The sequence below is a fragment of the Lepisma saccharinum genome, chromosome 3, assembly GCF_977018435.1.
Source record: "Lepisma saccharinum chromosome 3, izLepSacc3.1, whole genome shotgun sequence".
Taxonomy (NCBI): Eukaryota; Metazoa; Arthropoda; class Insecta; order Zygentoma; family Lepismatidae; genus Lepisma; species Lepisma saccharinum.
The window spans coordinates 33,934,594-34,222,951 of NC_139231.1; the positions used below are offsets into that span (position 1 = coordinate 33,934,594).

Consider the following 288,358-nt stretch of genomic DNA (forward strand, 5'->3'; position numbering starts at 1 on the left):
CACCAATTAATTGCATGCAAAATAACAATTTTTGTACAAATATAAACAGAGAAAATGGACTAGAATGTTGGGCAACAAATTCATACATTTTCAATAAATATAACAAAAAAAATGAGTTCTTTTTTTTACAGTGGCTTTCAACAAGTGGGAGCACACAAATTCACCAGAGCATTTGAACATTACAATATTAATATTCTACAATAATTCTATTTCATATTACTTCTGTATATCACACATTGTTTCTTACAGTCTTTCATATTTACAGATAATATATAAATAGCTTGAACACTTTGTTAGAACTGTCTGTTTCCTTACAGAAGTAAATAAACGTACGAACTCCAGCATGAGCATGCTAAAACAGAGCTATTTGATTCTTTGTTACATAGTGGATGGACTTATTGTTTCAGTCACTTCTTGGTTGGCACAAACTTTATGAAGCAACATCATAAGCAAGAACGATTTCCATTTGTAGTCTATTTTTCATTCAGTGCCTAACAATGAGAGTTCCATCCCGGTGACAATATACACATGAGCACCTACATGTACAAACATGCACATTCATAACATTTTTACAATATGAGGTTCCTTTCTTGCATATTGTGGTCAGTCAATTCTTTCTGTCACTTAAGGTACAAAAGCAAGAAATCACTACTCATTATCTCATATACAAATGCAAAACTTTAGTATTTATGCTTCACGCACTTGAAAAAACACTAACGGTGCAAGTAAAACAGAAACTTCAATTTACAATAAGCATCACACTGACTTCATTAGGGAAGACAAGTGATGGTCTGAAGGAAATGAGATGCTTTCAAAATGTTGAAGTCTCCATCCTTCCCTTAGTGTTGTTTCAAGTGCAAGGTTAAAATATTACAGTGCGCCACAAGTCATTAAACATACTCATAAATCATTACAGTGCGCCACAAGTCATTAAACATACTCATAAATCATTACAGTGTGCCACAAGTCATTAAACATACTCATAAATCAAACTTATTCAAAAGAAAGACAAACTTTCAGTGATGGTGATCTTTTATAAACAATAATGGCTGCCATCTTCAGGTCAGAACTATGCCCAAATTTGTATTCAAGAACGAAACAATGTTACTGTGTTACTGTCATTAATTTTTATTTGCAGCCATTATTATTATGTTAAATGATATGTTCTTGTTAATATTATGAATCTTTGTAAACGAGGGAATGTCCAATTCCCAAAAAAATTAAATGTTTTGTTTTTAGGAACAAGGGAAGTCAAAGCTTGACTGAAAATACAAATACTAGTTAAATAATAATGTTACTAAAGTATCTACACTTTTATGTATGAAGTACTGGAAATCTGGTCTATTTCTAGAATAGAAGACTGTCTCGCCAATTGCCAAGATGAGAGAGGGAAAACTATAGACATAATTGGTCTAAAATTTGACAAATTGAAGAAATGCAGTTACAAACTTTGAAACTAGTCCACTTTAATCTTGTAATAACTAATTGTCAATAAGCAACTTTCCCATAATTTAAAATTTGGTATAAAATTAGTCCAGTTAAAAATTACTACAAATCAGAGCACAGTAATTCATTGAAGTAGAACTGAAGCTTAGTGAAATAAAGTCATTCAACAGGACCCAAGCAGTTTGTAATTATCCCTGTTACCATGTCATCTCATAACAATGGAAACAACATTACTTGCATCATGAAACAAGTGTAACTTATTGTGCTTGAATGAGTCAAACATGTGTGTTGATGAAATATCACCAAACACACATATTTTTCTTGCTCCATTAAGTAAAAATATTCATGCAGAATATTTTATGTACATTTTTCTTGTTATACAATCAGTAACATTAAAACACTATGAACATATTTCTAATATTTTGCTAACATTACATTTACATCATAGATATAGAAGCAAGTTGCACATTGCTTTCTAATGTGAATATCCTTCCAGACCCTGACGTTAACTTAAGAATACTGAATGTTTTAAAAAAAAATGGAATCCTTTCTAAAATATTTTCATGTTGTTGATTGTATAATGCAAGAAAATTCTATCTAAAAAAATGATTTCTTTACAGCACATGCTATTCGAGTGTAGCTCAAAATAAATTATTTATATAAAAATCGAAGTTCACTATCAGAAGCAACTTACACACCTTTATGAAAGTTTAAACAGCATTGTAACCTTACATTATGAACCTGCATTCATATTCCTTCCTACAGTATACCCAGCAATGGCGGATGTTACTTTACCTCATTGTTGCAGCATCCAAAATGGTACATTTGTATTATACTGATAACCCGTTGTTGTATAGGGCATTTGCTGTGTTTGTGGAGCATACGCATTTTGCTGCACAGGCTGCAACTGTGGCGCTGGTTGCTGGCCCTGTACATACACATTATGCTGAACAGGTTGAGGTGGACCACTCTGAAATGATGGAGGGATGGCTTGATTCTGCATACCTTGTTGATTGTTGTATATCTGTGGCTTTGACGAGTAGTGAGTGAATGTTGTTTTGGGGAACGTATTCTGGCGCGAGATATTCGGATGGAAACCCTGGTTCCCTGGATGCTGCGCTGTCTCCTCACTGCCTTGGTCTTCATCATCTGACCCGTAACCTTAGATAAAAAGAAAGAATAGCTTTTACATTCAGTTAATGGTTGTAGAATCAATTAATTTCACACATATATAATTTTATCAACAATTCAAATACAATCAACAAATATCAAATGATGCATACCCTGACATCAAACTGATTGTATGGCTATTATTTAGGGTTGAGCAGATACTTTTCTACAGTCTGCCAAAAATATCATACAACACTTTTGCAAAGTCTAAATATCCTAGAAATTACAAAGAATGCATAATCTTCTTTAATTATCATCAACCATCATTGTGTTGAGAAATGGTCTTTGTGATAAAATGATTACCTCATGTGTAATTATGAATATCTTAAAGCAAAACTCTGATAGATTGCTATAATATAGTTACAATGAAAACTCACACATTAAAATTTTTAAATATTGTGAACTCCTTTTAATTGTTGTAATATTGAAGTATCGGTATTGGTGGACATAAATAGGAATATCAGCACTGGTGTTGGTATTAATTCAATCCTCTTATTACTAATTGAAACTATGCTAATTTTATGAAACAAAAAATGTGCACTGTTAAGAAAAACTATCTGGAGTGATAACTATTAGGTTAGGAAACCAGTTAAACCTCATGCATACTAAAAGGGATTGAATTATCTGAACAGGGCAGCTTCTCCAGCATCATGACAAAACTTCATTTACAATTCAAGGATAAATTTTCAACATTCCATAGCAATTTATGGTGCACACTAATTTTCTGTTTCTCAAGGGTAATATTGTGATAAGAACTAACACAAAAAAATGCAGATTTATGTTAGAGGCCAGATGAAACCAAAAAATGTCATTGAGATGAGTGGGATATGTGGAGAGAGGTGTGTGGGAAAATCACTCCATGACAAAGCAAACAAAAGAAGTGACGACTTGAGAAGGAAAACAAGGGAGTGATCTGTCTGGTACTCTATTGCAGAGGACATCATGGTGCTACACGGACTGCTTAGCCAAGGAGTGCGAGGTAATGCATGTCTACACTTTTCCTTTATTTTACAAAAATATTAACACAAATTGATCAATCATCTGGATATAGCAGGCCACAATCTAAAATTTTGAATAAAATGATGTCACACTGTTTGTCCACAAGGGAAAACCAGTAATTAAATCACAAATAGCTATAAAAGGAATAGTCCGATTGATACAAACTTGAAAAAACATTAATAATTATACTTTCATATCCCCTTATTTCTCAATGTAATCCCCTGATGCATTCATTCCATATCTTTTCCAGTGTCCACATTACCTGTCGCATACAACTCTGTGGTCTGTTGCATCAGTTAAATTTGCACCCCATGTTCAAACACTCTCATCTCACATATCGTGAACCCACTTTTTGGAAATCTAATGATCCTGCATAATGCTGCAGGCTAAACCATGAGAACACCTTTACTATCTATTATTACTTGTCTACAGGCTCGATTCATCTCCACTTTGCATGTCCACTCCCATAAGAATCTTAACAGGATGGCCTAGTAAGCATTCGTCAGTACACCTTATCGACCCAATTGTGTATTGTTTCATGTGATAAACATTTCTCACTTTAAAGAGCAAGCATTTGTATTCGAATAACCTTAACATTAATTAACATTTTGCAAAATTCCCTGACTTTTTTCCATGGCCATTTCATTTATCAGCTCATTTCCCAGGATTTCCAGGTCAGGATGAATCCTGACCAGACACAAGTTCTTAATGGCTATGAAAAAATGAAACGTAATTTCATCATAATGTCCACCAATGTTGAGGCACTTGCCATAGAAGGGCATCAGGTGTTCATGATTTCCACAAGATAACCTTGCTTGAGCAAATGCCTGCCACCAAGGAACTTTTTCAGATGCACGAACACATGAAAATCACACAATGCCAAGTCTGGGATGTAAGAAGGGTGATCAAATTGTCCCCCAGCAAAAACATAATTTATAGAAAAGTACTGTGTACATACCTGCAACAGAGCTTAAAGCTCCTTTCTGTCTCTTAACATCAAGCTCGTTGGCTCCGGTTCGCCCTTTGTCACCTAAGTAAAAAGAAACAATAAACTCCAATCAATAAAAAAATACTTTTGCAACAATATTCTTCTGCAACAGTAGAAACTTTCCTCTGTAGCATAGTGTCTCCCTCCTTCATGGTACAAAAATGTCCATTTCATCATACAAGGGTAGGTTAACAAAAGAAAGAAAAAATGTAACTAAAAACTTTTTTAAAAAACAGACTACACATTTTCTGTTGGATCATTATGCAAAAGGTACTTCTTTATTTTCCTGTAAATTAATATCAAAGCAAAACTGTGAAATTCAATTATTACAGCAAATATCCTAAAAAACTGGCTAATATTTTAATTTGCAAAACACTTCTTGTAAATGATACTGTAGTTCCTGAAACAGGCTAATGAAAAAAAATTAATACAAAAACAGAAAACTTGAAAATAAAATGACAAAAAAAGCATCATTTGTACTGTATAGAGTATGATTATTGACACTGTAGCAGGTCTAATTCAGATGAAGCAAATTCAAAGAAGCCATTTACCACTACATGTATCACGTTGATAATCAGCTAGATGGTATATTGACAAGGAAGGAACATATCTTGAGTACTTTTTGTGCTAAAACCACCATATTACTATTAAAAAAATAAAACCTCACAAGTTGAAGTAGATCATTAATCAGATCACTCAGTTTTCCAGTGTCAGTCAGCTGTGCTAACAAAGGCTTTATGGGGAATGACGATTAACCAGTAGTACTAAGATCTGATGACTCAACATACATATATGAGAAAGAACAGTGATTCCCGTCAAATGAAGAAAGTACAAGTTAGTAAATTAGTGTATGCTACTTTCAGAAGTTGTCAAATTTGAAGGGTATTATTATCTGTACCATTACCATGGAATGAAACCACACAATTAGCTACTGTAGCTAACAACATTCACTGAAGCATTATTGGGTTGATGCATACGTTTGTAGCATTTGTGTTTGATATGGCAACACTGCAGTGTTAGGAGTTTAACATTTATCATTTGAATTTTGCAATTTGAAGGAAGTTGGTGCTAACTGTGGACAAACGAATATGGAGTATCAAGTAGAAAAAACAAACTTAACAGAGGAGCAAAGGCAGCTTGAAACATTTTTACCGTGTATGGGGAGAATGTCAAAGGGGAAAGCAGTGAAAAAAAAAATGGTTCTGCCATTTCAAAGAGGACAATTTTGAGTGTGATTCTCCACGTTCAGGAAGACCATTGGGCTTTAATGAAGACTGTTTCAATGCTTTAATCCATGATGATCCACATCAGTCAACCCGAGAATCAGCAAATGTGATGTACTGTGACCATTCAACCATCGTGCAATATTTGCATTTCATGGGTAAGTTTCAGGATATTGTACACTTTAAGTGCTCCTGCAACACGATAATGAATGACTACACTCCGCTAACATGACAAAAGCTGCTATTCAGGAGCTTGGTTGGGAGGTTATTCCACATCCCCCCTTACTCCACTGATCTTGCACCCTCAGATTTCCACCTTTTCCACTCTTTATCCCACAATCTTAAAGAAAACTCCTTTGATAACAAATACATTCTTCAAACTTGGCTTCACGACTTCTTTAACTCCAAAGCAACTGACTTCTTCAGGCGTGTAGTCAAAAAAACTGACCCAGCATTGGTAGACAGTCAGAGAATGAAGGAAGATATATTACTAATTAATTTCTGTCTTTTGTTCATCTCAAATGAGTATCAAATAAAAAAAAAAAACTTTTGCCATGGTGAAAAAATGCTACGAACTTATGCATCAATTCAATAAATGAAAGGTTAAAATAAAATAAGTGAATAAATATCAGGATGACTAAAAGCTTGTATTACAGAATAAAGAGCATGCAATAATTTAAGCATTCATGCTCCTAGATTGGTGGGATCAAAATTTGTACTTGCAACTTCTTTCCTATTCCACTGTAACAAACAAACTTCACCTATTGACCAATTAATTCCCTATACTAAACATTGTATTGGGAAATTTTTTCAATGGCATAGTCACAGTACTTGCAAATAACTTTAATTGGAATGAAAAAAGATGCACGTCATCTCAAGGCATACAGAACAGACAAGTAACTGTAAATTATATACAGTGAGCACACAAGATAAATAGTTCAGATAAAAAAACATACAAGCAGTGTTTCATCTGTTAATCAATCAGCTACATAGTATATTTACAAGAAAGGAACATGTCTTCAATACTTTTTGGGCTAAAAGCACACAGGTATCTGCTGCATCTTAAACATGTGTAACTCGTATACAAACATTGCAATTCTAGGATACAATAAAATCGAGCAACACACATAGAATTAGAAACAAGGGGTATGTATCTACATGTATTTATTATGGATGGAATAGATTGATCATTACTATATTGGTATCAGCTGATATAAGCATGTGGGGGATCTGTTTATCAGTAAGATTATCAATAGCTTTATGGATCTGATCTATCTAATAATAGCCTTTATTTTTTATGTTCATAAACATATAATTCATATACCTATTTTTTGTAAACTAAATGTCTAAATGTGCAGTTTTTCAAAGCAAAACCCATTGCTCTCACCTGGTACCCACACATTTATTAAGAAGGCTTATGAATCGTTGATGTTCTTTAAGGGTGTCTACCAGTCGAAAAAGTCTAGAAATCAACAGGTAGGTCAAGAAAGTAAAGAAATTATGTGGTCAACAATTTTAGATATTTTTTTTTTAGAATATAGTAAATTTACATTGTTATATACCTGTACTGGGTTTTGATAAAATTTAATATTTGGAAGTCTAAAATTGCACTGAGTTGTGGTTAAGATTTGTTCCCTTTGTTTCTTAAGAATTACATTCTTGTATGCGCAAAGTTTTGTAAAAATATTAAATAAGGTAATGTGGCCATTCCCCATCCAGGATTAAGCCTGAAGCATTATTTTATACAAGCATTGATAATTAAAGCAAGTCTAAATCTCTTGTTAAAGTACAGCTTCAGATTTTATCTTAACCAGCATTGTGCTAGGGGTTTTTCATTTCATAAAAATATCTATTTCCTGAATTTCCAACTATACTTAAGTAGGGGGCGATTAAATAAATGTTGAGAGAAAGGTAAAGAAAAATTTCAATAATTTTGGATTCGTTATTTTGGTAGACTGCCTGCAATTAAATATCAGATTGATAGAAAAATGGTAATTGGTATATTTTGTATTAATACTTGATCAGTATAGACAAAATTTTCCTATTGATCCATCCCTCATATTTGTTAATAGTGAAAGCAAAATTATTACTTGTATTTTTAAAATAGTCCACCCTCTAAACAAGAGTTTTGATAGACACTACAATCATGCCAGAAACTTATCAAATACCTTTAAAGTCGTATCTACTTATCACTTGAAATGGAAAACAGAATGAATCGTACTCCAAGTGCAAACTAATATTTAGCTTAACCTTATGAGAGCGGCAAAACACTGAAGGAAGCATTTACAAGTTTAGTTCCTGATAGTTCACGGTGCAAAAATCAACTAGGGCTTCCTGCACCTCACAAAGGGTCATTGGTTTCTGGCAAATGAAGACTTCACATGATGAGAACAGTTCCCTATTTACATTTAAAATTTTAAGGAATGATGCACCAGTGTATAAGTTTGGAATGGGATCAGGCAATTGATTCTCCTCCTGCATCAGCCATTAACGGCATATCAGGAAAATTGCCAATATTTAGAAAGATCCAATACTTCTACAATAGCTATCATATAGCCAAATGGTTATCACTTTCACCTTTGGCGTGAGCAGTCCAGAATTCAATCCCCAGCGAGAGTTTCAAAATCACTATGTTGTCCCAGCATTGTAAGGACAATTGGGGAGCTACATGAAAGTAATAACAGATGACTGGTGTCAAAAGCTACAAAAAAGCAGTGATGGGACCTGATGTGCTGACTGACGCATCACCCAATGGTAAGCCTTTTGGCTGACCTTGGCCTTTCAAGGGCTGGAGTGACACAAGACACCCTGTCTCACCTAGGGTGCCCCCAAAAATGCACTATGTACCATTGAAATCAGGATGGGCTAGTTCATTCTACTATCTGCAGCTAACATGTAAAGTAACATTCCCCTTCCCTCTATTAATACACTCTTGATTAACAATGAAATAGCCTCTAAAAATATCAAATTTGAATTTTTCATTGATAAATGGCAGCACAAGATGTACAATTTTTATTGGTCAAAAAATCATTATTTTATCTTTTATACAAGTTAATCGAGTCCTTAAATATATGAGGAAAAATACAATGTGTAATTGATTTGATAATAATAATACTTCACAATTTAATTTCAAGTCTTCAAATGAACAATTTTTCATCAATTCATAAGTTCTAGCAATTCTCTAGTGAGCTGATTAGTTGACAAATAACAGTACTTATTTTGAGTACAAGAAACTAAATTGCTTCTTTCTGTTTGAAAGTTATTGCTTGGTGCCTGTGCTAGGCAAGTTAACCCTCCGTAACCTGAGTGCCGCCTTTTTTTAAAAATTTTGAATCATTTTCCTTACCAGTGCAATAATGGCCGGGAAAACACTTAAGTAACCTATCTACACTATTCCCATGAAATATAAGAGGCATTCGAGCCATTTTCCTGGCGTTCTTTCAGTAGCTTACCGGTCCCCCTTTGGCAGCACTCAGTACCACGTGCGGGAACGTTTCCTACCTAAAATCATAGCACGCGAGCCATGAATTTGGCGGAAATGAGAAGAATAAAATTACAGTATGTTGTTTGGAATGCAAATTATTTGTATGCAGAAACCATTGCAGTACCCATACAAAATGTCAAGAGTTGTCAAAAATAACGATATTGAAAAGTTACAACATTCAGTTCCTTTTATTTGAGTGAGTATGGATTTTTTTAGGCATCTCATAAAAGTAGGAGAAACATATTGAGATTTGAACATTTTAAAAATATTTTGTAAGTTTGTTCGAGTTGTGTTTCATACATTTGATTGCTTTTTAATGAGAGTCAGCAAGATCTTGACTGAGAAACTTGGAACAAATAGCTCCTTTCTAAGCCCATGTATGATTTCAATTCATAATACGTTGAAAATTTTGTGAATGGTGGGTTCATTTTTTAGTTCCTTCATTATATGGCAAAGTTTAAATTATTTTTATAATATTATTTTTGATGCATTTGCTTCAAGAGTATAAGCTTGTAATTCTATGAGAGACTTTCTACCATTCTGTAATTTAATTCCTTTAATAGCTAATAAAAATGTCAAAAAACGGACATGTTTTTGTTCATATAGATTTCGCCTGCTTTTGTGTTGGTGTAATTCAATATCGATTTGCATCAATAATTTATGTAAATAACTGGTTTGATAGGGTGGCAGCACGTGCCACGCTGGACGTTTGTGCTACTATGAGGGTACGGATGACGGAGGGTTAAAGAAAACAGACCTCTCTTTTTCATATTTCTAATTGAGTTTAGTTTACTTGGTTGAAACCTATAATGCTATACAAGTCTTTTCTTGAGACTAACTTTCTTGTATGGGGTAAGAGGGTATTTTTCCTCATTGTATCCTATTAATTACATGCCACCGCTCTCATACAGACCTGCCACAGTGTCTCATATTTCTGTAAGCTGTTAAGTGTGCAATTCTGTCATATACTATTATTAGGGCACACATTCTTAGGTTCTAAAAAATAGGTATTTAGGACTTTATGTAAACTCCACTAAAGGTCTCTTAAATAAAATATGTTTTTCAAGTACAAACAGGGTTTTTAGGCATTTATAGTTCACTTAGGCATTTTAGGTCCTATAGAATTTCAGTAGAGGGGTACTGTGTACATGAAATGAAATGCAAATATATCTAAATAGCTAGAACATAGAAGAAAAAAAGGGTACAGAACTAGAAATAATTTCCATAGTTATTATAGTTGCGAATATAAAAGATCAGCTAATGTATCCGTTTTTGTCAAATTCCTAAATGCATTTTCTTAAAACAAAAACCCACTAGCCATGGTCACTATATTTTTGAAAAATGTGAATGAGTCATGAAGTGTTTACTATTTTATACTGGATTGGTAAAAATTATCAATAAAATCTTCACACTGGTATGACCTTATATACAGGGATAATTTTCACATTTAGACTGTCATGCTATTTTCTACAGCACTGTCTCAAGACCAGGACTTTGTCAGTGCAAAATCTGCTCTAAATAAAATTTAATACCTTGGAAAGTAAGAATGTTAATTACGAAACACAAAACTTTCATTTAGTATAAATCAAACTAGAAGGTCTTGCTCATAAAAAAACACATACACCATAACTAGAATGAGAAAAAAATAAAAAAATAATTTTCCCCATGAAGTTACAACTTTACCCACAGGCTCAGACAACACAGCGACATCATGACTCGAAATGGTTATAAAATAATTGCGGGTACGTGATTCTCTCTCTCATATACATTTGTTATTTATTACGTGCAGAAGGAAAAAAAATGCATGCCTCGTACATTGCAAAACAATGCATAATTTCTAAAATTATTTATACTGGAAGAAAATTATGATATTGTGATGAATGAAACTTTGTTTTGTTCAGTATAAATCAGGCTATTACTGCATGCTCATGAAATGCATTTATGTTTTAGTAATTAAAAGAAAAATAGTTAAATAATAATCAGATCAGATACCAGCCTGCCCTCCCTCCCCCTCTCTCTTTCACACGCAAAAATAAGTTCAACTAATAAATTAAAATAATAACTGTGTTAACTAAAATGCATGTTAAGGAAAGATAAAAAAAAATAAAAAAAAGGGCCTGAAGACTGAAATTTTGTCATGACTGAAGAGAAAGCTAAGTCTATGCAATATATGCTAATTGCAACAATGAGGATGAATTGTGATTAGATGAAATTCATGACAGAAAACTCTTAAAGGAACACCCCATGTGAAGGAGGAATCTTGAACCCAGAACCTCTGGAGTTGATATCGTGATGATCACATTTCTATACCTGTGGTATAATATTAACTTAGATTCTGAAAATTTAGCACTATGTATTTTTATTTACATAAATGACAATACAAAAACAGGGATTTTATTTTGTATATTGCATGGTTTGAAACATGTTAGTTTTTAAATATATACGTTTCTTTATCTAAGAGTTATAGCAAAATCTGTACTATATTTGTTATTTTATTCCACTACTGCATTGGCTACATATTGGTCCACCTCTTTGCAAAACAGTTATTATTAGTAATCTCTGTTAATATGACATATTATAGAGAATACTGGGACACAACATACAATGGTGGTATTTATCTAAAGAATACTGTATTAATTATCATATTATTTGGTATATTTGCAACTCAACACACTACTATCCTGCAAGAAACATCAATGAATGTTCTGCAATGACAATGGCCTAAGTGAGTCAGTACCGTCTCTTAGCTATTTGTATCTTCTGTTAACTGTGTAAAAACGGTAATTATGCACTACACATCTAAGAAATGGCCAACTGATGTTAAGTGCCTTGACCAGGGGTTACTTAAATCTATGGTGACCAGCTACGGAATATTAACATTTCCAAAAGCTGAACCAAAATCTCTTCATCTGGGAAGAAAATGGCTACTTCTTTACTTGCAGTGTTGTTACACCATGGCATATTCATATCCTTACCTTAGTTTCTAGACGCTTTGTTATAGATGTATCATGAATGGTGTTTTGAAATAAAAATGAACAATCAGCACAACTTGCTACAAGATTCTTAGAGTTACGAGCATAAAGTGAATCAGGGATAGTTTATAAATACTGGGAAGTCTGCAAATACTGGAAAGTTTGTTTCATTAGTTTTGTAAATAGAGGGGGAATATACACTACATAATTACTAAAAACCTAAAAGAAAAGTATGTAATATCTTTATATAATGAGAGTAACTGTTCATAAAATTAGGGGTTTTGCAAGGAAAAAGTTAATAGAAAGACACTTTATCTTAATAAAATGGAAGTAGTTTTAAGGAAAAGAGTGTTATGATAATATTTTTCTGGTGATGATTGTTGTTTTAATAAAGACAAGCTAACTTGAAATGATAATCACATGTCAGAAAATGCAAGTAGTTACAAAAAATGGGGTCCTTAATGCAAATAAAATCTGATGAATTGCTGATTAATACTGGAAAATGGCTCCTTTGCATAAAAACACTAATACCTAAGTAAAAGCACTTCATTAGTAAGCGAAAACTGATCTACTTAAAGTATGCTACTTTACCATTACTTACAATTATAGCCTAGGGGGTCTGTGTCTAGAAAAAGAAAAGTTTAAAATGAACCTTCCAAATACTTACCACCTTTAGCAAGGATACCAAATGCCTTTTATTTACTAACATCGCCAACTATAAAACCAAGGGCTGAAGAGAAGTGTCCAGAAAGTTAATAATAATAGTAATAATAAAAGAACACATACAGTACTTTCTCTCCTTTGATTTTACCTTCAGAAGATTGGCCATCTAGCTTACTTTGAAACAGAAGAAAAATTATTCATAACTTCCAACAAATGACTTAAGCATGAATAAACATCAACAGCACTTACTACTTACTTTTAATGAGCTAATAAAATATTCCATGGATAATATTTCATGCTCACAAACAAAATTTCTGTTGCTTGCATAACCATAATTATTATATAAATTAGTTACAATTCCAATAGTAATTGGATTTAAAGCAATATCTGAAAAAGTCTTATTTCTTATGAAGGGGTTTTAATGTAATAAGCACATTAACGAAAAAAGAAGTACTATGATGAAAACTGAAGAGACCTTAAAAATTAATTTATTATATGTATTGTTTTTCTCCTGTAGCAGAGCAATCATTATCCAGTGAGCAAAAAATTGTGGGATTAATCTGAAGATATGATTAGATGTTGCTTTCTTGCAGTATTAGTTTAACTGCAGTTATACACAAAAGAAAAGGGTCAAGCAAGTGGCAAGAAATATCCACAGCCTTCATTAAATGTAACACCTGAGCATTTGCATGGAGATTCTGAGGAAAAAATTCAGGATGGACTAGTGCAAAGATCAAACATATTAATCAAATAAATCCATTAGTACCTTTGACAAAATATTCCTACATATTAGATTTGGCAGCTGATAAAACGTGGAGAAATTAGTTTAGATATTTTCTCACTTTCTCCATTTTTATAAATAGATGCTAGTACTGCTAAATTAATGATGCCCATGAAGATGAAACACACTGGAGGCAATGCAGGATCATCCTGTGCAATGGCAGGTTTAATATATTTTATGTATTGAGTGTGCTTCTTGAACCACTTCCTGTATATGCCAAAACATAAGGAAATCTATAGGATGTCTATAAAGCTTGTTTACAAAGTCACAATTGATATACAAACACATACTGTGGTTTACATGATAAAGCTTTATTTTGTTTGTTTGTTTGTATGTATTTTTTCAGTAAACTTCAACTTGTGCATCATTGGTGGCTGTATGACATCTAATTGCTATTCCAACTCTTCCCATACCTGATGTAGCATGCTGCCATCAGTAGGAGCAATGGCATTGCTATTCAGGTCTGTAAATCATTCCCAGATGTTTAGTATACTTGGTAATAGATGTACTCCCACAAAAAGTCCAGGGGAGTAATGCAAGGGGAGCTAGAAGGTCAGGCAATTGGCACACCTGTCAATCCAAAGTCAAGTACAGACAGTTGGAATGCCAATTAGAAGCTATATGTACCACAAAACACTGGTAATACACGCTCATTCACACGACAGAAAGTACCAATTAAATTACAGCATGGGTTTGTATTCAAATTAAAAGTCGTTAAAAAATTATGAGGTTGTACACAATCTTTGTAGAAACCCTATATTATTGATTTATTGAATTGTTGTTTTAAGTTCACTTTATGCACAGAAAGGCTAATCGGAACTGGACCTACAGTTTAAAATGGGATCCGAATCATTATGTGCCCACACTGCGTATCAAATCCGGGACCCCTTTATTATTGTAGAGGCATGATGAAAGAAGGTGCAAGAATGTTTATGTATCTAAAGTTGTCGGAATTAACACTATCGCATAGTAATTAAGACAAATGTGAAAAACAAGGAAAAGACTAAATACACAGTAAAGTTGGAATTGGATATTAATGTCCATCTCCACATGTAAATGTAAAAATAAAAAAAATTCAGTTGCCATTCCAATACCTGTAAATAAAATATGTTTACTACAGGAGGAATGTGAGCATTGTGAAATATCAAACAAGAAAAACTGAACATGTGAAGGTATGACCATTTCATTAAATTTGCGAGCTTCTATTTTTTAAATTCTGTACTAGATCCAAAATAATTGTTTTCATTGTGTTGACCATCCTTAGTGTAAACCAAGACGAAAAAGTTATAAAACAGAGAAAACCGGCTAGAAATGACCGAAGAATGTGTGAACAAAGAACAGATTAGTTGTGATATTTTTGTGAAGATTTTTCTCGACCATACTTGCACCTGTAAATTGTTGAAAATATTACTTGAAATCCAATAACAGAAGTGACAGTCAAATAAGCAATAATAGTCTTTTTAAACAAAAACAGAAATTTCATTTGAAAACATGAACTATCCTGTGTCATCCCCAGCAAGTTACCAACCTGTGGACGAAGGTGGGGGAGGCGGGGGCATAAGCTGCTTGTCTCTGTCCTGTTGCTGCGGCTGCTGTTGATTCTGCTGATGCTGTTGCTGTTGCAGAGAAGGGGGAGCAAGTGCATTCCCCAACATCAACTCCTGTACTCTAGAGAAAAAACACAAACTAACTGTAAGGATACACAAAGCTATATACACTGTAGAACACGTGTCTTCCGCTTGTACTTACACTTCAACCGATAAACTTAAAAAGAAGTTATCATTATAAAAATAGGGTTTCAGCAATATGTTAACATGACTCATTTAAAAGTGCAACACCGAAGTACATAAAGTACGTACAACACGTTACTGTTGAAGAACGGTCACTCCCCCACGTCATTATATGAAGCACAAACCTGTTATCTCACACAGCTGTTTTGTCTTCTCCAATCTTTCACTTCGTGCATGTACATAAATACCTAAAATCAATGACACTTTAGTCAAGTCTTTCGAAACATAATAGAAAGAAGCAACAACCTGAAGATACTAAAAGACAAAAATTAAAAATCTGTATCTATTATTACACTAACACCACTCCAACAGTTGTATTTCTAAAACAAATATGCTTGTTGTCACAAAATTATGAAGAAAGTATCGATTCGTTCTAGAACAGGGAAGATTTCTGGAAAAACTTATCATACCATACTTCCTTTTGTGCTTTCTGAAAGCAGCAAGATGTTAAAACAATCTTCTGTATTTGTCATGATGCAAGTTTAAACCTAGTAACCAACACTGTAGTTGGTTAAATTTATCATTATTATTCTGTTAAATTTGCACCATTAGGTTAACTACAGCAGGAAGACTGGAGGAATAAACTTTCAGACGAAAGCAATCTTGAATATTTGCATTCACATTTCCCTTCAAACACCTGCCACCAAACAAGGATGTCTACTTCATCACCATGCAGATTGGTACTCTTTTCCTTAAAACTCCAACACAATTTCTTTCATTTATTACACTTTCACCACAAATTTCAACAATCAGCCTATAAATTTCTGCCACACTATTTTTTTCCATTTTTTTTTTTTACCAACAGTACTTTCACAGGTAGCAGGATTTTCAGTTTTCACGTTCACTGTAATTGTAAATGACCCAAGCTAAATGAGCAACTTTAGAAGAACAGTACTGCACATGCACACACACACATTCCACACTCGATACCAAGCAAATCACTAGAGAGAAAGCATTAGCATTGCCTGTTTGACTGCTATACACATTAGGTTCTTACTTTCTGATGTGTTTTTGGATTGACTGAGGGGAACCAGTATAAACAACCTCATCAGGATGGATGGTGTGCTAACCAAACATGCAGGTAGATGTGCCTCTGTTCTCCAACATATTAGAAAATATCAGATGTCAATATCACTTAAATCACTTTTGGTCAAAATATTGTCCTTTCTCCACTAGAGCTCTCTTGGTAAGTACTGGGCCAATCAGAAATGAGATTCAAAAAAGGTCATCTGATAAGACAGTGAAGAGAAAATGAAAACCTGAGTAGCAGTACTTCTGTATGCACCATTGACACCATTCAGTTTCATCAACAAATTTTAGGTCTTATTGAAGAAACTTATTTTGCATAGTTTTCATTTTTTCATTGTGGTGGTTAGTGTGATGTACTTTATCGCCGTCCTGTGAAGGCTATGCTTACATTTGCTTGCCTACAACATGGGGTTGATTCGGTCTGTAGTAGCAATGCAGCATGGTTTCTCTTTGTAGGGTCAATGTCCAGAAGCAAGAAAAATACAAGTTATACCAAACATGGTTACATCTATCACTTTTGGAGCCAGAACTAGGTTTAAACATACATCAAGACAAGTTTAATATGCTAAATTATTGCAATTCAAATGCAGGAGGCCCTGCAGAATTATTTCCACATATCAGAACTGGCAGGACATGTTACACTTCTCAAATATATACTAGCATTACTATATCTTCAATGAATTCAACATTACAAATTAAATATGTAATCTATACCTAACAATATACAAAGAAAGCACTTCCATCTATCATGATGAAACGAGATTATCTCTACAAAAAGATTCTCTCGGGCTATCGACCAGGTGAGTTGTGGAAATGATTCCAAACTTTCGAGAGCTAACGTCTTCAGAGACTTCTACCCTGAAGATGAGAGTGACGTTAGCTCTCGAAAGCTTGGAATCATTTCCACAACTCACCTGGTTGATAGCCCGAGAGAATCTTTTCGTTATTTGTTGCCAGGAAAGCTTCAAGTCTTACTTGAAGATTATATCTACTGAGACTGAACATATAAATCATATATGAGCAGAGCTGGCATAGTGACCTGTGCCACAGAATATAAATAGAATTCATACGATAATTACTCAGCTAGGCAAATCACGTTGCACAAAAATCACTGGTTTTGATGTATGGCTAACTTTTAAATTAAATGATGATTATGTTATCACAGCAAATAAAATTATATAAAAAAAATGTAATGTATTGAATTTTACATTTTCATCATTCTATGGTGCAAACAACATGGTATTGTTGGCATAAGTCCAAACAACTTTGGACTTATGCTAAAAATACCATTATCATAAATAAGTTTACTTTTTCAGTACTAAAGCACCCATAATACGAGTGCTGCTGGAAAAGTTTCTGCAATCAATATGAAATTGTGGGAATGGCTTTATTGTTTTTCGAAGTATTTACCCTTAAGATTGATACACTTTTGCATACGATCAAATCAATTTTGAAAGCATTTTTTCCACTCTGAAGCTGATACTTCAGAAACCGCTGTTCAGAATGCATCAACAGATGCTTTAGGCGACACAAATCGGCTCACCATGCATCTTATTTTTCATTTGTGGGAACAAAAAGAAGTGATTAGGTGATAAATCAGGTGAGTACGGACAATGAGTCATTAATTCGACATATTTACTGGACAAAAAAATCAACAGTTTGGAATACTGAGTGGGAACTGGCATTGTCATGGTGAAGAATAATGCAACGATTTTGGTTTGTTTTACGCAATTCATTGATGACCTCTGGCAAACAAATTGTTGTATACCACTCAGCATTTACAGTCCTTTGATCTTCTATTGTTGCCACATGTCCACTATAACCGAAGAAACAAGCAATCATTTGCTTGGCAGCACTCCTCGAACAAACAACTTTTGTTGGTTTCGGCTCACTTTGAAACACCCAAACAGTGGATTGCTGTTTAGTTTTGGGTTTGTATGAATAGATCCAAGTTTCATCCCCTGTAACAATCTAGTACACCAAATTTGATTTGCCTTAGGGTAAAAACACGGTGAGGCACAGGGACCCTTGCTCATTGCACGGAGTCCGGTCAAGCCATAAAAATGTCAGGATATAATGAATGAACCGGCTGTCGGACAGGCACCTTGATCGCCATCTCACAAGCTTGCAAACGACAATTCTGTCAAAAAAAGTGGGGAAAAAGGAGGGTGTCTTCCAAAAAAGGGAGAAGTGACCTTGAGTGGACCAATCATGGAGCCTTCCACTTGAAATAAGGGACCCAAGATCAAACCGTGTTTGTTCTTGGGAACCTCTCGCGATGAGCGGGGCTCCACTATGTTTTTCCCCTTTTAGCTCCGTGGTTTTGAATTACCGGAAACTTGTCCCCGTGAGTTTCTAACGATGTGCGATGACGACTGTGCTTCACAGTGCTTTTACCCTAAGTTGAATTTTTTGAGCATTTCTTTACACCAATTTACACGAGCCTGTTTTTGAACTTTGGTCAAGTTGTGTGGGATCAAACGGCTTGAAAGTTTCCACACGTTCAGATGACCATGCAAAATCATATGTATTGCTTTCATGTCAATGTTCAAGGATGCGTGAATATCACGGTATATCACATGCCGATCTCTCTCAATCATTTCACACACAGCATCAACATTACTGGCAACAACAGACGTGGATGGACGACCTTCACGAAATTCATCACTGCGAAATGTGCGACCATGCTGCAATTCGGAAAACTAATTGTACACAGTCCTATTGGATGGTGCTTCATTCCCAAAAGTCAAATGAAGTCGCTCGATGCATTGTTTCGGTGAAACATTTGAAATCATAAAAAATCATTGCCCGAAAGTGTTCACGAGAAATTTCCATTTCTCACATGAAACTACTTCTTCAAACTGCTGTGCAAAATTAACGAATAGGCTTAAACAAACAATCAAAGATAATTTAAACATGAAAAAGGTCTATTCTTCCGATTTTTATAATAGCGGAACACTAGCGCCACTGTTAGTGGTAGTTTGCAGAAACTTTTCCAGCAACCCTCATATTGAGGCAATTATATTTGCATAATACATATCTTGTTTACACAAAAATAAAAACAGAGTCAATACTAATATTGACTGATGTTTTGTCATAAGGAAGTATTGGCTGAATTTAATCACAACTACCAGCTGACATTCTCCAATATACTGGAACTTATGCAAAATTTTCTTTAATTTTGTGCCAGCATGGCATGGTAGAAATATACAGGGTGCATCACGGGAAACGGACGGTTTTCAAATGGGGATCTCGAAGCAGAGAGAGGGTGTTGAGATGAAAGTAGGGTGGCATTGAACTCGATCGGACATGCCATTTTCGGCACGGTACGGATCGGCTATGCTGCGCTCGGCATGGGGTGACAGTACACGCAATGTCAGCTACGAGGGCCACTATTTATATCTTGGCAACACTGATTGAAATTAGGTGCGATTTGACGTTTGCACGGAATCGTCTGGCATTATTGACCATAACGTCCTTCAAATGTTTTGTCAATAGCTTCATTTGTGTTGTTTATGTTGCCTTGGAGATTGCGCGACAACAATAAAATGGAATTAACTCGTGAACATTTTCGTGCGATGATTTTTTTACGATTTTCGACGTGGATTATGAAGACAAGAGTGCATCGATCAACTTACTTCCACATTTGGCGATGAAGCCCCATCCTTTGCCACTGTGAAACGCTGGTATAACGAATTTAATTGTGGCTGCCATTCGCTCACCGATGAGATTTGCGAAGGTCGTCCAAAATCAGTCGTTGTTCAAGAAAACATTGATGCTGTGCAAAACCTAATACTGCAAGATCGTCATGTGACATACTGTGAGATTGAGGCAACCATAGGCATTAGTTCCACCAGCATATATAAAATATTACATGATCATTTAGCTGTGAGAAAGGTATGTTCTCATTGGATCCCACACAATTTGACAAAAACTCAAAAAGACGCTCGCGTCAATTGGTGCAAACAAATGCTCAATAAATACAATCGTGGTGCTTCAAAAGACGTATATAAGATTGTAACAGGTGACGAATCATGGATATATGCATATGAGCCGGAACGTAAACAGCAGTCGACTGTATGGGTGTTTCAAGATGAACCCAATCCAACAAAAGTTGTTCGCGCTCGAAGCACATCGAAACAAATGGTCGCCTGTTTTTTTGGGAAAACTGGTCATGTGGCAACTGTGCCTTTAGAGGAACGTAGAACGGTCAACTCTGAATGGTACACAACAATTTGTTTGCCAGAGGTCTTCGGTCAAATACGGAAAACAAACAAACGCCGTAGGATCATTCTTCATCAAGACAATGCCAGATGTCACACATCTCGTCTAACAACCGACTTTATGAACAGTCAAAAAATCGAATTGATGGGTCATCTGCCGTACAGTCCTGATTTGACACCCAATGACTTCTTCTTGTTCCCGAATGTGAAGAATAAATTGCGTGGACAATGATTTTCGTCGGCGGAAGATGCCGTTGATGCGTTCAAAAACCATATTATGGAGGTGTCTCAAGAAGATTGGAAAAACGTATTTGACAAATGGTTCGAACGAATGCAAAAGTGTATTGACCATAAAGGAGAATACTTCGAAAAACAATAAAGCACTTTTCAATGCCAAATTCCTGTTTTTTCAGTGTTAGGCTCAAAATATAAATAGTGACCCTCGTACACTCATCACAAGGATGGCATCTTCATGTTTGCGAAAATGGCGAGCATGTTCCTGGTGAAGGCTGAACATTGTGAATAATTTCCTTCGGGTAACTTCTGCACGATCACAAATTTGTGACCCTTCTTCTACACCACAGAATGCTCTATCCTTTGCATGTTGACAAAAAGGGTTTAAACATAAAAGTAGTGTGTCAGAATACAATAGAGAAAAACAAAATGTAAGAAGGGACATAGTGCAAACGAAACAGTGTGAAAGAAGACTGGAAGTTGACAGCAGTGTGTGCATAGGCATGTATGGAGGTCTGCAAGAAGGTTCCCTTTTTCCTTTGGTGACAATGGTGACGAAGTATTGTGCAAGATGGTTGGCCATTGTACCAAAGGACGAAGAAACTGAAGAGTGATAAAACAAATGAACTGATTCACCTTTTTCTTTTTTTGCCCTTCAAAAAGACAGAAGTGCTAAGTCTGTGGAAGAGGAATGGGGTAGAAAAGATAAACAGTATTATTTTAGTGAATATTGTGCAAAAGAGGAGCCAGACTCGAATTAAGGTGAGGGTGGAAGGATTCCTCCTCAATTAACCAGCAGTGGACAAGCTGAGTACCCAGAGTCACCACCAAGAGCACAAATCCTTGTTGTGCAGACAAGTCCAGTCTGCAGCCACACATACTTAAAAGGATGCAGATAAATCAAAGATGCAAGATGAGAGTGCAATAGGTTTTTGGAGCAACATAACTGACCAACAGCATCCCTGCTTTCAAGTCCCTCAACACCCAGCAAAAATGACAGTTCAGTTGACATGTGCAGAAAAGTGCATAAACTGAGACAAAATTAAATCCAGATATTTTCAAAGGGTTTTTGTTAGGATTACAAATGGGTGGGAGAAAATGCTATTATCAATTTTTTTAAATTTAACTGTGTAATGTTATGGAATACATTTTAGTATATAAATTGTCAAAGATTTCTTTTACTTGGTTTGTTTGGTAGCAAGGATATTAGAAAACTAACATTCTCTTTCCCACCCAGGGTGAAGAGCCAAATTTGTAACTTCATTCGTCACAGCCTTCTGGATAGATGCAATGTCCTTATGCTGCCTTCCTTTCATATCAGGATGACATATCAGGAGAATATGGAAAAGCTGTCATTTGGTTTTCAGCCAGAAATTTCTGGACCATGAGAGTAGTGGTCTTGTACTGTCATGCAATAAGTTCAGATGCCCAGAAATCAGGTTGGAGGTTGCAAACATTTCAGACCATTGACATAAAAGGTTTGGTTTAGTGTTTTGTCCCTAAGGAACATATCTGTGGTGGATAAAACCTCTGGCATAGAAGTATAAAATCAACATTGTTTTAGTTTTTAATGATTGCTGCTTGAATTTAAAAAAAAAAAAACAGGGACAAAAAAGAGCCAGGACTTCTCTATTTGTTAATTTGTTGCTTCATTAGCAGGTTGTATTCATAACACCATGTTTCATTCTCAGAAATATGTAATAATGTATTTTTGTTATTTAACATTGTTTATCTGCCACTTTTGGCTATTTGCGACAGATGATTAGATGCAATTGTTGGTCATTCACAAAACAATCATGTCCAGACTGGGACTCAATCCCAGAAACTGCGGTGAAGAGACCCAAAGTCGACCACTTAATCTGCCTTCAGAAATAATGCAGCATGCATTGTTGACAGATGCCTAGACCTTGGATCGCCTTCCACCGACACCCAGCTATTAACAAACCTCTTGTGCCATTCAGACAGACAGCATCTTAAATAAGGTCTGGTCACTGTAGGCCTGCTGAAAAATTTCCAGATCCACTCTACACACCTTGCTACCGAGACAATGCTGTGTTGTGGAATTTCACAGATACCACCACGGTTGTGAATGTGAGAAATGCAAGTCTACAAGAACAATTGCAGTGCAACTTTTTGTGACAGACTCAGTCTTGAAACTTCTATATAAAAGATTCTAATTTATAATTCTGCACATTTCTGCAGTGTCTTTGTTTTTGCTTGTATGATTTGCAGGATTAGTACCAAACTCTTGCAACACTTTCACATTGGTAGAATTTAGCAGGCTGGCTCTGGAGGCTTCAGGTATTGCACACTTCCATCAGACAACCTTTTTGGTCAGATATCTGTACTTCTATGTGGTTCCAAACTTAACCACTGTACAATTTTCTCCTTTCTTCATCCTGGGGAATATGTCCAAGACAGAACTCGAAACTGGAACCTTTGGTGGCATGGGCATGACTCAGAAACTCAATGTGCTCGGCCAGAGAGGTGGTGGAAGGAAAAGGTAACAGTGAAAGCATTGCTATGGGTTTAAAATTGGCACAACCTTAAAAATATTCTTTGCTATTATTCACTATTTATTCACACTGATTGTTTTTACAACAGGTAACATTTCATGAACTTCTCCTTGGCACCATCAGAACTAGTGGTTTGAATCTGTAATAACTGATCACAATTACTGTAAGAAAGTCCCCTGTGCACTGCACCATGCCATGAAGGAACCTACGGGGTGTGGAGGCAGGGTCCCACACATTCTGGATCTCAGCCATAGTGGAGGTGATGTGCTCCAGCTGCCTTTTTCCCTAAGCATTACCATATGGAGAGCGACCCTCAAGAAGGAATACCTCAGCCTCCTGAAGACTTGTGAGGGAGATTGATTGATTGATTGGTTTGATTTATTTTACATCGCTTTTCTACCAGTCTTAGCTAATCGCGAAGGTTGTGAATGTGAGGGCTTGGGTGAGTTATGAGGGTGAGGAATGTAATATAGGTTCTTTTCCTAATTCCACAGGGCCTGACAATGCAAAAGAGAAGTTTGTGAAATGTAACCTATTATAAAAACAATCAAAATATGCTTCTTACAAATAAATAATGAATAATAATGTATTTTCCAGGACAAGGCATAAGATTTGTCAAGTCTTGCATACTATTACCTACAGAGACAGAACCTTGGTGGAAATAAGTTCCTGTACATATAAAGAAAGAATCAAAAGAGACTATATGGTGTAGGATACATGATCAAGAACTTAAAAGCTGGGGCTTCATATCTAAAGCTTGCAGGACATCTCCAAATGCGAACATTCTTCATACACACCAAACTTACAAATGAAGACTGAAAAGAACTACTAACATACAGTATATAAAAATACAAAATTAATAATTTTGGTCACCTTGAAAACACCCTATTGCAACACTAGCAAATCTGGCCTGAAATAAATTCTTTATTTGATAACTGATTAGAAGCAATGTGTGTTTTCCATGGAGAAAATTGCTATGCAAACTGATACCCTTGCCCCGTGCTTCATCTGAACAAATTTCACCTTGATAATGCACAGATATAGTGTCTCTGTTGACAAACACATCTGTATGAAAAAAGGCAGAAATTATATAAATACACGACACTTGTCTATGCAATTCTATGATATTTGTGCTCCACGTACACATCTAAATTTAACAGAAACACAAACAAAACAAACCTTAGAGACAAAAAAAAGCACTCGATTCAATTATAACTGCTTTTACAAACTAAATGTAATTATTATAAAAATAGTGTTAGTTAAAAAGTATTGCATTTGCAAAAAGGAAAGCTAACTCAAACACACAAATAACAGGAGGGTACTCTGGAAGGAAGTATATCAACTCTACAAACATTTACACACATGAAGCAAAAACAATATGTCTCGCTAATGAAAAAAATTAAACAATTTAAGTGGGGATTAAAAAAAAAGGAGCACGCTGCAGATACATGGTTCCCTTTGTCTAACATTAAGTCTACATACAATATATATATATATATATATATATATATATATATATATATATATATATATATGTATATATCTGGAAAAACAAGAACAAAAGTGATTGTTTAGTATCATTCCCACTTATGCTTACATTACAAACTAAGTTGCTAAAAAAATTTGTGCAAATATGAAGAAAAACATACTATTGTATTTTTCATATGGCTGGTTAATAGTAGCATGTGTTAGCACTTTACTACAGCATAGTTCCTGAGGGAAAATACTACTAACAATACTTGACTGCAAATTAAATTCTAAAATGTAATATACTGTCAACGTTCCAAGAGCCTACAATGCTTGCACTCAAAACTAAGAAAATATATAAATATTCCCTCTGTAAATATATGGACATGGTGCTTGAAATTGCATTGAAAATGCTAAATGGCAAATTAATAATGAGCATAACAATCAACTTTATGAAAAAAGCACTTAACCTCAAATATAAAATGGAATGAATAAATGTCTTGCTTTTAAATGTCATTACCAATACTGAAACCAACAATGACAAAAAACTGAAGTATCCGAATGTAAAAGTGCACTATAATATATTTAAATTCATAGCACAAATATGGTTGAATTCACTTTAGACAAATATGTAATAAATCTGTGCCTCTTTTGTGCAAAAAATTAATTTATTCACCTAACAATATCAGTGACTCACTGTCATCATTCACGGAAGGATGCTGATGGTTTTCATTCAATAAATTTTATGTTAGTCCAAGTATAACAAAAAAGTATATAACCATGTTTTTTTTTTATTTAACCTTTTGGAGCCCAAGGCCATTTTCACATGTAACCCCCTTGATGCCAGAGCCGATTTTGAGCAAAATGCAGAGTTTCAATTAAATGAGTGTAGATCGGAGGTTAATAGCCCTAGAGAGATGAGTGATATACCGTTGTACGCGGAATGAACCAGAGATTCAGACTATATAAAATGTATGCAAATTCGGTGTATATGTGGTGAGGGGAGGGGGAGAACACTCAAAATTCCAAAATTTCGGAAAAAAATGTGGATCCCCCCACCAAAGACAAAAAGTACATGACAGTGTTGACATGCACATGGAAATTATCGCTGACATGTAAGGAACACAAAAATATTTGCATTATTATTGTATGACCAATGTAATGCGAGTTGTACCCCCAAAAGGAATGGTCAGCATGCAACTGATTCAAGCTTCAAAATGCAGCGGTACCTTGAAATGACTGTAGCTCAGAGGCTAACTGCCCTAGAGAGATGAATGATATACCGTTGTACGCGGAATGAATCACAGATTCAGACGATATAAAATTTATGCACATTTGGCGTATATATGGAGGGGGGAAGGGGGAATCCCCAAAAAAGTCATATCTTCAGGCTAGATGTGATTAAGGAAAATGATGATTATACGGGTTGTTCAAGTCGACCTGGGACTTTGGATTTTTCAGGATAACAGATGAACACATCCTTGTTAGAGACAAGCATTTTCTATTACTGCATGGAGGGATGTTGTGTACAATGCAAGTCACTTGTTAAACAAGATGGCGGACAACTTTAGCGGAAACTTGAAACAGCAATTCTGATTAAGTTTCTTGTGAATGAATGTGTAAAACTGGGTGAAATTCACAGGAAACTTGATGCACAGTATGGAGATGGGACTGTTAGCCGCAGTAAAATGGTTTAAAGACATTACGCAAGACAATAACATTTTGCAAACTTGAGGAACGGATGAATTTAATTGTGAGAAGTCTCAATACAATCACGAAAATGGTCTGATTTGATCAATATAGGTGTTCTGTTGCTGCAAGACAATGCACATCTGCATACTGCTCACCAAACAATTTGCACACTATAGGAACTCAGCCAGAAGTTACTACCACACACCCCCTTACAGTCCTGGCCTTGCTCCAAGTGATTTTCTCCTGTTTGGATACTGAAAAGAGTTCCTGGACAGCAGCATCTCAGCAGTAACGAAGAAGTGAAGTAAGCATCTAATGGCTCTGGCATACTGAGGAATTTTTTACACTGCTGGTATCCAAATAAGTAGTGAAACACTGGAATAAGTGCATTAGTGTAGAGGGGGATTACATCGAGAAATAAAGTATTTTCTATACGTCCAAATATGTTCAGTTATTCTGGAAAATCAAAAGTCCTAGTTTGACTTGAAAGCTGCTCAAATGAAATTGAAGGGACACACAAAAAGCAAAACTCATACCCAGAGCAGCACACGAACCTGAACACCTCTTTTCTGGTGAAAACAATTGTTTAAGTGTAAGTTTGTGCTATGAAAAAACTATAAATGCAAACATTTGCTTAGGAAAGGATAGTACAATAATGGATACTTCTGGGTCATAACAATGCTACTGAAAGTCAATGGAATCCTTACAATCTGGAAGTGTCCGTGAATGTAATAGTAATGAAAGGGCTATACATGGAAATTTAAGGCTTCCTTAGGTGAGTTTATTATGAATTACATTTTTCCAAAATTAATGTTAACCAACATGAATGAAATATCACGTAAGTTCAACCTGCCAGTCGGACATCCTGAATTTAAGGCCACAATTAAATTAGGGAGGCATTATATATTTTCTCCAATAAATGTTATATATTTTCTCCAATAGATTGGTGCAATCTAGGTCACATCAGTGAAATAAAATAACATTTTACAAGTTACATTATACAATGATGTTTCATAACTGCCTTCAAATTCATGCAAGAATATCTTCTGGAAAGAATACTTGAAGAAATTTAACCGTTAGAAACAAACAATGAAAACAGCAAAAAAATGTACAATAAATTTAAACACTACAAGAAAGTGATATCTTCATTTACTGCTTATCATAAAAAAAAATATTGATGACTACACAAAGTTGAATCAATGCTACATTTATGATCATGTCAAAACAATCTTCCATTATGAATTCGTGAATATGACAAATGATTTTCATCGAACTTAACAAAATATAAAATTTTACTCATGTACCCATTCGAGACAATAGTTTTTGCTAGTGTGTTTATAGTAGGGATAGGATAGATACTCTTATCAGTATTGGTTGACATAGGAATATCTTGTTATCAATAATTTTACTGATCCAATATTTCTGTAAGTCCTGCACCGTGGACGCGTGGTCTAAGGTGTCATGCTTTGGACTTTGGATACGGAACGTGCGCAGGTTCAAGTCTCCTGGGGGGAAAGTGTAACAACTTTCCTCTTGAAATTCTGTGTATGGGACCAGTGGCTACGAATGAGTAGCGTAACCTGGTCACAGAAACCTACAACAATGGCTGGGGGTTCGTTGTGCTGACCACACGTCACCCTGTAACTGGTTGGATGATGCAGTCAGTTGGTAGGTAGCCCCTGAACCCCACAGGCTGTTGTGCCACGGGTTATATTATTTATTACAATATTTCTATAAATACAAAATTCTGGTATTTTAAGAAATACAAACAAACACTCTTCCACAAAACTGTTTTTTGTTGTTGTTCCATAAATGTCAGAGGCCACTGCCACATACTCATTGGAACTTGCTGCACTGTTGCATGGTGTGTTTCTGTTGTCAACAGCTGCTAGGTGTGTTGCTGTCATTTGCCTGCCTGCCTGCACAGGTACAATATATTGGCAGTGCCAAACATTGACAATGAAACCAGCAACAGCAATAACATGGGCACTGAACACATGGACACAAAATGTAGACGTCAAAAACATCATCGCAATGGTGGCTTTGACTTTTTGCAGTAACTTGTTATACAGGTTACATTCTGTGTAACATGCATAGAGTGCTTGTCCTCCTTGACGAAGTGTGGGAGATAATATAGTGATTTAATTAACACCTCCTTAATTATAATTACAGTAAATATTATCATCAAAGCGAAGCTAAAGATAAGTTATCCATGTTGATTGATGTTTTGCAATGTCCACAAACTGTAGCCAATGTTTTTGTATACAACTGCTTTCATAGAATTTTTTTTACTTCTATAGGGGAATAGACTGAAATAAGTCTTTGGAATCAAGATCTAAAAGCAAGACTAACATATAGAGAAAATCATACAAGGCTTAAAAATTATGCTAAATTTAGAATATTGCTCATTCGAATATAAATGAAACTGCCACAGTGAGTACTTTTTATAATGTTACAATATTTGTAGATAGTGTGAGCCTTTAAACTTGATACATTGCATCTCTATACGATTCTTCCTAATCACACTAATCTTTCTCATTTTGACGTAGAAATTGTACTATTTCATGATACAGTTGCAATGAAAAAATTTAACTACTTTGAATTAGTGCAATTTCAAATATCAGAGGGTATCGGTTCAAAGGTGTTACATATGTGCTGTTTGTTTCCATTTGTAAGATCCTCAAAAATACCACACTGTTTCAGAAAATTGAGATGGAGAAAATTTAGGCCACTCTATGATAAGCATGTCCTTATGCACGATGTTTACATGAGGTTGCAATAAGTGTGAAACAATTGTTTAAACTATTTTTGGTTACTTCTCAATGACTAGCATTGGACACAACTATCATGAAGTGCTCACACAATCAATATCACCTTTCTGCCTTTGCATCTAGTCATAAAATTTGTTTTTAACTCAAATCTTGTCCATCTTCCTGATGAAGTTACATGGTGTCGTGTAAGGTAGAGGAAAGTACAGTGGAACCCCAATTTGAAGTTCCCAGATGTACAACATTTTCCTCGCATTATACAACCAATACAGTGGAACCCCAATTTGACGTTCCCAGATTTACATTTTCCTCGCATTATACAAACAACCTTGATGGTTCCAACATAGCAAAGTGTTATAAAATTTTCAATGATTTTTACATTTTCCCAAATTTCAGTTTTCTTCTACTTCTTCTTTCTTCACAGATTGAAAAACATAAATCGAGGTTCCACTGTACTTGCCAAAAGATGATCACTACTGTATCAAAATGTTGGCAAGTGGTGTGTTATGCTATATCATAGCACAATGTTTATGAATGTTTCAGCTGTTTTGATTACTGTCAGGAGTTGATATCATACGTTGGGGCAAAATAAAAGAAAGGAAAAGGGGCCAGAAGGGCACATAAATCAAATTGAAAGGAAAAAATAAATCACACAAAAGGAAGACTTCGATATTTCATAGGTTGACCACATGTTCTCTTTAGAAAGATATACATGCTTCATGCAACAGCATGAGCAGAAGGAAGATGACCATGTCACAAAACTGCTGCTTGTTGCCAATGCAATCATAATTTCTAAAATGAAAATGTGGCAGGCTGTGAAATATTGAAATCTTCATGTTTTGGTACGTGGTTACCGTTTCCTTCTACACTGATTATATTAGTACCCATCTTCCATGCCTTTCTTCTCTTATTTAAAAAAAAAATAATAAAACTGCTTCCATTTATCAGAAATGAACCACTAATAAAAGCACTGATTGTCACAGATCACAAAAACTGTCAAGGCAAAGTGTAACACCAAAAATGTATCGATATCGAAAACAGAGTGAAAGAAATGTTAACTTACCCTGTTCCTTGACGAGGAGGTTGTTGATTTGGTGAAAGAGCTGGAGGAGGAGGTGGTTGTCCCATGACGTTAGTTATCACTGGACCTCCAGGCTGCATGCAGGAACACACATATCAACAACATATATTTAAATACTAGATAGGGAATTAACCAAAAGTGACAGCTGAATGAATTATGCAAAAAATAAGTTTGTGGAAATGATACCAGTACTTTTGCCAAAGGCATGTGTTTTTATTTCAATTATTTTACTTCACATCCTATCTGTGGTTGATCGTGACAATGAGGATGAATGACTAACTGATGAAATAAATACAATGATACATCCACATTAGTGGTTAGAACAGCATGCTATGATGGCAGAGGTCCCGGTTCAAATCTCAGCCTGGGGCATGTGTGTTCTTTGTGAGTGTCCCTTCAACAATATCATCACTCATCCTCATCACCACAATTAGCCAAAAGTGGCAAAAAAAAGTTACGTAAAATAACCTAACTCAATCAATCAACAATGATACAGCCATGCCTTAACCTGAGATTCAAACTAGGACCTCTGGCTTTGTAGTATGTTGCATTGACCACTCCACCAAGGAACCCAACTCTCAAGGCATATCAAATTTTTGGCACCACTTTAAACATACTACAATAAAACTTTATAAAATACACCGTGATGTTATTGAAGTAAGTTTTCTGGCTGTTTTTATTATTACAAGTAAATGAAACAACACCATTGTTTAGATTAAAAAACATTGCAAACAGGAATTTGAAAATAAACTAACAAACCTGATAGCCATCTGTCGGCTCGACATCTTCTGTAAAGCGTCGTTTCTGTCTTGGTTTTCCCAGAGGCACCGGCTGTTGCTGTTGTAACTGCTGCTGTTGTAGCTGCTGCTGCTGCAACTGCTGTGGCTGAGGAGGTGGCTGCCCCTGTTCTTGCCTATAGACAGGATAACTTACTGGAGGAACTCCTTGTATAGCTGTGGTTGACGTGTACTAAACAAAAAGAATATATAAATTAAAGCATTAGTTTGTATCTGTTTTTCATATATTACACTGATATTCTGTCTAAGCAGCAGATGCAATCAGAGACCCAAAGCACAGCCCATACCCTAACAGACAAACCAAATGTGCTATAAAAGAAACCTATGAAATCCTTTGAGGCAATCCAAGGACAGGCCCACCAACTGTGTGAACCAATTTTAAGGACAATTACAAGCTGTCAAGGAAAGAAGTGACATATCATGAACTGGCCTGGAATCAGCAACACAACTACAGGAAAAAATTATTATACTTTGTCATCCGAGGTGCATTTAAAAAAAAAGGCAGATTATTTATAAAAAGTGACTTGCAAACAGTGATCAGATCGTGCCTGCGCAATAACATCAACTGGTCCATTGGCGACCTAACAATCATATTTGTGCTGGTCATCTGTTGGCTATCTTGTGAGTTAGAGCATGTTAACATGGCTGCGCAATTACACAATCCCACCAGTTGAGTAGTATGGTCTGCGATTCAAGTTTTTAACGCAAAAGGTCATGATGCTGCCGAAATTCACGGAGAATTGTGTGGTACGAATGTAATGAGTGAAGGAGGAGTAGGGTAATGGTGTTGTACATTCACACCCATCAAGGCCAAAAAAGTTCAAACTCAATCTGCACGAAAAGTCATGGCAACTGTGTTCTGGGACGAACAAGGTGTGTTTTTGGTAGATTTCATGAAGCGGGGGAAAACTATCACATTGAAGGCATACTATGAAATGGTATCAGACATGCCATACAAAACTAACTATGTGGAATGCTGCGATCAGGAACTGTTCTTATCCATGACAACGCTAGACCACACACACTGTTGCCCTCACTCTCCAGATGATTTGCGAGGTTCGAACGGGAACATTTTGACTATCCTGTCTTCCTGCACTTCAAAAAGTGACTTGCACTTCGTTGATTTGCAAAAACTGAGGTGTTTAAAATGGCAGTGTTAGATTGGCTGAACTTATATGCACAGGGCAAAAAAAGCTTATTCAATGGTACCAAAATTCCTTGGGAAATTATGGTGACTATGTTGAGAAATGAAGTAGATATGTACATGTTTGTAACCACTGATACAGTGTTGCTACACTTATTTTATTCTTTTATATAATCAATCGGCCCTTATTTTTTAAATAAACCTTGTACTTGCACGGTTACAAAATTTATTAGAATGCCAATCAACAGTCTTCTGTGAATGGCGACAGTGAGTTGCTGAAATTGTTCATAAATTTTATTCAGCAGGGGTAATATTGCCACCACTCTCTTTAGGGTAATTGCAACAATGAGGATGAATGATGATTACATGAAACTGATGAAAGACACTCACAATGGAACACTCATGCCAAATTTAAGACTCGAATGTGTAACCTAGCCAGATTGAGTAGATTGGCTAACATGAGTGTGCTGGCTAATTACAGCTTTAATATCCATGCTATATGGATTTATTTTAAAATTGAACTACTTGGAAATTGCAGGGAAGAACAAAATTGATATAAATTAACTCCCTCATTATTTTGAGTTACTGCGAACCATTTCCCCACCTTTCTTATTTTAGCACTGGTAGCTTTTGGTGGCACTAGGTGATTAATGATTGTTGTTTTAAGTTCACTTTAAGCACAGAAAGGCTAATCGGGACTGGACCTACAGTTTAAAGTGGAATCTGAACCACTACGTGTCTCCACTGGGTATCAAATCCGGGACCCCTTGATTACAAGGCAACAACGTTACCACTATGCCATCGGGGAGGCCACTAGGTGATTAAATCTTCTGTGTTCTGTTAGGTGTCGGTGATGCTATTCATCATGCTCAGGTTCTTTGTCTCAGCCTGAATGCCATCCTGCTGTTCACTGGAGTAAGAGTAGATTGCAGAGCAAAGAGGAGGGATATCTTTGATTGTTGGTACCAAAATTTCACTTAGTATACATTTAGATCTATTGGAATCATTTCTTTGGTGGCTCTCCTCACGATGGATCTTTCCTGCATGATTTCCGTGATCAGGGTGTCTACTAAATGTCTGTTTTTAAATTCCAAGTTTTTTCAAGGTTTGTCCAGGTCTATTTATATTATTTTCCATGTCCATATTTTTTTAAACAAAGAAAAGTTGTTATTGTTAATAACCTCTACCAGAAGGCCAGTTGAGAAAAATTTGCAGTAACTTACAAAAGCAAGCCGAGTTCTCACCTTTAACTGCCGTGTAATTCATATCCCTTGGTAGTAGCATATATTTTACATTTTGTTTTTACTACAAAAGTTCTAAAAATTATTAATTTAAATTCTAAGCATATGTTAATTTATATAATTGCATGTTACTGGATATTCTTCTTGGATGGGGAATGGGCAGTTACCCAGGACCAAGCTTTCACTGACTTTACCCAGGACCAAGCTTTCACTGACTTTCTCAAAATTAACGAAGAAATCTCTTCAATGGCAGCATTTCCCCCAAAATTCAATTGGAGGCAGTGACAGACTCTGCTCAGGTATACCCGTGGTCGCCATCCACATCCTCACAAAAGATAAGACCCTAAGTGAAGTGGACATATTTAGTGAAAATGGTAACTTTGAGAAAAATCCAGGTTTCTGGTTAAATTCGAGGTTTTTTCCAGGTTATCCAGGTATAAAAGTAGATTCCAGGCTAATTCCAGGTTTTTCACGTCAGTAGACACCGTGATGACCTTAACTTCTCTAATGTTAGTGACAAGACAATGGTTCTTTATTAACATGCAGTGTTAATTGGACATCACCCATTATTAGTGCTTCTACTTGTAACCTTCCTAACATGTTTCAAGAGAGCAACTCTTCTCTTGTTTTCCAGTGAATTAATTGCCAGTGGTGGGGACCAACTGTACCACATATGGGTGATTTATAGAGGCACATATTTTTTGGTAAATAAAAAAGCAAAATTTCGGTACAAAAACTGAGTCAATTTTGGGTTCAAAAGTGGTAAATAAAATAAAATATCGGTGTTATAGCTGTGAAAAATTGGATGAAAAGTGGTATATAAAAAGACATTTTGGTTTTAAAATTATGAATATAATCCTAAATTTGATTTAAAAACTACACTTATTCCACAGAATTAACATTTCACTTCTAATAGCACATTTATGTAGTTATCAGAGTATTAAGTTTATTTCTGTGTAAAGGAGTCCATTTTTGCTTCTCCAATATTAACAGCAGAATTAATCAATTTTCCGGGAATTGCATAACTCTCAGGATAATTCAGACCTCAGAAGGTGTTGCGTCAGTGAATAAACCCTAAATTTCGTGTTTAAGAGTTAATTTCGCTTTTTGCAGTTCATTTCGCATTATTTCGTGACAAAACATGGTCACAAAATGCATCTCACACCTTTCAAAAACATGAAAAATTAACACTACAATGCGTTTTTTCAAATTTCGTTTTTTCGTCAAATTCGAAATATGCATGCCCCTAGTGATTTACTATAAAACCAGTGCACTAACCAACTACGGGGAATTCTGAGAAACATTGGATGTTGTAAATTTGGCAATATTACTGACATCCTATATAATCAATACTGATAAAGAGTACCGATTAACCAGTCCCATCACTAGTTTTTATAAATATTTGCTTTTCTAGTATTCCTAGTCTAGAATGCTTAGATGATCAATATGTTCCTTACCTGGTAAGGGTAAGATGTAGGCACTGCTCCCTGTGGTATGGAAATGAACGACTGTGATTGAGGGTTCATCTGCTGGTTTGACATCTGACTGACAGCTGGTTGTTGTTGGTGAACTTGTGATGTTACAGGAGGCATTGTGTAAGTGGGTGGTCCAGCTTGCGAATACACTTGTGGAACTTGATAGGAATGTGAAACCATAGGAGGTGGTTGATTGTGTGGTGCAGACGACAATGATGTCATAGGCTGAAGCTGAGTTTGCTGAGGTTGTGACGTTACCACTGGCTGCGTCATTACCATCGACGTGGGTATCACTCCCTGTGCTAAAGATATGGCTGGTTGCAGAGTATGCTGTGATGCCATGGGTTGCTGCATCATTGATGGAGCCTGAGACATAATTGGTTGAGCTGAGATTTGTTGCAGTCCAGGATGGGACACCATCGTCTGGAACTGAAATGCTGGTTGTCCAGGGGTCATCTGGATATGTTGAGGAGCCACTGGTTGGTGAATCTGTAAGCTCTGTTGCTGCTGTTGTTGTATTACCGAAGCTTGTAGATGTGGTGGCAAAACATGCTGTTGTTGAATGGCCTGCTGATGCTGATGCTGCTGTTGCTGATGCTGTACAGCTGTGATCTGTGTAACTGAAGACAAAAAAGAAGCATATTTCAAGTGATTACTAATCATGATTCTCAGTTAATATACTGGAATAAAGCACTAACTTTTCAAGGAAACTAGATTTTTGAAGGTGGCCACAGGGAGCCACACTGGATGGCAGCAGTTGTCACCAAAATTAATCAAAATTCAGTTTCATGAAAGAGTCATTTACTACAGAATCATTTACTCCCTGAAATGAATGACCCTTGGTATGCACTATGAATAGGAACAAATGATAAACCAATACAGTCAACTCTCGATTCAACGACCTTTCACAGTTCCCGGGAAAAGGGTCGTTATTTCGAAGGGGTCGTTATTGGAATTTGCCCCAATTTTCTGCTTAAACGGAGCTCAAACGGACACAAAGATGCATAGGAGATGGTAACACCATTTATCCTGGTAGTTATACAACCTGTTATGCACAGGACGCGTGTTGTGAGAAGGAAAATAGAACATGAAAACGTTTTCACAAAAAATAATGTTACTTTCTTTCAATTGTGCACAGTCGTTGCTTTTCCAGGAAATTCTTACAATTATAGTTCATGAGAAAGCCGTTTGCACCGAGACCTATGGAAAGGAAAACAATCTCTCGCTTATTGCAAGCGAAACTCGAAGAATCTTGACACCAGTTACACTGGCGCCAGCAAAAGTCGGGAGATAATCGGGCAGAATGAATGTTGGATTTTATACGTGTCTAGTGGAGCATTGTCTGTTACAAGATTAACTGGTAAGATTAGATCTCTCGGGAGAAACAACACAACCTTTCTAGGCACCAGACAAAAAAAAAAGGCGGGGCTGTAATTTTCGTTCTGGTTCGGCTGTGTAAAATACATCGCAAAAAAAACAACACGTTTTCTTTGCTTCAACCAACTCCATTCACCCTCCCCCCTTCCCCATTCAAGGGAGCAGTCCAAACTCCTTCTTTGACTTGCATTGTAATCCAGTGTGAAAAAGGAAACCCGCAACTTGCGATTTGTCTTCACCCAATGCGTATTCTAGGACACGTCATTAAACAGCGTCCCAGTCGAAAGTCATTTAGGTTTGGACTTGAATTTCACTTTAAACTGTATATTTAGTCCCGATTAGCCCATCAGCATAAAATGAACTGAAAACAAGCTTTATGAAACTGCGCACTTTTACATGTCAAAATGGTAGATCCTTATTTACTCTCACGTTAATTGATGATTTAATGTTGGATTTAGGAGTATTCCCGATGTCAAACACCCACTCCTCCAAAAGTTTTCCCCTTGAATAATGTCTTTCTAATCAATCTCAGCGACCATTCCTACATTGAGTACTTTTTTTTTCTTCACATGAATGGTTCTGAAGAAAAGCGGATGTGAATTAAATTTACAGTTTTGCTTATCAGAAGGCGCAGAACATGAAGTTGTTTTAACTCTTGTTTTCCTTTCTGGAGATCGAATTTCATTATCGTCAAATGAAAACAGCTTTGCCAGATTCAAAACAATAATATTTTTCTTGTGCTGGATGAGTCATTGCTGTTATCGGCAAGCAAGAGCTTTGCGGATGCTAGACAAAACACTGGCGCCAGCTGCATCGTAAAAACAAGGAGACCGGCTGGAAGTTCGAGCAACAGGTGGCGGAAGAGAAAAGTCCCAGCATTTTAGATAACGCAACTGTCGAAGACGGAACTTTTAACAGTAGTGTAAAGAAGAAAGAAATGTCCCTTGCTTTACGTTTTACCATGCAACAGACAATAATACGGGTAATATTTTCTATGCAGACAACAGCATAAAAAAAGACCTGAATTCTGCAATTATCAACATTGCCGTGCACACCAGTGGCGGAAAATAAGCTGGGAAAAGGGGGGAGGTGCAGTGCACACCAGTGGCGGAGAATAAGCTGGGAAAAGGGGGGGAAGGTTAATTTTTTTATTCTGTTTTTGTTCGTTTTCAAGAATATATCCAGAACTGGTTGCCCCATTTTAGACGTTAAAGGAAGAGGGGTGGGTCCACTTCCACCCTCGCCTGTAATCAGCCCGTGTGCCACACGAGCAAGAAAATCACCCCTCCCCCCTTTGCTGACAGGAAAAAGGGAGAAGTCAGTCAGCCAACGGAACACTTTTTTGGCAGATAGCAGATATTACGACACAATTAGGAAAACGTATGAAGTGGGGAAATGGGAGTTATGATGCACGTAAGATCGAAGTAAACTTTTGTGGAAACCTGGATGACAACGCATTAAGCGGGTTGACGATCTTTAGTTCGCCTATGTGGCTTTGATTATCTCTAACAGTTTCGCTTTTTTATGAAGTGTTGCAGGGAACAAAGAACACGTTTTGAATGAAGCGGTTACCCGAAGTTGTCGGCTACAAGGCCGAAAGTTGCTCACTCACGGGAACCTGCTGAACTCTAGGTCAGAGCTGGACAGATGGGCCAGACTTCCAGGCGCCACGCATCTGTATTTTGGAAGATTCCTGCGATCTTATCTCTCAAGGTGGTGTATTTATCGATGAAAGAGCTTGACCTGCCATACACATTGGCAAAGACTGCAAGTCCAGCAGTCATTTCGGGCTGCTCCCCCCCTCCTCACCTGCGAGTTTTCAGCAGCTCTTAGGACAAGGAAACAAGTCAAGGTCGATTTAAAATAACATCCAAGCACATTCGATCTTCTCTTCTCGCGTATCCAAGAGAAAGCATGGCAAAACAAGCCTGGCACGTTGGATAGCGGCCGTCGGGTTCGGGGTAACATTGGTGCGCTCGAGGGGAGGGGGGGGGGCAGAGGTCAAGTGCTATTGGATATCACTCAAGCATGGTGTGGTGGTGTCTATTTTTAGTTCAGACCCAATTGTGAGCGGTAGAGCGCTCGTGAAGGGAATGATTGGGGAAAAAAAACGCATTTTTCGGCCGATTTCCTTCAATTTTTCAACTTTTTTTTCCAAAATTTTCAACTTTTTTCTAAATTTTTCACAGTTCCCGGGAAAAGGGTCGTTACTTCGAGGGGGTCGTTATACCCGGGGTCGTAGAATCGAGAGTTGACTGTAATTTCAAGTATCTTTCAAATTATTGAATTTCAAAATAATTTTGGTAATGAATTAGGGTGATATGATACTAATGTGTCAGTAGTGGCTAATACAAATAATATGGGTGTCAGAAAATTTGCAAATTTATTCACTCTTATTGGTACATAGTTTTCTACAGTTTAGATATATTCTGAGGGTTTGCAACATGACATGCAACACTTGCAGATTCAAAATCTCCAGGAAATATGCACCTTTTATTAATTTTGCATTAACAGTTTGTGAAAAAAAATTGTAATAGTTTTCTTTTCCACAGGACTGGACCTACAGTTTATAGTGGGATCCAAAACACTATGTTCCTCCACCGAAAAGGGCATTAGAGAAATGTACAGTCAACTTTGATTGTTGAACAAGAAAGCATATTCTTTACCTCAAATTATTATCGAATGAATTACATTCTGCAGTTTGGAACTCCATTGATCTCTCTCATCATGCAGTTTTCCATTTCTATCACAAATTAAATTTTATGAGAAAGGACCGAAAGATTGCAAATTTGATCAAATTCACAGCAGAGAAAATGTTAGATCAGAAATTGTGTTTTTGCACCCTGACAATTGATAAGACTGAAACAGGATTTAACACGAATGCACATCATAAGACCCATGCTAATTCTAAATATCATGGCAGGACCAATTATAACCATTTGTATATCTTTTTGTGAGAGTGTAAAGGCCTATCCTCCAATCATGATTTGAGGAAGCTTGAGAAACAGAGAATTATGAGTTTGGCTTCAAAGAATGGACATCGTAAGGAAGAAATCTTCAGTATTAGAAGAAAAGTCTAAAACAAGATGCAGATATTTGTTGAATATTTACTGCGAGTCATGAATCAAAGAGAAGTTGAAGGCTATGCCGACAATCCTTGTGTTAGAGACTTTTCCAAGAAAATTGCAAGAATTTTATATCATTTTAGGATTATATCAGAGATGAAAATACCTCGTACATTGACTTCAAAATGAGACTACTTGTTCCCAAGGACAATGTCGTGGGCATTTATTGTATTATGCGCAGATGTAAATGTGGATATGTGGAGCAAACTAAGAGATCAATGAAGATTTGGGGGAAGCATGATCACAACATTGCAAACAGTGACCCAAAAACTGTCCATTCAGAACTATGTTATCTCCCTTAAACACCACATTAGTTCAAATAAAGTAGTAGTAGCTCACCATGCAATGTTTAGCAGTATCTCGTATTGCAAAACACAATAAATTGTGTAGGTAAGATGGCAACCTTGATTACAAAAAATGCTCAAGAATCAAAAGTGTACAATAGGTTTCTTAGTTCAACTGAATGAAATAAATATGACAGGATAGCATCAATGTGATAATTAAATATAACAAAGGGGATGCTTACCAGGCTGAGAAACTTGGGTGGTAAGTATCGTAGGAACACTTGAGACAACAGGCAAAGCCACAGAAGTAACAATTCCAGGTATCCCAGATGGCTGCATTACTTCTGCAACATACAAACAAATTCTTGAAACATCTAGTTTTTAAATTATACATCATATGTCTAACATGTTATTGTAATTATTATAAGAATTTAAGTTAATCTAATCAAATTAATGATTCAACTGTTCCTTTTTTTACATTAAACTAGCCAAAAATATGCAGTTATTATGTCAACTATAATTACACTATATTACATACCTTGTTGTGGAAGAGACTGTTGAACAGCAACTAAACCAGGTTGTCCAATGCCCCCAACACCTATCTGTTGAAGCTGATCTGAAAATAGACAAATGGTCTCATGAACATATATGTATTAGAAAAATGTAACATGTATTCTTAAAATAAGATGGAATAAAGGGTTCAAAACAAATTGACCTATTCTAGGTAAGTAATGTTTGTCAGTAACGGATCAATATGGAATTGTTACCGTATATCAATATCATGCAAATGATATTGATGTGGGAGCCATTTGGCAAGAAAAATTTAGCTTTCTTATTACTTCTATAAAAGGAAATTACATATTTTTTCTTTATGGCAATTAGAAATTAAACTTTGTTATCTTCCTACATGTGGTTTATCTTCTCAATTTTAAATAAAATCCTAAATTCTGTAAAAAAGATCAAGATATTAACTCATTTCTACCACAGAAAAACATTCAGAAACAATAAAGAAAAATGATAGAATAATACTCATAAGTCCAGAGCCATCTATTGTTCACCATAGCAAACCATATCAAAACTTAGTAGTGATTTTTTTAAACCTATTTTATTTCAAATTATTCAATAATAAGTTAAAATCAGACAATATTGTAAAGAACTATTCAAATTTGTTAATGTAAAACTTTGTAGAAATTATGTCAACTTGTATTCGATTCTGGAAAGAAAAAATATCAATAAAGAATGAGGTGAAAAAATTATCATGACCACTACTGAAAAGATGGCAGATGCCTAAACTCAGAAAATCTGGAAGTAATTTATTATTTCTTTATCCCAGGTTGCGTTTGTATCTAGGGATGTGCCAAAGCCGATTACAGATGTATGAAAATCGGCCGAAATTGACACATCGGCATCGGCAAAAATCCGATATTTAAACCCGTACAGATTATAATAGAGTTTTTACCTTCTAATAATTTTTATATTCTAGTTTTGTAAGATTTATTGAAAATTTGGTTATGATTCGTCATTATTGTAGAGTTTTTGTAATAAAATTATTGCAAACTCATTCAGAGGATCAACCTAACTATTAATCGGAAATAAAACAGTACATTGCTGAACCAGGATCTGCTGTTGTATTGGAAATTCAAAAATGAGTATTCAAACCTGAAGCAAGTGCTGAGAAAATACTTGGGCATACCTGCTGCATCAGTATTCAGTGATTGAGTGTTCAGTGTTGCTGAACAGATTTGCGATAAGAGAAGAAGTAGATTACTTCCTGAAGTGCTTCCCAATCTCGTGTTTCTGAAGTTGAATCTGGCAGAACAGGAATTCATTTTGCATTTCAAAGAACTGCTTGTGTACTAACGTTTAATCTCTTGAGAATCCATGTTCTTCTTAAAGGTTCACATAACATTTTGTAGATGCAAATGTACATTCACATCTCTTGAGAATATATATGTATATACATATGATATGCATAGCAAATTTATTTTTGTCATGCAGAAAATAACATCCCATTTCTGTTTAATAATCTTATGTATCGGAATCGGTTCCAAAAATTATCGGTGAGTACATCGGCATCGGTAAATTTTCAGCTTCGTCACATCCCTAATTTTATCGAAGCAATGAGACGTGTAATATTTGTATATATTGTATATTGTATATATATATATTCACATTTTAAAAACCAAAATGTCATTTTATATACTGCTTTTTCACCACTATAACAGCAAAATTTCATTTTATTTTTTTTATTTACCGCTTTTGAACCCGAAATTAACTGTTTTTATACCAAAATTTTGCTTTTTTATTTACCAAAAATATGTGCCTCTAAGTCATTGGATTGTAGTGTCCAGAGTTTCCACTTCTGCTTCTTACTACAACTAAATATTTTGCATCATCATAGCCTGTCTCAATTCTTTGTTTAACAATAAATTGCCAATTGTCTTTGAGAACCAATTGAATGCATATGTTGAGCAACACTTCACAGATCACAATTTCATGACAACTTGGAAGATATAACATATTTTCATCAAATTTTATCTCAAGTATTACAAGCATAGTTTTGTTTTTAAAGAAAGGATTGCAGCTGGAAACAGAGCATACTATTCAAATAAGAAGATACGTATTCCAATCTAAACTAGTTTCCAGGAAAACAAAATTAAAACTGTACCAATCCATAATAAGACCTGTTGCTACATATGGCAGTGAAACCTGGGTGCTCAAAGAGGATATAATTCAGAAACTGATGATATTTGAAAGAACGATATTACGGAAAATATATGGTCCAACAAGACAGTCTAATGACATATGGCGAAAAAAACAAATGAAGAGCTTGATATATTAATAAAATATAAGAATACAATGATACAACAAAGCTGAAAGATTGAGCTTGTTGGGTCACATTGAAAGAATGTCTGAAGAAAGAATTGTAAAGCAAATTTACAACTGGAAACCTATTGCTACAAGATCCCAAGGAAGGCCCAAGACCAGATGGATAGACGACGTTAGAAATGACGTAAGATGCATGAAGATCCAGAATTGGAAAAAATGCATGTTGAATAGGGAAGAATGGAAGAACGTAATTGAGCAGGCCAAAGCCCATAAAGAGCTGTAGCGCCTCAGAAGAAGAAATTACAAGCATTGTTTTGTTTTATAACTAGTAGTGTCAAAATACATGAAAACAATCAACTCATTCTTTTAATGTATGTGCACTAGCACTTCTTTGAGCTTTTCCAATTCCACCCTAAGAAATATGGCATTAAAACTAAACTCCTGCAACAGACCTCTGTGAGCCAAGGCTTATCATACTTTCAAGTAGGTCCTCGATTGTCCTCATGATGTTTGGTCAACACCAACATTTTTGAGTTCCCACTGTTAATAACCCTGGGACTGCTCACAACAAAGGTTGTGATGTTAATACATCGGCAGTAGGGCTGAGCCGATACAACTTTGAACCAATACCCATGCCAATGTTGATATTCTCAGATACAGATGCTTGAAAATCATAACAGTTAAAAGGTGTTCAAAATACTGATTTATATTAGTGGGTCCACTAATTATAAGCATCATTTTCCAGACTTTTGCTCTAAAATATTCAAGAATTACATCAGAATATTAAAGTACTTGTTATGCAATCAGTATTTTCACATGATGTTGGTACAAGATAAATGGAAATTTTGAATTTTGCAATACTTTCAGAATAATTACACCTTAAGTGTCTCGGCATTTTTGCAGATCCCACAAAAGACTAAAATGTCAGAAAGGTGGATCAGCTGGTATTTGGTAAGTAAATTCCAACTGATACATTTTGATACATTGGCACCAGCTCAGCCACAACTGACAGTTAATTCATTGATATCCAGAGTTCTTATGTTAACATAGGCAATATTTCAATGTATTTTACTCCTTGTATAGTCACGGAGACTACTAGGTTTTACTACGTCTCATTCCTAATACTCTTAGATGGAATTGTACAATATTGGATTGGTACTATTGCAATTTTATTATACACCAGAGATGCTGCTATCAGTAGACAATCACAATCAAATGATACATCATCACTTTTATTACTAAATTTCATAATTTACTTTCATCAAGAGGACATGATCCAAACCCTCTCATTACTAATGATTCATTACACTGGTCAACAAGATTTTGCTTATCATTGTTTTGTGATGAATTCTTATAGATTTCAACCCACTAAACACGAATCCGGCAACGATTTTGTAGAAATATCAACATTTTGAGATATTAGCATGTTTTGTTCTCTCGCACTGCTGGCTTAGCTACAGCAATATGGGTGTATTTACTCTTACAGTCGCTAGATGGAAGCACAGTTGCTGTTGATTTTAACTGCTGTAGCTGTAGAATGTCTGTAAAATTACACATGCTTCATTCGCATCTTGATTTCTTTTGGCAGAATTTGGGAGAGATAAGCGAAGAACACTTTCAAAAGGAATTCAGTTCATGAATGGCAGATACCAGGGAAGATGGGAATGTTCCATGATGGGTGATTACATTTGGGGATTAGTTTGTGACGAAGGGGAAGGGACTGTTTCCCAAAAAAAGACAATAAACAACAAATATTCACTCTTGAGAATGTTGTCACATAAGATGAACTAAATTAAGGGACTGATGTGTAATATTAATGTATTCTGTTCATTTCATTGTATTGCTTTAGCTATTTTTCATTGTTATACTGTTCATTTTATATGTAATTTACTGTGTACTGAATGTACTGTGTTTGTAATTTTATGTTTTTCTACATAATACATATAACATATAGGCTACACGTTGCACTTTGAATATGAAATAATAAACGACCCATATTATCCGAAAAACTGATATCAGAGCAAAACCAATGTCATATTTGTGTTCAGCGGGTCCAAATTATGAAAATAAGACTGAAAAATATACATAAGCACTAAGTTCATGAAAATTTGTAGACCAGTGTTATCAATCTAAATCAAACAATCTTATAGAGCACTGCAGAGATGTTCCAAAACACTACTTACTTTGATGCAAAACAGGACTCTGCAGTGTAAGGCTGTTTAACTGTTGCTGCTGCTGTTGCTGTTGCCATTGTGCAAATTCCTGTTGCAATGTTTCAACCAGGTTTTGAGAAAGCTGCTTTGCACTTTGAAGGCCTTCGAACTTTGTATGCCTGTAAGGAAAGAAGAAACATAAATATGAATATATTAAATCAACCATAGTATGTACAAGTGTACATGCAAAGTACATTTTAAGCTGAAATTATTTCGAGAAAAAACAATTTTTATACAAGATTGGAGTCATTTACCATTTTACCACTAAAGTAATTTTATTGATCATGATGCATGCTGTACCATGGAAAACTACTAAGAATATTAATGTCTGTAATTTTGATAATTATATATGTACCATAGGGTACAGCACAGAAAATTCAGCCCCTTTACTCAACTGAGATCATTCAGAAGACAAATAATTTTACAGAAGGTATTTCCTCTCCTTTTTAAAAAATTACTATTGCTTTAATGCAAATGTGTAGGAGAATATTAAAATGTTACTACTTTTAGGGAGCTTTCAGACTGAAATAACAAGCAACGTGGACCTCACTAGTCTCTAAAAATAATAATAATAATAATAAAACAAAATAATAATTACTGGGCATGGGTGACCAACAGACCAAGACGAGACATAATGCACGCAATTGATAAAACAGCCCACAACAACTTGTCACCTGTTGCTTATCACTCTGAAAGATCCATTAAGATTCTACCACGATTTATTGCAACGCTCATTACAACAAAATCAACATGGGACTGATACCTTGAAAGAATATTAGAAGAAAAACTAGCATGCATAAGTACCACAACTTTTGTTTTTAACTTGGTGCATTGAGCATTGACAGAAGTGGAAATGTTTACAAAGAATCTTGATGGAAATGTTACTGCATATACTTACTCAACAAATAAATGCATTGGCTCAACTGATTCACCACCAGTTGTGGGCTCTATAAAGCCAGAACCTTTTCCTCTAAGGGTCACCATAGCTCCTGTTTCACTTCTGATGAAGTGCAAGTTAGTGCCATTGCTTCCGACTACTCTGTTTCTCAGGTCAAATGCTGGTGGAGCATGGTCCAAGCCAACAAAGATTTTTTCCTGAAACAAAGACATACGTTGTAACATACTTTTATTTAAAGTAATTAACATTGTTAATCATCATCCAATTACTATCAATTTCGCAATCAGGGTTTCAACCACTTTGGGCAAAACAAATTCCCAAACTTTTACAGTAAATTTCCATTCTGTGGTGCTATAAAATGTCCAGTATGGACCTGGTCCAAGGAAAAGATGGGGTTTATTTTCATTCCCAAATCCTGGCAAGTATGCTCGATTTTCCCAGACTTTTCCATGTTTTTGGTAGCATTTTGAAAATTCCCTGACTTTTCTACAGCTGATTTCCCAGACTTTTCTAGGATTTCCACGTCAGTGAGAACCCTGATATCTAGAGTTAATGTCAAATGTTAACCACATCAACTTTCAGTACACTTTCATGTGTGATGGACCATACACACATCTTGCAAAAATCAACCAAAACTTTGTGTGTGGCATGTTTGAAACTCCACCGGTGTTGAGGAATTTGCTTGCATACACAATCTCGAATGCACACTAAACATGGCTCAAAAGAAATCAAGTGCTTGAGAGTGTACACATAAAGGCTTCTAAAAGAAACAAACCCCAAAGTGCAAACTGCCAGCTGAGGGCCAAGGGCTGGCCAGCAGCTTTTCGTTGGGTGATGTACCGTGTTTCATTGCCAATGTTTCTCTGGATTTCAAGACCGGAAAAGGCTGGTATGGCTACAAAACAATGAAACATCTTGTGTGTGATTTTCATCTTATTCTCACTTCCATATTTCACAATGTTTACATCATATTTTTATGAGAAAAACAGGCAAGCTAGGGAAATTATTAGGAGATGGTATTTTAATATTTTTGTTGTAGTGGTTCAAATTCTAAGTTAAACTATAGTTTCAGTCCTGAATAACATTTCTGATCATAAACTGGACTTACAACAAAAACTCAAAACACATATTTTTGTTATTTTATATCACTTTCCTGCCACTTTTGGCTAATCATGATGATGAAGATGAGTGATGATTTGAAACCCAGGATGGCAGGTGACAGTATTGAACTGCCTGGAAAGTTAGTCTATCCATACATTATACTTGTGCATTCACCCCGATTCCACTTCCTACTACTCATCCATACTTGGCTCCAAATTCTTCTGCATTTCGTTTAAGTCCACTGAACATACACTTAAATCAGATTCAAACTACTATTTGCCTCCAACACAAATAGAGTCAGGAGCCCCTTTATTACAAGGCAATAGTGTAAACCACCATCCCTCTTCTAAATAGGTGTCATGAAATGGTGAAAGTAAGATGATGTAACTAAGGCAAGACCTATTTGTTTTTAAGTAAATTTTGTTTACATAGGACAAGAGAAATAAAATAGAATGCACTGAACAAATATTATAATACATTGGAACAGACCAATATGAGATTTTTTCCAATCCTGATAAAATACCAATATAAAATTTACAGATGTTGATAACTAATATTCTAAAAATCTTATAAAAATTAAATAGCCTGAATGGTTCATCCACCTCCTTCAATTTACAAGACAGATTGGACACACGTCTCATCACTCAGTAGCATATGACCACAACATTCATGTCATTTTTCTGAAGAAAGAGTTGGCATTTCATACTTGTCTTTTTTCATTCATTTTGTAATATTAGAATATGAATGAAGATATGACATAAATTAGAAATATCCCACAATGCAAGTATCAAATGTTTTTTACGCATATTAAAACATGAAATTTAAAAAATTGGCAAAGTTTTTAAAAATTTAAGGCATGAATATGTCATATATCTACAGGGTGTTTTACTCGCTCTCAGCCCCTGATTTTCACTTATAAAAATCAAGCTATTGGTCATAATGTAATGAAATTTACTAAGGACACATTTTGGTGTATGAGAAGCATGGTGACATCATTGGAGTTGGTACCAGTCTTAGTACTTGCATTGGCATGTGCGTGCATCTGGGCGATTCTGCCATTAAATGCCAATCATATGAACGTGTGCTTTCAGTCTGAGTTTTTGGCCAGTTGTATGACAAGGAACTCTGTAATGGCCATTTTCAGCAGGATGACGCCACTTGCCACACTTCCAACGCCAGCATTAAAGAAACTGTGTTTCTTTGAAGATTGTGCCAAAGGACCACCCAGATCACCTGACCTTATTACACTGGATTTCTTCCTATGAGGCACGCTGAAAGGAAAGGTCTATCGCAACAAGCCACGGACTAACATAGAACTGCAAGACAGCATTTGGCGGGAAATTGATGTTGCGACTCCTGATGTGTTGGTGGCTACCTTCTGTAACCTGGAGGGGTGTGTGCAGGCATGCACTAATGCTAGTGGTGATCACTTACAACACTCACTGTCATTTCATCATGTTTCTCATACACCAAGGTATGTCCATAGCAAATTTCATTAGATTGTGACCAATAGCTTGATTTTTATAAGTGAAAATCAGGGACGAAGAGCGAGTGAAACACCCTGTACTTCCGATCCCTTTTTTCTATAGGTGCACTATTTCCCTAGGTGTGTGGTAATTCGACAGTGAGTAGGGAAAGGTCCAAATCAAAATTTCATGGGGGAAAAATTGTACTTTTTTCTATTTTGATAGTGGGGAAAAATGGTCTGCTAGAACCTATTTTTGGATTTCTCTCTCTCTATTTCCTTCTCTTTTGGCTGTTTTACACAGCTCCTCTACCTATTGGGTTAATCTTAATATTCAAATTGTCTCACGGTTGCCATAAAAATGAAGGACGTACAACAAAAAACAGGGATGCCATTATGGACCAAACCTACAATCATGCCACATGCTAATGATTACGGTAAGTTAGGACCCACGGGTGTAGACAAATAATTCAGGGTCCAGACAGTTGGATGCTACACTAGCAATATGTTTGGGAAGTGTGATCAATTAGCCTTATCTCTAACTTACCACGGAAGGCATGGAGGTTTGTATGCTCATTAATGGTGGTGGCCTTGGTCCCTGTGAACCATTCACACTTCCTCGAGGGGCAAACTTATGAAACTTATTGTTTCTGCGTACCTGTTGCTGCTGCATGTGTTGTTGAATTATTTCATGTATCCTTTGAACAGCCACTAAAATAAACAAGACATACAGACTTTAGTGATATATACTCATATGTTATTTTCATAATTTTATTGTTTAACCCTTACAACTTGGTACATATGCTGCACCAACAGGTATTTCCTCCAAATACAGCACGCAACAGCATATGTACCAAGACTGACCTTGACTTTAGGAACATACTGTGGTTCATTGTTTAACCTTGACAATATGGCTTGGTACAAATGCTGTACTAACAGGTACTTCCACCAAATATGGCATTGAACAGCATATGCACCAATACTCATCTTTAACTTTTGGAACATAGTATGGTTCAGATAATGTTCAGAGATGCACGGTTCTATTGCTACAGTACTGATACAGATACATCTCCAACCCTGCTTCGGCCAGTCAGAATAGGAACGAGGATCAGTGTAGCACACACACTGGGAGAACTGTATGCCCACAAGCATTCAGGGTCTAACACAGGCCTGTAGCTAAAATTGAATATCCAGGGGGATATGGACTGTAAACCAAGTCCATTTTTCAAAAGTTTAACAGTATTAAGTGAAGATAAATTATCTGGGGGGGAGTCATTAAGTTAATATAAAATTTAGAAATATCATATAACTACTACAGTTTTTTTTCTATAGCTTTTAAAACATTTCTTGAAGTGTTAATTGACTGCTACTGACATCACCCCTTACTATTACTACACACTCCCTACTACTTTTGATGATGCACAATATTCAATCACAGTGCTTCCCTTACATTCCATGCCCGACTGAAACAATAAAATTCCCCTTCATTCCCAAAACTTGTGAGCTTTTGACCTTTGACGCAGATGTGGAAGGAATGTGGATAATGGCGTCAAAGTCACATATTTATGTCTAAATGGGAGGCTACAATAAGGGCAGAGATGGAACAGACAAAGAAGCTCTAAAACTTTCTAGAACTACAACTTTCTAAAGTCTAGAGAATCTTCTAAATACTTGCAGCTACTTAGACTTCAGCCCAAAAACAAGATGAATGTAAGTAATAGCTACTGTTCATGTTCTGTGAAAATATCCTTCACCAGGTTGTGAGATAAATAAATTTCCTGTCTCCATTTTCACTCTTTACTTCAAACAAATTATACAAAATGTTATACAAAACAGTTTTACCTGATGTCAAAGGGCTTGGTCTGACAGTTGTATGTAAGCGGCACTGAATGAGATTAATTACAATTTTTCTGGTTGATTATTAACATTATCAACCCACAACCTTCTGACAATGTGAAGCCTGGGCCACAGCAATATAATCCTCCTTGGCACTTTACACATAAAAACAGGTTTTGACATAACCACCAGACAAGGGGGAGCCTGGGCCAATGATAATCCTCCCCGGCACCTTCACTTACAACAGGTCTCTATGACCAGGAGACGAGGTGGAGCTGTGGCCACTGAAAACAATCCTCCAAGGCAGCATATTTTATACTCCATAATAGATGCCGTCCCCAAACACATTGTGTGGCCAGGGACTGAACAATGATCTATTAGATATAAAACACTACCCTGAGGAATCAGCCTCTGAAACGTAGGTACATAAAGATTTAATACAGTGGTTAAAAGTCCAAAAAACTCAAAATGAATGAATCACCACTGTTCAGCTACAAAGAAGGAGTACTGAAGTGTGTTGTTAGTAATTAGTAAAAAAAAATAATTGTCAGTCTTGGTACATGTGTGTGTGTGTTTGAGAGGGGGTTAGATAACAACTTCTTTCTTGATGAGTTTTGCAAGTGAAAGACAATCTTCTCAAGCCCACACAGACATATGCAGTAAGTTTCCTTTTCAAAGCAGGCAAGTGATAATGGAATGAGAAGGGGAAAGGAGGTTGGCCATTACCAAAATAGACGTCAACAATGCCACTTCACAACCAGCTGGTGCCACTTCCTTTCAGTATAAGAATTACAGCACTACCACTTGTATTAATCTTTATTCATTATAACTTTATGTCCGTAACAGCCACAACTTCGTCTTATACATTTTCCCATTCTACAACTATCTTTTGATTGATTGACTGATTTGGTTTATTTTACTTTGCTTTTCTGACATTTTTGCCTAATTGCAAAGATGAGGATGGATGGTGCTACAATGAAATGGATGAAGGGACAAACACATAAGGATGACACAACACGAGCCCCACAGAGGATAATACTGGCTGTGAGTACAGATGCCAGATCCTCGCTAGTCTTCAAAATTCAGTCCAGCGGGTACTGTGTGGCATTGCTTCCCTGGAAGTTGCTAGGGGCACTGATGTAATCTGTTCATCTGCTGTGTTTCAGTTGCTGCAGTACTGGGAGCCAAATGTGTTGTACCTGCAGCAACTGGAACCCAGCGCTACCAGCAAACACAGCAGATGGACAGACTACACCAGCACCACGAGCAGCATGCAGGGGAGCAACAAGAACCGGAAAGAGCCACCCAGATCAACCAAACCTTTGTAAGTTGCATGAAAAAAGTTACTCATTTGCTGCTGCATATTTATTATACCACCACATTTTTTTTATTCTCCAAAACATGAATTGATTAATTCTGCCATAAAAATGTGAGAAGCAAAAATGGACTCCTTAGACAGGAACAAACTTAATACTCTGGTAACTGAATAAATGTGCTATTAGAAAAGAATTGTTTATTTTAGGGATGGAACTCAATTGGTCTCAACTAATTTAGGCATATTGGTGTACCTTTTTGAGTAATTTTACTGATATATATGTGTGTGTGTGTGTGTGTGTGAGAGAGAGAGAGAGAGAGAGAGAGAGAGAGAGGGAGAGAGGGAGAGAGGGAGAGAGGGAGAGAGGGAGAGAGGGAGAGAGGGAGAGAGAGAGAGAGAGAGAGAGAGAGGGAGGGAGAGAGAGAGAGAGAGAGAGGGAGGGAGGGAGAGGGAGGGAGGGAGGGAGAGGGAGGGAGGGAGGGGGAGAGAGAGAGAGAGAGAGAGAGAGAGAGAGAGAGAGAGAGACACACACACACACATATATACAAATAATTATCTTATAATTTAGTGCAATATTGTGCAATTTTGCTATAGTTTTTATGGATATAAATATATCTCCATTTCATACTTTTTTTTAAAGTAAATGTCTAAATATGCTGCTTCTTTTGCATTGCAAAAGCTTGGTTCATCTGGTAACATACATATATTAAGGAGGTCAATGAACCATTGGAATTTTATATCAGATCTGTAGAATATCAGTTGTCGATATCGGTAAATCTTATATATGCACTAGGGATGGGCCAATATGAAATTTTGGCCGATACCGATATTCTACCGATCCAATATAAAATTAGAAATGGTCATTGACCTCCTTAATAAATGTGTGTATCAAGGGGACTGCAGTGCTAAAGAAATTGCATATTTAAACATTTACTTTTCTTGAAAGTAGGACATGGAGATTATCCATAAAAATTACAACAAAATGGCAGAATTTTGCACTAAATTATCAGATATTTATAGATATATCGGGCAGTAAAATAATCGGTAATTTTACCGATAAACCGATATGCCTATATCGGCTGATACCGATAGAGTACGGATTAATCGGTCCCATCCCTAATTTGCACCTTATTGGTATCAGCCAAAGTTTCAGATCAGTCCATCCCTAGTTTATTTTGTGTAATAATTACAGTTTTCATATCAAATTTAGGATTACATTCACCACTTTAACACTGAAATGGCAAATTTATATACTGCATTAGATTCCGGAATGTGTTCAGTTTTGTACCAAAATCTTGATCTTTTATTCACCATAAATATGTTGCCCTAGATATATCTTAGCAGTATTTGCACATTCCTCCATATCATTTCTATTTCAGTTTTTATGTTGTTCTTGTGCACCTTGGGTTACTCATGATGTGCTAATAATGCCACAGAATATTAACAGTAAATACCAAAAAACAATAAGAAGGAAACTTCACAATGCAGAGAAATGAAAGGGAATTGACATTCTTCTTACAATACAGGCTCTTGAACTTCATCTCTCTTCAGTTAAGATCCCAAAAGATAAGTATGGCACCTGCTGAATTTCAATACATCTGAATGCAAGAAGTAAATGCTTTTCTTTACTCCATAACTCTCTCTAAAAAAACAAAAAAGAAGGTGGGGGGAAGAAAAGAAGAGAAAAGAAAGATTTCTGACAGCATTTACTAAAAACTCGTACAATTTGTGAATGATACAAATTTAAACATTAGTCAAATACACTACAAAAAAGTACAGGCAAACCAATAAGAAATGTTAAACTAAAACTGATGAAGAACTAATCTAAGTAATTTATGGAACAGGTAATTACAATAGATTAGGTTCAATTCCAGGTAAAAGCACATTGTACAATAGTTTGGATCTGTTGTTGAGCTGATGGTTCAGTTCTGATTAGCCTACGTCAACATAAAATGAACACAAAGCATACTATGCCTAAGGATAAAGCATAACCATAGGTTATATGAATTATGGAGTCATATCCACATAAATTGCCAAATTGGCAGAAACGTTGCAGTAAATTACCTAATCTGTAATTTTACTGGTAGGTCCATGTCAAATTAAACCAAAAGAGTAATCATTAATCTGTCTTATTAATAGCAAAAGGTAACCAAGAAAGTGAAATTAATTTTTAGAATCTTAGGAATTTATATACTTGCTTACTGAATAAGTCATTCCTATATTTCTGCATTGTGGGTTGAATTCAACTATGATTATCACAAGTTGATAAAACCAACCACTATCCTACTGGGAAGGTGCAAGAATTACTTGAAGCAAAACTACTCCATTCAAAATATATATTCATATGCACTGTAAGTTTTGTAATGGGCTCATTCCATGTCAAATCAACCGATAAAAATTATTTTTGAACCTTAAGGATTCAGATTTTTTAGATTTTTTGTTTATACATTGCACCTATCAAGAGGACAAAAACTACCAAATTTCAGATTTTTTTGGCTCTTAGTTTTGAGTTTTCAAAACAGCAAAAATCCCAAAATTTGACGACATTTTGAAATCTTTAAACAGCTGTAGATCAAAAACTATTCGACCTAAAGAGCTCAAATTGGAGCCATTCTCTTCTGCTTTTAATGAACTTTAATTTAAAATTTAATTTAATTTTTTTAATTTTCAAGAAACTTGAAAAGAAGTTTTTTGAAAATTTCAAAAACACCATTTTTAATTTTTTGAAAAACACACATGATTTGAAGACATCAATTGACTACTTGTGTGCAAAATTTCATAATGGGATGGCAATGAGTTCCTATGGAAATTAATTTTTTGTATTGTAATGTGTGCAAAATTTGCTAAATTTGTTGACTTCTATGTTATAAATACAATTATATGACGAGTGGTTGATGTTGAAGTCTTCATATTAGTCCATTTTATAATATCATTATAAATACCTAAAACTTATCACTTTTAATATCAGGTAAGCAAATTGAAAAATGTACAAGGGAAGGTCATTAAATAACAGGAATTTTATTCTAAACTTCATGGAGATTTATGCACAATGAAAATTTGTGTTTTGGCACTCAAAAAGGTTCCTTAACAACACACCATAAAGGTGTCATGACAATCAAGAAGTATGTACCTGCACAGTAGCTCATACAGCATGGCTGCTCCATTGTTGACTTGCACCGTAGAAGAGCTACAAAGTGTTATTCGTTTTTTGTGGTCAGATGGAGTGAAAGTTTCTAAAATCTAAAGCTGAATGAAGGTGCAATACAGAGACAATTGTTTAAGTCAGGGGAGAGTATATGAATGGGTGGAAAGATTTAAAGACAGAAGACGAAATGTAAGTGATGAACACTGGAGTGGGAGGCCAGTTTGCATGGCAACTAATGCGGCCAGTTTGCATGGCAACTAATGCAGTGAAACAGCAGATCGATCAGCAAATCTGTTAATTTATTACACTCTCACCTGACTTAAACAATTTTCTCCATACTGAACTTTCATTCTGCTGTAGATTTCAGCATAGGAATGCGCATATCCTCTGATTAGGGGGGGAGCCTTGATGAAAGTTCATTTGGAGAAAGAATAACCTCATTTCATCTAACTGTTTTATTGTATTGGTGGGTATGGAACAGGGGTGTATATAGAGTGGGTTCGAAAGCACTTAACATAACTGTATTAGAAGAATGCAAACTTCCGTGGCACCGATGTTCCTTGCCCCCCCCCCCTTCATTATTCCCCCTAATTTACATATGAACATGGTTTCATACAGCAGATTCAAAACAACTGCACATAGTATGTTCATTTCAACAGTGATGGCCAAACGGGCTCCCTACTTTTTGCCCCTAAACTATAGCCTCTTAAGGGGGTTCTAAAGCCATGCTAAAGCATAGACCCAAATTTCTAAGGGTAACCGTACAACTAATATAGATTCGGTAAGGAAGAAATTTTCCGATATAAAAGATTGTTTTATTCACTAGAACATGTGAACCCTATAATTCTGTTACGATTGAAGGGATTTAAGTAAATAACAGAAAAATATAAGGTCTCCGTCATGTTCAAACTGCTCCGTACAGATGGCACTGAAGTGGTAGTTTTGTTAGTACCGGTGCATTTTCTTTCTTTTATGACTAGTATGGAAGATTTCGTGGTGAAAAAAAGATCACATGTTTTTCCCGCAAGCATCTGAAATACTATGTGAAAAAATGAAAACATTTCGTACCTTCAGAGAGTAGTGCCTATCATTAAAACTTTTGAAGTGGCGTTTCGTGGCAATATACTCCGTGGTGCAGATTTTAGTCAACACTGTTGCCGATATTTCACGCCGTGTTTTCTAACGATATGATCAATACAAGTGCGTCAAAATCGTGAAAGTTAAACCAAGTTACCAGAGAATAATGAATCCAGTACATGTTGGAAGAAGGAAACATCGGAGAAAACTGAAAGATAAGTCTTATATTTAAATGCTTGTTGCTTAATCCATCAAAAGTAAAACGTTTGCAATATGCAAGAGTGATGCAGAATGTATGATTTATTTACATGTTGGGGAAATACCTTCCGATATAATTTCTGTGAGAATATCGCTTCAACGTCTCAACCTTTACAACGCAGCACGCATTTTTCCTTACAAACGAAGTTCATAATTCATTGCAATTGTAAAATCAGAAGAGTTGGGTTTGAGTTGGTGTTTTAAGTCCACTTTATGCACAGTAAGGCTAATCGGGACTGGACCTACAGTTTAAAGTGGGATCCGAACCACTTGTGCCTCCACTGGGTATCGAAAAGTAAAATCAGAAGAGAATGTTATATTAAATTAGGCATAATGCAGATATTACAGTTTTGTGATTATTACTAGAGCATGAAATACCTTGATATAGATTATATTCTGGCGTTAAATCGATATTGCACAAAATGCTCTACTATCGTTCTTGGGAGATTATTTTCGTATTTCACTGGTGCTATTCAAATGTACGTACATTGGAATTTGTATTACAAATCAGTCGTTCATTATAGTTTTACTTTGCCCTTGTACAAGGTTGGAACGAGTTGTTTCTGACCTGTGTTGAACAAGATTTTTCTCTTTTATGTTTTTGAAACTTGAACACAGTTCATAAAGCTCGCAAATGTTAAATGCAATAAGTAGGTTAAGCTGTTAGGTTGGATTGGAATAGATGTATTGTGAGATCCCCGAATTTTGTGCAAGTTCTGGACAACGTTCTGTTATCATCTTTCACAGAATCAGGTCAGAAAACCGGTTTTGTAAGCTGTATAAAACATTTGATTTTCTCGTTCTTTCATAATTTTGAACGCCTTGTAATGGTAGCGCAACATTTCCAATAAGTTTAAGCTTTATGTATTTAAAGTGTAAAAGTACACCCTAACAGCTAAAAGAGTAAAGTCCTAACAGTCTACCAAACAATAGTTTGCGTGTTTACTGAGAATTTACAAATTAGTATAGGTTAGTAAATATTAGAAGTTCACATATTTTACAAGTGCAAGGCCAATTATTTATTTGTGGGTAAGATTGAGTGATTTTCAGAGAAATCATAATTTGTCCAGATTATGTTACGAATATTTGATTCAATAACCTACTGAAGTCAAAGTCCTATTCATAGGCGTGCGCAAGGGGGGGCTCACGGACGTTTGCAGATTTTTTCCACATAGGGACAAGCAAGATATTTTTCCGTGGGGCATATTACCCCGATAATAGTGCTTCCCCCTCAAAAACACCACTTGAATTTGAAATTTATCGCATACTTGCGTCCCTCCATTACATACGCAATAATTAATGTAAATTACTATGACTGAAATCAAATTATACGTGTGAAATATATACTTTTAGGTAGATATTAGTTTTCGAAGAGGGAGGTGTGGTAATCCTTGCCCCCCCCCCCTTCTAGACGTTCCATGCCCCTACATTATTATACTTTCAACTAGAAATTTAGTGTAGAGGAATCTTATGACTTATTAAACGATATTGGTTGCAGTGGCGCAACCACAAGGAGGCAGAGGGGCATTGCCTTATCACAACCTTGGACGGAAATCAATTCTAGGAGGGCAAACATTGAATTAAGAGAAAGTAAAACTAGCAGAAATTAAGAGTAGCAGGACAATAGGATACTCAAAATGGAATTAGTTTTCACGTCTTTCTATCATCATTTTTTCCAGACGGGCAGGAGCACTTGTAGGGTGGCACAGAGGGGCAATTGCCCCCTTGACTTCAAATTTTATATACAAACAAAAATACATTTCGTAAAATTTTCTTGCTCGGTTCGCTCGCAATATCTGCTTTTCTTAGTCTTGTCAAGTTCATAGTCATAGCTAGGGGATGGCGGGAGTTGTCCCTGGACGCTGAAAAATCTGAATGAGAAAAATTGTAAAAGAGAACGCCATGGTGTCCCGTGATTTTTTTTTTTTTTGCGCCATATTAAATCAATACAGTTTTCACTTTGCAAAAATTTGGATCGTGAAATCTTCTTGCTCGCTTCGCTCGCAATTTATTTTCTGTAGTGCATTGTAAATTACCAGAGACAGTGTAAGAACAATTAAGTACTTCAGACAGTAGCTCCTGTAACAGCTTGGTTTGGAGGAAAGGGAGCGCGCATATTTCAGAGACAATTTATAACATTTTTGCTATTGGTTTGTTATGGAGCGGATGAATTGATTATGTAATGTATATAAATAATATGTCATATACATACACACACATATACCCATCAATGCAATAGAACTAAAACAGTGAGATAAAGTGAAGTTTATCTTTCCCGACTAAACTTTCAAGGCTTTTGCCCCCCCCCCCCCCCCAATCAGAGGGTCTGCGCACGCCTATGGTCATATTTAACATGCACTGTAAAGATAGATCTGAGTCACTGAAGTGAGCTGATACCGTGAACCAAACCTTTCATAATTCTGTTATGAAAGGACCACTTCGTTAACCATTATGGTGCAGTTTAGATCAATTATATTCACATCCACTTACACAACATCTCTAAGTTGTTTTCATTTTATTATTAACTCCACTTGTCTGTGGTTGTAACAATGTAATGAAAATGATTTTTTTCATCTTTGTTAAGTTCATAGTCTCATACACCATATTAACAATATTTTTATTTGCTCCTTTTGCAGATGAACATTTGAGAATCTATTTGATGTGTCTTCTAAGAATACCTTGAAATTTGTAAAAAGGTCAACAGATTTGACTAACAATGGCAACCCAATACCGTGGAAGTTTGTGGATATGCCTCTATGGAATAAAAATCGTCTGTGTGGATTGTTTGAACCGTACACAATTCGCACATTACATGGTTGGATGGTGATGGTTTACAAGATATCAAGAGTCCAAAATATACTCAAGAAATGATGTTGCAAGACTTTTTAATATCTGGTTGCAAGTAGTCAGCAACTGGGAACGGTATATTTGAGAAACTGAAAATAATGGGAATGGTATAACTTGTTTGTCTTGTCTGTCAAGTTATAGCACACATTCCTTGAAATTTTTGCTAGTTCCAATTTTGAAGGGTATTTGCCCACAATCTTAGGATATTCATTGCTTTCTGAATGGAATGATGATTTCAAGACAGCAAGAAGCATACGCATCTATGAGAGAACCACATAATGTTGCAGGATGGGCAAGAAGGAGAATGAAGTTACATTGAGAGAAAAATGTTAATGTGAATTTATACGTATATCCCGAATATATAGTTTTAGTAGTCCCTTCATGCAATGATTTTTGAATGATTTGAATTTTATTCTAATGGTAATTATTACCATATTGTATCTTAGAAAACTTCTCTCACAATTTTTATCTGAGTATCTTATCTAAGATATCGACAGTGTGTGGAAAGTTACTTTTCAAAATAATTCAAAGTTAATCACTTGAGAAATTAATTCAGTTATAATTACTGTAGCTTTAAAACGTATCTAAACGTATCTTGGCAATAAATAAGATTGTTCTCATGGTCTCACGATTTCAATAATCACTAATTCATCCATTCTTTCAGGCGAGGATATGATTCAACAAATTGTAAAAATGGAACAGAAGAAAATTCCTTTCTATGCAAAAAAAATAGTAATTGTACACTTCTGTTCACATCAATTGGTACATACTTCAACTGTTCGACCCTATAAAGAGTGACACTTTATGTGAACAGGAGTGTACAACCAACTTCGAAGTTAGTTACTAGTTAGTTGGAAAAATAACTGAATTTCAGGTACTAATTTCATAAAGTAAGTAGTTTACAGTTAATGTTACTCGAAAATGTTACTGTTACTTCCAAAGACAGCTGCAGAACAAACCAGTATAATTCGTGAAGAACTGTGAAACAGGACTTCGGACATTGTGCGGAGGCAACTTGTGTAAAATTGTACTTAAGTATTTTGAAACGTCCGTTTTTCAAATAAAGGCCTCCCCGATGGCGTGGTGGTAAAGTCGTCACCTTATAGCTACTCAAGAGGTTCGATACATGGTGGAGGCGCATTGCACAGTGGTTTGGATCCCACTTTAAACTGTAGGTCCAGTCCTGATTAGCCTATCTGTGCATAAAAAGGACTTAAAACATCAATTCAAGGTTTTCAAATAAATAATTTTCTTAAAGTATAGTAATTTGAGATTTAATTTCCATTGTAACACTGTTAAGTCTTGTTTTCATGTCATTAAAATGTTGACGAAGGAAAGCTTTTATAGTATAAAAAATATACATAAAAACGTAACGTTTCCACTCTCTAACAGGATCTTCTTCAGACGAATATTCACAATTGACAATAAGCAAAGATTATTTGGTCTTATCGTCATCCTGAGAAAATGGAACACTTTTTTGTATCAATTGTAATTCTGCAAGAAAAATACATTAGGAAACTTAAATTTACGGCCTTGTGGAAAAATTAACATTAATACTTTTAAGCATTTTTCAACAATGTTTATAATTGAAAAAATTGAAAATGTGTTTTATCTTTAATTTCATTTTTACTAATACAGGGTGCAGAAAATAATATCTTGCGAATGGTATTTCAACAATTAAAGCACGGTGCGTTGAAATATTTTGAATATTTTGAACAGTCGCTCCATACACAAGAAAAGAACTTCGCTGGAGCAAGCGAACGAAAGCAAGTCTCTACGCAAGTAGTGACGCGAGACGGCTCTACCAATGAACACGTGAGAGGGAACGGGATTGCGCGGAACGGCGGAAAGCTGCTGTAGTTACCAGCTTTCGCAGCATCGTGTATTGCTTCGCTCTGCCTACTCGATCCCCTTGTCTGCCGCTATGTGCAGCCTTGCTGCAGCAGAGATAGTTGGGACAGAGTATAAAGTCTCCAATCAAAAGTAGAAAGTACTGTCATACAAAATGAAGTGTATAGTCAATGCAGGCACGTATCCAGAAATTCCTTTCGGGGCGAGGGTGGACAATATATTTTTAAGTGGTATAGATAGAACCTCACAGGTGCATATTTAAGGCCAGTGGTGCCCTTTTGGTGGCAAAGCAGGGGGGGGGGGGGGGGGGCAAGGAAAGTTTACTTTCTCTTGGTAGACAAGGCCTAGTATTAAGAGGCCATAGTGCGGAGGCAAAAAAATGGGGAGCAACTGTCCCCTAAATAGTAGCCACCATTTAAGGCTGCCATTTTTATCACATGTTTGTCTGTTTCTTGTCATCAGGCATCAGAACATCTTTGGTGTCTCTGAGTGTCTTCACGAAGCTGTTACACAATGGATGGACAATCCACTCGACGATGCGAGATTCAAACTGTGGGCTGTGGACTGGATGCACACAGTTCTCGAATATTTCTCCCTGATTCGAGCCTGAACACCACTAATGTTTCTTGTCTTCCCATGTATGCAGCTCTTATAAAAGCTGAAACCCACCAAATTGTTCATATTCAGGCCTAAGCACTCGCAAGTATTCAAAATTGTCCGTCACAGCTTCCGCAGTCTTGTCATATATCGGCACGAAACAAAGGAAGTATTCTCGAACACTGCTGGATCGAGAAACAATCAATGCACAGTGAAAACCCTTCCGTTCCCAACACATCTAATGTTTCGACATCCAATATGATAAAATGCTGACTCATTTATCTCCAGTGGCGTGATGGGGGTCATAACCCTCCATTGGCCCAGTATTTCTAAAAAAAAAAAATGAACGTCAAAGGCAGAGAAATATGGCAAAATGAAGACTGACTACCGAGAAAAAGTATACATTACACTCCCCCCCCCCCCATCCCTTCGAAAATCCTGGGTATGCCAGTAGAGCAACCGCACGACATGCCAGAGACCCTGGTTCGGGTCCTGGCAGAGCCTGAAAATTCCGCTAAAATATCTACATATCCAACATCTTCCTGCTTTCTCTTCTCGACATTCATATAATTTTCGGCTGTCCCATTGTAGTGGTTAAGTTTTTGAGTGTGGGTCGAACCCAGTTGGCTTAAATAAAAGTCATTTTTATCCCATGAAAGTCTCGGACTGCAAACACGAAATTTGGCCCGGGCACAAATAAAATTACAGTTGATCTGTGCAACTTATTTATGTATTAATAAACCGCCCCAATATCCGGTACTCCTGAAATATTCACTTTAGACCTTCGATCTCTTCGGCTCATGCCCCGAACTAGCACTACACTGAGGATCTTAGAGTTCCACAGACGTCAATATTTTCAACTTTGGACACGAACTAGAAGTAGACTTCGGTAGTTTACGGGAAATTGTCTCACTAGTCCTCTTCATTTTCGAATTACTAACAGATTCTGTTTTACTGATCAACCGGGAAATGGAAGCCGGGTATTTACGTCTTCATTATATTCTAGAATGTTCCGCAGGTAAAACGTTTCGTTAATATTAGCAGTGGTTCGACTCCACCTCTTATTTAAGAACGTTTCCTTTCCCGCTTTCCAAAGAATAAATAATACAAAGAATCATCCTACTTGTGGCATGCTTTGTTGTGCAGCTTCCAAATGATGACAAATCTTTACACAATGATCGCGCTCGCTGCGACAACAACAATGAAAACGCAAGAAAAGTTTACGTGCAATATTGTCAATAAAAGGGTTATAGAACATTCTCCGTCTTGCCTCGATAATTACTCTCCTTAAATTATCGTCACATTATTCAAGAAGCCAAAAAACGAATTTATCCAGTGTGAAGTGGTAAGATTTCCTGCAGGGACTCGGCCCCCTGATCTCCAACTTGGATACGTGCTATGATCAATAATATGGTTATGGAACATTCTCTACCTTGCCCCGATAATTATTTCTCTCCTTAAATTATCGTAGCATCTTTCAAGAAACCAAAAACCTAATTTTATGTAGTGTAAACTGAAAGATTTCCCTTGGAAGGGGCTCGACCCCCCCTGATCCCCATATTGGATACATGCTATTATCAATAACAGGGTTATAGAACATTTTCTGTCTTGCCTAGATAATTATTACTCTCCTGAAATTATCGTCACATTATTCAAGAATCCAAAAACCTACTTTATCTAGTGTAAACTGAAACATTTCCTGGGGGATCGACTCCCCTTATCCCCACATTGGACACGTGCTATTATCAATTACAGGGTTGTAGAAAAATTTACCTTGCCTCGATAATTATTTCTCTCCTTAAATTTTCGTCACATTATTTTATTTCACACACACAAGAAACCAAAAAGCCTCATTTTATCTTGTGTAAACCGAAAACTTTCGGGGGGGCTCGAGCCCGCTGAGCCCCCCCTGGATACGTTCCTGAGTCAACGCAGCATTTGCTTCAAACTTATTCACAAAATTTTTCAATTATTGTCCTCACTTGGTCAGTTTCGTGTTTGAATTAACTACACTTATTATTGTATTTTCTTCTCTGCGTTCTGAATATTAAAATAAATACTGAACATAAAACAACAAATTTTATATTAATATTTAACTACACTCATTATTGCATTTTCTTCTCTGCGTTCTGAATATTAAAACAAATACTTAATATAAAACAACGGATTTTATATTAATATTTCGACTATTACTACCCTCCACTGATGATATATTGCTTATTTCTGTAAGAAGAAAATATAACTAAAATCTCATGATTATCAATTTCCCTGATTTACTACTTTTTTTTAATTCACCAACTCACCTTTAACCAATATGGCGACATCTCATATCGAGTACCCTAATCGACCTACCTGTATGTATGTACCTTGGTTATATTTATGCGGAGATCTGGCAACATGGCCCTCGGTTGCCATGGCAAACGGTGCTGCCATCTGTTATCCAAAAATTACCACAAAATTGCCTTTAGTACGGCCTTAATGCTAAGCCATGTATGCAAAGAAAAAGTACTGTCCTTGACCCCCTCCCCACTTTGTCACGCAATCGCTGCTACCAATTTCTAACGTGTGGGCTATTTATTCTTGGAAACACATAGGTAACAAAACTAACGATTAAACTATGCGAGTGTTAATAACAAGAAATTTGCTAGAGAACAAAAGCTCTTTTGAATGGATGTTTTTTTCCCGATAAAAAGCCAGCTTTTTTGGGGGGGAAAACCTGAAATTTTGGCTTTTTTCCAATTACAGCTAACCTGTTTCACTTGAAGTTACAGGTTTGCAGTGACATATTTTACAACTAGCTAAAAAAAATTACATCATCTAGCAGCCAAAAGACAGATACTGGCCAATCCCAGTGGACATATATTGCATACTGGTTAAGATACAATTTTAACCCTAGAGAACCAGGGAGTTGGAGGGAGGGGGGGGGTCCATTCGCAGGCCCACGATCTCTATTTTTTAGATTTTTCAACTCTTTGAAAATAATAAATTACATTGTTTCCTAGGATGTTCCCAATATTTCTTTATTATTTTTGTTCATAAAAACATAAATGGAATTTAATTAGGAGGCAAAATGCACTTGGTGGGTATATCAGGCACCCTCTCTGAATGTGTCTCATTCAAGACACTCATGCCAGTGACAGTGTATAATTTGTTGGTAATGATTGTAATTATTATATTTAATAAACAAATACACTTCTGCAAACTAAAAAGCATTAATAAAAATTACTATGGATTTTGTGAGTTTTAGTGAATGATAAAATATAGCCTATGTGAGAGACACGTAATAATTGGTTATTATTTTTTATTAATGATGGTAATTTTTGTAATTATTATAATTAATAAATAACTGCTTATGTAATCAGCAAAAGAAGCAGTGATTCAATAATAAAATGTAGGGATGGGCCGATATGAAATTTTAGCCAATACTGATAAAGTACCGATATAAAATTTACAGATATTAACTGATATTCTACCGATCCGATATAAAATTAGTAATGGTCCTCGAAGAACCTGAAATGTTCATTGATCTCCTTAATAAATGTGTGTTTTGAGGTGACTGCAGTGCAAGAGAAGCTAAATATTTAGACATTTACTTTTTAGTAAGAAGAGCATGGAAATTATCCAAAAAAATTACAACAAAATGGCAGAATTGTGCACTAAATTATAAGATATTTATCGATATATCGGATCGGTAAAATAATCGGTAATTTTACCGATAAACCGATACACTGATATGCCTATATCGGCCGATACCGATAGAGTACCGATTAATCGGTCCCATCCCTAATAAAATGGTTTCTTGAATTTTAGGGAGAAAAAAAAGTGTGGGCCTGGGAGTGGCCCCCGGTATGTAAGTTTCTCATACGGCATGGGTAAGCTAAGGTTAAAACTGAATGTGTAGTTCTGATGAGCACATCTGATCATGAAATGGACTTAAAACAAGCTTTTACATGTTTGTGTCTCAATTTAAATGTTGGATGTCAAAATATATAAAACAAATGTTAATATCAAAATATTCTGTTTCGGGACAATTAAAAACCTTTAATTGTTCTCAACCCACATGCACAAGTATACATATTACGTGAATGTGTGTATATATCCTGTTTAATGGAGTTTTCGATGGGAAGGATATGTGGCTCTTGAAAACCAACCCTTAGAAGTAAATGCACTCAGGGAACTTTCAGATCAAAGAAACAAGTGACATGTGTCACTTGCATGTTGCTCGGACTATACTCTTTTCTCAATTGTGTGCATCGTGCTGCTTCAGTCTGTTGTTCTTGCATGCACGGTGAATGCTTCGCTTTATACTGAAGGAGACTGTGTCGCTTGTCATCTGTGACTTGTCTGAAAGCTCCAGTGCCACACATCCTGCCCTCTCGGTTTTGTTTCTGCATGTGTGGTGAATACTTGCTTATACACTGAAGGGGCCCATGTCACTTGTCACTCACTTCAATGTTACAACTCCACTGTAATGTGTTGCTTCGGTCTGAATGTTCTCTCTACTTAACAAGATTCTTAGTTACTTCATCAGAGATTAAGATTTAATTTAGACTGTAAATTACAGAAAACAAATTGCAAGTATTGTCGGAAAAAATTCTGGCGTTTTGAAAGAAGATTCCTTTCATAATCATGAATGGGCCTCTGGAGTGGCATTAAGTAATGCTGATGCATTGTAATAAGAACGGGTCTGAGGTTCAACCCTCAGTGAAGTCAGAATGCTTGAGATTTCATTTCAAACTGTAGGTCCAGTCTTTATTTTATTTTTTTATTTTTTTGCCATTTGCGGCCAGTCTTATTTACGACTGATTCAGTTTAGTGCCAGTGTTTTTCAACTGCAGGTTTGCAAAAGGTCCGTTGCACCCACGAGTTGATGACTAATTTAAATCTAATTTTATATTTGACAGCAAGTCCATACATAATTGAACTATGGCTATACCATAGTTGATACATTAATATTAATTAAGGGTGCATATTAATTTCCATATAAAATTTAAAGATAAGAGATGTATTTATGAGTGTCTATTTTACAGTAGGGAGATAAACGAAAACCATGGAACAGGAAAAATACTGCAAACTCCTGTATTTCCATTGATTTGAGACACTTTTGTGAAAAAAGCCGAAAAAAAGCACAACCAAAAAAGCCGCTGAAAAAATCTGCCCCCCCCCCCCCCCCAAAGAGCCGGTGTTTTTTTTCCAACCACTTCCAACTCTAATAGGAAATAATGCATCTTACATAGATTTCAGAAGGTTTAAATCCCTCTGACTACAAAAAACGAATAACACTTTGTAGCTCTTCTACGGTGCAAGTCAACAGTGGAGGGGCCATGCTGTACGGGCTACTGCGCAGGCGCATACTGCTCAATTGTCACGACACCTTTATCGCGTGTTGCTAAGGAACCGTTTTGAGTGCAGAAACACAAATTTTCGTTGTGCATAAATCTCCATGAAGTTTAGAATAAAATTCCTGTTATTTAATTACTTCCCCATGTACATTTTTCAATTTGCTTTCCTGATATAAAGAGTGATAAATTTTAGGTATTTTCATGTTATTTGTAATCCAAAAATTATAAAACAGACTAATATGAAGACATCAACATCACTCACTCAGCATATAGTTGTGGTTATAACATGGAAGTCAACAAATTTAGCAAATTTTGCACACATTACATTACAAAAATTTAATTTCTATAGGAACCCATTGCCATCCCATTATGAAATTTTGCACACAAATAGTCAATTGATGTCTTCAAATCATATATGTTTTTCAAAAAAAAAAAAAAAATGGTGTTTTCGAGATTTTCAAAAAAACTTCTTTTCAAGTTTCTTAAAAATAAAAAAATTGAAATACCCCAGTCATGTTGTATTTCAAATTACAGTTCATTAAAAGCAGAAGAGAATGACTCCAATTTGAGCTCTCGGGGTAAAATATTTTTGATCTACAGCTGTTTAAAGATTTCAAAATGTCGTCAAATTTTGGGATTTTTGCTTTTATGAAAGTCAATAACTCGGCAACTAAGAGCCGAAAAAATCTGAAATATGGCAGTTTTAGTCAACTTTACTGGTACTACCACAGCACCAAAAATTATTAATTTCTGAGATGTCAAGGTTCAGACCCCGGTTGATTTGGCACGGAATGACCATATGACCAGCAATCATAACAAATAAATGTTGGCAAATTAAATCCAACAGATGAAGAAAATACCTGGTTCACAAACAATATGTATATGTTTTACATAAAATATACTCACAATCAACAGCATGCTGCTCGGAAGCCTGCACATACAAATATAACGGACGTTCTCCAGTATTTTTTGCTCTTTCTTCAAAATTCATATACCTTCCACGAGTTGATACGGCAGCACCTGGGAAGATTTTTGAAGAACGTGATATAAATGTGCAGAAACAAGAATATACTGACTACCATTACTTATCACAGGGGTGTATTTGTTCAAATTTTGATCAGGGTTGAACCAATCGGTATCAGCATCAGATAGTATTTAATCTCTGGTGCAAGATGATGGTTTTCCAGTCAGGAAATATTACACATGATCAGAGCTCAAAAAATCCTGGTCGCCAGGGTGACTAAAAATTTCAGCCTGGCGACTGTGATCTCTTGCTGTAATATGTATGAATTTTTTATAATGTAAGTTCAAATTGCAGTTAGCAAATTATTTTTCTTTTATCAATGTTGTGAACATTCCATAGGCAGTAACAATTTCTTACCCTTTGTCTTCTATTTCCTGCTTTCTCAAATAATTTAGTGATGTTTGAATACCGTGTTGCTCAGCATTTTATACAGTGTGTTTCAAAAGTCGCACAACCCAAACTTTGGAAATATATATCATGAAAACCGTAAGAGATATTTACACCTGGTTTTCTGCATTGTAAAGCCTCATCCATTGACATAGTTGTCAATGCTTAAAATTATCAGTTCACTCCATACATAAAATTATATAAATTAATAATTGATGGAAAGCAGCATTCAATTTTTTCCAGAAATGAACTTCTGAGTAAGAAAAATATGTAAGAAATTATCAAAGGGTCATAATTAGACATTTGATGACTGATGCTATGTCAGTCTGTCATTTGCGACCAATATTGGTTATGTGCAACATTTGATGAATTTTTGACTGGCGATTTTATGGGTTGAGTGAAAAGTGCCATTTTTTGAACATATCTCCGTATATGGCAACACTAGCAGGTTGAAATATTGCCAACAGTCGCATGCAGCATGTGTCTATACATTTACGTGAAAAATCGTAAATCAAGATTTTGTGCCGAAATTGGACTCTTGAGAGAATACTAGGCTGCTCCTGGTTACATTGAATTCTCTTCACTCACTTTTGTCGCTACTGTGCCTGTGTTATTAATTGATTCAGCATGGCATATTCATTGGAGCAGTGCGTGTGCATTGCTGAAGAGTATTTCACTACTCATTCTTACACTTATGTGCAAGATGTTTTCCAAAAAAAATGCCCTGCTTCTGCTGTACCTCACAAAGCAACTGTTTTACAACCAGTCAAACACCAACAAAAGATCCCTTCAAATTTTTTTCAAGAGTTGGTATTTATTGTTGAAAATTAGTTCTCACATGTTTTCAGCAAATTAACAATGTTTCTTTTTTAAATAAAGTAATTGCTATTATGTAGATAAATGCTAACATAAATTTATGAACCCAGTGATAGCCTACAGGATTCGTTTAGTGCAGAAAACCCGGTGAAAATATCTCTTAACGATTTCTGATGCAGATTTTCTAAGTTTGGATTGCGCGACTTTTGAAACATACTGTAGTATGCACAATTGCTAGTAGGTGGTTTCCTGGCACCTGATTTTCAGAGCTGGCGCCTAGCTTTAAGGTAAATTTTTCGAGCACTGCACATGATATTTTTGTAGTCTAAATTACCTAAAAATTAAGCAAAATGTATACCGTATTTACTAGGGCTGAGCAGATACCGATGCAGATGTATCGGTATTGGAAAGTATCAGTTGGAATTTATTTGCCGATACCAGCAGATTCCTTTCCGGCATTTTAGTTTTTCTCAGGGTATGTAAAAATGTCACCTGACACTTTCACGGAGTCTAATTATCACACTAAAATTGATCAATATTTTGAACAACTTTGAAATATTAAAATTTTCAAGGATCAGTATCGGTGGGAATAGATTAAGAGTATCGGTATTTTTTTCAAAGTGGTATCGGCTCAGCCCTAGTATTTACTCATGTATAATGTGCACTTTTATCCAAAATTTTTGCCCCCAAAAACTGTAGTGCATATTATGCACTAAATAATTCAGACAGCAAATACAAATTACCAGGTTGGATTTTTATAATGTCGGAGTCCCGTCACAAAGGATGCATATCAGCAGTATGTGTTGGGCAAGAAATAATAGAAAATTACTTCCTGAGCTCTGCAAATCCATAACATAATTTGATCTTGGATTTCTTCTACTACAGAATAAACAAGGTGGTTACAGAAGTGAAAGTACTGAGATGCTAAACACAGTGGAGGGAGAGGGGGAAGGTGGTGTGGGCTGGTGATTCATTGTATAGACAAGATGATATTCTCCCATTGGTCCACACAGCAGCAGGCGACTCACTGAATAGGCATGATGTCATGTGCTCTTGATCGGCATAGCAACAGCTTTACGACCTAACAAACAAAGCTATTTCTTAAACCTGAATTGTACTGCACATTAATATAAGATGTAACTGTTTGTTGCTTTTTCCCATCAAAAACCAAAGTGCGCATTATACGAACCTTGTCCGGAAAGTAAAGATACAAACACATTTGCACGTTAGGGAAAAATGTGTACCAAAGTTGGCAACACTGGCAGTAACCGTGATCCATCCGACGAAGATTAGAAGTGAGTCGTCAGTGCTGCGCTGAGTCTTGTGCGAGGAACACGAATTGGAAATGGCAGCGGCGATACCGAATCCCGCGAAGTGCACGCCGTGACCAGGTTTTTGCAGGCACAAGGAAAGCGTCCATCGGAGATCCACCGAGAAATTGTGACTGTGTACGGGAACGTAATGAATCGTCAAAATGTGGCGAAATGGCGCCGTGCCTTCGCAGAAGGTCGATGTGATGTTCATGATGAAGAGAGAAGTGGGAGGCCGTCCATGATCACTGACGACCTTCGCAATCGGATTGAAGCAGAGGTGCATGCGAATAGGTGGGTGACAATTCGAGAATTGTGTGTGATGTTTCCTGACAGTTCGAAAACCACTATTCATGAAGTTGTGAGTGGGTTAGGGTACAGAAAGTTGTGTGCACGCTGGGTCCCAAAACATTTGACTGACGAACACAAAACCAAACGACTGAGATATGCACTGGACTTTCTTACTCGCTACGCAGAAGAGGGAGATGCATTTCTGGACTCCATTGTGACAGGTGATGAAACATGGGTGTTCCACCATACGCCTGAATCCAAGCAGCTGTCACTGCAGTGGCGCCATACCCATTCTCCAAAAGCCAAAAAATTCAAAACGTCAATTTCAACCTGCAAGCTGATGGCAACCGTTTTCTGGGATCGCCACGGCATCCTGCTGGTGGAATTCATGCCGCCTGGAATAACGATTAATGCTGAAACCTACTGCCAGAATTTGAAACATCTTCGACGTGCAATTCAAGACAAACGGAGAGGCATGTTGTCAAGTGGAATCCGCTTTATTCATGACAACGCCTGCCCCCATGCAGCGAATGTCACCAAGAATCTGCTTGCACAGTTTCAATGGGAGGTCCTTCACCATCTGCCATCCAGCCCCGACCTTGCACCCAGCGACTACCACCTGTTCCTGTACCTCAAGAAAAATCTTGGTGGAAAACACTTTGCCGACGACGATGAAGTCAGGGAAGAAGTCACAACATGGTTCCAGATGCAGGCGGCAGATTTCTATGATTCAGGGATACAAAAACTTGTTCCGCGTTTGAACAAATGTTTGGACAATGTGGCACTTATGTGGAGAAATAGCCTCTGTATCAGTGTATCAAGTGTAACTTTAGTTGTGCTCAATATATTTCTTTTATATCTTATTTTTGGTTTGTATCTTTATTTTCCGGTCAAGCCTCGTACATGTACACGCATTACACGAGTAAATATGGTAATTTTCAATATTTTTGCAATAGTAAAATTGCAATTAAAAGCATTATCTTATGTGTAATTATGGATATTTCAAAGCCAAATGCTGGTAGATTGCCAATTGAAAACTTGTATATTAAAATTTATAAATATTCTGAAATACTTTGTGAAATTTTCAAGTATTGGTATTGGAGGGAATCTGTAAGTGGTATCAGCTCATAATTTTGTAATTTAGGATGGTTTTCCATCTCCACATTACGTGCAATGACAAAGATGAATGATAAACACATGAAATATACAAAAAGACAAACAAAATAAAACACCATGTTCTCGCTGGGAGCTAAACCAAAAGCGAGACTGTGAGTTAACCACCTAGGTTGTTGAGTCACAAATTCAGCACTCATTTCAAGTTGAAAAAAGGTTAAAGGCATTTAAGAATACAGTATGCTGTATAGAAAATACAAGTAATAAAGGATACCCGGTGGAGGCACAAGTGGTTCGGATCCCACTTTAAACTGTAGGTCCAGTCCCGATTAGCCTTACTGTGCATAAAGTGGACTTAAAATACCAACTCAAAACCAAAACCAAACAAGTAATAAAGGTGGGTCATTCCACGTGACATCACCAAATTGAAAGACAAAAAGTTGCTTCATAGTCACGGATTTGCTTTCATTATTATTTCTTTCTTTTTTTGCTGATAGATGCTTGGTCCAGTATGACAAATATTAGACTTGTCCAACAAATATGTTGAAATTTCAGAAATTGAGTGGATGGACGAAAACACCATATGACAAAATATGACACATCTCGGAAATTATGTGGAATATTGTGATGATTTACATATTATTATAGAGAAGGAGGACAGTTCTAACAGAAAATAACTGTGTTATCATTCTCACCTTCTCAGGAAGTAGAAAAATCTTTGTGATGAAAAAGCACTCAACTTCCCAGGTTTTACAAGGAAAATTGTTACACAGCATAATCAATACATGCTCAACATAATATTAAAAAATCAGAAAGATAATATTGTTCATGATAAAAATATCACAGGTTTCAGTATTCAATGTATGAACCATTGTTTCTACTGGCACACAGTTATATTTTTGAAAAATGGTCCTAAAACACTAAAAAAAATTACCACTAATATGAGTACACATAATATTGTTAGAAATGTTGAATACATGACCACTTTTAGCTCACAGAAATTGTACTAAGACCAGAGTTTTTGTCCAGAGTGAATATGGGTCAGTCCATACTGTATGGTCCAGGATAGGTTGCTTGACCAATTTTTTTAAAAAATCATATTTTTGTTGTTCTAACCCCTATGCAAGGGTAGTTGAAAGCACGCATTTAGTTTTCTCAAACTTGACTTCGTTTAAAAATGGTGGCCATTTTTTGTCTCATGACTTCCATCATTTTAGGCATTTGCAGACAGTTGTGATAATTATGAAAACTCAGCTAAGGCCCGATTGTATAAAACGGTTGATCCTCGATTAGCCAGTAAAATTGATCTGCAGTCACGCTGAACTCTGATTTTGTGTTGTATAAAAGTTGAACTGAGATTCAGTCCCTGCGATCAAAGTTGATCCGCGATTTTTCTCCGATCAGCAGACATTGACCGTAGTTCAGCTGTTGTAACATGGCTGTACTAACGAATATTGGCTTGTAATATGTTTTGCAAGTGAACGTATGTGGCAAGACGGGAGAATCAATTCATGAAATCCAGTTTCCATAATAATAAAGAAGAAGCATGCACAACGAGGTGAACAATGATAAATATTTCTTCCATTTTTCTTTCTTTCCATATATATCGTGTGTCATTGTTATTTACTGTTCGAAATACCATGTATTTTTTCTTGAAATTTGCCTTAAATGACTGCAAGAGCATATTGTAACATTGTTTAATTGCACGATCAGAGAAAAGTAACTTGAGAACAACCGAGAGTTGATACAAACCGAAAATAGACCCGCTTACATTTTCTTGTTGATATGATATCATTGTAAAACTTGCGTTGGAATGAAGAGGGAGTATAAAAATATTACCATTTTGCTTTACTGCATCCAGCCAAATGTTATTGCAATTCAATGTTGTCCGCAGAATGGAACAGATCATGTAACTTTGGTTGTAGTTTATATATCTACTGCTTTATGAACCGAGCATGTTGCATTTTAGTTGGTAAAGCTTTCTCTCCTCCTGATATATAAATCACACATATTTTATTTTGAATATTATTTGTTTTGTGCATAATTTATATCAGAGAGGACAAGTGCACTGTTGTTTCAATATTTCTTTCCATTCGGGAAAATGCAAACATATTTTACATTTCACAACGTAGGCTATTCAAGTGCAAGGAAAATTCTGTATATTACTTACAGGAACTAATGGTCCACCTGTAACATGTTGTCGTGTAATCACAAAATAAATATAACAAGCATCTCCTTACATGACAATAGCTCCAAATCTGAGTATAAGAAAGTTGTTATATCTCTATTTAGCATTAAAAAGAAATGCATATTTTTTTAAAAAATTCTATTTAGGCAAGCATATTTTCTCCCCTTTGCAACCGAGAACCGATAGTTGCTTTCGTTGTCAAGGACAAATCATCCACGTGGAACGTGCACAAGCAATAAATGGCCGTTTAGTATGTAATTTACGTGATGTTACTAAATTTGTAACATGTTCGAATATTTACTACATCCAGCACCTCAGATTTATTCTTTATTCAAATATTAAATACATCCATTTTCCGAAACCGACTTTAAAATGTTTGCTGTTTATTTTGGACAATTGGCAACATCACAGGCACACTAGCGGCATGTCTGGATTTGCCATGTTGCCAAACGTATTTCTTTGACCCAAGATCAGGATTTGACCTAAGATCGACAGTTAGCTTTATACAACATGATAGAAGCTTGAACTTAGTTCACTACCGGATCGTAGGTCAAATCTGATCTCCAGTTAGTGATGTTTATACAACCAGCCCTAAGAAAAGTGATGGAAAGCTGTGGTAAAAACATTGTTTTCAGTACACTGCACTTTATTTTATGTTCTGTACTTTTTTTAAATATATCTAATGAAAATGGCTGAAAATTAGGGTTAAAACTGATATTCAATTTTGAAGAAAAATTAAAGTTTAGGATTTTCTTTAGTAGGGAAGCAATTTCATATCAGGAGTTATAATTTTCTTAGAGGAGACATATACATTCAAAGTTTTGACAGAAAATACTTGAGCTCTGCTACAGGTTTTTTCTTTAGTAATAGCTCTTTGATATTGCTTGTTTTTAATTTTCTTCAAAATCTGAGCCCCTATATCTCTGGTGGGGAACCTAATAGAAATTTGATATTTACATCACAAAGAGGTACATGTAAAATAAATTTTGTGATTGATATTCCATGGATAATGGGAAATTTTGGCAAAAAAGGTAAATTTGTTATTGGTTACAAATAAATATTTACTTTTAATGAACCATCATGTAATTAAAATTATTGTATTTATCATGCAAATGGAATGGCAAGTCCGTTAGTAGCTATTATGAATGAAAAGATGCGTAAGGCAGAGGTTTGTCTGAACAGGTTAATACATGAAATCTGAGACATTTCTGATTTTATATTATATTATGTTGAACATGTATTGATTATGCAGTGTAACAATTTTCCTTGTGGTAAAACCTAGGATTCCCTATCAAACAATTACCTGAAGTGGGGTGTTTTTTCATCACAACATATTACTTTCTTTAAAGATTTTGTGTTTAATTTGGCAATGAGCATGTCATAAGCCTAGCCCAAGCTATGTTACCTTGTTCATCTGCTGGGAGATGTAGGGCAGGTTGTACTAAGTTTTACCCAGACTTCATGAAGAAAGGGCAATGCGAAGGCTGAGATTTTAACATGGAACCTTTGGTGGTGAGATAGAGATATGGCTGGTAAATGTTCTCGGAACACAGGCGGCACACAAGCAAATATCATATTAACGTACAGAACCTAGTACTCACCTGAATACTTGTTTATTTCGTCCTGAGTGTGCCCACGAGTTAGAAGATTACGGGCAGACAATGGGGCATCATTGATTTCAACTTCTGCAGTATATAAATCTCCTGCTGACTTTGTGTTTCCTCCCTGCAAAAGTTAAAAAGAGTTTTTTCCTGTTCGAAAAGCAACAAAAATATTACCATTTTCCATCTTTCTAGTGTAAGATCCAAGAGCATTTGAACGATGAAGATAATATTTTTTCTTTCACTAATTACAAGTTTTCATAATAGTGTTCAATTCTTGAATAGTGTCTGTCACATGGTTTGGGACTGGACAGCAGGGATCACCAAACTGTCCATCGTTAGTTCATGCAGATATTTTCGGTGGCTCTGGGTGTATACAATTTTGTAAAAATACAATTCTCTGACTTTTCCAGGTTTCCCAGACAAAGAACAAACATTTCAAGACCAAGACATTAGGGCAATATGTGTAAAAAGGTCACTATAATTTAGCTAAAATCCCACTTAACCAAGTTTTTAGAATATTCACTTCAGATGTTAAAAGTAATAAGAAGGGAAACTGAAACTGACTGTTGGATACGGGTATCAGGAGATTTTTACATAATAACTGCCACGTATTGACCAATGGTTAACGAAGAATTATTTTTTGTGTAAAAATAATACAGGGTGTCCATAAATTATCTTTACAACTTTAGACTTTAATAACTTGAAAACTATACTAGATAATGACAAACGGTTTTCAACATGTGACAAGAAAACTCATAAAGTTTTTTTTATTTTCCAGGTGACGCAGATTTGATGAAAAATGTGGACGCCACAGGAAAAAGCTCATTGTGTAGCATGTTTTATAGAGACGAAGTCCGATACCCAAGTGCAACGAAACTTTTGGACACAGTATGGAAGGGAACCACCATCCCGACCCACCATTTGGGCTTGGCATACGTCATTCATGGAAACGGGTAGTGTTCTCCATAAACAGGGGGTGGGTCGGCCATCTGTGTCAGATGCCAACGTGAACAGGGTGTGGCAGGCGTTTGCAAGGAGTCCGACAAAATCAGTGCGTACGGCGGCCAGAGTGTTGGCAATGCCACGAGCATGGTATAGTTTTCAAGTTATTAAAGTCTAAAGTTGTAAAGATAATTTATGGACACCCTGTATAACAATTACAGCATAATTAACACATAATTATAACAGAATTTAGTAATATATGTATTAATCCTAATGTCTACTAAACACAACCCAAAAATTGCAACAAGAAAGTGGTAAATTCCAATAACCAATTATTGTAGTAGATTTCTACATGAAAATACATAGTTAACAACATGACTCCTTTTCCTACAGCATTTAACATACAACTTCCGACTGCTAACTACCAGCAATACTCAGTTCAGCAAGGTAAAGTATACCTTGTCCACAAAAAATTTAGCATCTCTTGGTTGTCCCTTTTTTCTTTATTCAAAAACCTACTTTTAGTGCACTACTACAAAAGTGTCGATTTTCACAGAGAAACAGTCAATTTCTCTGACATTTTCATGACTTTTTAAGGAAAAGTAAATTCCCTCTCTACAGGATTTCCAGACTGGTGAACACCCTGAGGCTACACACTGCAGGTGCTTGCAGCGATCCTGAGATAAACTTTTGCACTGTCATGTTCCCATGGTGACTGCTCCCACACTACATACAGCAGACAGCCTGATCAATATTTCAAGATGTGATGATAACAATAATTCTCTAATACACTAGAATCATTCTCAATCTCATGTGTAACTAAGCCTAGAGTCCTTGATATTGGCAAACACCTGCGTACCAATAAAGTGCAAGGCAACATACAATGACTTGATCATCATGTCTGATCATAAATTTCAATCTAGTGATCTGTTTTTATCCAGAAACTAGAATTTTCGAAAGTTAAAGATCTTGCAAATAAAAGTTCAACATGCATTTTCTTTATTGCCCCATCCATTTGTCTATTAAGAATGATAATTTCATTTGTTTTTAAAGTGTTTACGAGCCAAGAAATTACCACAAAAATTCAATCCGCGGAATGATGCCAGCCCCAGTGGCAGAGTGGTTAGCACATCATGCTAGGACGCCAGGGGTCCCAGGTTCGAATCCCAGCTTGGGCATGGATGTTTGCGAGTGTCCATTCATCAATTTCATCATATCATCACTCATCCCCATCATAGCATATTAGCCAAAGTGGCACAAAAAGCCAAGTAAAATAAAGCAAATCAATCAATCAAATTAAATGCGGGATGATCTCTGATGTATAGTATCATACCTAGTCACGAAAGTTGAGAACTTAGTTGCCAACATCAAGAACAACAAAAGCAATGTGTACAAACGGTATTAAATTATGTTTTCTCCTTTTAAAATAATGATATCTGAAATAATTTAACACATTTTTATATTTTTGCAATTACATTCAATTCCCATGCTGTTTTTCTACATCTCTAGATTAACATAAAAAGCACAAAGCAAGGTTCAGATTCTGACAAATTGCAACACTAACTGCTACATCAGAAAAATTGTTCTGAAGTCTTTAAAATCAAAGTATTAAAGCAATATCATTTTCAGGTTAATAAAAATACTAATTTACCCCATAATACATAATATAAATATGTTTAATATAATTACAACAAAAACTGACACTGGCGAATTAACAGTTACTTTACAGTATCAGAATGGTCTGAATCGTATGCAGTGTACCCGCCAAATTAATACATGTTATCAAACAAAATGGCTTGGTCACATTTCATGACTGGTGACTACTAATATTGAACCATCATCAATCATGAAAGCTTCAATCACACACAAAGGAATTTATTCTTTTAAAAAGACTATATAATTACAAAAAAAAACATCTAAAACAAGAGCATAAAAATAAAACCTAATATAATTTCCAGCGATGATGACTTAATGACCTAACTGGATATCTTGGCCACATATATACACACAAGTAATTTACCTTTCCTTTGACAACAGATGAGGGTGGTGGCTTCAGTTTTCCTTTAGCAATTAGCATCGCATTAACTTTAGCCGCGGCTTCTGCAGCAGCTTCTAAACTACTCTTGTTGTTCATATCCCTGAAAGGAAATAAAAATTATTCTGGCAACAGTACTGAATGTTTCATGATTTTTCAAAGTTTCATAGCAGAAAGACCAAGTGTTGCAGAATTGTAGAAATGATTGTTCCGGTAAATTTGAATGTTGGTAAAAGTAATTACCACTGTTTAGAGTTCTGAAAATTGTAATTTATTTTTAAAAAAAATACGTAAAATGTATTCCCGAGATACCTATCAACAAGCCATTTTTTGATCATACAAGATAGATAAAGTATTGCAGAATAGTGGAAATGATTGTGAAAGTAAATTTGAAACTTTCTGAAAGTAATTAACATGGTTTGGTTCCGAAAAGTCCTATTTATTGGTGAAAGGGAGATGTAAAAGGTACCTTATGCAAATATCCACACTTTCCATCGACAAGGCATTCCACAGACTACAGCCTGCACAAGGCTTGCAGGGGTGTTGTGCTTGATACCGGCACCATCATGATTAGATGTTGAAAGCATTCAGGAAAATTATTGTAATGCTAAGAGCCCTAAACCTGATCTAGATAGCCTAATCATGAAAAAGCATTTAGAGACATTACTTAAATACTAAGAGCACTAAACCTTCACACAACACATGTGACCTAGATGCATGAACTCAAAATGTATTTCCCCTGAGATTTCCCTGGGTTTTCCAGAATCTTCATTTTTTTCCCAGAGTACTCAATACACAGTTCAATAATTATTTTACGATAGACTTCATTTCCTCTCATAGTCATACCACCCCCATCTATTCTTTAAAAAAAATATTATTTGAACTGATTTTTGTTATTTAGCATTGCATTTCTTCCACTTTTGGCTAATCACAACGATGAGGACAAGTGATGAAACTGCCGAAGAGATATTCACAAAGAACACCCATGCCCAAGCCAGGATTCGAAACCGGGACCTCTGGATTTTATTATTGGATATGGGGCAGATTGTAGGCTAGGATAAAATCACAATGTTTAGCACTATATCCACTACGTGTCCCCTTTTGATGCTAGGGAACATGCTTCTCACGTCTAGGCTAAACATTGTGATTTTATCCTAGCCTAGACGTGAGAAGCATGTTCCCTAGCATCAAAAGGGGACACGTAGTGGATATAGTGAGGAAGAAAGTGGGGGAAAGCATTATAGGAGAATGGGATAGTGAGAGAGTGGTACAAGCGCAGGAAACCATTTGGGACAATGGCTACAGCAGAGTGGGGAGTAAAATCATCAAGATTAGTGAAGGTCTGAATATAGGCTCTTGCTTGAGCCCTGTGCTGGCGGAATTAGTTATGAATGAATGGGAGAAGGAAGTGACAGTGAAAGGAGGAGATAAGTTAAGTCTGTTTTGTAGATATGTGGATGATTGTTTTGGGATATGGAAGGGAACAAAAAGGCAGCTGAGTAAGCTTGTTAAAGATGTAGAAGATGAGAAAGCAGGGATATTCCTTGAGCTCGAAACGGAACAGAAAGGAACATTAAATTTCTTGGATATTGAGATGAAAAAGAAGAGAGGAATGGGGATTGTGGCTACATGGTATCAAAAGAAGTGTTCGGCAGGAGTGTTCTGCCACAAAAGAAGTGATGTGGGTGATGGAACTAAACGTAATTTTATAAGGAATATGGAAGACCGAATAAAGAAGATATGCACAGAGAAAGGGGACGAAGAAACCAAGATTAATAGCCTGTGGGAACAACTAGAAGAGAATGGCTATGAAAAGAAAGACAGACACAACATCAACAGAAGAAGGAAAGAGATAAAAGAGAGAGGACTGGAAGAGAAGGAAGAAAAATAAAAAGAGAGATGGTTTGGTATAAGAAGTATGGGCGATGCCACAGAGAAGATATGCAAAGTGCTGAGGAAAGTGGGTATAAGAACTTACAGGAAGGGAGGACGCACTATTTTAAGTATAGCCAGCAAGAAGAAGGAAGAAAAGAGAGAGGAAGAAGAGGAAGGGGTTATCTACAAGGTGAAGTGCACAGGATGTGAAAGTGTATATATAGGGGAAACGAAGAAGAGACTTAAAGACAGGTTAAAGCAACACATGGATGATGTGAGATTGAAGAGAGACAGGAATGCCATATTCAAACACACTAGAGAAACAGGACATGAAGTTGAATGGGATTCGGCTAGGCGAATAGGAAAAGAGAAGAGAGAACTAGTGAGAGAATGGAAGGAGGCCAAAGAAATAGAAAAGAAAGGAGAAGACATCATGAATTGGAATGGAGGACTCAAGATAAACAAGGAATGGAAGAGTGTGTTAGAGAAAGTTGAAAGGATGAAGAAAAGGAATGAGGAAAAAAGAAGTATGAAGAAGGAAGGAAGAAGAGAAAAGAAGAAGACCAGAGGAGGAGGTATTCATCCATAACCAAAAAGGCAGGAGGGGAGGGGGAGTGGTATGCAGGTGGTTCTAGACTCTTGCTAATCTTGACCTGCCAATCACCTGTCAGTGTAGTAGACCCATTAGTCAACAACTGTCAGGAGGTGATATGTTTAATTCCTTTGGAGAAATCTTCCTAGATAAGGACTGTCAACTTGATTTGTTGTTGTGTGGCTTGTGACCCTGCTATGTGTATGTAATCTTTCTGTGTATAGTATATTTCATCATTTTAGTTTAGTTCTTCATCTGAGGAAGACCCTGATACAGGGTCGAAACGTTACGTATTAAGTGTTTTTATCTTAATAAACTGCCTCGGTCAGCAACTTATTGGTTTTAGGCTATAGTTTACTTGTGCGATCTATGAGGTTTTGTTAGCCCTGTGAGTCCGGGTGCCAGGCTAACAAGGCTCTGGCATCAGAACTCACAGCCAATAAAATCCTCTGTAGTAAACTATTTTGTAGAGAGTTCATGTGTATTTGTTGTCTTTTAAGTCATCTCATCACCATTCATCTCCATCATCGCAATTAGTCGCATTTCGAAGAAAAGCATCGTTAAATAAATAAAATAAGTCAATGAATCAATAATGGTTGGGGAGGCCTGAGTGCCAATACCAGGAAAATAAAGTCTTATAAAAAATATAAATAAAAATATAAAGGTAAATGGGAAAGTAACGAAATTACATTTTTAGACTCTCAATACTATGTACGAATGAGAAAAACTATTGTTTTGAAAATAACAAATGGTTTTGTAAATACATAAAAAATAAAGTACTGAAGTAAAATTTATGATGGGTTAGTGAATACGTTCCTCCCCGTAAGGGTTAGTGTTGTAGGGTTAAAGACAAAACCCTTGAATCATTTCGTCACAAGCACTAATTGCAGAGGTGAAAGAACTAGTTGATTTTTGGTTCTCTGAAAAAAATTCATATCAGTTCACATTTTGGTACTAATAACAAAACTAATTCAAGAATAATATGGCAATGTCACTAAGATTGAAGATATCTGTGGGGTAAAAGTCCTGAATGTTTAATGATTTTTTGCAAGTTTTAAAGGAGTATTTGGAAGTACTTTAGATTACGGGAAATGGTTGTGGGAGTAAGTTTCAAAGTTGGACAAGCAAATTAGCACACTTAAAAGTTTCACTAAGTAGTATTTACCAGTGAAATTATGATTTGAAAAATAGCTTACCGGAGCATCGGCCCTTTGCATCGAGAAGCTACTCTTGGTGTCCGGTTGTCTCAGACATGGAGTTTTAGTGAATTTCATGAGAGACTTGAAGAGGGCTTTGTGCTTGGGACCAGATATTTTACGTGTTTGTTTGGTGTTGGAAGCATTTGTTACGTATCCAATAGGACCAAATAATGTAAATAGTTTGCCAAAGAGGAATAGAGATGGCAGCACCAGGCATGCAAGACTAAGAATTAGCATAATATATGTGAATAACCTTATAAATAAGAAGAAAGCAAATTGGAAAGATGAAAAGAATAGAATCTACTATAAGATAAAGAATAAATATAAAAGAAATAAATTAATGTATATAAGCGATAAATTAAACCAGTGATCATATGTAAATTGATCAGAAAACTAAAGAAGTCAAAGCACTGATACAAAGTTGTGTCTATGAACAGTTATTGCATCTGTCTGATTGATTTATCATTCCCATAGCGGAAATTTTGTTTACAACAGTGGCAGCACGTTCCTATTGACGCCCCACAGCACTTTTTGGTTGCACATTTCAACCGTAGCACCTACTTGGATGCGCATGTCAGTTGTTTGCACCAAGTATACACTCTGTTGTACCCAGTTAGTGTTGGTGCATTCCAATCGCAGCCACAAGGGAGGATATTAGTATTATTCCCAAAGCTTAAAGGAAAAAGCTGGAAAAGGATAAAGGAATTCATCAAATCGTCAAAACATAAATAAATTGTAATCCAGAGGGAAGTTCACAAAGAAGACAAGAAGGAAGTCCAGATCCAGAACGTCCATTATGAAGGAAGTCCAGATCCAGATCCTCCATATTGAGAAGAAAGTCCAGATCCAGACCGTCCATTAAGAAGGAAGTCCAGATCCAGATCTGTCCATTACGAAGGAAGTCCAGATAGAATATTCAAATAGAGAAAAGAAATAATAAAAAGCATATTGAGATGAAAATTGACTGTAAACGAGAATTATAGAAGAAAGTAGCTTATCATGTAAATATTCTTACTCCATGTATCCTGTGTTTAAATAATATATTTGTTTAAACGTCTCCATTGGAAGGCATCCTGTCTGGTTTCGTTGTCTACAAAGAACCCTACCCTGTAGATAAGCTAGCTGAGGTTTAAGATTAAGATTTATGCTCCTTGCACCAAATGGAGGTAGCACAATTAGGGATGTTTTATTAACCTTTTGATTACAGATACCATTTTGCAGGTAAGACCCCGGTGACCGGGCCGATTTCTAGCAAAAATGCAGTTTAATTTAGATGACTGTAGATCGGAGGCTAATTGCCCTCGACAGACGTATCAAGTACCGATATACGAGTCATTCCATGCCAAATCAACACAGACATGCGCAATTTCCAACCTGACCATCTTCGATTTTCATGAAATTTCAGGAGTTGAAACTATGCATGGAACTTAGTAACTAAGAAAATTTTGAGTCTCGTGCATCTTGTAATTGTTAAATTATTCAAGGTCAAAGTTCACATAAATTGCCCTTCTTGAGCCCGCTTACTTATACTATAAATGTGCTGTAATTCCGCCCCCATTTCGCCTATGAAGCTCAAATAAAGTTTATTGTACAGCGAATTGAACAAGCTTTCCAGTGATATATAACAAGACTACCTTTGGATAAAAATATAATTTTGTCATGTGACCTTGAATATCTCAAAACATGTCATCACCAAAAATCGTGAAAAAAATATATTTGGTCCCTCATGCCATACTCTTATAACATATCAAAAAATCATTCTGGGACTGCAATGGGATCAGAAGGTACAAAATAATATGTGTAACTATGTGACTGATGAAAGCCTCATTACATGAACTATGACGAGTCAAATTTCAAAGGAAAGGGGGTGATGTGATATATCAAATGAGGCTAGAATTTCACTAGAAATGAAGCAGCAAAGATTTCTCCAACATATATTTAACCAGAAAAAGTTACTACTGCATGCTTGTAACCATTTTATCCTCTTCGAGGTGTTAAAAACAAAGCATTAAAATGCTCCTAACGTGTTAGGAACTCATCGAGAACATGCTGACATCTCGGGAGAGAAAGAAGTATACGCACCATTGCATATGATTTTAATCAGCGACATTCACCAAATACTTGAATAGTGAAGAATATTGGGAAAAGTATCTCAAACAATTACGTGACACTTCCTTTGGAATGAAAAATTCTTCAGTGACGAGGCTAATTTTTATGTTCACGGTGAAGTTAATAAAAAGAATATGCAATACCTGTGATTTGATAATCTACAGTAGACAGATTCCAGCCGAAAGGTTGTTGCTGTTAAGCTAATGATGTGGAATAGTGTATGGAGAACGGGAATGGTTGGTCCATATTCAACAACGGAATCTTAAATGGTGAGGGCTTCTTGGATTTGTTAAGTGAACAGGTTTTTCATCCACACTATGTGGACATTGTGGCAATTTCTTCATGGTAAAGTTCTAGGTAGATTGATGGGCAGACAGGGATCTATTAAAAGGCCTGCACATTCCCCAGATCTAACATCTTCGGAGGACTTTTTAACTTCAGAAACATTTGAAGAGAATGGTTCATGCACTAAAGTCCATGATATTGACCATCTGAGAGAAGGCATAGTTGCTGCTTGCGATGATGTTGTACCTGCTACACTGCCAAATGTTCTATGCAGTGGTGTCTTGTGGCCTCAAATTTGGCCGGGGCTTTATTTTTAAAGAATTTAAAATATAATGACAATTCACATGAATTACAAAAAATAGGTATTCTTTTCTTCTAGACTTCAAAACTGGACTTACTTTTTTGAAAGAATTTAAAATGTAATGACAAATTACATGAATTACAACAAAACAGGTATTTATCTTCTTCTAAACTACAAAACTGGACTTATTTTTTTTAAAGACTTTAAAATATAATGACAATTCACATGATTACAAAAGAAACAGGTATTGTTGTGAAACATACCTTTCTACAAACGTTGACTCCTGTTCTTCTGCTCAGCAAATTTTGTTATTACTTTTTCGTTGAAGCCCTCTATGTTTGAAATGTATTCTATCTCTATTGTAAGCAAGTGCCAAGGCATTTGGTCTGTCTTGTCCCATTGTATTTCTTAAGCAGGTTTTAATACGCTTCAATGTGCTGAAACATCGTTCAGATTCAGCTGTTGCCACTGGAGTTATTAAAACTATGTTTGTCATTTTTACTGTTTCTGAAAAGGTACCCTCTAAATAATTTTAAATAAAAAATGAATGCAATCTACTCATAGAGTTTATGTTTTTCAACTCTTCACTACAATAAAGAACACGAAGTTCCCTCTTCTATGAAGGGATAATAAATCTGGGAAGATGCCTCGGTTTAAAGATTGTTCTCTTTCATTATGTCCTCGTAGAGCAAGTTCATGTCAACCACAGAATTTTAAGCAATCGATAATTCTATTTAATATATGCCTATTTTTCCGGACAAATTCATTGTGTCTTGTAATTGACAGCCTATGTCCTTCATCAATTTGTGTTCGAACCTCAACCCTACCAAACTCACTCAAACATAGCGAATGAAAGCCACCAAAACACTACAGAACAACACGCGAGATCGAACGCGACGCAACGGAACTAGCCCCGAATCAGCACTCAAATCCATTGCTCTCTCCCCTCCTCTCTCTGCTAGCATGTGACCTTCACTGTAGCGTAGGTGGGTGTAGGCCACGCCTTCCTTTGCGACGTGCCCCGGAAAACGATAATTGACATCAATGCCGCTAGGAGCGCTGTCGTATGAATTGCAACAGATGATGAATTTACGTGGGTAAAAATCACCTTTTAAAAGACTGTGTGATAGTTATGCGTTATGGTGATTGATAATTACGTGAATACGTCCGTTTTTCTTTACGGGCTAAGCCCCTGAAGCCCCAAGGAACGAGACGCCACTGGTTCTATGTGAGTGTGAGAGACGTCAACGAGTGTGCTCACAGGAACATTGTCAACATTATAATATGAATATATTGTAAGTGAAAGACATGCATATAACTTCTTGCTGGCTAGAGATATATTGGAAAAACCTTCGCCGCTTCATTTCCCGTGAAATTCTAGCCTAATTTGATATATCACAACATTCCCATTCCTTTGAAATTTTTGCGTTTAATTCAATATGGCGGTCAACAATATGCCGGATCTGCGCTTGACACACACAGCTAGGGATCTCCCTGTGCTTAACCTATTTCTTTCATGACAAGGATAACTCCTTTACATTTTGTAGGGGGTGTTAAGGGACATTTGACTCGTCATAGTTCATGTAATGAGGCTTTTATCAATCACATAGTTACACACATTATTTTGTATTCTCATCCCATTGCAGTCCCAGAATGATTTTTTGATATGTTTTAAGAGTATGGCATGAGGGACCAAATATATTTTTTCACAATTTTTGGTGATAACTTGTTTTGAGATAATCAAGGTCAAGGTCACGTGACAAAATTATACTTTTAACCAAAGGGAGGCTTGTTATATATCACTGGAAAGCTTGTTCAATTCGCTGTACAATAAGCTTTATTTGAGCTTCATAGGCAAAATAGGGGCGGAGTTACAGCAGATTTAGTATACCTAACCGGGCTCAAAAGGGCAATTTATGTGAACTTTGACCTTGAATAATTTAACAATTACAAGATGCAAGAGACTCAAAATTTTCATAGTTACAAAGTTCCATGCTTAGTTTCAACTCCCCAAATTTCATGAAAATCGGAGTTGGTCAGGTTGTGGGCTGTGTTGATTTCATGGAATGACTCATAGATTTGGACTATATACAATTTATGCACATTGAGTGTATCAATGGATGCAGGGGGAGGGGAGGAGCTGGAAAATTCCAATATTTCTGAAGAAAAATTGGATTCCCCCCACCCAGGACAACAAAGTACAGAACATTGTCAAAATACACATGTAAATGAATGACCGCAGGCATGTTTGGAGCAAGAAAATAATTGCACTATTATCATATGAGCAATAGAACACAACTTGTACCCCCCAAATGGCATGTCTGTATGCCAATGACTCTAGCCTCAAATTTCAGCGAAATGCAGAGTTACCTTGAAACGACTGTATATTGAATGCTAATTGCCCTAGACCGATGAATCAAGTACCGTTATATGCAGAATGAACCATAGAATCGGAGTATATACAATTTATGCACATTGAGTGTATCTATGAACGCGAGGGGAGGAGCCAGAAAATCCCAATATTTCTGAAGAATATGCCCTTTATTACCCCCTTCCCATCCACCAACCCCCCTCTTTTGCATACACTGAAAGCACTTACGAACTTGCTGCTACCGATCAGAAAACGTTTCCCAACTCCAAGTAAGTCTGCATTATTGTCGTGGAACTAACATTCCGGCCTTTATTGTGCACAAAAATGCTTTTTCCCCCTTCAAAGCCTGCTTTTTGTATGGAATAACAATAAATTTCCAGGGATGTGCAACAGTCCTTACACCACATATATGTGTTAACAATAGTATATAAAAAAATCGCAATTCCAGCGAATAATAGCGACATTATGACGTAAAACTACAAACATGACAATGTATCTATTTATAGATACGTGGTCACCTGGGCTTTACCGAACTTATCTATTTACAGATATGTGGTAACGAAAAGGTTAATGCTAAGAAACCTAAACCTAATATGCCTAACCTAACACTGAAATCATTTACTAATATAATACTTCTTCGCATCCCATGCACGTTAAGTGGATATGACAGCAGCAGCCTGTACCCAAAACAAGAGTGAACGAATGGCTGTTAGCAAAAAAACATATGCAAGTGTATGGAGGGAAAATCATTGCCAAGATTCAGTAAGTAATCACTAAAACCCTGAAGTATGTGTTAACAGATGTAAATAGAAACTGAACCATGTGTGTACCATGATTAATTGTGAATTTAACAATTGGAACTTGGATGCAAACATTGTCACACTTTTGAGAAACAGAAGTTTTGGACACAATAGCAATTAATCAGTAATGCAAAATAAAGATATATCTAAAGCCTATATCTTCAAAGCAGTTTGTGTAAAGCAAATTACTGAAGTTGTAACTATTGGTGTCTATTGTAGATAATGTTATCAACAGGTAGGAGCATATTGTAGTTCTTCAGATGTACTTCACAGGGACTCATTGATCAATGTATCTCTTTCTCTCTCTCTCTGTGTGTACAATACGTACACAATTTAGTGTCGGCAAGTATTTTCATACTTTACATCATTCCATTTTGAATATGTGTAAAACATGTTGTACATGAAAGTTATACATGTTATATGTACAAAAATAATAATATTCGAAATGCATTTATCATGAATTTCCTGCCATTCAATAATACATTGTTTTCCATTATAAATGAATATGATTTTTTTTATATGTTTAAAATTGTTTGTTCCAACACAAATGATTTAACACCGAATTTATGGAAAATACTGGAGAATTGGGCATTAGTAATACCTCTAGTTATTATTATATTTAATTATGTCATATTTATTCATTATCATTTCTTTTAACTTTTTATAAATTAATTTTCATTCTGTAACAATCATGTATGAAATCTTATGTAGTAATCTCTCCTTTTGTGTATGATAAATTTCATGTAAGTTTTTAGGATATATCATATTCTTAACAATCATATATTGTAAACTATTTGTAGACAAAACTCTCAATACTCTCTCTACGTCTTACCCTTGACATTTTCCATGCATATGTATCACAGATTTCTGGAATTTTTTTATTATTATTATTATTAAATACTGTTACTACCGTGAAAAAATATCTTGCCATTGTGCCGGACCCTGTGGCCGAGTGGTTAGCACATCGTGCCGCGATGCCAAGGGTCCCGTGTTCGAATTCCGCTTGGGCTTGGTTGTTTGTAAATGTCCATTCATCAATTTCATCATTTCATCACTAATCCCCATCTTCGCAAATTATCCAAAAGGCACAGAACGCGAAGTGAAATAAACTAAATCAATAATAAATAATAATAAAATCTTGCCATTGTAGGAGTTAGTGTATTTCTTTTCGGAAATGTTGAACAAGAATAATGACCCAAGTTCTGATTGTTTAATTCCAAATTTATCATGGTACACACATTTTTTGCATCGCTCGATTTCTAATTGTGTCTGTTAACATGTACTTCAGTGTTTTAGTGATTACTTAGTAGTGCATGTTTTCTGGAGAACAATTTTTCCCTTCTGTATACTCATGTGTGATTCTTTGCTTGCGAGCAGCCATTTGTTTACTGTCATCTTGGATGTGAACTGCTGCTGCTATCTACTGTACTTCATGTGCATAGGGTGTAAAGGGGCATTTTGTCGCTAAATGCTTTTATTGTTAGGTTAGGTGTGTCAGGTTTAGGGCTGTTAGCATTAATAAAATCCTAGGTCAGGTTGATCAGGTTTAGGGCTCTTAGCATTAAAATATCACCCCTATATGCTTTAAACACCTGTAAAATGTAGTTTCAAGTATGAAACTCCCTTTGAGCCTCTCAGTCAAATCAGCGAAAACTTATGTCCGAGTGAACTGAAACCAAGAATGCCTGCTCCTGTCTGCTACATTTCATAATTTCTCTGGTAAATAATACTTAGTGAAGCTTTTAACTGTGCTAATTAGTTTCTCCAAGCTTGAAACTTACTCCCACAATCATTTCCAATATTATAAAGCATTTTCTTATACTCCTATAAAACTTGCACAGGACCAAGTTCCGATTGTTTAATTCCGATTTCATCATGGTACACAGACATTTTTTTATGGTTCGACTTCTAATTATGTCTCTTAACACATATTTTGGAGTTTTAGCGATTACTTATTGTGTGTTGGCTTGAGAATGTTTTTCACACTGTGGTAGCTCAGTCGTTAGGACGTCATCTTATTTGCATTGACTGGCAAAAATCACATCGTGCAGGTGACTCATCCCCCCTACATCCCAGATTTGTCACCCTACGACTTCTGGCTATTTGAGATTCCAGACTGTCGATGAGATTCAAGTTAATACAATGAGGCAGTTATTCACAATTACAACACAGAACTTTGCAGAATGTTTTGAACAGTGGAACAGATGCTGGGAGATGTGTGCAAGATCCCAAGGTGATTACTTGGCACAAAGCACTAAGGTTACAGGTTTTTGTTTGAGTTGAACATTTTTCATTTGATTAATTTGTTTGATTTACATTATTTTCCATTGCTTTTCTGTCACTTTTGGCTAATTGCAACAATGATTATGAATGATGATATGATGAAATTCATAAAGGGACACTCACAAAGAACACCCATGCTCAGGCTGGGATTCGAACCCAAGACCCTTGGCATTGTAGTGTGGCGTGTTAACTACTCTGCCATGAAGGTTGGCTTGAACACTTTTCAACCAATATTACTGTGCATAAAATACAATTTCAAGCACATGGTATACAGAACAAACATTGGAGCGATTTTACAATACCGGACAACTCCCCAATTTCATTCATATTTGGAATACTCAATAATTTAGGGCTCCTAATCACGAATCTGCAGTTAAAACGTCACGTGTCGAATTTGCAAAAAAAGTGAAATTGAGTGGTCCAATCAATTTAATAATTGCTCATTATTTACCGGTAGATTTTGTGTTTCCAATACCTAAAAAAAATATATACATTCCTGATATTACTACGATCCCAAATTTTAACTATGTTTGCCTAACCTAACCTTACCGTGAATGGTTTTTGGGGCTATGCGTGAATGGTTTGCACCGTAAAAAATGTCAGTTTCGTAGCACTCGACAAATTGTAACTACACAATCATGATTAGGAGCCCTAAATTATTGACTATGCAAAATATGAACAAATGCCCTGTATTATTAATATGTACCCAACTGAAAGTTACTAAAAAAACTTTATTTTCTACCTTCAGAGTTGCCATCTTCCTCACACACACACCATGCAGATTACTGAACAAGTGAACGCTACGTTGAACAAAAATGGTTTCCATCCTTGTATACGGAAAACGATCGCGGTAATTGAAAAGCTTATTTTACAACTTCTACACGTCAAATAACAATTTCAACAAGTCACCCCCACATGTTAACCTCAGATACTTCATCAGGACCACATATTTCATGACTATAAGAAGTAGGATAGAAATTACAGAGTTGTCTGGTATTGCAAAATCTTACCAAAACATTTTCACACTTATGGCATACAGAAGTTTACAAGTGTAGAAAATATCAACTAATCTGTAATGCAAAATAAACTAAACATATACCACAAGTCTTCTAAGAAGCTTGTGTGTAACAAGTAACTGTAATTATAAGTGTTCATTAGTTTTAATTGTTATTATCAACAGGGAGGAGCATATTGTAGTCCTTCAGATACAGTTCAGTGTAGTGTCAGTGGCGGCCGGCGGCAACTATGATGGGTAGTGCCAACGTGATCAAGAAGAAAAAAAACTCCCAAATGCCCCCCTTCGCCCCCTCCTTGAGGTTGCACCACTGGCCAATATGTTTATCCTTGTTTGGTAACATGGACAATGTGTGTTTAATCTTCACTCACTAACCTATCTTTATACACTACAGGACACTTCCCTAAAAATATAACAATTACAAGAGAAAAGGAAAAACAAATCCTATCACCTTCTCCTCCTTCATGCACACGTATTCTAACTGGATGTCAAAAATATCTTTGTTATGAAAAGAAATTGTCGAAATGCCAAAGGAAACTCACATCATAGGATTTTTTACTTTCATATTTTTAAAAAAGTCAGCTGGGCCTTTGGTGCATCTATCTATTATCAAAAATGTTCATTTAAATACTAGGTTCGTTTCTCCAAAAGTAGGCAGAAATTACTTCCCGTCTTACAAATCAGTCATATTTAGCGACTATTCTCTGAAGGTGGCAACTGTGTCAACACTGCGAAAGTTCCCTCGCCGTGCCAGGGGAAGACGGGTACGGTCTCTTATGGGCTAACCCTGTCACCTGCCACTTTGTTCTCGGCTCATGGTGGAAATGTTCCTCGCTGAGACTTCTTCAACCCTCTGCACGTGTGTCAACTTGGTTAGGTCCATGGGTTAGGCCAGCTCTTGGGCAGCATGGACTGTTGCCTCGCAAGGGTACGACCGAAACAGCTAGCGATGCAGTGAGGAGGTTTGGGCAGTTGTCACGTCAGATTCACCGATTGCAAGACTCGAATCTCCTTGTCTGTAAACTATCAATGTATTCATTTAACAATACTTGGCGAGGTATGCGTTTCCTCTAAGGGTAGTGCCATGGCACGGTGGCTCTACCCCTTGAGCCGCCGCTGGTTCAGTGCGACTTCATGTTTACCAGGTGTGTGAGAACCATGCTATTCCCCTTATGACTTCATTAAGTTCCTTTATCATCATTTTAGGAATAAGTATACTATTTGTAACATATTTATGTGTTGGATTGGGTGTTGAGTCTTTATTACTATAAGCATTGTAATTAGGGAACGACTTAAGATGACTGGACCCCTCTCAGATTTTCTTCATATTTGGCACACTCACTAATTGAGGCCTCCTAATCACGAATCTGAAGTTAAAAGTTGTTGGAAACGTGTAGAAATTGCAAAATAAGCAAAAATAAGTTGTTAGTTTTCGGAATGGAAACAGTCGATTTTCGCGAAATTTTTTGTTTCACAAGGAAATATACGTAGTGTGGCTAGAAAAAAACCGGACTGTTGCTACAAAATCTTTTATTGGTTATTTTGTACAATACGAACATTACCCCCTTCAAAGTACTTCCCTGCACTATTGATACAACGCTCCATACGAATCTTCCATTGCTGGAAATCATTTTCTGAAACCATGTTCATGACCTTCGTCGCTTTTGTTTTCACAGATTCTACGGTTGTAAAACTGGTTCCTTTCAGTGCTGATTTGACCTTTGTGAATAAGAAAAGTCGCACGGAGCAAGATCTGGCCAATAGGATGGATGCTTTAACATTGGGATTCCATAGCTAGCCAAAAAAGCCTTGACTGACAATGCCGTGTGGACAGGAGCATTGTCCTGATGAAGAATCCATGACGGTAACTGTTTCATAGATCGGAGACACATTAAAATCGGATATTTTGTGTTTTGCATGGTTCTTACTTACCAATTTTGTATTGCGGAACATAGTTCAAGGTGCCATTATCCTTTTGACACGAAAACAAACACAATTTTTCACATTCTGAGTGCTTTTTTTTTTTTATTCCTTTCTTCGCTTCCGGAACACACAATATGGCAGGCACACCTTGACTCATGTTGTGGGTATGCAGTGTTTCAACCTTCTGCACCGAAAAATACCTACTATCGTGTTAGTCACCAGTGGAAATTATACACTGTGCACGGGTAGCTGATTGATAGCCCCACGAACCATTATGCACGGTAGCTGACCGTTAGCTCCACGAACTATTTCCGATAAGGTTAGGTTAGGTTTGGTTACGTTACGCAAGCATAGTAAAAAAAGGGGGGTTGAAACACTGACAGGGGCTTATGTCATCAAATGTACGCAGCATACAGTTCTTGTAGGGCAACCAAATGAAAGCAATGGCAATTTTAGATTGGTGAGATATTGATTTTCCGGTCAAATATACTCCACGATGAAAGAAAATACCTCGACGAACGTTGTAAATCGTGGAGAAACTCATTTCCGTAAGTAGTTGCTTGTGTAAAATTGAAGACATGTGTCTCCGATGTATGAAACTGTTACCATCCATTACTTGCTTTTCCACAAATCAGGTCGTCATCTTCTTACTCGCTCATGGAGGCTCGTCAGCACCGTAATGAAATAATGTTGGTTGACAGTTTGACCTTCGGGTACCCAATTCGAATCAATTCACCGACATTTGCAATGTTTGATTCCGTTTTTGATGTGCAAGGCCGTCCAGGATGAGAGTCATCAGCGATCACTTCTCGTCCCTCTCTAACCCTTTGAAACCACTCAAACAATTGAGAGCATGATAAACACTCATCTCCGTACACTTCCTTCAACAAAACATATGTTTGTGTGGCGGATTTTCCGAGTTTCATAAGAAACTTCACATTGATACGCTGTTCCACTTTCACACTTAACATTTTTTCGACGGTTCACTTCCTCCACAAGCTACAGCGGAACTGAGCACCGCACACCCTGGGCAATCACACAGTCGATAGGCAGGATATCACGTTATACACTCATGCACCGCTTGACCTTGAGGCGCTTGCCATTTGTCGACAGCAACATCAATCGGGTCTTTTTCTAGCCACACCTCGTATATATTCCTGATACTACCATGACACAAAATTTTAAATATGTTTGCCCAACCTAACCGAAACTAACATAACCACACGTCAATGGTTCGCAAGTATTTTGCAATTTCTACATCCTGATACTACCACAACACCAAATTTTAACAATGCTTGCCTAACCTAACCACACGTCAATGGTTTGTGGGGCTAGCGCCAATGGTTCGCAATTATTTTGCAATTTCCAATAGTTTCCGACAAATTTTAACTTCAAATTCGTCACTAGCAGGCCTCAATTAGTAAGTATGTCAAATATGAAGAAAATCTGAGAGGGGTCCGGTCATCTTAAGTCATACCGTAATTAGTATTATGCAAATTGGCAAAATATTTGTTGAATGTGTTGCATATTAATTCTGGTTCAGCTATTTCATCATTATTAATTACGAATTTTATGTTATCATCATAGTTTATGGTTATTTTTCGCCGTTTATTTATAATACTCCAAATTGGTTTCTTGTTCATTAGTGGCATTCGCAGTTATTTTCTCTGAATTCTGTTCCTTTAGATTTGAGATAATTTAGATTGCCCGTGGCAAATTAAAACGTTATTACTTTTGGAGTGGCTGGGTCGTAATTTTCCTCTACTACTGATAGTTTATGGGTAACGTGGAACAGATTAAGTCATTCAGTCTTGTGGATTAGAAAGAAAATTATATATTACAAGACTGGGGTTTCATTCTAAATGTTCAGTTAGAGTAAATACTACGGAATTGTTCAAACATATTTTGCATTCAACGTGCAAAAAATTTGGGTCCACCAATTATAAGTTATAAGTTCATAGAGAAGTCGTGCATTAGGTACTGAGTTCACAATTAGTAGCCCAAAATGTCAATAAATAAAAAAACAACAACATAATTCTTACCCTAGAAAGTGAATGGCTAAAACCTTCACCAGGCACTATACCATCGTAAGCGAACATTGGTCCCTCAATTTGGCTAACTGATATATGTATTACAATTATTTCTTATCTCGTCCTTACATCCAGCATCAAACGCATGTGCTTGTTAACACACTGTATCACAGTTTGGTAATGAAAAAACACCAAATACATTAATTCCTTCCATTCAAATGTATAGTTCATACGTAACATCACCAACTTCAACACACATTCACAGTCGCTTCCTATGGTCGCTTCGTTTCCTCCTCCTTTTCTGCTTCACAGAAAAGAAAAGGAACATGGCAAATGTGTTAAGTAGGGTTATTTAACCAATTATTTTTCATTCGACTCGAAAAAGTAAAAATTTTCTCTAAGAATTTTGAATTTTGACTGCAAAAATATTTCGGAACATATGTTGGAATCGGAAAATTAATAGCATTAATTATTCGGGATTCTTTCGGTCCTCCCGGGTTTCTTGCTTCGTGTATCTTCCATTTGCTTTGCTAAGAAGAAAAAGAAGAAGAACGACGAAGAACCGAATGGTTAGCCACTCCAAGTCTTTCTTCGACTGTAGAATTTGTTTTTTTGTGTTACATTCAGCTATATTGGTTTAAATTATTTTGTATGTAATATGAATCATGGTGTAAAAAACATGACTGGATTCACATTCAAGTGTAAGACGAAGATGATATTTGATGCGTCATCTACATAATATTTAAGCCGGTGACACCTGGAGTCCATGTAAAAGCGCCTGTCTTTTAGGTCTATTTTGATTTGCTTTTCATGTGTGTGAATAATGATTATATATGAGAATATATATGCATGTATATTTCTTTTTAACCCTATATTGCTTGTCCTTGTAATTCGTTTGTAATGACGTTACCCATTACTACAAAACAAGTGTTCCAACTTCTTTTGACAGAAAATAATTTGCCCATTACTAGTATACAAGAGACAGAAGAGTGACAGTTGAATTTAAATAAAACATGCCCCACAAAAAAACAGAGCAAGTGGAATTCAAACGAACTCGGTGGCCGAATGCTTAGCATAATTAACTTGTCCTCAACCCACTGAAGGTTCCTAAGTGCTAGTGAACCTCTGTACACCTGTGAAAAAATGTGAAATTTTGCATGTATTGTGGAGATTTTGTGTAATGTTAACGTTTTATGTTGTTTTTAGCTTGCAAGATTGTTTTGTAGGTGGTTCCTTTGTCAGCAAGATTGTTTTGTGGGTGGTTCCTTTGTCAGGTCATGATGTCATTGTTGATTAGATATTTTACGTTTTTTTTAGGGTTAATAATTTTCGAATTTGCATGCTCTGTTTCCGGCATTATGTCTCCATACAACAATATTCTGTATGAAAAAACAACTAGAAATTCTTTGGAATTCATCAAATTTTACCAACACTTATCACAGGAATACTGACGCCTTCACAAATAACATTCTTGTCCCAGCAACTACCTATCGGAAAATGCACAGTTTTCTACCCTTGACACTCTGGATGTTCGCTAGAATGTTGAAAATTTTTGCCAAGGTTATGAAGATGGTTGTTTATGAACGTTTTCTGTTGTTCTTACCTCACAGAGCCATTATAGGGCCCAAGTTCATTTTGTTTTATTGCGATTTCATTGTGCTACGTTTGCAATTTTTGGTAAATTTCTCGTATCGGACAAATGGCTGAAATTTGCTAGTTCATTTAATTTGAATATTCGTACTTACGTATTCTGCATTGAGAAACATTGCTGAAAGTTTCATTTCGCTTATTTCACAGAAATAAGCTCTATTTGCGACATATCGAGTAAGTTTTCTTCGTTTCTTTTTGCCTTTGGTAACACGCAAAATGGCGGTCACAGTTTCACTACCGTACTCGGCATGCAGTGTTTCCACCCCACTGCACCCAAAAATACCTACGTAGCCCCACAAACCATTGACGCATAGCCCCACGAACCATTCATACATAGCCCCATGAACCATTTCCGGTAAGGTTAGGTTAGGTAGGGTCACTATAGGTTACAATAGTTAAAAATTGGTTTCGAAAAAAATATGCATAGCCCAACACACCATTCTCGCATAGCCACACGAACCATTGACGCATAGCTCCACGAACCATTGACACATAGCCCCATGAACCATTGGCACATAGCCCCACAAACCATTTGCGGAAACGTACCTTCTTCAGTTACAAAAACACGTGTTTGGAAGCACTGACCGGGATTACGTCATCAGACACAGGCTACATCCACCTTGATGTAAATGGATGCAAGAGCTTTCGTGCATGGGTCACACATTTATATCGAAAAATAGATGATTTACCGGCAAAATTCAATGAACGGTGCGAGAAAACACTTCCCCGAACTTCCACAAGTCTAAGGAAACTGCATTCGGTAAGTAATTTCTCCTGTAAATTTGAAGAAATCCGATTGTCCGATACGAGAAATTTACCACAATTTTTACATGGTTCGATTTTGATGTACGTCTGTTAACACATACTGCAGAGTTTTAGCGATTACTTAAGATTTTGTTCAATATATGCTATCATGGTTAGGTTAGGCAGGTTAGGTTTGGTTCCCTTAGCATTAAAATAAAGTCCTACTAAGGTTCCGATTTACTTCTACATTCATTCCCACGCTTATACGATATTTACTTTCGCTTGTCGACGGAGAATAGCTTGTCTATGGGAAGTGCGCATGCTTGCGTTAGGTAATTTTAAGTTTTTTCTTTTAACATAAATAACGCTTTTTTCGAGTCCAAGCAGTGCTCATTACTTTAAGGAAGGTTCAAATTTCGTGTGACAACGATTTCCAAAATTCTATAATAATTAGTCTTTGTGCTATAATAATTAGTCTTTGTGCTAGGAGAAATCATAAAACAATCGGAACCGTTACCTTTAATGCTGTTAGGCTAATAATTTTACTTGTTTTGTTAGGTTCAAGGCTGATAATAATTTTGGTAAATGTCTGTTATATCGGAGACACATTTCTTCATTTTTAGAGGAGAAACTGTTGTGCGATGGAAACACATATGTTAACAAGATTAACTGCATTTATTACACAAACTCACAAACAACGTAACACTTTACATTATAACGAAACTACGTTCACCATTCCCGGTCCTGTTTGCACAGACTCATGTCCAGGAACAGTAGCTTGTTTCTTCTTCCTCTAGGAGGCAGCACTACATTCCTCCCAGAGTTACAAAAGAAAAATTAACAAGGGTACCCGTATCTGTCAGGGGGTACCTTAATCCTGGTCGATCTTCTAGGCACATGACTAGCGGATCTTGGTCGTGGAGCAGCGTCAACGTCTTGGGGTTGATGGCCATCAACGTCTGGTTGAGGTGGGGTAATTTTGGAATCTGAATTTCGGTTCTCCGTCGCGACTTCTGGTTCGGGTGGACTATCATCATCCCAGGTTTCTGGATTCTTTTGTTGTCTGTGTGTCCTGTGACGAATCCAACGTGAATGTACCACTCTTTGAGATCCATCTGTAAAGCGCACTTTGTAAAGGTGAGTGCCACCCAACCTTTCTACAATATCTGCCTCGTTGAAGTTAGGTGACAAGTGCTTCGGTGATTGAACCCATACGGTTTCAGTAGGTGAAAATATCCTGTATGGTTTGTTGTGGTTGCTCCTAGGTTTCAAGAAAGGAGGAGCTTCTGTCCTCTCGGCATCTCGATTATGATCACCACGTATACAGTTCCACCATGTTCTTGGACTGAAGGTGAGGACTGAGGCTGCAGGAAGACTACGTTCCTCTCCCAACCGGGAATTCCTCAAAAACAGCAGGTACTCCGCTAACTTTGCATCGAACTGTAAAGAAGTTAGATGTGGATGTTCGTGCAACACCTTCAACATGCCAGTCTTCACCGTGCGTACGTACCTCTCAGCAAGCCCGTTGCTAGGACTGTGGTACGGCGGTATTGTGATGTGTTCAATCCCGAACTGTTGGCAAAAGGAACGGAACTTTAGGCTGATAAATGCCGGACCATTATCCGAAACTATTGTTTGTGGAATTCCGAGAGTCGAGCATGACTGAAGTATCCAGCGTATGGTCTCCGGTGTATCTAAGGAAGATACTGGCCAGACATCTACCCAGCGACTATAAGCATCCACAAGTAATAGGAACTTTCTCCCAGCCAAGAAGAAATGGTCTACGTGGAGTCTTTGTCCTACAAATCTAGCTTCCGGCCACCTATTATCTGGACCTTTCTTGATCCTGGAACGTGTGGATTGGCATGTTTCACAAGTCTGGATACAATGTTGTATATCCCTTGTCATCCTGGGCCACCATGCTTGTGATCGTAAGGTCTCCATCATCGTCCTTTCCCCAGCGTGGTTCGAATGGAAGAGTTCCACAACCTTCGAGCGAAGCGACTGTGGGATGACTAACCTCCCCATCCTACCGACTGCGCCATAATGTTGTGCGATGGAAACACATATGTTAACAAGATTAACTACATTTATTACACAAACTCACAAACAACGTAACACTTTACATTATAACGAAACTACGTTCACCATTCCCGGTCCTGTTTGCACAGACTCATGTCCAGGAACAGTAGCTTGTTTCTTCTTCCTCTAGGAGGCAGCACTACAGAAACTACTTACGGAAATGAGTTTCTGTATTATTTAGAAAGTTCGTGGAGGTATTTTCTCACCGTAGAATGCTGCATAACAAGATATAAGCACTTTTAATATAATAAACTTGCATTTTGTGCAAAGCGACAACATTATGCCATTGTTTCTATTATCTACCTGCAGATGGCGCAAGCGTCGAAAGTCAAGCAGTCTCGCCAGTGTTTCCACACGTGTCTTTTTTTTTTACCAGAATTTTACTTTTTTAAATTGTTTTAACTATGCTTACCTAACCTAACCCAACAACCTAACCTTGCCAGAAATGGTTCGTGGGGCTATCGTGAATGGTTTTTGGTGCTATCCGTCAATGGTTTGTGATGACATAATGAACACGAAAGTAGGTATTTTTCGTTTAAGAAGGTTGACACTGCATACCCACTCCAAATCGACAAAACACAAGCACGACGCGTGATCATTCAAAGCTGTGCACTCCATATTGTATGTTCCGCAACGGAAGAAAGTACCCAAAAGAATTACTTGTAATGTGAAAAATCGAAGTTATTTTCGTGTAAAAAGCATAATGGCACCTTCAACTATGTTCCGCAATACACAACTGGTAAGTACGAACCATTTAAAACTGATAATATCCGATTTTAATGTGTCTCCAATATTGCAGACATTTACCGTAATTTTTAACATTTTTTTATTGATGCTACGTTTGGTAGCATTAGCATTTGCACATGTTTTTTTTCACTTTTTGAGTTTGCATGCAACCGATTTTTAGAAATAAAAAATGGTGAAAGTAATCTTACAAGGGGAGACTATGGTTTGAGAATAGGACTTCACAGTAGCTAGTCTAGCAGAGATAGATCGATCAATCACATCTCTAATTAATTTCAAATCACAATAGTTATTGTCTTGTTGGAGCCACAGGTTACATACAACACTTCTTTTTCCACGAGCTTCTTGTACCTCTGTGAGATTAGCAGAAAACACTGGAAGAGGCTACTCTAGCTGGCTTTTCCTCCGCCTCGCCAGTTTCAGGTAGAAAGGGCTGCCAAAAGGGAAAGGGAAGATTTCTGCCCCTACCTCCCTTGGCTCCTCACTTCCCCACACCCCCACTGCAATGGTTGAAAGTTCGTGGTTTATGGTATCCCGGTCTATCTGCTATAAGAACAGATAGGGGATTGGTTTCCCCTCAATTCATTTATAAATCCTGTGAAGAACTCTGGGGAATTTTTTCTGCAGTACTTACATTCTCTGTATTTACACCTCAACTTTTTACACGTTGTATAATCTGTATGTGTAGTGTGAGATGTAAAAATATATTTTTATTGTTCATAAAATGGGAATGTATTATGTGCAGACAAAAATACTTGGAAATGTTATGCTTTATTTATTTATATTTTTTTTCAAAATATGGAAGATATAATTATTATTAACAAATATTTGCTCACTCTCGTCTTAGTAGTGTATGCGATGGTTGGCACTTTTCTCTCGTCTTTGTTGTCGGTAGACATGCGTGGGGAGTGGTTATCACAGCGCACTACGACAGCATGGGTTCGAACCCTGACCTGGGAATGCATGTTCTTTGTATGTGTGTCCTTTCATCAGTTTAATCATATCATCTTCGCAATTAACAAAATGTGGCAAAATGTGATGCTAAGTCTCAAAATCAAATCATTGACTGATTGTTTGATTTAGTTTATTTTACTTTGCTTTTCTTCCACTTTTGGCTAATCGGGAATATGATATGATAAAATTGATGAAGGGACAGACACAAAGAACAATCATGGCCAGACCAGGATTTGAACCTGGGATTTCTGGCTTCGTAGTCTTGAATCAAATCTTTTTTGATTTTCGAAAGGGGGGGAGGGGGTTACATGTACTTTTTTTTAGTAGTCATTCCTCAATTGTCAAACTTTTCACGTATTTGACTTTCTTTTCTTATGGATTACTGGGCCCTAGGGGGGGGGGGGGTCCCGCACGTCACTGGGACTTAATGTATTTGTAGGGTACCCTATAGGTATTGATATACTAAGGTACTGGAGTGCACTAGCCAGCTATTTCATAGAAGAAGCACTTCAGAGTTTCTACGAGGGTCACTATTTATATTTTGAGCCTAACAATGAAAAAACAGGAATTTGGCATTGAAAACTGCTTTATTGTTTTTCGAAGTATTCTTCTTTATCGTCAATACACTTTTGCATTCGTTCGAACCATTTGTCAAATAAGTTTTTCCAATCTTCTTGAGACACCTCCATAATATGGTTTTTGAACGCATCAACGGCGTCTTCCGCCGACGAAAATCGTTGTCCACGCAATTTATTCTTGACATTCGGGAACAAGAAGAAGTCATTGGGTGCCAAATCAGGACTGTACGGTGGATGACCCATCAATTCGATTTTTTGACTGTTCATAAAGTCGGTTGTTAGACGAGATGTGTGACAGCTGGCATTGTCTTGATGAAGAATGATCCGACGGCCTTTGTTTGTTTTCCATATTTGACCGAAGACCTCTGGCAAACAAATTGTTGTGTACCATTTAGAGTTGACCGTTCTACATTCCTCTAAAGGCACAGTTGCCACATGACCAGTTTTCTAGAAAAAACAGGTGACCATTTGTTTCGATGTGCTTCGAGCGCGAACAACTTTTGTTGGATTGGGTTCATCTTGAAACACCCATACAGTCGACTGATGTTTACGTTCCGGCTCATATGCATATATTCACGATTCGTCACCTGTTACAATCTTATATACGTCTTTTGAAGCACCACAATTGTATTTATTGAGCATTTGTTTGCACCAATTGACGCGAGCGTCTTTTTGAGTTTTTGTCAAATTGTGTGGGATCCAACGAGAACATACCTTTCTCACAGCTAAATGATCATGTAATATTTTATATATGCTGGTGGAACTAATGCCTATGGTTGCCTCAATCTCACAGTATGTCACATGACGATCTTGCAGTATTAGGTTTTGCACAGCATCAATGTTTTCTTGAACAACAACTGATTTTGGACGACCTTCGCGAATCTCGTCGGTGAGCGAATGGCGGTCACGATTAAATTCGTTATACCAGTTTCACAGTGGCAAAGGATGGGGCTTCATCGCCAAATGTGGAAGTAAGTTGATCGATGCACTCTTGTCTTCATAATCCACGTCGAAAATCGTAAAAAAATCATGGCACGAAAATGTTCACGAGTTAATTTCATTTTATTGTTGTCGCGCAATCTCCAAGGCAACATAAACAACACAAATGAAGCTATTGACAAAACATTTGAAGGACGTTATGGTCAATAATGCCAGACGATTCCGTGCAAACGTCAAATCGCGCCTAACTTCAATCAGTGTTGCCAAGGCTCAAAATATAAATAGTGACCCTCGTATAACCTTGAATTACGAATAAACACATTATGTTCAAAAAAAGTTTAATTGACACGTTTTTAAATTATATTTTCCTGGGACCTACAGTAATTTATGTACAAGACAAGAATTACGCAGAGCTGAGTTACATATAAAGCAGTCTCAACTGTATTTCTATGTGTATATTTATTTGCTAGCAGCTATTTGTTTACTGCCATCTTGGATATGGACTACTGCTGCTACTACGTCATGTGGCATGAGATGCGAAGGGGTATTATGTCAATAAATGCTTCCCGCACTTGATCACATGATATGTGGTGTGATCAAGTCTCACCTGAAAATCCATTCCGTGCAAAGTGCAGATGCTTGCATAAACTACTTTTCAAATCATAATTTCTCAGTTAAATAATACTAGTGAAATTATAACTGTACTAATTAGTTTCTCAAAGGTTCAAACCTACTTCCACAATCATTTCCACTATCTTAAAGCACTCTAGAAATTTTGAAAAATCGTTAAACATTCAACCTTTCAGGACTCGACCCTGGATCTCTAACATACCACCCTTTCCCTGACTGATTCTTGTTATTGTAGACAATTAGGATTGGCTCTAGCACATTTGGTAGAGAAAATGCATAGCATGCCAGAGACCCAGATTTGAGTCCTGGTCAAGCTTGATTTTTTTTGCAGAGTTTCTACAATAGTGCAGCTTATGTGTGTACAAATGTAAAAATAATGAGGTTTGTTGCTAATTGCAGGAGAATGGACATTGCAGAAGCTCACTCTGTAGTACTAGATGTACTTCAGAGAGCTGCTAGTCAAGATGCGGCAGTTTTAAAACCAGCAGAAGCAAAGCTTAAGGAGTGGGAGACAGAAGCAGGCTTTTATTCCATTTTGGTGGTAAGAATTTATTATTAATGTTAACAGCAAGGGTGAGAAAATGGTTAGTAATCTCAGATTTTTCTTTTTTTTTTGTCTTATTACTTTTGTTATTTTTATTTTGGAAGACTAGCCTTTTTTTTTCAGTTCAGTTAAAGATAAAGACATTCTCCTTTTTTTTATATGTTTCTCATAACCTATTAGTATCTATTATTGTACTGACAAAGTAGTCCAGTTATGAAACCAATGTCTTGATCATTGGCTTTTTGTAAATATTCTTTGTTTACAGTGCACTAATCTTGATTTTAAATTTAGTTTAAAATGAATATATAGGAGCTATCCACCAGAAGGAAGTGTCTTCGTGTAGACGCCATAGTTTTACTCCGATAACTCCCTGTTCGTAGACCCACAGCATGTAGTTAACCAGGGTTATCAGTGAGATATCTCCCCTTCGTGGAAAAGAAATTAAGTTAAAATTTTTAGAGATGGACCCACATGAAATTTGTCTGAATTCAATAAAATACCAATTTAAAATTTTCCCATCTGATATAAAGTTTCAAATGGTCCTTGAAAAACCTGAATTGTTCATTGACCTGTTTAATTGAATGTTACCAGATCACTACAATGCAAAGCTGCATGCTTTTTTTTTTAATAAGAAAAAAAAGAACTATGCCATGTGGATTATATGTTTGTAACCATAAAAATTATAACAAAATGGCAGAAGATTGCACTAAATTAAAAGATATTTGTAATCGGATTGATAAAATTATTGGTAATTTTACCAATACACCAATTATGCCTGTATTGGCCAATACCGATAGAGTACCGAGTAAACTACCCCTTCCCAAAAAATGTACTTAAATTCGGTATTTGACTGTTTTGCAAAATGTGAACTAACTTTATTGCATTCTCTAAGAGAGAGTGACTGATATTGATTCTAGTTGGAAGAAATAGTCACGGTAGGTAGTCAATGTCTGATTTGGTAATTGTGTTTTGTTGATGAAAAATCAGCAGTCATGTACAGGACAAACAGGCATTCTGTTCAAACTTTGCAGAATGTAAAAATATAGTGTGGGCTACAGAACAATCCTGTAAAAATTGGACATCTAACAACCATAATTATACTATTTTCAGTGGATACTTTGTGTTGTTTTGATATTCCAACCAAAAGTAGTCATCGAGCATATACGTACTTTGTGTACATATACATACTTTGTGTAATTTGCTTTTTGACAGCATTTTTATACTGTTTTCTTTTTCAGAAAATATTTTCTGACCATAATATTGCTGTCAATGTGAGATGGCTTGCAGTTTTGTACTTTAAGAATGGAGTGGATCGTTATTGGAGGAAAACAGCACCACAGTAAGCACCACGGATTTTATTTAGCAGATTGTATTAAAGTGTTTAAAAAATAATGCATTTGATATCATTAATAATATAATATTTGAAAGTGTCTTATTCTTGTGGTCAACTTTTGTTCTGGTTTCCCAAGACTTTCTCAGGCTAACACTACCAAGATATATAGTCTTACATGGGTAGTCAACATTTGTAAGGGTGTGTAGATCTGGTAATATTATTTAAAGATAGCTCTTAAAGACAAGAATAAATTAAATATGTTTTATCTTTTGGAGTTAATGTTAAATACGTTTTGCTGATATTTAATCAGTCCTCTCCAAGAGCTGTGTTTTTTACTATTGTGTTATAATTCAAGCCTGATTTGCCCTAAATGCCTATTTTGTTCATGTGAACAGTGTCATAGGCTTTCAATGTGGAAGTTTGTTACATTTCCATCACACATTTTATGTAAATTCTATTGTGCCTAAATGTGTGTTTTGGTTAATGTTTTTTTCACAGAAAGATCAAGTTGGTATGGACAAATTCTGAATTTTAGGATTTTCGTTATTCACAGTATTAGAATATAATCATTATTCACAGTATTAAACGTTTATGCACATGCCTCTTTTTATTTAGTGCCCGTTATCTTGTGTTTTTGCCTGGGCTCTTCTTATAATGTAGGAGTTCCAGGTTAGATTCTTGGCAGGGTTACGTCTCGGCATTCAGATACACTTTAAACTACAGGTTCACTCCCAATTAGGCTATTGATGCATAAAGTGGACCTAAAAGAAATTGCAAGATAGTCCACATAAGTGAGGAGAAAAATTGATATTCGCTCTAATTTGCTGTAAGATTATTGTGGCATTATAAAAGATTCATATAAAAGTTGTAAATGAAAAAGAAGATGCTAGTTTTTATTTTCAACTTTATGGAACAGTAATACTGAATTTCTTGTTTCCATTTCTGTTTACAGTGCCATTTCGGAAGCAGAGAAAATCTCAATTCGTCAAGTTCTTTTATCAAACTTCACAGAGCCAGTTAATCCGGTGGCAACACAGTTAGCTGTGCTTATCTCCAAAATTGCAAGGTATGTATAGTTGCATGTTTCTGAATAGAATTCTGAGCATGCAGAATGTGTATAAAATTTACTAGGGATGGTAGAAAAAAGTGAGTGTGGAGTCAGGGCGAGGAGTGAAGGAGCACTTACGTAGATTTTCTTGGAAGGGGTAGATTTACAGACAATTTAACAGAGGCAAAGTAAGTATAGTCGGGCTGAAATTTTTGCCGATACCGATAAAGTTCCAATACAAAATCTACCGATACCGATAGCCGATATTTTACGCATCCAATATAAAATTCGAAATCGTTCTTGGAGACTTGAATGTTTCACTTACCTCCTTAATAAAGGTGTGTTTCAAGGTGACTGCAGTGCAAAAGAAGTTGCATATTTAGACATTTACTTTTTTAAAAAGTAGGACATGGAGATTATCCATAAAAATTGTAACAAAATGGTAGTATTTTGCATTAAATTATAAGATGTTTATAGATATATTGGATCGGTAAAATAATCTGCAATTTTACCGACAATTAATCTGTTCCATCTCTAAAGTATAGTAAAGAACAAAAAAGGTAAAGTCCTCCCCTGTGCATAGCACCACGCCATGAAGGCATATAGGGGGTGTGGGGGTAACGCCCCACACTTTCTTGATCCGGTCGTGAGTGGAGGTGATGTGATCAGCATCACGCCCCTGACCACCTTTACCCCCCAGGGTTTCCCCCAGATACCCATGTTATTCGACGCTGGGTGGGCGCCGGGGCCGCTTCCATCGTTAGAAAAGTTCCCGGATTTGAACCGGCCGGGGATCGAACCCGGGACCTTTAGCATGGTAGTCAGACACGTTACCGACTGAGCCACCGCAGCCTAGAACAATACTTTAGAAATGTGGTGTTCTTTATGACTGCGGCCACTGACTTAACACTTGCACTCAGAAAAATATGCTGTACACAGTCTAGTCCAGAAACCTTCCTCTGGTCCTGTCTTAAAATTATTTTATTGAATGATACTTGAAGTTTCTGGAAAACAAAATTCTACGTGTTACAGTGTATGTAGTATAGCATTATGGTGACTGTGAAACATGATGCATTTACCTATCTTCATTACAGGTATGACTGCCCAAGAGAATGGCCGGAGTTAATTCCTACTCTTTTAAATGCCGTGAAGAGTGATCATAATGTTACTCAACATCGTGCACTCCTAACACTTCACCATGTGATCAAGTCGTTGTCGTCAAAACGACTGGCAGGAGACAGAAGGCTTTTCCAAGAACTCACTGATAATATATTCCGTTTTGTACTTGATTTGTGGAATCATCACGTAGTCAACTTTTTGAACCAGGTATTTTACTAAACTTTTTTTTCTTTCAGGTGTTTCAACACAAAATCTGAAAGTTTGTGAGATGATGTTTTAAAATTTCCATAGGTATCATCTGAATTACTCGAAAGCATTTAGGTATACAACCAGAGTGCCTGTGGGCATCTGCATCCAATACACTTGCTATGTAATAGTTCAAACCTTATGAATAGAGTCTTGAGTTTTTGGTGTATTTCTTGTTCTAGTTTCTGGTGTTCTTTCCATTCAAATTTATTCTAGCATTTCACACCGGCCCCCATGGTGGAGTGGTTAGCACATCGTGCTACAATGCCAGTAGTCCCGGGTTCGAATCCTGGCTTGGGCATGGGTGAGTGTCCATTCATCAATTTCATCATATCATCACTCATCCCCATCTTCGCAAATTAGTCAAAAGTGGCACAAGAAGCGAAGTCAAACAAGACAAATCAATCAATCAATCAGCTTTTTACAATATATTAATTATATTTATTTATCCTATTGAATGAGCTATTTAGTAGATGTAAACTGATATTTCACAGCCTTCTAAAGTGGACAGGTGTGGTAAGTGTGTACTGTTTCCTTCTGTTTTGATTAATCTGCCCCCCAGGTACTATTTTTTCCCCAGGTGTGAGAAATATATAGATCCAAATTCTCTTGGTGAGAATGGGGTACTAATATCCACTGTCCAAGTATCCAGATACATTATTATCTGGAACCTGAATATTTTGCTGTCTCTAATACAGATTTATCTTAAAGGAATGATGGAGGTTTATGAGCAAATAAAACAGCTGTGTACAGTCAAACCCCGATTTTATGTTCCTGCATTATACATGTTCCTGCTTAATACGTTCAGCCATCCAGGTCCCGGCAAAAGGCTATGTTAAATAATAGGTTGTTCACCTCGAACTTACGTTTGCTAAAAAAATTCCTGTTTCCCCATTATACGTTTTCCAAAAAGTGCTGATGTTGTAAAATTTGCCAAAAGGCTGGTCAGTTGGCCAAGCGACTTTTCCTTGCTTTCACAGCTGTTTCATTCACCCTGCGATCTTGAACGCTTCCAGATGTTAAGTTTTCATGGTAGAAGAGGGAGGAAAGAGGCATGGTTCTGCAGTGGGGGGGGGGGGAGAAGTGTATACTCTACAAAAAAAAATGTATTGCTTATTCCACACTTTCCTCATTATTATCATTTAATTTAACTATTGCAAGAAAGGTTTTTGAAATGTTGAAAATGGAATGTCTGTCCATATTATTTTTTAAAATTAATTGCACTTATTTTCTATATGCAAAAACTACTTTTAAGTTCTTGAAAATAGTCGATTTAATCGTATAAAAGTATTTTTTGGTGCATATGTATCTTACTTGATTACAAATAATATTTTATATTTGGGGGTCAAATTTACCCCCACGCACCTACTTAAGGTGGTGAAAGAGGTGCACCTGGTTAAGGGTTAACATCTGCTAGCAATGCCAACAATGCATTAGTGTACATTGTTATTACCTAGGCTTCCACTCTCCCCGACATCCATTCTAAACAATGGCATTACTTATTTAATTTATTCCAGTCTTCGTGGCGGAGTGGTAAGCGTAAAGGGCTACGAAATCAAGAGATCCCATGTTCAAACCTCCACCAGCCATTGGTGACTCATTCTGTTTGTCCATGCTCCCATCACCTTTCCATCCGCCCATCATTCATCCATCCACATCGACTTGTCGTAAAAATTAACCTATGAGGTACGAAAAAAGGTAAAATAGCCAAAATGAAAACCTATTGAATTTTAGCCACCTCAGTAGCTGAGAACGTTAGCTCCCGAATTACGATTTTGTCCCAAAATGTTCTAAGTTCGAGTCCGTGCGTTTTTGTTTCAAGTCATCTTCATGCACAGATAGGCCAATCGGGACAGGACAACAGTTTAAAGTTGGATCCAAACCACTATGTGCATCCACTAGATATCGAACCCAGGACCTCTTAATTGTATGGTGACGACATTACCACTACACGATGGACATTCATTAATTTCTTGTATCACCGTTGCATATCTTTGACATTAGCCAGAAGTGTCAGAAAATTAATGTAAAATCAGGAAAAGAAAATCAAAGTACATCCAGTGTTCGAATTAAAATGGGGTGAGAAGTTTTTAATTTAACTCCTGAACAGGTAAAGAATTTTCCCTCTTATATATTCTTGATCATATTTTGCTATTGCTAAGAATTTGACGTAATAATTTCTTTCAACTTCAAGAGAATATTACATTAATATGAGCATATAAATTGTCAGTTCCTGTACTGAATTTTACATTAAAATTAATACTGTTGTTTTTTTTGCAAATTACAATATGTATTTAATGAGAAAATATTTCCTGATTAATTTGCCTTTCTCTACGAAAAATAATTCTGATATTAAATAAAAGTTCACTGAGACGAAATCAGTGATTACTGAACTCTTGTACATTAATTGGAAAATTTGTGTTATTTACTTTGAACCCAAGGAATTTATATAAATCAGTCTGTATGTTTTAGGTACGGGATTCTTGAGACCCCTACCCTAGAGAAATTTCTGCCCAACGCAGTTGGCTTTCTATCAGGAAGAAATCTCAAAATTTGAAAAAGGAAGCTGCTTTCTTCCAATTGTGCATCCCTATTTTCCTGAAACTTTGTTCTGCATATCCTGAATCTGAGCCAAATTTACGGCATGGAAAAGAAAAGCATGCATCAAGTTCCACACTATATTCTAGCCACGGTGCAGATGCAAACCAGTGTTTTTTAAATGAACGCTTTCGCTTTCCAAACGTAGTATTTGGATAGTTTTCCAAAAATGGTTGCCTAGTATTATCTACCCAAAGACAGTAATTGTTTTCACATTAGTACATTCACTTGTTTTGTCTAACTTTGGAATGTCAGAACTTGGATCAACACCCTCTTCATTGTCATCATGTTCCACATGTTTTGATTGAGATATTTTTAAAATATCCAGTTTTGATAAATTTATCCATTCAAAATGAAAATGGAAATGCACAACAAGGTTAGAACTCTTCCCACACATGAACAAATACACTGACTGTAGCAAACCGATACCAGACGTTGCTCGCAAGCAAGAACACAAAGCTAATCTGTGGCTCTGATGCTGAAGCAAGGAGCAATTTTAAATCTCAGAACAATGTCAGTACTGGAGAACTCTCTCCATATGTCGCTCGACCCCCTAATGTTGACCGCTTGGCCTCGCTGGAGTCTTTGATTCCATCTGTAAGAGAAGGGTCATTTGCAACAAAATTGTCGGATCTCTGGTTTCCAGGAACTTAGGGCAAGGGTAATAACCTCAAAGCAGGCAGATTTTATGACTTTTGTTATAAACTGGTAAGCAACGAAAGGGTGGAATTTTGCTGTCCTACATTTGCTTCCGAAGATTTTCTTCAGAATAGAAGGTGCATTTCCCATGCAGTGTTTCCAACTCTGCTACAAATTTACCAGAAAATAATATGCAGTATTAATTTAGGATAATTTTTAAGCGATCAAAATTTTGTTTGCGGGGACCAGAGTTACAACTGCTGCGGTCAGAGCCTTCCCCCAATGACGTCTCTGCACAGACACCTGCCAATACATTTGTGGTGACTTATGTGCCCTGTATAAAAAGTATAAGACTCCCCCCTGCAGAAAATAGCTATGGTAGATTGGCTACACTGTGCACAGAGGTGAAGGAAACCTTTGTGCTAGTGCATGCATATTGCTGGGCATGTCCGACCCGTAAGTTGTTGAGAGGCAGCTGGCGGGTGAGGTAGTGTTTCTGTGTTACGTTGCATTTTTTTGTTCGCTGGAATGACAGAACGTGTGAAGCAGTAAATATAAGTGATGGAGCAGATACTACATCAAGTTTTGCCAGAAGCTTGGAGATACACCAACGCATACAATTTGCAAGATTACACCAACGGAAACAATTTGCAAGATTCAAAAGGCATTTGGAGATGATGCCATGGAGGATAACCAAATAAAGGACTGGTACAACCTCTTCAAAAATGGCTGGACATTGGCGGAGAATGATCAGCATTGTGGGAGGCCATCAACAAGTCATAATGCAGAGAAAGTTGAGAAAGTGAGGTCCTTGATAATGGAAGATCGCCATTTGACAGTCGAGAAATTGCTGTTGACATTGGTATCAGCAAATATTCTGTACATTCAATTTTACGGGAGGATTTAGGCATGCACAGGGTAGCAGCAAAACTTCTGCTCAACCTGCACTCTTGCAGAAACAGCAAGAACTTTGACATGATGCTATACAAGACTTTCTGGAGACTGTCAGCAGGGATGCAGAGTTTCTCAATACCCTGATAACTCGAGATGAAATGTGGGTGTATGGGTATGATCCGGAAGCCAAAGTACAGTCATCACAGTGGAAGCATTTATCCTCGCCAAGACCCAAAAAAGACACGGCAGGTGCGGAGCAAAATCTAGGTGCTGATGACTGTTTTCTTCAACTGCTGTGGCAGTATGCATCATGAGTACTCGCCAGAATGTCAAACAGTAACTAAGGAGCACTATCAAGATGTCCTCCATCATCTCTGTGATGCAGTTCGTCGCAAGAAATGGGACCTGTGGACCTCACGACAATGGCAGCTGCATCACAATAGCATATCGATTAATTCGTTGCATCTGATCCAGATTTTCATGGCAAAGAAGGGCATTGCAATCGTTCACCAGGCTCCTTATTTTCTGAACATCTCCATGTAACTTCTGGATGTTCCCGAAGCTAAAACCTGCAATGAAAAGCTTCCAATTTGACACGTGAGAGGACATTATGCGCAACACGACGGTGGTGTTGAGAGCCATTCCAACAGAGTCATTTGATGGGTGCTTGCAGCAATGACAGGCTCATTGGGCTAAATGTGTAGAAGCCCAAGGGGCCTACTTTGAAAGGGATTAGGACATGAACTACACCAGGCAAGTGACTGACTTCACCTGGCAAAAAGTCAGATACTTCTTAGACAGGCCATGTAAGTATCCTGGAAATTATGCAAAATGTGTAATTTTTGTTAATTACCATTAAACCAATTCACCTTTATCTGCCAATATCAATAGAGTACAGATTAATCTCTCCCATCCCTCCTTTTACAGAAAAATCAGATTTGTAAATTTTTTTGCAAGTTAACTATTATAAACTTTCTACCAGTAAAAATAGTATTTGAAGTTAATTCTTTTTTTGTTTACGTTTTTTTTTCCAGGTCCAACAAAATGATGAGATGCTCGCTTCCTTGGAGAAAGCCCTACTTTCATTGCGAGTCTTGAGAAAGCTGGTTGTGTATGGTTTCAAGAAGCCACATGAATCCCAAGATGCATTGGAGTTTATCAGATTAATATTTGATAGGGCAAGAACCATGTTGGAATGCAGTAAGTTGTATGTGTTACATCATACCTCTCAATACAAGTATAAAAACAGCACATTTCGGGTTCAAAAGCAGCACATAAGAGTGCATTTCCTTGTTAAAATAGTAAATAAAAGTCCAAATTTCAATTATAACACATTCCAAACCTTTTCCTATTTATTTTCCTGTAGTTTACGGTTATTACAAGCATAAGAAAACAATTTTTCTTTGTGACATTTCAGGAGAACACACGCTCCTTTCATCAGACATTTATTTTCATTTTGACTAAAGATACAGTTATAACAATGGTTAGTAATTTTTTAAACAAAAAGAATCTGTTATATAATGGATGTTGTCAATGTTACATTGTTGTAATATAGCAACTTAACTGAAAAGAAGCAGTCTGTTTTATTTTTATTTCAGATTTTTTAAATTATGAATCCCAAATATCATCAGGTAATTCAAATTCATCATTATTTTCACAAAGCCTCTTGATGTTTTCTGTTACATTAAATTTTAAAGATGGTGGCTTACTCCATTTGTGAATAAGAAAACTCCATACTGGATCTATGTTACCATTTTCATTATTTAATTTATTCCAATGTTCTTCTGCAATGAACGAAGCTTCCCAGACATTCAACTCTGTGTTTCCCATTAATCTTTTTAAAACCCTTAGTGCTCCCCTGTGCATAGCACAACACCATGAAGGCGTATAGGGGGTGTGGGGGTAACGCCCCACACTTTCTTGATCTGGTCGTGAGTGGAGGTGATGTGATCAGCATCACACCCCTGACCGCCTTTACCCCCCCAGGGTTTCCCCTAAGTACCCATGTTATTCGACGCTGGGTGGGCGCCGGGGCCGCTATGATCGTTAGAAAAGTTCCCGGATTTGAACCGGCCGGGGATCGAACCCAGGACCTTTAGCATGGTAGTCAGACGCGTTACCGACTGAGCCACTGCGGCCACCCTTCTCTTTTTAATCAAATGCTTCTCTTCGATGATGTGAGCTGACAAACCTTATTTATAATGTCCAAATCGTGTTCGTGCCATCTTATTGCCATTTTCCTTGCTGTTTGTCCCACGTAATCCTTTGAACATGAACAACTTATATTATATATTCCTGTGGTTTCCACATCTGGTAGAGAGTTTCTCATTTTGAATTCATTAAATGTACATTCCAAACTTCTTGGTGATTTAAAAACAATTTTGAAATTAAAACTTCTAAAAAATTTTGCAATTTTATGTGAGAATCCCTTGTGGAATGGAATGCACACAAATTTATTTTCAACAGATTTTCGATCTTTGTCTGTATTTCTCTTTTCCTTTAGTTTTCTTGCAACTTGGTTTTTGATTTGGTTTATTCTGTTAGTGTGAAAGCCATTTTCTTTTGCTATATTAAAAAGCCTTTCTTCTTCATTTTTGATTTCCTTATTATTAGAACATAGTCTTTGTGCTCTCAGGGAAAAAAAAATAAAAAATGTTATCGATTGTTATACGTGAATGTTCTGAATTGGCATGGATGTATTTTCCCCCTGCTAATTTTTTCCTATGGACTGATGTTATGAATTGTTGAGTCAGTTGTCTTAATTTGCAGATCAAGGAAAGAAATTACATTGTTATTCATGGGTTCGCAAGTGAATTTTATGCGATGATGTGATTCATTTAACAATTTAAATACATCCATGGAAAGCTTCGTTCATTGCAGAAGAACACTAGAATAAATAAAAAGAAATTAAATAATGAAAATGGTAACATAGATCCAGTATGGAGTTTTCTTTTTCACAAATGGAGTAAGCCACCATCTTTAAAATTTAATGTAACAGAAAACATCAAGATGCTTTGTGAAAACAATGATGAATTTGAATTACTTGATGATATTTGGGATTCATAATTTAAAAAATCTGAAATAAAAATAAAACAGACTGCTTCTTTTCACAATTAAGTTGCTATATTACAACAATGTAACATTGACAACATCCATTATATAACAGATTCTTTTTGTTTAAAAAATTACTAACCATTGTTATAACTGTATCTTTAGTCAAAATGAAAATAAATGTCTGATGAAAGGAGCGTGTTATCCTGAAATGTCACAAAAAAACTGTTTTCTTATGCTTGTAATAACCGTAAACTACAGGAAAATAATTCTACAATGCAAGCAATGCGTACATACAAGAAAAACTTTTCCTATTTGACTTTCAAGGAAGTAAACACCCTATTATGTGGTTTTATCACATAATCTATATATTAAAAAAATGATGGAAAGAGGACAATGTAAAGTAGTCCATGTTTCCATCTCACATTTTGCAGCAGAATTAATGAACATTCATCGGTAAATAAACTCTAAATTTTATTAAGTAATAAAGTCCAGTTTTTGGCATGTACTTACTTTGCTCTCTAGCTTTCACCACATCATGTGGCTTCCTCAGGAGATGGACAATACTAGTCAAGGTTTAAAACATTGTGTTTGAACTTTTTATCTTTTTAACCTAAGAGCCGGCCCCCATGTTGGAGTGGTTTTTACATCATGCTACGATGCCAGGGTTCGAATCACATCCTGGGCATGGATGTTTGTGAGTGTCCATTCATTAATTTCATCATATCATCACTCATCCCCATCTTCGCAAATTAGGCAAGAGTGGCACAAAAATGCGAAGTAAAATAAAGCAAATCAATCAATCAATCAATTTTTTAACCTACCTTTCCCATGTTTTGTACATCTACTGAGGAATGCACATGATGTGGTGAAAGCTAGAGAGAAAAGTAAGTACATGCCAAAAACTGGACCCTATTACCTAGTGAAATGATAGCATGTGGTGTAAGTTATGCCTTATCTAAATTTTATGTTTAAAAGTTTATTTCGTACAATTTGGTGACAAGCTATGGTAGTCAATTCAAAAACAAACCTTACAGTGTGTATATTGATTGGTATGCTAATGGAACATACCAGTTAATTTGTCCCAGCCTTAGTATAAAGCTAAAAGGAAAGACAGCTGGAAAGTCCAAATGTGAAGGGACAGCAAAGAAATACCAGACAAAATATAAGTTTGTGGCATGGCTGCATATTCAGTCACTAGCTGAAGGATACCTACCCCTCTCCCTCTCCAGTTATTTACAGTATTATGTTCAACACCTGTTAAGAATGAGAACAGCTGCCTTCATGAAGTACAAGGATCTGAATGAGAGGAAGATCTATGTGACCTACTGGCTGGAATTTTATATATGTCTGTTTATGATGGTATTACCTGTAGGAATATGGTATTTAATATAAGACGTAAGCGAGTTACTGAAGATATATCCGCGAAACTTACTAGTAAATATTCTATTAATTTCGGTGGCCTCTGCCACCATCCACTTGGGAACTCTATGCTTTGCTGTTAGGTTGACTTCCAGTTCCTGTTGTTGTTTCCTCGACTACCGCTAGGGGTGCTGGTGTAGCCATTTCGTCTGCTGGGTGCTATGGGTTTGAGGGGTTTGAGCTGTTGTAATAGCAGGAGCCAAACATGATGAGCCTGACCGCTGTCGATATTCAGCTCATGCGGAAAGTGCATAATTGCACGCCTCTCTTTGATTTTGGTGTCAGTTAGGGTGTGTGATGTATGCCTAACTGAAACTTCTTGGATCCTGTGTTTGTTGAACCTGAGGTGCCTTGTTAGTCTGGTAGTGGGTTGGGATTTCTTTGCGTCTGCTAAGTGCTGTTGTATACGCTCATTGACATATCTGATGTATCTGCCGATGTAGTGAGAGTTGCACTCACACTGGGCATCATAATAACTTGGGTTGTCTAATGGGGAAAGGAATGATCTCTTGTGTATACAACAGCACGTAGCGGACACAAAGAAATCCCAACCCACTACCGGACTAGCAAGGCACCTCAAGTTCAACAAACACAGGATCCAAGAAGTTTCAGTTAGGCATACATCACACACCCTAATTGACACCAAAATCAAAGAGATGCATGCAATTATGCATGATCCGCACAAGCTGAATATCGACAGCGGTCAGGCTCATCATGTTTGGCTCCTGCTATTACAACAGCTCAAACCCATCGCGCGCAGCAGACGAAATGGCTACACCAGCACCCCTAGCGGTAGTCGAGGAAACAACAACAGGAACTGGAAGTCAAACTAACAGCAAAGCATCGAGTTCCCAAGTGGATGGTGGCAGAGACCACCAAAATTAATAGAACATTTACTAGTAAGTTTCGCGAATATATCTTTAGTAACTCTCTTACGTCTTACATTATCAACCGCGTTGTTTATTCCCCTCAATATGAAATGGTATTTAACTTAAACTGTACTAAGCACTTGGACAGAAAGAATGAAGAAAATGAAAAAAACATCGACCTGATTAGTGAAAACAGGGTGGTGGTTTCGTTTTCCATGAGAAATACATTGTTTAATAACATTTTTAATATACTTTATGAGCTTAATAATTGACTTAGAAGTCTGCTTAAAACTGCACTGCCAGTAGAAACCCATAATCTAGCATAATAATTATGCTGTGGCATCCAAATGAGTATTTTGTATGTATGTATTCCATTGTTTTCTACAGTTTGCCTTTTTTGTTTGCTTGTACGATTTTGTTTTAAAAGTCCACTTTTATGCACAGATAGGCTAATCGGGACTGGACCTAAAGTTTAATGTGGGATCCGAATCACTATGTGCCTCCACCGCATATTGAACATGTGACGCCTTGAACACAAGGTAACAACTTTTTTTTTTTTTTTAAGCAGAGAAAATAAGATTTTCACAGAACCTGCTTCCCCAACTTGCAGCTGCCCCAACTTGCAGCTGTCACCTCTTGTTTTGCCACTGGACTTATCCAATTTTATCCAATTTGAGCACATTACACCAATGGTTGCAACTAAAGTTGACGGACTCTTAACTTATCCTAGACCAATGTTTCTCAGTCTAGTTCTTTGTCATCCTATCATAGTTAGATTTCTTGATCTGACATCAGTGTCTATTGTTGGCTCATCTGTTTCGATTCATAGCATCCTTTATAAAATGCAGCTGCGAATACAAACAAATGTATTTCTTTTTTTTCAGGAAGGACAGTGTATGAGTCAGTTGCTATGAGAAGCATGTGTGAGAAATTCATTATTCATTTGACGAAGGTGCTAGCAGATGTGCTTGAGTTTCATCCATTTTCCTACCTGCAATTTATTCAGACTACATTGGAGTTTACTGTTCATTATGTTTTTATAGATGGTGACAAGAATATTGACTTTGTAAGATTTGTCATACAGTGCCTGAATCTTATCAAGGGAATTCTGCTCTGTGCAGAATACAAGGTTGCTAAAGCAATTGAAGGTGAGGCCAAAATATCTCATTATTAATTATGACTCTTACATGAATCTTTTTAGTTATATATTATTATTTGAAGGGAGCTTTGTGCAGAAAAGTTATATAATATTAATTGTGTAGTAATTTTCGCTGAACATTAGGTTCTGTCTCAGGTTATTACATTTTCAGTTTTTTTTAAATTTTGAAAACAAGTTTTCGTATGCATATATTTCATGTACACATTGCTTGTCAGCTGTGTTTGGCTTCAAAATGGATCCACAAAATTAACAAAACAAACATTTGTTTTAGTTCTATTGTTGGCTGGTCAGTTTGTGAACAGTGAAAAAAAATAAAAGATTTCACTTCACCATGAAGGCACATAGGGATGTGTGGAGATAGAAGTCTCACATTCTCAACTCAGCCATATGTGATCAGCTCCATGCTCCGGCCACCAATACCCTTTACCCCAGTACCCATCAATTAGAGGCTGAGTGGGCCCCAGTGCTTTTTTATGAAGGATCACTGCCGGAAAAAGAAGTATCCACCTGAGATCCACCACCTTTGGAATCGAACCCATCTCTCCCACATTGCAATTGGATGCCCTTCTGATTGGACCACTACAGGTCCTTCGTAAAAAGTGGTTCACTTATTGAGAGCAAATTGGAGCTGACAGTATGTTTTGGTATTACTGAATCACTTCGATCTTTCATGTTAAACAATCTTGTTATTTGTAACGACCCTGCTTGGTCGCCATTCAATTATTATTAGACCTTGCATGGTCGCTATATTCTTTTTAATCGGATGAAAGAGTTCAGCGGAATGTCCCTGCGAGGCGTATGCTTTTAGTTTAAATGTTTTCTGTAAAAGTTAACGGTTCCACCTCTACGTTTACTAGCTTCACTCATTATTAGACCCTGCGTGGTTGCTATATTCTTTTAATGATATTAATTGTTGTCATTTACACTGTTCAACTCGTTGTTTAGAATTGCAAAGTCCTGTGAGGCTCAATATTAATTGTATTGTCTGAATGCACACAGTTTTAGTTTATATTAACACGTGCATCTAGTGATTTTCCCAATAGTGATTTCTCAATGTCAAAACCTTGATATTTCTCAGTACGAAGTTTGCAATATGTAAAAAAATGAGTTAGCAACGCGTACTTGTAGTTAAAATTTTCACCATCCATGCGCCACTGCAACTATAAAACCCAGCGCAGCGAGACCGGAGCTCAGTTGGCTCCCGGATGTCAACTGGCAAACATCCTGGGAAAAACCGGCCATCCAGCCAGAAGCCTAGCAGCCATCCCAGAAGGAAGGAAGGAGGAAGAAAGAAAAAGAAGAGCCTAGCAGTAACCTAACTATCCGGTCTAATCGCTTCGGCTGATATGTGCCAGGTTCTACCTGCCCGGCTTGTCTGGGAGCACCAGGACCTCCTTCCTAACCTGCCGCCCTTGTACAGGAGACACCAGTCGGCTTGCCAATTCCTAGCTAGCGCCGGGGGTGTCACGGCATCCTTAAATCCTTTACCCAGTGCCCGCTTGTCGGAGGTACCGGCTGGCTACAGCCAGTTCCCAGCTGTGGTTGGGGGTACCACGCACATTTTACTTCCTCTTACAGGGGAGCCCGTGGCGTTGGCCGCGAACAGCATCCTAAATAAAATTAGGTCCCTATACTCCCCCTGGCACCTCACAGCGAGGAATAAATTGAGTGGTCCCTTCCCCCTTTTGAATCCAGAAGTGGTGAATGCACGTGTATGGTAAATGTAAATGCACTTGAGTGATAAAGGTTAAAGACTAGTGTGCTAACAGACTTTCTTACGATAAGTTTATAATAAACATATATATATATACACTAATGATGAAGGAGACAGTAAACTTACCACACGAAGAGAAATTATTCTATATTTCGCGATCTATGTCGCATTTTCAAGTTGAAGAAGAAAGACCGGCGTTACTAAGACACCCCCGGCGCTTAGTAACGCCGGTCTTTCTTCTTCAACTTGAAAATGCGACATAGATCGCGAAATATAGAATAATTTCTCTTCGTGTGGTAAGTGTTTACTGTCTCCTTCATCATTAGTGTTTATCCGCCCTTCTGGCACCTTTTCTGATCCTATTCCTGTATATATATATCTGTGTGTGTGTGGGGGGGGGGCTTGCTGGGTAAAACGTGAACAACAGATTTATATATATATGGGTAGACTTTTGCCATCCTCCTAATTGAAGTGTTTAGAGTGTGGTAATTTTGTGTAGGTGGGACGTTGCATATTTGTTTTTAATTTTATTCAACTTTAATTTCAGAAACAAAAAATCCTGAAACACTTGAAGCACATGCAATTAAAATGAAGTTTTTTGATCAGACAACTTTAACTGGAATGTGCCGTAAATTAGTGAATGATTACTTCCTGCTGACTCCAAGTGATCTGCAACTATGGGATTCGAATCCAGAAAGTTTTGGTGAGTTTGTTTAGCAAGGTGTCATTTGTTTTCTCTTATATTAAGTCATGTTCATAGATGGATTCTTGGTTACTAAGTTCAGAAGCTGAAAAAATATTCTTGTACAGTAGACATATATGCAGAGAGATAGTTTGTTCCCTGAAATAATGTAGCATACTGCAATTCAGATTATGTGTTTGTTTTAAGTCCACTTTATGCACAGATAGGCTAATTGGGACTGGACCTACACATGGTGTCTACCAGTCAAGAATGTCAAGAAATCAACAAGTAAGTCAAGAAATTAGGCCATTCCCCATCCACGATGAAGTTTGAAGCATTAATTTTTATGTGCATTAATAATTCTAGCAAGTCTAAATCTCTTGTTAAAGTACAGCTTCAGTTTGCATCTTAATCAACTTTGTGGTAGGGTTTTTTAATTGAATAAAATATATATTTTCTGGGAGGGATTAAATAAATGTTAAGAAAAAAGAAAAAAAGGTCAAGAAAAAGTGAAGACTTTTGGATTTGCAATTTTGGTAGATGCCCTGCATAAGCAAAATAATAAACTTAGCGAGTATACAAACATACTTAAACCGATAGTACAAGTAATCAATTACATAATCACAACTAATCCATTTAATCAATTGGGATCTTTCACTTGTCTTTTACCATACAAGAACAAAGACTTGTGCAATAATTACATATATTGAATACCTATAGATATATAATTGAGGAATATATTGGAAAATAATGAAAAAAAATGTGATAACGAAATATTTGTTGTTATAATTCTGATTCAATCATTTTTTTATATATATAGTGAATGGCAATGAGAAATCGTGTGGCCTGGTTATTAATTGAAAGTGTATTATACAAATCACATATTCTACTTAATGGGCTGATTTATATTTCTGAGTTTTAGGTATTTTGGGAATCAGGTAAGTTTTGCCCACGTAAATTTATTATTCTCATATTGAATTGCAGTTGACTGAGGATATAACTATTGTCTAACATACCGTTTACAGTTTTATTTAAGTATAAGTTATATAGAATATCCTGCTAATGCGGCATCCCGGGGGCGAGATAAACCTCAAAGCCCCCAAAAGTTACAAGAAACCCCTAATCCAAACTCTTCCTTCCCAAACCAAACAAACATCAAGTTTTCCTCTCTCTCTTTGTTTTCTGCACGTCTTCCTCAGTAGCTCTAGGAGCACAAACTGGAGGGTTACAGTTCTAAAGGAACATGCTAACTTTCAATTAGACTATATTCTCCCTCAGATAACTAAAAAAATATATTTTAGGTGGACTTTTATAATTTCAAAGATGGCCCACAATTTTTAGAACACCCTGTTTATCCCAAAGATGCAATTGAATGGGGCGAGCACCTTTCTCTCACTTCCCAAAGTTAGGATATTCAAAAGTAATCCAGAGAAATTTCCAAAACTGTAATTTTTACAAATTTAGTGAAACTGCCCCTTGTAGGTTATGCAAATGGTGAAGCTTTCCTGCCTTTATTCATTTATGACCATTCAAGCCCAGGATATTCATGAGGATTCCCCGCTGCAAAGAACTCGCAAATTAGTACATATAAATCATCAACTGGAAAACACCACAGGTTGTAACAAGTGAATTAAGCACTCGAGTGTACAGAATACTATTGTTTATTGTTATCCAGCTTAAACAAAAAGGAACAAGTGAAAATATTATGCTTAAATATGTACACTGGCATACTCAGAATAATGCAAAATAACCAGTTTGTTACCCTGACATGTACATTGTACCACCAGTCATGTGACAATATTCCCAAGTGTTATTTTATTTCAAATTGAAAGAACTTGATGTACGAAATAAATTGAAAAGGAATTGCATTTGTTTACATTAAAAATAACGTTATGGTGCACCGCTGAATTTCTTACTTTAATTGTAATGCAACGCTAACTCAGCTATTACAACAGCACTCAGATTTTTGTGCTATATAGAACACAATAGTTAGTGTAAAATTTCTCTCTCAATGCTATTGAGATCATGCATGCAAAACAATTCACAAATGCTTAGGCAAATGACAGATCATTTTTATGTTCAAATATACATTAATAAATGCCTCCAGGGGTTATTTATATATCCAGTCCTATTTACATTATGAACCCCAACAAAACCTGTTAGATTTTCAATCTGCACAAGTGATATTGCGAAGCAACAAATTCACTCGTTTAAGTTAGGTTGCAAAATCGAAGCATACAAGAATCTGCATCACGCGAACATTCAAACGCGCAGAAGCAACCTTTATTCAAAAATGTAAATTATTTCTTCACTAAAACAACCCGTATGTATCTTATAACTCGTTTTGAGCAATGTACACCTTCGTAACACACTGGAGTTCTTGTTATTTTGATAAGAACACTCAAAAATCACCTTTTATTAAAGATGGCAGCTTCGCCCATTTTGTTCTTTTCTATTATTTTTTCTGTAGCGCTACGTCTGCAAGCAACAACTAAATTGCACCAAGTTCACTCGAAAATTCCGTATCAAATAGTGGTAATGAAATTTCAACTTACTGCGTTTCTTCAGGGTGCAATTCGGCACCGATATTCCAGAAGGAAGACTCTTACCTTCCTGGCCGGTTACTTTGCATGGCAACCAGAATCCCAGGTTCACCTTTTTCTCTTTGAGAACTCGGTGGCGAAGACCTGCTTCCTCGATTCTTTGTAGCCGATACTTAACACTTCAAGTACCCATCAGACTGAATAATAATTTATTCTTCGGGCTATGCAAAAGTTCCGGCAAACGTGCAAAATTAGCGTCTGCACTTTCAATGCCACATCAGGCATCCATTGACCTAATTCCCACTACTCTCCCGCGTTCTTTGTTCTCCCTCAATCAGCTGATTCGCTCGGGAGACATCTCATGTTGTTTACGCGAAACTTGCAGCCCTTAACGATAGTAGTCTGTATGCTGAGGACATCTACCGATGATCATGTAAACTACTTGGACATGAAAGCTCGTGAAATATTTACGCCACATTGACATAATACATTCAATTTATGTAAACATTGTTAATTGATTTGACAAAAGATATTATGGCGATCTCTCGTCATACCGCCTATTACAAAGGCACTTAACCCCTTCAGAACCATTGTACATGATCATGTACATCACTTTTATTGTTTTTTTAATGCGTGATAGCGAATGTTTCAGCATTTGATTTTTTTTCTGAATGATTTTGTACATTTCGTCTGCTGAGAAATCGTTAAGCTACTGCCACCTGGTATCACCGACAGAAAATAGAGAGTAAATAGCAAAGATGGCGGGAATAGTTGACGACATTGAAAGTAAATATCCTACATTTTGTTTCATTTTAACATAGATTTAGATTAGATCATGTACATGCCAAATGTACGGATATGTTTTCAGAAAAAATAAATGTTGTTGTTTTTGTAACCAGAGCACCTCTTATAGCTACGTTTCAGCATATTTTTTTTTGTTATTGAAAAAATAATAAGGTCTGAAGGGGTTAAAATTAAAAATTATTGCAGCCAATTTTGATATGCCACATTATGTTGTATTGGCTTATTATATTTTATAATACAAATACTTCAAGAATTTCTTCTGTACTCTCCACTGTAATATCATGCGATTTGTGCATTGGTGACCATATAATAGAAGCATATTCAGGTCTACTTCTTATAATACTGCTGTATATGACTGTGATACAGTTTATACTTCTTTAAATTCTTAGTATTTCTAATAACAAAGCCCAGTAATTTTTATGCATTATTAACAACATATGACACATACTGTTTGAACATCAAGGCACAGTCGATAAAAACACCAAGATCTTTTACTACATATACCTGAGGAAGCAATTGACCATTTATAGAGTATGTATAATGAATAGTATTTCTCTTATTTGTTAAGTGCATAAAGCAACACATATTTATATTATAACCAAGAAAGTTCATTAAATTGATTGTGAAACCAAACTTGATAACTTACGTGAAAGAAGATTATGGTTAATTCTATCAAATGCTTTAGCAAAATCAATATAAATTGAACGCACACTTGATCTATTTAAAAAGCATTATGTACATCTTGGACAAAATTTACTAGTTTAGTTGTAGTGGATCGCATGGATATAAGCCATGTTGATTGCTTCTTATATATAGAGACATGCATATTTTGTTTTTGACGAAAACACAAAGTGTGAAATGACACATTGTAATGTTAATTTTTCATGTTTCTGAAAGGTGTGAGGTGCATTTTCCTACTCTGTTTTGTCACGAAATAATGCGAAATGAACTTCAAAATGCGATATATACTCTTAAACATGAAATTTAGAGTTTATTTACTAACGTGACCCTTTCTGAAGTCAGAATTATCCTGTGTGCTATGCAATTCACGGATAATTGATTTATTTTGCTGTAAATATTGAGAAGCAAAAATGGACCCCTTTGTACAAGAATAAACTTAATATTCTGGTAACGACATAAATGCTATTAGAAGGGATATGTTTATTTTGTGTCGTAAGTGCAGTTTAAAAATCAAATTTGGGTTATATTCACATTTTTAAAACCAAAATTTCATTTTATATACCACTTTTTCACCACTATAACAGCGAAATTTTATTTTATTTACAGCTTTTGAACCCAAAATTGAGTCTGTTTTTGTTCCGAAATATTCCTTTTTTATTTACCAAAAATATGTGCCTCTACTTATATAGCTTCTAACATGTTTAAAAATCCTTGAATACAAAATTTGTTCCCACACTTTTGCTGGAGCACACAGAATGGCAATTGGTCTGTAGTTTTCAATTTTTGCATTCTCACCTGATTTAAAGATAGGACAAAGATATTCTTGTTAGCTTCCAGATTGTAGGAAAGGTTTGCGTTTTCATAATTAAATTAAATATTAAACACAGAGGTGTTTTAAGCACTTCAATGCACCCTTTAAGTAAATTCGGAGGGAATCCATCAGGCTCACTCAATTTTTTTGGTTTTAATATTTTTATTGCCTCCCAGTATTCTTGTTCAGTAATTTTATTACTTGAGGGTGAATTAGATATGTATAATTCCATTTCCTTGGTTACATCATACGTGCTTGGATATTCAGAATAGACAGATTAAAGTAACAGGCAAAGTTATCAACTATAATTTGGTTTGAATAAGTATTTGTATCTTTTCTGGTTTTTACATAGTTCCAAAATAATTTCCTATTATTCTCAATACTATCTTCAGTTTCTTTTAGGTACATATTATATGCCTTATGTATGAGTGTTTTTACTTTTTTACGAGTATCTTTATATTTAATTATAATGTTGTTGTTATATCTCATACGCCTTCCATGTCATTCTTTAAGTTCTAAGTGTCTCAGTAATTTCTCGGGTAAACCAACAAAGGTATTTGTTATTTGCATAGATTTCTTTCATTGGTACTGTAAGATTAAATTTCAAATTAATATTGTCATTGAAGTACCTTACAGCATCATCCACATTACCCACGCTACTAATAGGTGCCCAGTTCACATCACATAACATTTTGTAGATTCCAAGAAAGTTTTCCTTTCTAAAATTCATCGATCTGACTGGGTTGATTTTCTCTAATATTTGTTGATTGTGCAAAATATAGAATTATTACTAATGCTGGGTGGTGTGCATCCTCCTCAACAAGAGGGAGTTCTCTGTTAATAGTAACATCATCATACACGTTAGCTAAGATTAAATCCAGTGTTCTATTACTATGATTTTGTATGTTGTTTATTGAGCATAAGCCATGTAGACTCAAAAAGTTATCAAGGGCTCTCGAACACGATCCACCTTCTTGCAGGTTGTAACTCGAATTCGAGATTTGTGGCAGATTAAAATCACCAATAATAAGAATGTTGGCATTATGGAATTCTTTATAATTTTCAAATAAATTATAAAAATGCATGTAACTATCAATTTTTGAGGAAGGAGTAAAGTACACAGCTACTGTATAGTATACCTTATTTATTTTACCGGTATTCATTCTTACACATAAGACATCGAAATTATCATCTAAAATAATAAAATATTATTACTCCACCTTCTCTATTTTGGTCTTTCTTATTGTGATGATATATTCTGTAATTATCACTAAACAACTCATTACTAAAAACACCCTCATGTAACCAGGTTTCTGTAATAATAACTATGTCATAGCCATTTGTAATATTGTTTACATAGAATTCTCGAGTCTTCATGTTAAGTCCCCTTACATTTTGATAATAAACTGTTATGTTATCAGTAGTCATCATTTTAGAAGTAATGACATCAATTTAAGTTAGATACATCTTCAAGCGTTCTTAAAATATACCCATTTTTCTCTCCCTCATGTGGAAACCTTGCAGAAAGAGACTATGTTTTTTGTCCTCTCTCGTTTCTACTATGTCTAATGTAATGAATCCAGAGAAAATGGGGTGAGTTTTCTCCATTTCCAAGAAATTATTTTCCTATTTCATGTAGTACAACTGAAAGTGTTAAGTGTCACATTAAGGCCAAACTGCAGATTGATGGTGATTGTGTTACTAGATTAAACTTGCTAGGTTTGGTGTTCTTAGTATTTAAACATTTCAACGTTTGGTTGCCTTCACCTGCAGGCACAGATTATGTTTAACATGCAAAATAAAAAAGTTACATGAATGCTAGCTTCTGTAACCTGCATTTTGGGAGCAAATATCTTCAAAATTAGTCATTTATACAACTTGCAAACTCTTGAATTATGTACCATGCTACTAAGAAAATTATGAAATAAATTAAATTTCAGTGTTATTCACTCCTTTCTTTGTCAAACCTGGATGTCAGCAAGTTTCGACAGACTGCAGGTGCACTTAAGGTGGGGGTCAGAACTCTCCTTTGGACCTAATTTTTCTGAAGAAAATAGGTGAATATTATTATTATTATTATGCTCAATTTTCCTACCCACGATGCATACGAAATGCATTTTGAGCAGCTGAACCCCCATCTTACAATTTCCATCCGTAACTTTGTGACGTAATATTTTAATTAGAATAGAAAAAAATATGAAAGACATATATAGTGCTAATATGCTACCTCAAACAGTGAATTCACATTGTTTGTAGGAACTATACATCATAATACCAGATATACACTACTAAGTAAGCATTTAATTCAAATAAATTTTAGTTTAAACATTCTTAATTAATAAGAACACTGACTTGCATGTAAACTACCAGACATGCAAGTTATTTACCTGTTATATTTTATTAAAGGAAAGAGGTAGAAAGTTGTCTCCAATGAATGATGAGTTGTCTGCTTATAAGATGGGATTGTTAGATATTACAGGATCAATATAATAATGTTGGATTGTACTGTACTTACCGGAATACTTTTCTTCATGTATCTCTGTGATGCCCTTTGCATTGACCTGCGAGAGAGAGAAAAGACTTGTAATAAACAGAATAAACTTAAAGATGGCAATATATCTGATGCCATTAAAATACTCACCAAAATTTCAGCCAGAACTCGATGATAGGTAGAAATTAACCCGGGGAAAAACAACTTGAATGAAGAGAATAAACTTAAAGATGGCAATGTGTCTGTCTGAGAAGAAGACATTGCAACACTGCCAACCTTTAGATGAACATTTCCAGTGTTCATCTAAACATTTCCAGTGTTCATCTAGAGATCAGCTGCAATTCCCCTTCCCACCAACCCTTATAGTAGACCCTGCTCTCAAGGTGAGCGCTAGAAGCATCCGGACGTTAACAGGTCACCTGTCTTCTTGTCGGTCAGATACCCTCAAATAAAAATATTAAAAATTCAGTAATCTTGGGTAGATGAAAATTAACTCTCACGGGTTAAGATTCCTAACGAAAACACTAACAAAATATACAGAAATAATTAATATATTCTGCTACATGTCTCCAATTGGAATGACGCACTAGTTTCCATCTTTGTTAGACACTCTTGCATTCACTCCTGTCCTCTCTAAGCTGTAAAGAGGAGAAACACTCCTGCAATGTTGCACAGATTTGTAGCATTAAAGAGTAACAGAATTATCAAAATAAATTTGTAACACTTGTTAGGACAGCCGTACACTTACGTACATGTATATCTAAGACTTAAATCTTAAACTCTATCCCGGGAATCTCTGGAGCGAGGGGACGAAAAGAAGTGTCTGTGCAAGTGGTGACTCGAGAGGGCTCAACTTGTGAGAGGGGAAGCGATTGCAGCTACCAGCTGCTCCGCCAACTTGCTTTCTTCCCTTCTCTTCTGTTATGTGCAACCTTACTCCACAGATTCCAGAGACAGACTATGGTATTAATATTATTTAAGTTATGGTAACTTATTGTATGAATTATGAACTCGTATCCTTGTCAGTAAATTAAACTAAACCCCTTGTTACAGCCACTCTTTGAGGGCCAAGGTGTAGCAAGTGGCTTTCCATTGGATAATGTGGGATCACCATCACTTATCTAGGTTTCTAGACTGGCCTACTTGTGGAGTGGTTAGCAGAGCACTCTATGGCACCAAGGTTCCAGGTTCAAATCCTGGCCTGGACATGGGTATTCTTTGTGAGTGTCTCTTCTTCAGTTTCATCATATCGTCACTAATCTTCATCTTTTCGATTAGCCAAAAGTGGCAGAAAAGCGAATAAAAATAAAAATAAATAAATCAATCAATCATAGAATGGGCTACTTCCTTCTTTCTAGTGTCTACCCGATTGTCCTGTTGATGCTGGGTAAACACAAAACGTAGAGGCGTCTACCAAGAATTCATCTCAACACATGTGTACAAAGTATAATTTTCCAGCTTGAAAAGGCATATGAATACAGGGGCGCCAACTTGTCAAAATTATTGGGGGGGGCTCTGATCACTGAAATAAATTAATGAATGACTCACTCCCTCCCTTTTTTAAATTTTGGCCTCAGTGTTCGGAATCTCGTTAAAGCCCATGAATTCCTCAAAAATCTCAAAATTTTCATTCACAGTTCGAATGCAGAATGTCAATTGTTCACATTCCCGACTTTTAATATCTGCTACCACGGAGCACGAAACAGATCTCCGTAATATATCAATTATCTCGTTCTGAATGTCATGTGAGAGCCATTTGTAGCCCGAACGTCCCATCCATTCCCCTAGTACATGCACATCGTCTTTTGAAATTCTTTAGTAAAAATGTTAACAATACTCATAATTATATATATTTACGTTAGTATATAGTAATAAGTCATGTGTTTTGCTGTCTCTGGTCATAACCCTGCCCAAAGTTGATGGTTTAGCGGTCTCAGCCCCCCAGCGTTGACGGTCTAGAACATTTCAAATTTGTATTTAAAGTTAAGTTCATGTGGCACGATTCAGAGTAAACTTTACAAGAGAAGCAAAGTAATACATTAGATCCTCTTAAGCAAATTATTTGGGGGGCTCTGCCCTCACATTTTTAACATTGGGGGCTCGAGCCCCCCCAAGCCCCATAGAGTCGGTGCCTATGTATGAATAAGTTCAGTATTTTCCTTTTAATATAAAAGGGTGAGCACCTTGAGTTGTCAACTTTTGATCTGTTACCAAAGTTCCCAAGTTGGAGTCCTGGCATGGGCATGGGTGTTTTTTGTGAATTCCCCTTCATCTATGTAATCTAATCATCACTCATTCTTGCCATCATGATTAGCCAAAAAAAAGAAATAAGGAAATGTAAAATAACAAGTACTTAAAAATAGTGATAAAAATTTGTTTTAACTTCGCTTTGTGCCCAGATAAGTCAATAAGGTCTAGATCCACAGTTTAAAGTGAGTTCTAAACCACCGTGTAATTTGTCTCCGCCATTTTGAACCCGAGACCCCTTGATCACAAAACACTGCATGATCTGGAGGCCCTAAAATGATAAGGATATGTGTTCATAACCTAGGTGTTAGCAAAACTTTAAAAATAAATGATTTTCTTATTGTGGACAGGGGAAGTGGACATTAACAAGCAGGCAACTCATCATGTAGTACTACATCTTCACTTGAAATGAAAAGAAAAGAATGAAATAAACATTAGAATTTTAGCTTTTCATTTTTAACATAAATCTAGTTTGCTTCCCTCATTAAACATCAAGAGTCAACCTAAAATTTGACATCTACATAAAATTGTATAAATATCGACCACTTAGTCTTAAAAGTTTCACATTTCATCTGGATTTGCTTGCCAATGTTAGACAGTATTGGTGGGTGTGGGATATAGATAAAGTAGTGCCAGATTTGATTTTTCACAGAGTTGTAGAGAAATATACAAGTACTGTACTTCACTCCTTGTGTTACTAAACGAAAAGGAATATTGGGGAAAATCAGAAAGATAGAATGGAATAATGTATTAAATCTTGTATTTTAACTTTGACAAGGAAAGGCAAGATTTCAAGACAATCTGCTTTAACAGCTGTACATTGTTACCAAATCTAATACAGTAAAACCTCGTTAATCCGGACCCCGATAAGCCTGACTTGGCTTAATCCTGACAGGAAAAAAAAGAATGAATGCAAGGTTTGCAAGAGTTTCGAGTGATGCAGAGCCAGGTCCATCGAGAACATCATCATAATATGGGTATAGCGTATGTACGTACTGCATTGTATGTACAGTCATGGACACTTCTGGGTAGTAGGAATCCCATTGAAAATATATGGGGCTGTTACAACCCAGAAGTGTCCATGACTGTACAGTATGTCCATGACTGTACAGTATTGCTTTACATTTTACTGTACTGTATAGTGTATTTAGGCCTATGCCCTTTAAATACACCATAATAAATGTGTTCTGTTGCTATAAACGGAGTTTTAATGCACTTTCTACTGTTCTTTTAGGTTATTCCAGTTAATCCGGACTTTCGTTAAACTGGTCAACTTATCCCCCATTAGTCCAGATTAACGAGGATTTACTGTACTCTCTTCTCAAACTAAAATCTTATTTGGAAAGTTGCAAGTTCATATCCGATCGCTGAAAATTTTTTTTGTGGTTTTTTACCTGTTTTTCTACACAAATACTGGTACAGTGCTGTATGTCCAGTTCTGGGGCCAAATCTGGTACTAATGCTGAGAAATGAGAAATTATTAAGAACATACAACAGTGACAACACATGAGATAGGCCACATTAGATTAGATTTTATGGATGAGAATATGTCACACAGAAGTCTAGTTCTGAGTTCCCAATCTCAAATGTCTAATCGAGTTGATGTCATGAATCCACCTCAAAATAGTGCATCCTTGTGTCAGTAACATTATAAGTGAGGGCCTCCTCGATAGCATTGTCACTTTGTAATTAGAGATCACAGGTTTGATTCCTGATGGAGGCATGTAATGGTTTGGATCCCACTTTAAACGGTAGGTCAGTCCCAATTAACCTATCTGTGCTTATGTTGACTTATAACAAGCTTTGACATTATAAATGACTTTGTGTATGTTATTGATTCATGTAGTTTGTTTTTGATTAATGAAGCATGGTACTTGCATAATTCATGCATTAATGTCAATGTTGACCTTAATTAGTACGTGGCTTATTTGCATCTTCTCATTCAAGTGAGATGATAAATTTTTGCATTGAACCAGAGGAAAATATCATACATTTACTGGAGTTTCCAGGTTAAAGATTTGAAACTTGGCAGATTAAAATAAAATATCGATGATATTAGCTTTAAAAATTATTCCAATTGTTACATTAATCCAAGCTTCCCTACAACAGGAATAGGACATATTAATTGGAACTCTGTTGGTATCACTCAATATCCATGTTACTGTAATTTCTACTGATCTGATATTTTATAAATACTGTACCCTGTAATTTAGTGCAATGCTCTTGCAGTTTTGTTATATTTTTAATGAATATAAAGGTATAATTCACCTGGTTTTGTAATGTAAATGTTTGCATATATTCTCTGACCACAAATGTCAAGACTAGCTCAAGATGATGAATTTACATGTGATAGGGGAAGTAGATGGAAACATGTGTGAAACAACATTATAGATTTCAGATCAGTATGTTTTTGGTTGTCTTGGTTTCTTATCACTCACTTCGTTTGTTTGTGATTGCATTTACAACTCTCAGCTCCCCTCTTAATGCATTTCTTAACCTGATTGTCGTATCTGTTACATCCCTATTTTGTCAGCTCATGCACACTTGTGTTATTGGTTGCAACTAGGCAAGTGGATTGTACACTTTATTTTATGAATACAAAACCTATTTCAGTTACCCAGTTTTGTACACATTACTTAAGGAGGCGAATGAACCATTCAAGGTCTTCATGATATTTTATCTCAGCACTGTATACCAGTACTTTATTGTTACTTGCAGGAACTTTCATGTTGATCCATCCCTATGAACTTAATGCTAAAATAGTTACTGTATGCTTTATGTTCCAATGCCATCAATGAATCAACAATACTATTCATTCTTATTTCTCATTATGGACAACACCTCAACTTCAGTTGCTCAGTAATCGCTTTAAAATTCCTAAATTCCATTCATTGTTTTTTCTTGTAACAATTGCTTTTGGCATTTCCAGCATTGTTAAAAAATTCAAAATATACTAGTGTCTTTACTAAGAACTGTGCTATTTCTTTACAACTTGATGAAGCAAAGCCTTGAACATCCATATGTTAATCAAATACCTGCAAGGAATTTCAATAAAATAGCTTACAATTATGTTGAATGTATTACTGAAAAATTAAATTTTATTGTGACATTACTAGCTTCAAGAAGACCACTGCAAATGATCACATCGTCAAAACAACATACATGTATAACATTGATTTGTTTCTTGTTTTTTTTGTTTTTTTCATAATAACAGTGGTATATTCTGAAAATTAAACGTGGTTTACCACAATAATTTGTATTTATTGCACATATATATTTTATACTAATTACAAACAAATAGAACACCAATGCAAGCATACATGTAAAACAAAAAACAGAAATCAAAACAACTTCACATTTTCCAGCAATTTAATGAAAAATGTTTATCAGTGGTAAACGAGGTAAAATGGGAGAATACTAACTAACTCTCTAGCCTTCTTAAACATGAAAGTTTATGGCTGCAGAAACAAAAGCCTTCCATCTGCCCCTATCCTGGGCAAGATCAATCCAATCTTTTCATCCTTACCTAACAAGGCTCTGGCATCTGGACGTACGGCCAGCATAATTCTCTTAACCCTATGTGCGTGTTGTCCTGTGTTTTGTTCTTATGTGTGCCAAGTGCCTCTTTACAGCCTCAGCTTTTAACCCAAGTAAGAATATTTTAGTCCCTCGGCATTACAGTTATATTATATTAGTTATATTTTAGTTATGGTAAGGGGCTGGACACTGTATACTGGGATGGGTGCTGACACACCCAAAATTTCAAATTCAATCAATCTGTTTTGCATCCTTACTGATTTCCTTTAGGTCCATCTCAATGTTATCCCTGCACCTTCGTCTTGACTTTCCTACAGGTCTCTTACCATCAGGTTTCCCAACAAAAATCCTGTAAATGCTTTTTTTCCTCCCATTTGTGCATATGGCCTGCCCACCTTAAATCTTCTTGATGGGAGAATACACTACCTCATTATAAGTGACTTACAAAATGCCTAAACTGTGCAGAATGTTTATCTTTGGTAGTACAGTAATTCCTTTTATATATATAAAAAAAAAACACTGAATATAAAATGCACGGCATTTGTGAGATGAAATGTTACTTATGGATCAAAAATGTAGTTCCTTGGCAGAGGTTGTCCCCAGTTTGAATCCCAGCCTGGGCATGAGGGTTCTTCGTGTGTCCCTTCATCATCATCACCTCCATCATATCATCACTCATCAAAAGTAGCTGAATGTGAAGTAACATAATCCAAATCAATCAAAAACCTTGGTAAATGCTTTATACACCCCTACCCACCTTGAAAATGAATGTCAAACTAAAATTATGAACTTCGCACATACATGAAATTCTGGTCCATTTCGATGTCACACGATACCTTTCAATTTAAAAAAATGAAGTTGATTCCAAGATGGTGTTCATCTTGGTATCATGGCCTGTGTGGTTTTACCCCTTACCCATATCAAGTTTTGCGACACTGGATTGATTTGTATCACTTCGTCTGTCTTTTATAGGGGTGGTTCCAAACTATTGGGACACCACACAAAATGACCAATTATGCGAGAATGATTTGAGTTACGGCAAAACTGAGCACACAATCATGTTTCTTGTTAAATAACATTGACTTGAAGATGGACCATCTTGGTAGGATTGCCTGGATAGTTTTATACCTCACCCAAGCCACATCATGTTTTTCAACATTAGATTTGTTTGTATCAGCTCATCCATCTTTTAATGAGGTGGTTCTTAACTATTAGCCCACCTTGTATACAAATGTATGTAAATATTTTAAAAGTGGGAGGTGATCACCCTTTACTCACATGTGGCCAGATTTATTGTAAGTTCTAGCTGCATAGGGGCCAGGAATTACTATGCCACACATGCGTAATTATAATCTTACAATCTGGAGAAACATCAACAGGAGAAGACCAAAGCACACTTAAAACATTATTCATGTTAGGGGGGAAAAGAACGAGGTTGATAATGAGAAGACATAAGTGAGTTACTAAATTATTTCTGCGAAACTTAGTTGTAAACGTTCTATTAATTTTGGTGGCCTCTGCCACAATCCACTTGGGAACTCGTTGCTTCACTGCTGGGTTGACTTTCTGTTCCTGTTGTTTCCTCGCAGGTGCAACAACCTAACCAACACCACCCAACCAGCAGCAATAAAACAAAATGGATTGTCTTCCCTTACCACCAGCAGACAACATCAGACTGCCTGGCCAAGACCCTGATACAGTATGACATCAAACTTGCACACAAACCAGTGAACAAAATAGCAAGCACCCTAAACAAACAGAAGAGATTTTTTCTTTCACCACTTGACAAGCCGGAAGTATCGTAGCGTTCCTCTGGACGCGGGGATCTTAAATAGGGATGTACTATTAGAACTAGTTGATGGTAGAGACAGCCCTGAACGGGCAGGTACAAATATCTAACTATTCATTCAAATAGACTCATGATTCGTTTCTAGACTGAATTGAGCAATGCAAATGGCAGAATGGGTGTAGACTAGCTTACCCTGTTCGGTTTAGAAATAAGACCAGTAGCTCCTGCTTCTCCGATGATTCCAGATTAAAAGACCTCGTGTCGCTCTCATGCGCACTTATTTAAACACTCGCTTGGCCTCTCGTCACCTCTTACCAAAGGCCAGTGTTCTTACCATTTCCTGTAGAATGCTTATTCTACACATTCTGAGCAGGAGCTGACAAGGTCTGCCAGGGTCAATATTTCTTAATCGAACGGGGTATGGTACGACACCCCCTCTTGCAAGACAATTTCTAAAATTGAAATTGTAGTCATGAAAAGTTTAAATTGAACCTTCTGCCATTCACCAAAATTTAAAAGGTTTTTGTTTATTACATGAAAAAAAGTTACATAAAATAAAATAATAACAAAAAAATGTCGGAGACCCTTCACCGAAAATTAAATGGAACAGAATTAAGCTCAAGCTTGAAAGCTGAAAGAAAGTCCTATGTTTACATTAGCCACACGCTGGAAGAGTCTTTCGTAATCAACAATGCTGAAGGTTGGTCAACATGCGATATAAAGTGTTGTTTGCAGGTCCGTGGAGTCAGCGGAAAGTTCAACACACTGCATCGTAACGCGATACATGCGACTTGCTTCTGAACAAGTGCTAAATAAGCACAGAACATAATCCGTGAGAAACTTTAATGCCGCATGCTCGCAATCTTCCGCCTCATCAGGATGACAGTTCGAGGCGAGAGCAAAGGACCGTGGTAAACACCAAACTCCACTGGACTGCGCACAACCACACGAAGATTAAAAAATGGATGAAGGTTATGTTTGCACTTGCCACTGACGTTCTTAGCACACTATGTGTGCACACTATGACCTGAGAAATGAGACGGCAGGGCAGTCCAAATACATTCCAACCCCGGAGTCCTGGGGTACGAAGCACTGTTCTGTGACATACACGGTCCTTGACCGATCATTTTCACTGGGGGACCGGATTCGAATCCCGGTGTGGAAAGTTTCGGAATACTGGTCAGCAAAGGTCAGATGAAAAGACGTGGGCCGTGGGGCGGGCGAACACAGGGTAGTCCATGGGAAGCCACTCCAAGTAGCGGTTCCAAGCCCCAAAATATGCCTTGTCCAATGGCGAACACTGGGGGGATGTTAGGATAGGTGAAGGACATTGCCTGGCCTTACAGAGCAAAAGGGGACGATGTACATGAAAGATGTTCATGCTTCTTCTTAAGGGGGTTAGAGTCGTGGGGGGGGGGGGGTTGCTCTGTAAGATGACATTTCTTCTGATGTTTCTGACGCTGTTCCAGTCCTGGGATGTCACTTGGAATAGGATTTTCGGTGCTGCTACGTGACATACACCGCTGAAAACCAAAGGAGGCTGGTGAGCTCCAAAGCCTTCAGGAATGCGTTCTTCTTCCGGCCTCAAAAAATCACTGGACTTTTCGAAATTCCTTGAACTCTTGGAATTCCCGAACAGGGAAGGAAACAGGTTGGACATGGGAAAACTACATTGCTCTCAGTCATTCAATATTGAAAATATATAAAAATGTGTAAAGTAATCGTCTTCTATAGGCAAGTGAAAATCATGAGTAAAGATAAGTAAACTAAAATAAAATAAACTGCCCAATAAGTGATATAAATTATAAAACAAAGTTTGAATGAAGGCTAAAGAAAATAAAAGGCGGAAAATGTTATTTGACGCCTTAACACTGGAACACCATTAAAATGAAAATCTAACTTCATCAAAAGTAATATATGTATATATTGACTAAATTATATATATATATATATATAGCCCCTGGCTTCTCCCAAAATATAAAATAATGTGCAATATAAACTAAAGTTATGACATGGCACTAAATGCCCTTTGTTGGGACATGATCAATATACAATAAAATAAACGAAAATATCTAGGTTTAAATATTGATAAATATATAAAAGTAAAATGTAGATGGTATAAAATATATCCCCTGGTATCAGAAAATTAACCCAACGAAATCCATTAATATCATGTCAGAAGTGTCAAAGCATTGTAAAAAATGAGGAACTGACGAAAAAAAAATAATTAACCCAAAATTTGGTAACGTCACAGCTGTTAAAACGGACCTAGCCACAAGTAAAATAAAAGAGTAAATGACATGGCTCCAATGACGTTAAGATCATTAATTACGAAAGATACATAATAAAATGGATGAATAAATCAAGGCGACATAGTGACGCATTGTTTGCGCTTGCATACGCCTGACGTATAGCATAAATAAACAGTTAAAATGAAGTTCCAAATTAGTAATAGGATAATAGTAACGGGAAAATGGGACAAAAATATTTCATGAAATTTGGGTTCGTTCGCGATTGACTGATTTAATTTCTCCATGGCCAGTCGAAAGTCAGTCCAATCAGGAAGAATTACATTTGAAAAATTTACAGAGGTATTAAAAAGTGGAGAAATTGCTCGAATAGCTATTTCTGTATCTAAAACTCTACGAGTGTGGATGATTTCATCATCAAAAATCAATTGATCAAAATTCTTATAATTACAGAAAAAGGATGTTCCTTCAGACACTGTTATTGTTTTGTGTGTATTTAAATTGCCGTTTAAAGTTTGTGATTGGAGGAATTTACCTGTGCCGGAAACTATCACTCCTGTTCGAGTGCGAACTTTCGTGAGGTGGCCCCCGACGTTAGATTTTATTTCCGTGGAGCAGGAAATAGTGGAATTATGAAATAGAATATTTGTTAAGCATTTTATATTATCGTGAATTGAAAGTTCCGTATGAATACAAACGTAAATGAAGGAATTAAATTTACAATGACTATCAAGAATTTCCACGATTTGGGTTTGACCATTATGTTCCATTTTATATGATAATTGGGGAACCTTAACCCGGAACCATTTATTATCAACAAAAGTGCCAACATTTATAGTCCGATAAACGGGAGAAATGGCGTTACGTAGTAAATTGGGAGTTTCTAACAAAATATGAAAAGAATGAGTGGATAAGTCATAATTGACAAGGTAGACATTGGTTAAAGCGTAGAAGAGACCGAGATCCGTCATATACAGGGTGTCCTTAAAGTCAGAATGAAGACTGAGAAAAACACGGAGCCAATCGGGAGAAATCATATGATAAGACAGTTTATTCATCGATAGATCGGTTACCATAAAATCAATACGGGTAAATAATTCTGAAGCGTGCAAAAGTGCCATTAGGTGCCTTTCTTCCGTATAGATGTCACAAAATTTCGAAACTAAATCCGCTTTAAGAGCGATAAGAGAACGTTTGAAGATTACCAAAATGTTATTAACAACTCGGAAAGTCTGGATTTCGTCTTTCTTCATTTCCTGTAATTCTGCCTGAATCTGATCTTGATTATGTTTTAGAGCTTGAACAGAAGAGCTAAGGTGATGAATTGAAAAGGAGTTATAAATTGAAAGACCCGCCGAAAATAAATTCATTAAATTAAAAAAAATCGATCTTTTCCCTCGAGTGCTCCCAGATACATTTTTCCACACCCCATGGCAATTCGGCCGGCTATCGCTGGTTTTAAAACGACAAGGGAGGTAAAGTGAAATTTCGCGTAAATATTGCTGGATACGATCATGGGTATCATTTTGAATAGCTGACCACTTAACACAGCCTGAGTGGTTATCAGTCCGAATGTTAATATCAATGTGAATATTGGCGGTTGTATATATGTAATCGGAACTGTGAACCATAAGACCTTGTTGTTCGTAAAATAAGCCCAACCCACTTACAAAAATATCCTCATTTTCATTTGCAACTGTATATTGAAAAGTGGGAAGGGTTGTCAGGAATAGAAAAAGACACCTCCAATAAAATTGCGCGATGTCAGCCATGCTTGGTATCTGGAAGGGAGAGTCAGCCATGCTTGGTATCTGGAAGGGAGAGAAAAAAAAATGTTTGTGACGTGAACAAAGTGATCTAAATAAACTAAAAAAAATGGAAAAAAAAACGGTATAGAATACTAACAGAAAAAAAATCAAATTAAAATTGCTCAAAGCAAACCATAAACATCCCGGGTGTGACCCTAGGAGGTTGCCTGGGTTGGTCTTAAAACCGTTGGCAAAATAGGGGGGGGGCGCATTTGTCTCTCTGAGGTAAAAAATGTAAATTTAAAACTGAAACTAATCTGGGTTATTGATTTAGAAAACATTTCTTGGCTATCTGTGAAGTAAATTTACGGTTCTGAGAATAAAGGAAAAAAAAATATAAGGCATTGCGTTAAACAGAAAAGAGGAAAACTACTCTACGTCATGCTATAGCCCGCCGTGTATTTTCTTTGTCACTTAGCATAAATGCTCGCCGCGTAAGAAATTACACTTGACCCATAACAACTGTAAACGTCTAAATCCACTCTTTTGAGGTTTTAGCCTAATAAGGTAAACAAAAACTACTTTTTATGGTCGCCTTAGGAAAGAAAATTGAAACGGAACCGTAAATGAACATCATGACGCCGGGCCGGGAGAAAAGTTTAGGATTTCGTATGATATTACTTCAACTAAAGTCTATGACGTGTGGGAGAGTAAAATATAAGCACAATTACTCGCTATTACCTACTTTACGAAGATTAACATGAAATTAATCTGTAAGAGGTAATTAAAGTTCATTTGGGAAACTTTGAAAATTCTGATGGGACGAGAAAAAAATCGCATAAATAAGCGCCCTTGAAGAGGCTACTATTCACACCTCGGTTGGAGGCTACTAAGCCACCTGAGTGTAAAGTTCATCTACAACAAATTCCGCATCCATCCCGACACTAGACGAAAGGAAAGGTGTCATCAAATTCTCTCTCTCCGAGACTGAAATAAGATATGTGTCTTCCGCTAACTCGAATGTGGAGTAGAAACTGCGCACCGAAGTGGTAACTGCGAGGGAAATGCAATTCAGCATAAAGCAGGAACTCGAAGAGTCTAGCTAAAGACATCGTTCATCTCTGCTGGATGTGTGATCTGAGTCGGGAGGGGGGGGGGGGAAGGGGGAAAAGTATATGGCGGCCGTTCTGGATGGGCGGAGCCCCCCGTGAGTGATGACCAATAACAGGAACGTGTTCTTTCTCTGCGAGGAACACGACGATAGAAACTTAGGACTGGTAACGAGGGAGGCGGTGCCAAAGAGCAAATAGGAAGAGGAATAGAGTACCTTTCATGAACTTTTGGTTCTTGATGTACCTGGATTTCATCGAGACAGAGAACCAGAGGAAAATAAAAAGAAGGAGGGGAAGCTTGCTCGGCGCCCCAGGCTAGTACGAACTCGGTTGCATAACGGCTAGGGGAGTGCGTGGAAAAGCAGCTTGATTATATGTCGTCATAAAACATGTTTTGAATGAAAGGGACAATTGGTTCAGAGTGGGGCTGGGGGTCGTCGGTTCGAGACACATCTACGTTTTGTGTTTTCACCGTAACTCCTTTAACTCTTTTTACTTTAACAGGATTAGTTTGAACAGAGCGAGATGAGGTGTTAACATCATCTAACTTTAATGGATTAAGAGTTTGACATGCAACATTAAATGTATCTAGACGGACGGGAGGAATTTCAAGTGGGATAATTACGTTTGAAGTATCTGCTTGGTCATAAAAGGGGTCTGGAAAGGTAAAAACTGACTCAAGATTTCGACATGTAACGGGTTGGGTGGGACCACTGTGCCAAGAGTCGCTATCCGACTGGGATATATTTAAAAATTGTACACTTGAAGACATATTTACTCGTTCCATTTCCCTTGGGCAATTATTTTCCAAAACTTTTAACTTTTTACATCTTCGCTGACAACAAATGAAAGCAATAATTAACATACAAATAAAAACTAGTGTTAACGTAATTACTGAACAAATGATGTACGGGTATTGGAAAGATCTGATGACCACTTCCTTGAAGGATAGGGAATTGACATGCGAGATAAATGCAATTAAAATTAATAAATATAGGAAAAACTGCATCTTGTTGAAATATGTAGCAATTATTGAACCTAAACTTGCTAAAATGACCACAACTGTTATTTTTAGTTATTATTGAGAATAAATGAATTACTTTTCGGCCAATAAATATCAAATCAATAAATTTGATAAATCACATATTTTTACACAAAATAAATTTAACTTAAAATTTTCTCGGGTATTTGAGTTAGTTTTTAGAAACAATGCAATTAGTGCAATGTAAATAGGAATTATTCAAGGAGGGGTCAAGAAGATAAAGTCAAACTGTCGGCCAGGAATAATTTTAACTAAAAATAGATAAAAAAAAATATCTCGTCAAACGTATGAAACTTCACACCTTGCTTATTATTAGCACAAATTACATGGTCTAAATGAGAACTTGGTTCTCTGCTTCATTTTAGTCGGCTTACGCAGACTTCTTTCTTTATTTAAGGCTAAATGTCACGGGGACATTAACATTTCTTACGTTATTAACTATAATAACGGGTCTTTTCACATACTACCGGTAGGTTTAATATACACAATAGAAAAGACAAATATACACTAGATAACGCTCGTGCCGCACTGTCGTTGCTTTAATTAACTAAATGAGCTCACTGACAACATATTTAATTATTTTTATAACTCATGCATGGATGGAAAAAATGCACGTATATTTCAGAGCGTGTTTATAAATAACTTCATATATAAAACATGCAACTGCCTAACAAAATAGTTTTACTTCTACGAGAAAACAACAATGGTGCGTACATTAGGTTTTATACGTTTGGCGAGAAAACGAATTGACGTATTGATACTTATAGGGAAATGGAACGAAAAATAAAATTAAAATAAAATATAAAAATTATAAAATAAGGTCCACACAGAAAGTAAACAATTACGACATGTGCTTTGGTCTACGTATGGGCGGTTACTGGTTCGAAATCTTCCTCTTGAAGAGATACGATATTCGTTTCTTCCTCACCCCCTGAAGGGCGGTGATAGCGTTTTAACCTCTGTACAGCCACTAAATCGGACACAATCTTGCCGCGTTTGTTTTCATATTCCACTAAATAGGCATTGTTATTTTCCTTTCTTACTATTACCGCGGGCCCAAAATAAACACCTGAAAAGCACTTAGCCGTTTTTGCCTTCTGAGTGGGGTTATATAATAATACCAATTCACCAGGAGCGTAACTTGTTGCTTGATGACGTCTGTCATAATACTTCTTTTGGGACTCAAATCGTTTACGTAAATTTTCTTGAGCTGCGTCTCGTGCCTTGTTTAGTCTTTCAAGTTTGTCTGTATTCGCACTATTTTCGCAGGGATCTGCGTGAAGCATACTTTCCCAGGGCAGACGGGCTTCGAACCCATGCATGAGGTAAAACGGACTAAAACGAGTGGAATCGCCGCGCGTAACATTATACGTAAACACAGCTGGTTGTAGATAGGTAATCCAGTCATCATGTTTCGGGGTTACAAAATGCTTAATTATACTTTGCAAAATACCGATACCTCGTTCCTCTAAACCGGAAGTATTATGGTGATACGCAGTAACAAATTTTAACTGAATACCGAGTTTAGCACTAAGTTCTTTAAATACAGAGGAATTAAATGAACCACCCCTATCACTGTTGATAATTTTCGGACAACCAAATCTTAATATTATGTGCTCGTAGAGAAAGTTAGCAGCTGTTTGAGCAGTGGTATCGACCACAGGAGCAGCAATCATATATCGGGTACCAAAATCCATGCATGATAAAATGTATTTACATTTATTTGGGCCACTGGGAGGGAACGGTCCCGCGAAATCTATAGCTAGGCGTTCAAAAGGGCGACAGCTTGGAAAGGTCTGGAGTTCACCTTGTGGCAACCCTGTAGGGCGCTTGTTTGTTTGACAAGATAGGCACTGGCGACATTTGTCCTGTATAAAACGTTTCATATAGGGAAAATATATGCGATTGAGCGCATTGTAATATGTTTTAGTAAACCCTAAATGACCACCACCTCACGGGTGAGAATGTAATTGTTCAACTACAGTATGACGTAAGGACTTAGGTATACAAAGTAATTTCTTACTTCCCCCACCCATCTTATGGTTCCTGTATAAAAGACCATTTTCCAGCACATAATAAAAAGCCTGTCTTTCGAAGGGGGATTGGGCGTCATCTGCCCCCTCCAAAACTTTTATGATTTCTGAAAAAAATGAGTCGTCGCGCTGGTGTTTTCCCACATCTATTGATTCATCCTGGAGGAGAAATATACGAGGTTCGCCCAATTCTGGCGATTCGTCGTCCGGGGGGTTGGTTGATTCCCTGCTAATAGCGTCGGAAATATTTTGTGTAGATTTACAATGAACGACCGTGAAGTCGTATGAATCAAGCTCTGCACTCCACCGCGAGAGATTCGAACTCAAATTACGGGTGGTACGCAAATAACTGACTGCTTTATTATCTGTTACAATTTCGAAATGTTTCCCAATTAAATAAAACCTAAAGGTTTTGAGGGCATACAGAACCGCTGATAGTTCTAGTTCCATGATGGACAATTTTTCTTCTCCTTTCTTGAGTGTTCGACTTGCATATGCTACAGGAAGGAAATCATTATTTGCATTTGGCTGTGTTAAAATAGCACCAAGGCCTTTCAGACTTGCATCACAGTAGAAGCGTGTTTCTTTAGAAGGGTCATAGGGTAGCAAAACTGGTGCAGTTATTAAAGCGTGTTTTAAGTTTGTAAAAGCTGTTTCTTGGTCCTCCCCCCATACAAATTTTTTGCCTTTGCCCAAAAGGGACTGGAGAGGTTGGGCCTTCTCTGAAAAGGATGGGACGTATCTACGGACATATGAACATAAACCTAAAAATCGTTTAACTTGTTTTGTGGTGGAGGGGGTGCGGTAAGTCTTAATGGAAGAAATAATACGGTCACTCAAGCGTAGGCCATAACGACCCACCAAATGTCCAAGGGCGAGTATCTCAAAATAACCAAATTTACATTTGTGTGGAGAAATTTTCAAGCCAGCGTTTTGTAGACACTGAAACAATTTTTCCAGTGTTGTCAACATTTCATTAAAGGTATGGCCCCAGGTAAATAGATCATCCATATAGAAGGCGAAGTTATCACTTTGCATTCCGCTACAAGCCAATTGAAGTGTTCGATTCATCGCTGCTGGCGAGGTAATATGACCTTGACTTAAAACATTAAATTCAAAATGACCTAGGTTGGGAATAGAGAAGGCTGTGTACTGTTTACTGTCTTCTGTGAGTGGTATTTGAAAAAATCCTGAACGTAAATCGCAACTAGAATAGTACTGCTTTCCCCCCATATCGTGCAAGATAGACTGAATGGAAGGCATGGCCATCGCATCGAACACAGAGCGTTTATTCAAAAAGCGACCGTCTTGAATAAAACGGTAACTTCCGTCACGCTTTTTCACAAGAATAACTGGTGAGTTATAAGGACTTGTACTATCCCGGATTATTCCCTGTTTTTTCAAATTCTCAATTTGTTTCTTTATCTCTGTTCGCAAATGTACCGGGATCGGATATTGCTGCTTATGGAACGGCGTAGGATCAGAAAGCTTTATCCTATGTTTGTAATTGGTGGCAAGGCCCATGTCATTCTCGGACCAACTGAAAACATTTTTGTATTTTAACAAAAGCTCTAAAAGTTGATTTTTCTCATGTTCCTCCAATTGAGGATTAATGTCAAATTTGGATATATCCACTTGTGGGATATCGTCGTTTTCTGATTCTTCCTTTGTTAAATTAATTGTTACAGAACTATTTTCCTGATCCACCGTTGCCAACTCACAAGATTCTGCGCCACCGATCCGAGTACCTTTGCGAATTACAATTCTATAATTCAAAGGGTTGGATACCCAAACAAGTTGTGTAGCAGGGTTGAGTATCGACCTTGGTACCATTATGCCAGATTTAGCCTGAAAATTTGCATCCGGCTCAAGTAAAGTTAAATTTTGATTTGCTGTATTGACTAATTTTAAAGGGATGCACAAATGTGATCTTGGTTTCACAACAATTCGTTTAGAAGCCACATATTCAGGTTCAACAGTATGTACCAGCAAACCTGCCAATTTAACGGAAACATCAAAAGCTTTCTTCGATTCAAACCGAATGCGGTTGCGTGGGGGAGTGCCAAATCTGCTCAAAGCCAATTTATTGCTTTCAAAATCTAAAGTTGCATTTTGGGCTTTTAGAAAATCATTACCAAGGATGGTATTATGACCAAAATCTTGTATCACCCTGAAGGGGTGCCTAAATGTAAATCCATTTAGAGAAAAATCTAAAAGTACAATTTCTTTAATTGTTAGACAATTATTCGTGACACCTTTAACTAGAGTGTTGATTTTAAACCTCTTAGCATGGGCAGGAATACCCTTATCACTTGTTACACTTATTTGGCTCCCACAATCGACAATAAACCTTTGACGTTCCCCGTTTACATTGGCATTTATATAAATGAGGTCTTCAGACGGGAAAGTAGAGACTAAAATCTTTTTACTGCCCGCAGGTATGTCTCCATTACTTGCGGTTAATTGGCGTTTAAATCGTCTGGATTCTGAAGACAAAATTCTTGGTGGTGATTAGGAAAACCACATTTATAACAAAGTTGTTGGCCACGCCGGTCACCTTGATCGGGACGACCGCGGGGGGCTGGTGAACCTCGCCCCCGACCACGCTGAAAATTGGAGCGATTCTGAAACCGGCCCTTGTTTGAACGGTAGCCTCTACTTCCCCTGCCCTGAAAGCCTCGTCTGTTGTTTGAACCACGATTGTGATTAAAATTACCCCTTTGATAATTTTGGCCTACAGTTTGAAAATTTTCGTGATCGTGTGGCTGTATAACTTCCTCGACTTTTAACGCTAGGTTGCTAACCTGCTTAGCCAAAGCTTCTACAGCGGACGGTTCTGAAGTTGGGAGAGACGTTTGTTGTCTTTTGACAAGGTCCAATTCAGCTTGCAAGGCTTGCAGCTGATTAGTCATGTCGTGATTAGCCCGAGGTGCTGATTCCGGAGCAACCGCCGTCGTGCTAACTACGGGGTTCTGGTGAGGAATGCGCAACTCAGCAGGAGACGGAAAAAGAGTTTCCTTTTGAGCCGAATGCAAGAGCTCTTGCACCGTTCTACGGCGCATAAGGAACTTTGCTTTTTCATATTCCTTGAGGTCTTTCAAAAGCTCCGGAACTGAATTATATTGTTTTTTGTATATCTCCCTGATAAATTCCGGTTGAAGACCTGCGTTTATGTATTTAAGCTGCTTATTCACAGCCATGTTAGGGTCCATCTTAAACAAGAGGGTTTGCTTGTCCCTAACATAAGAGGATACCGGTTCATCGTCCCTGTGGAACCGATATCTGATCTGCTCCTCGATCTGCAGCTGATCAAGGGAGCCTGTGAATTCTTCAATAAGTTTTTTCTTGACGTCCTCATAGCTGACTAAATTGACGCCTGGTTGCTGGCTAATTGCATTAAACCAGCGGAGGGCTGGGCCACATAACAACGCCGGGAAAAGTTGCCGTTTTTTCGTCTCGTCCCAATTGTTTAGAATCGCCGCACTTTCGAAACGATCTATGAATTTAGAAACATCCTCCCCCGAGGCACCCTGAAACTGAATGCTCTCGAACATGAAGGGATGAACAAAAGGTAGTTGAGCCATGGTGGGTGGGTCCACAAGAACTGTGGGACGATTATCAATTTGAAAGTGAGCCTGCGCGCGTGCGCGGCTTCTAGTTAATGGAGGACTTCTGATTGGGGTGGATGAGGCACAAGGTAGGCCCTCCACATCAAAAGACGGACCAACAGCATTATTGGCAAGAATGATGAGCCTATCCAATGTGGTATCAAGCTCGTCCTCCAACTCTATAAATGCATAAGGCATTACTAACAATGGTGACGTACCTTATTTTTTAAAAAAAATAACCCCCCGTTAGTAAAAAATTCCGCGAAGAAACAAGTCTAACATGATATTAATGCATTTCGATTTGCATTTATTTCAGAGTGAAATAAATGAAAAATTCCGCAGCCTACCCTTTTAATTTTCATGTCTGTTTAGGAAAACAAGGCATGACGCTTTTCATTTCCAAAAGAAAATGAAAAGGCCCGCATCAATCCACCACGTAGCGTTCCTCTGGACGCGGGGATCTTAAATAGGGATGTACTATTAGAACTAGTTGATGGTAGAGACAGCCCTGAACGGGCAGGTACAAATATCTAACTATTCATTCAAATAGACTCATGATTCGTTTCTAGACTGAATTGAGCAATGCAAATGGCAGAATGGGTGTAGACTAGCTTACCCTGTTCGGTTTAGAAATAAGACCAGTAGCTCCTGCTTCTCCGATGATTCCAGATTAAAAGACCTCGTGTCGCTCTCATGCGCACTTATTTAAACACTCGCTTGGCCTCTCGTCACCTCTTACCAAAGGCCAGTGTTCTTACCATTTCCTGTAGAATGCTTATTCTACACATTCTGAGCAGGAGCTGACAAGGTCTGCCAGGGTCAATATTTCTTAATCGAACGGGGTATGGTACGGTATATGATGCCCAGTGTGAGTGCAACTCACATTACATTGGCAGCTCCATCAACGAAAGTATACAACATCACTTAACTGATGATGATGATGATGGAAAGAAAAAAAAACTACCAGATTAGCAAGGCACCTTCAGTTTAACAAATATAGGCTCCAAAAAGTTTCAGTCAGGCATACAGCGTACACGCTGATTGACACCAAAATCAAAGAGACGCACACATTTTTTGCACTTTCCACATGATCTGTATATCAACAGTGTTCAGGTGCATCATGTGTGGCTCCTGCTATTGCAACAATTTAAACCTATTACACGCAGCAAACGAACTGGCTACACCAGTGCTCCTAGTGGTAACCGAGGAAACAATAGGGACCGGAAGTCAACCCAACAGTGAAGCAACGAGTTCCCAAGTAGATGGTGGCAGAGGCCACCAAAATTAATAGAACATTTACAAGTAAGTTTCGTGGTAATAATTTAGTAACTCACTTAGGTCTTCTTAAAACATTATTTTCTCTTCCTCTAAAATTTTTAGGCATTTGATTGATGATGATTGAAATCTGTAGACAATTTTTGGCAAAATAAAATTTACATACAAGGAAAGTCATTAAATAACAGAAATGGAAAAGTATAGACAACAGCAAATCTAATTTTGGGACACGAAATGGCTCCTAAGGAAAAACCCTACATAGGAGTCATGACAATTGTGCTGTGCTGTATGCACCTGTGCAGTAGCTTCTACGTCGCCGCTGTACTCTCGACTTGCAACATGAAAGTGCAATGAAACATCATTCATATTTTGTGGTCATAGGGTGTGAAACAGTCTGAATTCTACAGAAGAGGGGTGTAAGGGGTGACCTTCCACATAGTACACCCAAATGTCAACCTCACTTCCACGTCAGTACACCCTGGACTGAAGACTAACGAGGCTCTGGCGACTGGCCCCATGGCCAGTATAATTTTGTTTGTATTGTCCTGTTCTTTTGTCCTTATGTGTGCTGAGTGCCCCTTTACAGTCTCAGCTTTTAATGGAAGTCAGAACATTTTAAGATTTTACTTACGCAACGTTAGAGTTGTTCTTCGTAAAGGTAAGGAACTGGATGCCGTATCATGTGACGGGTGCAAAATAGCCTCATTGCTGATGCACCCAAAATTTTAAAATCATAATCATAATCTACAGAAGAATGTAGAATCAGTATTGAGACAGTTCTTTGAGGGAAGAATGTGTTAGTGGGTGGAAAGATTTGAAAACCGAAGGCAAATTTTAATGAACAACACTGAAGTAAGACTGGTCAGTATGACAACTGAGACTGGAACAGCAGATCGAGCAGTGGATCTGTGACTGCAGGCGAGGGTCTATTGAAGAAATTGCCATAGAGTTTAACATGAGTCATGACTGCAGGGTCAGAAGTTTGCAGATGAGAACAAGGAAATGAGGGTGGTGCATAGTTGCTAGGGCCACACCAAAATGCTTTCCCTAGAGGCATCTGGGAACCAGGTGTGTTGCGAAGCAGGGCAAGTATGTATAAATTGATAAATAAAAGAAGAGAGAGAGAAATAATTTCTGTATGTACTCTTGTGAAACAAATTATTGTAATAAAACTATTTACTAACTTTCCCTCGTATAATGATTGTGATACCTGGAATATATTTCTGTATTGAAAACCTATGCACAGGAACAAAATAGACATTTCACGCAGTGATAACTTACTGAGATGTTGCATGAAAATTATGACAACTAGGAATCAATTGTGGGTTCTATGCCATTCCATGTCAACACTCCATCACTTTTGTTTCATTTTCCTTTGTTTTCCACTCTGGTAATAATAATAAAATTATGAAGATCTAAGTTGAGGATATAAGTTTGCAAGGTAGATCAGTAGTACAGCGTTGACATGGAATGATAAACCCAACATTTTTCACTAAGTTGTAGAATTAGAATATACGAGGCACATTTAATAGGAAAGAACCGATATTTTATAGCAAACAAGAAAGTAAGTGTAGCAACATTGTATTAATGTTTACAAACACGTACAGACAGATCCACTTAATTTTTCAACATAGTCACCAGTATTTTCCAAGCACTTTCTGTGCTTTTTTATACCCTCTGCATAGAAATTCGCTACCTAGGAGTTCAGCCAATTCAACACCCCAGTTTCCTCAAATCGTTGAGATGAAAGCCACTTTTTTAGGTGCAGGAAGAGGTGAAAATCACTGTATGCAAGGAGGTCCTGACTTTACCAGGGGTTGGGGGGAGGGGGATCAAAAAGTTCCCATCCGAACCCTTGAATCATCTGGATAGTGAAGACAGCAGTGTGTGGTCTGGCATCATGGAGAAGCACAATTCCTGAATGCAACATCCCACATCGTCAGTTTTGTATGACACATCTGACTTTGTATAGTGTTTCACAGTACGCTTGCAATGTGATTGTTTTCCCTGGTTGCACGAAATCCCAGAACAATGTTGCCATGATTTTTTGTGCAGACAGAGTTTGCTTGAACTTTTTCGCCTTTGGTGAATTTGAATGACGCCACTGCATCGATTGTTGTTTGGACTCGACATTGACTTAAGAAATCCATGTTTCGTTACTTGTAACAAAGTGGGTAAAAAATTCATCACCCTCTCTGTCGTAGCGATCCAAAAATGCATGTGCTGATGTCTGTCGGTTTGTTTTATGAACGTCTGTCAATATTTTGGGGACCCATCTGGCACACAATTTCCAATATCCTAATGTGTGTGGAAATTCGATGCTCAGAGTGCTAATGGTGAAGTGACTATTTTCTTGCACTTTTGCATTCACAGGCTGCACCAGGTCGTCAGTCTGCATGCTCGGTCTTCCATTCCTCTCTTCACTCATTACACTGTCACCATACACATCACACAATTCTCGTTGAATTTCAGCAGCATTTTGACCTTTGCCATGAAGAAATCGAATCACAAAACGGACTTTGCAACTTCCGAGATTGTGCATGCACCTTGCCATTTTAACATGCTCTAACACACACGATAATGAACAGCTGACTAGCGAAACTATGGATGCTGGGTTGCCAATGGACCAAGTGTTGTTACTGCGCAGGCGCGATCTGATCACTGTTGCCAGTTGGTTCTTATAAAAAAAATCTGCTCTTTTTTTTAAAAATGTGCCTCGTATTACTATGTTCATATTCTTTGCATTATTTTTTATTGGACTTATAATAACCATACTTCCTGATGATATTTCTGAAAATTATTGTTGATTTTCAGCTACTGATGAAGGAGGTGAATCATGGAAGTACAGCCTACGAGTAAGTATTTTTTATTGTAATTTTGGAAATTTTGACATGTGTTCCATAAAAATAGCACAAAGTGTGTTTATATTTTCTTGATTCCTTTATTTTTTATGTATAGATCTAGCTATTATTAAGGCACGAAAAGTATTAGTTCATTGTAAATATTTGTAATATGTGTTTAAAGACATTTAACTGCAGAAGACAAGGAGACTCGGTGTATAAGAATAATCTTGATTGAAAGAACTCCTATAAAATTTTTGCTGATACCAATATAAAATTCACTTATGTCAGTAACTGACATTCTACCAATCCAATATAAGATTGTTCATGAAACTCCATAATTAATGTATGTAATGAAGTGACCACAATGTTTTTTTTGCCTTTGTAAAAGAGACTGCCTATTTAGACATTTACTTTACAAAACCAGAACATGTGAATTATATGTTTGTAAAATTAAAATAATAAAAAAAGTGGCAGACATTTGCACTAAATTACTGGCTATGTATAGATAGAGTGTATCAGTAATGTTACTGATACACCAAAATGCCAACAGTGGTCAATTGTGATAGAATACTCATTAGTCTGTCCCATATATATTGAGTGTATTTTACTGTTGGTAGATATTATACAGGGTATTAAAAGATATTGAACCAATGATTGATTGGTTGGCAGACAAGCAGGCTTAAACAATTGTGATTTTTACTTCACAGACCCTGTGGGCATGTGAATAGTTAAATATGGCTAAAACTCTGTCATCTATACAAGAGTTCAATGTTATATTATAAGAAATCTGAATGAAAATGGCGCAGCAACTCTGGAAGTGCATGGGGTATTGGGGTAGACATGCAGAACACATGTTGAAAAAAAGAGTTGAAGTAAAATAGGTAATAATATATTGGTTCCTGCAGAATACGGCAATTATTGAATCAAGTTTTAGAAAACTGATTACCTCGATTTCATTCTGTAAACAGTAGGATTTATTTTTTGTAAGCACATTCTATAGACAGAAGTTAACCAGAATTGGTTATGCAGTTTTACACGAGATCTGAATCACAGATTGATCACAAGCACCTTGATTACAATGTAACTGCACTTGCCACTTCAATTTCAAGATCTTACTGCAAGTTAAACAGTGTTAGCAAGAGAGGGTCAAATAATAGATGACTGCTTCAAGTGAACTAGCTATATGAAATAACTTACGATTCACAAAAGATATATCATAAAAACTAAACTCATGGTTCAACTGCCTTCTAAGGGTCGGGGCCTGCCTGAGTTGCTTTTTTATTGGGTGATACTTGGTCAATTCAAGTCCCATCTTCACTGTTTTCTGGCTTTCGAGACTGGAGTACTTATTTTCAAGTAGCTCCCCAATTGTCCTTATGATGCTGGGTCAATGCCAAAATTATGATGGCCCCTGCAAGAATCTAATCCGACCACTCACGCCAAAAGTGAGTGCACTACCCATTTGGCTATGCATAAACCTTGAAGATGTATCATATCTTACTGAAAATGAGAAAATTCTATCTCTACCAGGTCACGTCTCATTACTATCACACACCCTTGGACATGCAAACGCTGATGTCATTTCTCTTTGGGGATTCCCCACTGGCATAGTGGTAATACTTGTATTCAAAGGGTTCATGGGTCGATCCCCACCAGATGCACATATTGATTTGGATCCCACTTTAAAAATGTAGATCAAGTCCGGTTTATGCTATTTGTACATAAAGTGGATTTATAACAAACTTTGATGCCATCTTCCTTTAGTATCCCGGTAGGGACATTATGAAAAATGTGGGGAGGCCAGGGCTGGTAGCATCGGCACAGAATGTAAAGGACCCAGCTTTTTTCCTGGTTGAGTTACAATTTTCATGAAGATATAATTTGAGAGAGGAACAGTAGGATTTAGAAGGGGCAGATCAACAGTAGATCTAATATTCGCCATAAGGCAAATGCAGGAAAGGCACTACGAGTATGGAAATGATTTGATTATGGCATTCCTAGATATAGAAAAGGCATACGATAGCATGGACAGAACAAAGATTTGGAAGGCTCTAAGAGAGAAAGGAGTCGAGGAAGAGATAGTGTGTAGAGTGCAGATCACATACAAGGCCAACCAGAGCTGTGTGAAGACACCAGTGGGGAAAACTGAGTGGTTCAGTATAAGTAATGGACTAAAACAGGGAAGTGCTCTCTCCCCACTGCTCTTCATAATTACAATGGATGCAATTAACAAAGAGGTGGGGAAGAAGATAGGAAAGGAAGAGATGAAGGCCCTGTTGTTCGCTGATGACTTAGTAATATAGTGAAACAGGGAAGAAGTACAGAGACAACTTGATAGTTGGAACGAGGAATTCAGAAGAGCAGGAATGAAATTCAGTGCAGAAAAGAGCAAGGTGCTAATAACAACAAGAAACAGAACCAGAAATGAACCAAGAATAAAGATGGACACAGAAGAGTTGAGGGTAGTGGAGAGCTTTAAATATCTACGAAGCATAATTGAGAGAAGTGGTAGAATAGATGAGGAGGTAAATAGAAGAGGACAAATGGGTAGTGGACTATATCAAAGTGTTCGAAGATTAATATGGAACAGGGATGTACCTATGAAATGCAAGAAGGTAATATACAACACATACTATGTGCCAATAATTATGTATGGAGCAGAGATTTGGACAATGACAGAGAGAGACAAAAGAAAGATGCAGGCAGTGGAGATGAAATTTTTAAGGACTAATATTGGGAAGACTAGAAGGGATAGAATAAGGAATGAGGAGATCCGACAGACAGAGGGTGTGGTGAAGCTTCAGGACAGGATAGATCAGGCACAGATGAGGTGGTTCGGACACATGAAGAGGATGGATGCAGCAAGACTACCAGTAAGAGCTTACTATACACAAGGAGTGGGAATATGGCCAAGGGGGAGACCAAGATGTCGGTGTAAAGAGCAGATAGCGGAGAGTGTTAGGAGAAGAGGACAAGATTGGAAGACCGTGGAAAGAGAGGAGTGGTAGAATACCAGGTAAAAATGGAGAGGCTTGACTTCTATGCGTGACCCAGCCAGAGGCAGGAAATAGCGATGATAATTATGATTGGCTATGGAATAGGACTAAGTCAGTCCAGTACAGCCTCAAGTACATGTTCTTGAGAGGGCTGTGGCTAAACAACTTATAATATAGGAAGATGTATAGTCTGAGATCTATCCTAGAAAAGATCTATGAACTGGGAAAATGTAAAATTCAGGATGATAAAAATGAGATTGTACCATCATGTATCAGCAAGTATCAATGTCTGGGCATTCCATGGGGTACACAAATATATCTTTTCACCTTCAACCTTTTGGTTTTTAATTCTCAATAATTTTTGTTGTTTTGATCCATTATTTTTTATTAAGAGACTGACTTAACTTAGGGATAACAGCGTAATCTTTCTTGAGAGATCATGTTAACAGGAGAGGTTTCAACCTCTATGTTGGATTAACATGTCAGTTGGGTGTAGAGTTTCAAATTTGATTGTCTGTTGGGCCTTTAATTGTACATCAATCATAGGGGTCTCACTGACCTGGAAAAGGCAGGGAATTTTGAAAATATAACCCTGAAAAGTCAACTTGCCAGGATTTAGGAATGAGAATATTTCATTTTTTTTCCCCCTTGAAGCAGTGTCTTGATGGGAGATGCTCTATACGTAAAATAAAATATTTATATTGTTTATTTGTGTTCACTTATTTTGAACAATGTTGGATAAACTTGATTCTCTTGAATAGCAAGTGCAGTTTAATACTTAAAATTTAAGCACCACAGAATGGGGTGGAAGTATATGTAAAATTTTCCAGAAAAACTGGAAAAGTGAGGAAATTGTTCTGCCAAAATGAGTGGGAATTTGGGGGACAAGTCTGAGGAGTAAAGGTGGCCAGAACATGATACTGATAACATCACCTTTTACCTTGTATTGTTACACTCCTCCTTGTCATTAGTTTCAAAATACAGTCTCAAGGATTTTTCTGTTTCTTGCTCAAAAAATTATTCCCTATGGATGGATGTAATGTTTTTATTTTATTTCCAGCCATGTACAGAGTGCATATTCCTTGCGCTGTTCCATGAATTCAGGCACACATTGTCTCCTGTACTTCTGCAGATGATCAGAGAAAACCATGCTCTTGTGCCTCCTTCAGATTTGAATGGAATTTTACGCAAGGACGCAGTGTACAATGCTGTTGGGCTAGCTGCATTTGATTTGTATGATGAGGTAATTTTCTCATCATCAACTTATTAATAGAATGCTGAGCATTTATGTTGTGGAATTGTTTATTTAGGGGGGAAAAACTACTACATTGTTTTTTTAGGGTTGGATCACGTGACATTTTAATAGTTTCAGATAAAAGTAACTAATATAAAATTTACTGATACTGGTAATTAATATTCTATCAATCCTTAATATTTTTATTTCAATGCAATTAGAACAAGCAAAAAGTTTTTCAGTGATGTTTCAGCATTACTTACGAAGCTTTTGACTGGATAATGTTTTACAGGGAGGTTAACAATTCCTAAGTTGTTACAATTACTTTAAGAAAATTTTACAGAATAACTGTGAAAGTGAGGAATTTAAATGTAAAGTATGTTAACTTATCAAAATTGTCTGTAATGTATCCTAACACAATATCTTATTTTTTATATAGTTCCAACTGCATTATTTCTTTATGTAAATCATAACTGACACCAAATGTCAACATTTTCATGTACAACACCATGAAGCCTTGTTTCCATGATTATGAAAAAATATAAATATGCTGACCAAGGCAGTAATTTATTTTATTAAAAACATAAACTAAACGTAACGTTTCAACCTTCTAGCAAGGTCTTCATCAGACTCTGTATCAAGTACAAAAGTAACAAGATACACAAAAAGGGCATTATATATACACTAACTTTACTCCCTCCAGACTATTAGAAAATTGTTAGGAACTTTCTAGCAGGTGGCTTTCACTTTCCAACTGTACTTTCACCTAAAAGGCTAAACATAATCAGTGAACTACTTGTAGCGTCGCTACTGTAGCTAGCTACAAAATTTGTAGCTGTAGCTGTAGCGATGCTACATTTTGAAAATTGTAGTTGTAGCGGTAGCGAAGCTACAAAATTCCTGTAGTTGTAGCGAAAATTTTTTTCGCTACAGCTACATTTTTCTCAGCATTTTGAGGTGAATTTTGAATGTGGTAACAGCATCAGAAAAAATCGACAATAACCCTTAATTTTGCAGGAGGTTCATAAAGACAGTCTATTACATGGAGATACAGATTATCTAGATTATAGATTATAGATAGCTGCGTAATTTATTTAATTAGTATCTGAATAATTCAGATATCCAGATAACTAACTGACATACGTATATGAATATATTCCCGCTAACAGCTACGTTTTTTTTAGCTGCATCGCAATTTTGGGGAGAAACATGCCTCGTTTGCTGCACCACTGGAAAAAAGTGCCTCGTCTGCATCAGCCCCGAACAAATCCTATGGATATTCATGGTGTAAGTGACACCAAAATGTCATTAATTGCTGTGTAAGACACTACTTGCAGTGCAAAAACGAGCGATGGATTTTCCACTGCACTGACGAGGGAATAGTGCCAGCAATAAATGGCTCAGTACGTTAACAGCATTGATCATCGTCAGTATATAGGATCTCACCAGCAAGAAATTATTGTTACAAGAATGATAGACTTTCTGGAATTACAATTATTTTCGCGATAGTATTTGTTCACAAATTTTAAAATTACAATACGTTTAGAACACTCAGGTTTACACGACAGTTTCCTCAATAATTTTATCATATTGCAAAAAATATGTACTGTTATTGACTTTCCTGCAGAAACAACAATTCTCTTTAGTTAGTTTTAAAATTTATGTATTTCTCCTACTTTTGCGTCACTTTTCTGTAACTTTTGCTAATCATGACATCATCATCCTTCACTGTTTCTGCCTCTGGCTGGGTCGGCATAGAAGTCAAGCCTCTCCATTTTTTCGTGGTCTTTCACCACTCCTTTCTTTTCAAGGTGTTTCAATCTTGTCCTCTTCTCCTAACACTCTCCGCTATCTGCCCTTTCCACTGACATCTTGGTCTCTCCCTTGGCCTTATTCCCACTCCTTGTGCATTTTAAGCTCTTTCTGCATCCATCCTCTTCATGTGTCCGAACCATCTCATCTGTGCCTGATCTATCCTGTCCTGAAGCTTCACCACACCCACTGTCTGTCGGATCTCCTCATGCCTTATTCTATCCCTTCTAGTCTTCCCCAATACACTCCTTAAAAATATCTCCACTTGCCTGCATCTTTCTTTTGTCTCTCTCTGTTATTGCCCAAGTTTCTGCTCCATACATAATTATCGGCACATAGTGTGTGTTTTATATTACCTTCTTGCATTTCATATGTACATCCCTGTTCCATATTAATCTTCGAATGCTTTGATATCATCCACCACACATTTGTCCTCTTCTGTTCACCTCCTCATCTATTCTTCAACTTCTCTCAATCATGACAATGAGGATGAATGGTTTATTTAATTATTCTCTTACCTATAGTCGCTTTCTGCCACTTTTGGCTAATTGTGAGAACGAGGAAGAATGATGAATGATCAGCAGTGTGGGGGATAGGAAGAATGAGTGTGGGGGATGGAGGAGCAGGAGGATCTCATCCTCCCAACTTGGCGTCTTTCCTAGTTTTTGTTTTGAGTCCATTTTATGCTGATCGAGACTGGATCCTAACCACTATGTGCCTCCGCTGGGTATCGAACATGGGGGCCCTTTTGTAGTCAAAGGGCTCCAGGTACTTTTTATTCAAAATTCTGACTTCATATCAGTCTATAAAAAATGAAATATTTATTCTGAAGAAAATATGTTGATGTGAACATAAATACGTAATCCTACCAAATTTTATTTGTGTATAGTTGTAATAATTAATTTGGGTAACACCCTAATTGCAATATTCATATATCAAATTTGAATTGATATGCCACTTACATAGGTATGGTATTCTCAAAACTATAGTAAACATAAGTAACTGAAGTAACACTGCTATCAAAATTATCGAATGACTGGAATCATGATAAGAAATAACAGAATCTATTTACCAGTAGTAGGGAATTTTTTTAATACCCATATGGTTATGCAATGAAATCTATGAGAAAGGGGATTGGCCACAAGATTTCACGGAGACTGTTTTGGTACCTCTGCAGAAGAAAAGCAATGCCAGAAAATGTTCTGAGTACAGGACAATCAGTTTGATATCTCACTCGGCAAAAATTCTTCTAAGAATTCTGAACAGACGCCTATACTCGAAGGTCAGTGGGGAGTTAGAGGAAGAACAGTTTGGTTTCAGGAAAGGAAGAGGTACAAGGGATGCAATTGGTTTACTGAGGACCATTGGGGAAAGATATTTAGAGAAAGGAAAGGAGGTGTTTGTAGTATTTGTAGACCTGGAGAAAGCCTTTGATAGAGTGAATTGGGTTAAACTTTTAGAAATTCTGAAGAAAATTGGTGTAGATTGGAAAGAGAGAAGACTTCTAAGCAACTTATACATGAATCAACGAGTTAAAGTGAGAACAGGAGACGAAATGACAGAAGGCTGTGAAATTGGAAGAGGAGTACGACAAGGATGCTGCCTATCGCCTACTTTGTTTAATATTTATTTAGAAGATATAGTGAAAACTTGTTTCCAGGGCACAGGAGGTGTCAAATTAGGAGGAAGAAGAATAAACTGCATAAGATTTGCTGACATGGCATTATTCGCTGAGGATGAAATAACCATAAATAGTATGTTAGAAGAGTTAAACAGCAGCTGTGAGCAGTATGGGATGAAGATTAATGTAAAGAAGACAAAGGCAATGGTTATAGGATGGAAACCAAGGAATATTAATGTGAGAGCAAACAGTGAAAGAATCCAGCAAGTGGATAGCTTCAAGTACCTCGGATGCACTATAAGCAGTGACATGAGCTGCAACCAAGAAGTGAAAATGAGAATCGCATTAGCAAAAGAAGCTTTCAATAGAAGAAAAAATGTTTTTTGTGGACCCATGGACATAGGTCTAAGGAAGAGATTAGTGAAATGTTTTGTGTGGAGTGTAGCACTATATGGTGCAGAAACCTGGACGTTGAGAAGAAATGAAGAGAAACGACTCGAAGCTTTTGAAATGTGGACATGGCGAAAAATGGAGCGTGTAAAATGGTAAGAAACGAAGCCGTACTGAAAAGAGTTGGTGAAAAAAGATCTATACTGGAGACCATCAAGAAGAAGAAAAGAAACTGGTTAGGACACTGTCTAAGAAGAAACTGCCTGCTAAGAGATGCCTTGGAGGGAATGGTTGAAGGAAGAAAAGTCCGTGGAAGAAAGAGATATCAGCTTATGGATGATATTAAATTAACTGGGTCGTATGCTATTACGAAGCGTAAGGCAGAGAACAGGGGAAGCTGGAGATTGCAGTGAAAAACCTGCCAATTAGGCAGAAAACAATGAATGAATGAATGAATGGTTGTTTTAATTTTTTATGCAGAAGTAGCGCAAAAAGTAGCAAAGTAGCGAGTAGCGAACAGGAGTAGCGTAGCGAGCTACTTTTTGGTAAATGTAGTTGTAGCTGTAGCGAAGCTACATTTTGGAAAAGTAGCTGTAGCTGTAGCGAAGCTACTTTTAAAATGTAGCGTTCTGATCACTGAACATAATTACTTTCATATAGAATGTGAAGAGATATTCATATAGAATATCTCACGCTCTTTTTCCTTCATTTTTCCTTTCCACTCTTTCTAACACTTTCTTCCATTCTTTGTTTAACTTCAGTCCCCCATTCCAGTTCATTGTGTCTTCTTCACCTTTCTTCTCTATTTCCTTGGCTTCCTTCCATTTTCTCACTAGCATTCTCTTCTCCCTTCCTATCTGCTTAGCCTCATCCTTAGCAGGATAGACTAGACATAAACAGAAGAAGGAAGAAAAGAGGAAGGGGAGAATTGGAAGAGAAAGAAAAAGAGAGAAGGTTTGGAATAAGGAGTATGGGGAAGACCACGGAAAAGATATGCAAAGTGCTTAGGAAAGTGGGCATTAAAACTTACAGGAAGGGAGGAAGAAGCATCTTAGGAATAGCGAAGAATGCAAACAAAAAAAAGGAAAGCAGAGAAGAGGAAGGGATTATCTACGAAGTAAAATGTAAAGAATGTCAGAGTGTGTACATAGGAGAAACAAAAAAGAGACTAAAAGATAGGTTGAAACAACATAGGGATGATGTACGACTTAACCCATCCGCTTACCTAGTCGTCGAATCGACGGCCTGACTGGATGTTCGCTTCCCATACCTAGTCGTCGAATCGACGGGTTCCCGATTTTCATCATGTAGTTCCTTTTTCATTCAATAGATGGCAGAGGTTGTATGATCTTTCAAATCTATGACGTGTACGTTTGTGCTGCTAAGTTTTTCATACCATTTCAAGCGTGTTTTGTTCAGTAATTTCTCATGTAAACAAACCTTCATTTGTTACGTCTTGCAAACATGTTGCATAAGAATGTTGTAGATGATTCTGCGATTGAAAAGTTGCTTTTCGAAAGCGATGAAAAGGAAAATGTGGATTTTGGAAGGGGAGATGAACACGGGGGTTCATTTTATGTTAGTGAAATTGAAGAATGTAGTGAAAGTGAGGAAGAGGTGGCTGTGGCAGGAAAAATATAAAAGGTTGAGGAATGGAAATGGAATGCAACGATGTGTGTGATCAAATTTATTAGGTGAGTTTCTAATTATCTTTCAAGTAAACTGCATATGTGCATACTTATTACTATACTTCCCCTTCAATATATAAAATTTTCACGTAAATTGCTTGGATAGTTTAAACAATATTTGACATCTTGTCTTGCTGTGCAACCTTCACGGGAGATAGCCAAATTTAAATGGTATTTCGTGGCAAAAAAATTGGCATTTAAATGGTAAGTGGATGGGTTAAGAGAGAGAGAAATGCGATATTTAAACACACAAGAGAAACGGGACATGACATAGAGTGGGATGAGGCTAAGCAGATAGGAAGGGAGAAGAGAATGCTAGTGAGAAAATGGAAGGAAGCCAAGGAAATAGAGAAGAAAGGTGAAGAAGACACAATGAACTGGAATGGGGGACTGAAGTTAAACAAAGAATGGAAGAAAGTGTTAGAAAGAGTGGAAAGGACAAGAGAGAAAGAGGAGAGGAGAAGGGAGAAAAATGAAGGAAAAAGAGCGTGAGATATTCTATATGAATATCTCTTCACATTCTGTGAAAGTAATTATGTTTAGCCTTTTAGGTGAAAGTACAGTTGGAAAGTGAAAGCCACCTGCTAGAAAGTTCCTAACAATTTTCTAATAGTCTGGAGGGAGTAAAGTTTGTGTATATATAATGCCCTTTTTGTGTATCTTGTTACTTTTGTACTTGATACAGAGTCTGATGAAGACCTTGCTAGAAGGTTGAAACGTTACGTTTAGTTTATGTTTTTAATAAAATAAATTACTGCCTTGGTCAGCATATTTATATTTTTTTCATTTTCATGTACGTAAAGGTGTATGCCAAAAAAATAGTGAACATTGCGTATACATATTATACATACACTACTGGAAAGTGTAGTTGGTTGAAAATCTTGTACTTTTCCAAGCATTGCTTTGCATATTCTTTGAAATTCTAGAATTTGATTTTGTACATGTCTGTGCACCACTACCTACTTTCTTTCCATTGAGTTTTTAATCTGCATGACTTGTAGTTCCTTATTGAATTGGAATTGTATTGCAATCATTATGAATCTATCTGCAGGACATTCATATTTCTTTGAATCAATCATATCTAAATGACAAAATAACTTCATCTAAATCAGTGTCACCAAAACTATGATCTGCCAAAGTTTTTTATGTCACTCAACTAGGTACTTATAAAATGTCTTTATTTTATTTTAAGGCATTATCTTTAGTCTAAGTAAAATGTAATCTTGCCCACAACCCCATTTGTTTAAATAGCATCATTGACCCTGCATATGAAACCTTGTGGGTGCCTCTGTTCTAAATTACTTTAATATTGTGGAACAGCTGAATTGCCTATTTTACTTTATAATTTTCAGGTTAACTTTGATACCTGGTTTTCAACAACTTTGGTGGAAGAATTAAAAGTGAAGGACCCTAATTACCGTGTAATTCGAAGAAGGGTTATTTGGTTGATTGGCCAATGGACAGGTGTTAAATTGTCATGTGATTTGAGACCTGCGCTGTACTCGGTGATCTTGGCTCTACTTCAAGATGATGAAGATATGGTTGTAAGACTGACTGCCTCCAACACGTTGAAGGTGGCAATTGATGATTTTGAGTTCAATACAGAACAGTTTGTTAATTTCCTTGAACCAGCCTTTACTTCGTTGTTCTGCCTGTTGAAGGAAGCTCATGAATGTGATACTAAGGTAGGTGAAAATCAACAGAAGCAGATTTTTTTTTAAAAAAAAAAATCTCTTTAAACATCCACTCTACCATTAACATTGAAGATTTATTCCTGCTAATCCAAGGTCTCCCACCCTATGCTGTTGTTTACTTGGAGCCACAGTGGCCAAGTATTTGTCCTTTTAAGCAGTGTCTATTGACCCAAAAACTTAAAAAAAGTTAAAAAAAACTAAAATAGTTTGTAGCACCCAAAACTCTGTTCTATGCAAGCCCAGTTCTCAACATATTAACTGTTTTGCTAGGGTCCCATGAAAAATGTGAAATCAAGGTTTCAGTGTATGCATTTCCCTATGCATCAGACACCTTAAAAATTAATAGGATACAGGAAATTTTCCCATCTTATTATTTCAATTGAGTTTGCTCTACTACATCATGGATTGTTCTATATTTATACTAGAGCTGAGCCAGTATTGGAAAGTATCAGTTCAGATTTAATCACTGATACAGCCTGATGCTTTTCCAGAATCCAGAAAAGTTGTTAGGTTCCAAAAATACTGTGTGACACGTTTGGAGTCTAAATATCTTGGATGTTATGCAAAATGCATTATTTTCTTAAATTTTGCAACAACATTGCATGGTGAGAAATGGGTTTTGTGTTTGAATGATTATTTCATGTGAAATTATTAATTTTTTAAAGCAAAACTATGGTATTAGATTGCTATGACATAGTTACAATCAAACCATATATTAAAATTTACAAGTATTTTGAACAAATTTCAGATGTTGCAATTTTCATGCATCAGGTATTGGTCAGAATCTGTAAGAGTATCATCGCTGATATTAGCATCTGTTCAGTTCTTATAGTTGGATATTTATCAAATGATTATTATTATTATTGTTAACTTTTAATTTTCTTTATAAAGGATTTGTTTACTTTCTTTCAGATGCATGTGTTGTATGTGATGTCTTTCATCATTGAAAGGGTGGGTCCAGCAATTAGGCCATTCAGTGCTTCTTTAATCCAATATCTTCCTATGATGTGGGAGGAATCACAGGATCATAACATGCTCAGATGTGCGATTGTGTCCACATTAGTACATCTTGTGCAAGTAAGTTACTGTAGCACTTCTCTTTAACTGGAATGAATAAACGTTTAAGGTGTGTTGTGATTGCATGTTCATTTCTTGTGAATCTCAGAAATCAGAGACATAGGCGAGGGGGAGGGAATAGAACTTGTAAACTTGGGCTGGTTGAATGATTTATTTGAATGCTAAAATATTTGCATAGGTAACAGTGCATTGTATTTTTAATGGTACTCTATTGGTATCAGTCAATATAGGAATGCCAGTTTATTATTCAAATTACTGATAATTTTGCTGATCCAATATATCTGTTGATGCACAAGGATCAGTGCCTGGCATCTTCACTATGAGGTATAATGGGAATAATTTTGAATTATCATGATTATAAGTTTTAAAAAAATATGAACCAACAGGGATGAAACATGAACTTTAACTTACATGGAATTTGGAAACATTGGGGCATCATCACTGGTGCAAGAGGATGGAATAAATGTTGCTTTTTGGCAGCTGGACCAATTGTGTCAGGACACAACCAACCTTCATCTCCTCGTAGCCAGCCCCTGTGGTGAAGTGGTTAGCACATCGCGCTATGATGCCAGGAGTCCCAGGTTCGAATCCTGACCTGGGCATGAATGTTTGTGAGTGTCCGTTCACCAATTTCATCATATCATCACTCATCCCCATCTTCGCAAATTAGTTAAAAGTGGCACAAAAGCGAAGTAAAATAAAGCATATCAATCAATCAATCAATCATCTCCTCGTTTCCACATGGGCGATAGCAGTGCACATTCCTCAAGCCAGTACTATTTCATCTGATGACTAGTAACTGTGTTGCTCCCAGAATGGTTACTCCCAGTCATTGAATATGGGGGAAAAAGTGACCAAAGTGAAAAAAATTCATAACATTTTGCTCCATTGGGGACATGAAGAATGAATTTATAATGCAGGAAAGTGTAAAATTCGTGAATGTTAAATTTGCATTCCATTGTTGCAAAATTCTACCATTTTGTTGTTATTTTATGAATATAAATGTAAAATTCATGTTCCTGTTTTCGAAAAATAAATACCTAAATATGCAATTTATTTTTCAAAAGCAAAACTAGCTGCAATCACCTGGTTATATACATTAATTAAGGAAGTGAATGAACTATTCAGTCTTCATGGAATATTTGTAATTTTATATCATAATGATAGAATATTGGGACCAGTAAATTTTATATTAGTACTTTACTGATATTTACTTTCACATTGGTTCATCCCAAATAAGTAATCTAATTCTTGATTTTTAGGCATTGGGTGTGGTGAGTGAAATACTGTTACCATTCCTCGTTCATGTCATTCAACTAAGTACTGACATTAAACAAGACTGCCATGTATATCTCCTGGAAGAGGGTCTGGAATTGTGGTTGGCTGTGTTGGAGAATACTATTTGTATAAGTCCACCTATTCTGCAACTTTTTATTTATATGCCTCCATTGTTGGGTAAGTATAAATTGTTAATAGTCATGTGTAGGTGGAATTGAAGGGGTGCTGAGTAGGTACAGTGGCAGCTGGTGGCGTTTCCCTTCAGTTGTTGCACTCTTTTGAGAGAGATATGATGAGAAAGGGGCTGTAACAAGTTTGGTATTTGAAGGGGGATTAGTGGGAATTCACCCCTCTGGTTACTGCCCCCCTCTAGTGGTACTTGGGGAAGATGTTTTATATGTAATATCCCAATGTTTCAAAGGAAGTTACTAAAATTTCCCATTGAAAAAATTCAGCTACCATACTGGCTCCAACACCTTAAGTTTAAATGCATGCTAAATTTACAATAATAAAAAATATTGAGTTTTATAATAGTGTCCTCTATTGGTCTCCCAAGTTCTGGTTGTTGCTGATGGCTTGCAACAATGAGTGACCTACAGTGATGGGATAAGGAAACTCAGCTGAACCTTATTGCCATACCAAGTGATGTAGAAATAAAAGCGTGGCTGGTTGTTGCTTGAGCCATGTAACAACCATCTCTGCAGCCATTTGTATGCTGCAAAAATCTTGCTTGTTTTTCTTAAGCAGATCCTAACTGCATTAGATTTCTCAAATTAGTGATCTACAAAATAATATTTTTCTAAGCATGCATGAGAAGAGGTTTAAGATAACTATGTTGTCAACAATTTTCCTTTGGAACAATATCTACAGCCACCACTAGAAGGTGGGTGGTGTTTGGAGAGTGCCTGCCTGCAGGTTACCTAAATTTCTCGTGTAAATCTCACCAATGTTACAAAGCATATCCACAAAATAAGTTCCATTTGCAAGTATTGCTACTGCAATGCAATGGTAACAGTCATGTGTATGCATGCTGAGTTTGTTGGTTCTTTGGCAAGGTTCAGACGCCACTGGCAGACTTTTACACAGCATTTACATATTGTGGTGTGTGTTCATAATGTTCAGAAACTAAAGAAGCCTGTCACATGTGAAATCCAGTCTGTAATCTGTTGTGTGAATGTCAGGAGCACAAATCAGCTGAAATTTGCCATCAACTTTGGGAGGTGTTGGAGAACATGCAATAAGTGATTCATTTGTACAGGGATGGGTGCAACCCTTCAATGAAGGACATTGAAATGTGGACGGTGATTCATGAAACTGCCGAATATCTGTCGTACAGGCCACACTTAGCACCAGGTGACTCGTGTGTTATTGTGTCTGAAATGCTTCCTTACTGGTCAGTGGTGCCAGAATGACAACGAGATCACATGGTTTGCATTGAAGGCAGCATCATTCTATGATCAAAGGGTACAAAAACTAGTGCTCTGCTACAAGTACCTCATCAATGGTGACAGTTACATTGAAAAGTAGTGTACAGTATGTACAGCAAATCTTAATATAAATTGTTTGAAAATATATTATTGTGTTTTTCTTAATAACTCACCGGAACTTACTTTCTTGATAACCCTTGAATTTATACAAAAATGATAATTCACAAATCCTGTTGTCATGGTTATACATTGAAATTACTTTGCACACATATTATAACAAGATGTTATTACATGATTATACCAACTACATCTTGTCGTGCAAGCTCCATAATCCTAACATACTGTAAACTCTTTAACACAGAATATTTCCTGTGTTACTTCAAGTCACTATCATCATCTTGATGCTCCAAAATACTAATAATAAATTTTAAAATGTAAATGGAGGCATTAGAATTACAAATTTTAAAAAAAAATGTCGAAGTGTCAAATTGCAAACTTTTATTTCACAAGGGTGCCAACAATGAAGAAAATATACAATTAAGACAGTAACATCTCATAATAAATTATGAAGTATATTATACTTGGGTTGGTTAGAAAAGAGTAAGATCCCATAGCAGAAATATGCGATTTTCAGACATGATGAACATATTCTCCCCCCTGCCTGATGCCATCTTTCTGGAAACTTTATATGTGTTCAACAGAACCAGTCTTTTTGGCTGGCATGACACAAGGAGTGGACAGTCTCCTGTAAGGATTCAGCATGAGTGAAATTCTGGGTAGCGGTTCTTTCGTGCTGTCAAACAAAGCATAATCAGAGGGTGCAAGGTCTGGCGAGTATGGAGGATGGTATACCTGAGTTTCTGTAGTTTTGTCCTAGTCTGTGCAGATGTATGTGGTCTAGTGTTACCATGTAAAAAAAATAATGTTTAGTCCATTTCCCCAGCCGATTTTGCTGAACTCTGCAATGAAGATGATGGAACTGATTCATAGTACCTGTTACTGTTGATTTATTCACCATGTATGAGCCATACCAGCAGCAGGATGCCGTCAGCATCCCAGAATACAGATACCAGCTGTATTTCACATGAAACCTGATTTAGGGTTTTTTGGCCACATGCTGTTGTCGTGCTTCCATTTCACTGATAGCTACTTCTTAAGGAGTGTCAAAATATGTGAAGAACTTAACCTAAGGTCATATCACACCCATTCAGGACAGACCTTTCTCATTTTGAAATCTTTTTTGGTGATGTCATGGATCGTCACCTTCCCCACCTCTGTTTTACGATGCAACAGTTAAAGTGTAACATGTCTGTTGTGTTTAATGCTGTCAGAAATGTTCTCAATGATAGTCAGGATTTGGGCACTTGGTCACACACTCACTCCCATCCTTGAAAGCCAGCACCCAACAAAAACTCAGCTTCTTGGCTAGGAAAATCATTTCCGCACACTTCCCATAACGGATTCACAATCTGGTGATGTTACACCTTCTTTCCATAAGAACCAAGTTGTCCACTTTTGTCCGTGATAGTCAATTTCCATGATGACACAACAGCATGAGAGCACCTTGCTTATCCACATTATAAATCTAAACCCAAGAACAGGTTTGTCAACTCATATCATCGAAGAGAAGCATTTGATTAAAAAGAGAAGGGTTTTAAAAAGATTAACGGGAAACACAGAGTTGAATGTCTGGGAAGCTTCGTTCATTGCAGAAGAACACTGGAATAAATTAAATAATGAAAATGGTAACATAGATCCAGTATGAAGTTTTCTTTTTCACAAATGGAGTAAGCCACCATCTTGAAAATTTAATGTAACAGAAAACATGAAGAGACTTTGTGAAAACAATGATGAATTTGAATTACCTGATCATATTTGGGATTCATAATTTTAAAAAAATCTGAAATAAAAATAAAACAGACTGCTTTTTTCACAGTTAAGTTGCTACAACAATGTAACATTGACAACATCCATTATATAATGGATTCTTTTTGTTTAAAAAATTACTAACCATTGTTATAACTGTATCTTTAGTCAAAATGAAAATAAATGTCTGATGAAAGGAGTGTGTGTTCTCCTGAAACGTCACAACAAAAAACTGTTTTCTTATGCTTGTAATAACCGTAAACTACAGGAAAATAATTCTATAATGCAAGCAATGCGTACATACAAGAAAAACTATTAAAACCTGGAAAAGTCAGGGAATTTTATTTTTCTGTAAAAGTCAGGGACATTTACTATTTTTCTGGAAAAATTTGTATTTTTGTTTCTGGGCCATACCAAATCTAGTGACTTGCTACTGGCCTTTCAAGAAGGTGTAAAAGGTATGAATTTGAAAAACAGTGCAAATATCCATGGATGGACCAGCAGTTAACTGGAAATTTCTCGCCTTTTTCAAGGAAAACATGGCTATTAATGAGCCAGAAAGTACAACATTGCTGGAAATAGGAAGCTGCGGACTTCATGTTCTTCATGATGCTTTCAAAGCATCTTTTCAGAGTTCTGGTTGGAACGTAGTGGTATTCTTAAGAGCAGTGTACAATTTATTTAAAAATGTTCCAGCTGAGAGAGCAGATTTCACAAGAATTACAGGATCAAAAGTTTTTTTCAAAAAAGTGTTGTTTAATTCGGTGGTTAGACAATGGAAGTGTGGTGGAAAAAGCACAGTACCTTTTACTATTTCTGAAAACCTATGCTGACAGAGTTTCTGGTACCAAGGAACAACCAAGGTGTGAAAGCTTAAAACTATTAAGTCACAAGTGAGGAATCTTCTGTTACAGTCAGGCAATCTTTCTTTCAGACTATTGCAGCTGATATACTGTAGAACCCTTTCTTGTCAGGTTTCAGTCTGATTCACCAGTGGTGCCTTTCCTTTATGAACATTTGATCAAGCTACTGAAATCCCATATGTCCAGGTTTATAAAGATGTCCATTCTACTTGAAGCTGTAAGTTCTGAAGATCTTTTGAAACTAAATCTAACTGATCCAGATTGGTGGGTGTTCTGCAAAAGAAGTTGACATTAGATTTGCAACCGAAGCAGCATTTAGATCTGTGAAACTATCTGACGTTCAGGTGTTACATTTTCGTGAAGATTGTCTGAAAATATTACAATGTTTGTGTAAGAAGATATGTATGAGATCACCATTGATATAGGCTCACATATGGTGCAGCATGTCTCTCTAAAGCATCTGTTTTGGATGGAAAAGTAGGTGAAGACCAAGTAAATGTGGCATTACAAGTCCTAGTTGAAAAGCGCCATTTTTCTGGCCCTGCTGCAGATATATATACTGACTTATGTAGTAATGACAGTGTGATTGCAAGAATGAAAAAAATTGACATTGCTGTTGATCAGCTGGATCAGATGTGGATGACAATTCTTGAAGTCTGTACAGTTCCTTTATACTCGAACAAGTGTTCTCGGGTTACCAGCCAGGTTAAATTGCAGTTGGCTTCCAACGTTTCGAGGGCATACATTGCGCTCATCTTCAGGGAATGTAGAAATGGAGACCAGTGTAGATTAATATACATGACTTTAATGTGGCGGAGTTTGGATTCTGTCTTCCTATTGGCTCTCTCTGGATCCTGGTGTTCTCATTGGCTGGTGTCTTGTTTTTACGGAGGAGTGGGTTCCAGGCGTGACTGAGCTGGAGTCTTACATACCTGTTGAGAGTGGTGCTTTCCCGTGATATGGCTATGGCTTCCTTTACCTGTCGGTTCCAGTAACCGGTATATCTGGATATTATTTTTGTGTCTGCAAATAAAATTCTATGTCTCTCAGCGATGCTGTGTTCCGCAAGTCCTGACTTTTCAGGTTGGAATAATCAGATATTGCGTTGATGTTCATTCCACTGCTGCTCAATGGTGCATCCTGTCTAGCCTATGTATGGTGTTCCACACTCGCAGGGTATTCGGTATACTCCTGGAATACGGAGTTCCAGGACATCTTTGACTGAAGGGAGTAGGGCCTTGGTTTTCAGTGGCAGCCTGTGAATGGTCTTCACCCCGTGCCTGGCTAGAATTCTGCTTAACTACCCGGATGTGTGTCCTACGAGAACACTTGTTTTCGAATCACATCGCCAGGAAAGCTACAATTCCTATTTCCTTTATACTGTTTCTCCTGAAGATTTCAATGCTTTCACATGGAAATGCTTCTGTTGAGCTCAGTTTCTCTGTAAGTAAGCGATGCCTTGTGGATAATCTTGATGAGGACTCACTTATTGCCCAACGATGTATACATGATGCAATTGTAAGTTATGGAGGGTTGAAAAAGTCCCTATAACGAAATCTTTAATCCATGCAGCAAGGAATGCAAATGGAAAGTGGAAGGAAGCACTGAAAAGGAAGCATGATACAACAAAAACTCAGAAGACTCATTTAGGAGAGAGGAAAAGGATTATATCCGAACTGAAAGAACTGAGTGCAAAGAAAGCTGAAATCCAAGAATTTGATGAAAAGATGAAAGCATTAAAGAAGAAAATAGTGTAGGTGTGTTGTTTTTTTCGAGTAAAAACTATTTTACAAAATTACATTCAATTTATAAACACACATTATTTTTCTTGTAACTACTGAATTGTTATGGAAATAAATTAACTCCAAAAAATTGGTAAAACAATTATTTTATAATGTATGGGTGGATCGGATGGCTATAAGGGGTGAAGGGAGGCCATAAATAATTTCACATAATGTGATAATGAAAGCTTGCTAGTATATTGGTAAATTCCCATAAATATACAGGTACAAGAGGATCAAGTATGCTTTGTGGTGAAAAGATTAATCTGATGTACTACAGTTCATGGTTATAAACTTGAGTGTGACTAAGTGTGAATTTTCATCTAAGTGCTCTGATTTTCTTACATATGTGGGTGCCAAAACTTTGTGGTTGGGGCAAGGACAGTTAATGGTAGATAAAGGATAGCATTAAGATGGTGGAGCAAAAAGTAGGGGGACAATCCCCCTCACACACACTCCCCTAATCGCTGCTACTGTACATACATGTTCATGTACATTAATTGCCCTAATGACTTGGTCTGGAACACCTGGAAAAGTCAGGGAATGCTTCTATTTATCTTGAATAATTAAGGTAATTTTATTAAAGGAAGTATTTAAACTAGGAATTACCATTAATTTTCAGAACCAGACACCGAGGCTGTGTTTCGATTATTTATATCTCTCATGTGTTCTTCCTTTTCTTTTTTTTTCCCCTTTTGTAATGTCACCTACATATATATTATTTTTATTTCAGAATTTTCATCTGAAAACCTTCGCACATGTTTTTATATCATTCAAGCATATCTTTTGTTGGCTCCTGAAGAATTTTTACAGGTAATGGTCAATTTGTAAAAGTGTAATAATAATAAATGGAAGGTAAGTAAGCAATATGTAAGTACAGCATTCAAAATTACATAGCCAGAACAATTTCGAAACCATCCAGTGATGCTTCAACTTTAATCTGGTCCAGTGGTTCTTGACCTGTGGTTCATGGGCCATAAAGGTTTGAAGAAATGAATGTTAAGATCTTTTATATTTGTCAGAAAGAAATAACTGGATTAGAGATCCATTTTGAGGTAATTTTTATGAAGTTAGCAATAGAGAAATATGAGTTCATAGAAGTATCCACAGATGCGCAAAAAATCATTTTCTACCTCATTTAGTGTAAAAGCATGTACAGAGACTGTTTGGAAAACATAAAGTTAGAACGTAGAATACAAATTTCATCTATTCACCCGTACATTAAGTGAAATCCAGCACCAGCCTCATGAAAATAATATCCAGTTATCATTCACAGTTAAGTACTCTTATTATTATTATCATCATTGCAATAAAAAGCAAGCATTCTAATAAATTGTATTGAAAAATGTAATTAAAGACCATTGATTAAGGATCTTTCATGTAAATATTTGATGCATTTTAGGGCTTCAAATATTGAGTAAAAAAAAATGTTTAGAGCAGGTTTGTTTAAGGTCCAGGAACCCATAAATTCTAATGGGTTCTATTGTGTTCCACTGCAGGACCATAATCTTTTTTCTCGCACAATTTAAATTCAGTCCAAGTTGCGTATTGTATCATTGAAAAAAGGTTCATGGACAGTATTTAAATTCATCCGAAAAAAGGTTCCTGGACCGAATTGAAATACTTTAAACTTAAAAAGGTTCTTTGTGGTCTAGAACTCATTTACACTTGCTGATTTTCTCTCCTGGTCGAGAATTGAATTTATTTACAATAACTGGACCTTTAACAACCCAGGGATGGTTAAAGACCCAGGAACGCATAATTCTAATGGGTTCGATTGAGTTCTGTAACAAGACCGAAACCTTTCCCCCTCGCACTATTTAAATTCGATCCAGGTTGTGTATTGTTTCATTTCAATACAGAACTTGGACCCTATTTAAATTAATCTGGAAAAATGATTCCTGGACCATATTTAAATTCATCCGGAAAAAAGGTTCCTGGCCTGTATTTAAATTGAGCTGGAAAAAAGGTAGCTGGACTGTATTTAAACTCATCTGGAGAAAAGGTTCCTGGACCGAATTGAAATACTTGTCAGATAAAAAGGTTCTTTACGGTCCAGAACCTATTTACGTTTGGTGATTTTCTCTCCTGGACCAGAATTGAATTTATTTAAAATTCCTGGACCTTTAACAACCCTGGTTTAAAGGGTGGCATGGTAAATGAAAAGTTAAGAACCACTGAACCACAATATATTTTTCAAGTAGAAATCTGACTCCAGCAGTGTAAGACACTTTTTTTTTAATGTATGAATCACAAATTTGGAGTGGTGTGTGTGGGGGGAGGGGTGTGAGAGAGAGAGAGTGAGTCATAAATTCACATATAAGATAATCAGAATATTAAAAATCGTGTTACTTCATTGTAAAATCCACTTGTCCACACAATACTGATTTAATAAAAATTACAAGTGTTGCATCATTTCCAGATATTTAGGCCCTGCAGAAATTTGGTATTCCCTTTTGTGAATCTCACAAGATTCTCAGATACCAGCCTCCCCGATGGCGCAGTGGTAGCGTCGTCGCCTTGTAATCAAGGGGTCCCGGGTTCGATACCCGGTGGAGGCACAAGTGGTTCGGATCCCACTTTAAACTGTAGGTCCAGTCCCAATTAGCCTTACTGTGCATAAAGTGGACTTAAAACAACAAATCAACCAAGATTCCAGAAAAAAATTTTGACCAACATCAGTGTTAAATTCAAAATGGTACTTTCTAACACAGGTAACCCATGGATATCGGGTGGTACCAATACATCAACATCAGTATTTGTTCAGGCCTATTACTATATGTTGTAGACACTGACATTTGCAAAGAAATGGATCAGAAATGGGAAGTGAGTGTTCAAAATTGGCAAAATTAAGAGGACAGTTATTTGTTTACTTGTCTTGCAGTCAACACAGAAGAAAATGTTCCACTTTGTTTTTGCGTGAATCTTGCCATGTTTATCCATGCTCTTGGTTGCTTCATTGTCAAAACATTCATTCAGCAATGTAAAATATTACGTCTGCTTTTACTGTGTTCAGTTTCCCCTTCATAAGGATACAAACACACTTGGCAGTGAATAATACTGATGTTGATGTGTTGAAGAATGCCACACATTTTGGAAATCAAACAAGAATCATTTGTAAGAACAACCATTTATTCTTGTCGATTAATCAAACAAGAATAAATGTCTGATGATGGGAGCGTGTGTTCTTCCAAAACATTACGTTGAAAACTGTTTGTGTGCTTGTAAGAACCATAAGTTACAAGAGAAACAATTCTACAATGCAAGCAATACATACATACACGGGAAAAAAGTAGATGGTTGCTGAGAATTTATAAAATGACATTTCTATTTTACTCATTGTGTGCCTTGTGTTGCTCATCTTGTTTTATTCCATAGGCATATGGTGTTACTGTGATAAATGCGATTAATGACATGCTGTCAGATTTAAGGCCTGAAGCTATAATAATGACAATGAGGCTTCTGGAAATGTGTCTCCGAGCACTTCCAGGTCCATCTTGTGAGCTAATAAAACCAATTCTACCTCGTGTATTCGAGTAAGTACCCCTTTGTTTCTTTTGCCAATCAAATAAATTGATTAAATTGCTGTAACAAAAACAAGCATATTTTGGGCCTTGATAAACATGATTTTTTTGCAAATGATATAGGCAATGGAAAAAAGATTCATGAATGTAATTGAAGAGCTTCATACTCTGTACATCTTTTGTTTTAAAACATTATCATTCCAGCTTCCATGGCGGAGTGGTTAGCAGATCGCGCTAATGCACCAGGAGTCCTGGGTTCGAATCCTGGCCTTGCCATGGATGTTTGTGAATGTCCATTCATCAATTTAATCATGTCATCACTCATCCCCATCTTCGCAAATTAGCCAAAAGTGGCACAAAAAGCAAAGTAGAATAAAGCAAATCAATCAATCAATCCAGCTTCCATGCCATAGTGGTCTGCGTTTCATTGTGCTTTATCCCATCATCTGTTTCACCACATCATTCACCTTCATTGTAATTAATCCAAGAGGTAGAAAAATGACATAAAATAACTGAAATAGGAAACAAGAAAAACTATTGTAAGAAAGTCTTCATTTTTCATCTTTTTTGTCATCAGGATGATGTTCCTACAATATTTTTGGATTTGAATGCTCAAATACACAAATGTCTTTATCCATAAATGTACGAAAACTTAATACTTTTTTCCGAGTATCTGGATTTTTCTGACAATTTGAAGTACATTGTTTCCGAGGTTCACTACAGCTAATGAATATAATTACAAATATGCATTGTTACAACTGTAAATTTTAGAAAAATAATATTTCAACTTATAAACATGTATCTGTCCTGAATGTTGGTGGTGGTCAAGCACATTAATGACCAAATTTCGATCTCGCCTGCGTGGGTGTTCTTTGTGAATATCCATTCATCAATTTCACTTAATCATCACTAATACTCATCGTCCCAATTAGCCAAAAGTGGCAGAAAAGCAACACTAAATTACAAAAATACAAATAGAAGATGCCTTGACAAGGATGCCGCTTTTGTAAAATATACACTATCTACCAAAAAGTAATTGGGCACCTGTACAAAATAGTTGTCTGGTGGTGCGAACCCTGTTAGAACCTCGTGTAGCCACCTCTTGCTGCTATAACAGCAGCCACTCTGTCAGGCATGCTCTCGACTAGTTTGTGGAGGACTTCCATTTGAATGCGTTGCCCTTGCTCTTGGAAGATCTCACTCAGTTGGACAATGGAATTTGGCCGCATCTCCCGAGACCTCACCCACCGGTCCAATGCATCCCAAATGTGGATGTGTTCTATGGGATTGAGATCAGGACTCTGTGCAGGCCAGACCAATTGGTGAACATTGTTGTCGGCATACCACTGTATAGTAGCCTCCGAAACATGGCACCTAGCATTAGCATTGTCATCCTGGAAGTAACAGGGGTCCATTCCGTAAAAACGGCACAAGGTTGGGAGCATTTCATTGTCTAGTATTGTACAGTATACCTGTGAGTTCATTGTGCCATGAACAAAAACCAGTGGTCCCACACCATTACTCCACCACCACCAAATTACCTGGTAGGCACTATACACACTGGTAGAAGCCGTTCCCCAGGTAGCTGCCACACCCATACACGTCCATCAGACCAAAACAATGTGAATCTCGACTCATCACTCCACAGAACAGCTTTCCACTGCTCCAGTGTCCAATTGCGATGGTCCAAACACCACTTGAGATGCTGAGCTTTATTCAACTTCTTGATATGCAGCTTATGTGCTGCTGCTCTTTTGGAATATCCGAGTTGGTGAGTCTCTTTTTGCATGTTCCAATGGAAACTGACGTGCCTATTGCTGCCGTAAACTGTCTGATAGTAGCCATTGGCTGTGTCTTGTTTTTGACAATTTCACGTTTAGGGTTCTCTGATCTCTATTAGTCAGTTTTTTTGGTCGCCCTCAAAGTTCACCATTGTCACAAGTCCATGCACCTTCCACTTACAAAGCACAAATGCTATTGTTGATTTGATCCTTGTTTAACTTTGCGGTTATGGCCCTGCTATAGTGGAACCACGAGCAAAACAACCTGCGCAGACCCGCGACTTCTGTGCACCGTATCCCCGCGAGTGGGGGTGGGGAGGGAGAGTGGACCATGCTTCCTTATGGCCCGAGGTGGAGGGAAGAAGGGAAAGCTGCACGGGGACTTTTCGTCCCAAGGTTTTTTCCTTGTGGTCGATCTATAGACAGCCCACAGAGGTGGCAGCCCATAATTATGCCCTTATCAAAGTCTGATAGCTCTGCACTATGTGCCATCTCTTTCAAAAGTGGTTCTCTTGCTCATGGAACAACATGAAGGCCACACGAATCAAATTAGATACTAAATTAACCACCATCATAGGTGCCCAATTACTTTTTGGTAGATAGTGTATATTATTAAAGGCCTGCTCCCTTTATTGTCTACATGTTGATGGCATCTTGATTGCAGGTAGTGGACATGCAGATGAGGATTCTAGCAGGGCATCAAAATCAATAATTTTCAGAAGTAGATAAGGAAGTCTCTTCCTTTATGATATATACGTATCATGTGTACCAACTGACACAGTAAATTATGCTTAAGGTGTTGACGATTTTGTGTTTACATAATAGTGGAACATAGCTGTTTTCCTATGCCATACCTGCATAAAAGTCTGCATTTCATTTGCGGATGAGTTATTGATTAACATTTCTGTTGCATGAAATCAATATTCTGGAGAAGTTTACAAGATACTGGTTGTGTGAAGTCCATGTTTGTTTTTCATTGACTTGTATACCTGCCAATGTAGAGATAATTTATAACAGGTAATGGAGGGAGTAACCAGCAAAATGAATGTCTGTGAATTACATTTACCAAAGTCCAGTATCGAATTTGTATTAAGTTGTAATTACTACATTTGTTTAGTTTGGTAATCTTGATATAATTTATTTATTAAAAACAAGATACAATTAAATCATGTACCTTGTTGTGTCCAAATTTTCAGACTGACCTCTGTCCTTGAGAGATGAAAGGTAAAAGTAGCTGTGGAAGGGTTAAAGCATGGTTAAGTACTTAACCATTAAAAATTATAAAAACTTGATGTCCTTGCCATGTCCCTGCAGCAATCAGCTGTTTCATGCAACTACCTGCAGTGTAGGCAAGGAGTAAGTGACTCTTTCTTTCCTTCCAATCTTAAAGAAGGACCAAAAATGTTGATGTACGTTTTGTGATTTTGGCTCGTTTTTAAATATGTTGATGACAACTTTTTATTAACTTCTGTAGTATGTATGTGAAGTTTTGTGTTTCCACATTGTGGAATTGGATAATTTTTAGGGATTAATTTCAAGATCTCATTGCCTTCATTCACTAAGGGTACGACATCTGGAGCGGAGATGGAAGCACATCACTTCTTTGTTTGTTTCCAGGAAGTGGTAGTTGCATTTTCTCTCATCTGGCAGTGCTGGTGTGTGTGTGTTTCTTGGCTTGTGTTGTCTGCTGTGCTTTCTGCTTTCCGATGTCATCGTTGTTGGGTGGTGGTTGGGCCATTTGTTGTGTTGTGTTGCTCGGTGTTACTGTGCATGCAACACATGGCCAAACCTTCAACCACAACACCACTTGATGGCAGAATGCAGAAAGCACAGCAGATGACAAGTCAAGAAACACACACCTGTGCTGCCAGATGGGAGAAGATGCAACTACCGCTGCCCGGGAACAAACAAACAAAGAAGTGACGCTCTACCATCTACACTCCAGATGCCATGCCCTTAGTAAATGAAGGCAATGAGCCCTCGAAATTCATCGGAAAAAAAATATCCAATTCTGCAACATGGAAACATGAAACTTCACGTACATAATGCTTAAACTGCATTTACCGCATCCATCATGAACTTCTGTATTCTTTTTAGGGCTGTGTACAAGGATGACGACTATCCATTGTTGATGTCCGTGTATCTGTCTGTGATGTCAAGAATTCTTCTTTGCTCAAGTGATGTATTTGGTCAAGTATGTTTTCTTGTTTTCAGTCATTTGTGTTCAGTAATATATCTAAATGTGAGAGGTGTTCAGGAAAGCTGGGACTTTTAGGTGTATGAAGTAAGAGAACACATTTATTGAAGTGGAAATCATATTATTATTTTATTTTCACGATGTCCTTTTCTACATGTACATACTTATTTCAGTATTTCACTAGCTTCTAGAACCAGGATCTGACAGCCTTTTTCACTTTTTTTACATTTGGTGAAATGCCAGCCTCCCATGAAGAACATTAAGGGTCAAAAGAAACAAAAAAGTAGAATTCACACTGAAAAATATCTTGTCTGACTTGCACGTTTAAAGTTGTACATTGTCCTGCAGAAGAAAGGTGCTTTTGATGATCAAGTATGACTGACTGTTCAGACACTTTACATGTTGAATGTTCATGGAAACAACTACGTTGCTCATGCAACCACAACAGGCCAGAATTGTTGCATCATAGACTTAGGCATCTGTATAAAACATTTCTACTATTGAAATGGTTTACTGCAGGTGATTATCTCATCATCCCACTGTATTCAAAGTCTTCTGTAAATGTTCACATGGGCCCACCAGATGGCATAGTCATAATGCTGTAGAGATTTTGGGTTCAATCCTCAGTGTGGGCACATTGCACAGTGTTTCGGATTCCACTTTAAACGGGAAGTCCAGTCCCGATCAATCTATTTGAGCATGAAGTAGACTTAAAACAAACTATGTAAGTGTGTACCAGTTTGTTGCCTTCTTTCACAAGAAACTTCATCATAATACACATGTTGACACTATTGTCTGCAATTTTTAATAACTGCTGGGGGTGTGAATGTGAAAAAACAGTGACAGAAGATACAGTCAACTCTCGATTCAACGACCTTTCACAGTTCCCGGGAAAAGGGTTGTTATTTCGAAGGAGTCGTTATTGGAATTTGCACCAATTTGCAGCTTAAAGGGAGCTCAAACGGACCCAAAGATGCCTAGGAGATGGTAACACCATTTATCCTGGTAGTTATACAACCTGTTATGCACAGGATGCGTGTTGTGAGAAGGAAAATAGAACATGAAAAAGTTTTCACAAAAGAGAATTTAAAATAATGTTACTTTATTTCAATTGTGCACAGTCGTTGCTTTTCCAGGAAATTCTTACAATTCTAGTTCATGAGAAACCCGTTTGCACTGAGACCAATGGAAAGGAAAACAATCTCTCGCTTTTCGCAAGCGAAACTCAAAGAATCTTGACACCAGTCAGACGGGTGCCAGCAAAAGTCGGGAGATAATCGGGCAGAATGAATGTTGGATTTTATACGGGTTTACTGGAGCATTGTCTGTTACAAGATTAACTGGTAAGATTAGATCTCTCGGGAGAAACAACACAACCTCTCTAGGTACCAGACAAAAAAATAAAGGCAGGGCTGTAATTTTCGTTCTGGTTCGGCTGTGTAAAATACATTGTAAAAAAAAGTCACTTTTCTTTGCTTTAACCAACTTCATTCACCCTCCTTCCCCATTCAAGGGAGCAGTCCAAATTCCTTCCTTGACTTGCATTGTAATCCAGCGTGAAAAAGGAAACACGCAACTTGCGAACTGTTTTCACACAATGCGTATTCTAGGACAAGTCATTAAACAGCGTGGCAGTCGATAATCATTCAGGTTTGGAATTGAATTTCACTTTAAACCAGTGGCGTACGCAAGGGGGGGTTACGGGGTTTAACCCCACCCCCCCTTTGAGCTTTTGAAATAATATGAAAAATGCTGTGGAAAAAATAAAAATGACCAATTTATCACTGTCAAGGACCTGCGACAGTACTACTACTGCTACTACTACTACTACTAATAATAATATAATTTGAATTATTATTCCCATGCAGCATGGAGAAAAGGACAGCATTCTAAACACGCGTCTTTAAGAGTGAATGCCTTGAAAATAAACACTAATTCTTTAAAATAATGTATAAGGGCAACTATGATTTTAAAGAGAAAAAAGTTGTTTTGTATCTCTGCTGCAACAATGTTCAATGATCATTTATTTTTTTGTGTGAACAATAAGCATTAACTAAAGAAAGTTCTTGGTTCGTTGAAAGCGGCTAATGTATAGACAAAGGCTAGGCCGACAAGAATAACTCAGTCACCAGTCCACCTTCCCGCGGCACGTTTGAATTTCTGAATTCAAACGACAATAAGCTTAATTATTGTAAAATGTTTTGTTGGTAATAACAGTGAGACAATCCAGATGTGAATTATCGGGGATATTTATGCGGCGACAAAGCCGGAAAAATTACAACCAATTCCGGGAATCGAATCCGGATCTCCTGCATGGTTGTCAGATGCCCTACTGACCAGACCCCCGCAGATTCTTGGATGAGTTCCGTAATTTCATTATTTCAATTTTTTTAAATATATTTTCTTGTTTTTATGGATTTTCTTCACACTTAAAATGTCTCATCTCGTTAAGTAGACAATTATTTCGTAAGAAAGAAAAAATGCTCTAGAATTTGTTAAAAATCGAATTACTAGAAATTAATTTCGTTTTATTGCTTTCATAAATACTATATTTATGTAGATCTCTACTACTTAATAGTAGTAGTGGTATTAGTAGTAGTATTAGTAGTAATTCAACTAATTAATTAATTATAAGTATTATTAATTAATTATGAGTGTTATTATTTAATTAAAGTATAATAAAACAATGGTAATGTGAATTTGGAGAAAGTTTTGGATATAACCCCCCTTTGATGAAATCCTGCGTACGCTACTGCTTTAAACTGTATATTTAGTCCCGATTAGCCCATCAGCATAAAATGAACTGAAAACAAGCTTTATGAAACTGCGCATTTTCACATAAAATGGTAGATCGTTATTTACTCTCACGTTAATCGACCATTTAGGAGTATTCTCGATGTCAAACACCCACCCTTCCAATTGTTTTCCCCTTGAATAATGTCTTTTTAATCAGTCTCACCGACCATTCCTACATTGAACACACTTTTTTTTTCCTCCACATGAATGGTTCTGAAGAAAAGCGATGCAAATTAAATTTACAGATTTGCTTATCAGAAGGCGCAGAACATGAAGTTATTTTAACTCTTGTTTTCCTTTCTGGAGATCGAATTTCGTTATCCTCAAATCAAAACAGCTTTGCGAGATTCAAAACAATAACTTTTGCCTTCCCGCTGGATGAGTCATCGCTGTTATGGGCAAGCAAGTGCTTTGCAGACGCTAGACAAAACACTGGCGCCAGCTGCATCGTAAAAACAAGGAGACCGGCTGGAAGTTCGAGCAACAGGTGGCGGAAGAGAAAAGTCCCAGCATTTTAAAGATAACGCAACTGTTGAAGACGGAACTTTTAACAGCAGTGTAAAGAAGAAAGAAATGACCCTTGCTTTACATTTTACCATGCAACAATAATACGGGCAATATTTCCTATGCAGACAACAGCATTAAAAAATAATAATAATAAATAAATAAATAAATAAAAAAACTGAAATCTGCAATTATCAACATTGCCCTGCACACCAGTGGTGGAGAATGAGCTGGGGAAAGGGTAGAGGGTCACTTTTTTTTTACTTGTTCTATGGTTTTTGTTCGTTTTCAAGAAAATAACCAGAACTGGTTGCCCCATTTTAGACGTCAAAGGAAAGGAAGAGGGGTGGTTCCTTTTCCACCCTCGCCTGTAATCAGCCCGCATCAGCAAGAAAATCTTGGCTGAAATAATCTGCACCACCCCCCCCCCCCCCCATGTTTGCTGACAGGAAAAGAGGGAGAAGTCAGTCGTTTAACGGAACACTTTTTTGGCAGATATTACGATATCGACACAATTAGGAAAACGTATGAAGTGGGAAACGGGAGTTATGATGCACGTAAGATCGAAGTAAACTTTTGTGCAAACCTAGATGACATCGCATTAAGCGGGTTGACGATCTTTAGTTCACCTATGTGGTTTTGATTATCTCTAACAGTTTTGCTTTTTTATGAAGTGTTGCAGGGAACATAGAACACGTTTTGAATGAAAGTGGTTACCGGAACCGAAAGTTGCTCACTCACGGAAACCTGCTGAACTCTAGGTCATGATAGACGCATGATAAGAGGAAGAAGAAGAATTTGTATTCTATAGCATGTTATTGATTGGTTGTTATAGTAAGAGTGTGTAAGATGTACGTGAATGGCTTCCATGTATTAAAGTTATATTGTTTAATTTGAACCTACGTATTTTGTATGTCTTGTGCATCTACAGATAAGAAATCACACACAACAAAACAAGGCTTACATCTATGGCGCAGTCGTACAGGATATTCTTGGTGATTCTTCGTAAGAAGAAGTATGGATGAAGACGTCACGAAGAATACACGACGATCATCATTCCAGCATAGGTTTATGCAAGGAGAAATTGTGTCGGCTTGATCAATTTCTACGGTAAGAACCAAGATTACACGGTTTGTGTATTGATTACAATAATTGTACATTGTACAAGAACAAAGTTTAAATCAGTGTGATACGGATTGTGTTTAAGATATTGTGATATTTAGTTGACCACAATTATGAATATGTTCGGTTTGAATTTATTCTCTGAGTTCCGGCCAGATTCGGAAGAAATAGAAGATTATTTAACGAGGTTTGAAGAGTCTTGTTTGGCTCATGATGTTAATGAAGCCAGGAAGGTGCCCATACTGATTGCAGTTATAGGACCTGAAACATTCAAAGTGCTGAAGACTATCCTTGCACCTGAACCAGTCGAACGGCAAACGTATTCGACCCTCAAGGACAATCTGCTTAAACATTATGGCCAGAGAACAAACAAATATGTGGAACGTTTTAAGTTCAGGCAATGCATGCAGGAAAGCGGCGAGGATGCAACACGATTTATGGTACGTGTGAAGCAACAAGCACTTAAATGTAGTTTTGGTCAGTACTTACAAGAAGCCATTGTAGAGCAAATAATTGTAGGCGTTCGGTCTGACGCCATTAGAAAGAAATTACTGTCTGAACCTACATTGACTACAGCAAAATGTCAAGATATTGTGCTTCAAATGGAATTAATTGAACGGGAAACACAAATGTTCATACATCGTGAAAAAGATTATAGTCCTAATCTAGTTGCATTTTCTGGGACACAGAAATTTAAACCATGTTTCCAGTCCTCGCAAGCACACAAAAAGAACTTCGTTAATCCTCAGAATAGAAGTTATAAAAGCACCGAAGAATGTGATAGATGTTCCAGAAGACATGATCTTGGACATTGTCCAGCAAAACATTCGATATGTTCATTTTGCAAAAAGAAAGGTCATTGGCATGTAAAATGCAAGTTTAGGAAAAAGAACCATAAACTTACGAGTAAGACAATTACCTCGGATCAAACTTCTGAGTCGAATATTAAACCTTTAGACGCTATTGTTAGTGAACAAAGCATACATAATGAATTTCATGATTTGTCTTTATTGCACGTTGAAGTTAGTGATTCTCATCCGCCAGAAGATAGTACTTGCACTATTTCATCGAACACAGAAAATACGCAAGTGGAAGATGCAACACTCACTCGTTCAAAAGCAAGGAGTGTTAGTTTCAAGCCAAGAGCACAAGCTATAGATGGCACTAATGTTCTTGTGTCAGCAGAACCGTGCATAGTTGATTTGTGTATTGATAAGCGAATTGTACAATGTGAACTAGATACTGGATCTACAGTTACTTTGTTTAATTACAAGTATTTCAAACAATTGTTTCCACATAGGCGAACACAATTTACTTCACTAACGTTACGAGGCGTGAATAATGATACGTTAAAGTTGAAAGGTCAAACCTTAGTGGATTTATCATTGAATGATGTATTGTATAAATTGCCGGTTATATTGTGTGAAGAAGAACTGCGTTATCCGTTGATTGGACGTTCATGGCTGGACAGTATTCATCCGGGTTGGAGAAAACTGTTAGCACAATGTAACACATTGTTCACAAATACGGGGTCCGAACGAAATGATAACGCAGATATTAATACTAAAATACCGGAAAGTGAAGGTTTGAGGGCACAGCTGGAGAAGAAACTTGACCCGAAAGGAAAGGAGAAGAAAGAAGAGCATCTGAGGCAGTTGGCTCAGAAGGCGAGAGAAGAGAGAGCTGGAATTCGAACACAGGCAATGAGAGATAAGGATCTTGAATCAAGGGAAAGTGACCAACTGCGATACAAGAGACATAAATACATGACTGAACGGGAAAGGCGAGTGGATCGCCCACCATTTCTTGGATCACGGCGGGGCCGAGAAGAGAGGAAGAGACTTGACAAAACTTATCTTGCGTATCTTCCGAATGATCCAGTCTGGGTGCAGACCCCGAAGGTAAATTCTCCGAAGCATGTACCAGGAATGGTATTGTCTAGAGTTGGCAACAGCCTAATATATAAAGTTCAGTTGTTCGACGGATCGACACGAACGGTACACGTCAGGTGGCTACGAAAACGTGAGTGTGAACCAAACCCCTCATCAACAGATCTACCTGATCCAAACCATGAATCGATACCAGAAGGACAGCCGGAAGATGCAGAGGGAAGAGATAACCAAAACCAACCATATACAGATGCTGGGCACACACCAATCAGAAGATCGGATAGACTTAGGAGACCTCCTGATAGATACGGTGAGACCAGCACTTAAAACAAAAAAAGAGACTCCAGGAGGAGATGATAGACGCATGATAAGAGGAAGAAGAAGAATTTGTATTCTATAGCATGTTATTGATTGGTTGTTATAGTAAGAGTGTGTAAGATGTACGTGAATGGCTTCCATGTATTAAAGTTATATTGTTTAATTTGAACCTACGTATTTTGTATGTCTTGTGCATCTACAGATAAGAAATCACACACAACAAAACAAGGCTTACAGGTCAGAGCTGGGCAGATGGGCCAGACTTCCAGGCACCACACATCTGTATTTTCGAACTTTCCTGCGATCTTATTTCTCAAGGTGGTGTATTTATCGATGAAAGAGCTTGACCTGCCATACACATTGGCAAAGACTGCAAGTCTAGCAGTCATTTCGGGCTGTTCCCACCCTCCCCCGCGAGTTTTCAGCAGCTCTTAGGACAAGGAAATAAGTCAAGTCGATTTAAAATAACATTTAAGCACATTCGATTTTCTCTTCTCGTGTATCCAAGAGCAAGCGTGGCGAAACAAGCCTGGCACGTTGGGTAGCGGCAGTCGGGTGCGGGGTAACATTGGTGCACTTGAGGGAGGGGAGGGCAGAGGTCAAGTGCTATTGGATATCACTCCAGCATGATGTGGTGGTGTCTATTTTTAGTTCAGACCTAACTGTAGAGCGCTCGTAAAGGGAATGAGTGGAGGAAAAAACAACGCATTTTTCGATCGATTTCCTTCAATTTTTCAACTTTTTTTTTTCCAAATTTTTCTCAATTTTTCACGGTTCCCGGGAAAAGGGTCGTTACTTCGAGAGGGTCGTTATACCCGGGGTCGTAGAATCGAGAGTTGACTGTATTTGTTCCCATCCTGAAAAACTCACAATAATCACAATCGTTTTTATGCCTATGGAATTAAAAGTCTCAGTTTGCCTTCAACACCCCTTATATTAATTATATTTGAAATTTACTTACAAGTTAAATATATACAGTGGAACCTCAATTTTACGTTTTTCAGCGACCTATAAATAATAAAAAACGTGGGAATTGGAAAAGAAGCATTTCGCAACTATCAGTTTGGCAACAGTGCGTTTGTTCTCAGATCCTAAGGTATATGGCTTGTTCTCAGATCCTAAGGTATATGGCTCGACCGATTATTACTTGACAGGGATGTAAGAAGTTCCTTGTTTTCCTTCCTTCCAACCAAAGGAGATCTGATGAATGCAACTTCTGTGCCCACTCATCCATGCTTCTTCTTTACCTTCTTTTGCATGAAAGGCCTACCTGCTGGAAGTTCAAGGTCGCTTGAAGAATCAAACTGTTGCAAATATCAAAGAAGAGGAAAAGAGGAGGGAGAAGTTACAGTCTTTTCTTAGATTTTATGACATTGGTAGTTGGGAACACATATAAAGTGAAAAATGGGAGTTACAGCAAATGTTTGATCAAGGTAAACACCCTACACATGGCCTTTTGCCAGAAGCTGGATGCCAAAACATGTTAAATGGGAAAACGTAAAGAGCGGTAATATAATATAGGATTTCCACTGTATATGTATTAGAAATGTGACAAATTAATTGTCATTCTATTGGTATGAGCCAGTATTGATATACTGTTGTATCAGTATGTCAGTAAAATTCCCAATAATTTTATAAATCCAATATTTCTATGAATTAAATGCAATTTAGTGAAAAATATGTCACTATTGTTATATTTATGAGTAGAAAGGTATTAATTCATAAGCCTTTGTTTTGTAATGTAAATATCCAGATCCAGACTTTACTCTTCTATGGAGAAACCTATTGTAGTCACTACTTTAGCATTTTTAATCATTTTAATTCAGATCGATATGTGGGTAGATATGTGCATGTGTGTCTACTTACGTATGATTAAAAGAGAAGGAATTTCAAAAAAATCAGTTGAGGAATGTAGCATTTATTAATTAAAGGTCTTGATTTTTTTCTGATAAATTCATGATAACTTGCATTTGAAGGAGACAGTTATTGGAAAGCTTTTATTACAAGAAGGAATACTTCTGGTTGTTAAAGTAATTTTAAGTGATTTATTTTTATTTCTAGATAGTATCTAGGGTAGCAGCTAAGGTCGAGCGACAGCCAGAAGAAGTCTTCGGTAAACTTTTGGATGTTTGGTGCAACAGAATGCCTCTTGTTACGCACATGGAAAGACGGAAATTGTTGGCATTATCATTAGTGTCATTGCTTACATTGCGGTCAAAGTAAGTGAATCAAATACCTAACACAGGGGCAGCAAACCCGTGGCATGCATGGCGAAAGGAAATGTATATGTAAACTGTAAACACACTGAAATTTCTTTTGCTTTGAAATTCAATAATCTTTATAGGCAAAAATAGCAAACATTTTGTGTAGAAAAATATACAAAATCCTAATCATGTTAAATCGTAAATAGTGTCATTATCATTAAACTATAAACATGGCAGCTGATATTTTGCAAACTATCATTTTAAAAAATATGAAAATTCAGCTACAAAGACTTATTTTAATTTACTATTATAGAGTACATTCAGAATGTTTTATTTTCACTGGAAGAAAAGTTACCAAAATTATGTACTATAGTTTCATTAACACACTCGACAAACATTTCCATAGTAGGTTCACATATACTGTATCAAAAACTGAAAAATGTATATTTACACACATTTTTTTATTTGTTTTAATCTAACTGTTGAAATATTTTACAGGCCTTTTACTACAAAAAAGAAAACATATCTGTATGTGTGGTACCAAAAACCATACAAGCAATTTTAAGCATGTTTATATATAAAAAATCGATTGAAATAAAAAAAGCTGATTTAAATTTTAAAAATCATCAAAAAAAAATTTTTCAAACATAGCAAAATGTTATAAAATTTTCCCTGATTTTACATTTTCCTGCATTTCAAGTTTCTTCAGCTTGGTTATCTGAAGAACATAAAATCGAGGTTCCACTGTACGAAATGTCCATATCATAGCAATGTACATATATCCAATGGATATATATCCCTGTGTGTATATATTAAAGTGCTGCAGAGAGAGGATTTTGCTTGAGTACCAAATAGTTTGCACAGATAGATAGCGTACGGAATTGAGAGCTTCTTCACTTGAGCGAATAACACTCGAACAGGCAAAACGAGCAGTATACACTCAAAAGTCCAGTAGTGCACGTATAACCGTAATTTCTCTGAGATGTGGATCATGAAGTGAAAGGCTCAGTGAAATTATGAAATACTTGATCAAGGGCTGAAACTAACAAGGTGGATATTTTACATGCGTCTGTGATTATTGTCACATTAAAATGATGTTCTATTGTATATGCTGGAGCGTAGCATGCTTGAGGGAGACTTGAACGAATAGGAGCAAGCAAAAAGTGGTCACATGCAGCACTAGTATATTTATATAGTAGGATTTATAAATATTCTGAACTTCTTTGAATTGTTATAATTTTCAAGTATCAGTATCGGTGGGAATTAGTAAGGTATATCAGCAATGGTATTGTTTCAAAGTGCCATCACTTCAGCCCTAGTTATTAATAAAAGTCTTGATGAGGCAAATCAGTGTAAAGTTCACTTTTAAATTCAGGTAGGCTAAATGGGACTAGACCTAAACTTTGAAGTGAACCTGGATCACAGTACAGTGCCCCCACTGGAAATCGAACCAGAGGCCCCTGATCAGGGAATCCATTATTGGTATTAAAATGTTTTATGAATATTGATATGTGGTAACATCCAAAGTGGTTCATTTTATTGTTCATTGTGTTTTCTTATCTCTTTCAGGGTTGCCCTTGATAGGATATGTGGGATATTTTTGAATGTTGTAGAAGCTCTTAATGACATTACAAGAACAGATGACATTGGTGCTCATGTTGAGTAAGTGTTATCCTTAATTGCAATGTCAGGGTTTCTGCTGACTGGGAATTATGCAGGAATCTTTAGCACTGGGAATTATGTGGGAACTTTCTCTGTAATGTGAAATACATTGTGCACCTAAACTGTGAGAGACAGTTTAATTGTGCAGCAATTTTTTATTTTTTTTTTGTATTAATCTGTGCATGAACCAGGCACAATAAGTCATTATCATTTTAATACTATTATTATTATGTCAACTAACAGAAGGTGAACAGGAACCTTATCGATATTTCATCGATGCTTCTTTTGGTATGGTAAGAGGCACACATGTGTTCTAGTATGCAGGTGAGTCTGCAAGAAAGCAACAACACCAGAAAATAACCACCAATGCCAAAGCTTGTTGCACCTCCAGTTGATAAAGTCTGTGGCCTCTGCCTCTTATGACCTTTTCACCTTCTGGCATGCCAGAGGTTCCTTGCTTCTGCAGTGAAGCAGACAACATCCAATGAGTATTGAATAGGAATCATGTCTTCTTTTGAGGTAAATTGAAGGTTGCATCATGCTGTATATACACCCTGTATCTAAAATGTTCGGTGAATGGTTTCAAAATAATTGCCATCCACCACAACACACTTTTGGCAATGTTCATAAAACTTCTGGAAACCATGAGCAAAGGCCTCTTTAGGAATTGATCGTAGAACCAGTCACATGTTCTTTGATTGCTGCCATGTCCATATAACATGCGCCTTACATGATGCTCTTCAGGAAGGAAAATAGAAAAAACTTCGCAGATACCAGTCAGGGCAGTACGGTGGATGATTGAGAACAGGTATGCCACGTTGTGCACAGGCATGTTATCGTGTAACAACATCCACTGTTCAGTCCTATGTAACTATGACCTAACATACCGGATGCATTGTAGCAACGTTTCCAAAACTTCCTTGTAGAATGTGGTGTTTACACATTTTGACCCACAGGAACGAATTCCATATGGATGATGCTATCATTGTCGAAGAAGGCGATCAACATTGTCTTAACCTTGGACTTTTGCAGGTGACTCTTTTTGAGTCACGGGGAAGACCATGAACGGCATTCCATCGATTGCCGATTAGATTCCAGATCGAACTGGTAGCACCAGGTCTCATACTGTGTGACAATGGTTCGCAGAAAGGATGGATTCTGGTCACACATGGTAATAAAATCTTCAGAGGTTTCCATCCATTTTTGCTTGCTGCTTTTCTGTCAGCTTGTGCAGTACAAACTGGGAACAGATCTTCAGCTTACCTAAATCTGCATACCATGTCCTTACTAATGCCAAATTCCTCTGCCATGAATTGTAGAGTCAGTCTCCGATCTTGTCAACAGCCAACCCGAACATGACTCAGCCTGTTGTTTCCTTTCTGTCGCGAAAGGATTTGAACCAGTCGTAAAGATACATTTTTTGCTTATTGCTTCCGGCCCATGCACTAGCACAAACATTTCATGCATCTTCTTCACTATTTTCCCCACTTTGTAGCAGAACTTGATGTTCACTCGATGCTCCATTGCACTGTGACACTACCACTTGCACTGACTATGTTCAACTGCCTGCAGCAGGTTTAACCTGATGGCACGTGTATTCCACGCTAGGTGATGCTTCTCGGCATCTCTCTGGATAGCCATGTGCATACACACGCACCTGGCTCATGTTGCCATTGATATATTGGACCATTCACCAAACTTTTTAGACACAGGATGTATCTGCTAGCAGGCAAACAAGCAGACATGCTTGGTATATTGTTTCCACTTAGGTGTTCTCACACTACATTGACCATCGCAATGTTGCTGATGTGGTGGGAAAACAAAGTTATTGTACCAATTGAATATTTAAAATCTTATTTAGATATTGTAAATACACTTTTTAATACAGATTACTTTATTGGTGAGACTTCCTGCCACCATTTACATGTGCTTTTATGGGACTTTGGCTCTTTTGCCTCCCTTGTTTCTGCTGGATGGAGAATCAGTTTGCTTCACTCAGGAAATGACTTGGGAAGCTCTAGCTGACGTCTATACCCTCAATAGCATTCAGTAGTGGAAAGACTAAAGAGTTATGCCTAATATCTAGTCCTGATTGAGACTGCACTTTACTACATATTGTGTGTTTGTTGATTTTTCCTCCAAGACACCTAATGATGTATTTTCCATTTTTGCATTTCAGTTCATTGGTGATAACAGATCATGTTAATCTTCTTCAAGGAGATGAGGTAGACTATGAAACTGAACATGACCAACGAAAAAAACAGCTGGCATATTCAGATCCTGTTCACACTATTGTTTTGAAAGATTTTTTTCAGTCTCAGGTAGGTTTCTGCTTCAAAACCAAGAATAGTTTCATGCTTATTGAAATACTATCAACAGTTATCGAGTAATTTCACACTAAATAATGTCTTGCACTTTACACTGGATTATACAGATTTTTTAAATATATATATTATATTTTTTAAAGTCAAATATACCTCATTCGAAAGCCAGAATTTACTTTGTATTGTGTTTTTTATATGTTGAATTCAATTATGTGTAACGTCTTGTAAATATGTTGTACAAATATGACATTTTTTTAATTGTGGAAATATGCCGGTCAAATCCAATGTTGCAATCTCGGTAATGGTCAGCCCAATGGTGATGCAATGGATATTGAAATTATAACTGTGTAATAAAAATCAAATTTCCATATCTTTTCACATTGTGCAAATTGAAGACAACAGACAGAATTGTTTTTCTTGGCAATCAAATTGCATTTTTCACCTCATTACTACGAATGCACGTGGAGAAAGTGGGCTTTGTTGCAACACATTGCCACCTGGCCTTTAAACTCCACATTCAGCCAGCAGCTCTGACATGGAAAGTGAGCTGAAAGTTTTGATTACTAAGCAAATTGTTGCGCTCAATGAAGCATTGTTGAGATGCTGTAATTTGATTCACGCCGTAATTTTATTTTATGACTCATGTGTTCCTGCCATGAATTATTGCCTATGAAAGTGTAGCATGTCTCTTGCTTTTTATGGGTTTGCATGAAGAGCATGCATCTTTTATTTTATGCAGGATTTCACTGGATAAATTCAATTACTCACATAGATAGAAAATGTAATTTTTGCTTAATAAATTTTCTTGTTTTGCAGGTAACGGATTTGAAAAATCAGGTTGGCCCATCACAATTTGACCAATTGATACAGACTGTGGATGTTGAAACACTTGAACAAGTGAAAGAATATATTGTATTGTGAATGATGGTTCCAAAATTGTTGCCAATAAAGGATTTCTGTAAATTATTAGAATTTTATTGAATGTAATGTTATGCATTGAAATTATTTCTTCTGCTTTGTACTGTAGAGAAGATTTGGCTGTCAAGGAGGAAATCCTTATTCTATACTATTTATGCCAGATTCAGGATTTCCCAACTCAGGAAGTATGGAAATTGCTGCAAAAACAGTGTCATATCAGAAACTGATCTTTTCCAGTTGGACATTTCAGTGAAATATCTTTCCAACTCTGAAAGTACTTCAAATCACCTTGGGGGAGGGCAAACTGGCTAACATGAGGCACCAAAATGGCATGGAGAAAGCAGTTTAAATTCTTTCATACTTTTCTAATTGTGTCAGTATTATAGTAATATGCCCTACAATAATACTCAGAATTTTAAAGTTAACTGTGGCATGAACATCAAACCTTGCACTTAAATGTTAAATGTGTATACAAAATCTTATATTGCAACTGCATGGTTGAGTGCTCACCACCAAAGATTTTAGATTTGACTCCCAGTCAGAGCATGGATGTTCCAATATGAGTGTCCCCCCCAAATCTCATCTAAACATGACACCTCTTTGAGAGCCAAGTCCTGACAAGCTGTTATTTATTTAGTGATTATGTGGTAAGCACATTGAATTCCATCCTCTTCCCCCCCTTTTAGAACTGGACCCCACTAGTTATTATCCAATTATTCTCGCAAATTGTGCAGCTCCCACCAAAAATCAAAGCTTGGACCACTTGCACCTACAGTTGCAAAGAAGTGAAATGGATGTTGTTTTTAATGAAAAGTTGGCTTTAAAATAAAAACTGAAATTTTCACTTTTTGCTAATTGCAGCTAACCTATTTCACTTGTAGCATCATATTTTGGAATTGGCTATGTAATTTTACATGGTGTGGCACCCAGGAGACATATTCTAGTTGTTTTTTGTTTTTTTTGCCGTACGCGAGTTTGTAAATATGCCTACCCAATGGCATAGTGGTAACACCATTGTCTTGTAATCAAGTGGTATCAGGTTTGATCCTCAGTGGAGACATATTGCATAGTGATTCAGACTCAATTTTAAACTGTAGGCCCAGTGCTGATTAGCCTACCTAAGCATAAAATAAACGTAAAACCAAATTTTTCATGTTTGTGCCATTAATGTCATAAAAAAACTAAACAAATGTTAATATTACGCTATTAAGATTTTCAGGATAATTAAAAACTTTACATTCATAATATGTATGCAGAACTACATGCATATATACTCCATTTAATACTTAAGATGAGTATGCTACTACAAAGGAGATTTAAAGCCCAAAGCATATGTGTAACTTTGTGGGGGCAAGGGGGTAAATTCTCACTATAAAATTTACAAGTTAATGGTACTTTTGTTAACCTTCTGGAACCTGAGGAGCAAAGTAAGGAGTAATTTTCATGATTTTGCAAAATAATCCTGGGCAGAGAGCTCATTGGCCAGAATCGCTTACTTCAGCGAACGCTCATTCTGGGTTTGCACAGTCTCCAGATGCATGAGTCATGCAGTCACAGTTGCCAACTTTTAGATTCTAAAATTGTCGAGGAGTACTTAAAATGTTAATCACTTTTAATTGTCGAGGAGCACTTAGAATGTTAATCACTTTTAATTGTCGAGGAGCACTTAAAATGTTAATCACTTTTATAAATTTGAAATTGCAGACATTTATTCCTTGCTAGAAAACATTTGTATCAATCACACCCAGTGGCGGCGATTGGGTTCCAAAACTAGGTGGCCAAGGTACAAAAGTACAGCAAGGACAGTTTAATTTCCCTTGGTACATGAAGTTAGCGTGGTGCAAAAATGGCAAAAAGTGGGGGGGGGGGGCACTGCACCCTCTCGGCCACGCCCCTGCTGACACCTGTAAAGGAGTACGAACCAAGTTTCACAAAAAGTGCCATCGTAAATATTTTGGAACTTTGTGTGACTGGCGGTTGTTCTACATTATACTTTTTTGGGGGTGCTCCCCTGTGTGTCATCGCCTTGTAATCAAGGGGTACCAGTACCAGGTTCAATACCCGGTGGAAGCACATGGTGGTTCGGATCCCACTTTAAACTATATTGTGCAGTCCCGATTAGCCTTATTGTGCATAAATTTACCAAACAAATGAATCAATCAAACAGATTTTCTCTGGTGTAATTTTGCCAATTCAATATCTGAATTAGTTGCTCAAGATTCACCTCCCCCCCTGAACGCTAAGGCACGATGGTCCATAAAATCAGAATTTGCATTATAAAAGGTTTTTTAATATTGTCATCTCTTTCAACAAATCATCGTTCGCTCATTGTTGCTAGTTATCTAGTTCTCAGACCACATTGATAGTAATACGATGCAAATAGCAGGCAATGCTATTTACACATTTCAACAAACAAACAATGTAAAAATGAAACTGAGAGAAGATTTACGATTTCAAGACCAGAAAGGTGACATAAAATGAACAAGACACACAAACCTATGACAAGACCTTCGAAACAAATGTGGAAAATATGTGGTAGTTGGTTTGACATACAGGGTGGTGCAAAATTCCGTTTACAACGCTTGGGAGGTGAATCGCCAAGTAGAAACAAGGAAAAAATGCCATGTGGAAAAATGTCGAAATCGGCACCGTTTGCGAGTGACAGGCATGCGAAAATCGCCTCACACCATGTGTAAAGTACAATAACTCAAGAAGGAAGAAAGGTATCAATGTCGGATTAAAATAATACAAAGAAAGTCGTGTCTGACGAATACAATGGTGCAGCAATTGAGGCCCAGTGTAAATTGCGCAAGGGGATTCTCAAAGAAAGTGGGGAATCCCCTGATGGAAAATATAGGAAATTTACTACTATTTTCAACATAATGTTGAGATCGGAATGTAGGCAGTAAAAAATGACGACGTATGTCCACATGTCCCACTACTGCTGGGACACCGTCCCAAATGGAAAAAAATACCGGAAAATCATAAAAAAAATGTTTTCAATCCCTTAATGTTGACACACTACTTTGCAGTACGAAAAACAAAAGTTAAACAATGGCTACATGACGTCAGGCTGTACATACTACAAGAGAGCTCCCCAAAGAAAGTGGGTAATTCTCGAAGGAATGAAGACGTAGAATGGCTAGAAAACGCACACAATGGCATGTAACATTTCCAGGCACAGCTCATCTTGAAGGGATTCCATTGAGAAGCGAACAACCTCCGCACATGCAGATCGATGGTATGAAGTACAGCGATCTCCAGCACTATGAGGTGCTGATAGGGACTCACAATCACCGGTATACTCAGAGACGTTGTTGAAAATGTCCGCTATTGACTTCAAGACAAAGATGGCATCAGCGAAGCACTGATTGTCTGGTACGGTCAAATACCTCTGGCATGTCACCAATTGTCCCAGCAGCGGCACTAACATGAGCAACGAGGTCCTGAGCACTTTCCACAGGGGTTTCATACACGAGCCTTTTCATTTCTCCCCATACAAACAAATCCAGTGGTGTGAGGTCGGAGGAACGAGGTGGCCACGGTAAAGGTCCACCCCTGCGAAGTCAACGATCGCCGAGTAAGGCCCTGGCTCCCCGGTCGAAATGTGCGGGGGCGCCGTCGTGTTGAAACCAGATACGTTGTCTACCTGCCAGTGGCACGTTTTCCAAAAGTTCGGGTAATACGTCATGTAGAAATACCCGATAATTCCCACCACACAAAGTAGAGTGCAAAATGTACGGGCCTATCAAGTGGTCACCTACTACGGCACGCCACACATTCACTGCGAACCTATGTTGATGATGGCGCACAATGATTGCATGCGGATTGTCCATATCCCAGACGTGGCTGTTGTGGCTATTGAACATGCCGTCCCTGGTGAACATTGCCTCATCGGTCCACAAAACTATTGTTGGGAAATCTGGAATGGCAAGAGTTTCTTGCACGTACCATTGGCAGAAATCCATGCATAGGGGAAAGTCCGTGGGCAGTATGTGGTGCACCTTATGCAATTTGTATGTGTGCAATCCCTCCTCCTGAAGAACGCGGAACACATTGCTATGGTGAGTTTGTGGCGTACGAGCAATGACACGTGTGCTGGTGCCAGGACGGTCTCGTATCGCGCCCGCAACACGTCCTCTTCAAATTGCACAGTGCGGGGTCTTCCACAATCCCAACTACGGGGTAGTAGAGATCCAGTTTCACGCAGTCGAGCATCAAGTCTTTGAAAGAGTGCATGTGCTGGTAACTGGCTATTGGGAAAACGTTCGTGATACGAACGCCGTGCTTCACGGCTGTTTCGGTTTGCCTCTCCACAAATGAGATGCATATCAGCAAGCTCGTGGGTAGAGTACTCCGCCATTGTCCTGTTTGAGAACTGCCCAGCAACAGGGGCACTTTCCCTCCGAGTGACGGATCACAACTACCGTTATTAGCACCCACGTAATGTCACACAGGTCCACGCAGTTGTTGCAAACCGAGAAAGAACACGGGAATACGTACTCTACGTACAATATTCCTTGGCGCAATTCAACCAGACTAAACTCCACGCTGCGACACGCAGAACAGACATGAAGAACAAAGGTCGACTACACTCTGTATGTAGTATCCACCGACGCTAATACGTAACAGGTGACCTACAGTTCCAGCGTCTCTAGTGGGGCTTTCTGTATCAATTAGCTGAAATCAATCTCAGCGTAATCTGACGGCATAGCGTCATTATCGGGTCAATTTCCTATTTCCCGAGTGTGGGACGGTGTCCCAGCAGTAGTGGAACATGTGAACATACGTCGTCATTTTTACTGCCTACATTCCGATCTCAACATTAACGTTATGTAGAAAATAGTAGTAAATTTTCTATATTTTCCATCAGGGGATTCCCCACTTTCTTTGAGAGTCCCCTCGCGCAATTTACACTGGGCCTCAATTGCTGCACCATTGTATTCGTCAGGCACGACTTTCTTTGTATTATTTTAATCCGACATTACCATCTTTCTTCCTTCTTGAGTTATTGTACTTTACACATGGGGTGAGGCGATTTTCGCACGCCTGTCACTCGCAAACGGTGCGATTTCGACATTTTTTCACATGGCATTTTTTCCTTGTTTTTACTTGGCGATTCACCTCCCAAGCGTTGTAAACGGAATTTTGCACCACCCTGTATAATAATGAAACTAATTTGAGAAGTTTCAAAATCTTAGGTACAGTTGCGTAGCAACATATCGCAAGGCCCCCCATCCGTTCTTTAAGTTTGAAATATCAATGTAAATCGATACACAATCATCAAGGAAACGTCAGCAAATTATCATATTTATATAACAGCCTATAATAATAATTAATTTCTGACGAAAATTATATTTAATAGTATGCGACAGGGAAATTTACACTTGGCAGAGCTACAGTAACACGCTGCTGGAATTTTCGTTAACCAAAGTAGTAGTAATAGTATGTTTTTTAAGATGCTCTTTAGGCAGTAAGACAACTGAAATATCCTTAAATGTGCTAAACTTTTTTTTAAAAAAATCAGAAATACAAAGTAAGAATCTTGAAATAGAACCTATATATTATTTAATAAGTCGTTCTTTGTTTCCTCATTTCAAAGTTTGTAGGACGTAAATGTCACAAACCATGGCTTAAGTAGAAAATATGGAAGGACGCACATAAAATGTCGGTGCTTGATAGAGTGGGGTAAAGGGATGCAGTAAACCACAATCCTGTCTAGGGGCCCAAAGTATCTACCTACAAGCTCTTCGACACAATCGGTTTCAACATCAACAAATCTTAAAACGATAGTCATTTGCACCATAAGTGTGAAATCTTTGGTGTAATCAATTGATACAGCTAATTTGACTTTTTTTTATAATTAGCAGTTTTGACTTTGTTGCACATTAATTATACCAGTCAACTTTGAATTTTAGGACTTAGATGATAATAATAATTGTGAATCTCATTTTGTTGTTACGTCTTAATGTTCTTGTAATATTAAATATTTGACGCAGTGGCGTAACAAAATCGTAAAGTACGCATCCGTGAGAAAAAATTGGGTCCCTCAAGTACAGTCAGATTCTTCCAGGAAATGTATGTAATTACTTAGAATGGCTGGTTGTGGCTACACTTACATTAATAACTATACAAATCGATGCTCTAACTCTGAATTTTCACATATTACAACATATCTTTCTTTGATATTTATGTATTCAAAAGAAGAAAATACAAATACATACTTAATCCCTTCCCCATGGGCATCTGGAAGGGCCCGTGCCCCCCCCCCCCCCCCCGTGGAAAATGTAAGTCACCCAAAAATTATATATTTTTCACATATAATTTCATTTCACCCACAACAATATGTATTAATTATTGTATGAATATGATAAATTCAAATTTAAGCAATGTTTTTTGAGGGAACAATACTATTATTGGGGAAAATGTGCCTTGTTTGCCCCCCCTGGAAAAAAAACCCTCCTTGCTCCTCCCTGGAAAAAATCCTGCGGACATCCATGCCCTTCCCCCTAAACAGAAGTCCGTACAGGATACAGAGAACACTGGAAGCTATAGCCTGACAAGTCCCGATATGCGCAGATCGCTGCGGAGAACTTCCTATTACGTCATCCTCCCCACAACTCTTCTACGTACTGGTCTGGCTTTGAGACTACGAGTGGTGCCAACTCAGCAAAATTAAGCTAAAACAAATATGACAAACTATTTTTACTGTGTAGATTGTCGGTGCCGGCTCATATCAGTTTATCAGTGGTTCATTTGATTTAATCCGGTCTTTGAAAATGCAAGCGGTGCGTGGATCATAAACTGTAGTATTACGCACGAGCGTTAACGTTTATAATGAAGAGAAACTACTGGGCAAATGACTTCATTTTCTGAATGCAACATCGAGCAGTGGCCTGTTTTTTTTTTTTTTTTAAAAAAAAGCTGAGTGGGGGGGTTATTTTGTTTATCGTACAACAATCACTATGAGACGGCAATCTGATAATATGCTTGCCTGTGTTCTTTTTTAAAGCACTGAAATGTTCTTGCTCTTTACTCTTGGCTGCATATTTTTGAAATGCAAAAATCAAATCATGCCGGGTCCAACGAAATCCACAATCTGCTCTGGAAAGCCTCTTAGAGGCCAGGCCAGAGAAATTGTTTACAATGTTGCAACATATTTGCGAAATCAGGAGGAGTTACATAAACTTAAGTATAATGTTGTCGAGTTCACAAGCGCCACCACGGGAGTATCTAAATGGATGGTTTCTCAAGTTTTAAAAGGATTGGATTGATTTGTTGTTTTAAGTCCACTTTATGCACAGTAAGGCTAATCGATACTGGACGTACAGTTTAAAGTGGGATCTGAACCACTATGTGCCTCCACCAGAAATCGAACCCGGGATCCCTTGATTACAAGGCGACGACACTACCACTGTACCATCGTGGAGTTCAAGTTTTAAAAGAAGGAAAAGAGTCATTGACGAAAGGTGAGCTGAAGTTCTGTATTCAGACAGGTAGAAAACACCCCAGGAAAAAGCGAATACAAATTTCGTTGAAAATCCTCAGACCATTCCCCTCTCTCCAGGTTGCAACACTGCGAACCAACGTTGCTCCGAAAAGTGGAGTGGGGAAATGTGGTGTGAGCTGCGCAACAGCTATTTGCAGCGTCTTGTTTTTAAACTTGTCAATTATAGTGTAGAGCTATCAAGGAGAAGAAACTTTCCCAAAGCACTTGATTTCAGATTTAAAAGCACATTCCTGAAACGTAGAACTTGATCAGGAAATTCGGAAGATAAATCATCTTCGTGCCCGTTACAGAGGGCAATAGCTGCATCTGAAGTTGTAAGAACGAAGGAAGAACTGCTAATATTATCCATACCCTTCTTCAGTTTAAAACACCGGAAGCATTTAAATGCCCCATACTTTGCTCCGTGGCAGTTTGAGGTGCTTTACCATTAACATATTAAAATCAGGTAGGCTATGCAAGGTCACAAGACAGAATAAAAGCCAAGATCAAGCACTTTTTATTCAACAAAATAATAAATGGATAAAAATGTCCAAGCAATTTTTGCGTTGATCTTTCACATGAGAAATGAGAATTATTTTGACTTTTTCGGGGCCTCTGATTTGACGTATTCATTCAAATTATAACGCTAAACTAGAATATAAAGCCAGATAAAAAGGTCTTAATTTTATTGCCCACAAAAATTAGCCTTTTCTATCTTTCTCACTTCCATTTATTACGTTTTTCCTATCAACCTCATGGGACGTGAGGCCCAGGGTGCTCGCCCACTTCACCCACCCCTTTCTATGCCAATGGTTATACAACCTCAAGGCACCTGTGCCTAGCAGAAATTCAAATATTTCCATGCGTAGTGAAATATAATGGCCGTTGGCAACACCGACAGGAGTGCTCGCGTCTACTTGCAAGAACTACATCGCGTCTCATGGGTCTTCTCAAGACCCGGGTAATAGAAAAAACTGGCAGGCATCGATGCCTGTGCAGAACTGTGATGTGAAGCTTGCTTGCACGATGTCGAACACCTGGGCTTGACGTGCGTGTTGCATATTCTTGTAGGCGTGCCTCCTCCCAGACTGTTTTTTTTCCTGGTCTTGTTGCAGGTATCCGGTCCTGGGTGCTATTCATATGGGTTTGAAAACTTTTTCATTCTGCCTCCCTAAAGTTAGGTTGGACAATGTTTTGCCTGTGGCCCAAAGTAACTTATAAGTGTGAGTACTGTTGTTGGAAAGTAGTTGTATTTTTGGTTGAATGTTCATCGTTCATTCATGTAGTTGCAAGCATACACACACACACACAAACACAAATTTCTTTTGTTAAAGTAAAATGTTAGTTTTATTATATTGTTATATATAGTATTATTAGTATGTGTATAATTAGTGGTACAGTATACCACAAGACAAGAAGTACTGTATAAGAATGAACCTCCCTGATAGCATATAGTAATGTTATTATCTTGTAATGAAGGGGTACCAGGTTCAATCCCCTGTAGAGGGAGGCACAGTGGTTCAGGTTCCATTTTAAGCTGTAGGTTCAATCTCAATTATCACAGCTGAGCATAAAGTGGACTTAAACAAAATTTTACTGAGACAAAGCCAGATTATATTTAAATAGATTTTTTCGCCATTATGGTCAATCTATTTCAGTTTCTGCCTCAGTTTAAGAACCACCATGTGTTTCCCAAATATTGTGGTTGTACCAGGCCGCAAGAGTTCATTAGATTCAGATTCCCAATTATTTTAAACCCAATTTTATATTTGTCAGCAAGCCTAGACATGTAGCACATGCCATAATTTATTATTAACATTTAATTCCAATGGTGCATATTTTAATGTATAAAATAGAGTTTACAAATAGAGGAGGAAGTTCGACAATGGCCTCAATCCACACGCAGATGGGTGGAAAGACCTTCGTGGTGGCTCACGAGTGACTACACAGAGATTCCAAATATTCTTCTTGAGGTATACAGGAACTAAAGGATGAGCAATCGGTCTATGCTAAAATGCAGTAAACTTGTACAACTTTACATGCAGAAATCTACTACATAAAAAAACAAATTGTTTTCATTTGACTGTCCCTCGCACTATACAGGGTGATTGGTAATTCGACCTATTCCTGGAAAGGGGTAATACTAGAGCACATTTGCAACAAATTTGACCCTATGCACCGGGGGTCGGAAATCAATGGGTTTCGAGTTATTGCAGTTTGTAGATTTTCGTGACATATTCCGACTTGCGACCAAAAAACTACTAATTGTGAAAAAACTACTACACCCTGGACACTTAATCGACATGTTGCTAACAGCTGACGAATGAGTGACTACTGGGGAAAAAATTCCCAAACCCACAGAAAGAAACAGTCACTGGTGCACACGTCATGAAGAAATTAGGAAATTATCGTTTAAATCGAAGAGGATTACTCAAAAAATTGTTAACACACTTAGCGTAAAAATTATGAAAAAACTTCCTCGTTTCATAAGCTCTACAAAAAGATACAAATGTTGTCAACTGGCACACGGGTTGGGGGAAAAATCTGAAAGAAAAAGGCGAAGAAGGCATGTTATAGACCTCTTTGTAAAGTGAAAAGAAGTTGTTGGTTGTGAGAAATAAAGGAACGAAAATGAGTAAAATAAGAATGTCGTTTACCATTCACATGATTCCAGGTTGTCAGAATAAACTGTTACAAAAACTACAAATCCTGTTAAAATTGCCTCCCCCGGTTACGTATGCAAGCACGCAGCCTGCGGCGTACTTCAGACACAAGTCACTTGCATTGACACTGTGTCTCTTATGTCTCAATTCTCTCTCTCAACTCTACTTGGGAATCCACTGGTGTACTGTAGACTAACTCTTTCATGGACGGTGAGGAGTCCGGATTTGACGCCATGCTCTTTTGCATTTGGGGTCACTAGAGTTTAAAGTGGGAACCACTATGTGCCTCCACGGGAATCGAACCTGGGACCCCTTGATTACAAGGTGGCGATGCTACCACTGCACCATTGGGGAGGCCTAGGTGGTGGAAGATAAATATCGACACTGTTTTTATTTATTCCATGATCCGTGTTGAAAAATAAAAAAGGAATTCCCTTTAAAATCCGGTCTCTATTCATAACATAGCATTATGAAATAACTATTTTATCAATACAAGAATAATTTTTTGACTCTATAAACCACAATTTCCTGCTTCATAAATTATCCCACCATTTCAATATTCATGGAAACTTTCTCTCTGCTCAAGCACTACCTCCAAAACAGACAAACAAAAGTTGTTCTTTCCGGAATCTCTTCTTCTTATCATGCTGTATCTTCTGGTGTACCTCAAGCCAGTGTTCTTGGACCTCTTCTCTTCATCCTGTACCTTGATGATCTTCCAGAATATCTTTCTGATTCATGCAAAAACCTTCTCTTGTTCGCTGACGATTGCAAAATATATAGTAAAATCTCCCAATTTCAGTGACATGACACTTCTGCAAAATAATTTAGATTCTCTGATAAAGTGGTGTGAATTATGGAACTTAAAACTCAACTCTCAAAAATGTACCATGATGACCTTCTCCTTAAAGAAAAACACATTTAATACTAAATATTTCATAAAAAATAATTGTGTTCAAAGAGTTGCCGCACAAAAGGACCTGGGCGTCATATTTGACGAGAAACTTTCCTTTTCTGAGCACATCTCTAGTCACAAGGGGTTCAATGCATATGCTGGGTCTTCTCTATCGTTTCACGGAAATAAACAACTTGACTGCCCTCAGCACCTTTTACAAATCTTTTGTGTCACCTAAAATTGAATACTGTTCTCCGATCTGGTCTATGGCATGCCCCTCAAATTCAGATAGACTAAATCCAGTCCTAAATTTCTTCCTGGCCATTGTTTGACACCGAATTCTGTCCACAAAACACTTGCAAAAGTCCATCCTCCTGCAAATGTTAAATATCCAAACTCATCAAGAGACACATAGACTGGCTGACCATATATTTCTCCTAAATAGTGAATGGCAACATCAGAAGTGACCACCTTCTTCAGGAAATTCACTTTCGTGTGCCTGCCCGCTCAACAAGAAGCACTTAACTTTTTTGTTTCTCAGAAGCTGAGATTGTGCCTCATCCAGCGCTCTCTGTTCCATAGACTGCCCAGTGAATATAATAATCTAGGAAGCCAAATAGACATTTTTGAAAATCTGGACAGTTTTAGAAGAAAGTTAACCAAAAGTATGTAAGTCTCTTAACCACATGTAATTTTTCTATGTTACTATTTTTGTTGTATTATGTTGTATTTTTTTTGTCCTTATGTTCTATAAAATCGTTCCAATGTAAAATGGCTAACGCTGTATTTGGAATCTTCTATTAAATAAATAAATAAAATAAATAAATAATTTCTCATTTTTTTATTTACAAAATGCTATAGATATTTGACCAGTCCCTATCTCACATCTATAATTTTATAAAGTGCTATGTACAGTTATTTTGCAGAAATTTTCAATTGAGCCATTATTTACCACAGCTATAAAAATGTGTTTCAAATATTACATTAGGGTTGAATATTTTTCCACTCGACTAACAAAACTTGGCCATTCTGAAGACCCATGCAAACCACTGGCATCTGTGGATACTGGAACCCCAATCCATCAAGCCACTTTGTTTCACAGACAGCTATTTGTCCCAAATTTGGAGTGGTAGCACTGCAAGAAGCAAACATAATATTACAGACATTAAAAGCTCTCACCAAAAAATAATAATAATAATAATAATATAGGATTCAGTTCATGTTCATAGTTGTCAAGATTACCACTTAAATGGAAGAATAAGTGAAATTAACCTATGAATGAGAAAGTCACCAAAATATCTAGAAACGTTTAATGTGATTGTTGTACATGTGTCAATGAAAATGAATATTTTTACAAATTTGTAAACATTAATTTGCTAGAACAAATATAAGGGTGAGTGAATAATTATCTGCAATGCAGTTATTTTGAGTTTCCATTGTCATCACTGTCTTTTTTCGTGTGGGCCACCCACTGCTGCATAGGTTTGACAGGGTTCCTATGTGTCCTGGAAAACTTGGAATTTTAAAATATTCCTTCCAGGCCTGGAGATGTTATGAAATTTCACATTTTTCCAAGCTGAATCTGGAATTTTGGAGGTTGTCCTGGAAATTCCTTTGTCCCGTTTTATTTGTATGAAGTAAAATAAGTTTTCATTTAAAACAGGTCAATGTCATGACAGTGGTTTATTTACTTATGTCACGTTGCTGGGTACTGAAGTCATAGTTTTGTGCTAAGTTTTATTTTTGTGATTGAAGTATAATGCCCCACGTTTTTGTATTATTTTGTATCGCTCAGAAGTAGGCAAGATTATTCAAGGAACACACATTTGTTTATTATTTTGTATCGAATTATATGGGTACTGTCCATTTATATTTTGCCTTATTTTCATTACAAGTACAAAATTTAAACACTTTTCTAGTTCCGTGTTCAAAGGAAATTAATTTTCTCTTACTGTTTCAGGGAATGCAATGCGAGTCAAGATAGAACTGAATATCAAGATGAGTGGGTCACGTAAATGTTCTTTCAGAATAGTGTTTATTTGACCAACAATATAGCAAGTGTGTTGAGGAATGCAAAATAGACATTTATAGTGCCTTTTGTAAAATATGCAGAAAGAAAATTGATGTAAGTAATATGGGAGTTGCTGCTCTAAGAAGTAAGTAGTCATATTAAAAGTAATAAACATGTTCAAGTCAGTGGCAATTCTGAACTCTTCCAAGACTCTCACAAGCTTTGTTCGCTCGAGTGCTATGTAATGACCCTGCGTGGTTGCCACTAACATATTATTAGACCCTGCGTGGTCACTATATTCTTTTTGATTTAACATTTCAGTTGAAACAATTGAGCAGAATGTCCCTGCGAGGCATACGCTTTCAGTTTTAAATCCAACTTGTTCTTTAAAACGTTAATAATTGTCATTTACATTGTTATACCCATTGTTTAGTAATGCAGAGTCCTGTATGACTTGTTATTAATTGTAATGTCTTAATGCACACAGTTTTTGTTATGGTAACACGTGCATGTAAACAAAATGTGAGTTGGCAGCACATACTCTTAGTTAGAATTTTTGTGGCCCATGTGCCACCGCAAGTATAAAGCCAGCGCAGCGAGGCCAGGAGCTCAGTTGGCTCCCTGATGTCAACTGGTAGACATCCAGGGTGAACCGGCCTCACAACCAGAAGCCTAGCAGCCATCCCAGAAGGGAGGAGGAAGAAGAAAGAAGAAGAGCCTAGCAGCAACCTATGTACCAGGTCTTGCTGCTTCGGCTGATTGGTACTCAAGTTCTACCTGCACAGTTTGACTGCCAGTACCTGGAATAGTCCTTCTTAACCTGCTGTCTCTGTATAGGAGACAATGGTTGGCTTGCCAATTCCCAGCTAAGGCCAGGGGTGTCGCAGCATCCTTTGATCCTTTACTTAACACCCGCTAGTTGGAAGCATCAAACCGGTTACTGACCAGGGGCTGCCGTTTTCTCTTACGTCCCACTCGTCGGGAAGCCAATTGGCTACGGCCAGTTTCTAGCTGTGGTTGGGGGTACCACGTGAATCCTACTTTCTCTTACAGGGGAACCCATGACGTCATCAGCGACCAAGGCCCTAAATAAAAATAGGTCCCCATACCCTGCCCCCCCCCCCCCCTGGTGCCTCACTGCAAGGAATAAATCGAATGTTCCCTGGCCCCCTTATCTCTTCCGAGACCAGAAGCGGTGCACGTAAATGCACGTGTGTGGTACAAGTAAATGCACGTAAGGGTTACAGGTAAAGAGACATGTACTAACAGACATTGATATGTTGAGTTTATTAATATATATATAAAGCTGGTGTAACTTTTCCTTATCACAGTAAGCCCTGAGATATTTATCGGAGTCTATGTTCAACGACTGGTAAGAAGTTAGCACTTATGGGTAGACTTTTGCCATCCTCCTAACTGAAGTGGTTAGAGCATCGAGCGCAGCCTGTGTTGCTGCGCTGTGTAGTTGCAGCTAATACTCCCTCTGTCTCATAATTATAGTCCGGTATGCCAAAATGGTGACTTTTTATTTATGTTCTTTTGGATACTTGATCAGCAAATTTGTACTGATCCTTGAATAATAACGTTGTATGGTTCATTCCCATATTTAATTTTCTTCTTCTGTATACACCAATGTCACAGTTTGCCTATCGGACAATTATTATGGGACAACAAACAAAAGTGTACCGGACAATAATTATGGGACAGGGAGTATTATAAATTGTGACACAACATCAACAAGTACAGATGTTCCTGCAAGTGTGACTTTGTCGAAGCCTGCAATTTCTGTGATTGATCATGCTCTTCTTGGAGATTAAGTGATGAAAGCCGAGATTTATTGGACTCTGAATGTTGTAATTAACTCTGATAAACTTACTTTTCATTTTTCCGTGTAAATTTCTTCGCGATCGATTTCGCCACCCGTCTGGTGGCTTCGTCAGGCGTCACTCCGCCTGCAGCAAGACAGTACACACCTGATGAAGCCACCAGATGGATGGCGAAATCGATCGCGAAAGAAATTTACTCGGAAAAATGAAAAGTAAGTTTATCAGGGTTAATTACCTCTCTGCGTAACCTCCAAACAAATATCTTTAGATCCAATCTGAATGTTGTGAAAAAACATTTATCATTCAATTCTACTGAAGACATTAAAAAACGTTTTCAACTGATGTTTCCACAGTGTGAAGTAGCCAAGAACTATGCATGTGGACCTGACAAAACAGCTTATCTACTGTGTATTGGTATTGGACCTCATTTGAAGGACAATCTACTTTGTATACTACATGGCTCAGAATTCTTCGTTGCTTGCTTTGATAATAGTGTAAATAGAAGTTTACAACAGGAACAAATAAGACATTCTTGTGAGATTTTGGGACGAAGGTTCCCAAGTTATTCTTACAAAGTACCTGGGATCAGAGTTCATTGGCCATGCCAGGGCAAAGGACATACAGGAGACATTAAAACATGGAATTGAAGACCTGAATTCCAAGAAACTACTACAGATAGGAATGGATGGTCCGAACGTGAATATGAAAGTGCTTAAAGACTTTTCGGATACAAGAAAAACTTTATACCCCGACGTCATTGATATTGGTATCTGCAGTGTACACACACTTCACAGAAGCTTTCCAAGTTGGAGCAAAGGAAAAGGGGTGGAATATTGATTGCATCTTGCGTTCTTTGTGATATCTATTTAAAGACACACCTGCAAGAAAGGAAGATTTCCAACAAAACTGTGAAGAAAAGTTGTTTCCTCTTAAGTTCTGTGCTACAAGATGGGAGGAAGATGCAGTCGTTGCTAATCGTGCTATTGGAATCTGGCCACAGGTTAAAACGTTTGTGAACTCCTACAAGGATAAACCAAAGCTGTCAATGTGCACAAAGACTTTTCAGACAGTAAAAGAAGCTTGTCATGATCCTTTTATTATGGCAAAACTGAGTTTATTTTCTTTTCTTGCCACAAAGCTAGAAGCATACTTACAGTGTTACCAGACAGATTCACCAATGATCCTCTTTCAAGCATTCAACATAATGGAACTTCTTTATGGACTTATGTCTCTGTTCATCAAGAAGGAAGTTTTGGACAAACTGAAAACCATGTGGAAATGGTTAAAGTTGATGTCAACAGCAAGGCAAATCTTATGTTCACAAAAGAAGTTAACATTGGATTTGCAACCTCGGATATCTTGAAGTCATGTTTAAAGGAAAAGAATGTGAGTGAAAAATATGTTTTTACCTTCAAACAGCAGTGCTTAGAGTTTATGAAAACTTTAGTTAAGAAGATCCAAGTGAAAAATCCCTTGAAATATCCAGTAGCTAGAATGTCTAGATGCCTTGATCCTAGATCTATGCTATCTGATGAGGATGAAACAACTAAATCAAAGAGCTTTCAGACAAAAAAAATAATTGAGGTCAAGTGAGTGTGATTCAGCTTTACTCAAAATAAAACTGTTTCTTAAGCAAATGAAACCAAACTCTGCAGCATTTAAAGAGTTTGACCGGAATAGCCAACGTTTGGACTCATTTTTTTCAACTCATCTCTCCAATAACAAGCAGTATGGTGACTTGTGAAACTTGTTCTGGCCCTTTTTCATGGACAGGTCTCTGTGGAACGTGGTTGGTTACTCAGTTAATAAGGAAATGACTGTAGAAAACTTGAAGGCCCATAGTCTCATAGCAAAAAGATTGGTGTATGATGAACTAAAAGACAAAAACGTTCACGTGTTTGTTATAACAAAGGAGCTTATAATAAGTGCACGTTCAGCAAGAATGAGATACCATCAATACCTCAATGATCAAAAGAAGAAACAAGCCAGCGAAGAGAAGTATTTAAAGAGACAACAGGTAAAAGAATCTGTAAATGAGCTGAAGAAAAAGACCAGACTTGAGAAATCAATGAACATTATGTTGCAGGAAGCTGATGATATGGCTGAAAAGAAGTCTGATTTTACTCTTTTAGCAAAGTCAAATGCTTACAGAAAAAGCTACTGAGTCAGTAGATGAAATTTCCAAGATATCGAAGGAAATTCATAAGGTGTCTGAATCCCTTTAATTATTTTTTTTCAAACCACTGAATCATTCATTGAAAGTAGAATATTGTCATGTTTATTAATCTTATTTTTCTTTTGTTATTTTCAAGACATAAGCTATCATGCACAATATTACAAACAGTAAGAGTATATTATACTGAATGTTGATTCTGAACCATCAAGATATCTGGTAAGATTTCTACTAACTTGTTCTTCTGTAGTTCAATTCAGTTTCATTTTATATTTTTATAGTTTGCTCTTGTGTATTTTGTAATATGTAAAAACTAGAAAATATGATGATAATAATAACACTGGGGAACAAAAAAAAGATTTTATTTTGTGGCATAAAGTTTAATAACAGTTTCAGCACACAAAACAGCTCTGATTGCCAATTGTATGATTGCTTCAGTTGAATTGACTCCAGTTATAAAAATAAACACACTATGGAAAATGTAGGAGGTAAAATTACTCCACGCTTTTCTAGGTAATATCAAAATTTGATAATGGGATGAAATTCCCATTAAGAAACTTATTTATTTATTTGTAAATTGTTGCTAGGCAACTTATGAATCATTACTAGGCAATATATCTCTTGATGTTGAATTTTGTAGTATAACTAAGCGAAATGCGTTTAATGTGAATACATTGGAAATATGAGTTCCTCACGTAGTAAGTGTTTCAATAACCCAAATGTTTTTTTTGCTATATATAACTAACTAACTAACTCTAACTCTCTAGCCTTCTTAAACCCGAAGGTTCATGGCTGCAGCAACACAGGCCTTCCATCTGTCCCTATCTTGAGCAAGATCTATATACTCTTTTCCATCCCTACCGATTTCCTTTAGGTCCATCTCAACGTTGTCCCTCCATCTTCGTCTTCCTACAGGTCTCTTACCATCTGGTTTCCCAACAACAATCCTGTAAACTCCTCTTTCCTCTCCCATTCGTGCCACATGGCCTGCCCACCTAAGTCTTCTTGATTTAATTATTCTAATAATATTTGGACATGAATACAAATGATATAGTTCTAAATTATGTAACCTTCTCCACTCACCTGTCTCCTCATCCCTTTTAGGTCCAAATATTTTCCTAAGGATTTTATTTTCAAATACTCTCAATTTATGTTCCTCTTTCAATGTAAGGGACCAAGTTTCACATCCATATAATACTACAGGCAAAATTACGGTTTTGTATCTTTCAACTTTTAGTTTCTTAGATATTAAACGAGAAGACAAAAGTTCATGAAGAGAGAAGTAACATGCATTTCCTGAATTAAGCCTACTTTTTATTTCCTCTTTAATATAATTTTCATTTGTTAATATTACTCCTAAGTATTTGAATTTGGAAACTGGTTGAAACGAGTTGTTATGAATAATTAGATTTTGATTAATACCTAACACTTGGTTTCGGCCTGTAAGCATATATTTAGTTTTCTCTTTGTTAACTTCCAAACCTATCTCTTTAGCGGTTATGAAAAATATTTTAGCATTATTCTTAATTGTATTCACATCATCCCCCAGTAAGTCTACATCATCTGCATATGCTAACAACTGAGTCACACTATTTAATTTTAGTCCTTCTTTAGTTTCTTTTACCTTCCTTACAGCATATTCTAGGGCAAAATTAAAGAGCAATTGAGATAATGCATCTCCTTGTTTTAACCCATCATGAATTGTAAATTTGGCAGACATATTATTACCCACACGAATTTTACTTTCTGTTTCACTGGTGTGTATTTTTATCATACTAACAAGCTTCTTAGGTATTCCAAACTCTACTAATATATTATATAATTTATCTCTTTTGACCGAATCGTATGCTTTTTTGAAATCAATGAATAGCTGATGGACATTTTGATTATATTCCCACTATTTTTCAAGTGTCTGTCTGATGTGAAAAATTTGATCTGTAGTTGATCTGTTACGTTTAAATCCACATTGATAATCACCTATAATTTCATTAGCATATGGGGTTAGTCTTGTTAAAATAATGTTAGACAATATTTTGTATGTTGTTGAGAGTAGAGAAATTCCACGGTAATTACTGCAGTTCATTTTATCACCTTTTTTAAACACAGGAACAATTATGGATTCTTTCCACTGTTGAGGGATTTCTTCTTTATTTCATATTAAACAAATTAATTTATGAATTTGACATATTAATGAATTTCCACCATATTTAATTAACTCAGCTGGTATTAAATCAATGCCAGGTGCTGTGTTATTCTTTAGCCTTTTAATAGCATCTTCAACTTCCGTCAAGTTAGGTTCTGGGACTAAAGGTTCTGCTGTGTGTACTTCATTTACTTCTGATTTATCTCCTACATGGACATTTAAAAGGTCATTAAAGTAGTTCTTCCATCTATTTAGAATATCGCTTGGGTCAGCTATAAAATCACCGTCTTTATCTTTTATCAAGTTTACTTTAGGTTGCCACCCCTTTCTAAATTAATTTACACCTTTATATAAATCTCTGATATTTTTTTTTTTTTGCTGTTTGTTTCAATTTCGTTAATTTTGCTTTTCAAGTAATCTCTTTTTTTACTTCTAAACGTGCGGTTAACTTCTTGCTTTATTCTATTATAATTGTATCTTCCGAGTTATTTAACCACCTAAGTCTAGCCTGATTTCTTATTTCTATTAGATTATGACATTCATTATCAAACCAAGGCTTACTTTTTCTCGGTTTATGGTATCCTATACTTTCTTTAGCTGCTGATTCTATTGCATTACGTATGTGCTCCCAATTCTTATTTACGTCTGTTTCATTTATATTTTCATCATCATTTAAATCCTGCAAAACATCAAATCTATTTGACAGTTTAATTTGGTAATCTTTCTTAATTCTTTCATCAGTAAACTTTCCTGTATCAAATTTTAGAACTTTTAGATTTTGTTGCTTATGATTTATCACTGAGAGTCTCTCTCTTAATTTTGCAATTACTAAATAATGGTCACTGGCACAGTCAGCACCTCTATGTGTACGAACGTTAATTATACTAGTATGCCTTCTCTTATCAATGAGAATATGATCTATCTGATTATGAGTTTTACCATCTGGAGAAGACCAGGTATATTTATGGATATCTTTATGTTTAAAAGTGGTACTTTTCACAATTAAATTCTTTGAGGTTGCAAAAGTAATTAATCTTATACCATTATCATTACTTAATTCACGAAGACTTTCTTTACCAATCGTGGGTTTAAATGTCTCTTCTTTGCCAATCTGTGCATTACAGTCACCTAACAGAATTTTCATATCATACTGAGAAAATTTATCAAAGACCTGTTCTAACTCTGTATAAAAATCATCTTTAGTATTATCATCTTTATCTTCCGTTGGTGCATGTATGTTTATTAAAATAATTTTACACCACCTACCCTGTAAAACTGCATATGATATCCTATCATTAAAAAATTCTACTGTTTTAAGAGCAGAGATAATTCTATTATTTATGAAAAAGCCTGTTCCAAAATTATGATTTTCAGTACCACCATAGAAAAAAGTATAATTTTTAGTTTTACAATTCCCTTCTCCTGGCCACCTAACTTCCTGGACAGCTACTACATCTAATTTATACTTCACTATCTCATTAACTGTACACTGAAATGCCCCAGGCCGGTAAAGGCTCAGAACATTCTAGGTGCCTAATTTAATATCCTTATTCCTAATGAAGATCTTATCCTTAGTCCAGGGACCTCCCAAAGTAGTCCCCACCCGGAGATCCGAACGGGGGACTATTTTACCTCCGGAATATTTTACCTTGGGAACATCCATGGCCTTATATTTCTGTTTCTTGACATGTCTTTTTACAGTGCAGAGTTGACAGCTCTACGCCTAACCCCCAATATGAATGGAGGAACTACTACACAAGACAAACACAAACATATTAGACAGCACAATTACTACACAAGACGAACACAAACACATCAGACAGCATAACTATTTTTTGCTATATATGTGGAATATATTGTCTACCATCACGGATATAGTGAGATATTTGTATCAGGCTTATTTTGCCAAAAATCCGGGACAACAAAATATAAAATGGGTCCCACATATAGTTTGCAAAACTTGTTTGGAATCACTTCGTTATTGGGGCCAAGGCGGACGAAAGGGACTCAAATTTGGAGTGCCCATGACATGGAGAAAACCAAAAAATGTTAATGATTGCTATTTTCGTGCTGTGAATGTTAAAGGCATGAATAGATTCACAAAGTGTAATTGGGTGTACGCTAATGTAGAGTCAGCAAAGCCGCCAATACAGCACAGTGAAAATTTACCTTTACCAGTATGTACCTTTTCGCAAAATATCGACGATGATGTTGAGATATCAGATGAAAGTGCTAGTGACAATAAAAACGAAAGTGATAAAAGTGGACGATAAAAGTTTGGCCCCCAAGGGAAAATATTACAGTGGGAAAAGCTAATATCATTCATGAACCACTGATGGATAGGGACAAAATCATCCTTCCGCCACTGCATATTAAACTTGGGTTGATAAAACAGTTTGTCAAGGCCTTACATACAAGTGGTGATTGTTTAAAATATATATGCCACACTTTTCCAGGACTAAGTATTGAAAAATTGAAGGCAGGAATCTTTGATGGACCACAAATTCGTACACTTATAAATGATGCCAATTTTACAACTTACATGTCTTACATCGAATCTGAGGCCTTGTTGAGCTTTGTGTCCGTTGTCAAAAACTTTTTGGGGAATCACAGAGGAGAAAACTACCATGATATAGTTGGTAATATGTTGAAAAATGTTGAGAAATTGGGAGGTAATATGAGTGTGATGATACATTTTCTACATAGCCACATTGACAGATTCCCTGAGAACCTTGGTGATTTTAGTGAAGACCTGCTCCATTTAGATGAAAGAAGAGTACAGTTCAGTGCAGTGATCTGTTTTTTGCAGTCAGAAGGTGTATCCAGATGCAAAATCTACTTAACACTTTCAGCAGTGTTTTGCTACAAGAGTGCATCTATGAATGATTGAAAATTTCAAAAATGGTTGTATTAGTGTGAGTCCTGGCATGGGCATCTGACTCGTTCTTCATGCCAATCCATTTATAGACATTCCATTATGGCAAAATACCCTTTCCATTTATTTCTCTTGTAGTCTACGGTTATTACAAGCATAAGAAAACAGTTTTTCAGTGTGACATTACAATAATGTAACATTGACAACATCTATTGTATAAATTGATTCTCTTTTGTTAAAATTTTTTAATCATTGTTATAACTGTATCTTTAATCAAACTAAAAATAAATGTCTGATGTGTGTTCCCCTGAAATGTCAGACCGAAAAACTGTTTTTTTTTTATGCTTGTAATAACCATAGACTACAAGAGAAATAAATTCTACAATGCAAGCAATGCTGTACATACATGGGCATCCGCAGGAATTTTTCCAGAGAGGGGCAAGCAAGGGGGGCCAAACTAGGCACATTTTCCCCCTAATAGTGTTGTCCCCTCGAAAAAACATTGTTTCAATTTGAATTTATCATCTTCATGCAATAATTAAGACATATTATTGTGGCTGAAATGAAATTATGTGTGTGAAATATATAATTTTTGATTCGACTTTCATTTTCTGGGAGGGGGGGCATGGCCCCCTTCCAGATGCCCATGCGTACATGCAAGAAAAATTACTGTTTCCATACTGTGCTGAAAGTCTTTGATGGATATCTGCCCTAAATATGCATTCAAATCTCAAAATGTAACTGCACGTAGCCCTTTGGTGCAAATGGAAAGCTGACTATTACAGTTTGTCACACCAGTGACAATGCAACAGATCGGGCAACTTGAAATATGTGCAGCACCAAGTTGCATGATGCATGCGAAAAAATGGCAATGCAGCTAATGGAAACACAGATATGACTGCATTGCAGATAATAACTGACTTAAACCTCGTATGTTTTATGTTAACTGCATTCTAAAAATATACTGTGAACGAACGAAGTAAATTAAAACCTACTGAAAAGTCATGTGAAAGTGCCTAAGACCAAGCAATGGGCAGTATAAGCATAACTAAGTAGTGATAGTTTGGGTGAATCCAGACAAGCTGGCTTGGTATCTCGGTGGTAGAAGGGTTTGATCCCTGGTTTAGCCATAATTTATGTTGCACCACTTTTTTAGGAAGTACATAACAGCACATCACACCAGCATCTTTTCTCATAGGCGAGAGTAAACTAATAATGATTTCTGCTAATGAGAATATATATGACAATTATGTATGAATATAATTCAGTACTTTTATGATTAACTTTATCAAACTCACTTATGAATATGACATCACACGGCATAACATTTTTCACCATGCAAAAATATTAAACCACTCACCTTGAATGAGGAACGTAGCCTCCACCCAATAGCTTCCTTGCTCTCAGATCTACAACTGCAAGATTACGCTCACGGGTAGAGGTAGTCGGCAGCAACAGTAAGGCAAAGCATTTTCCAACTGCCAACAATTTCCGCACTTTCACCCCTAATGGTATTTTGCTAGTCACTTCTTTCTTGTTTATACTTTGAACAATGATTTCTGCATTCCCCTTCACATTTTCTTCAACTAAACTTTGGTTAATGTAGTACAAAGTGTCATCAACAATGTAACAACCTGAAGTGAAAAAATTATTCTCACACTTCAATGGAAAGCTCATGACAGTACTTCCTATATCACTGAAATCACCCAGCACTATCCTGTTGATCTCGGAACAAATTTTCAACTTCCAGGTAAAAATCTGAACATTATCCCTGGTCCTTATCAACAATGAATTCTTATCCTCATTACTGATAGATGGCATTAATGTAGTCTGAATTATCCAGTGCGTACACTGTAAGGTTTGTAGTAACTTTCCTGTTCTGTAGCACCACACCTTGGCTGTAGAATCTGTAGCACCACTCACCAATATGCCCATGCTGGTATTCACAGCTGCACACAACACTACACCAGCATGACCTATGAATTTTTTATGAATATCACAATGGTTCCTTTTCCTATCAAACAATAATGCTGTCAATGTTCCATCACTGTGGCCACAAATTATCACACTGCTCTTGTAGAAGTGTAGGCATGACACTCTGGAAGCAACATTTGATTCCACGACCAAGGAGCATTCTTGTATTTTCCAAACACTTATGTACTCATCGGCACCTTAAAAAGAACAATAACTCTGAGTTAGAAAAATATACTTTTATGCACATACACAACTATGGTAATCACACCCAATATTTTACTGGTGTAATTCAAGTAACGATTTCTACACCTTAGTGAATATGGCTGTGGTCATACAATAGCAGTGTTGTCATATCTTGCCCCTACAATTACAATGGGACATATGCAAGAATTTAGGAAATCATTGACATTTAAATTAAAAATGTATAGCTAATGGAAAATTGTAAATTTCTATTTTCTTTCTCTTTTCTTCTTGATCTTGTGTATTTGTAAGTAAAGGAATTGTACCATACTGAAGCAATGCTTATTTTGATGCAAAGAAAATGCTTCTCCATCTAAAAATCTAAAAATGCATGTATGTGTATTGAAAATAGCAGATCAAACTTATAAATCAATCCACAATGAAATTAAATCTGTCTTTTACCATTTCAAAACATATTACATGGTTTTGTTTATAATCACACTTCTAAGTATTAAGTTTTAACAATTTTGTTTTTAAAAAATCCTAAAGAAACAGTAACATTCTTAATAAATTCTCCTTAAAAATACACCTTACCTATAACTGAGTATTCCTCTGAATAATCTACTGCTGTTATTTGTCCTGTGTAGGAATTGAAAGGACTAAAAGTCCATAAAAGAAATGGCACACCTTTATTAAGGACTTCATAAATTCTCAATGCTTTGAAACACAAATCTCTCCTACTAAAACCAGCTACATTCTCCACGCCCACATTCAAAAGGATGCACTTCTTTTTCCATGCATTTTCTTGAGCCAAAATTATTCTGAAAAGCAAAATGGTAGAATACATTAACAAACAAATTTCCCAGTTAAGTTAACATGACACACAGTCATGGGTATTTTATTAAGCAAATATGTTGAACTTCTACACAAGTAATGAAAAAATAGATAAAGCTGTCCCTACACAATCAAAAGAACCATGAACAACACATTGATTGATTGATTTTACTTTGCTTTTCTGACACTTTTGGCTAACCATGGAGATAAGGATGAATGGTATTAAGATGAAATTGATGAAAAGTCTCAATATTTCATGTGTATAGGAAAACAAGTAAATGTGAAAAATAAAACTGGAAATGAGTATGTACAGGACAAAACACAGGCCCCAAAGAGGATTATACTGGCTGCGAATCCAGAGCTGGAACCTCGTTAGTCTGCAGATAGAAATTACCAGAAAATTTGAAGTTGTCCGATGTCTATTTTTGTTTTACTTGCATGGCTGCAATTGGTGTTTTATTTCTATTATATCGGGTGATTCCCTCGCTAGAGGCCCCAAACTTTTGTCTACAAAACTTCCAATTACTTAAAGTTTGTCTTGAAATTTTGTATGCACATGCCTTCAACAATGAAAACAGGACCTAACCCCTCGCAATAAGTTTGGACTCTTCCAGTGACCTTCATTTGTTTTGTTCTGCGACAATGCATCTCGGTAGTGTTGGCTCGAATGTATATATAGGGATTACAATGTACACAATCGAATAGTGTGCGTTCCTCGTTCGTAAATACTGGCAAATTGGTTCATTTAAAGCATGCCAAAGGGTATTTCAGACTTTATTTCGTGAGAGACGGGTACCTTCAAAGTGTTGTATCCAGAAATTGGTAAGAGACAATGGAAAGTCTTGTCACACAGCATTCAGGAGGCCGGAAAATGTCTGAAGAGACAAAACAGGATGTAAAGGAGCGATTACTGGTATCACCATCAAAGTCATTGCTAAGACTTTCCCAAGAAACTAATCTTACATATTCCACTTGTCAAAAAGCTGCAAAAAAAATCAGAACTACATGCTTACCGTGTGTCATGTGTTTAAGAATTGCAACCGTCAGACCATGAAAAACATGTGCAGTTTTTTTATGGTTTCAAAATTTTCTTACTCAGAACCCTGGGATTTTAGGCCTCACTTGGTTTATAGATGAAGCATGGTTTCATCTGAGTGGCTACATAAACTCTCAAAACACACGTCTATGAGTCGTGCAATACATGAACAGCCTTTGCATGCTCAGAAAACTGGAGTGTGGTGTGAGTGTCTCGTAGGCAAATTATAGGCCCTATTTTTTTTAACAAACGGTTAGCACAGAAGTCTACCTGGGAATATTCATTGAGTTTGTCAATCAGTTAACAGATGATGAACTAACTGATGGATATTTCCAACAAGATGGTGCGACATGTCACACTTCAAATGTCAGCATGAGAGATATTACATTTTTTTTTTTTTTTTTTTTTTTTTGGAGACCAAATTATCTCAAAAAATCTTTGGCCATCAAGATCTCCCAATCTCACACCGCCAGACTTCTTTCTTTGGGGCTTATTGAAGGGAAAAGTATACAGAAATAAAACCCGCACAATCACAACATATTGTTGTGATTTGCAAGAAAAGAAAGGATGAGTGGTGGAACATTGTTGTCTGTGCTTATTTAATAGTAAGTATACAACAAAGAATAACCCCTAAATTGTAGTTTAGATAAACAAAATTTTAGAGTTGCAAAAAAGACGGTTTTTCCCGATAAAAAGCCAGCTTTTTTGGCTTTTTACCAATTACATCTAACCTATTACAATTGAAGTTACTGTTATGAGTTTACAGGTGTGTGGTAACATATTTTAGCAGCCAAAATACAGATATTGGCCAATCCCAATGGACACTGGACACGTATTGCATAGTGGTTCAGATACAATTTTAACCCTAGCTTACCGACAGGGGAGGGGGCTTACAGGCTCACCACCTCTATTTTTTTAGATTTTTGAACTGTTTGAAAATAAATTACATTGTTCCCTAGGATGTTTCCAATATTTCTGTACTACTTTTGTTCATAAAAACATAAATGCAATGTAATTAGGAGGCACAATGCACTTAGTGGGGACATCAGGTGTAATCTTTGAATGAGTCTCATTCGAGACACTCATGCCAGTGACAGTGTACAATTGGTTGGTAATGATTGTAATTATTATATTTAATAAACAACTGCACTTCAACAAACAAAAAAGCATTAATAAAAAATTATCATGGATTTTGTGAGTTTTAGTGAATGATAAAATATATGAGAGACAGTCATGCAATAATTGGTTTTCATTTTTAATTAATGATAGTAATTTTTGTAATTATTATAATTAATAAATTACTGCACATACTGGGTGATTTTTTTAACCTGAATCATTTGAATATCTTGAAAAAAATCATCCTACAAAAAAATATTCCAAATAAAAAGTTGATAGTTTGGAGGGGGAAGTTTAGTGGTGCAACAAAAGGTGGGGCAGGGGGCAACTTTGAAATTTCAAATAGAAACCCCTATTTTTTATTACAGATTCGGAGTTTACGGAAAAAAATACATAAGTTTTGTCTGAAACATTTTTTTCGAATCGTGATATATATATGGCGCTATAATCGACAAATTTTCATTTCTTGAATGTTTACACTTTAAAACAAATGTATTTCATTTTGCAATTCATTTAATTTCAAAAAATAAAACATTTTTGTTCCAGGACTTCAAATTGTTGTAAAACAAATAAATTTATTTTGAAAATACAAAATTACTCGACAATTCTTAGCTCTAGATATCTCGATGGCTAGTAAACTACATTCACTTCTCAATTACATTAAGCGTTCAAAATGGTGACCTTCAACTTCAATACATTTAATGATCCACGCTTCGAATGAATGTACACAACTCTGTTTCAATTATGGCACAAGCATTTTGGATTCGCTCTATCATATTTTCACGAGTAGTTGGCAATTCTCGATACACTTTATCTTTTACGTAGCCCCACAAAAAGAAATCTGGTGAAGTAAGATCTGGTGATCTGGCAGGCCAATTTACAGAACCAGCTCTGCCGATCCATCGGCCATTGAAGTCACGGTCGAGTACTTCATGTGCTGCTCTCGAATAGTGTGCTGGACATCCATCCTGCTGAAACCACATGTTCTATCTCAGTTCTAGGTTAAGATCTTCAAGTAATATTGGCAGTTCATTTTGAAGAATGTCGCGGTACTGTTGACCATTCAAATTTTCATCAATGAAGTAGGGACCGATGAGTTTGTCATCAATAATTCCACACCACACGTTTACAGTCCATGGACGCTGATGCTCAACTTGGTGCAGCCAGTGCGGATTTTCGACACTCCAGTAATGCATATTATGCCGATTGACCGTTCCGTGGTTTGTAAAAGATGACTCATCAGAGAACAATACCAGATGTAAGAAATTTGGGTTTATTTGTATTTGTTCACGTGCCCACTGACAAAACGTCACTCGATTTTGAAAATCATGGCCATGAAGTTCTTGATGCAATGACACATGATATGGATGATATTTAAAATGCTGTAAAATCTTCAAAACACTGCTCTGGGACAATCCGGAATTTCGAGCTACTTCTCGCAAGCTGACATGAGGATCATGGGCCACAGCAGCTAACACATTAATTTCATTTTCTTCTCCAGTAACTGTTCTTCGACGGGTCCTTTGTTTACGTTTGACACTTCCTTCAGTAGTAAATTGATTGACTGTACGTTGAAACGAAGCTAAAGAACATACCCTGTCTGGAAAACGCTGAGCATAAACAACGACAGCTTGACGGAGATTCCTGCCAGATTCTCCATACACGAGAACCATTTTAATTTTCTCTTCTACAGTTAATACATCCATTGATATTAAAAAGTATCAACAGCTTAGTCAAATTAATCGCTCGGAGCATTCTTGTGATCTAAAAAACAATGAAAAACAAACAATGATTTAACAGGAAAAGTCTAAAAAGGAACTGTTTCTTGACATTGTTTTATTTTTTTTCTGTTGTAGCTTTGTTAAGCATCTTTGACACAACAATAAAAAAAATTAAACAAATATCGAATCTAACTTTTAAATGTTGTAAATAGGCGAATTACCTACAAAGTTCATGCATGAGAATGTTTTATTTTTTGAATAAAATTTCAAAGTGTTCCCCTGTGCTTAGCACCACGCCATGAAGGCGTATAGGGGGTGTGGGGTTAACGCCCCACACTTTCTTGATCCGGTCGTGAGTGGGGGTGATGTGATCAGCACCATGCCCCTGACTGCCTTTACCCAACAGGGTTTCCCCCAGGTACCCATGTTATTCGACGCTGGGTGGGCACCGGGGCCGCTTCCAACGTTAGAAAAGTTCCCGGATTTGAACCGGCCGGTGATCGAACCCGGGACCTTTAGCATGGTAGTCAGACGCGTTACCGACTGAACCAACAACAGAGAACAAATTGAAAGTGCTGTTGTGAAAAGGCCGGCTTTTTGATAGGTAATAATTGATTGATTTATTTGGTGTTTTAAGTCCACTTTATGCACAGTAAGGCTAATCGGGATTGCACCTACAGTTTAAAGTGGGCACAGTAAGGCTAATCGGGATTGCACCTACAGTTTAAAGTGGGATCCAAACCACTATGTGCCTCCACCGGGTATCGAACCTGGGACTCCTTTGTTACAAGGCGACGACGCTGTTGATAGGTAATAAGAAGAGGTCTTATGTTCAATCATTCATGGAGGCAGAGTACTTCGGATCTCATTTCAAACTGTAGGTCTAGTCCAAATTAGCCAGATTTTTTAATAGATTTTTTTTTCATTTTTGCCACTTGCGGTCAATCCTATTTCCTTCTGCATCAGTTTTAGGGCCAGTGTTTCTCAACCACCAAGCCACAAAGGTCCTTTGCATCCAGGTGTTGACAACTAATTTAAATCTAATTTTATATTTGACATCAAATCTATACATAATTGAACTATTTATTACTCTTTATGATTGTCATAGTTTATATATTAATATTAATTAAGGTGCATATTAATTTACATATATAGTTTAAAAGATCAGAAATGTATTTATGTGAGAAATTTTTGGGTTCAGGGCATCGACTTGTAAGAAATAAATTTACTGGGCTGTGGTCCCACAAAGGTTCAGAACCGCTGCAAGAAGCAACCAAAATACATCTCTGGTTGGTCCGTGACCAGGTTTAGCGGCCATTTAATCAAATTATACATGATGCACTGGAAAGCCATGTAGGTACGTGTTCATATGACAAATTCAAATGTTGAAAATCATATCATACTATTAGATTATATTAAAAATGTATGCAAAACTACTCTAGTTATGTGAATATGTTTATACTAGATAGATATATTTAATAATAAGCCTACTTGGAAAGAACTACCCATTCAAAAAAGACAGCTTTCTTGAAAACAATGTTTATGTCTAGCTATGAATTTCTTATTGTAAGTTGTATATTATATTTAGAAATGAGTGTCTATTTTACAGTAGGGAGATAAACGAAAACCATGGAAGAGCAAAAATACTGCCAACTCCTGTATTTTCATTGACTTGAGACACTTTTGTGAAAAAAAAGCCAAAAAACAAAGCCCAACTAAAAAAGCTGCGGTAAAAAGGTCCAGTTTTTTCCAAAAAAAAAAATGGGTTTTAATTCGACCACTTCCAACTCTACAAAATTTTTAAAAACTGCCTATGTATCTGAAGAAATTATATTTAAAGAAATTGTGTTCATTATTATCCCACAGCTTCTTTGCTGTCTCAGATTACACTTACAATACTGAGGAAAAACATCACACTTCTTTTGTGTTTTTGATGTACATCTTCCTTTGGGAAGAAAATTATCACCTTTGTTATGTCTAATCTACATATTGTTTTTCTTCAACACTGACACCTTTTGGTAAAAAGTGAAATTGTTGTCAATTTTTTCTTTGATTATGTATAGGTGCAATTTCAGACCTTCCAAAACATCCGAGAAGAATGTTGTTCAACAACTTTCAATTGTCAGTTTTGTTGGGTCATAAACATTGTCTTTCAATGATAATTGAATTGTGTCCAGGCAGCTTAACTCTCACCAGAAATTAAATATACTCACATCCATTTGAAGAAACAAAGGTTCTAGTAGTAATATTTGTTATCCATGCTACACCATGCTGAGAAACTATAAAGTAATGATAATGTTAAATTTCATAAGCCTGTGGGACAGCCACAGTCACTACTGGGTTGTAAGAATCTTACTGAAAGTCAATCAGAAGTGTCCCTGATTATAGAAAGTGTCACGGTTGTGCAATACATTAGAAAGATTTGTATGTTTACAAGTTAAAAAAACACCCTTATCTATGTTAATAAATTATAAACTGCTTTTAGCCAATTTTTAACATTGCTCATTACACTAGCACTGCCATAATTTGATTCCTAGAAGTGAGCATATGAGTCATATGCCAGACCAGAAAGCTGGCAGCCATGTGTGTGTTTCATTCTCTATGAATAAGATAAACCCCACAATGCTTTGTTTAATGAACACAGAACAACAACATTAATGTTCATTTACTTGGTTACAATGTGCTGCAGGCAGTTCACATACCAAGGAAAAAGTTCTTTACACATATTTAGTCAACAATGCATATTTATGAAGCCCCTGAGCCATAAGAAAATGAAGTCAACAAAATTGGATATGGTGATATCACAGAAGAATGTTAGCACTGCTTGATTGCAGAAATACAAATAATGTTATATTCAAAGATTCTGTTGACAACAGAATGCATTAAGTAACTAATATTGTGATAACTGCAAATAATAATAATCAAATAATATTGTAGCCCAAAACTCTCCTAGTGCGACAGTGCAAGTAGTCCAAGTTCTAATTTTGTTATGTTCCTATATGCTTCCGTGAGTATGTTATGTTAGGTGGGTGAGAGCAAGTAGCATTATAACTACGCTTCTATGTCCTTTACACAAAAATAAATGTTTCCATCCAGTAGCATGGTTATAAACATGGCCACTTGCACAACCCACTTTTCACAACATAATTTATCACAAATTAATATGTTCTGAGATTCTGAAACGTTCAAATTGGCTTCTTCACATTTGTATGTTACTTCCAAGTTCCATTTTCCAGTATTTGAAAAGCTTTCCCCATCCTCTTGTAAAACTCATAAAAATCATTACACGTTCAGACCCAGGGACGTAGCTAGGTTGATCAGTCTGGGAAGGCCCAAAACGCAAGATTTTTTCCTATCAAAATATTAAAAAATAACAAACTATTATTAATATACCATGTAGGCCTATCTATGTGTGTATGCATGTGTGCTTGTATATAGACAGGGTGTGCACAAAGTCGCTTTCCCCAAAGCAAGTAAGGAAAGAAAAGAAATAAGCGAGGTATCAGCAAGCTTTTTTTTTTGTACTAGGACTGGCACTACTGTGTCTCTAGGACTGGTAACCATGTTTTCGTATGTGTTTGTTTACTGAGTTAAGTTGCTATCTTGCATTGCAGGTCTTGAGATGAATCGCAAATTAACAAAGGAACAACATGTTTTCATGCTACAAGCTTGGTGGAAACACAACAAAAACACAAATGTGGTGACATCAGAATTCAGGAGAAGATTTCCAGGTGTGGAACCACCAACACATCAAGCCATGAGAAACCTGAACCAACAATTCGAGGCTACAGGTTCTGTGCATGATCTACAGCAAAGCGGAAGACCCTGAAGTGTACGAAATGAAGAAAACACTGCACATGTTGCTCAGTTGTGTATCCAGCCCGAAGAAGTCTAACAGAAGGTGCGCAGGGGACCTGGGAATGTTAAAGGATTTGAAGATGAAACCTTACCAGCCAAAGCTTCTGCACGTGTTACACGAAAGTGATCCAGACCGACGTGTTGAGTTCTCTGACTGCTGTCTCATTCCGAACGAAGCTGACAGAGACTTCTGGAAAGAAATTTTGTGGACAGATGAGGCCTCAATCAAGATGAACGGTCACGTAAACAGACACAATTGTGTTTATTGGAGTGATATCAATCCACACGAAATTATGACGGAAGAGTTAAAGGTCCCTGGTATCACTGTTTGGGGTGGAATTTGGAGTGGTGGTGTTATAGGACCATTTTTTTTTTTTTGAAGGAACTGTTACCGGTGACACATACCTTTAGATGTTGCAGGACGTTGTGATTCCAGAACTTGTCAATAACCCTCGTTATGAAAACATTCCGTTCACGTGGCAACACGATGGAGCACCACCTCATTTTAGTGTTATTGTGAGGGAGTTCTTGGATCAACATTTCGATGAATGGATTGGTCGTCGTGGTACGACAGATTGGTCACCACGTTCATGTGACCTCACACGATGCGACTTCTCCATGTGGGGTATTGTCAAAGACGAAGTGTTTTCCGAGAAACCGCAGGATTTGGTTCACTTGCAACAGCTAATCGAACAATCATTCAAGAGATTGGATGACAATCCTCAATTGTGTCATGATATTTGCAAATCAGTGCTGAAGAGATGTACCTTGTGTATTGAACATGGTGGGGACAGTTTGAACAGTATTTGAAGTACAAACGACACTTTGAAGTACAATAAAGATTGTCAAGTCACCTAGGTTCTAGGTTCTTTTATTTGATTTCTTCATTTATTGGGGAAAGCGACTTTGTCCCTACCCTGTATTTAATCTTGTTGGAAAGGAACATTATTTTCTCCTGTAGCCCCCAAAATCTACAGATAGACACTCGTTAAAAAAACTGCCATTATTCGGGAATCTAAATGCAGAATGAACTCATTAACCAAATGACATCTAGACAGTCTTTAAAAATCCATGTATTTTCTCTGTTATGTTTCTGTCATTAGTCCTTACTCCTTAATTTGTAAATTTGATGGAAGAAAATTGAGAAGTAGAGAAAACCCTCTTCCGTGGAAGCCAATTCCACTTTCAAAACTAGATGGGACTAGATGTGGCGACCACGTCATAGAATGGAAAACCACTTCGCAGGCCTTGTCCCTCAAAATCAATTTTACTGACTAATTGTAGTTGTTTTCTTTCACTCTACTTTTACAGTTTTTCTTACGAACGATTCCACTCCCGACATGTGAGCATAATGTGCTACAAAACCAGAGGAATAATATTAGCTCAGGCCATAAATAGATACACACACAGAAAAAATAATAGAAACCTACAATGTATTAAAACTGATGATAATGCCACATTCTACATAGTATAAATCTTGGATGACACAAAGTGAGAAGCACTGATCAAGCCATTGACATGAGGTTACAAGGTCCTTGGGTTAGTAGTTAATTCATCTGACAAAAAGCTTTATATATTGGCTGTTTAATCATATTTGCATTTAATCAAGATATTACCATAGTTTTTACTGTTACTTTCTAGTGTAAATTTTCTTTATGTGTAAGAAATATTAATTAAATTACAAATGGCATTACCTCCTCCATTCCTTGCTAACACAGCAAGCTTTCATCAGCGACTTGGGATCAATGTAATGACATACTTGCTCCTGTAGTTCTGGAGGAAGCAAAACTAAAATATCCTGGTTTAAGCAGTTTAAAATCTTCCTCAAGAGTATGTAGCGTTGATCACAGCTATTTCCTTGAACAAGGCCACAGATTGTTTACGGTAACCATGTTTTCGTACGTGTTTGTTTACTGAGTTAAGTTGCTATCTTGCATTGCAGGTCTTGAGATGAATCGCAAATTAACAAAGGAACAACATGTTTTCATGCTACAAGCTTGGTGGAAACACAACAAAAACACAAATGTGGTGACATCAGAATTCAGGAGAAGATTTCCAGGTGTGGAACCACCAACACATCAAGCCATGAGAAACCTGAACCAACAATTCGAGGCTACAGGTTCTGTGCATGATCTACAGCAAAGCGGAAGACCCTGAAGTGTACGAAATGAAGAAAACACTGCACATGTTGCTCAGTTGTGTATCCAGCCCGAAGAAGTCTAACAGAAGGTGCGCAGGGGACCTGGGAATGTTAAAGGATTTGAAGATGAAACCTTACCAGCCAAAGCTTCTGCACGTGTTACACGAAAGTGATCCAGACCGACGTGTTGAGTTCTCTGACTGCTGTCTCATTCGGAACGAAGCTGACAGAGACTTCTGGAAAGAAATTTTGTGGACAGATGAGGCCTCAATCAAGATGAACGGTCACGTAAACAGACACAATTGTGTTTATTGGAGTGATATCAATCCACACGAAATTATGACGGAAGAGTTAAAGGTCCCTGGTATCACTGTTTGGGGTGGAATTTGGAGTGGTGGTGTTATAGGACCATTTTTTTTTTTTTTTGAAGGAACTGTTACCGGTGACACATACCTTTAGATGTTGCAGGACGTTGTGATTCCAGAACTTGTCAATAACCCTCGTTATGAAAACATTCCGTTCACGTGGCAACACGATGGAGCACCACCTCATTTTAGTGTTATTGTGAGGGAGTTCTTGGATCAACATTTCGATGAATGGATTGGTCGTCGTGGTACGACAGATTGGTCACCACGTTCATGTGACCTCACACGATGCGACTTCTCCATGTGGGGTATTGTCAAAGACGAAGTGTTTTCCGAGAAACCGCAGGATTTGGTTCACTTGCAACAGCTAATCGAACAATCATTCAAGAGATTGGATGACAATCCTCAATTGTGTCATGATATTTGCAAATCAGTGCTGAAGAGATGTACCTTGTGTATTGAACATGGTGGGGACAGTTTGAACAGTATTTGAAGTACAAACGACACTTTGAAGTACAATAAAGATTGTCAAGTCACCTAGGTTCTAGGTTCTTTTATTTGATTTCTTCATTTATTGGGGAAAGCGACTTTGTCCCTACCCTGTATTTAATCTTGTTGGAAAGGAACATTATTTTCTCCTGTAGCCCCCAAAATCTACAGATAGACACTCGTTAAAAAAACTGCCATTATTCGGGAATCTAAATGCAGAATGAACTCATTAACCAAATGACATCTAGACAGTCTTTAAAAATCCATGTATTTTCTCTGTTATGTTTCTGTCATTAGTCCTTACTCCTTAATTTGTAAATTTGATGGAAGAAAATTGAGAAGTAGAGAAAACCCTCTTCCGTGGAAGCCAATTCCACTTTCAAAACTAGATGGGACTAGATGTGGCGACCACGTCATAGAATGGAAAACCACTTCGCAGGCCTTGTCCCTCAAAATCAATTTTACTGACTAATTGTAGTTGTTTTCTTTCACTCTACTTTTACAGTTTTTCTTACGAACGATTCCACTCCCGACATGTGAGCATAATGTGCTACAAAACCAGAGGAATAATATTAGCTCAGGCCATAAATAGATACACACACAGAAAAAATAATAGAAACCTACAATGTATTAAAACTGATGATAATGCCACATTCTACATAGTATAAATCTTGGATGACACAAAGTGAGAAGCACTGATCAAGCCATTGACATGAGGTTACAAGGTCCTTGGGTTAGTAGTTAATTCATCTGACAAAAAGCTTTATATATTGGCTGTTTAATCATATTTGCATTTAATCAAGATATTACCATAGTTTTTACTGTTACTTTCTAGTGTAAATTTTCTTTATGTGTAAGAAATATTAATTAAATTACAAATGGCATTACCTCCTCCATTCCTTGCTAACACAGCAAGCTTTCATCAGCGACTTGGGATCAATGTAATGACATACTTGCTCCTGTAGTTCTGGAGGAAGCAAAACTAAAATATCCTGGTTTAAGCAGTTTAAAATCTTCCTCAAGAGTATGTAGCGTTGATCACAGCTATTTCCTTGAACAAGGCCACAGATTGTTTACGGTAACCATGTTTTCGTACGTGTTTGTTTACTGAGTTAAGTTGCTATCTTGCATTGCAGGTCTTGAGATGAATCGCAAATTAACAAAGGAACAACATGTTTTCATGCTACAAGCTTGGTGGAAACACAACAAAAACACAAATGTGGTGACATCAGAATTCAGGAGAAGATTTCCAGGTGTGGAACCACCAACACATCAAGCCATGAGAAACCTGAACCAACAATTCGAGGCTACAGGTTCTGTGCATGATCTACAGCAAAGCGGAAGACCCTGAAGTGTACGAAATGAAGAAAACACTGCACATGTTGCTCAGTTGTGTATCCAGCCCGAAGAAGTCTAACAGAAGGTGCGCAGGGGACCTGGGAATGTTAAAGGATTTGAAGATGAAACCTTACCAGCCAAAGCTTCTGCACGTGTTACACGAAAGTGATCCAGACCGACGTGTTGAGTTCTCTGACTGCTGTCTCATTCGGAACGAAGCTGACAGAGACTTCTGGAAAGAAATTTTGTGGACAGATGAGGCCTCAATCAAGATGAACGGTCACGTAAACAGACACAATTGTGTTTATTGGAGTGATATCAATCCACACGAAATTATGACGGAAGAGTTAAAGGTCCCTGGTATCACTGTTTGGGGTGGAATTTGGAGTGGTGGTGTTATAGGACCATTTTTTTTTTTTTTTTGAAGGAACTGTTACCGGTGACACATACCTTTAGATGTTGCAGGACGTTGTGATTCCAGAACTTGTCAATAACCCTCGTTATGAAAACATTCCGTTCACGTGGCAACACGATGGAGCACCACCTCATTTTAGTGTTATTGTGAGGGAGTTCTTGGATCAACATTTCGATGAATGGATTGGTCGTCGTGGTACGACAGATTGGTCACCACGTTCATGTGACCTCACACGATGCGACTTCTCCATGTGGGGTATTGTCAAAGACGAAGTGTTTTCCGAGAAACCGCAGGATTTGGTTCACTTGCAACAGCTAATCGAACAATCATTCAAGAGATTGGATGACAATCCTCAATTGTGTCATGATATTTGCAAATCAGTGCTGAAGAGATGTACCTTGTGTATTGAACATGGTGGGGACAGTTTGAACAGTATTTGAAGTACAAACGACACTTTGAAGTACAATAAAGATTGTCAAGTCACCTAGGTTCTAGGTTCTTTTATTTGATTTCTTCATTTATTGGGGAAAGCGACTTTGTCCCTACCCTGTATTTAATCTTGTTGGAAAGGAACATTATTTTCTCCTGTAGCCCCCAAAATCTACAGATAGACACTCGTTAAAAAAACTGCCATTATTCGGGAATCTAAATGCAGAATGAACTCATTAACCAAATGACATCTAGACAGTCTTTAAAAATCCATGTATTTTCTCTGTTATGTTTCTGTCATTAGTCCTTACTCCTTAATTTGTAAATTTGATGGAAGAAAATTGAGAAGTAGAGAAAACCCTCTTCCGTGGAAGCCAATTCCACTTTCAAAACTAGATGGGACTAGATGTGGCGACCACGTCATAGAATGGAAAACCACTTCGCAGGCCTTGTCCCTCAAAATCAATTTTACTGACTAATTGTAGTTGTTTTCTTTCACTCTACTTTTACAGTTTTTCTTACGAACGATTCCACTCCCGACATGTGAGCATAATGTGCTACAAAACCAGAGGAATAATATTAGCTCAGGCCATAAATAGATACACACACAGAAAAAATAATAGAAACCTACAATGTATTAAAACTGATGATAATGCCACATTCTACATAGTATAAATCTTGGATGACACAAAGTGAGAAGCACTGATCAAGCCATTGACATGAGGTTACAAGGTCCTTGGGTTAGTAGTTAATTCATCTGACAAAAAGCTTTATATATTGGCTGTTTAATCATATTTGCATTTAATCAAGATATTACCATAGTTTTTACTGTTACTTTCTAGTGTAAATTTTCTTTATGTGTAAGAAATATTAATTAAATTACAAATGGCATTACCTCCTCCATTCCTTGCTAACACAGCAAGCTTTCATCAGCGACTTGGGATCAATGTAATGACATACTTGCTCCTGTAGTTCTGGAGGAAGCAAAACTAAAATATCCTGGTTTAAGCAGTTTAAAATCTTCCTCAAGAGTATGTAGCGTTGATCACAGCTATTTCCTTGAACAAGGCCACAGATTGTTTACGGTAACCATGTTTTCGTACGTGTTTGTTTACTGAGTTAAGTTGCTATCTTGCATTGCAGGTCTTGAGATGAATCGCAAATTAACAAAGGAACAACATGTTTTCATGCTACAAGCTTGGTGGAAACACAACAAAAACACAAATGTGGTGACATCAGAATTCAGGAGAAGATTTCCAGGTGTGGAACCACCAACACATCAAGCCATGAGAAACCTGAACCAACAATTCGAGGCTACAGGTTCTGTGCATGATCTACAGCAAAGCGGAAGACCCTGAAGTGTACGAAATGAAGAAAACACTGCACATGTTGCTCAGTTGTGTATCCAGCCCGAAGAAGTCTAACAGAAGGTGCGCAGGGGACCTGGGAATGTTAAAGGATTTGAAGATGAAACCTTACCAGCCAAAGCTTCTGCACGTGTTACACGAAAGTGATCCAGACCGACGTGTTGAGTTCTCTGACTGCTGTCTCATTCGGAACGAAGCTGACAGAGACTTCTGGAAAGAAATTTTGTGGACAGATGAGGCCTCAATCAAGATGAACGGTCACGTAAACAGACACAATTGTGTTTATTGGAGTGATATCAATCCACACGAAATTATGACGGAAGAGTTAAAGGTCCCTGGTATCACTGTTTGGGGTGGAATTTGGAGTGGTGGTGTTATAGGACCATTTTTTTTTTTTTTTTGAAGGAACTGTTACCGGTGACACATACCTTTAGATGTTGCAGGACGTTGTGATTCCAGAACTTGTCAATAACCCTCGTTATGAAAACATTCCGTTCACGTGGCAACACGATGGAGCACCACCTCATTTTAGTGTTATTGTGAGGGAGTTCTTGGATCAACATTTCGATGAATGGATTGGTCGTCGTGGTACGACAGATTGGTCACCACGTTCATGTGACCTCACACGATGCGACTTCTCCATGTGGGGTATTGTCAAAGACGAAGTGTTTTCCGAGAAACCGCAGGATTTGGTTCACTTGCAACAGCTAATCGAACAATCATTCAAGAGATTGGATGACAATCCTCAATTGTGTCATGATATTTGCAAATCAGTGCTGAAGAGATGTACCTTGTGTATTGAACATGGTGGGGACAGTTTGAACAGTATTTGAAGTACAAACGACACTTTGAAGTACAATAAAGATTGTCAAGTCACCTAGGTTCTAGGTTCTTTTATTTGATTTCTTCATTTATTGGGGAAAGCGACTTTGTCCCTACCCTGTATTTAATCTTGTTGGAAAGGAACATTATTTTCTCCTGTAGCCCCCAAAATCTACAGATAGACACTCGTTAAAAAAACTGCCATTATTCGGGAATCTAAATGCAGAATGAACTCATTAACCAAATGACATCTAGACAGTCTTTAAAAATCCATGTATTTTCTCTGTTATGTTTCTGTCATTAGTCCTTACTCCTTAATTTGTAAATTTGATGGAAGAAAATTGAGAAGTAGAGAAAACCCTCTTCCGTGGAAGCCAATTCCACTTTCAAAACTAGATGGGACTAGATGTGGCGACCACGTCATAGAATGGAAAACCACTTCGCAGGCCTTGTCCCTCAAAATCAATTTTACTGACTAATTGTAGTTGTTTTCTTTCACTCTACTTTTACAGTTTTTCTTACGAACGATTCCACTCCCGACATGTGAGCATAATGTGCTACAAAACCAGAGGAATAATATTAGCTCAGGCCATAAATAGATACACACACAGAAAAAATAATAGAAACCTACAATGTATTAAAACTGATGATAATGCCACATTCTACATAGTATAAATCTTGGATGACACAAAGTGAGAAGCACTGATCAAGCCATTGACATGAGGTTACAAGGTCCTTGGGTTAGTAGTTAATTCATCTGACAAAAAGCTTTATATATTGGCTGTTTAATCATATTTGCATTTAATCAAGATATTACCATAGTTTTTACTGTTACTTTCTAGTGTAAATTTTCTTTATGTGTAAGAAATATTAATTAAATTACAAATGGCATTACCTCCTCCATTCCTTGCTAACACAGCAAGCTTTCATCAGCGACTTGGGATCAATGTAATGACATACTTGCTCCTGTAGTTCTGGAGGAAGCAAAACTAAAATATCCTGGTTTAAGCAGTTTAAAATCTTCCTCAAGAGTATGTAGCGTTGATCACAGCTATTTCCTTGAACAAGGCCACAGATTGTTTACGGTAACCATGTTTTCGTACGTGTTTGTTTACTGAGTTAAGTTGCTATCTTGCATTGCAGGTCTTGAGATGAATCGCAAATTAACAAAGGAACAACATGTTTTCATGCTACAAGCTTGGTGGAAACACAACAAAAACACAAATGTGGTGACATCAGAATTCAGGAGAAGATTTCCAGGTGTGGAACCACCAACACATCAAGCCATGAGAAACCTGAACCAACAATTCGAGGCTACAGGTTCTGTGCATGATCTACAGCAAAGCGGAAGACCCTGAAGTGTACGAAATGAAGAAATCACTGCACATGTTGCTCAGTTGTGTATCCAGCCCGAAGAAGTCTAACAGAAGGTGCGCAGGGGACCTGGGAATGTTAAAGGATTTGAAGATGAAACCTTACCAGCCAAAGCTTCTGCACGTGTTACACGAAAGTGATCCAGACCGACGTGTTGAGTTCTCTGACTGCTGTCTCATTCGGAACGAAGCTGACAGAGACTTCTGGAAAGAAATTTTGTGGACAGATGAGGCCTCAATCAAGATGAACGGTCACGTAAACAGACACAATTGTGTTTATTGGAGTGATATCAATCCACACGAAATTATGACGGAAGAGTTAAAGGTCCCTGGTATCACTGTTTGGGGTGGAATTTGGAGTGGTGGTGTTATAGGACCATTTTTTTTTTTTTTGAAGGAACTGTTACCGGTGACACATACCTTTAGATGTTGCAGGACGTTGTGATTCCAGAACTTGTCAATAACCCTCGTTATGAAAACATTCCGTTCACGTGGCAACACGATGGAGCACCACCTCATTTTAGTGTTATTGTGAGGGAGTTCTTGGATCAACATTTCGATGAATGGATTGGTCGTCGTGGTACGACAGATTGGTCACCACGTTCATGTGACCTCACACGATGCGACTTCTCCATGTGGGGTATTGTCAAAGACGAAGTGTTTTCCGAGAAACCGCAGGATTTGGTTCACTTGCAACAGCTAATCGAACAATCATTCAAGAGATTGGATGACAATCCTCAATTGTGTCATGATATTTGCAAATCAGTGCTGAAGAGATGTACCTTGTGTATTGAACATGGTGGGGACAGTTTGAACAGTATTTGAAGTACAAACGACACTTTGAAGTACAATAAAGATTGTCAAGTCACCTAGGTTCTAGGTTCTTTTATTTGATTTCTTCATTTATTGGGGAAAGCGACTTTGTCCCTACCCTGTATTTAATCTTGTTGGAAAGGAACATTATTTTCTCCTGTAGCCCCCAAAATCTACAGATAGACACTCGTTAAAAAAACTGCCATTATTCGGGAATCTAAATGCAGAATGAACTCATTAACCAAATGACATCTAGACAGTCTTTAAAAATCCATGTATTTTCTCTGTTATGTTTCTGTCATTAGTCCTTACTCCTTAATTTGTAAATTTGATGGAAGAAAATTGAGAAGTAGAGAAAACCCTCTTCCGTGGAAGCCAATTCCACTTTCAAAACTAGATGGGACTAGATGTGGCGACCACGTCATAGAATGGAAAACCACTTCGCAGGCCTTGTCCCTCAAAATCAATTTTACTGACTAATTGTAGTTGTTTTCTTTCACTCTACTTTTACAGTTTTTCTTACGAACGATTCCACTCCCGACATGTGAGCATAATGTGCTACAAAACCAGAGGAATAATATTAGCTCAGGCCATAAATAGATACACACACAGAAAAAATAATAGAAACCTACAATGTATTAAAACTGATGATAATGCCACATTCTACATAGTATAAATCTTGGATGACACAAAGTGAGAAGCACTGATCAAGCCATTGACATGAGGTTACAAGGTCCTTGGGTTAGTAGTTAATTCATCTGACAAAAAGCTTTATATATTGGCTGTTTAATCATATTTGCATTTAATCAAGATATTACCATAGTTTTTACTGTTACTTTCTAGTGTAAATTTTCTTTATGTGTAAGAAATATTAATTAAATTACAAATGGCATTACCTCCTCCATTCCTTGCTAACACAGCAAGCTTTCATCAGCGACTTGGGATCAATGTAATGACATACTTGCTCCTGTAGTTCTGGAGGAAGCAAAACTAAAATATCCTGGTTTAAGCAGTTTAAAATCTTCCTCAAGAGTATGTAGCGTTGATCACAGCTATTTCCTTGAACAAGGCCACAGATTGTTTACGGTAACCATGTTTTCGTACGTGTTTGTTTACTGAGTTAAGTTGCTATCTTGCATTGCAGGTCTTGAGATGAATCGCAAATTAACAAAGGAACAACATGTTTTCATGCTACAAGCTTGGTGGAAACACAACAAAAACACAAATGTGGTGACATCAGAATTCAGGAGAAGATTTCCAGGTGTGGAACCACCAACACATCAAGCCATGAGAAACCTGAACCAACAATTCGAGGCTACAGGTTCTGTGCATGATCTACAGCAAAGCGGAAGACCCTGAAGTGTACGAAATGAAGAAAACACTGCACATGTTGCTCAGTTGTGTATCCAGCCCGAAGAAGTCTAACAGAAGGTGCGCAGGGGACCTGGGAATGTTAAAGGATTTGAAGATGAAACCTTACCAGCCAAAGCTTCTGCACGTGTTACACGAAAGTGATCCAGACCGACGTGTTGAGTTCTCTGACTGCTGTCTCATTCGGAACGAAGCTGACAGAGACTTCTGGAAAGAAATTTTGTGGACAGATGAGGCCTCAATCAAGATGAACGGTCACGTAAACAGACACAATTGTGTTTATTGGAGTGATATCAATCCACACGAAATTATGACGGAAGAGTTAAAGGTCCCTGGTATCACTGTTTGGGGTGGAATTTGGAGTGGTGGTGTTATAGGACCATTTTTTTTTTTTTTGAAGGAACTGTTACCGGTGACACATACCTTTAGATGTTGCAGGACGTTGTGATTCCAGAACTTGTCAATAACCCTCTTTATGAAAACATTCCGTTCACGTGGCAACACGATGGAGCACCACCTCATTTTAGTGTTATTGTGAGGGAGTTCTTGGATCAACATTTCGATGAATGGATTGGTCGTCGTGGTACGACAGATTGGTCACCACGTTCATGTGACCTCACACGATGCGACTTCTCCATGTGGGGTATTGTCAAAGACGAAGTGTTTTCCGAGAAACCGCAGGATTTGGTTCACTTGCAACAGCTAATCGAACAATCATTCAAGAGATTGGATGACAATCCTCAATTGTGTCATGATATTTGCAAATCAGTGCTGAAGAGATGTACCTTGTGTATTGAACATGGTGGGGACAGTTTGAACAGTATTTGAAGTACAAACGACACTTTGAAGTACAATAAAGATTGTCAAGTCACCTAGGTTCTAGGTTCTTTTATTTGATTTCTTCATTTATTGGGGAAAGCGACTTTGTCCCTACCCTGTATTTAATCTTGTTGGAAAGGAACATTATTTTCTCCTGTAGCCCCCAAAATCTACAGATAGACACTCGTTAAAAAAACTGCCATTATTCGGGAATCTAAATGCAGAATGAACTCATTAACCAAATGACATCTAGACAGTCTTTAAAAATCCATGTATTTTCTCTGTTATGTTTCTGTCATTAGTCCTTACTCCTTAATTTGTAAATTTGATGGAAGAAAATTGAGAAGTAGAGAAAACCCTCTTCCGTGGAAGCCAATTCCACTTTCAAAACTAGATGGGACTAGATGTGGCGACCACGTCATAGAATGGAAAACCACTTCGCAGGCCTTGTCCCTCAAAATCAATTTTACTGACTAATTGTAGTTGTTTTCTTTCACTCTACTTTTACAGTTTTTCTTACGAACGATTCCACTCCCGACATGTGAGCATAATGTGCTACAAAACCAGAGGAATAATATTAGCTCAGGCCATAAATAGATACACACACAGAAAAAATAATAGAAACCTACAATGTATTAAAACTGATGATAATGCCACATTCTACATAGTATAAATCTTGGATGACACAAAGTGAGAAGCACTGATCAAGCCATTGACATGAGGTTACAAGGTCCTTGGGTTAGTAGTTAATTCATCTGACAAAAAGCTTTATATATTGGCTGTTTAATCATATTTGCATTTAATCAAGATATTACCATAGTTTTTACTGTTACTTTCTAGTGTAAATTTTCTTTATGTGTAAGAAATATTAATTAAATTACAAATGGCATTACCTCCTCCATTCCTTGCTAACACAGCAAGCTTTCATCAGCGACTTGGGATCAATGTAATGACATACTTGCTCCTGTAGTTCTGGAGGAAGCAAAACTAAAATATCCTGGTTTAAGCAGTTTAAAATCTTCCTCAAGAGTATGTAGCGTTGATCACAGCTACTTCCTTGAACAAGGCCACAGATTGTTTTTGTTTGATAATCATCTGGTAAACTCCTAAAAACTTGTAACGTGTTCTGGAACCACTTCTCATATCCATCTTCATGATCTGGAAAATTAAAATATTACGTACAGAAGGAATTAAAGGTACTGTCTACACACTGTTAAAACTATGACACTGGAAAAAAATAAAAACAAATACCAGTAACAGTGTACCTTCTGTGACTATTTTCAAATATTCTAAACTGTTGTTTACCGTAACTATTTTAAAATATTCTAAACTGTTGATTACACCACACATTTGAGTTTTGTTTGTGAAACCACAGTGAAAGGAACAGTTAAATATATAATCTTATATCTATTATAATCTCATTTTTACACACAATTTTTGCCTGGTCTGAAAGAATATACTGCAATTACAATATTTAGTGTGCAAACTAACAATAGTAGTAGGGCTACCAATCGAAAGTGGTGTTCTATTTTTATCATTCATTTGTATTTTATATTGCTTTTCTGCCACTTTTGTTTATCATGAGGATGAGAAATTATCAGATCAAATTGATAAAAGGAAAAAACTGCAAGGAACATCCATGCTCAGGAGGCTATTCGAACCTGGGAATTTCAGTGGTAAGATCAAGTCGAGTCACTCAGTCACTGAGCCAGAGATTATTGTTAATTGATCAGTGCCGAATGTATTAAGCATTTTTGAACTTCACTATGTTTATGAATGTAGCCCACATGAATATTCCTTAACCTGTTAAACAAATTATATTATATAATGCATGATATAACTAATGACTTCTTAACGTGCAATAATGTAACAGCTCAAGTTCCAATTGATTAATTCATGATAACACACAGGCATTTTTTCCATGGTTCAATTTCTATTTATGGTTCTTAGCACACACTTCAAAGTTTTAGTGATTAACTATTGTGTGTTCACTTGAGAATGCTTTTTTTTACTTCCATATACTTCTATATGATTCTTCTCCTGCACCCAGTCATTCGTTTACTGTCATCTACGTAGGTCACATGTATGTGGTGCGAAGGGGTTTCGTGGTTAGGTTAGGGAGTCAGGTTTAGGGCTCTTGGTATTCAAATGTCTCTAAATGCTTTCATGGTTAGGTTGGGCAGGCCAGGTTTGGTTCTCTAAGCATTAAAATAAAGTCCCTAAATGCATTCTACTACAATTCTGATTTTCTGCACTATACTAAGGTTCCGATTTACTTCTACATTCATTCCCATGCTTCTACAGTACATCTACAGTAGGGATGCGCTAGCAACCGGCGTGGAACCACCCACTCTGGTAGCGACGCACTATTGCCGGATTTACCTCCTTCAGAATTTTCGCGAGCCCATAGAAACATGTGTAGGATTAAACATCTGGTTAAACGGTCAACAACAGGACACTTCCATTGTTCTCATTCTGACTCTGTTCATATTTGAAGGAACAACGTTAATATGCAGAGAGCTTTTGGCTGAGTGAAGTGAATTTTTCTTAATATTCAGTCCGATTTCAGTATTGAATACTTTTGTGCGTGAGCGGGCGTTCGTGTGTGTGTTTGTAAGAGTTGTTTGGAGAAATTGTACTGCAATGTCGGAAAGAAGAAAGAAAGTAATTGGTACACAGGATCCCACTTCCAACTGTAGGTCCATCCCAGATTAGCTGTAGTGTGCACAAAAGTGGACTTTAGACCACAAACTCAATCAATCCACACACAATTGATTTGTTCTTGATAAATTCTTCTCCGTAATACAGTAACTCACTTCTCTGAAATTTTGTTTCAGAGATAAATTTTTGTAGGTTCCGCAAAATATAATTTAAAAACGTGTTAACGAAACCAAGTTGTACGTAATTTCCAAGAAATACATATGTTCTAAAGCTTCAACAATGTCACAGAAGAATAAATTCCATGTCATTACATATCAAAGGGTGAGTTTCGTATACAAAAACAATATGCTGGCATAGCTGCGGTCGGTATCGAATTGCGAAAAAGACTAACGTCGCGGTGTGACAAAGGCAAAGAGAGGCAGCATGAAATCAAAGGAGAACGACTTGCCACAGTTGTTCATAACACAAGACGCATTTTCTTTTGTAGGTAATTGTGATACGATACAACACAAGTAAAAAGATGCTGGTAGCTCATGCTTGCAATGTACCATAATAAAAACACAACAAAGGTTCTTTCAGTGAAGGTTTTCGGTTGCTGTGTCGAGCAGGAAGAGAAAATGTTTCATGCTTGCCAGAAAGTAAAATTCACATGGGAAGTTAACGTTAACCTACAAGAAACTTCTAGATTCGTTAATTTATCACTTAACGACAGAAATAACATATATTAGCATTCTGATACTTACGTGCTTAATTTCGTGTGACGTTTTATTTTTTCTCGAGCTTGCCAACAGCTGATTAACCTGTCTGCCTGTTTGTGTGAACGTGGCAATGCAGAAAACTCCCAGCCACATTTCAGCCAACGAGGAGACAGAATTTGGTAATATTCTGCGTTCTGATTGCACACCGCTTGTTATCGTAGCCCGACTGTAATTTATACTTATCTCATTAACTATTTTCCTGTAGTTTACGGTTATTACAAGCATAAGAAAACAGTTTTTCTTTGTGACGTTTCACAGAAACCTCTCGAAACCCTATAACTAAAATAATAAATGAGGTAAAGAAAGTAATTGAAAGCGGTATCACAATACCAAGAGAAATGAAGAAAAAACTCATTGTCAAAAATTCAACCCTGCCGATTGCCTTTGGACTACCAAAAACTCACAAACCGGAACTCCAATACGACCCATCATTGCAACTTTCACACATCCAGGTTAACCCAGTAGAATCATGGGAAATGGTTCGATGGTTTACTGTATGTGCAAATTACAATTACTTTATATTTGATGGCAAAATCTATCAGCAAAGTAATGGTCTATCAATGGGAAACCCAGTATCCGGAATCATCTCCCGCATTTTCCTTCATTACATAGAATCTCCAATTGTTAATGCGATAGGTGCGGATATCAAACTCTACATCACATATGTAGATGATGTGCTAATTATTGCTAAAAATGAGAACACCATCATGGACGTATTTAAATTGTTAAATGAATCACATCATCGCATAAAATTCACTTGTGAACCCATGAATAACAATGTAATTTCTTTCCTTGATCTGCAAATTAAGACAACTGACTCAACAATTCAAACATCAGTCCATAGGAAAAAATTAGCGGGGGAAAAATACATCCATGCCAAATCAGAACATTCGAGTATAACAATGGATAACATATTTTTAATTTTTTTTCCTGAGAGCACAAAGACTATGTTCTAATAATGAGGGTATCAAAAATGAAGAAGAAAGGCTCTTTAATATAGCAAAAGAAAATGGCTTTCACACTAACAGAATAAACCAAATCAAAAAACAAGTTGCAAGAAAACTAAAGGAAAAGAGAAATACAGACAAAGATGAAAAATCTGTTGAAAAGAAATTTGTGTGCATTCCATTCCACAAGGGATTCTCACATAAAATTGCAAAAATTTTTACAAGTTTTAATTTTAAAATTGTTTTTAAATCACCAAGAAGTTTGGAATGTACATTTAATGAATTCTAAATGAGAAACTCTCTACCAGATGTGGAAACCACAGGAATATATAATATAAGTTGTTCATGTTCAAAAGATTATGTGGGACAAACAGCAAGGAAAATGGCAATAAGATGGCACGAACACGATTTGGACATTATAAATCTAAACCCAAGAACAGGTTTGTCAACTCATATCATCGAAGAGAAGCATTTGATTAAAAAGAGAAGGGTTTTAAAAAGATTAACGGGAAACACAGAGTTGAATGTCTGGGAAGATTCGTTCATTGCAGAAGAACACTGGAATAAATTAAATAATGAAAATGGTAACATAGATCCAGTATGGAGTTTTCTTTTTCACAAATGGAGTAAGACACCATCTTTAAAATTTAATGTAACAGAAAACATCAAGAGACTTTGTGAAAACAATGATGAATTTGAATTACCTGATGATATTTGGGATTCATAATTTTTAAAAAAATCTGAAACAAAAATAAAACAGACTGCTTTTTTCACAGTTAAGTTGCTATATTACAACAATGTAACATTGACAACATCCATTATATAACAGATTCTTTTTGTTTAAAAAATTACTAACCATTGTTATAACTAGGGCTAGGATTTTGATGAAATTGCATCTTTTTTTCTGGTGAATAAGAAACCCAAATCTTTAAATATTTATATGTTTCATGTCGTGCTGAAACTTTTAAGCACTATTTGTTGGGGCATTTTTTTTGCATGTTTTGCCATTATGAGTTGTATAAGTCATTTTTTGGCATTTTAAGTCATTTTTTGGTTATTTTTTTATTTTCTTAGTTTTCCAGAGTACTTGTACGCTGCGAGTGCATGGGCAGCATTAACGTGAAAGGATTAAGATGAATAAATATCCTATTTTTTCATATCTTCCCTAGACAATTTAAAATATATGAAACCGCAGCTACCTTCCATCCGTCTCAGAAGAAAATAAACAACACGAATATAACGATTTCCTTACAATGAAATTCAATTGTTAGAAGTTCAAAACAGCTCGCAATTTTGCTCCAGGAGAAGAAAGTCGTTGCCCTGCCTAATCTTATCTTCTAATCTGCTCAGACCAATTGTTGTGTTCCTTGAAAGTGAATGGATGGAACGTGTGATCTGGCCATTGTCGAAGTTCCTGTTTATTGCGAGAATTTACTTTGGTGCAGTGTTCAGTAGAGCAGGTTTTCGAAGCATTGGACAAGATGCCAAAAACCAAGCAAAGTACACAGTACAGATTAAAACAGTTTGTGTCCCAGTATGGTGAAAATACGTTCAGTACGGACGGATCAGTATTATTCTGTCAGCTTTGTGGTGTAAGAGTTGCTGCGGAAAAGAAATTCACGGTGGAGCAACATGTCAACCGCGAGAAACACAAGGCAGCTCTGAAGCAAATTCAAGATCAGAAGAGGACGTTCCTCCAAATCCTCTGTTATTTCTGAAGAACTGTGCGACGCTTTTATTTCTGCTGACATTCCTCTAAGTAAACTAAATAATCCTAAACTTCGAGCATTTTTGGAAAAACATACTGGAAAATCGATACCAGATTCTTCCACGCTAAGGAAAAATTATGTCAAGAAATGCTACAACCAAACAATGGATCAAATTCGGCAGAAAATTCATGGTAAAAAAATATGGGTGTCATTTGACGAAAGTACCAACTCACTCGGACAGTACATTGCAAATGTAGTGATTGGTACGATGCAAGAATCCGAGTCTACTCCGAGTCTAATAAATTGTGAATGTCTAGAAAAAGTGAATTATTCAACGATCAGCAAAGGTTTCAATAACGCGATGCAGTTATTGTGGCCCGACGGCATTCAATATGACAAGGTGTTGCTTTTCGTAACAGATGCGGCACCGTACATGGTTAAAGCAGGGAATTCTCTGAAAGGTCTGTACTCGAAAATGGTACATGTAACATGTCTTGCACATGCGTGTCACCTTATTGCTGAAGAACTGCGAAGTCACTTTCCTGATGTAGACCAATTGATTGCAAACATTAAGAGGATTTTCCTCAAGTCCCCATCAAGAGTGTTAGCTTTTAGGTCTCATGCACCTGATGTGCCTTTGCCACCAGCTCCTATTCTTACTAGATGGGGTACATGGTTAGAGGCTTGTGGTTACTATTGTGAAAATTATAAAGTTGTGAAAGAAGTTGTAACCTCGTTCGACAGCAGTGAAGCATTGTGTATAAGACAAGCACAGGAACTCTTGGCTGATCCCGAAATGGAGGGAAAATTATGCTATATAAAGTCCAACTTCGGCTTCCTACCTTCTGCCATAACTTCACTCGAGACATCTGGAGCTACATTGGTTGATCAAGTTAATGTCCTTAACAAAGTTCAGGATAATTTGGAAGCAGTTCCAGGTACTGTTGGAATACAAGTGAGAGAAAAGATGCAGAAAGTGCTAGGGAAAAATGCAGGATACACAATAATATGTTCTATTCGTGACGTATTGTGTGGGAAAACGTTTTCATTGCCAGACTCTGAAACCGAATTAGAACCAAGTGACATTATATGTTTTAAATATGCCCCTATTACCTCTGTTGATGTTGAAAGGAGCTTTTCTATGTATAAAAGTGTGCTAGCTGACGCGGTGGCTACCATGCTAAAGGTCCCGGGTTCGATCCCCGGCCGGTTCAAATCCGGGAACTTTTCTAACGGTGGAAGCAGCCCCGGCGCTTAGCCAGCGTCGAATAACATGGGTACCTGGGGGAAACCCTGGGGGGTAAAGGCGGTCAGGGGCGTGATGCTGATCACATCACCCCCACTCACGACCGGATCAAGAAAGTGTCGGGCGTTACCCCCACACCCCCTATATGCCTTCATGGCGTGGTGCTATGCACAGGGGAAAACTTTACCTTTTTTTAGCTGACAATCGTCATTCATTTCTTTTTGAAAATTTACAGAAAATATTCGTTACACACTGCAACTCAAAACTGAACAGTAACCTCTCATAATTTGTCAAAAGTTGCATACTAGAGTTGCTGTAATTTGAAGTGCAAATAAAATTTTACTTTGGAATTTTTAACGGTTTTTAGGTCATTTTTTAAAGTCATTTTTTGGCAATTTTTAGGTCATAAATGCATCTTTTTAAGGGCATTTTTTACGAATTTTTAGGTCATCAAAATCCTAGCCCTAGTTATAACTGTATCTTTAGTCAAAATGAAAATAAATGTCTGATGAAAGGAGTGTGTGTTCTCCTGAAACGTCACAAAGAAAAACTGTTTTCTTATGCTTGTAATAACCGTAAACTACAGGAAAATAATTCTATAATGCAAGCAATGCGTACATACAAGAAAAACTATCTCATTCAATTCAATTCAATGGTCTTTATTCTGTCTCATTAACTGTACACTGAAATGCCCCAGGCCGGTATAGGCTCAAAACATTCCAGGTGCCTAATTTAATATCCTTATTCCTAATGTAGATCTTATCCTTAGTCCAGGGACCTCCCAAAGTAGTCCCCGCCCGGAGATCCGAATGGGGGACTATTTTACCTCCGGAATATTTTACCTTGGGAACATCCATGGCCTCATATTGCTGTTTCTTGACATGTCTTTTTACAGTGCAGAGTTGTCAGCTCTAGGCCTAACCCCGAATATGAATGGAGGACTGCAACTGTCGTTGGTCAGCAGATCCCTCGGATCTAGCTGGAAGGATCACATTGTAGTCCACCAATCATACCCCACTTCTGCAGATTGTGGGATGCTCATAGAGCTATGACAGGACAGCTCTGTAAACCCCAACAGAAAAAATGTTGACCATTTCACTCTGTTGGTTGACTAACTGCAGTGAACAAGTCACTGGGCAATGAGTTCATCACGTCCCTACGCCAATATTTATAAACATATAAAAATCTCGATATTATTTTTTTCCATGTGGAGCTAGGGTGACCATACATCCAGTTTTGACTGGGACAATCAGAGGTGTCCCAGTCGTGCCATCGATATTATTAAAATACCACTATTTGTCCCGTTTCATAAAAGACTAGAACTTAAAAACCAAATCTAAATTTAAGAGACATTCCTTTTTTTTATGGAAATTTTTTACTAATGTCATGGTAACACCATGCCAAACCAGCTTGATTGAGTTTCGAGCACTTCATAATAATCAAAATGTTCCATTGTCATCGAAAACATTCGAGAACACAGCAGTATACTGTTTAAGTTGTCTTGTGACGTGGGTTGTATTGTTTAGTGTGTTCTGTAAATTTGTAGAACATTGCATAAGCTTATACAGTTTCAATACAACAAGAATTTAAATTCTTGCATCTTGACACAAATTCAAAAGACAAGTACTTAAGCGTTAATGGTCTAACATCAAAGATTGTTATGAGTACTTACTGTTACTTGTTATTTCGATTCTGTAACACATTATGGCGGGGGATAGCATACTGGTTCAAGGTGCGTTGTGCGAGTGTTTTGTCGATTTATGTAGTGTTGCAACCTTGTTCACCGGAAAATACCTACTTTCGTGCCTGGATTTGAAATTATGCTAATACCTCACAAACCATTGATGTTAGCCCCGCAAACCAGTGACGTTATCCTCACAAACCATTGACATTAGCCACACAAACCATTCACTTTAGCCCCAAAAACCATTCACATTAGCTCCAAAAACCATTTTCCGTAAGGTTAGGTTAGGCAAGCATAGTTAAAAAAAAAATTAAAAATACTCGACACGTCATGTTCTAGTGAAAACACGGCGAGTTTGAAACACTGACTACGGGGAACATTGTGCTCTTGTGCAGAAAGCAAATGGCGGCAGCAGAAACAGTATGTCGATACAGCGCCTTGAATAATGTAGTGTGGAAAACGACCCAAGAAACTGGTTCCCCAAGCCGATGACAAGTAGATGGCAGTGCGATCGACCCAGGTGCTAATTTTGTTATGAAAGTAATGCGGCTTAGTTAGTTTTTTGAACATATTGTGTAGATTTGTTTCTCTAGAAAGGCGGTAAGTGAATTGATGGAAACAGTTATATTTGTGGAGTGATTTGCAGTCACGAAATGGCATTAATTTGGAAAGAAAAGTAAAATAAAATTAATAAATAAATAGCATGCGTAACGCAAGAAGAAACATCTCAATGTGATTCCGGACGTCAGGTCTTGGACTGTGTATTAGAGTTTATTTTTCTATGTTATTAGAATATAAATAGTATCCTGAGAGATATTTCATACCGAGGCGACAAACCTCAAATGTCGCTTGAAAGCGAGCAGTCGGAAATCAATGCAGCCTTTCGAACCATAGGGACAAAAGCTCTGACTGCACCGTTTCCTCAAGGAGATTTTACACCAAAGTGACATGCGACAAACGATACGAGGATTTCACACCAAAGCGACACGGGTCATTCGGTCCAAGGCAACTTTCATACCGAAGTGCATGTTGCTTGGAAAGGAGCCAATCAAGAGCAACATTTCACATCGTAGCGGCATGACGGGAAGCACAGGCCAGCGTTCGGTTGGTGAAATCCTCAAGCGATAAGTGGCGCGTGCCGCTTTGGTGCGCAATCTCACTATAGCAAGACACTCATTGCATCGCGTATGCGCGAACAACAAACCACAGCAACATGTTGCAAGCTATTGAGGAAATGGCCCAGTTTGAGCGACGCACAAGCAACAAAGCGACACGTGTGGCTTATCGTGTCACCTAGATCTGTTGTTGTTATGTGCGGTTTATCGTGTCGCCTATCTGTTGTTCGCAAGCAACGGTTGCTAATAGACTGAAGGCACCATGTCACTTGTCACTTAGTTGGGAACTCCCCCTGTAGCGCATCGCTTCGGTCTCAGCACCCTTCCTTTAAGGAGCTTTCCGACCGAAGTAACAAGTAGCACCATATGCCATATGAACATGTCGTTTGCTGTTTGGACCCTCATGTGCAATGAATGCTATTTTACAGTCTGGAAGTGTGTGTCACTAGTGTGACAGTGTGAACATCCCGTGTCGCTTGTCCCATTGGTTTGAAAGTTGCCTTACACTCATGTCAATGGCACTAAGAAAGTTTTGTGGGGTTCCCCTTGTCATTTCATGCAATTATCATCATCGCCGCGATTAGTTTAAAGCGGAAGAAAAGAGTCAGTAAATATCAAAAATACAAATGCTTCAGTGTGTATATGTTTAAAAGAAATGATGATGATGATAATAATAATGAACCTAATTCATACACAAAAATTTAGTGCTCTTCCTTTACGCACAACAATCTTGCAACCTTGAATATTGACGTCAGACGAGGAATGCGTACGTGGTTATACCGCGTTTGTTACAACCTGTCCCCTTTCCCGCGCTAGGGAGCGCTCGACAGTTTCGGTGCCAATTATAAACGAGGAAAAAATCGTCTGCTGGGCAGCGAGGAGCGAATGGAAGCCAGAAGAGAGGCACTTACGTAGACGCTGTTGCGACGTTGCGTATTTTAATTGGCTGCCTGGCTTTGACTTTCCCCAGCACCGAGAAAAGCCAGGGAGCAACTAGCGCGGGAACCGGGACAGGTTGTAACAAACGCGGTATAGGTTAGGCCTGTTAGGTTAGGTTCCATTAGCATAAATACAAAGAAAAATTAATATTTTCGCTAAGAGACGCGTTACCTTGTATTGCCTAACATGAAAAAGCTGTCTCCAGTGACGTCAGAACACAATGTTGCTACAGTGTTGTGCGATAAGTGACACCCATTCGGGGAAAATGGCTTGTTCCGTGGAACTGCTGTTCTTATGGTATGGTTACGTTAAGAAAACATAGTTTATTTCGTTTTTTTATCGATTTCCATACTTGACCGCCAATTATTACATGCAGATTCTTGATTAGGAGGTCTCAATTAGTGAGTAGGCGAAATTTCATAGCAATTGGAGAGTCCGGTATTGTAAACGCGTTCCAAAAACATTAAAAATACTCGACACATGGTTCTAGTAAAAACACGGCGAGGCTGAAACACTGGCTACGGGGTTGCATCATCTTAACACACGGAACATTGCACTCTCGTTCAGAAAGCAAATGACGGGAGCAGAAATAGCGTCTCGGACAGAGATTTTCGCAGAAAACAACATGCATTCACATTAAAATGGATCAAATCTACATTCAGGAACTTCCAAAACGCTCAAGAAACTGATTTCCGTAAGTATTTCTCCTGTAAATTTGAAGGAATCCGTTTCCCTCATATGATAATGTTACCTTGATAACCATAGTGGAAAAAAAAGGGGTTGGGAACACTGACAGGGGCTTACGTCATCAAATGTACGCAGCATGCAGTTCACGTAGCGAAAGCAATGGCAATTGTGCGTCGGTGAGTTATTTCTCTTGAAAAATACATGATTTTTCAATCAAATATATTCCACAATGAAAGAAAATTCCTCGATAAATGGGGCTATGCGTGAATGGTTTTTGGGGCTATGCGGGAATGGTTTTCGGGGCTATGCGGGAATTTTTCTGTTAAGAAGGTTGAAACACTGATTTGCCGTTTGAAACACAACGCTAGTGAAGATTTGCCCGCCATTTTGCGTGTTCAGTAAGAGAGAAAAGAACGAACAATAATTACTCGATATGTCGACAATAGATACTAATTTCGTTTAAAAAAGCGAAATCCCTTGTTAAAAAATCTTTCGCAATGCAGAATAAGTAAGTACGAATGTCAACAATTACAGAATAAACGAGTTACAGACAATTCCCGGCTTTGATAGTTTTACCGATAAAACAACTTTATGTTAGGAGCATTTTGCACCCGTTTCCCGCACATTTTTAACACAATATAAGAAACTAAATCTCGAGATTACAATGGGACATCAATATCGACTTGAACGTTATATGTGTCACTTTTATTTATGCTAGAAATGGTTGTGTTTGCACCCGAAAATAATACGTAGTACCATTTCTAAAACAACCTGTGCACTAACTTGTTACAAATCTTGCAATTGGCAGTTTGTACTGTATTACGAAGATTCCACCGCATTTATATGTTATCAACCCCTTACAAGAAATTTACCTATATTATTATCCTGTTCCATGAATATAGAGCACTAAATATTCGGATAATCTCTATTACACTTAAGTAAGGTAATCGGTTCTTCCTATTTCACGAAACACTTCACACTTCCTTCCTCTAGAACGAAAAAAAAAACTCCAGTACAACAACTATTCAACGCCTCGTCACTGCTAACTTTATAATTACTTGCATACACATGTAATTTAAAATCAGCCAAAAATTCACTAGATGTTTTTGGAAATTTGAAGTTACAGTTTTAGCAAGTACAAATACAAGTTTTGACACTGTTCAAAATATCGTCTGCTAAATGTGAAACACAACCAGTCAACGAGTGCTGATAACAATGCCTTTGGTGCCTGTAGACTTTGTTTATGTTGTGGCCTGTGCCTGGGTGGAAAAGTTTTATCATAGTTATTGAACTTACAGCTTTACAGATGGCTGTTTATGCCCAGCCTACGTGGAACGGACAATGAATTTTGAACATTTTCAGGGGTAGTGATTGCTGCTACAACCCTTTCAAAGATTCCCATTGGCTGGTAGCTTTTTGGGGACATTTCCACTTTGACATGAAAAACGTTTTAAATCCATTCATTTTACAGATAATGGCACAAACATGAGATGAGCAAAATATCTCGGCGATATTTGTTTTGGTTCTCGAGAAACACGCCTTCAAACACCGCTGAAATTTACCTCCTACGTCACGGATTGGAAAACGTCCTCTCCACAGACACGAGGTCCTCTGACGTCATCACTTACAAATGCGTGCTCGTCCATTACCTTCTCTATCCGAAAGCCTGATGGCTTGCTCTGGTCACGTGACTAAACGTCAGCAACTGGAGGCGAGATAGCCGCCATGTTTGATTTGCTTCTTGGGAATCAATGTTGGACCTTTTTAGTGAATGTGGAATTGTAATGAAAATTTATGAACTGTATTCGAGTTTACATGAAAAAATGTAACTTAAGTAACAAAGGTTTCATACTCATAAATAAATAACAGAAATAGTTCATGATGTAAAGATTTCATGTGTCCGGAATAGGCATCTAATGCGAGTATACTCTTAAATTTGGTCAATTTTAATCTCTTGTCAACAAGTTTTTTTTTTAGAAATATCAAATAATTTATCTAAATATGAATTACAACGTTAAGATGCGTTGTTGCTTATGATTGCAAAATTATTTGTTTCAAGATTTAGTCAACGTTTAAAATATTACCATCATGTCTACCAAAGCAGTTTGTTAGTGTAACTGTTATGGAAGCTTTCGATAAAATATTCATATAATTTACACAAATTGTTTTACAACTGGGCCAAATTGATACATGTGTACATTTTCATTCTTATTTTACTCCGGTTTTATGCTTCTTTAGGCTAATCGAAGGCTAATGGAAGATACGAATATGTTATGAAATCAAATACAAGGGTACGATGTGTAACAAGAACTTTGATGAAATATTCGTGTGTAAAATTATCCAAGAATATATTACTTATGTTTCAAACACAAATGTTTTCACACAGAAAGCATTTTATTACCTAGCTATGTTAATATGAACTACGAGTGTAATACATTTTATAAAATTGTTTCATGTGAACTGTTATTCTATTTTTTGTCTTTGTGAAGCTTCGATGTTCGTAATTTTGATTATTAAATCAGTGTTAATGTTTCATAATTCACTAACATTTTTCACGATTTTATTAACAGAGTGTAAACACAGTGTAAGGAAATATTCCAAATGTTTATTTTCCAAATGAACGCTAAGATCGAAGTATTAATCTGTTGTTTTTTTTTCAATAAAAATGTTGAAAAACTGTCACACATCCTACTAACGACAATCAAAAGATTCAATTTGTTTAGATTATATTTCGTTCAATAAAGTCAAAAGGGTCGAAATTACAATGTGACAAGTGATTTAGATTTAGTCTTTATTCTTTATTCACATAAATGTAACATTGCCCTTGTACCAATTTCTTTCACATCTGCTGAGAGGTTATAGAAATTAAGTTTATGTATTGAGATTGTATAGCTACACAGAATATCTGCATTATCTGGTTGATTAATTTTGGGTAAAGTTAAAGAAAATTTAATTGATTAGATATCTTGGCAAGTTTACGGTCGACCTAACATACGGGATTTTGATTTAATCCATTGATTTTTACATACAAAAGTTCATACAAAAGCTGTAACGAGTTTTACTGTAGCTGACAAATATTTCGGATAATATTTTGCAAAGAAATACAATGCTCAATTTTTTCCGCCAGGAAGTTTCTAACGGTTTTCAACTCTTTCTTTGTGCTATGGAAGGAATTTTTGTTATGGCCATAGTGACTTACTGAATGAAAATTTCAGTGTAAATATTCAATATTCTACTATTTTCGTCGGGAGGGTAAATATCAAAATTTAACATCATAAAATAAATAAATATGTGTATATATAATATATTTATATATAATATAATATATTTTAATGATAAAGATTTTTTCAATATCAAAATTCTAGTAGTAGTTGTGCTGTCTAATGTGTTTGTATTTGTCTTCTGTAGTAGTTCCTCCATTCATATTGGGGGTTAGGCGTAGAGCTGACAACTCTGCACTGTAAAAAGCCATGTCAAGAATCAGCAATATAAGGCCATGGATGTTCCCAAGGTAAAATATTCCGGAGGTAAAATAGTCCCCCGTTCGGATCTCCGGGTGGGGACTACTTTGGGAGGTCCCTGGACTAAGGATAAGATCTACATTAGGAATAAGGATATTAAATTAGGCACCTGGAATGTTCTGAGCCTTTACCGGCCTGGGGCATTTCAGTGTACAGTTAATGAGATAGTTAAGTATAAATTAGATGTAGTAGCTGTCCAGGAAGTTAGGTGGCCAGGAGAAGGGAATTGTAAAACTAAAAATTATACTTTTTTCTATGGTGGTACTGAAAATCATAATTTTGGAACAGGCTTTTTCATAAATAATAGAATTATCTCGGCTCTTAAAACAGTAGAATTTATTAATGATAGGATATCATATGTAGTTTTACAGGGTAGGTGGTGTAAAATTATTTTAATAAACATACATGCACCAACGGAAGATAAAGATGATAATACTAAAGATGATTTTTATACAGAGTTAGAACAGGTCTTTGATAAATTTTCTCAGTATGATATGAAAATTCTGTTAGGTGACTGTAATGCACAGATTGGGAAAGAAGAGACATTTAAACCCACGATTGGTAAAGGAAGTCTTCATGAATTAAGTAATGATAATGGTATAAGATTGATTACTTTTGCAACCTCAAAGAATTTAATTGTGAAAAGTACCACTTTTAAACATAAAGATATCCATAAATATACCTGGTCTTCTCCAGATGGTAAAACTCATAATCAGATAGATCATATTCTCATTGATAAGAGAAGGCATACTAGTATAATTGACGTTCGTACACATAGAGGTGCTGACTGTGCCAGTGACCATTATTTAGTAATTGCTAAATTAAGAGAGAGACTCTCAGTGATAAATCATAAGCAACAAAATCTAAAAGTTCTAAAATTTGATACAGGAAAGTTTACTGATGAAAGAATTAAGAAAGATTACCAAATTAAACTGTCAAATAGATTTGATGTTTTGCAGGATTTAAATGATGATGAAAATATAAATGAAACAGACGTAAATAAGAATTGGGAGCACATACGTAATGCAATAGAATCAGCAGCTAAAGAAAGTATAGGATACCATAAACCGAGAAAAAGTAAGCCATGGTTTGATAATGAATGTCATAATCTAATAGAAATAAGAAATCAGGCTAGACTTAGGTGGTTAAATAACTCTGATGATACAAATCTAAACAATTATAATAGAATAAAGCGAGAAGTTAACCGCACGTTTAGAAGTAAAAAAAGAGATTACTTGAAAAGCAAAATTAACGAAATTGAAACAAACAGCAAAAATAAAAATATCAGAGATTTATATAAAGGTGTAAATGAGTTTAGAAAGGGGTGGCAACCTAAAGTAAACTTGATAAAAGATAAAGACGGTGATTTTCTTTCTGACCCAAGCGATATTCTAAATAGATGGAAGAACTACTTTAATGACCTTTTAAATGTCCATGTAGGAGATAAATCAGAAGTGAATGAAGTACACACAGCAGAACCTTTAGTTCCAGAACCTAACTTGACTGAAGTTAAAGATGCTATTAAAAGGCTAAAGAATAACAAAGCACCTGGCATTGATTTAATACCAGCTGAGTTAATTAAATATGGTGGAAATTCATTAATATGTCAAATTCATAAATTAATTTGTTTAATATGGAATAAAGAAGAAATCCCTCAACAGTGGAAAGAATCCATAATTGTTCCTGTGTTTAAAAAAGGTGATAAAATGAACTGCAATAATTACCGTGGAATTTCTCTACTCTCAACAACATATAAAATATTATCTAACATTCTTTTAACAAGACTAACCCCATATGCTAATGAAATTATAGGTGATTATCAATGTGGATTTAAACGCAACAGATCAACTACAGATCAAATTTTTCACATCAGACAGACACTTGAAAAAAAGTGGGAATATAATCAAAATGTCCATCAGCTATTCATTGATTTCAAAAAAGCATATGATTCGGTCAAAAGAGATAAATTATATAATATATTAGTAGAGTTTGGAATACCTAAGAAGCTTGTTAGTATGATAAAAATATGCACCAGTGAAACAGAAAGTAAAATTCGTGTGGGTATTAATATGTCTGACAAATTTACAATTCATGATGGGTTAAAACAAGGAGATGCATTATCTCCATTGCTCTTTAATTTTGCCTTAGAATATGCTGTTAGGAAGGTAAACGAAACTAAAAAAGGACTAAAATTAAATGGTGTGACTCAGTTGTTAGCATATGCAGATGATGTAGACTTACTGGGGGATGATGTGAATACAATTAAGAATAATGCTAAAATATTTTTCAAAACTGCTAAAGAGATAGGTTTGGAAGTTAACAAAGAGAAAACTAAATATATGCTTACAGGTCGAAACCAAGTGTTAGGTAATAATCAAAATATAATTATTGATAACAACTCGTTTGAAACAGTTTCCAAATTCAAATACTTAGGAGTAATATTAACAAATGAAAATTCTATTAAAGAGGAAATAAAAAGTAGGCTTAATTCAGGAAATGCATGTTACTTCTCTCTTCATAAACTTTTGTCTTCTCGTTTAATATCTAAGAAACTAAAAGTTAAAATATACAAAACAGTAATTTTGCCTGTAGTATTATATGGGTGTGAAACTTGGTCCCTTACATTGAAAGAGGAACATAAATTGAGAGTATTTGAAAATAGGATCCTTAGGAAAATATTTGGACCTAAAAGGGATGAGGAGACAGGTGAGTGGAGAAGGTTACATAATTTAGAACTACATAATTTGTATTCATGTCCAGATATTATTAGAATAATTAAATCAAGAAGACTTAGGTGGGCAGGCCATGTGGCACGAATGGGAGAGGAAAGAGGAGTTTACAGGATTCTTGTTGGGAAACCAGATGGTAAGAGACCTGTAGGAAGGCCAAGACGAAGATGGAGGGACAACGTTGAGATGGACCTAAGGGAAATCGGTAGGGATGGAAAAGAGTATATAGATCTTGCTCAAGATAGGGAAAGATGGAAGGCCTGTGTTGCTGCAGCCATGAACCTTCGGGTTTAAGAAGGCTAGAGAGTTAGTTAGTTAGTTAAATAAATAAATATACCTTAATTCTCTACAATAAAAATACGACAATGGGTTTACACGACCGTTAAGACGATCGCCTACAGATGATGACGTGTTGACTGAGTGCTGCGGCCTGAATCTCAAGATGGTCTTGGCTCGTCCCGTCAACTTAGCATGAGCGACAGCAAAGTCACTTGTTATTGTGTAAAACAAGTATCTTGTAACTTCCAGTGCAAAAATCTGTGCTCCATTTCTTGGAGATGAATTATTTATGCCCTAGCGGTATAGCCGTATTTTCCAGTAACGTGCGGTGACGTCGACACTTGGAGTAGCAATGAGAGGCGTGCCCAACGGGTCATAATCCCACCCCCCTTTTTAGGGCCCAGTATTCCTAAAAGAAGAACGTCAAATACAGGGAAAAAAATGGTGAGAGATATTATCTTGATGAATTGAGAGTTTTCATGGTGGTATCGTTTGGATTCTGTGTGAATAGCGTGTTGAATTGTTTGTTTTTCTAGTTTGAGATCTAATTAATTGAAGTTTGATTTGAGAATAATAGTTCTAGAGTTACAAGATTAAATCTCTCTATACATTTTACATTTGATATGTGAAAGAGAAAAGCGAAATAAAAACGCTTGTGATTTCCCAAGATGGCTCAGGATGTGAAGATTAATGAAGAAAATTTAATGCAAGCAATCCAGAGTGATATGAATGTGATTGTACCTGAACAGTTAGCGGAAATGGAAGTTAGTGATAAGACTTCTTTCAAAAGAGGTCGATCTAATGAAGAATGCACGGAACCTGAAGTGGAGAAAAACCCCAAAAATCCGAAAGTAAGTGCAAGTACAAAGGTTGGTGTTGCTAAATATAAAAATGAGGCATATGATATGTCTTTATATTATGAGGGACATCAAGGCCCATATATCGTGTTGGTGGACAGTACATTACCTGGATCACAGAGCCTGAATACGGTAAAATTAGGTTATAATTTGTGTAAGGAGAAGGTTGATGTTGAATTCGTTAAACAAAGTGGTTTGAAGCAGGCAAAATTGTCATTTCGCACAGCATATGATGCAAATAAATTTGCTAAAAATGAATTCATCAAGGAAAAATACCATTTAGAAGCCAGAATTCCTAAAGGTCTATTAGTGAGAGAAGGATTAATATATGGTGTACCTACCGACATCCCAGTAGACGAGATAATCGAAGACATTAGAGCTGAAGTTCCAATAATAGATGTAATAAGGATGAAGAAAACTTTTTTTAATGAGGATGGGGAAGTAAGACAAGAACCTACTAAACTCATTAGTGTAACATTCCAATCTCAACAGTTACCAAAAGAAGTGAAGTTGTGGAGACAAATATTTGAAGTGAAGCCAAAAGTAAGATCTGTGATTTTATGCAAGAAATGTTTCCGTTTCTCACACTCACAAGCACAGTGTAAATCCTCTCCCGTGTGTTATAGATGCGGTCAAGCGGAACATGGAATCTGCAATGCCAGTCCTAAATGTATTAATTGCAAGGGAAACCACTTATCTACCGATAAGTCTTGTGTAAGATGGGAGCAAGAGAGAGAAATACAAAGGCTGATTGCTTATAACAACATCTCCTATCAAGATGCAAAGAAACAAGTACTTTTTGGAATTGATCCACGAAATGAACGGCGAACATATGCGACCTCTGCTAAAGACTTTCCTAAATTGCTGGATATAAGAAAGGAATCAATAAACAAGGAAAGCCCTTGCACATCAAAAAATTATACTACAAACAGATTTAATTCTGTTACAGATTGGGAAAATAGAAGAAATGACACATATCTAAGTAACCTCTGTTGGAAGAAAGTGCCACTAGAATCTGACCGGTCTTATGAAAGTTTTAAAAAACAACACGGGGAAAATTTTAGACTGCATTCAGCTTCACAATTGAGGAAAACAATTAAACCTGTTTTGATAAAGGACAAAAATAAACACAAGGATCCACAAATTGCGTCAACATCATCAGCAGTGGGTAATTCAAGTGAACCTGTGAGCACGACGTGTTCCTCTAAGGAACAGGAGAGAAAATCAGATTCGATTGGACGCAGGACAACAGCAGAGAGTCCTTCTCAGAAAGAATCGCTAGTAAATCTGCTACATCTAATAGCAGAACTAACCACAACAATTTCAGTGAGTGATGATTTATTATATATTAGGAAAATAATATTAAAATGTAACGAAATTTCTGTACAAATTTTAAAACTAATTCAAGACTTACAAGATTTCGGGGACACCCCCTAATTTAAAACAACAATGTGTTGCCAGCAAAGAAAAATCTTGCCATTAATAATACAATGGAATTTAAGATCCTTTTCTGCGAGGAAACTTCAATTAATTAAATTAATAGATGAGTGTCACCCGTTAATTATTTGTGTTAGTGAGGTATGGGGTTTAAAATCAGAAAATATTCATATTGCTCACTATCATACTATATTAAATGATTATAATGTGGGAAATAAGGGTGTGGGAATTTTTGTTCATGAAAGTGTACCATTTCAACAAATTCAGTTTAATTCAACACATGATTTATTTTCCAAATATAATGTAGAAGTGGTCGGTATAAAAATGCAGTTAAACAACTTACTTTATAATATTATTAGTTTGTATATTCCATCTCATTATACTTCTCAACAAATACAGAGCTCTCATCTAAATTCTCTTTTGTCTGGCTTTCAACATCCCTTTATCATAACAGGAGATTTTAATTGTCATAATACATTGTGAGGTGATCATAGAATTGATACTTTGGGAAAGACAGTTGAAGATTGGATGGATTATAATAACTTGACAGTTATAAATGATGGATCTCCAACACATGTACCACCAAATGGAAACAATATGTCCTCAATTGATCTAACTTTAATATCTGATAATCAGTGTTTTGAATTTGTATGGGAAATAGACTTTGATTTACGAACTAGTGATCATTTTCCATGTTTCATCACGCTAACATCATCTCAAAAATTTCCAAAATTAATAAAACAAAAAACAATTCGTAAGTGGAGCGTAAAGAGGGCAGATTGGATGAAATATAATTCAGTTTTAGACTTAAAATTTTCAGCTAAAGAATATCAAAACCAATATACTGTACAATATGAAAATTTGTGGATATAATAACTCAAGTTATGGATTATGCCTGTCCGCGACTGAAACCGCAATATGATCGAAATTTTCCTAAAATAGATTGGTGGAATGAAGAATGTTTTCAAGCAAAAAGGAAGCGAATACAAGCATTGAAACAATTTGTAAGTGCTCCTTCACCTGCAACTTTGATAAATTTAAAACGAGCTACTGCAAAATCTAGAAAAGTATATATAAAGGCTAAGAGATTTTCATGGCAAAAATATTGCGAAGAAATAAACCCTAAAACAAAATTAGACGTTATATGGCGCAAGTTCAGATCACTTAGAAAAGCACATGTAAGTCGGACTTTACCTTTGTCCACTGAATGGAAAACTGATTTTATTAATAAAGTAATTCCTACACCCTTTACATCAGCCTGCGAACCTCCTAATATATTCTACACGTTCTCATCTACATCAAAATACTCAAAGGGGTTCACATCCTCTATCACTGTAAATGAAATTCATGAAATTCTTCAAGGGTCTAAAGATTCTGCTCCTGGCATTGATGGAATTACGTATTCTATGGTACGAAATCTTCCACAGAATGCACTAAGCATTTTATGTAAAATTTACAATCAAATATTCCTATCGGGTAAAATTCCTGTTGCATGGACCTCTCAAATTATTATGCCAATTCTAAAACCAGGAAAAACCCTTCGTTGGGTCAGTCATAGTAGTTATTCACCCCCGTTGAAGTCGATAAATCAATTGATTGGAAAAGATCGATCAAAGATCAATTGATGACCAAGCCGTGTGGGCAAGCAAGGGTGTTGGTTTTGAGTGATGACGTCATAAATGGGTGGGGTTTATTTTGTTAGGAGTGATTTGATTGGTGTGACGTCATTGAATGGGTTGTGATTAATTTGTGAGGAGTGTTTTGATTGGGGGGAGAAGGAAAAGTCGGTTGGGGAATTGATAAGATGGTTTCCTGTTAATGATGAGGTGACGGTTTGGGGGGAGGAGGAAAAGTCGGTTGGGGAATTGATAAGATGGTTTCCTGTTGTTAATAATGAGGTGACTGTTTTCTGGGAATGTTGATATGGGTTGAGGTTTCCTGTTGTTAATGAGGAGGTGACTACGGTTAGTTTTCTGGGAATGATGATAAGGGTTTCCGTTTCGGTTGGGGGGGGGGGTGAGAAGATAAAGGAGTTGGAAAGGAAATGTGTTGGGATGTTGAAGTGATATGGAGAGATTGTGGAACACGTGTTGGGACATGTCGGATGTTTCTTGGAATGGGCGTGTGGAAGTTTGTGGGAACGTTGATAAGGTATGACTGTGTGCAGGATACGTTAGTAGGCGGCGGAATGGAGAGCGGGCAAAAAGGAAAAAAAGTTTCCGAGAGGCAGCACGTGAATAGAATAAAAAAAGTTGTGTTCTCGGAGGAGGTGGAGATTCATAGTATACCGGGAAAAGAGGAGGACCGACGAGGCACGTGGGCGTTGGATGCCTTGCGCGAGAGAATGCGCAGAGAATATCAGGGAATTTGAGGAGGGGTAGGCAGGTATATAAGAAGTTTTACCGTGTTTCACTTACACAGTTCGACAGACTGTACGCTATCAGGTAGTAATCATCTGCGATTTTGCTGATACTTGTTCCTGGACGCCCTTGCTGCCACTTGTTTCTGGACGAGCTAGGTATAAAAATCTGTATTCCGAGGTGAGTACGATGGGTTTCGTATCCTGGATGCTGTCATTTGTCGGTGGGATGATTGGAAAGTCATCCCCACCTGAACCGGTAACGGATGGTAGGCCGCTACCTACTTCTCAATGTTCACCAGAGCCGCCGATACGTCCAGGTGTGAGTACGGAAAAGAATACGGATGTGCCGAGCTGGATCAGTGAGGAAGAATTTCGTAAATCGTGGGAAGAAAAAAATGCGGCACATCATACATACGAGAAAGTAAAAAAACAGCGTAAGCGAAACTGTATCGACGGTGCTGGTGAACCTTTGAGAAAAAGGAAGCAGTCTGTGTTCAAGAATCTAACGTGCAATCCCTTATATGGATATACGGAACGTCCTCCAGGTGAGACGATGTGTCTGGCATATCCTGCTACGGTTTCTGGTCGAGGAAAAATGAAGTCTGGTAAACCAGAGAAGGCTGTAAATAACGGTGCAAAATTATTAATTTTCGATGCTCCTGTAAGGTACAGGGAGTCTCTATTGGTTACTTTTTATAATAAAGATTTACCATCGGAAACATATATGGAAATGGAAAGTGACGGTTTTCCGATCAACATGTATTTTTGCAAGAACCGTAGACATGGATTATGCGAGACACATTTTATTTACGAAAAAGCACCGGTATATTGCCACCTACCATACGGTGTGTGGTCGAACCGTGTGGTAGATGAGATAGCTGCTCACGGGTACAATGCAGGACCTTTCGCCGTATTGTCAGGAATTTCGTCATTTGACTGTATATGCCAAGAGAACGAATCGGAATTAAATTCGGAACATGTAAATATAGATTATCTACATGTTCCTCCAAAATGTGAGGTAAAAAAATATCTGATGATGGCGGATGAGAGACTGAATCGTGTTGTTTCAGGAATCGAATTGGTTCGATATGAAAATTTGGAAGAATTGTTAAATGACGAAATTCCACGTCTCTATCGGGTAGGATGCCACAGCCTGTACATGATTGTAGATTACTGCGATGTTTCGACGTTGATGCAGATGTTCCGAAAACATTATCGAGAGTCTGTGTTGACGTTGAACGAAATTTTTAAATGGTTCAAGAGTGGCATAGGTTTGGAAGACCCGACAGGCGTAATGTTGGGGGTGAAAGGTCGTGTTCTGGACCCTGAGGAGCTATCAGAGTACAGTGTTAATCCTGTAAGAAGGAGTGACCTAAGCAGAAAATATGATTTTCTTTCTAGCATCTTCAAGGTTGAAGATCAATTCAGTCGAAGTTTGAGTCCTCCGACACGTCGATTTCCGACCATCATAGAGGAGACGGATACTTCCGAAGCTGAAGAAAACTAGAGTGGCCTAAGGTAAGAAGAAAAAATATTACCTGTATTCTGTACATGTTCTTTATTTAGGAGAACGAGGACGTCAGAAATTTTCGTCGTCGTCATCCTCCACCAAATCCACCACAGATGGAGAAGAAGGCGGTGAATCCTCCTCCTCCTCCTCCTCCTGCTGGGGAATTTGTGGAGGAGACGGAACAGGCACTACCTCTCCGCCAGGAGGCGCAGGGTCAGCAACTTCTTCGTGCGGAGCGGCTCCAGGGATAGGAACTCCTGCCCCAGCAGCTACGATGATTTGATGCTGGAAAAGTTGCCGGGGCAGGTCGCCGATTAGACGAGCACCGGCATCAAGAGTAGCTTGGTGAACTCTGAAAAATAATAATAACAGCAATTAGAAAAATAAAATATTATGTATTGAGATGTTTCTTGAACGACGAAGTCTGAAAAAAATAGTCTGTTAAAAATTATGAAATGGAAAAAAAATATAAAAATAGATACCTGTTCCAATGCTCGTCGATCTGCTCGGCAGTTCTTCTCCTATCCTGGACCATCTCCGCACGGAATAGCTCGCCCTGCTGAAAAAGCTCGCGAAAAAGGTCCGCGAGCGTTTCAGCAGCAGCGACTATTCTGGTGCTCTGCTGAGTAGCGAACTCGTGCTGACGCCTGCTAATTGCCTCCTGGTTTTCCAGGTGTCGCAGCATGGTGGCACGTATGTCTGCGACGGCCTGTTCCATTTCGGTTCTTGTAACATGTCTCAAATAATTTATTATGAAATTCATCCATTGTTGCTGAAAAGAAAGATATTTCGATGTAAATTGTATAATACTGACGTGTGCATAAATAACAGTTTTTCTTTTATTTTCAGATGGCATTGTTACCTTTTGATTTCGACCTTTTGTATGCTGACCTTAAGAACGAGAATCAGAAGGGAGAAAGAAGAAGCCTATGGAATAAGAACCAGGCTAAGCATGCGGAGAAACATATTGCGTGTTACGTCGACTTTTGCGAAGAAAACAACTTAGCGGAAGATCTGTTAAAAAATCTGGAAGAAGTGTGCAAAGATATGGAAGTAAGAATCGACAATCTCATAAAAATGTTTTCATGTATAATCGGGAAAAAAGAAAAATCTGCGGCATTCGGGGATTTCGTCGAAAATATAAAACGTGGGCAGTATGTACCTTCCCATCTATCTCTTCGAGTGTGCTTTGAATTGATGGAGTTATTTAAAGGTGTCAGACAGCAGAAAGAAGAGGAGAAAATGGGGGACGAGGAGAAAGGAATGGAGAAGAGAATGGTGGAGCTTTTGAAAAAGAGAAAATTGAACAGCTAGAACTAACATTACTAATACACTAACACACTGTTCAATTTTCTGCGGTGGAATGCGAAGAGATAGATGGGAAGTTTATTGATTTGTTGCAATACAATTATTCACCTGTAGAGTTTCATTATGTGTAACAATTTCTGTGTATATATTTTGTAAACTGATGATCGGCACTATTGATTTGTTGCAACACTGATATTATATAATTACTCACCTGTAGAGTTTCATTACGTGTAAAAATTTCTGTGTATATATTTTGTAAACTGATGATCGCCACCAATAAAGATTGCGATGTGTAAATATGAACTTATTATTTGACAAAATGAAATTAATATAAGGTACTTACATCGTCCCCGTTCTCCATTCTGATTCTTCGTTAACAATTTCAAAGTGTGAAATGATCGTAGAGAAACATATGCAGCTGCCGCAAACACAGATTCCAGTATCATATCGCCTTTCAAGATAGTAAGTTGATTGCTGAATCTGGCTAATTGGTATATCCGGTAAACTCTGATTGCATTATCATATCAAATTGGTGTCAACACTTGCGAGATGAAGTCACTGCTGGCTAATTGGCATATCCGGGAAATTTGGACCGCAGTATCATATCAAGTTGGTGTCAACAGTTGCGAGATATCTAATCGCTGCATGTGGTTAATTCCTTGGCAGACTCTGATAGAAAAATAATAAGGGTCTAATTAAATATACAGCTCTCTGACAGCCCTGTCGAGAAGTGTTGAGATAAACTGTTCTAATATAAAGTTCCTTCTTTCTGTTTCCCCAATGTAATGTTATGAACCGATCGGCAGGAAAAGTCTACAAATATGGATGTTATTAGTTGAGGCAGGTGTCTCCCATAATAAAGATGTATTTTATAATATTGGTTATATATGTTTCATAATGGGTTTGGGGGTATAAGTCCACTTTATGCACAGTAAAGCTAATCGGGATCGGACCTACAGTTTTAAAGTGGGACCCGAATTTCTATAAGCTTTCACAGGAAAATGCACAGTAAGGCTAATCGGGATCGGACCTACAGTTTGAAAGTGGGATCCGAACTTCTATAAGCTTTCACAGGGAATATATATAAGTATAACATATATATATATAATATATGACATATATAATTTTTGAACTTGACCTCGATCTTTGACCTTGACCTTAACCTTCGACCTTAACCTTAACCTTAACCTTGGCCTTAAGCTTTGACCTTGACCTTGGGATTGACCTTGACCTTTGACCTGACCTTGACCTTGAAAATTTCAAATTCGAATATCTCGGCTTCTAATTGAGGTAGAGGGATAATTCAAACGCTATTTTACTCAGAAAAACATGCTCTTTCAGATGAACCAGGTTTCATCCTCCGCCAGTTTTCTATTTTCTTTATTTACGGTCGGAGACTTTTGATGTTACAATCAAATGAAAGGTCTTGCCGTGCAGATTCCGAATATGTCATAACTTCCGGTCTAGCTGAATTAGGACCGCCAGGACGACTGTTTAAATTTTATTTCCGGTCGGAGATCTTTGATGTTACATTCAGATGAAAGGGCTTGCGGTGCAGATTACGAATATGTCATAACTTCCGGTCTAGCTCAATTAGGACCGGCAGGACGGCTGTTTAAATTTTTCGCATTTATATAAGTAGTTATGCACCCATGTTGAGTACGATATTTCAAATTTGAATAGCTCGGCCCCTAATCGAGATAGAAGGATGATTGATATGTTGTCGGACTCGGAGTGAAGTCCTCTTTCCGGTGAACCAGGTTTCATTGTTCTAGGACCAGCGGTTTCCTAGTTTCTTTATTTTCAATCGTAGACCCCCCTTCCGACCACTCTAATGAAAGGTCTCGACGTGCAGATTACGAATATGTAATCAGATTCGCTCTACGTCAATTAGGGGAGGAGCTAGAGCGTTTTGAAAAATTCCGTTTTTTTTTTTTTTTTTTTTTTTTGCGAAAACTTAAAATCGCTGTAACTCGGCTCCTAATTGAGCTAGGAGGATGATTGATAGCTTGTCGGACTCGGAATGAAGTCCTCTTTCCGGTGAACCAGGTTTCATTGTTCTAGGACCAGCGGTTTCCTAGTTTCTTTATTTTCAATCGTAGACCCCCCCTTCCGACCACTCTAATGAAAGGTCTCGACGTGCAGATTACGAATATGTAATCAGATTCGCTCTACGTCAATTAGGGGAGGAGCTAGAGCCTTTTGAAAAATTCCGTTTTTTTTTTTTTTTTTTTTTTTTTTTTTTTTTTTTTTTTTTTTTTTGCGAAAACTTAAAATCGCTGTAACTCGGCTCCTAATTGAGCTAGGAGGATGATTGATAGCTTGTCGGACTCGGAATGAAGTCCTCTTTCCTGTGAACCAGGTTTCATTGTTCTAGGACCAGCGGTTTCCTAGTTTCTTTATTTTCAATCGTAGACCCCCCTTCCGACCACTCTAATGAAAGGTCTCGACGTGCAGATTACGAATATGTAATCAGATTCGCTCTACGTCAATTAGGGGAGGAGCTAGAGCCTTTTGAAAAATTCCGTTTTTTTTTTTTTTTTTTTTTTTTTTTTTTTTTTTTTTTTTTTTTTTGCGAAAACTTAAAATCGCTGTAACTCGGCTCCTAATTGAGCTAGGAGGATGATTGATAGCTTGTCGGACTCGGAATGAAGTCCTCTTTCCGGTGAACCAGGTTTCATTGTTCTAGGACCAGCGGTTTCCTAGTTTCTTTATTTTCAATCGTAGACCCCCCTTCCGACCACTCTAATGAAAGGTCTCGACGTGCAGATTACGAAATTGTCATCACTTCCGGTCTAGCTCAATTAGGAGCCGAGCTATTTACTTATCTACGTCCTTCTTCCTTTGTCGATAGATAAACATTTCACACGTTCCTTCGTTAAGAATTTATCTACATCCTGTTTCCTCTGTTTACAGATAAACAAGAAAACCGTTACATAGTGATATCAACGAGGAAAACATGTGGTGAAGACTGTTAATCATTTCCGGGATAACCACATAGGGTCAGTAGAGCCGTTAGGATCGGAGATAACTGTTGCGTCATGTTTGCGTATATAAAGAACAGCGTTCTCTCCACAAAACAGTCTTCGTGAAATAATCATTGTACGATCATGGACGTACACTTATCCGCTGACGATCTGTTAGTGCTATATCGTGACGGATATTACACAACATCTGCACAATTACGGGAAGTGTTGGCGATTATTGCGCAGAAAATCATCGCGGGAGAAAATATCTCTTTGGTCGAGGAGTATGACCACTTACTACGGACAGTGACAACATCCGCACCCGATCTTTCAGGAGGAGGATGGACAGATATTCCCGAAGAGTCCCCCGGCCCCCCGTCGACACCTGATTCTGTATCCCGAGTCACCAAGAAGGCGCAGGCATCCGACACAGGAACTTCTACAAACGCTGCATCCAGATCACACCCGGAGCCTTTGCCAGGACCGTCATGGAGACCGGACCCACCAGCAGAACAGTCATCAAATGGGAAAGGTAAGAAAAGGAAACGTGCTTCAGTGTCTCGTGAACAGATAGGGAATATAACATTACATAACATTCAAGAACGTGAATATCCTAAATTCCGTTCCAAGGGACGACGTGTTGAATTCAGTTTCTCACACCCGCCAGAAAATGTCGATCCTCACACTTGGATTCGCGAAGGTGTTCAAAATCTTCTCACCTACGTTAAAAAAGACAGCAAGGATGAAGACAAAATAGGTTTAACTTTGTCTAACATATCTGACCCAACTGTGAAAGATATTTACATCGGGTGGCATAGATGTGATCAGTTGCATAGTGATATGGTGTGGAACATTATGTACAAAATACTACAAAGTGCAAAAACCTTCACTGCTACAGATCGCTTAATTTTACGAGCAGACCATGTCAATATACCTGTTGGAGGTGGGGGTAATCGAACATATTGTTTACCTAATTATATGTTAAGCACTCAAAAAAGAAGTATCGTCGGTGTGCCGAATAGAAAAAAACCACTCTGTTTAGCTGAAGCTCTGGTCATAGGGAAAGCCCATGCTGATAAAGACCCGTCCTATACTCAATATAGAAGAAACAGAAATCTTCTTAAACCTGTTTTCGAACTGATGCGAAAAGCAGATGTAGATCTGACAGACAATACGTGTACTGGAAGTGGAATTCCGGAACTGAGAAAATTTCAGCAAGTTCTCCCTGAATATAAGATTATTGTATACAACAATCTTCGTGATGTTAAAGATGTTTTGTTTGAAGGACTGGTTGAAAACGCTTCCAAATTTATATACCTTCTCTATGATAATACCAGACAGCATTATGATGTAATAGTGAACCGTGTTGGAGCATTTGCGGCAAAACAAGAATGTCGCGGGTGTAACGAACTCATATTTCAAAAAGCTCATAACCATCTGTGTAAACAATTGTGTTGTATGTGCCGTTCAACTCCACCGTGTGTACCTGAACAGGGGGTTCGCAGAATATGCCAGACATGTCACAGAATTTTCAAAAATGAGAACTGCTTCACAAATCATGTTTCTACACCGTTCCGAAACGGTACTGTCTGCAGCGAAATCCAACAGTGTCCCCGATGTTTCAGAATTATTCTCACGAACAGTAGATATGAGAAAGTACATAGATGCAACATGAAATATTGTACGGTATGTAATTGTGTGAAACCTGTAAATCATTTCTGTTACATGTCTATACCGAAACCTAAACAGAACTCAAAATTTCTATTTGTGTTTTACGACTTTGAATGCTACACTGACATTCCTTATTTTGAGAAAGAAAAAACTTTTCTTCACGTTCCGAATCTTATCGTGGTGCAGACGGCCTGTCACGCATGTTACAAAAAAGAGGATTTAACAGTTCCTTGTTCTGTTTGTGGAACAAGAGAGTTTATATTCTGGGATGACCCTGTAGACACATTTCTGTCCTATTTGGAATTGCAGCATAAGTTTTCCGACATAATCATCTGTGCACATAATGCACGAGGTTACGATTGTACATTTTTATTACGGAGAATGTTGGAGAGAGAAATGAAACCTCGTGTCATCTTAGATGGTACCAAAATCATCAGCATGACATACCAAAATCTTCATTTTGTGGACAGTCTCAACTACGTTCAGACAAATCTTGCAGGCTTTTCGAAACTTTTCGGTTTGCCTGTTCAGAAAGGATATTATCCGCATTTGTGGAACACCTACAAGAACAGAAATTACATTGGACCGATGCCTCCTCCTTCTGCATACGGTTATGAATACATGAAAACAGTTGAAGATCAACACCGTTTCATGTCTTGGTATGACGTCGAATGCATGCGAAACATACCTTTCAACAACAGAAACCAACTTCTCCAATACTGCATCAAGGATGTTACCCTGTTGAGACAAGGATGTCTGAAGCTGAGACAGAATTTCCTAGACATATGCAAAATAGACATTTTCAAGGATTGCCTCACAATAGCATCAGCCTGTTCACTAATTTACAGACAGAAATTTATGCCTGCTAACACTATAGGAATAATCCCTAAAGGAGGTTACCATCATGCAGATCAGATGTCGAAGTTTGCATTGAAATGGCTAACCTACGTTGAAGAACAGAATGATGTAATACTTCTTCACGGCGGACGTACTCGTGAAAAATATGTCATAGGAGGACGTTACAGAGTGGACGGTTATCACGAGGAGACGAAAACAGTGTATGAGGCCCTGGGCTGTTACTGGCATGGTTGTCAACGTTGCATATCCGTTAACAGGGATATGTATCCGAAAGATGACGATGAAACCGATCAGGATAGTAACAGTCAGAAACACAGTGACATGTTGAACACTGCAGCCTTCAGATACGAGACAACATGTCGTAAACTTGCGGCTTTACGTTCTGAAGGATACCATGTCGTCACTATGTGGGAATGCGATTTCAACAAAATATTGAAAGCAGATCCTGAACTGAATAGATATCTATCGACACATCCTATTGTTTGCTGCATTCCTTTGAATCCACGAGACGCCTTATATGGAGGAAGAGTTGAAACAGTCAGGACTTATTACAAAATCAAGGAAAACGAGAAATTGCAGTACAACGATTTTACAAGTTTGTACCCTTATGTTAACAAATACTGTGCCTATCCTGTCGGACATCCTACAATATTTCTAGGAAATTCTATTCCTCCGGTAAATGAGGTTTTGAACATGGAGGGACTCATCAAATGTACTATTCTGCCACCGAAAACCCTTTTACATCCTGTTTTACCTACAAAAATGCACGGAAAACTGATGTTTGTATTGTGCAAGGAATGTGCTTTTAAATTAAAATGTGAAGGTACATGCAGCCATTCCGATGATCAGCGTATACTTTCAGGAACTTGGGTCATAGCCGAGGTGCGTAAAGCTTGCAGTTTAGGCTACAAAGTGCTGACCGTGTCGGAAGTGTGGAAGTATGAAACATCCATGTACAACCCTGTCACACAAACTGGAGGACTTTTTTCTGGTTATGTCAACACCTTCTTGAAAATAAAACAGGAAGCGAGCGGTTGGCCTTCATGGTGTAAAAACGACGAGGATAAGAAGAAGTACATACAGGAATATTTCGATAGGGAGGGTATTCTATTGGAAGAAAACAGAATAGAAGTTAATCCTGGAAAACGTACTCTGGCTAAACTCTGCCTTAATTCCTTATGGGGCAAGTTCTGCCAACGGGACAATCTTTCCCAGACAGCCATCATCAAGGAATCGAAGGATTTCCTCGATAAAATGACTGACCCAAATATCATAATCGGAGGAGTCGTATTCATCAATCAGGACACCGTTTTAGTGAACTGGAAATATGTTGAAGAAGCAGTCAGTCAGAACAGGAAAGTAAACGTTCCTATCGCTGCTTTCACAACATGTCATGCTCGTCTGAAACTTTATGAACTTCTAGAAAAATTGGGTGACAGGGTATGTTATTGTGATACCGATTCAGTAATTTACATAGATAGTGCTGAAATGGAATACCATCCCCAGACAGGTGACGCACTAGGAGAACTCACAGATGAATTGGCAGATTTCGGCACCGATGCGGTTTGTGAACAGTTTGTTTCAACGGGACCGAAAAGTTACAGCATGAAAATAACAAAACCGTTCTCCGAAGCACAGTATATCTGTAAAGTGAAAGGGATTACATTGAATACCTCCACATCAGAATTGATTAATTTCGATACCATGTGCGACATGATAAACAATGAGAAACCTGAAGTTATGGTCGAAAATATTTTCAGAATCAGAAGAACAAAACAGTTCCAAGTCATCAGTACAAATGAAAAAAAGCTGTTTCAGCCAGTATTGTTGAAACGACAATTCGACCATGAACATTTATCGTTTCCTTTCGGATACTGTGCACACTAAAATATGTCTGTAACGGTCCAGAGTTCGAACCCTTCGGGGCTGATATAAAACATGTTCGCAGACTGACAGACCTTCATTTTTCTTCAGAATCTGTAAGACGTTTCTTCAGCATGATTCCTAAACTTTCTCATCCTTTCACCATGATGGTTTGCGGAGCATCAGGAAGCGGAAAAACTACTTTTGTGACAAACATGGTCGATTCCATCGTTCATCTTGTAGAAGGATCCGTCAAGAAAATCATATGGTGTTACGATCAGGAGAACAGTATTCCACAAAGTCTTCGAGATGTGCAATATCATAAAGGTATCGTCGATTGGCAGTCGTGGAACGGAAAAACTCCTACACTCATAATCCTGGATGATCTTATGATGGTTGCACAAGGGGAAAAAGTCGCCGACCTTTTCACAAAAGGCAGCCATCACAAAAACATTTCGGTGGTGTTCATAACACAGAATCTTTTTCACCAAGGAAAAAATTGCAGGGACATTTCGTTGAACGTGAAGCACTTTGTTATTTTTAAAAATCCTCGAGATATGAACCAATTCACTGTTTTTGCAAGACAACTTCATCCTCATCGCATGAAGGAACTCGAAAAAGTATATATAGATGCTACCACGCAACCTTACAGTTATTTGTATATTGATCTCTCACAGTCAACACCGGATCCTTTACGTTATCAAACAGACGTTTTCAACCAGAATTACTCAACTGTATATCTTCCTCAGGAATGTTTAAAACATCGAGATGAGGAAAACGAGGAAGACACGTACCAACTCACGTTCTAACAGGAATAGACATTCCACTTCTTTCAAGAAACATTCATCTTTCTTGCACGTGTTGAAAAATTCGCCGCCCAAAATCCGTAAATCATTATTGAAAAGTGCTCCGAAAAAAACGATACGTTTCATCAGCGAATGCTGCCTGAACGTTTTAAAAGGAAACGTGAAAATTAAACCGTCCGCAAAACGTCGTCTGACACCTTACAAGTCGGTCATACGCAATCTAGTGAAACCGAAAGTGAACATCGAGAAACGCAGAAAGCTTCTTGTTCAGAAAGGAGGATTTCTACCTTTACTTCTAGGCTCCTTGTTGTCGGGTCTTCTCGGTACTCTCATTCCTCATTGAGAAATGACATCTTCTTACAAAAAAATGATCGTACTTTCACCGGAACAGTTAGCACGTATTCGTGGTTCCGAATTGTCTGTGACTCAAAAATTATCCGTTCTAGATAAGAAGATGAATGATATTCTAAAAATGAAAAATATATCAGACGATCAAAAATGGCGTCTTTACAGAAAAGAACTGGACGAGTATTTATGGTTGAGTCGAAAATCCAAAGAACCATTACAGATTCCTATTGTGCAAGATAACGACGGTTCTTCTACTATTTCACCAGAATCGACGTATTTTCCTCAGAATCTGGCAGAGACATTACCCCGTAATACACGTCATCAGTTACAGAATATCATCGATGAGTACCAATCCACGGCACAACATTTGATAGACGAACGTCAGGAAAAAACACTTCCGGATCCGAAAACATTGAACTTCTCATCGTCGCCAACGGAAAGCCCTGGACCGTCTCATCGACAGAAGAAGAAGAAGAAGAAAGTGACCGTCCGTGTTTCCAGGAAAACTACACCTTTTCTGAGAACACCTGACGCTTACAAACTGGTTCCTCTGAGAAAAAGCCGTAGACAGAGAGATCGGTCATGGGAGTCTCTAAGTTGAAACGCAATAAAATTCTCACCAAAATATATTACGATCCCCGACACCATGCTTCATTCTCATCTGTAGATCGTCTGTGGAAAGCGGTACGGGATAAAAATATATCCCGCGATACGGTGAAAAAATGGTTGATGCATCAGGAAACCTACACTCTCCACAAACCTGCGAGAAAAAAGTTTCCTCGAAATCATTACAACGTATGGAACATAGACATGCTTTGGGAAGCCGATCTCAACGACATGACATCGATACAAAAACATAACGACGGATACAAATATCTTCTGACAGTGATCGACGTATTTTCAAAATATGCCTTTGCATTACCGCTAAAAAATAAAACAAGCAATTCGGTAACCGAAGCTTTCAAAACTATTTTCGAAGAAAACAGACGGAAACCTGTTACACTACAGACTGACCAAGGAACGGAATTTACAAATTCTACATTCCAGAAATTTTTAAAAAATGAACATGTACAGTTCTCGACAGCAACAAATTATCCTGTGAAAGCGAGTGTAGTGGAACGTTTCAACAGAACATTAAAAGAACGGATGTGGAAATATTTCACCTCAAAACAGACAAGACGTTATGTAGATATTTTACCGCAACTTCTCGAAGGTTACAATACAGCAATCCACAGTTCCATAGGAATGGCCCCTCGAGATGTCAACGAAACAAACGTTTACATTGTGTGGAAACGTCTCAACAAACCTGACAAACATGTTTCACAACCGTCTTCAGATCTTAATGTAGGTGATATTGTACGAATTTCTGTCGTCAAAGGACATTTTGAGAAAGGATACGAACAAACGTGGTCACGAGAACTTTTCAAAATCCATTCCCTTGTTCAGCGAACACCTGTACCTGTATACATATTAGACGACTTAAATGAAGAACCAGTAAAAGGTACATTTTACAAACATGAACTGCAGAAAGTTTATTCGGATCCTGACGAAGAGTATAAAATTGATAAAATTTTGAACACCCGGGGAAAAGGAAAAAATTTGGAATACCTGGTTCGTTGGCTCGGATATCCGCCTAGTTTCGATTCATGGATCAAGGCATCTTCCGTAAAACAGTTATCGGGAAAATAATTTCCAAAACATATTTATATAAAAATATAACGGTACTGCGATCCAGTGAGTCTTCTGTGTTCGGCGAGAATGGATGATAATTTCTACGTTTACCTCCTATCATCTGCATCGGAGGAATATTTTCCAGACAACACACTCACCCATTTCACCGTAAAACTTGCTAAACGGATCGATCTGTCTCCAGAATTGTGGGAAGTCGGATTGGCAGAACTACATTATTCAACTCTATACGACAATGTTTTGGAAACTGATTCTGGAATGTTAACTCTTCCTGTTCGGACATATGCAAGTGCTGAGGACCTAGTCTCTACCATCATCGAATCTCTCCCCGACGACCTGGAAATAAGGAGATCCGTTCTCGAGAAATTCTGGCATTTTTTGACGGAACCGCAATGGGGAACATTTGGATCTACTACCTGTACGGATAACACACTCTATATTAACGAACAACCATTTTATTTTCCTGCAACAACATATACGATAGAGGATCTGATTTATTTCCTGAAAACAGACCCTGCTAATGTAGCTGTTCCTACTCATCTAAGGTTTTTCTTCAAACAGGCCGTGTACAAACATCTATCCGTGATAGGGGTTCCGAAGCCTGAACCTGACGATGCTCCAACAAATACCGTTACACCCATAGACGAAACTGATGACTATGCTAAATTTCGATATGACATATTGAAATCTATTTATTCTACGCACGCAATGTCCAATAGTGTTGTGGATAAAAACCCATACATATTTATTTACTCTGATCTGGTGAAACAACAATTGGTCGGGGGAGAAATGGTACGTCTCTTGCGTCTTACCCGAAAACAGTGTTCGGACACAAATACCTCTTGCACAGTACCCGTAGCCCATCAAACATTCGACCCGATTCATTACGTTCCTCTGGATAAAGCCTCTTTCGAAACAATAGAAATTGCGTTGTACGATAGAAAAGGAAATTTCTTACCTTTGAGAACAGGGTCCGTACCCACAATCGCTGTTTTACATTTTCGTAGAAAAGCAAAGTCCTTTTAAAAAACAGTAGACAGCTATTTCTCTCAGTCTTTGTCGAAAAGCGAATGAATCACCATGAATTCGCAGACCGAATATTATAGTAACCAAATCCGTGGAGGAATTGGGCCCATCTACCGTTCAACTAGAAATCAGAAAGGGAGAGGATTGGGGTCACTTTTCGCAGGACTGTTTAGAATGGTGAAACCTCTACTCTGGAGCGGTGCAAAGACGATCGGAAGAGAAGCTTTAAAAACAGGAGCTAACATTATCACCGACATTGCAACAACCCAACAAACTCCGAAAACTATTGTTCGTCAACGGGTACGTGAAGCAGGTCAAAATCTTCAAAGTAAAGCACGACGGAAAATCGACTCTCTGGTAGGTTCTGGTATAAGAACCAAACCTGCAACAAGAATTGCTCAGTTGATGTTAAAACGTTCAGCCACCCGTATTAGAACATCTACGATCCGTAAAAAACGAGCATCCAAAAAACGAAGAAAAACATCTGCAAAATCTAGGAGAACACGTAAAAGAAAAATCAAACAGAAGGTCTCAGGGAAAGATATTTTTGGATAATGATGGCGGATAACATGTGCATGATCTCGCAGTTCGACCTCTTCCGGAAAAAACCTATTCAGCAAAATGTGGAAAAAACGTACACAGCCACCTACAAACCTATCGCTTCCATCGATAATCAGAATATAATTCAGTTTGTCATACCGGCGGCAGGAACTGATTTTCTCGATCTTTCATCTGCCTATCTTCGTCTGCAAACGCAAATGGTTAAACAGGATGGAAGTCCCATGAGTGCTTCCGAAACAGAAAATGCCCTCACAAAAAACTGCGGGGTCGTGAATTATCTTCTCCATTCACTCTTTTCCCAATGTACAGTGACTCTCAACGGCATTGCTGTAACAACCGCCGATAACAATTACGCATATAAAGCGATCTTCGAAGCAGCTATCAATTACGGAAGCGATGCCGCAAACACGCATCTCACGAATGCCCTATGGTATTTGGACACACCTGAACATCAAGATAAAATCACTGCCGACAACACAGGTTTCACCACAAGAAAAAATTTTTTCCAGTATGTTCCGACGATCGGAAATCCTACGGAAGTGACAGCCGTGGTCGACCTTATGGGAAAACTTCACATAGATTTCTTCCACCAGTCTAAATACCTGATCAACGGTGTTGAAGTACGCATCGATCTAGCTAGATCACGTGACGCTTTTTACATCTGGGGAGACCAGACATCACCTACAGTAAGAATAAAAATTTTAAAGGCTGTTCTCGAAATAAATCACATCATTCCTACTCCTACCACCAGTTTGGCCATAGACAGAGCACTCACTTACGCTCCTGCTCATTATCCGTTCACCAGAAGTGTCATCAAAGCTTATTCTTACGTCGCCGGAACGCAACAGATTTCGATCGATAATGCTTTTCAAGGTCCTTTTCCGAATGTTGTTCTTTTTGCTATGGTATCCACCGCCAGCTTTCTCGGAGACAGTAAGAAAAATCCGTTCGACTTTAGAAGTTTTAACCTATCTTCTTTCCATCTTGTGAAAAATGGAGAACTCGTACCTTCCGAACCTTTACAAATCACCACAGGAGGAAACAGCGGATTGATAACACGTGCCTATCAAACTCTATTTTCCGGTACAGGCATTCACCACGCCAATTACGGACACCAGATCACACGGAAAATGTTCGAGAACGGATTCTTTTTCCTGATTTACGACATAACGCCAGACTCTTCAGGAAACGACACGCACACCAGTCTTCAGGAACAAGGCATCATCGGAGCCGAGATGCAGTTTTCTCCTCAGCTGTCGGAAAATATAACATGCCTTTTGTATGCTGAATTTGAATCTGCAGTAGATATACCTAAAGATAGAAGTGTCATCCTCCATCAGTGAGACCGAATTTTCCATAAATATGTGTGCCTGTGTTTCTGACTCACAGTGTTACCGAAATAGCTCTTATGTAAACATTATACTGCTTGTGATGGAAAAACCCACCAAAGTGATAACCCGTACTATTAAGCATAGTAGTGTTTCTTCGAAAGTGACAACTTCAAAACCTGTGAACATACAATTGTTTCCCGAACTATTTGACAACAGCCCAGGAAGCATAGAAATGACCAAAGACAGACACATTATTATACATTATTGAAAACATAAGCAGCATGAACACGTCGCAGATCAGACAGATTCTATCTCGAAACTGTTCCACCAGAAACATTTTTTACGGTGTTTACCCGAGAGATCTTTTACCTCGGACGTTTCCTAAGCCGGCCTTGGTCATTGCAAACACTGACAAGTCCGTCTCCCGGGGTACACACTGGGTGGCCTTCTATTTCGACAAAAACAATGTGGCCGAGTATTTCGATTCATACGGATTTCATCCTTTCTATCAAGAATTCGTAACTTTCCTGAACAGTCATTCCTCGGTCTGGACTTACAACAGTATTCCCTTACAGGGGATATTGGCCACAACATGCGGTCATTACTGTTGCGTGTATGCTTATTACAAAGCACGTCACGTTACAACCAAGGATTTCATCCAGACATTTCCACCAGGTATCAGTAAAGATGGATATATCCTACATCGTTTTCGTCAGATCTTCAAATGTCTACCACATTCCAAGTGTCCCAGAGGGGAACAAGCGTGTTGTTCTATCCACACGATCCAGACTCGTGTCATGAAGAAATCTATTTAAAATGTGTGCTGCGTATCTTTCTCTCAGTGCCATCGAGACAGTTCTAGTGAACACATCATGGAACCTCCTGCTGTTTCTATAATGGAGAAACACGACAAACTTGTGACGCGCATGACTAATCAGGATGATGTTTCCAAACGTAAACCTCGAAAACGTGTGCAACCCATTAAATTAGAAACCATTACTATCAAGAACGAGGCGGCTGACGAAGGAATGGATGTGACTACGGACTGTGATTTCATAAAGAGACGTAGGGAAATTGGTTTTTCCACAGACAAAATCGAGTGTCCTAAACTACATGACGTAGATGCATGTTTAGATCTCTATCTTGCAAACACATATTTTCTGAACAAGGAAAAAAACAAATACGTAGCCATAGGATTCGAAAAGGAATCCCCTTTCAATTTGGTGTGGGAGTTTTCGCAACAGGGGAGATCGCCCGTTCGCATCCATTCTAAACAGATTAGAGAACTGTGTGCTTCAAAATCTGACTTACTGAATTACGTCGACACTGGTCGACGATTCAATTATTTGGTTACTGGAAATATCACCGTTAGTGGTGTAAATTTTTTCGGGAAACGTTGCATCTCGATGTATCAACATCATTCACCGGATGCTTTCATTTTCACAGCCTCTGAACTACATTTATTTATGTGTAATCTTTTCAGACCTCTGCAAAAATTAATGAACGAACGTTATCATAAATTACAACCCGAAATGGAGGCTTTTGTATATTGTATAAAAAAGAATATGGTTTCAGAAAAAAAAGAAGTACCCGATGTATTGAACTATTTTTATGTACTTTGGTACAACGAACTGATGATTGAAATATATCTTGAGAACAATCTTGGACACACATTGGTATTGTAAATAAAATCTGTTATATATTTGCTGTTGTAAACTATCCATTGTATTTCATATTGTAAATAAACCATTGTTACTTTTATGTATTATGTAAAATTACCATTATCGATGTCCATATGTAAATATATTTCACATCGTGTTCGAATCATATTGTTAACCTATATCTACAATTATAAATAAAACATTTGTAAATGTTCAAAAAATCTTTTATTTCTTGTATTTATTACAATAGAAACTGTACATCTTCCAGACATTTTCAACTGCACAATTTTTTTTCACGTTCTCACATTTACTATGTTCTCTGCATTTTCCTGCAGTCTTTTTCACACTATCCAACTTTGGACATTCAAGTTCTTCGATGTTGCGCACAGATATTTTACCCATACGTTTTTCTCCAAGTAATTTTTCCAACCATTTAATTTTCTCCATACCTTTGACGTACACTTCCTGATTCACAAGCATAAAATATAAAACGTCTCCTAATTTCTCATACGGTAGCCACCCATCTCCCCAGTTCAGACCGTGTTTGTTGGTACGGAGCCAGTAATTCACCCGGCGATACTTTTCACTCAACAAGTGAAAACCATATGGAGATTTCACTAAACAGTCAAATGCGCTGTCGAAAGGAAATTTTAAAATCCCCACTTCTTTCCACACAAATTCTCCTCCTGCTCCGCGAAGACCTTGAATGTCCAAAAAACAGGCATCCATTTTGTTCAACAGGTGAAAACAGTTAAGGTATCTTCAATGCTGCCCCGGCATACGGCACACTTGTCCAATTGAGAGGCACAGAGACCACAGGCTACAAAATGTCGACACGGAAGAATTACCACACTGCAAGAGTTTTCAAAACATATTTTACAGAGTAGCACAGAATCCACACTCTGATTATCGGATGTTTTTTCAGTAGTTTCCACACTGTCGCAATATTTGCAACTTTTCGAATCACTGTGTAACGCTGCAACACTCTGTATGTAACTACAGGCTGGTATTGCCCGGTAATGTTCTAGAATCGGGCAATCTTCGGATGTCCAATCACACACTCCGTACCCACAATGGAAACATATTACCCTATCACTGAATCCTGAATAATAAAAACCTGCAGTGACTAATTCTTCAGCAGTCTGACGTAATCCTATTGGCCACTTTCTGTAAGTCTTGTATCTCGCATTCACCGACATATAATCGGTGGTAAAAGGACCGCCTGCTATCAGACGAGTATGGTAAGTATACACTCTCATATGTCGAACAAAGAAAACTCGTATGATACTGTAGGTATCGGGTATGAAGGTTCAGCCAGAATATTCTCAAAATCAGATACTGTAGGTGACGGGGTCCTCGGTATCGGCGATAAAGGTTCAGCCAGAATATCCTCAGGATCGTCGGGGAACAGCCGTCTGCGAAAATCGAAACCTTCGGGAGGAACCACAGGGAAACAAGGATGACCTTCTAAGTTAAGTAACAATGGACGATCACAGCCAGAACACCACACGGAATTTCTGTCTGCCAGCAAAGAAAGCCACTCTTTCACTCTCTTCTTCAAAGCTTCGCCCAACTCTTCCTTCCTGCGACGTAGTTCGCAGATACACCCGTGACTCGGAAATCCTGTTCTCTCGTCACCTCTTCTTTTCCTCTCTTCTATCTCCTTCAAAGTCTCGCAGCGACGGTGAAGTCTTTTTCCTGAACCGTTGACCACGTGACATCCACACCAGGGAGATTCAGGTATCGCTACATACATAAACGGGAAATAACTCAGCAACCGATCCAGGGTCGTTCGATCACTGTCCAGATCGCCGCAAGACCGAACAAGTTCCCAGAACTCTTCGTAGCTGATCTCGTAGAAATTCACACCATTATCAGACAAACGTGTACCGCTTACATCCATCCTCACATGACACTAAGATCCTCTTTCCTTTCTATTTATACCCTTTTCCCTCCTACGTCACCATTTCCGTTAAACAAACTTCAAACTACAAGGCTACGCCCAAAACATGTTCGGGCATGTTCACACAGAACCGTTACACCACCCAGAAATTGCAAATTCATCCAAACCTACGCCCGAAACATGTTCGGGCATGTTCTATTCAGACAGAAAAACCACATCAATCACTCATTAACAACACATCAACGCCATCTGTTTTCAAACACCGGAAACACGTACTCTAATTTATATATGACGTCACACGCCAAAATAGCGTAACAAAAAACAAAATGGCGTCACAGAAATTAAAACAATTCATAATAATAATATAATAATATTTAAATTAATAATAATTTAATAATATAATCTGGTCACGTGACTTCCATTTTGTGACGTCACAGTCACGTGACTCTCAGAAATTGCAAATTCATTCAAACCTACGCCCAAAACATGTTCGGACATGTTCTATTCAGACAGAAAAACCGTTACACCCATTTCCAGGAATCTCAGACTTATCAACGGTCTCAAACGGGAAACGCCCCCCAAAAATAGCCACCTATCTCATCAACACCGGAAACCCTTATCAAGTCCTCAATAACAACAGGAAACCCGCAATCTTATCAACGCCCCGAAAACCCCACTTATCAATCTTCTCATTAACAACAGGAAGTCCATATCATTAAGCCCCGCCCCTTTTCCCTCATCAACCAATCAAAACGCTCAAAACCCCCACCCTTGCTTGCCCACACGGCTTGGTCATCAATTGATCTTTGATCGATCTTTTCCAATCAATTGATTTATCGACTTCAACGGGGGTGAATAACTACTGTCATATCGCCCAATAGCTCTTAGTTCCGTATTGGCAAAAATTTTTGAGAAGCTTTTATTAAAGAGATTAGAGTGGTTTATGGAAGGTCAAAAGGTATTTTCTCCCAGACAAATGGGATTTCGTAAAGGTTATGGAACCCAGGATGCATTAGTAACATTATCTTCTCATATTTATAGCGTTATTAAAAAAAAACAATCAGTACTTTCAGCCTTTATTGATATTCAAAGTGCATATGACAACGTAGATATTAATGTTCTATTGAGACAACTACAATTACTAAAAGTGCCTCATTGTATACTCATATTGACATGGAAATTGTTATCTAAAAGACAACTTTATTTTCATTTTGGTTCAGAAATGGTAGGTCCAATATATATTGGACAAGGACTACCACAGGGAAGTCCTCTTAGCCCATTATTATTTAATGTTTATTTATCAGATATTAAAACAATAATAGATTCCCCATTTCAGTTTCTACAATATGCTGATGATGTATGTATATATTTAGACTCAAACAATCACTTGAAAGATTTTTCAATGTTTGAAGATAAATTAATAGAATTTAACCAATGGTTAAAACAGAAAAAATTATCAATATCTTTAGAAAAGTCCAAAATAGTAGTATTTAAACATAAGGGTCTTCAAAATATTTTCAACATTAATCATAGGAGATTACAAATTCCAATTGTTTCACAAGTAAAATATCTAGGTGTATACTTTGATGCATCATTATCATGGCAGTATCAAATAAATATGATGAAAAATAGATCCGATAAAATATTTCATTTATTTAAAGCTATGGCGAATACCAAATGGGGAGCACATCCTACCAGCATGCTTATGTTTTATAAGAATTATTATCGAGCAGTATTAGATTATGGATTAATGGTCTTGTGTAATCTTCCAGTAACAAAACTTTCTCCACTAGAAGTCCAGCAACGAAAAATTCTAAAAAGATGTTTGGGAATAATGAACAGTACTCCTAATGTAGTGGTATATATGGAGTCAGTAGAATGTTCGGTTTCTGTGAGGATAAAGTTAATTGCAATAAAAATGTTATTTAAAATACAACATTCACCATGGCATCCATTCAATGATGTTTTATTAAATCTTTTAGAGCTGCATGATTCAGGAATAACCAATGATAAATCAGCTACCCTTTGGGTACAACTATTTAGTAAATATCACCATGAATGTAGTCAAGTACTCATAGCAAGAACATTGCCAGTATACTCGTTAGAATTTCCCACACAACCAATTCAAAATATATATATCCCGAAATATAATCATTCAGCTGAGTTTAGAGAATCTTGGGAAGACTTTTATCATATATATACAGATGGGTCTAAAACTGAAAGTGGAGTAGGAGCAGCTCTTTATGATACTGAAAGAAATATATCAAAAATGTTTAGGTTACCAGTGGAGGCATCCATATTTACAGCAGAAATATATGCGGTATATCAAGCTTTGATTTATATTGGTACAGTTCCTGAACAGAAATTTCTAAAACTGGTTGATTCGCGAAGTGTTTTACAAGCAATACAATCTAATTATAAAAATTTATTTAATATATCACCATATGTCATCAATTGTATTCGTGCAACTAATAGCTTAATTAGCAATGGAAAGGTAGTTCATTATGTGTGGGTAAAATCACACATTAATATTTACGGAAATGAACAAGCAGACAGATATGCAAAAGAAGCTGCTCAAATGAATGAAACAATCCAGTTACCATTGCATTACACAGATCTTCTTCCGAGGGTTAAGAAGAAAATTTTTGAAGAATGGAACTTATGGTGTAATAATGCATTAAAAAGCGTTGGTGAAAGTTATCGTCCTTATGTTGATTACAATAGAAAAAAACCTTGGTTTTATAATTGTAAAGGATCAAGAAATGCAATTGTTTTAATAAATAGACTAAGAAGTGGTCACGCGAGAACATATCATCATTTATTTAAAATACACATTTTAAAATCTCCGAATTGTGATTGTGGTGATTTAAGGGGTGATGCTCATCATATTATTTTGGAATGTCTAATTCACTCAGAGAGAAGAAAGACTTTATACAAAACATTGTCAAAAATTATTGTTCCTTTCCCTATTAATATGACTTCAATGTTGTATGCTCCAGATATTAGAATTGGATATGTTATACTTGCTTTTTTGAGAAAAGCTGATATAAAATTATAATATACTTCTGTTACTGACTGACTTAATGTAGTTACATAAAATTGTATTTAAGAGCGTTTATGAACTTTGTGTGCAAAATTTATATTAAAAATGTTTATTATGTACTTATAATGTATGCTGGGCATAAACAGCCATCTGTAAAGCTGTAAGTCCAATAAATCTTTGTTGAGTTGAGTTGATACAGGAAAAATTGCAAAGTTAGGAATGAATACAAAAAATTGTACACATAACTTCCACCCACTTTCGAAAATCAAAAACCATTTGATTTGACTACTGAGCCAGAGATGCCGGGTTTGAATCTCGGCTTGGCAATGGGTGATCTTTGTGTATCCCTTCATTAATTTTATCGTATCGTCTTCGCGATTAGCCAAAAATGGCGGAAAGCGAAGTAAAATAAACGAAATCAAACAATCAATCAATCAATGATTTGATTTGAATCGCTTTTTTGATACATTTGGTTAATCGCGAAGATGATACGACAAAATTAATTAAGGGACAAACACAAAGAACACCCATGTCCAGGTAGGGGTTTCGAACCCGGAATTCCTGGTGTTGTAGCACGCTGTGCTAACCACTCCCCCACGATTGGTTGATTTGACGTTTTAAGTCCATTTTATACACAGAAAGGCTAATCGGGACTAGACCTATAGTTTAATATGGGATCCGAACCACTATATACCTCCATCGGGTATCCGGGACCACTTGCACTCCCCCACGGAGGTCGGCCGACAACAAACATGTGAGGAAGGCGCTAACCATTCGGATACGTGGGTATCGGTAAAGCAAACTGCATTTTTCCTGAGTAGTAATTTTCAATTGAATTTTTGAAATACCATCTTTATTTATGATTAACGTTTTTTCAAAAATTTTGCATTGCTTGATTTCCTTAATTTCCCCATCTCACGATCTCGTTACTGAAGGATCCGGGCTCGAGCCCTGGCCTTTGCATGAGTGTTTCTTTGCAACCACTCTTCACCCGTTTAATTTAATCAACGTTCATCGTCATGGCAGAAATTAGGTAAAGCGATGGAAGAGAGAAGAAAATACAAATAATTTCCTCCCAGTGCATCTGCACAGCACTGAAATCAGGAGCCTAGAATTCTCTGTTTATGATTGTCCCTCACGACTTTCCAAGCTCTTAGCTACTTATTCCGATTAAATCTATACAGCTAGAAAAAGCGATGGGTAACAAAACACACTTTTAAACAAACCTTTTTTCTACTTTCTTCAATGATATTCATTTGACTTTTTGAGTTCTGGGATACATTTTTCATTTCTATTTTTTTCATTATTCACTGCAGGCAGAGTACAATACACAAGAACAAGAATGCACGCTCGTCACGAATTCCGGCCTGAATTGTTCTTTGTGAGGTCCGTTCATCAGTTTCATCATATCATCACTCATCCTCATTTTCGCGATAACCAAATGTGGCAGATAGGAGAAGTAAAATAAATCAAACCAACAACAAGAATTAGAACGCGCGTTCACTTGCCCAAATAAATACATCCGTATTTATGATTGTTTAGCTTATCCATTTTTTTTATTGGAGGCCAAGAGATTAGTATGTTTAAATAAAACAAGAGAAAGAGCGAGCTAGGCCGCTGAACGCACCGAGGGACGAGAAGCGCGTGAAAAAAAGTGTTGCATATGAACTGTGTCTTCAACAAAACAATAAATATTGTGATTTAAAATAATAAGAGATTTGAGATTGATTGATCTATCTCTGCTAGACTAGCTACTCCTCTGCACATCACTGGTATTTTCTGTAATTCAGCCACCCGGTAGAGGGTTTTCCCCATAGGTTTTCCCATTAGGGTGACTAAGCAAACCTTGTAACAGTCAATGGCTGAACACGTGCACAGCCTTGTTCATTGCGAATACATAAATTGGTTCTGACTGGCAAGAACTTAATGTTATAGAAATGCCTTTTCTGGAATTACAATTATTTTCGTCATAATATTTTCTTTGCAAATTTTAAGGTAATACGTTTAGAACACTCTGGTTTACACGTCAATTTCTGTAATATAAGAGGAGATACGTTATAAAACGGTACGATGAGTTTTTAAATTTCCTGCAGTAAATTACAGTTTTGTTCAGTTAATATATATATTGCAAATTTTTGTATTTAGCCTATTTTTACGTCGCTTTTTCGTCACTTTGTTTAACCGCACCGATGAGAACGCATGGTTAATTTAGTATGTATCTTCTCTAACATCACATTTCTTCCCACTTTTGGTTAATCGCTTCAATGAAGATGAATGACTACAAGCAGTATTCGAAGTCAGGGTGCAGGAGGACACCCCCCCCCCCACACACACACACACTACCACCACCACCAACAAGCACAATCTAAGTATCACCCAACCTGTACGATACGACGAAACGAACTTTTTCTTCTGTCCCATCTCTTTTTATCAGACGAGACGGAAAGTGTCCCGTCTCGTGAGCAACACTAACATTACAATAGAAGCATCCCCCTAGCGGTATAGCCGTATTTTCTGTAATTCAGCCACCCGGTAGAGGGTTTTCCCCATAGGTTTCCCCATTAGGGTGACAAAGCAAATCTTGTAACAGTCAATGGCTGAACACGTGCACAGCCTTGTTCATTGCGAATACATAAATTGGTTCTGACTGGCAAGAACTTAATGTTATAGAAATGCCTTTTCTGGAATTACAATTATTTTCGTCATAATATTTTCTTTGCAAATTTTAAGGTAATACTCATAGAACACTTTGGTTTACACGACAATTTCTGTAATATAAGAGGTGATACGTTATAAAACGGTACGGTGAGTTTTTTAAATTTCCTGCAGTAAATGACAGTTTTCTTCAATTAATATATATATTGCAAATTTTTGTATTTAGCCTATTTTTACGTCGCTTTTCTGTCACTTTGTTTAACCGCAACGATGAGAACGCATGGTTAATTTAGTAGGCTATGTATCTTCTCTAACATCACATTTCTTTCCACTTTTGGCTAATCGCTTTAATGAAGATGAATGACTACAACAGTATTCGAAGTCAGGGTGCAGGAGGACCCCCCCCCCCCACACACACACACACTACCACCACCACCAACAAGCACAATCTAAGTATCACCCAACCTGCCACGATACGACGAAACGAACTTTTTCTTCTGTCCCATCTCCTTTTATCAGACGAGACGGAAAATGTCTCGTCTCGTGAGCAACACTAACATTAACAATAGAAGCATCCCCTGTCCCCAAAGTCTCGAGCAAACATTATCCCATGTAACAATTTCCAGTTCAATGAAATGTCACTCACAAGGAAACAGTCATGCCCAGGTCGAGAGTCAAAACTGGAACATGCGACATCCTCAGATAAATCATGAATTTTGTGTATAATAATTACAACGCCAGTTCATTCCTGGTAATTCTGAATCTGCGGTTTGGTTTGCATATATAAGCAGGATAATATTCAGTTTTCGAGGGCTCGTACCGTCGAAACGAGGAGTCAAAAAAAATATTAAGAAAGGTTTTTTTTGTTTTTTTTTTTATAATGGTAAGCCTTTGCATACGTTGTTAATTCTATATTTTTCGAGACTTGAGACGAGAACGAGAATTGCCCTCCCAAACCGAGACGGATGTTAATAAATCGAGACGAGACTGTCAATGAGGCATTTACAAATAAACATGAGACAGACATTTACAACTCTCAACGAGAACGAGACCAAGGCTGCCATGTCTCGTCTCGATAGGATCCTTAGTGGTGAAGTTGTGAACCAACCAATTAATGCGTTCGGGGTAACGAGATGAGGCGACTTCTATCGCAGTACAAAATTCAAAATATATCGTACCATTTCTGTATGGGATATTGTTATACACATGGGCGTATATATAGTTCACGTGGGGGGGGGTGGATCAACTTTTGGTATGATTAGGGTTGCTTTATTATTTCGTAAGTGAAAATCCAGGACACTGCTGACCGGAAGCTTGTTGGGGAGCAGGGGTTGCTGGACCCGACAAAGTTGTGTGTATGTAGTCACGAAGTCACACTAGTATTGATACTTTTCTGTTCATCTTGTGTCACTGCGTTTTTAAAAACCAAATATCTTTAATATGACTGGAGGGGGAAAAATAACTGATTTGACAGTCTCAATGCAGTTTCTTATTGCAGAAATTCCGAAACCATCAGGAAATTGCAGACATTTCGTCTGCAGTCCCATCTGGTGCGTGAAATTACGTAATTTCCTTCCCATCCGTATCCCGTCCTACGTCTCTAATTTAAGAGAATAAAACAAGTCCGAAGAAATTTTTATGAACAAGCGGATAGAACAGGTAATTCTGGTAATTTTACTGAACCAAACTGGGGTGGATCCGTTGAACCCCTCCTTAAATACGCCCTTGGTTATACACATGATTTCCTTGTAATAATTATACATAAACTAAGTATTAATACGTACTGTGCTTCTGATGTAATCTTCTCAGTGTATTTTCTCTTAATTGCCCAAAAATATTTGATCATAACTTGCGCAACAGAAATGAGACACAAACTGAAATTGCTTTATGGAAAATAAAGTAAAATAGGCTTTATAAATGAAGTGAAGAATGTGAAAATTCTTATTTTGAACTACATAGGTTACGGTAAATTTCGATAAATATAAGTTTAAAATATATATATTTTTGAAAGTTTGGTCAGCAACCAATTTTACAAGCAATATTTTTCGCATGACCTGAGAACACGCACGCAGCAGAACCCTTTCATTTATCTTGCACGTGAGCAGCAGAGATATTTCATGGAAGAATGATCATTACAAAGCATAGCTTTCCTTTCCACTATCGCTCCTTCTTCCATTATTTAAATCTGTACAGATTTGTAAAACTGCTGCACATGTTCGGTCACCGTGGGCTACCCGAAGTAAACTGGACGCTCGAAGCAGAGGACAAACGAGCTCTCTCTAAGTCGTGACGTATTAACATGGCGGGGCGTGTTTTCAGCCTCGCAACTTTGGAAGTCTCGTTTTTGAGAAATGCGAGAACTTGCAGGGGTCATTTTTCCAGGGTGTAGTTTTTAAAATTGTTGTAAAAAAATTGAGTGGAAATGTCCAATGGCGCCGTCACCGGAAAAGTTTGGCAATGAACAGCCCAAATGCAAGTGTGTGGGGTGGTATGTACACCTTCAAATTTGTCTCTGTCAGCTTAAACACAATAGGTAGGTTTCATGTGACGTCAGGATTCGCACCGCCGCTATGTTTGCGGCGAAGTTGCTAGTCGTCTGCAAGGAAATATCCACCACGTAGCGTTCGTTACACCTGCGCCAACTGTACTTTTGTTAGTACTGTGTAAAATGTCGGGAACATTGCATAAAATTAATGACAATGTCGTGTCATCTGGAAATAGCGGTAATTTTTCATGTGTTCAAACTCTTTGCGCAATCGACAGAGAAAGGTATGGAAAAAAAGCGAAGTTTTGCGGTGTAGATCCATGTGAACTGGACAATAACGAAATGAAAAGGGGCCTTAAACCTTTGCCCAACTGTAGTTCACGTGTGTTTATTTACTTGACCCAGCTACCTGGAATCAATTTGTTTTCGTACTCTTTCCAGAAATAGTTTATCACGGGAAATCGGTTGAAACTTCGTTTCACAAATAAAATAAATATGCCGCTGTTCGATGTCGGTCTGTCAGAGTAACCTAAGAAAGAAAAAAAGTGACAAAT

At 37.2% G+C, this 288,358-nt stretch overlaps 3 protein-coding genes across 9 annotated transcripts; 1 reads left to right on the forward strand and 2 right to left on the reverse strand.

The window, feature by feature from the left end:
* Positions 1–949: 949 nt before the first annotated feature.
* Positions 950–95,511, reverse strand: LOC145984967 (uncharacterized). Of its 3 annotated transcripts, none has more exons than XM_083118414.1 (15): positions 95,249–95,511; positions 78,439–78,556; positions 75,474–75,597; positions 67,650–67,763; positions 49,134–49,186; positions 45,910–46,106; positions 44,982–45,130; positions 40,508–40,585; positions 40,212–40,313; positions 35,166–35,803; positions 31,286–31,495; positions 30,509–30,600; positions 15,255–15,394; positions 4,574–4,645; positions 950–2,607 (listed from the first exon to the last, which is right to left on the reverse strand). In XM_083118414.1, exons 2-15 carry the CDS (start codon positions 78,550–78,552, stop codon positions 2,243–2,245), a joined length of 2,448 nt encoding a protein of 815 aa, XP_082974540.1. In that variant the 5' UTR covers positions 78,553–78,556; positions 95,249–95,511; the 3' UTR covers positions 950–2,242. The 3 variants fall into 3 exon arrangements, 2 of the variants coding, with proteins under 2 accessions (XP_082974540.1, XP_082974539.1); XM_083118413.1 differs by having other exon boundaries at positions 49,023–49,186; XR_014441382.1 differs by lacking the exon at positions 15,255–15,394 and having other exon boundaries at positions 2,552–2,607; positions 49,023–49,186.
* Positions 95,512–95,702: 191 nt separating this feature from the next.
* Positions 95,703–192,700, forward strand: Impbeta11 (importin beta11). Of its 5 annotated transcripts, none has more exons than XM_083118418.1 (20): positions 95,703–95,805; positions 103,957–104,098; positions 105,340–105,440; positions 106,387–106,500; positions 107,577–107,808; positions 113,013–113,178; positions 118,205–118,468; positions 120,741–120,896; positions 151,660–151,700; positions 155,745–155,927; positions 162,782–163,114; positions 164,036–164,200; positions 165,463–165,655; positions 172,149–172,228; positions 174,794–174,951; positions 178,818–178,914; positions 187,608–187,765; positions 189,320–189,412; positions 191,592–191,733; positions 192,553–192,700. In XM_083118418.1, exons 2-20 carry the CDS (start codon positions 103,961–103,963, stop codon positions 192,655–192,657), a joined length of 2,919 nt encoding a protein of 972 aa, XP_082974544.1. In that variant the 5' UTR covers positions 95,703–95,805; positions 103,957–103,960; the 3' UTR covers positions 192,658–192,700. The 5 variants fall into 5 exon arrangements, with proteins under 5 accessions (XP_082974544.1, XP_082974543.1, XP_082974541.1 ...); XM_083118417.1 differs by having other exon boundaries at positions 95,800–95,937; XM_083118415.1 differs by lacking the exon at positions 95,703–95,805 and adding an exon at positions 95,812–96,004.
* An 11,833-nt stretch (positions 192,701–204,533) lies between these two features.
* On the reverse strand, positions 204,534–227,323 carry LOC145985738 (uncharacterized). Its single transcript, XM_083119799.1, has 4 exons — positions 227,143–227,323; positions 217,478–217,704; positions 216,090–216,900; positions 204,534–204,836 (listed from the first exon to the last, which is right to left on the reverse strand). Exons 1-4 carry the CDS (start codon positions 227,175–227,177, stop codon positions 204,686–204,688), a joined length of 1,224 nt encoding a protein of 407 aa, XP_082975925.1. The 5' UTR covers positions 227,178–227,323; the 3' UTR covers positions 204,534–204,685.
* Positions 227,324–288,358: the final 61,035 nt, after the last annotated feature.

What these genes read in the sequence shown, in the direction of transcription:
- LOC145984967 (XM_083118413.1), bottom strand. Translation starts at nt 78,552, where the DNA reads ATGAACAACAAGAGTAGTTTAGAAGCTGCTGCAGAAGCCGCGGCTAAA. An exon ending in AAACCTCCATGCCTTCCGTG is followed by an intron (nt 46,107 to 49,022) that starts GTAAGTTAGAGA and finishes TCTTTGTTTCAG; the next exon opens with GAAAAAATCTTTGTTGGCTT. An exon ending in CCTCCTCGTCAAGGAACAGG is followed by an intron (nt 15,395 to 30,508) that starts GTAAGTTAACAT and finishes TTTTTTCTCTAG; the next exon opens with AGTACAGGAGTTGATGTTGG.
- Impbeta11 (XM_083118415.1), top strand. An exon ending in TAGTCAACTTTTTGAACCAG is followed by an intron (nt 107,809 to 113,012) that starts GTATTTTACTAA and finishes TTTTTTTTCCAG; the next exon opens with GTCCAACAAAATGATGAGAT. An exon ending in CATGGAAGTACAGCCTACGA is followed by an intron (nt 151,701 to 155,744) that starts GTAAGTATTTTT and finishes TTTTATTTCCAG; the next exon opens with CCATGTACAGAGTGCATATT.
- LOC145985738 (XM_083119799.1), bottom strand. Translation starts at nt 227,177, where the DNA reads ATGAAAGCTTGCTGTGTTAGCAAGGAATGGAGGAG. An exon ending in AGAGGAATACTCAGTTATAG is followed by an intron (nt 216,901 to 217,477) that starts GTAAGGTGTATT and finishes GTTCTTTTTAAG; the next exon opens with GTGCCGATGAGTACATAAGT. An exon ending in GGCTACGTTCCTCATTCAAG is followed by an intron (nt 204,837 to 216,089) that starts GTGAGTGGTTTA and finishes TGCTTCTTGCAG; the next exon opens with TGCTACCACTCCAAATTTGG.